The sequence below is a fragment of the Microtus oregoni genome, unplaced genomic scaffold, assembly GCF_018167655.1.
Source record: "Microtus oregoni isolate MIOR12 unplaced genomic scaffold, Mior012 000008F_ref0000371, whole genome shotgun sequence".
Lineage (NCBI taxonomy): Eukaryota > Metazoa > Chordata > Mammalia > Rodentia > Cricetidae > Microtus > Microtus oregoni.
In genome coordinates, this window is record NW_024543067.1 from 18,631,085 (window position 1) to 18,919,442 (window position 288,358).

At 41.4% G+C, this 288,358-nt stretch overlaps 1 protein-coding gene and 1 non-coding gene across 10 annotated transcripts; one reads left to right on the forward strand and one right to left on the reverse strand.

The window, feature by feature from the left end:
- The first annotated feature begins 28,020 nt into the window (after positions 1-28,020).
- Runx1t1 (RUNX1 partner transcriptional co-repressor 1) lies at positions 28,021-177,182 on the forward strand. 9 transcript variants are annotated; one of them, XM_041657148.1, is made up of 12 exons: positions 28,021-28,442; positions 58,342-58,511; positions 117,823-117,960; positions 120,001-120,242; positions 123,253-123,342; positions 129,048-129,229; positions 141,386-141,636; positions 146,220-146,305; positions 146,842-147,040; positions 157,424-157,492; positions 162,312-162,502; positions 171,868-176,813. In XM_041657148.1, the coding sequence occupies exons 2-12, from the start codon at positions 58,424-58,426 to the stop codon at positions 172,141-172,143; spliced, it is 1,812 nt and encodes a 603-aa protein (XP_041513082.1). In that variant the 5' UTR covers positions 28,021-28,442; positions 58,342-58,423; the 3' UTR covers positions 172,144-176,813. The 9 variants fall into 9 exon arrangements, with proteins under 9 accessions (XP_041513082.1, XP_041513086.1, XP_041513090.1 ...); XM_041657156.1 differs by lacking the exons at positions 28,021-28,442; positions 171,868-176,813 and adding exons at positions 36,026-36,123; positions 176,824-177,182; XM_041657147.1 differs by lacking the exon at positions 28,021-28,442 and adding an exon at positions 36,026-36,123.
- On the reverse strand, positions 137,856-137,928 carry Trnak-cuu. The gene has a single exon. It is a non-coding gene; the product is annotated as a tRNA-Lys (tRNA).
- Positions 177,183-288,358: the final 111,176 nt, after the last annotated feature.

The following is a 288,358-nucleotide window of genomic DNA, read 5'->3' on the forward strand; positions in this document are numbered from 1 at the left end:
TCAGTGTTTCAAGCATTATATGGTAAGACAGAATGTTGATGGATATGATCTGGGTACTGACAGACGGGATGATGCATTGACAGAATATTAATTCATTCATGTTCTCATCCTGTTTTCTACTGCATGGACACAAGCACTAGACTGAAAAGTAGTAAATAAAATTACACGCTGAATTGGGAAGAAAAGGATGAAAGAGTATGAGAGGGCTGGCGATAGGATTCCAGGGGGTCCCCACTAATAAGGTCTTGCAGAAGGACCTGAAGACATTTGAGAAGACTGAATGGGAGTGGGCCGGGCTCGCATAGAACATTTCAGGAAGAAAATCCATGGTGGCCTTTTGGTAAATATTTGCAAGTCTCTGTGAGATATGAAGACCTGATGTTTAGGTTTTGCTAGTTCCTCTGGTGTCACTGCTCTCACCTTGGCTCATGATCAATCACTATTGGTTTGACATCTACCTAGCACAGTTCCTGACACTTTACCCATCTGGGTTCACAAGCCGGTATGAGTCCACCCCAAACATACCGAGATAGTAGGCCAGCAGTCCAGAGAAGGCAGCACCATGCTATGCCTATCACACAAAGGCCTAGAAAACCCAGCAGGAGTGAGCCACCATAGAGCAGCAGGAGAGAACCACTACAGAGCTTATGGGATCCATTTAGAACACCAGCAAGACACCCCCCTTTTGCAGGGCTCTAGAGGCCTGCTAAGGACTTTGACAAGTCACGGGAGACGTTTGATCTGAGAAGGTGACCTTACTTGGACAAGATTATTGGAGCTGCTATATTGGAAACACTGTAGGCAAAAAAGGGTGGAAAGGAAGCACCTGAAGACTGCTAAGTTAAGAGAAGGGGAGGATGGTGGTGCCTAGCATCACCTGCTAGAATCCTAGCAACACAGTGAGTGAAAAGCAAGGAAAGTGGCGAGTTCTGCAGCTCCCAGGATAAGAAGAGAGAGAGTTCCAAAGGAGCAACTTACCACAAGGATGGACTGGACATTGATAAAAGCAAAAGAAGAGTACGAGAGGGAAGGAGGTTTAAGAAGTTCGATTTTATGCACAGCAAGTTTATGGTTCAACGTGGAGAAGTCAGCAGGTGATGTCAGAAGAGATCATGTCACCGTGGGCTTGGGGAGGAACCCATGGCCCAGAGGCTACACCAACCTCCCGTGTCACAGATGGGTACTCTATTCTTATTCTCCTAGCCTACAAAGTCCCCAAATTTCAGTAGAGACAATTCGAGAGTGGAAACCTGTTCTGTGCATCATACAGAAGTAGAAAGTTTAAAATTGATGCCCCCGCCACACATGCACCCCCTCCCCCAACCAAAGAAACTAGTTTTCTTGGGAAATCAGAAAGAAAATATCTGAGCTATTTAAAATCTTCTGCTCTCCAGACTGAACATGCAGGGGATAAAAATCAGATGAAACATCAGATTTTTAGCTGTCAGCAGCATATTTTCTCATTCTCTCTCTCTCTCTCTCTCTCTCTCTCTCTCTTTCTCTCTCCCAAGCGTACAGGTGGCAAAATATTTACATATTGGAGCTAAGAGCAAGGACACTTTATAATGAAATGATTGAAAAATGTTTTAAGGTAGAATAATTCTATCTTCGCTGTTAGACTTAAAAAATAAATACACAATAAGTGCACGGCTCCTTGCTTTCCCAGCCAGAATGGCTGGCAAGATGATTAGCTACGGCGAGGGAGGAGAGGATGCCAAGTGTCTGGTGTGCGTGTGCACATTGCTTTTGCTCGTAATTAATAGCCCCAGTGCTTGCTAAGGTTTTGGAAAGCGGCTCGAAGCCTACCCAGGTAATGCCTTCTGACAACATTTTAAAGATCAGTTATGTCATATGGCTGCCTTTTTAGAAAAAAAGAAGTCAAAATGCATAGCTGTGCCATATGGCATCTCTGAAGAAACAGCCGGATTGGACAGACAGTCACTGGAGAAGGTCCCACAGCACTTGGAAAAGAATGTGGTCCTGTTGCCAAAATGTGGCCTTTGTTAATCTCCTAACTATTATTGTGCAGAAACCAATTCATCTGTATTAATTATAAACAAATTTTAATTACTTCAGTAAAAGCCTATTATACTGATATCTGATGCCAAGGAAGCTGTTTTAACTCTTTCTAAGTCTCCAAAGCAAACGCAGGGTGTTAGAACATAGGTGTTTTCTGGGAGGCAGGAATTTCTCTAGCTGAGCGTAAAGCATACAGTTCTGACATTTAGCTTTCCACTTTTCCTAAGCGATCCCCATGATGCTTTTGCTTTCCTCAGAGGCTATCAAAAGGCAGCTAATGCGTACAACTTGCGAAAGGCAGACGATCCCTTAATGTCTGCGAGTGTTTGATGGCACTTCGTGTCCTTTTAACTCCGTCTTTAGAGTTACAACAGTAATGAAAAGCAGTCTGCATTGCAAACCAATGATGCTTGCTGACACAAACCAACCCAATAAGAATGTGACCAGACTTTGCTAGAACATTCATCTCCCAGCCCTTTCTGATAGCTCTCTGGACAACATACAAGCCATGGATCTCGTGCCTCAAAGCATAGCATCCTCAGAAAACATGGGAACCCAAATCACTAGCAGGTTTGGTGGTGGCAGCTTGGCCAAGAAGGCTGGCTGGTCTTCCTCACACAGAAAGTTTGTAGAGGACACATGGCGGCTCCAGTGTGCGCAGCCGTTAGGGTTGGAAACCTTCCAGCGGGGCCTCAGCTGAGCAGCCGCCGTGATGGAACTGTCTTTGCCTTCAGCCTCACTAATGTGGGCTCTCATTTCATTAGGCCAGCCAAAGTTTCTCTTCCTCCTGGAGACCATCCCTCTTGGTATTCATATCACTTTGAACCTCAAAAGTTAAACAGTTTTAAACAGACAGAACCACATCCTGCCTTTTCCTCCGTTAGGCTTTGAAGGGCCGTGTGTAAACCTCACAGCATTTTTTCCCCCTCATTTGAAACAAGAAAATAATTTGTTTCTGGAATCATAATGGGTAAATTCCAGAAAGTACTGTCCTTTGTGAATTCTCATTGGCGAACACAGAGAACGTGGCTTTTAACAATGTCACAAATAGAATAGTGGAGCTGGCCACGGACAGATGTTTGAGATGATGAACATTTAAGGGAAGCCAATTTTCTCATGGTTTGGGTTCTTCGTGAGGACAAATCGGTATCACTGAGGGTTTGTAGAACCTTTCTCCTAGTTGTATCCATGCTTTTCACATCTGTTGAAGTGCCCATTCCACCAGAAGTCAGGGAACGTTAGGTTTTGCATCTGATGGCCTTCTCCAGAAGGCTTTGAAACTAACTCCCCCGTCCTCAGATGGGAAACAAGGTATAAACTAACATAGCTTGTCTGAGGTCACAGAGCCTTATACTGGCAAAGCAGGGAAATGGCTCTGATACCCTCATGAGGTGCTATTCCCATGACACTGTGCTGTCCCCTTCCTGTAATACTGATGGGCACAGACCATACTTTCCTGGACCAAGGAACACCGTGTGAGGAGGGACCAGAAATTGCAGAACGTGTAGAGGAAGTGAATTTCCTACCTTGTTGCTGTCAGGATTCTCTCAGCACCTGTAGGGATGGATCCCTGCCTTTCACGTGGTAAATGGTGTTAGCACGTGAGACTCCCAAGTGATTGTGGAGGATCTTACAGAAAGTACATGCAGAACTTCAGAGAGCAGAAGGCAGGCCATGCGTCCTCAGGCATTGGGCTGTGCATCAACTTCTCATCAGGAAAAAAAGTGCTTTGATTCTTCCCGTATTTGAAGAGAAGGGTTACTTCCATCTAAAATACACATATTCTACATATTCTACCCTATGCTGTAATCACCATCATTATTAAAGTAGGCAGTTCTTGGAGACAAGGCAATTCAAAGCAAGCCAGACTCGGTCTGCAGGCCGTGTTCTTCCTGGGTCACACCACAATGCTAAACCCTGGCTAAAGCCAGGTCAATCCGTCCCCTGATGAGCCCTCTCAGCCTACATCGTCCACAACATTGCTCCTGCACATCTCCTTTGCTCATATCAAGATTAGACCCATTTCTAAAGATGATAAATGTAATTATAAAATTCTATTTATCTATAAAATTTTATTTTCACCTGTGTCTCAAGGGTGATTCAAAGGCATTATTTCTCTGGATCTTAGTTTGTTTGTTTGTTTATTTTTGAGACAGGGCGTTGCTCCTGCCTCAGGCTCCGAAGTGCTAGGAATACCGGTGTACATAATCACACCCAGTTTCTTCTAGTCTCTACAGCAGGTGGACGTGTGAGAACCGATGTGAGGGTCGAGGATTCAGTTCAGTCTGTAGAGAGCCTTACAGCATGCACAAAGAGGTTCTGTCCCCGGGACTGTATAAACAGAAGCTGACCAGTACACATCAGTAATCCTAGCTCCCATATTGTGAAGTAATTTCCTCCCAAGTTGAAACATTCTATGCTAGAAGGGGGCTCCTGAGACGGAAGAAGTAAACAGCCCTATAAAACAGAGAAAGCTGAAATTTACAGGAGTCACCAGGCCCCGCCCTACAGTTAGAGAAGCAGCTAGCCACTCCTGAAGGGGGGTGGGGGGGGTCAGCTCTTCCCAGACCAGTGGCCTGGGGAAGGGACACTGGCATGTCAAACTGTTGGCAAGTTGTTAGAGAGCTCCAGGTTTGCCACATTTGTTAATGACCACTTATTCTGGGAGCTCCCTGCATCTGAGTCCTTTCTGCTCCTGGGTGTAACCCTCACCCACAGCCCTGGACCTAACCCCTCACCCACACTCCTGTTCAGAACTCCTATACTGCATTCATTCACCAAGTTGAACTTCCATACAATCGTTATTTAGGCCTATTGTTTGTTGTTGTCTGGGTTGAATTGAGGCTTTTTTCTTGTCTCCAGAGGAATAGTGTCAAATAACACTCAGGAGGTAGAAGATCAGAAATTCAAGATCATTTTCTGCTCTCTTTAAGGAGTTCAAGGCAAACCTGGACTACAGCAGACACTCTCAACAACAGCAAAACATCCCAGTGAGGGGATTATGCTGAAATACAGATACTCTAGATACTAGAACAATGTAATTGCATTGATACCAACACATAGCTAATGAGCCTCAGTGCTTGAGATGACTAGCTTGCTCAATGTGTCAAGGGACCCATATTTAAACCTTAGGAGAGGCTGTGCCTAACATGGTATCTGAAGAAGGGGAAGAGATGAGGATAAGGTGACCTGGGTAGAGGGGCTTAGGGAAAAGGAAGTGTGCCAGTTAACTCTACATTGCTGTGGCCAAAAAAAAAAAAGAGAGAGAGAGAGAGAAGAAAGAAGGAAAAAGGAAGGAAAGTAGGAAGGGAGGGAGGGAGGGAGGGAGGAGGAAGGAAGGAAGGAAGGAAGGATAAACAGACAAAGAAGAAAAGTTTATTTTGGCCAGAGATACTTTCATCTGACATGATGGACAAGGTTCACGTGGTGACAGAGAGAAAACCAAAAGTTCAACCCTAGTGACCTACTTCTGCAAACAAGGCGCCTCTGCCTACAGACGCCGTGGCCTTCAAGATAGTGCACAGTGGACTGGAGACGCAGTAGTGAAGTACTTGCCTGGCTTATGTGAGACCCTACATCAATCCTAAGTGCCAGTAAATGAATAAGTAACACAATAGTGTCACAACCATGGGATGACTATTTAAAGTATGACCCTGTGCTGGACCGTTCAGATTCAAACCATAACACAGGTAAGGCAGGGTGAAACACCAAGGAAATTATGAACTACGTGAGTCTATACATTTCATTGTCTCGTCTGTGTGGTGTTTCTGTGTCTAAATACTGTATAAAGAAAATGGTAGATTTGGCTCATGATTCTAGTGGCTAGAAAGCTCACATGGCATTGAGAGAGCATCCGCCAGAGCCGCTGGTGTCTACATCACAGCCTGAAGATGAAGGAGAAAAGGGTACGGCTGGGTAGAGAAGGAGCCACACAGATGAGGTAGCTTTACCATCACTCACTGTCTCAGGACTTAACCTGGATGTGAGACCGACGGCAGTCCCATCCACAAAGCTTGTGTTCCTTCCAAGCTATACCCAAGATGATGATCCTGTAAAGACAAAAATCTTTATATGGCTCCCAGTTCAAAGAACATGACTGGGTGGCCCTATGGCCCAGCAAAGTAGGGACATGTGACAGAAAATCTTCTCACCTCATAATCAGGCAGCTAAGAGGAAGAATAAAAAAAAAATAGTGGCAGAGCCAAGCTCCCTTTAAAGGCATGCCTCCACCAACCTAGAAGCCCCCAGAGAGGCTCCAACACTTCCCAGTAGCCCCAGCAGGGAATCAAACCTTATGCGATAGACGTTGAGAATATACTTCAGACCCAAGCTACAGGAATGCCCAGTTCACAAAGATCCCCAGTTCTTGAGACCATCACATTGGCAGCCAAGCTTCAAAAACATGAATTTGGGGGGAAAACAGCAAATCATTGCACTTTCTAGCTTCTGAGTTAAGAGCCAATTCAAAATGCCCCTGGAAAGCTGGAAGAAGTCAGGGGAAGCCCCAGGGAGTAATAGGCAAGAAAATGAGGACTACACCCTGGTGTAACAGAATAACTGCTTGCCTTTGCCTTTGGAAGTAGCACAAAGGTGCTTACTCGCTGTCTTGGGGTGAGTTTCATGGTGTCATAGGCTGGCATCGGTGAGACTGGTTGGACCATGAATGTTGCTGCCTGTGGAGAGAAAACACTACCACTTGGTTGCCTGCAACTAGGAGTTGTCTCTATCTGGATTTTCCTCTAAGTGGTAGCTATCAAGCCCTGAGCCTGGCTCCTTCGGTTTTCTTTGGTTCCCAGGATGGAGCCATTAACTTGCTTCTGCATTCATTTCCACCATTGGCTGTGAGGTAGGAGCAGAGAAGGAACCCTTACCAGAGCTGAGCTGATGCAGCACCATGCTTTTAAACCTCTAAAACTGTGAGGTAAATAACTTCGTTTTTTATGAAAAAAAAATTGTGATATTGACTTAAGGACCATGTAACAGATTATTTAGTAAATGGAGAAAATGTCTCCCAAGGACAAGCATGAGCGACTTAGCAGTCATAGGCAACTGGGTGCCAGCCTTGTCATCACTGATATCTAGAGTTGGGTAACTCTCTGTGTTACATCTGTCCTGCGCACTGGGGGAGGTTTGAGCAGCATCCTTGGCCTCTGTGTGGTACCATGGATGCCAACACACTTATCCCTTTCCAAATCTAGCAAATTGAAATGTCTCCAGACGTTGCCAACTAACCCTTGGAGAGGCAGAATTTCCTGTACTCGTTAACCCTTGGCATGGATCTATAAGCCAGGAGAGGGGTCCACCTCTCAGTGTGAGGGGTGATCACCCCTCCACCTTAACTGCCACCGCTCCACCTCGCCTGCTCCGATCACACTCAGCAATGATGTCCTGTCCTCTTTGCTGTATGGTAATCATGGGCAGTGGCCATTGCTCCTCGGAGTTGCAACGAGGCCCTGGTGCGTACATTCTTTGTCATTTCTGAGGCGTGCTGTGTTTTAGAAACCACTACCTATGAGGTCTAAGGGTGGAGGAAGAGAGGAAATGGAAACCAGCACACTAAAGTGGGTTAATTCTGTTTTTAATACAAAATGGCCCATATTCTAAACAGAAAGTCAAGAATGTGGGCCCTGAAGGGGCAGCTGAAAGTACCTGGGAGGGGATATGAAGGAAGGCAGAGAGAGCCTACCCGACTGGAAGGAAAACCGAAGGCATGCGTGGAGGGAGATGAAGGACAGAACGTCGGCCAACAGCAGACACCTCAAATTTCATCCCTTAAAAAGACCCTGCACTGAGAACCATCCCTGCCACACCTGAAGGACAGTGTTCCCATTAACCAATTGACACCAAAGTGTGTCACAATCAACGCTCCTTTTGCCTTGACAATAAATTCAGCCTCATTTCCCATCGTCTACGATTTCTGTGCACCCCCCCTTCCCAGTCATCCTCCACACCCCTCTCCTTGGATCTGTCCCACATGGTGTCTTACAATTGGGCCTTGAAAAGTTGAGAGCTACAGCCAAAAGCAGCAAGAAAATGCCATGGAACTGGCAGTGTGCATTGTGGAGGAAGCCAGAGCATCTGCTTCAGCGCAGGGCGATGAAGCGGAGCCACCGGGAGAAGAAAGGCTATTAGGCCACCAGCCGCCAAGGGGGAAGAGCCACGGGAACCCAGATTAAAAGTCTGAAAAGCCTTGGAACTCAGAGGAAAGGATCAGCGGAAAGTGGCAGTAAAGCCAGGGCTGGCATATGGAACCACTTGAGGGGGCTGGTAGTCAACCCAATAAAATCCTACATAGAGCCTGGTGTGAGAAAGGCCAGAAATGGCTGAAGCAGGGATACGAAAGCCCCGCCTAAGAACTATAGCAACAGTGAAGCAGAGGGCATGAGTCAGAAGGACAGACAGAAAAAGTAGCTGTGGATGCCAGACTCTGTAAAAGGCAGAGTTATCACAGGCCAGCTCGGTTTCTGCTGTATTCCCTAGATCCTTCGATGGGTCATTTTTAGAGGACGGGGATTCCCTGTGTGCTCTGGGTCTTTCTCTCTGTACTTACCCTCCAAACCCATGCACACACACATACAAATAAAATGCTAACGTGACTCACGAATCTCATATACAGCATTGCCTTACTCTTTCCTTTTTTCCGCAGACCACAGCTCACTCTTTTCATAGGTTAATAGAAAGGAACTTGGTTCTCACAGTTAGTAAATGGAGTGATTACTGGTTCGCTTACTTTCTTCTTGGTGTTTGTTGAGATTCCATTATTGAGCTTGGAGACAGATTGGCTGATGGTCGCCAAAGCCTGGTGTTTTAGACTCATGCCATACTAGATTCTATTGCCAAGTCTCCGCTGTATGAATGGACAGAGTTGAGGAAATCATCCATTGCTGATGTGTAGGACAGAAGTGTTCAGTCTTCACTTGTATTACCATGCCTTGTCTATGTGACCCTAACTTTCCAATGCTACAAAATGCACTCAACAGTTGTTGGTGGACGTACACATGCCCAGGAGTCCCATGGTGCCTCTGTCACACCTAAGCATCTCAGAGAACTTCCTGATTCTATATGAAGGCAGAAAGTACTAGTAGAACCCAGTACTGTGGTTGCTTGACAATACCGCTCCTGCAGCAATAGAACAGACCATAGACCGCTGGGAGTGGGGGCATATGCAGGGTCCAGTAATGCCTGCCTGACAGCATGTGGGGAGCTTCTGTTTCAGACAATGTAATCTGTGCTTTGAGTAGAATGGAAAGGAGGCTAATTTTGTTCTTCTTTTTTCCCTTTGGCGGTGTGTATTTTTATTGATTCTTGCCAGTCAGAAGAGACATAATTGAAGCTTCTACTCCTCTTTCCAGGTGCACTAAATGCCTGTGGATAGGCATTTTAGAAGTGTTGATTCCTTTAATATTTAACCACCTGAATTGTCATGGTTGTTTTGTAAATGTCAGGGGGCTTCACGGGTTTTATTTCCTACCCGTTTATTAATAGAATCTGGATTGCTTTTGGCAAATGGTGTCTCATTGGGTTTAGTCTCCAACCAGATAGCCACCCTAGTCAAAGTTCTCTGCCTCTCCCATAGAGGAGAGATAGACACCAAACACAACTAGACCTCTGCATTCCCCCAAGGTTTGTCCCTTGCAATGAATAAAATGCAGGTAAGACATCATTGGTGCTTAACCACTGGGCAGTACTATCCAGCCGGAACTCTGAAATCTTTCCTGTACTCTCCTCCCTGTCTCAGCTGAGAGTGGTCTGTTTTTGAGAGTGTTTCTCCTGTTCTCTTTTTAACTACCCTCAAGTACATTTCTCAAAATGGAGCCAGAATTCAGACTTCATCTGTCTTGTTCCATCACACTCTACTGGTATATTGTATAGCAAACTGGTTACTAAAACTCTTTAGAAAATGAATCTTCATTGCCTTGAAAAATTTGGTTAACATCAAACTATTAAGCTAGTTTCAGAAAATGCAAATTTACATGTACCCTGTCAACTCTTAAAGCAATAACTCCTGATTCTAGCTTAATGCCCAAAAGTTGCTTCTTCCTTCTGATTTTGTCTTTTCATATCCCTGTTCTGACTTGTGAAGAAGACTGTGGCTCAGAGTATTGCTCAGCCTCAAGACAAATACTGAGAACCAACACCACTTTTTTCCAGTGAAGCTAAAGAAATTCTATCATTCCATAACCCCAGAGGACAAAAAAGTGCAAATTTAATTTCTCCGGCAATGCTTAAATGGAAACAATGGGGGTGGATATTAACTTTTAAAGGAGATTTTGAACTGTCTTATTAACTTTAACTGGTTTTGTGAGACTATGGATAAAGCATTTATTTCCTTCTTTTATGAAAACTGGTATATATGCTATTTTGTATTCTTTTTTTAAAGTTTACGTTATTGAAGTTACAAACACGAGTATTTTAAAAGCATAAGCTGAGAATTTCTCAAAAGCTGCATAAATCACAGAGTTCATATTACATAATTCAAATTACTTCAGAAATTTCCAGTCTCTAACAGCAAATCCTAAACAGCACATCCTAAACTAAATCCAAAGTCTCACCTGAACAGATAATTACATGAAAAAATTTTTAATTAGATGCTATTTCCACTCCCTGTATTTTTATTTGTTTGTTGATTTGTTTTGGTTTTGGTTTTTTGAGATAGAATTTCTCTGTATAACTTTGGCTGCCCAGAATTAGCTCTGCAGACCAGTCTGACCTTGAACTCAGAGGTCCATGTCTCTGCCCCTAGAGGGCTGGGGTTAAAGACTTGAGCCACCACTGCTCAGCTTCCACTCATGGTTTGATGATTTAGTCAAGAAAATTTCATGGGTTTTACCTCAGAAATATTCAACACTTGATACTAATTGCCTTCGGAATCAAATCCCACAAAATTTAACAATTTTATGGGGTATTTACTAGGTAGTTGTTTATATGGTCAGTGTTTTTAAGTGATATTTTCCCAAGCTCTCTCTTAGAATTCATCTATGTCACCATATACAACTAACTTAGGAATAATAATAGTGGTCTCATTACTAATATAATAATGCATATCTTATTCTTGAATAAATTATACTTGATTTTGATAGGAATTATGAAAAGAAGACAAAAGGAATAGAAGTCATCTTCACATTAGACATGAAAAACTGGGATTCAAAATCCAAGGGCTGGCTGGCAGGCAAGCGGGACCAGTGAGTAAAGGAGCCCGCCATCACATGTGATGCCCGTGTTTGAACCTGGTAACCACAGAGGAGAAGGAGCACAGGCTCCCACACATTGTCCTCGGGCTTCTATTCATACACCATTTCATACACACACACACACACACACACACACACACACACACACACACACAAATAGATATTAAGGAAGGAAGGAAGGAGAAAAAGAAAGAAACTAAATGAACTTAACTTTGTTCCAATAAAGGTTTATTTATAAAAACAGGTACAGACTACAGCTAACTGCTTCTGTATTGGACCATTCTACACCACAGCCTAGATATGACTACATACCTAACCCGACATGTGAAATGCTATATCGGGTGCTTTTATTCTAAGATACATTTACCCTTCCGTCCTGAAATGATCAGATACAGAAAGTGTCCAGAGCAGAAAAAGCATGGGAGCCAAGCTTGAAGTGGTATTTTTGGAGGATCATCCTGGGAACTGAACTGGAAGGAAAGGCTTCAGGTTAAACCAATGGTTCCTACGCTTTTCTGGAACAATGACTCCTAAGCTAACAGTCTTCAAAATTTCTCTCCAAAGAAGGCACAATTAAACCTATACTCTCTCAATTTTATACATAAATTCCAGGAATTCATGAACTTTAAGCACATTTAAAGGCACATAACGTGGCAAAGCACCCTGGTCTAAGACTCAAGAATTATACACTGAATAATTTTGTTTTTGTTGTTGCTTAGTTGTGATTACAACCTAGAAAAGACAAGAAATTAGAGTTGGGTGGTGGTGGTGCATGCCTTTAATCCCAGGACTTCGGAGGAAGAGGCAGGTGGATCTCAGTGAGTTCAAGGTCAGCCTGGTCTACAAAGACAGTTTCCAGGACAGTCAAGGTGACACACACACACACACACACACACACACCCCTATCTTGAAAATAAAAAAAAAAGGAAATTAGTTCAGATAATCTGATGATCTATTTTAAACACCACTCCCTCGGACACAAAGAATAGGTGCTACCAATGTACTAATGGTTCTCTTTTTCCAAATAACAAGGTTCCAGATATTGGTAAATATACCCAAAGCTACTCACATTAATAGTGATTTTTTTCTTCCTGTTTGTGACTGACTAAAAATAATTGTCCATGACTATATGCACACACCCCACATTGTACGCTTAGCAAGGATTTCCTTTGGCTGGCCTCAGAGTAAATTAATTACAGATAAGAATGACGAGGGCGCTAATCCTAGAGGTTCTGCAGCCGGTAACCACAGTGACTCCAGAGTCTGACAGAGTTAAAATCTCTGCTCTCTCATTTGATGTCTAGTCAAATTTGGAAGAGAAAATAATTTGGATGTCAGTTGCTTCGCCCAAGTGAGAATAGCAGTTATTACCTTGTGTTTAGAATCGTGACAGCCTGGAGCTCATGTGAAGTTCATGTCCTGTAATCTTCGTGACCTTCTAGAATTACTTGAGATAAAAGGTGAGGAAACTCGGACACAGAACATTATATTACTCCCTGCGATCATGCTAACAGTTGGTTGAACCAGTCATTGAACTATAGTAAAGCAGAAAAAAAATCTCTGCTCCTAACTACTATAATTCAGCAACTGTCTGACTATATATTTTGTTATAAAAATTAAATAATGTGTGCAAAGATGAACCCAGCATGGTGGCACATGCCTATAATTCCAGCCCACAGGAGGCTGAATCAAAAGGGTTGAGAGCTGGAAGGCAGCCTGGGCAGCATAGAAGAACCTGATTCAAATTTGCTTTAAATGCCTGAAAATACGGACTTTAAAGCATGGCACAAATTAATGTAAGCTATAGCAGTAAAGATGTCTCAGTCTGGGTCCATCAATGCTTCCTTGTGGATTGGGAATAGCTTCTAAGGCTTCTCCACATCTTGAAGAGTTATAGGCAGTTAAAGATTGCTGAGGGAAAGGAGTCATATTCTTCAGTACTGTAGCCACTGGGAAGTTGACCTTGTTGGAGTAAATTAAATAATCCCCACCAATGATTATCTTAAAACAGTTGGTCTCCAAAACTAAGAAAAATGAAAAGCCAACAACAACAAAAGTGGACATGGAGTTTGGCGGGTGATAATTGGGAAGAAAAAGAGGGTCAGTGGGAGAGGAAGGGGACAAGAGGATGATGGGAGGGGGTGATCAAAGTCCATGTGTGTGTGTGTGTGTGTGTGTAATTGTGAACCAATAAGTAAATATAATTTTTAAAAAGATGTCTCAGTCTCTGTGCCAACAGCTGTGTCTGGGGGCATTGCCTATTTCAGTTTGTTAAATTTCAGGTCAACTTTACAGTTGCCTGTAGTTGTCTTGAATGTATACCTGGTCTGCATTATTTGAAGACTAAAATATGCAATGACATTAGTACTGTAAGAGCACATTCCAACAAATCCATAGCAACAGTAGTAAGAAACATACATAACTACTTTGAGAAAGTCCATGTTGTTATAGAATTATTTCTACCAAAGAGGCATGGTGGTTGACCCACGTGAACCAGAGACTCCCTACTTCTCTGCACTGCTCAGCTTTTAAGGTGACCAGAGATCTTGGAACACAGCTCGGAGACTCTAAGAATGAAAATTAATGACCAGTCATGGTGGCACATGCCCTTAATCCCAGCATCATTCAGGGAGCAGAGGCAGGCCCATCTTTGTGAACTGGAGGTCAGTCTGATCTGCAGAGGGAGCTCTGGGATGGCAGTCAGGACTACACAGTGAGACCTGGTCTCAAAAAAGAAAGACACATATATACACATACACACATAGAAAGAAAGAAAGAAAGAAAGAAAGAAAGAAAGAAAGAAAGAAAGGGCGGGAGGAAGGAAGGAAGGAAAACAAAATAGAAGAGGAAAGGAAGGAGAAAAGAAATTTGTATATTTCTCCTTATTATTAGTTGAGAGGGGGAGGGAACTGTGAATTTTGTTTCTTTGATCTGTCATACTGTGACTCTTATTTCAAATATTAGCTTTTGTTAGTGTCTACTACATGATAAAAGATAAAAAGTAAAAATATGTTGATAGTCTCTAAATCTAAACAAAAATAAGAAAGTTAATCTGCTCCCAAATTCCATGAGGAAACCGTTTGGTGGCTCCCACTTGTAATTTCAGAACGCTGGAGCTGAAGGAAAGAGGACGACGTATTCAAAGCCAGCCCGAGTCATGTAGTGAGACCATGTCTCAATAAAACAAAGCAAAAAGAGCTTCACACAATTCAACCTCATTATCATTTAGTCCATTACAATGCATTATAAGTGCAGCTGGCTGGAGGGAAGTATTGACTGTGATTCGGCCACTCGCACATTAGTGTTGCTTTTGTGGCAATGGAAACAACAGAAAAGAGAAAGTGAGAATCAGTGAGACACAGACCAAGGGCAACAAAGAAACGTTATTCCTTGGCTAGTGGTTTCAGGCCATTTAGAACTAAAAGGGTGACATAATTCTCCTTCATTCCTTAGCTCTCAGTATCAGGCATTCACCTGTCACCTTTCTACACAAGGCCCTTAGCATTACTCGCCATACTGATTATCTGCCGTGCTGATGCATTTTGGGGTTACTCGCCACGCTGATGCGTCTTTGGGTTACGCTCCATGCTAATGCGTCTCTGGGTTATTCGGCACGCTGACTTACCCTCCATGCTGATGTGTCTTTTGGTTACCTGCCATGCAGACCTGCTCTCTGCAGCACCTCTCAGTTGCTTCTGTGTGTCTAGTCGAATGGTTATTTGTAAACATTTGATTGTCTTCAATACAAAGAATTAGCAAACTACGGCCGATATCACATATTTCTGTGTGACCTGAGAACTAAGACTTTGACTAAAACTAAAGAAATTGCTGAAAATAATTACAAGAACGATACTTTGTGGCCCATGAAATTATATGAAGTAGGTGTTTCAGAGGTCCACTCTTAAAAGTTTTGCTAAAATCTGTACGCATGGCACTTACTGTCTACTACACTGCTTCCTGTGATGGCAGTGTAGGCGAATGCCCAGAACAGACACTGTCGTGTTGTGGAATATTAGTTGAAGATGTGTTATGTGCGTTTATGCTGTGGCACATTTGCTTAATGATGAAAAGACGCCTTGCATTCTTTTATGTTGCATTTGTTTGTTCTGTTTAAGACTGGGCCTCTTATAAGTAGGCCAGGTTGGCCTTGAACTTGTTAAGTAGCAGAGAATGACCTTGAACTCCAGAGCCTCTGCTTCTGCCTCCCAAGTGCTGGGAGTACAACCCTGGGCTCCCACGTCTTGTTGAATCAAAATATTTAAACCAATGTGAAATTCAAAACTTAATTTCTTCAATTTTGTTTTTCTAGTTCTTCTAGGAAGCATCCAAGAGAAAAATGAAGTCTTGTCATATTGGTTTTATATTGTTCCTTGCTGGTGATCAGGTAAAGGTACATTCAAGCGTGGGAAGTGCTGAATCTATAAACTACCACCCTTAAAAATCTCACCTGTGAGAAATCTTAATTCTTTTCCTGAATCAAAGTTGAGCATTTTGCAGGATAATGGGTGGCAGAGAGAACTGTGGTTGAAATGTAAAATAAATTAATTAATTAAATTTAAACAAAAAATAAGTTGATTCTTTTGTTAGGTTAGTACTGGGTTTTGGTTTGTTTTGTGGCTCCTATTGAAATGCTGGAGACTGAACCCAGGGACTATGACATCCAGGTAAGCCCTCTGCCACTGCACCTTGTCGTCCCTCTCTCTGTAGCCTGCCTTCATCACTGAAAACGACAGACTCATGCTCGGCCCTTCTGCTCTCAGCACTGCTGGGCTCAGATGAGATATAGAGAGGAAGTATCTGAAAAAGTCTGAAGTGCTCTTCAGAAGGAAGAGGTCGCATTCTCAGCCTGTTGCAGAGCCGTGCTCTCTAAGTGGGCTAAGGCTCCGGACAGGCCGCAGACACAGGGAAGGTCTGTGAAGGGAAGGGGATATTTACAACAGTTGTGTCTCTTTACAGACACAGCAGTTAATACCTGACGTCTCCCGTGGGTCAGATCTAGAGAGTGTTGTTCAGGTCCCAGTGGTCCCTGGTGGAGAAGAGCCGTGCCTGCCATGCCAGAGCTACCAGGAAAAGGTGCTAAAAACAAAAAATGCTGCTACCCAGATCTTGCAGATTTTGATTTAATAAGTCTGAAAGGAAGCCAGCAAATCTATATTTTTAAAGTAAATCAATTGCCATCGTAACTTAAGTTACTGGCTCCAAAGGAAATTGAATTGTGGGTTGTTTTAGTTGCTCTGAAAAAGAAAAAAATAAGGATACTGCTGGAAAGAATATGTTTGAACGACAGCTCCTTCTACCGAAGCAAGAGCAGGCCAGCCCTGCATCCATCTTTCACTAACAAGCTTAATAATAGTCAGTGCATTCTCAGCCAATCAACAGATTATGTGTGAAATCTGCAATTAGAAAATTAATCTTTCTTTAAAAATATGTTCTATTTCTAAACGCTAATACATACAGTTTCAAGAGACCAAATGCTAGGTGACATCTCTGAACATAACGTTGCCTGAGTTTTCTTGGGAAGAGCACTTTATGCGGAAGGGAAGCCCAGGAAAATGAGCACACTCGTTACTTTAGGGGAAACAGCACTATCATGGTGGGGAAAGGGCACAAATGGGAAGAGGTTCTCTTTAGAGAAGGGGAGCCATTTAGGATTGACAGCGCTCAAGAGTCCTCGACACTCAGGGTGTTTGAAAGTGAGATCAGTTGCGGGAATCTAAGACTTTTGTAAACTAATGACCTGCCTTGGGGCCAAAAGATGAGCTCCAAACCCTTAAGTGTTTGTCCAGCTTAAAGGACAAAGGAAGTGATTACAGAAGTAGGAAAGACTTTCTCTGGAGGAAAAGGGTTTTGAAGGGTAGCTGCTCTCCCACGGAGCTGGAGCACAGCTAACTTTAGGTGGCGCACGCCTTTAATCCCAGCACTAGGGAGGCAGAAGCAGGCGGATCTCTGTGAGTTCGAGACCAGCCTGGTCTACAAGAGCTAGTTCCAGGACAGGCTCCGAAACCACAGAGAAACCCTGTCTCGAAAAACCAAAAAAAAAAATAACCTTAACTCTAGAGGAGAGGAAAGCTATCTCCCCTGTGAAGGGGTGGCTGTGGCTGCTACAGTAGAAACTATACGTAAATTTGTTGGTATGTTCTGCTGGCTTCTCTTGAAAAAATTCTGGGGAGAAAAGTCGACCTTTTGTTCCCCTCTTTTTGATAGTAAGAATAATTTTCCAAACTCCACTTAAGGGGCCTCTTCCTTTAAAAGGGGACACCTTGTGTACCCAGTGTCAAGAAGGCTACTGAAAGTCCGTAGTCTGAAAATTGGAGAGGCTGAGGCTGGAGGATCATGAATTCAAGGTCAGACTTTTTCTACAAACAATTACTTAGAGAAAAGAGGTGGCTCACATGCCTGTAATCTGCGCTGAGACAGAAGGACCAGGAGTTTGAGATTGGCCAGAATTATTAAGCAAGGACCTAGCCAGCAAGGGCTAGATGAGACCCTGACTCAAACAAAAAAGAAAACCCAAACAAACAAGCCAAAAGCAAGCAAAAATCCCCCAAACAAACAAACAAAAAAAATCAAACCAAAAAACAAATGGATAAAAAACCCAACGCCTCCAATTCAGCAGTCTTTGCCATAGTTTGTGACAGGATCTGTGTAGCCAGGCTGCCTTTAAACTCCTGACCATGCTGCTGAAGTCTCTGAAGTGTGGCAGAACTAAGATACCACAGGTAACTTTGCTACCAGCTTCTGCCCCTAATCTGTCAAACTGGCTCCCAGAATGGAGCCGACTGAGGTCGGACCTGACCACCAATGATCTGTGAAGGAAAACTCTATTACTGTATGGAAGTCAGGGATAAAGTCACAAACCAACTTCTCAGTCCTTGGAGATTGTGAACTTCCCAAAACGGAGGAAAGAGAGTATCTTTTCTAGGGATGGTGACATTTTTGAGGAATTCTGTCACATCATCTTTCCTGCTTCCTTGAAGAAGCTCTCAGGCAGCTAGCTGTCCACTGCAGTGCCTTGGCGGAAACCCGGTTTCACTCATAGGGAAATGAACAGTAACAGGTCGTCTTGGCCAACACTCTGGCAGTCATTTTCTATCCAACCAGTGTTTCTAACCTACCTGAAGAGGAACTTTCAACAGTTAGGCATCCCCAGAAAAGACTGGGGGTGGGGGTGAGATCCAGTGAAGTCACCTAGGCAGTACAGATGGCCGCAAACACCGTGAGCACCGTTTTCCTGTATCTTGACAACCCCCCTCCAAGTTCCGGCAGACTCTGTGGCCAGGTTTTAAGATTTGTGACCCCACAGCATGCAGTGAGGTTTCAGCTCGTGACTCTTGGTGGTTTGATTGCAAGGGAACGTGTCTTAGAATCAGACCTCAGTTGCTTGAGTTTGGAGAGAGGCCCCTTCAAGATTTTCTGCCTTTCAATTTACCCTGAGGTGTTAAAGATAAGAGAAAGATGGTTCTCACTGCTGTTTACCTCAGCAGCATCCAGAGACTTCCGTGATTCCTTCGGAAGGTGCAGGGGAAATGCTAGGGAGACTCTGAGACTGGCCCAGACCTGTGCTAACCCTTGTGCCCGAACCCAGACCACTAGGGTTCGAATTATGCTTCCGCTCATTTTACAAAGGGATGCTTTATGCTAGTTACCCCAAATCTGGGTTCAGCTCTCTGGGGGCACAACAGCTCCTCTCCCACTACTGGTTCTTGGAAAGAACCAGAAGATAGCACTTTGGAAGTACTGCTTAGCATAGAGTCTAGCACATAGCATGACGTTTGGTGAGAAGCGGCACTCCACACTTTGGCCGACAATGTCATCCGATGCTCCAAGACCTACTGAGATAGGGTCCGGGGGTCTAAAGTAATTTATTATAGAGAACTCCATATACATACAGTAGGCAAACCTGGTGAGATACTTGGGTTTATCATTATTCTTTGAGCCTTGAGCAAGTTAGTACATTGGCTCGTACTTTTATATAAAATGCCTAAAAGCTACACTCAACAATGGTCTGTCACTCGTGAAATCCATCTTTTAAAAAAAGAAATAAAGGAAGGAAGAAAAAGAAAAGGAAATAGGGAAAAAAAAGGCCGCTATTTTCAAAGATTTCTCTGGCAAAACGGTGTTTCCGAAACTAAAACTCTGAAACTACATTAACAGACAAAAGGGGCTCTAATTGGGTACCTATCAGGCACCACTATCTAAATGAATTTTCGACTCTATTAAAATAACAATGATTTAAACTTCAAAGCAAACCCTGCCCAGCTGTTTACCACACTGCCCTTAGTGTGCCTGTAAGATAGCTAGATCTTTTGTTAGGCGTCTGTTCCTGAGCTTAATTTGTCTTTGTTCTTTTTCAAAATCTTGATGCACAAAGAACAGGGGTGCCTCGAATCATCTTTCTAGCGCAGTCTTCTTTTCTACCTGCGTGAGGAAACGGCTAATTCTGAAGGGTGCGTGTCGGTGGAACTCATAGCGAAGGCGAGGATGTGAGGAGGTTGGGGGAAACTGGAATACCACAAAGCTCTGGGGGAATTATGGAATATTTATGAAAATATGTGGTGCATTTTTGAAATGCAGATGTCTCTGGAGCTGGAAATGCGATCAGAGGAATGGAAACTGTCTTTAATAAATCTTCTTAATTAAAATCTATTGTTCAGAAAAAAATATATATAAATCTCCCTCCAGTATTAGAAATGGTAGCAAGAGGTAGAAAAGCATAGATTCAACAGAATGCAGCAGCAATGGTGATTAAGGACCCGGGATGCAGCACTCTTTTTAAAATAAAATAAACAGCATTTTGGTAGACCAAACAGAAATTATTTACCATTATGGCATGCAGTAAGGTGGAAAAAAAATAGTGGTTTGTTACACAAACATATATAACCAATCACAGATGGAAAGAGAGTAAGTTAAAGAGAGTATGTTACAACCCTTGTCATATGACATCAACTCATGTTGTGTTCCAAAGACGGAGGTGCAAACGACAAGAAAGAACATGACCTAGCCTTCCTCTCAACAGTCCTGTCTCTCTGAGAACCCAGCAGAATGCTTAAAAATGAAAATACCCTGATTGCTCTTCGAGCAGATGAGGGAGGGGGAATTGATCGGGGGAGGGGGAGGGAAATGGGAAGCGGTTGTGGGGACGAGGCAGAAATCCTTAATAAATAAATAAATTTAATAAAAAAAAAAAAACAACAAAAAAAAAAAAAAATGAAAATACCTACAAAATTGCATTCATGAAAAAAATATAAATGTCCCACTTCTATTTATTCTTCGGTTGTCATTGGTTTTGAAGTCACTGTAGCTGTCAGGTGGGAAAGCCAGTGTCGTGGGTCACAATTGTGAGAACCTCTCCATAGGTGGAGGTAGACTGGTCTTGTAAGTAGGCTAGCCGAGGCCCGCAAAGGTTGAGCTCTCTCTTACCAGTACAGGGAACATCAACTCTGCCTGCCTATTCTCATTGCACCCCTTCAAGCACTGGAGTGTCTGGTGATCTTGTATAACCAAGTTATCATAAACTGCAGACCTCGAAATCATCAACATATATGGCCTTTCCTTGACGGCACATTGCAGAGGGCAAGTGTCTCTAATCACACAGTAGGCAAATAATGCCTTAGTCCAGGGGTAGTGGTCACCGTTTCCTTAAAGTTGAACCTCAACCACCTAACCATTCTGCCCCCATCCCTCATGGGGCTCAACTTCCGAAGAGTTCCCATTCCTTGTGTTTAACTCCCCAGTACTGTTTAGATAAACCCAGCTTTGTGAGTGTTGAACACCATGTCTGACAATGGGCCTCCGTTCTCAATTTCATCTGCTGGGACAGCGGGTGGGGAGGTTAAGAGACATCCTCACGTGTGAACATGCTTTTCTCTTGTCAGAGTTGCAGGGTCCAGTGCCGCAATCTGGAGATTTTATGAACACAAAGGTGTCGTGGGCCTTTGTGCAGACTGTGAAGACATCAAGGAGGGAAAACTGGGTCTTTGCCATGTCTCCCATGACTCATGAGCTTGGTTCCGGATACTTAGGCCATTGGCCCTCTCTAAATACATTCTGGAAATGCAGAACCTCAGGCCACAGACTAAGCCTTTGAACTCACAGTTTGAATTTGAGGCTAATCCCTAGGTTCTAAGTTTTCATTGAGAAGAATGTCCGAGACATTGCTCCTAAATAACACACTTGCTTTCTGTCTGAACCATTTGGAGGTGGCTCCACAGTTAAGAGCATTTGCTGCACTTTCGGAGGACGAGCTATGCTCCCGGGACCCTGGTGACTCACCATCTTGAGCCCAAACCCACATGCAGATATACACCACTTACACACAACTAAAAGTGATTTCCCAAAATTCTGCTTTCCTTGGTGTATATAAACCTTACAAAACAGTGTGCCATATAGCTGTTGTGTGAAAATATAATGTAGGAACATTTCCTCAAAAACAAAAATTTGAGCTAGTTGTGACAGCTCAGGCCTATGATTCTAACACATTCTGAAGAACTGAATATGGAAGGCATATTTCAATTGACCCTTTTCCTCCAGAAATTATGATGAGTCAAAAAATTATATTTCATGGAATTTGTTTCCACTCACAGAATGTAGGTCAAATTGAAGGGTTTGTAGGGTTTACTAAATGGACGGTATGACCGATCTGTGATTTTATTGGTGCTTAACTGAAGGGCACAATGACCCAGGACTGTGTAACAGACGCCAGGCGTGAACTGGGAGAGATAGTCAGGAAGGAAGGCCCAGCTGCCAGAGTGTGTGCTCTGCTGCAGTTGGCCAGTCTTCAGTTAGGTGTTAGTCCCATTGGAGAAGACGTTTGGAAAGGTGAGAACTGTGTAAAGCAACTTCGCCCTGAACACCATGAACGCCGGGACTGAATTTGCTACAGATCCATTGGCCAAAAGCACCTTCTTTTCTTAGTGCAATCTGGGAGCCTGCTGACCAGTGTTTTTTCCCAGGATGCACCACATGGGAGCAGTCTTAGGAGGAGACGCCACGTTCTGCACTGCCCATAGATTGTTCCAGAACATTAGTAGTAAGAAGCTGGCTGAAACATTGTTGCCCGTGCATCCGTTAAAGGATAAAACCTATACAGACCCAGTACTCTGCCTTGATGATAATGAAAGCATTAGTTTCCAAATACAACTGATTCTTAAGTACATATATAAATTCATCCAGTTATTGATGATATAGTAATTGTTTTATAAGATTCATTTTATTATTTTATTCATGTGTACACGGCAGTTGACGTGGTGGTCAGGAGGTGTTAAATCTCTCAGAGCCGAAGGTAAAGGCGTTTGTGAGCCCCCTGATGTGGGTGCTGGGAGCAGATCAGACCACCGTCCTCTGACGAAGCTGCAAGGGTTTAAACCGCTGGGCCATCTTTCCAGCCTCAGCACTATAATAATTAAATGAAAGGAGAGTCACTGTAGACAGATTAACCAGCTTGTCAATCTCTGCCGGACAGAGATGTTTGCACTACGTGTGTGTCCCTGTTGCCCTAGAAGAGGAGAGGGAAAGAGTCGCCTCCCCCGAGATCTAGCTGGGTTGAAGTGGAAGTGTATCATATATTTAAAACATTTCTAGCTTATTGCAGAGCATGGCTGAATTTTTAGGAGGAAAGTTTAAAATATCTTGTTAAACTATCTAAAAGAATTTTAGGCTTAGTTGATGCAATTATTATATGTGTGTGAGTATATAGATGTGTACATAGTATATACATATATGTATAAATATGATTATATTTATATATTTTATATTATATATGTATACAATATATGGTATGTATTATATGTGTATGTGTATATACTCAAATCCATCATGTGTCAGGAAACACTGACATAAAAACTACACATGACCTTTCTCTCCACATTTTCTGTATCGGCGTAAATAAATGCAATGCAGATATTAAAGAATATTTACCACTTTAATGATAAACTTACAGAATGGAAGTTCCCGCGTGGCACAGGAGGTAGGAAGGAAAGGGCGGAGCCGCCTCCCTAGCGCCCATTTATCTGTAGGCATTCTCCGGAGGCAAACCCCGCCCCCTAAAGGGGCTGTCTTAAGCCTACAATTTTCTTCATTTAAAAGCTCAGTAGTGTCAAAACCCTCAGCTTCCTATTGAGTCTAAAGGGAGTGACATGGGTAGTGTTTGCCACATGTAAAAGAATTCATCTGACCAGAAACATTTTAATGTTTCATTCATCATTCAAAAAATATTTAGTGAGCACCTACTATGTGCCAAGTACCGTGCAATAAACAAAACAAAGACCTTTGTGTTTGTGTAACTAAAGCACCATGATGCACAGCTAAGGATCGCATGGACAGTGTAACCATCAGTTTAAATACATGACAAAAGATGAGTAACTTCCTGGGGCAGAGTCAGTGAAGAATACAGAACTTCAGTGGGGAGGTTTTACAATTTTATTTTGGCTTAGACTATTTCCAAGATCAGTTTTCCAAAATGGGGGTGAGAAACCATCAGTTTGAGTGAGAGACATGTATAAGGCTCTTCATTGACTATCACTGTTTTATGTGACTCTGCTCCTAAAAGTTGTAGAGGCTGATTAGTACATTACACATGGCGCTCTCTCTCTCTCTCTCTCTCTCTCTCTCTCTCTATCTATCTATCTATATATATATATATATGCATATATATAATGCATATATATAATGCATATATGTGTATGTTGAGGATAGGTTGTGTGTGATTGCGTGTATGTGTACGTGTGTGTGCTTCATTTTGTTCAATAAATGTAGCATTGCAGGAGGTGATATAAAACATTTCCATGTCTAAATGGCAAAACTTTGTTTTGTTTTAGAGTCAGGGTCTTGCTATGCCATTCTGGCTGTCCTGGAGCTCAGTACGTAGAGCAGGCTATCCCTACCTGCTCTGCCAGGACCCGCCTCCCATGTGCTCAGGCAAAAAGCAGGCAGCTCCATGCCCAGCAGCAACTTGCTTTTAAAGAAGCACCAACATAAGTTAGTCTGTAAAGTTAGTCGAAGTTATGCTCTCTGTCCACTTTGCAAATTAAAAACGTTATTGGAATTTTGCAACTTTGCCATTTTAAATATGACCTAATTTTAAAGTGTTATAGAGAAACTCACATGCCTAAATTAACATATAGGGTCATAATAATCAAATTCATTGTCTGTAGACTTGCAGCTAAAGCAAGCTAAACAGTTATTTTATTTGAGGGGATGATGGGCAGCAACTTTTTTGCTTGTTTGTTTGCCTTCTACATTTTCAACTTAAAATATTGCTTGTGTTAGAAGTCTTCAAACTTCTAATGTATTGTTACTCAACAGTGTGCCCTGCACTAAGTTTATGTGGCTGAACTGTTTAGGGATAAAATAATCCATCTTTGATTTTGTTCTACTTTCCACCATATCTAAAATAAAGCATTGAACAAGTTATATAACACAATCACAGAGATTTGGAATAAAATTTGTCCATAGAGAGCCCCAAAAGCAAATTACATGAATTTCTCCAGCAGAATTAGGGGTAAGTGCTAGCAGTGGGTGAGTGTAGACTTATGAAAACTTAATTAGGGCCTGCCATTCTTCATGTTTATCATATTCTACTTTTCACAAATGCAAAAATAAATATTTTTTGTTAGAAGCAACTAATGTCGTAATTGTGAATTTTCCTCAGCCCAGGCAAACAAGAGGACTTTCTCGAGGAACAGACAAATCGCAGCTTGGACGTCAATTGAGCTCTAAGATCTGTAAGAAGGAATTTTTAAAGTGTTAATTAAATGCTTGTTAATATTCTGGATAGGAATTCCTTCTCGTGAGAGGTGAGTAGTGAGCCTCTAAAGAAGGTAATAAGCACTCCTCAGAAATCTGTATAGAAAGCCTTTTTTTTTTTCATTTAAGGGATGGTTTAAGGTGAAACAAAAGGCATTCTTGGGCTGCATTTCCGAAAGAATAAACATGCAAGTGGAAAGAACTCAGTAGCTTTACAACAATGAAAATTTAATGATGTAAGAAGCAAATCTTCAATGCGAGGAGAAATTTGTCAGCAGAGATTTTTTTTTTTCAGTTCAGCATATTATTGTATGGTTGGTTTGTTAATCTAGTGGCTTTGTTATGAAAGGCCTTGTCTCTCTGAGTTATTCCCTCTTCTTAAATTTTTATTGTTGTTCTATTCTTGCTTAGCAAACTAGTGTTGAATGTACAGAAGCCTGATTCCTCCTGCTTGTTCTGATAGGAGGTCTTCTTCTCTCTCTGTGTGTCTCCTTAGATTGGCCAGAAAGAATGTATCAATAAATGAAGGAATCTTTCATTGTGCTTTAGATACTACATGACAGTGCACCCTGGGCAAGGGCTAAAGTAACCGAATATATTGTAGACTTACTGTTTCAGGTGCCTCCCTCTCCCACCACCCTTCAGGCACCCAGCAGCTGCTCCCCTCCCACTCACCTAATATGCCTTATTTTCCTATGTTCAATACCATGCTCGAGATAGCTATAGTTACTCTTTGCTACAGACCGCAAAATTAGGAAGTAATTCAAGGATAGCTCTAAAGAATAATATCTTTATATTTAATAGAATCCAGGTCTTTCCAGGGGGTGGAATGTAGGTTTCAGGAATGCCCAGAGTCATTCTTCTCCCATCAACTCAGGTATGTATGTTCTTTAGCTTCTGCTAGTAAAATTGATTTTTTAAACCTTAGATTTAATGATATACTCCAATAGAAACCCAACTCAAGCCAAGGAATTTTTCTAAAGAGAAGAATAGACAACAACCTATTTTTCAAATATGACTGGCAAAAGTAAGGCCCTGCAAGGTCGGAGGAAACCTATAGAGCATCCTTTGTGTATGAGAAATCGGTCTGACTCCCCGCAAGTGGCTTTCCTTTGATTTGCATGTTCAGAGTTTCCAGGATAATTTCCAATTTACACAGGCACAGTGTAGAGAAGGAAGAAAAAAGGCCATGATTTGTATGTTTTACCCCTACCCCCCGAGACATTTTTATAAATTTATGTGAAATTAATGCGATTTATTTTAAGTTTAAAAATGCAACTTAAGAACTTATGTTATTCTACAAGAATCATCCCTGAGCCACACTCTACTCTCTTAATTTTAAATAACAATGAGTATAAAATTCTAGAATCCAAATAACTCATTTTCATCTTCGAGGACAGAAGAGAATGCAAGCATTAGGGCAACAGAGTCTCAACATGTTTCTGATTCCCTTAAGAATACATGGTAAGCATTGACATAATTTCCCACGTAAATGAATCAAACTAACACGTACACAAAATTTTACATTTTAAGGTTATTAATACTTCAAGATCTGAAAGTGTGGTAGGGGAAAAAACCCTAATGTAGAAATTATTATAGACTACATGCCTGGAGAAAATGGGAGACTTACATGAACTGCAAAATAGCATCAAATACTAAAACAATGTTGTAATTCATTAATTCATTATAATTCATTAGACAAATGTCCCAAGGAGAGGGCAGAATGAACAATGATTGTTTTCGGGAAATGAATTGCTAAAAATGAGTAGAGTCTGCAAAGACCTGCTCTGGAGGCCCAGCTGGGCTTAAAAGGGTGTATGTGTTGGGGAGGGGAGGAGGCTTTCAGCCACTGTTAAATGTTTGAAACACCACTTTAGAAAATAAAACCACGAATGTCTCATCAGTTCTTATGACATCAGGCTGACTCTGGCTTGCATGCTTTTTCCCCTCTTTTGCAAAGATGAGATCTTTAAAGCATGCACAGTGGACGTTTTACATTGATTTAGGCCAGTTGGAGAAAACACGGTTCAGTGTAGGGTTTCAAACCGTTCCACTAAATACAATAACATTTGCAGTCATGGCACCGTTCCATAATAATTTTAAAAGATTTCATTTTACTTATCATTGCAAGCCATTATCTGATCATATTTGACCTACATATTAATATTTTCATTACCATTCAAGCCCGTTTTTTTCTCTGTACAAATTGTCAGCACTCTTCACAGAGATATTATTTATTTATTCTGGAAATATCTGGAATTCTTTCACCCTACGTTTTCCTTAGGGACTCTATCCCACTCTCTAAAGTATTGATATTAATATCTGGGGGAGGGGAACACATCCAATAAAAAACGAGGGAGAAAAAGAGGTCCCTCTTAATGGTATACTACAGGAGAAGTAGAAAAACAAAGGGGGAAAAGAAATGATAATTGTTTTCTCTAAGGCTATTATCTAATGCGAAAGCAAATAGTCGGTCTGGAAATCAGCTAACAGAAGGGGATTAGAGAGATCTGAGAGTGGCTTGATTTCTAGCTGAGCTGTCTCTGCAGCCAGTGATGAGACACAGACTGGGCAGCTAGGAGCACTCCAGATGGCCAGGGAAAGTGGTCGTCTTGGGTTACTGCAGGGCACTGGGGCCACCAACACATCCCGAGCCAGGGAAAGCATCCTCAGGGAGCCAGTCCCACGTCCAGCCTGGACCAGAGAGGGCGAGGCCGGGAGTCAGGCCTCCGGCCCGCCAGCGCACCCCTGCGAGCCGGGTCTGCCCATTGTTAACATATACTTGACCTCCGTGACCCCCGCACGACACAGATGTCTCCCACCTCCACCCCTCCTAGTCCCCCCCCCCAGCCCCCCGCACCTGGTCGCGGCTGCGCCGCCGCCTCCCTCCCGAGCGGCCACGGCGCCCCCGGGTGCGGGTGCGCGCCGCAGCCGGCCTGGTGCGGGCGCTGTGGGCGCTGTGCGCTGCGCGCGGCGCTCCTGCTCCCCGGCGGACGCCCGGACGCCCTGCAGATAAATGCAGTCGCCTTCCTCGAGAGCGAGCGAGGGCGGGCGAAGAGGACGCAGACGCCGCCTGTGACAGCGGCAATCCCCTGCGCCCCACATCACATTTGTCTGCCACAGCAGCTACAACAGAGGAGCGAGCGAGCGAGCGAGCAGGAGAGCGGAGGGAGGGAGTGAGGCGGGAGGAGGGGAGCTGAGCTCGGCGCGCGCCGGGCTCCGCGTCGCAGGCTGCGTCTGGCTGGCGTCCGCCACCCCGGGCTCGTCGCCCCGCTGCTCGCTGTGCGACGCGGCCGCGGGTGCTCGGCAAAGAGCAGGCGGCCTCCAGGGGAGCGCGCGTGGGCGAGTGGCCGCGGACACTCTGGCCTCGCGAGTGGAGCCACGCCGCGCCCTGGTCCTCTGGCCCCGCGGGCCGCCCCCGACCGCTGGAAGTTTTATTTGCAGCTGGGAGCCCGCGGCGGATGGTGGGACTCTCCGGCCCTGTGCAGTGTAAGTGCCTCCGGCGGGCGGGCTGGGTAGGCGGGCGGACGAGCGGGCAAGCGGGTGGCGGGGACCGGCCTCGGGCTGGGACTGTTAATTACCATTGCAATGACCGTCAGCTTCGTTTGGATTAATTCGACCGAGAAGCTGGCTCTGGGCTGAACTTGACGCTCAGCTAGAGTAGGACTGCGTAGCAGGGCAAAGAAGAGCATCGCGGTTTCTGGAGTCTGCGATGACACTGAACTTCGCGGACAAACCAAGACAGAATTTTCCCTCTTTTTATTTCTTTTTCTTTCTGTCCTTTTTTTTAAACACTAGGAATTTTAAACATTCCTGCATTCTCTTTTTATTTTATTTAAATTTTTTTTTCATGAAAGGAGATTAGAAAGATGAGCATGTCTCCTTCGACTAAACAACTGGACTAGGTGTCCACGGTGTGTTTGGCAGGTGGCTCCACACCCGCACCGTGAGTTTTTAAAACTGGAAACGAAAGGCTGGTTCTCAAGCTGGGCACCTTAGTTCTAGGAGCAAGACGAAGAATCCTGACTTGGTACCGGACTGCCACTTGGGTAGGGATCCTCTTAGCTGCATCCTGGCTCTGTGTTCCCCCGCCTGACAACTTTCTCCTTATCCTTGGGTATCCGCGGGTGCTTTGATGGGAAACCCCCGAAAAGGACGCGCAGGCAGCTTCTCGGAGCCAAGCCTCTTGCTAAAGGCAAGTCCTGAGCTTCGCAGCCGGGGACACCTGGGCAGCATCGCCTTTGTGGTACTTCAGTGCACCGCTGGCCCAGTCACCCTGGCCCTCCGGGTGTTTCCTTCGCAATCCCGACCGGGTTACGCCTGACTGTTCAGAGCCCAGAGCAGAATGTAGTGCTCCGTAGCTCCCGCCGGGCGGAATCCGGACCCGAGCTTTAGCAGGAGAATTTATTACGTTTTGCAGAAATCCCTCAAGGAAAGTTCCTGGGGCTAGTGGATTCCTGGGACCCGCCGTTTACCATCAAGGCGAATCTAGAAGGTCCAGGTTGGTTGGCATGTTTACACCCGCTCCCTGGGTGAACCTTAGCCTGCCTGGGATGATTTAAGCAAATACTGTTAGGTCGGCATAAGGCATTTAAGCCCGGCTTTTGAAACTGTTTTTTCTTTCTTCTTTCTTTGTTTTTTTGCAAGGTCAGTTAAGCTTTGGAAAAGTTTTGAGTGTTTTGATTCCGGGCAGTAGGATGTGAACCAGGACTGTTACTAAAAATAGCCGCATTCCCTCCCCCTCTTCCCCCTAGGCTGTTAGAGCTCGTAGGATTTGGCCAGAGCCCTGGAGCGCTCGGCCTTCCTAGCCCCTTGCAAAGGGGAGAGCAGAAATCGTTTGAATTTGGCTTTCCTTCAGAACTGGGCACCACAAATCCCAGCGTGCCCCAGCGTGACTGGTGCTTCCTGGGAAAATGCACAGACTGAAGGTTGAAAGGAATTATCTAGTATTCTCTGGGAAGAGCCCCAAAGCCAAGGAGTGAAGACCAGGGGAGCTGGAGAGGCCACTCCAGACCAACTTCGTGTCCTTAATGTAACTCTGAGCCCTCTTGAATTTTTAACTTCGCTTCCCTTAATTAATCTGCCCAGGGCCTGTATATAAATGGCTGTCCACAGCTGCTGCAAATTGATTTATCTCCCGATAAAGGTCGGGTTGCTGACCAAAGCATTCTTTATACCTTCTGTGAGAACTAAAATGTGTTTTACAGGATTCCGCCCCCCGCCCCCCCCCCCCCAGTCTCCTCTTCCACATCTGTACCGTTTTTTAGTGCACTCAGTGTCTCTTATTATCATTCCCCTCCTTTCCATAGATCTGGGTCTATGCCCATGGAATCCACACTCCCCAGAATACAAATCGAGCGGCTTCTCCTTGATGAACGGTTTGTTAACGTTAGGGGCCTCCTTTTAGCTTATGGTAGCTCTCTGCCTTGACCACGCAAGTGTCCTGCTCCCCTGCTCACCAGTTCCTTAGAAAGGGCCAGCACACACTATCGTTTCTTAAGCCTCCAGAGCCTCGGTTTTGGTGTTTATGTCAGTTGTTTGGTGTTTATTCCCACTGCTACTTATTTCTCCCATATTAATTCTTAAAGTGCTGTCTAGTTTTAGCACTGTGGTGGCTGTCAACGAAGAGAGATGGGCTACGTGGTTTCATTTTCTTTTTCCTATTGTTTTTTAAAGAGCTGCAAGAGTCTCATATGCTGTTAACTAGAATCTCAGTTTGATCCACGTTGTTTATGTTTATTTAATTTTCCAGCCAGAATAGGTATTCAGAAAGCCACATTGTTCCCTTATTATACTGCATTTTGCATGTGATGTTTTATTAATTGATTCTTTAGAAGACAGAATCCCAACAAAATCACCAAGGAATCATTCTGGGTACATGGAAATTGACGGGGTTTTAGCTAAGCCCACGCTTAGAGAAGAACTTCATGAACTTCGTATTAAATACATTTGTTTAACCATTAATTATAAACTGTGTAGATGGCATCCCCTTTATTTTAAAAACTAGGAATTGTGTGGGAGAATTTCAGCCTGCGATTTTGCCGGTGTCTGGTTCTCATCTGATAAAAGCAGCAGTGAGAGCACCTGGATTTTTTTTTTTTCCCTCCATTATTTGGACAACTGCAAGCAGACCAGAAGCCTCTGAGATGATATTTTTCTTTGTTGACTAGGTCTGTTTCACCACCAGGACCTGCTAATAAAGACTCGGTTTTTAAAATGGTCTCTGAAAGTGCCTTCCTCATAAGAAGGATTCTGCCTTCAGCACAGTGGAAGCTGCACCATTAAGTGACAAGTTCCTGGAAATAGCAGGACAGCAACCTCTGAGCTCTGGACTACAGCTTTGCAACACTTACCCAATCCTTCTTAAGCATTGCCCTTGATGTTAGCGTCAGCAGTGAGATTTCTCATCGAGGTGTTAGCCTAAATATTTTTGGGTATAAACTCTAAAAATTGTAAAGACCCTCACAAATGTCAGGTGCCGTTATAATTTATTTTATTGTAAAATAGAGGCTTATCCCCCACACCCTTTTCTTCTTCTTTTTTTTTTTAAACATTGAAAGGGGATCACGAGAAAGCAATGCTTCCATTAAGAATGCTGGTCAGTGGTTGTCAGTTCAGGACATTCTTCACTGTCAAATCCTGTTTCTCACTTCTTTGATATGAACATCAGCTGACAGGCCCTGAATGCAAAGCCTTCTTCATTGAGGTTTTATGCAGGCAACATAGCCCTCCATAGCAAAGCAGTCTGAAAAATTGGCACCTGCACAATTTGCATGTGAAAAAACCCAAGTCAGTTGCATTTTGCTGGAGTCTATTACTGTAAGTTATGTAAGTGCAAAAGGCTATTTATTTGTTGATGTTTGGCCGTCTAAAGGTTATTTATTATATGGATACCTTATTCATCATATGGTGATCTTTGGTCGTTATTGATAGCAAAAGCAGGACAAACTGAGTTTTTGATTTGTAAAGTTATTTATTATGAGGTGGGGTCATTTAAGCCATGAGCTTACAAAAGTCATTTAGATTCAGTTAACATTTTTAAATGTGCTTTGGAAGAAGGCTTTGAGAACAATCTGCTAAAAGTTGAGTGCATGCATGCAGTTAGGCTAACAGGAGTACCGGTTGACAGCAGTACAGCATTTTAATAGTTATGGACTTTCAGAACCAATTCAAAGTCCCCAAGACCATAGACAAACATTTCAAACTTCTAAACTATGTGTGTGGGGAGGTGCTGTTTCCACTCATTTTGCTTGTTAAATTGTAGTTGTTACCTATATGACCTCTTCAGAATTGTATTTGACCCCCTTTGTATAAACCAACAGACACATGTTAAACCAACTACAGAAACCTTTGTGAAGCCGGGACTATTGTCCATCAAAGGGGAGATTTTATCCAGAGTAAGCTACTATTACTACCTACAGAGACACCTTCTGAGTTCACCTTTCTACAGCCATTAATATAAGAGTTCCTAAATAATGTTTAAAGAACAGTGAACATTTTATTAAAGCAAACATTAGTTCAGTTTAATGGAGGTAATTGTAAGCGATAAGACAGAGCGGGTTATCTCTGCGCTGTCTAAACAGAAGGAAGCACCCTGCACCATTTCCAGTAGCCATCTGTAGAAGAGAAGGGTTTGCACCTGTCTGTCCCCACTAATTATAGATTAAGGCCAAAAAGAAATGAAATTCAAGGAGGTTTTCAGCTAATGAAATCCATACTGATTTTTACTGTAAATGTGTTTTATGTAAAGAGGAGGATGGCTGAGTTATGAGGAAATAAATCGCTCGGTAGCTGCCAGGCACTTGGTTCTGGAGCACAATTCTGCTGCATTAACCTTTGATATTTAAAAAAAAAAAATAAAGACAGCAACTCGGACATGGGTGGTAGCCTTTGTTTGGCATCCATAGTTACAAGTTAGTGAGCAGCAGTGGGCTCAGCAGCCTGGAAATGTGCAGGACAGGAGCTCAGACGCCAGCCATGGTTCCATATTCTGAATTGCAGATGAAGGGAGGTCTTGGGTTAACTTATGCATGGAAAGAATTTTTTTTAAAAAAAATTAGAAAGCTTTTTTCCCCCTTTTCTGCATTTTCAGCTTCACATCCATGAGAAATTAAAGCGAAATGACTGAGGAATGCATCCTTCAGTGGAAGGTCACACGAATGCCTCCCACATCTGTTTATAGCAATTATGAACATAATTAACATAAGAATTACAAATGAAATAATGACAAGCTGAGCAATGAGATATTATGCCATAATGGTCATATGTTGGAATTCTCACATTATAGCACACTAGACTTCACATACTCAAAGAAAGAAAGAAAATGCTAGATTTTTATCTGAATTAATGTTTCAAAACTTATCTGCCTGGGGCAGATGGACTCCTTGCTTTTACAAGAAGGTAACCTATTATTAAGAAAAGGACTATTGAAATTAAAATTTTGATCCAGCTTGGTTGCCAAGTTGTCTGTAATTATAGGTACCACTTTCTGGTGGTTACTCAGCCCACGATAATAATTCTTGATTACTCTATTGCTTTGGTTTTTAATTTTGATTTTCTTGAGACAAGATCTCATTCTGTAGCCCAGGCTGACCTAGTATTTATTCTAGAGCTCAGGCTGGCCTGGAACTCACAGTGATGCTCCTGCATCAATGTGCTGAGTGTTGAGATTACAGGGGAGGGGGGAGGTCACCACACTGAGCTTGTGTGTGTATCTTCTCTCTCTCTCTCTCTCTCTCTCTCTCTCTCTCTCTCTCTCTTTCCCTCTCTCTGTTTAATTGAAAGCTTTGGAAGCACAGTGGAGCCTGAAGTCAGCACACAGAAGAGTAACACTGTACTTTCACAAAACAAGAACATCAATGCATTAGCTACTCTGGTGTTTTCCTTGTGCCTAGTCTCTGGAATACCGTTTAGAGAAATCCATGTCTGTTCTGAGGTTAAAGGTTATAGTATCAGTGCTTTTTTCATTTGTATGTATGTATTAATTGCACAGGATAAAAGGTTTCATTATGACATTTCTGTATGTATGTACCAAGTGCATCTTGGTTAGCACATTGTAACAGAGAATGTAACCGGGAAATCAGTGAACATCTGTATGTTGTATCCCCCACTCCCCACCCCTTCCCTGAGTTGCCTCGGATTTTAAGGTGTTTATACACTGCTTGTGCCCAGACTGATCTAACTACAGGGGCTGCCATTGGCTTCTGGAAATGCAGCTTTCTATCACCGGGAGAGAAGAGGTGAAAGGACACCTTTTACAAGAGCTAAAGGGATATTCTGGAGATCTATTATTCACTTGGAAACATGCAGGGATGACAGATTTCCACCCGTGCAGAGCTCACTGCCAAGTGGTTTACTTCCTGCCCCACCACCCTTCCCTAACTCCTGAACCTGGTCCCTTTCTGAAGATTTATGGAGAAATAGTACCTGGTTCTTGTGCAGTGATACTGAGAGGCTTTCCGCATTATTGGATTACTGGGGGATTGTAGCAGCACCCCTTTTATCTGGCATTCATTCTATGACGAGATTTTCACACATCCCCTCCCCCCACTATGCTGCTCAGCTTTCTTTACTTGGTGTTACCTATCGAATTTCCCTTGATTCTTTCCTTGGGCTGGGGGCATGAGCGTGTGTATGTGTGGAGGGCGTCCATTTCACAGAAGACCAGTTTTGTTGTTCTAGGCTAGGTGATCTGCACGGCACTTGATGAAACAAAGCCCCTGCTAAAGTCTGTCTCTGCCTCTTCTGTCTCAAGCTCTTAGCCCCGTGATGTCGCCTTCTACTGACTCCCCTGGTACTGGCTATTTGATGGCCCCAAGTTGCCCAGCAGTTGTGGCTGCAGTGGGGGCCATGCCAGTGTGTGGTTTATTGATCTCACTCTCCATAGGGCAGGAAAGGCTTAACCAAGCTTCAGTGCCTAGAAACACACCACAGCCCAGCACTCCCCCTCCCCCAATGAGAAGACCTCCTTTGCTGTGTTGTCCGCCTTCCATTAAGGATCTGATCAGGCGTTCAGATTGTCTGATGGGTGCATTTAAAAGTGAAAAGGGGCTCCCTAGGGACTACTCAGGTGTATCCCCCTCCTGACCCTGCTGGGGCCTAGGAGGATGAACTCTGGTCGGCTGACAGAGTACCAGCCCCTGCTTGTTCTGATTGATTCTCAGGCTCTGGGTGGGTAAAGAGCTGTAAGGCCGCTCAAGCCAAGATTGATTGCCTCAATTTCAAATTCCCACCTCCCAGACTCTCAGAGGTACACAGAAGGAAGCTCCTACCCCAACAGGACTTCTGGAGGTGGAGCAGGTGTCTGAGTCACCTGTAGCCACCAATCACAAGTGATCCTCCTTATCACAAGGATGCTGGCTGCCCTGAATTTTCATCCTGGACACATTCAAAGCTTTAAAGGGGAGGTGCGTGTGTATGGGTGGGGGGATGGTGGTGGTGGGGAGACTCTTTTTGTATCTCCCTGTATCTCTGTGTGTGTGGGTGGGTGGGGGCTGGGTTTTAGTATCTGAGGAAGCTGCCACAAGACCTCCTCCTGGCCGACTGTAAAACTGTTGTCTGGGCACAGTAGATTTGTTTCGCAAATTAAGTGTCTTTGGATAGAAGTGAGGTGGTGAAGGTGTCCCTGTCAAAACTACCCAGAGAGCTCTTGATCCCGTTGACCTTGACAGACCTCTAATGTTAGTGGAGCCACAGGGCTGGCAAATCCAAATATTTGGGAGGTGGGGCTAATTCGGGGGCGCAGGTTACCCGGCAGCCCTGATTGCCACCACCTCCCAGCCTCTCTGGGTAGCTGTCCTCACGCTCCGACCCCATCCCAGGCCGGTCCCCGCCCCTGAATCCCTTCCCTGTCTCCCCTCCAGCCAGCATCTCTTCCCTCCCTCTCTCCCCCCCCCCCCTTCTCTCTCCCACTTTTCCTCCCGCTCCCCTCCGTCTCGCACGCACCCTCTGTTTATTTTCCTGCCTCCATCTGGGCCCTGCTGATATTGTAATCACCCTGATGCACGTTGGCTCCTCTCCTCTCCCTCCCGCGCGCACACACTCACTCACACACAATGTGCCATCCCGACCAGCCCTTTACTTCTGATAAGCTCCGATGTGTGTTTAATGAATACAAAGCGGCGGTGTGGGGGCCGCGCGGCCGGCCGCCTCGCGCGCTCGCCGCCGGAAGGTAATCTCCGCGGCCGGGCTGGGGGCGGCGGGGCGGGGCGCGGCGTGGGGGCGGCCCCCCAACGATCTGGAGCAGATAAGAGCCAGGGAAGTGAAGATGTAACCTGTTATCGGGCTCTCCTCTTAGCTGCCAGAGGGAATTTACATTTAAAGATTACAGAGAGAGAGGGAGAGGATCTGCCTTTTGTTGTGCGGTGGTGAGGAGGAGGCAGCGGCCCTGGCCTCCACGCTATCTCCCATCACCTCAGCTATCAAGACGGGGGACTCACGGAGGTGAGATTACGGAGGGCCTTATCTTTAATTGGGTTTAGTGTTGCCAGCCTGAATAGGTTTAAAGAGCCTCGATAAAGGGGGAACAATAGATTATTTGTTGATCGGACGATGGAACCCTCAGATGTAGAAGAGAGAGGAAGAACTCTTACCAACTTGATTAGCTCTATTTTATTTTGATTTTGAGGTGACAGGGTCTCTCTTGGTAAAAGGAGGAAGGACCAGGGAACTTAGGTGCGATTTGAACGACTTGCAATGTTTTATTCCCTATATGCTTGCTTTTCCAGACTTCTGCACCTGCCTCATTTTGAAGGTGCCTTCTCACCTTTTCTCCTTAGGGTTGATGTAGTGAGGGAAGGGCAGGGGCTTTGGGTGGTTCATCTGTGTTTGGTTTCGAGTGGCTTGTTTTGAGCAGGTGATGAATTGATGCTTTGGTCCTGGAAGGGGTGTGAAAAGCCTTTGGAGACCACTTTTAATATGGAAGGAGGAGGATGGTAGATTGTGGTGCAGCTCTGGCTCAAAGGTTGAGCATCACTCTAGGTGTAACCGAGAGATTATATTTTGTATATGAACCATGACATCTTTTGCTTGAAATCAGTGTGAGGGAAAAAAAAGAAGCTAATTGTCACTTGACTCATGAATTACATTTTTTTTAAAAAATCATATAAACTTTAGAAGGTTTTTAAAAATGAATAAAAGTAGGCAAAATGATTGCTTTTGCCTCCTACACACAGATGAGATAGGTGTTTTCGTAAGTACCTAGATATGAGCTAGTAACTAAAAGCCTAATTAAAATTTGTTTAAAGCCAGAGAGGCATGCTTCCTTGTTGACAGTGGCAGATCGATGGGGAAGACAATAAGTCCCATTATTTTACTTCCATTGACTGAACATATTGACATTTCAGGTTTGCTGTTGCCTCAGTGAGCAGGGCAAAACATGGAAATGCACAGACCAACTGGTCAGAGTGGCACACAGATTACTGCAGGTCCTCTCTGCCTTCAGGTTACCTTATCAGCCAGCCAGAAGGGGGAAGGCTAACCTGCCCTCCCTCAGAAGGAGCAGAGCATTTTTGGTTAAGGAACTGTCAGATAACATGTCTTGGGAATATCGGTCATTTCCCAAGAATTGAATATGATGTAGAAAAGTATGTTTATTTAAACATCTGGGGAAGCAAGCTAGTCAGCAATCTTGAGTATTTTACAAGAGTCCCATTTACCCTCTCTGGAAATAATTATAGTAGTGACCGGCTTGTGATTGGGTGATAGCCATTGTGTTCCAGTCCAGGGTTCACAGCTAAGTCTGCATCCTAGAAAAGCACTGTTTACAGTTTCTCCAGACACAGGGCCTGACTCTGACTCTTCTTTTGGTGGGTGAAACAGGAAACGGCTGGGATGTGACTCCCTCAGGCTCAGGCGTGTGCATAGACAGTGATACGAATATATATATATATATATATATATATATATATATATATATATATATGGATTCCAAGCAGATGTTGACAAAATATAATTTGCTGCCTTCTTATGTCACCTGGCATTTACACACTTGGCATTTTACACACCATGCATATAATACACAATCAAATTAAGTATTAGGTAGACACTGAGTCCAAGAAATTTGAACCACATCAAAAGTAGATATGGGATGAAGCCACAGAGTCTGAGCATAGCTTTTAAAAAGCCAGGTGACCACGACTTATACACAGCACACAGTGACTGCTGCCCTCACGCAGGTAACCATGCCCTTTGCAGTGTTTTAGAACAGAAGTGTCTTTTAGGCTATTTCCATGAAAATGTTAGGTTTCCATTTGATCAGCAGGTGCTGTGGAGATGAAAGCCATGTGTGAATTTCCAGAAGGCTAAAAGTGTCAGTTCAGAAAGGGAAGTGATAAGAGAAAATGCGATCAGTTTCCCTGTTTTCCATTTGTGCAGAATTTGAAGAGCCGTTTTGTTGAACGGCTGCATCTGCTCCGATATGAATATTGAGCTACTTCCACTAAAAATAACAACCTATAATTTGGAAGTCACTGCAGCCTTTTGTTAATGCGAGTGGGTTATTTAAAAACAAAACAAAAAAATAAAAATAAAAAAAAAAACAATTTTCTATTCTGACAGTCCCCTGCCTAGCTGCACTTCCATTTGCTCTGCCTTCCCTCGGCAGATAAATGGTGTTAGCAATTAACGACTCATCGCGTTTGGCTAGGAAAAGAGGTTTCCATAGGTGAAAGTCCTGCTACTATAAAGAGGCATTGCACAAAACAAAATTTATCTTTAAACAAGCTTGTAAACTATGTTTATTAAAAATGAGGTACTCTCCCTGACGTTCTCCAACACTGCAGTATTTAACTGACTGGCGACTCCCGTGAGGCAGTTAACGTGATTTTGCTGCATACTGAGCAGTCTGTAATGTTTTCACCTTTAATACACCTTCAAATGTAAGTTTAAACTAATCAGGGGATATTTTACCTAACAGGGCTTTCAAATACTTTTTTTCATGCTTAAATAAATGATTAAATTATGCTTGAGTGCCTGCATACAAAGGCTTTGGCCGCTATAGTCCTGCTAATCAAATAAGTTTTATGGCCCACATTAGAGGAAAAATTGGATGCATTTTACTGGTGACATTTCTAGGAAAGACGTGTTCTTTAACTCATCTGGTATTAATTAAAAAAAAAACTTCCAGAATGTATTTAAAATAATCATAATGAAAAATTCTTCATCCATATAATAAGAATGTGAGTGGTGACATTACATAGAACACAGGCCCAGAAATGTACGGTAGTAAGCAGATATGCACATAGGTCGGCTATTGATTCAATCATTGATTGCACTTGGTTTGACTTGTGGCTAAAGTCATTTGTCCAGGGTGAGCCCTGATCACTGCCCAGGCTCAATTAGCTGTGGAGCTTGTGGCTTCACACTTGAGTTGGTAGACACATTCTTCACAGGTAAACTCAGAACAGCTCAGGAAAGGAGAAAGGGGAGAACAGATACTGAAGATGACACATGAACGTGTGGATTTATAAATGTAGTGTTTCTCTTGCAACATCAGTTTGCAATGAGAAGTGGTTGGAGAAGACAACTGGATGTGTTATTGGATGAACGATTATGCGTATGCAATCAGACAAACAATACCGCTCTTAAGGAGTGTTTTTTCCAACCCAAAACGCAATGAACAGTCCGGTACTCTGGCATTCTGGCATGTCTTTAAGTAAGTTTGGTATCATCTGGGTGTATTCTTTGATGCATGTGTTTTGCCATTTTCAAGGAAAGAGCCACAGCCATGGTGGCTTACACCTATAATGTCAGGACTTGGGAGGGGGAAGGAGAAGGATTAAGAGTTCAAAGTCATCCTGAGCTACATAGTAAGTTTGAGGCTAGCCTGAGCTACAGGTAACTGTCTCACAAACCCTCTCACCAGAGAGAGAGAAAGAGGGGTGGGGGAGACAGACAGAGAGAGAGAGAGAGAGAGAGAGAGAGAGAGAGAGAAAGCTAAATCACATATCATTCAAAAAAACCTATTCACAAACGCAGCCCCATCACTAAGGATGATCAGTGCTGAAGCCGTCGTATTTTATGTGCCCCAGGAGAGACAAGTTTCCTGGGTCTTCAGAATTAGGGTATAATGTCCAATCTCTTATATCAGAACCCCTGGTAAAGTTCCACAGTGCATCCCTGTACCCCTGACATTGCACAGACTGGATGTGGAATACCTACATTGTAGTTTCAACTTATGACATCTTGTGTACTATAACTCATAGCTCATGAAGGAACAATAGTCATTAGTTTCTGTAGATGTTGTATTGACCACAGTCTCCAGACAAATCACTGTTAGTGTGAACGAAGAAGGCGTTTAGAATGGCCATGCTGTGCAAGAGGGATGTGAAGGACAGGAATGTACGTTCCCAGTGGGTCTCCTCTCTCCAAACACTGTCGGTGCCTTGGGGAAAGTGATGGACTGGTCTCATTCATCTTCTGATATCTGGGGTAAAGACAACTTCCGAGTGTGCTCTGGGGTTCCAGGGACTGCCACACAGTTGTCTTGGGGGAAAGGTAAATAATCAGCAGCCGATAGAGACTCACTTGCTGTAATCTTGGTCCTAACTTCAAGTACGTTTTCCTCATAGCCTTGAGGGGAATGATGAACTGACATGTCACTCTCGTCCTGTAAGGAACGCCAACCCATGGCTCAGACTAGCCACAGCTGCTATCCTGGCTTTACATTTGACCAAAGTTTCACTGACTTTAATTACCTAATTATTTATTTAGTGTTTTCTTAGGGTCTCACTATGTATCCCTGGCTGTACTGGAACTCACTCTGTAGACCAAGCTGGTCTTGAACTCACAGAGATCTGCCTGCCTCTGCCTCCCATGGGTTTAGATTAAAGGCATACTGTACTATGCTCAGCTTTAACAATTTTTAAAACTGAGGTTTCTTGTCTTCCCCAAACTGACCTACTTTGTGCCTGAGTTCTCATACATAGGACTTATTCTCTGAATCCCTGTGTCTTTACTTAATCCACCTTTGAGTCATGCTCTGCAGGGGCAGCTGGACTAGCATATCCCTGGATACTGCCTAATATGTATCAGTGTGTCTATCTCCATCTCCCTAAGTCTGATGTCAGTCATCCGCCCCTGCGGAGTTCATCCTGCACTTAGCCCATAAACTGATGATTCAGTCCCTTTTCTGATCCATCTAGCATCCTGGGACAGATTTTTACCCAGAGTCCCCAGGTTTTCCCACACAAGTGGACTGTTTTATATCTTGATCTCTTGTTCTGTCATCATAAGATGTTTTTTTTTTTCTTTTTATCTGACAGTTGAGAGGAAGGGGGAGTTGCTCTTTGTTGTTGTTTTCTGGGTAAGGCAGCCCTCTCTGGAGCTCAGGCTGATGTATATGTAGCCTAGGTTGGCCTGCAACTCAGTTCTTGCTGCCTTAGCTTCTTAAGACTTGGGATTGGCTTCAGGCTTATGCCATACCCAGCTAGGAGAAAAGGGTTTTATAGCATCTCTTACTCTAGAGAAGTTTAGATTGTAACTGGGTGCATGGGCTATGGCTCCACATTATAGAAAGAAGGCCTGGTATAGATATATACCGTCCAGAGAGGTAAAGTGTTATGTCCTTCTGGTTCACTCACTGGCTTCCTTGGTAGCTTAAGTTATCTCTCAGGTGAGTTTTCAGGTGAGTTCCTCAGAAGCAAGATGAGAGTGTCTCCTATGTGAATATCTAATAGATAACAGGAATAGACTTGGGGATTTTCTTATAAGCATAGTGTGTATTGTTGACAATGAGTTTGGGGCACGATGTTTATCTTCATGTTGCTAGGTTACAGTAGGGCTTCACTGGTTCTCCACCCCTCTGTATGAGGAGAAAAGGCACTGGGAAGAGCCATCCTGAACCTTAGGTGACTGTGTGAAGTGTAAGCCATTGCTCATGTCTTTCAGGGACAGTAATGGGCGAATGGATCTGTTTATGCTGGAAGAAGGGACTTCTGTTAAAGGGAAATAGGTTTTATGGTATTCCTTCAGAGTCGCTGGGCAAGACTGCGGCCTCGTGCCAGGCTGTGGGAGAGAGGGAGTGGAGATTGGGTGTCATTAGTGAACATTCACTGTCACCCATGGTCTCAAAGTCTGGAGTTACCTGGGAGTGTAGAACATGCCCTCTTTAAATAGCATTGTGGGCCAGAACTGATAACAACTCGTTTAAATGAGCAGTTCATTGACATGCGACCAAAATCAGGACTTAAAAGAAACCTGAGAACTTGACCAAATGCTTTGTATAAAGAATTTAAAAATTTAGTTGTTGCCATCAGCACCCTGACTTTGTATTTGTTTCTTGTTTGTAAAATCAATAGAGACTAATGTACAAACACTAGAAGTTTGTCTTCAGTTTCCCAGTTTCTGAAATCGCTTCATGAAGCAGGGCTGGATTTCTTTGACAAGCAGGAGTGATTGCATGTGTTTGGTTTGATCAAGATGAACACTTTATTGTCATCCAGGAAACTTTTGCTATTTGCTAAGGAGTTCTTTGGCTGGCGGGGCTTGAGAATAGTGCCAATTTTCAATCTTCATTAGAGATGGAAGCCATGGGAATCACTCTTAGTTCATAGGTCACAGAATATCTTTTTAAACTCATGTTCAAAGTTCAGTGTGAAGCTAAATGGAAATTCTTTGCCATAAAGGAAAATGTTTATAAGTAGAGACTCAGAGAGTTCTTCATTATAGCTTGCGTCCATTGGGTTGTATAGTATCTAAGATGTATTAGATAAAATATTCCCAAGAGATGTCAAGGAAGGTTGCAAAGAAGTTGAAGAGCTGGAGATACAAGGATGACAAGAAAGGAAGGAGAGATGCGTGGCCAGGTGGAGGCAGTCATGAGCTGTCTTTGGTAGGACTCTCTCGCTGGACCTGTTAGAGGAATTCACCTAGTAACACTGACGAGGATTGAATCCTAAAGCTGTAGACAAGTAGACAGATGGTGATCCCCAAGAGGACCTGCACCAGTAATGATGCCAGGGAGATGGCATCCTGCGGAGAATATTCAGATCACTTTCTGCCTGGTACTCCGTGCTAGCTGTGCTTTAGGTGTAGTCTGGGGAAGTTTGTTCGTTGGCCTGGTTGGTTAGTCCATGTGGACGTTCTCCATCCCTTTCCCTGGTCACAAGATAGAGGAAGGTGTGTTCGATTCTGAAAGGCTGCTAGTTTCTTTTCCAAGTCTACACATACAATATACACACTGTGATGAGCAAACACAACAGGAAAGGATGGCAGATAGCAGTGGGACTGGGGCATTTATTATTAGAATTATTAGAATTCTGTAGCTCCCAGGGTGTGTCAGGTACTGTCCTGTATACTTCCCCAGACCCCGTTGGCTCACCCTCTTCCCTTGGAGTTCTCATTTCTAGCTGGAATTATTTGGAAAGGAGATCCTCATCTGACCTCTCATGGCTAGCAGTATATAGGCAGTGACTTTGTATTCTTCGGTTTAAGCGTGGTGAGGGGGGGGGAGGGGGGCGGTCAGTGAAGGTGGAAAGGGAAAAGAAGTGGGATGAGTGTCCATTGATTGACAGTCCCAGTTAAGCCCTCAGTTGGCCACAGGGGAGTAGGCAGAAGATACTAGAGAGAATGGAAGTGAAGAGCAGCAAGAGAGGAGAGAGGCGGCCCCGTGAAGCTCGTGGTGGCTCTCTGAGGAGTCACATACTAGCTGCGTAACCCCGGTAGAGACACTTTCTAGCCTGACCAGTGAAAAATGAAGCATGTATTCCTGCAAAGAAATCTAAAGTCAACAGGTAATTCGTTCCGGGTGTGAGGCAGGCTGCTGGGAAGAGACCTAAGGCAGGTGGTGGGTGCGGGAACAGTTTTGGTAGTTACAACAGTATACCAGATTACTAAGTAAATGGTGCTATAAGTGGGGTTTATTTTTATTCTCTCTCTCTCTCTCTCTCTCTCTCTCTCTCTCTCTTTGTGTTTGTCTGTCTATTTGTCTGTCTCTCTGTGCACGTGTCTGTGTGAGTGTGTGCTGCAAGTGTCTGTGTACCCACAAAGGTTAAAAAGGGGTTTTGGATCCTTTGGGGCTGGAGTTACAAGTAGTTGTAAGCAAACCCCATGTGGGTATTAGGAGCCAAGTTCTGGTTCTCTGGAAGAGCACAAAGTGGTCTTAGCTGCCGAGCCATCTCCCTCCAGTCTCATTAGCAAGTTGACATCTAAGCTTCTCTAGAGGCAGGAAGGAGTTTTTAGGACCTGGTTGTTGATATTGGTCAGTAGGTCTGTACAAGGTTAGAGTACTGGGGAGAGGGGGAGGAAGTAGGAAACTCCCTAGCCAATGGATGCACAAAAGGCCTCTTGGTAAAGAGTGCACAGTAAGAACAAAAGGCCATTTGTGGCCTGCAGATAAAATACTTGCTGTGGGCAACTTCTTCTTTGGGAAGTAGCATGGAGGGTTCCTGCTTGGGTTTGGGGTCTTGCATTCCTTTCTTACCATAAGGCCAGAATAGTTAAAATTGTATAATAAATGAGGGTTTTTTTCTAGTTGAACTTCTTTTGTACAATAGGCACCACCATGAAGCAAATCTAAAGCCAATGTAAAAAAGATATCCCAAGGGAGGTCATGAACCTCATGGAAGCTGTTCCTCTGGAGCTGGCTCTGCTGTGATGGGTCTCATGCTGTAGAAGGTAGGAAGGGTGTGGAGGCCAAGACCAAGCAGTGTGCTTGTACCAGTTCATTTACTGTGGCTCTTTACTTTGTTTTCTAGGCTGGGGATTGAATCCAGGGTTTTGTGCATATTAGGCCAGCATTTTCCCAGTGGGTTCCATCTCCACCCCCTTATTTTAGCAGTTTAGATTCTAGGTACTCCAGAAGGGTGGCCGTGATTGGGTTACTAGGATGGGAAATGCAAGAGACATTTCCAAGAAAAAGTAATCAGAGCATGGATTTATTAGGGAGAATCCATAGAGGGGGAGGGTAACAAGCAGAATGACTGTCCAGTGCACGTAGCCTGCCAGAACTTGGGAATTACTTTGGGTTTGTTTAAAGAGAAGCCCCCTCTGCTCTGCGCCTCTCTGCTCTGCTGCAGACTCATAGAGTTCCAGCCTCAGACATGGTTATTTAGGTACTTCAGCCCACAGAATTCTCAAGGCTTCAGGCTACCTGTGGGGTCAGGGACAGCACTACCAAGTGGTAGGCGTGGTTACACGTGACTATTCTGACCTCTTTGGGACTTGTCTCTCTCCTCATGGATTTGGCTCCCTGAAATTCTTTCAGATGGTTGTGACCAACCTATCCATCTGTAGATACGCTCTGGATATGTGGGAGAGTAGGAAGTGCTCAGGTCTGCTGAGCTCTAGGCCTTAGTCCCCCAGTCTGCAAAGACCACCTCTGGTTTTTATGTTTATGTCTTGTAAACATTGAGATTTGGTTGCAAGGTAGTGTGTAAAACTTCTTTTAGCTCGCATGGTGGCGAGGCAGTAGAAAGGTCAGGGTGAAGTTGACCGGCCGTTGATGGGAACAGGGACTATCCTTGGAAATGGACACTCATCAGATTCCAGGCTCTGTGGTTTTGGGAGCAAGGGAAGAATAGTTTTCCCATGAGGTCTTTGGACCATCTCTAATGTGCTCTGGATTGTAAGTAGAGCAAATATATTTCTGTGCAATAACGCTTTTCAGGTCTTCTTTAAGCAAGAACAAATATGTGCTAAAATATTGTTGCTAGAATAAAAATTAATGTTTTTATAGTTTTACAATCATCAGATTGTAATAGTAATATAGTATCACGTGTGAAACCATGGTTTTTATTTTAAAATGAAGGCCTCGGAAAGGTAGAGTAGGTTTTTTTTTGTTTTGATATGCTGAAAGACAGTAATAAACATTACACATTTATTATGAAATCACTCTGCGTAATTTCCCCATTTAAGAGACTTTTGTGTCAGAAGACACAGCATCATCATTAAAGCGGTGTATGAGCCTGACATGGTGGCTCACTCTTGTGAGCCTAGCACACGTAGCCTGTCTCAAAGATGTCAGTCACAAACCCTTTCTGTGAATGGAAATTTCAGAATAAAACTCTTAAGATCATATTGTTTCATAAAGCTTGAGACATGCAGGTGGCTGCCGTGAATTATCCCCATAAGGTGCGTTGTATTTGGACAGTAATTTTTATCCAGCCTTTTCTTCCCAATCGGCATGGCTGCCAGGGCCTGAAAAGCTTTCATGTAACTTGTCAGTAAAGTGTAACTTAGCAAACATGTCAGTTAGAACACAGGAGTTTTAGGGTATTTTCTGAGAATTGTATTAATATTATTATTATTATTATTTGGTCTGGGTCATCAGTCTGTACTTATGTATATCACATACTTTCCCTTGTTGTTTCTTTCCTTAATAATTGTATTTTATCCACTACACTAATTTGAGAAATACATATTTTTATCATGCTGTATTTCAGATTTTTAATTGGTTGTATTTTTAATAAAAAGTGTACATGCTAAAGCCACACTGGGGGTCTTGTAAGAGGGATACCATTTTCCTAACTGGACCTATGAGTACCACAATTATTTCAAAAATTTGGAATTTTTCTAATCATGTTTAAGATCATCCTGAGTGTGAAGGGACCTATAACACACTATACTTCATACATACGCATTGTGTGAGATAATAAAACCCTTTTTTTCCCTTACAAAATATTACATCATGCCAAGACTTTGCTTTGCTTTTTGTAAAGTCACTTAATATTAAAAAACCCTATTTATCTTTACTTTTGGGCTTTAATCAGATCCATCAGAATTGGCTTTTGATGAATTTTTATTTAATTATTAATTATGCCTGATAAAAATTAATTTTCACAGTTAAAATACCCAAAATTTCACCATGAAGAAATCCCTTTTTTGGTCTTCTCTCTCTCTCTCTCTCTCTCTCTCTCTCTCTCTCTCTCTCTCTCTCTCTCTCTCCTGGAACTCACTCTGTAGACCAGATTGACCTCGAACTCAAAAATAATTTTGTTTTAAAAGGCCAAATTATGTTATTGGTAAAGAATCATTTTTGAGATACATTGTTAAATGAAAAGGGAAAGGAACAGAAGAATGAATGTGCTTGCTACATACGCTCAAAAATTGCATGTAATTCTACTTGTGGCAGGTGTGCAAGAAGCTGACAGCATTGTTGCTTTAAGAAAGGGAGGTCCAGGCATTCTTGGTCTGAGAAGCAGGTGCTTAGGTGCCAAGCTTTTAGTATATGGTTTGTGACAGAATAAGGGGCTGCAGTGTGAGCCTGAGGCTCCCTGGCCCAGGAAGTTGCCCACTGCCCCGTCCCTGCCAGAGTAGTTGAGTGCTCCAGAGAGGAGGCCTGGCTCACAAGGGTTCTGTTACTTTCTTTCCCTTAAGAAGCAGTTGTTATCCAGACCATAATAGTATAGCCTCAAAGGACATGGGAAGGTTGACAAGAATGAGCTGCACACCCTGAACATGTCATGTGGTTGCTGTTCTGGGCTTTTCAACTATGGAGTTGTCAATCCCCCTTTTCTATCAGCTGCCAATGTGTCTTCTCTTTGTGGTCATACCTTCATTTGGGAAATACTGAATGGCTCAGCTTGGCTTTGGGAATAGGGGCATGTGCCTGGCTGAAGCTCGGCCTTTCTCTTTCTGCCTTTTCTAAGGCCCTGGTGACTCTGTGTATTTGTACCTGGCCCTCTTGGGTGCTTTCTGAGGGAAGGGATTAGGTCCACTTTACCATCTCCTCAGCCTTTGCTGAAGCTTTCTCATCTATGACTTCTCTCCTGGCAGATTTAGCTGGTTTCCAGGCTCCTTCAGCATAGGAGTATGGATGGAACAGCTGGGGTCCTTTTGATACTTTGTTATATAGTGAAAAATTTCACACATTGAGCTTAAGTTATTTACTTAAAGTTCTCTGGAAACATTTAATGGCTAAAACTGAAGAGCAAACTTTTGTTTCAACAGTATGTCTTTTGTTTGCTTGCTCCATCTCTTTTCACCTTGGTTCCCCCCCTCCTTTTTTTTTTTTTTATTATGTTCTCTCTTTAAATGCTCAATTTATTGCAACTGTATTTTGGCTTGTATATTGTAACAGTGGCTAAAAGTACAACACCCCCCGGGATGCTTAATTCTGTCAGCCTGACTGGATTAAGAGATGCCTAGTGCTTTAATGAGGCAGACTTTTGGGCATATCTGTGAGGGCTTTCTTTTCCAGAGAGGGCTAATTAAGGAAGGAAGACCTGCAGGAATAAACAGTAACATACCATGGGCCCAGGTCCTAAACTGATATAATGCCAAAGGAGAAAGCCAGCGGAGTGACAGTTCTCTTCTCTCTGCTGTCAGATCCACCCAGATGGGAGCAACCTCACTGGGCCATCTTCCCATGACCCTTTATGGTATGATGATGGACAGACATGTTCTGATTTCTTGCTTTAAGACATCATCACTGTCTCAGGGCTTATTACCACTTTCCTGGAGGCCTTTAATTCTCACCAGTTAGAAACAGCCTGGTAAATAGGGGAAGGCATACAGACTGCTGGTGAGAATTATACCAACAAGACTTTTCAGTACTTTTGGAAAAGCTACTGTTTAGGGTTTAAATATACCCCACATTTGCAAGTTTCTGGGACAGAAAGCAAAAGGGAATGAGGGTGGAGAGAGATTTAGGATTTTGTTAGAAAAGATAATGAGGGGTACCTGTGTCGAGGCCATGCTTGCAGCCAGGAGGCTGTAGAATCTTGACAGAGGTACCATCAGTGCCAGGTGCAGAAGTTTCCAGACTATCCTTTTTCTTTTATGTGAAAGTTGCCAACCTGGAAAAGGTACCTTTATTTGAAAAAACCAGTCTTTGAGAATAATTGTTTCTCTCTTTTTTTATGCTCTAGAGACATTCTTTCACAGATGAAATTATAGGAGAGAAAAGAAATCACAATGCATTCATTAACAGTATTGTTTTCTTTGTTATTTCGAAGTATTTACCTGCATCCTAATAGCTGCTGCAGTTTAATTGGTTAACTGATGGTAATGGTGCTGATTCTATTGTTAGTACAGTAGTAACTTTCAGAAAGAAGAAATGTGATTTTAGCAGATCAGTTTAAAGAAAGACCTTTGCTTCAGTTTTAATGGTCAGAACTATCATGCTGAATTCTGAGCTTACAGGTGGAGTATGGTTCTTATACATAACGTCTGGCAGGAAGAACGTGGTCAAGCCTGATAAAGGTAGAGCATTATGGTGATTGGAAGATCACAGAAAGATCACATGACCAATAAAGGTTTGTGAAAATCCCAAGAGCTGAATTGGGCTGCTGTGATATTACTTTAGCTTAGCTCTTTCTGGATTACCGCTGTGCGCTAAGTGTAAAGGCTTGTATGGGGGATAGGATAATGTGCAAATCAATAAGAGGGAGACAGTTCATAAAAAGACAGTAAGATGTGTCCATACCGTGATCAATGCAATGAAGACAGCAACCAATGTTAGAATGATGGAAATGGTGGGGTGAGACGAATTCCCATGGCTGGGAAACCATTCCTGAGGTGATGTTAGGATCTGGTCATGCGTCTGTGTTTACAAAGTCTTGAGGGCAGGGAATGACGCTGCAAGGATGAGATGAGACATCTTGTCAGTGCTGACCCTCTCCACTTTTCTTTTGCCTGGAAAAGCAACTGACCATACTCATAAAGTAACTAACATTCTGGAGATGAGTGTGCTGTACCAATGTAAGGTATGAAGGCATAAAGATCTGATGAGATCTTTTTCTTAACAAACTCAACTGAGAGACTTATGCCTAAAGCTTGCTGCACTAAGTGTATGCCTTTCACATCCGGCTACTCTTTTGTTATGGTGACAAACAGCCAGGAGAAGCAACTTAAAGCGGGTAAATGAAGACAGAGGCTTCTGTTCTGCCCAGTCCCCCAGCCGTTCATTCACAAAGAAACACACAGAGGTCTACATTAATTATAAACTGGTTGGTCTGTTATTTCAGGCTTCTTATTAATTAATTCTTACATCTTATATTAACCCATAATTCTTGTCTGTGTTAGCCATGTGGCTTGCTACCTTTTTATAAGCAAGGCATTCTCATCTTGTTTCTACTGTGTCTGGGTGACTACTGTAGACTGAACCTTTCTTCTTCCCAGAATTCTCCAGTTCTGGTCACCCCCTTGCCTGGCTACAGGTCAATCAGCATTTAATTAAATCAATACAAGTGACAAATCTTTACAGAGTACAAGACCATTGTCCCACAGTTCTTCCTCCTTTTTTTTTTCTTTTCAAAACAAGAACTCTGAATCTAATCTTCTTTGTTTAGCTTGTTTCCTGACCATTAATCCATGACAACTTGTAACCAACACTCTAAACAGAGACAAACATCCATAATCCATTTTTGGGAATGTGGGCATAGTTTTCCAGGTGACTTCCTGTTGCTTAGGGGTGCTGATGATCTTATGGGGACCTAAAGAAAATTTAGGATTATGGTCAAGTCCTGACTAGAATATTCTGTGAGGTTTGATTATCTCCGCCAGAAGTCTTGAGGTTGTTCTGGATGTAGAACACAGAGGAAACTCCAACAGAAGTCCTCTGAAATGTTGGATCATCTGGGCCATATGCTCCTATCAGAGGTTTTTTTCAGGGAGTCCTCTTTGATCAAAGAAATGATTTTTCTTAATTCAGAATGAATCCACAACCTCTCATTTCCTGTGGAAACAAAAGCAAAACCTCTTCTCCCAAGCAATGTATCTTTTGACTTAAAATTGAAGTCAAGGCATTTCCAAAATATATATGTTGGATTAATCCAGCAGCAGTTATAATCAAATGTCTTTTAGCAACTGGTGTTCCTTCCTCAGCCACCAAACAATTCAAAGAGAGCACAATAACATATAGTATCCAGATTCTTTGTATAGTTTCCATCTTTATGTGACTTTATTTTAAACTCTGTTTCTTTAATTTTTATTTTTTATTTTTGTTTTTTTTTTTTTTGAGACAGGGTTTCTGAAGTAATAAGGGCAGCGGGGCTGCATCCCCAGCACCCCGGCTGCCTGCTTGGCGGCTAGCTTATGCCCCCAAATAATTACACAGACACTGTATTCTTTTAAGCACTGCTTGGCCCTTTAGCTCTAGCACTTACAGGCTAATTCTCACATCCCGATCAACCCATCTCTAATAATCTGTGAGAACCGGTCTTACCGGGAAGATTCTAGCCTAGTCCATCCTGGGTCGGAGCTTCATGCCCGGAGCGGGGCATGGCGTCTCTCTCAGGCGTCTGCTCCCTAGAGGAGAGCTGTCAAGTCTCTGAGCTCACTTCCTCTTCCTCCCAGCATTTTGTTCTGTTTACTCCTCCCACCTATCCTCTAACCAATAAAATGGGCCAGGGCAGTGCCTTTATTAGCCAATGACCTTCCTCCATCAGGTTTCTCTGTGTATCTTTGGCTGTCCTAGAACTCACTCTGTAGACCAGGCTATCTTTGACCCCACAGAGATCTGCCTGCCTGTGCCTCCCAAGTGCTGGGATTAAAGGTGTGTGCCACCACACCCAACTACTCTTTTTTTTCTTAAGGAGTTTATGCTTTTTCTCTTCTTTTTCAAGCCTACATATATTTTAAAACACACTATAAACCACTTAGAGGTTTTTTTTTTAAATCTGAATCTGTCTTTACTGTATATCTCTCTTTTTCTGACCACATGAGTCTTTAATTTGCTAAACAGTATGGCTAGGATTAAAGCCATGAATTTTTCAGATGGATCCACCCCATTCCTTAGCTTTCTGAGAGTCTAGCTTCATGGTAGAGGTACTAGTGTGAGCCATATTTATTGCCACAACTGTATGGAGTTTCAAGGTCCCTGCTACTACCAAGAAGCATGTTGTTGGCTATTCATCAACATCATTTAAATGTTTAGTGGCAGGGCCTCTTAAAAGAGCTGCAACGTTTTTGCAGCTAAAACTAAGTCAGGAATCCTCTCTTAAATGTGATATGCTTGCCTCTAGCAAATAGCCCACCCAAGAAAATGCTGCTACCAAGAAACTGTGCTTACTCTGTGTGTATGTGTGTGTCTTGAATTACTTCCCAAGCTCTCTCAGGTTTTATATGGATGCATTTGTCCACATTGGCGCCATTTGTTGACAGAGTTTTTGTCCCAAAGAAACACACAGAGGTCTACATTAATTATAAACTGGTTGGTCTAGTAGTTCAGGCTTCTTATTAGACACTTCTTACATCTTCCATTAACCGATAATTCTTGTCTGTGTTAGCCACGTGGCTTGGTACCTTTTATCAGGGAGGCATTCTCATCCTGCTTCCTCTTGAATCTGGGTGATGACTGCAGACTGAGCCTTTTCTTTTCCCAAAATTCTCTTATTCTGGTCACCCCACCTAAACTTCCTGCCTGGCTACTGCCCAATCAGCATTTTATTAAACCAATACAAGTGACAAATCTTTACAGTGTACAAGAGCGTTGTCCCACAGTAGGTAAGGTATATTTTGTCTCACTGTTTTAGAGGTTTTAGGGTGGAAGAGGCCAGCTACTCTTGCAGGCCCATTATAAAGCAAAATAATCACAGGGATGAGAGCATGTTGGGGAGGTAGGAGGATGTTTATATCATTGCCATGAAACAGAGAAAGTAAGGGAATGTTCTAGACATCTCTCAATCTATTAAGACTCAGCATCACAGACTGTATGGCCCTGAGTTCCAATTGTCACTAACTGAGTTCTGTTCTGGGTTGGAGTCAGTGATGGCCTTAGCGGTCTGAGTAATTCTTATCTTGGACCCTGACTGTACAGCACTCACGGGAATATGCACATACACATGGAATCTAGTAGGAAGAAGGTAGCCAAGTTTAATAGAGATGACAGTCCTAGGGCAATCTCACAAACACAGAAAGGTCACTTGATCAATAGCTGTCCAGGAAAAGATTCATGAATGTCTTAAGCGATGAATTGGGTCACTAGGGAGCTTCATTAGATGGCTTCATTGGTTTATTTTTTATTCTGGATTTTTTTTATGTTCCAAGTGCAATATAAAATATTGAGGATTGGGTGACAAGAAACACAGGTAGGAATCCTCTCAGAACTTTGGAATGGGGAGCGAGGCATAATCAAGAAGCCAGTGGAACGTGTCCTGTAGTGTCAGATACAAGGACAATTAGGAAACCATATTACGATGATGGGAGAGGTGGGGGCGGCAGATCTCCAATGGCTTCAGACCTCTTTTGGAGGAGATGAGTACTGGAGTGAGATCTGCCCCCATCAGTGAGCAGAGCCTTGAGGGAAGGAGACAAAACTGGAAGGAAGGAATGGAGTGTCTGTCTAGAGGCAGGCAGACAAGAGGGATGTGCTGAAGCCATGGCTGGAGAGCAGGCTGAAAACTGTCATTGTGGGTCTTGGTTGATTAGGTAAGGATGAGGGCTGAGGGCTGTGTGTCTGTGGGTGGATCAGGAGGTGGGTAGTTACTAGTAAGAGGGAGACTATGCATGAGCACTTGTCACGGAGGCTTAAGGCAGCTTGTGGAACTAGAATACTGAAATGCAGTTCCCATGACCTGTGACGTGGGACACCGTGAAACGCAGTGTCCAGTTGCATCCTGCTATAGGTTGAGTAAAGTCTGTGGTCTAGGTTGAGTCACTGAGTTCTGCCATCTTCTTCAGATTGAGGGGCATGGCAAGAGTACCTCCCAAGGAGAACACCAAGCATTGCTAGATGTGGGGATCCAGTAAGGTCAGGTCTTCTTTCAGTAGGTTGCTTTCATAAATCAAAAGTCAATTGTATTTTCTTTTTCATATAAATGTATGCCCTTTATTCTAGAAGATGTTTTCAGTCAAGAGAAGTTAGCGTTCTGCCAATCAAGGTTGATAGACAAAAGAAGTGTATGTAAATGTTCTTTAATTAATCATATATTATTTTCTCAAAGAACAACTTCCTCAGATGTGACTGGAAGACGCCCGAGCACGTGGTTAGGCAGTGACTGAGCAGTACTGTACCGGGCAGCTGCACTTCATCTCTTCGGAGGCTGATTTGGATGTGTGTAGTCTTTACATCCTATTAAATTTTTGAAAGATAAACTGATACAAGAGTGATTTGCCAAGGCCAGCAGCTCTTCCTTTTAAAACCTTGGCTCAGTGTACACACTGAAGGGATGGGGGACTAAGATAAAAGCATTATAAATATGAGGTTAACTGAATTCAAATAGAAGGTTCTCTCAAGTTATTGCATTCCTTAGAAAATAAATACATTGAGCATATGGTTAAGATTGATCAAAAACGTATTCTGTATGCCAGTGATTACATTCCCATCTGTGATTAAGGTTTTCTGTCTGCATCTGGTTTTCACATTATATTTCTGTAACAAGAATCCTTTATATAGCGGAGTTCACTTTCTGTATTTTCTATTAGCTGCAGCTTGAACTACTGCACACATCGCAGATTTAAACATGTGCTTTTCATTACTTCATACCATTGAGAAAAAGTAATATTTGTTTGGGAATGTATGTTTTCCACAATTTCCATGGTAATACAGCACGTTGAGCCTTTTTAATAACACTCTTGTAGAGCTACAAATTGTTCGAGGCATTCTACCCTTACTGGAGCTCAGCTTTCAAACTTTCCTTAGTAGATGTGTGTGCTCCTTGCCCCCACCGCATGAAGAGGTTTTGTGTATTTGAGGGCTGAGGATTGAACAAGGAAATTATTAAAGATAAAGGGAAATTTTGAAGTTTTCCTGTCATGGATGTGTGATAGAAACTTAACGCGGAACAGGTACACAAATGTTTGAACATATTAGTAATAATGTTAATTGCTGTTGTTCCCTTTATTGCCATTTCATCTGGGAAGAGTTTTTAATATGTTAGGTGTATGAGATACAATATAAACTTCAAATCCAGAGATTAGCTAGCTTGTTCTCTTCTCTCTCCTTTCTCTCTCTCCCTCCTTTTCTCCTTTCTTTCCTCCCTCCCTTTTCCCTTCCTCCCCTCCCTCCCCTCTTCCTTCCTCTTCTCCCCTGACTTTCTTCTTCTCCTCTACCTCCCTCCTTTGGAAATGCTATTGATGGCGGTACAGCATTTCACATCTAAGCCATCTAAGGCAAGGGCTGCTGCTGAGTCACTTTAGGTTTGCATTCTGTGGCGTTTGAGTGTGTGTATGTGGACTCTGCTAACTTTCAAAATCCTAAATGTGTATGTGTGAAATGTTTGGCAACATTGTCTTTCTGCTAACTCATCTTCTGAGCCCTCCTTACAATAGATGCTGTAACTGGGGTTCAGAAATGTAACACTGTGTTCTGTTCTACGTGGCTGTTTCCCATCATCTAGTTTGTCTCGCAGACGTTTCTTCACATGATAATTTTATGTGCCTCAGAACTGAAATTTTTTTTTTTTTTTTTTTGGTTAGAAACTGGCCTAAGTCTATGTGTACAGGAGGGGCAGACTAACCCCAGGGTTTATTTTCTTAGCTTCATTTCTTCAGAGAAGACAGTCAACTGTGGCCCATACTGACCCACAAGGACTCATTAGTGGATATCTTTTGTTGACAGTGCCTCTCTGAGGTCTTTGTTGACGATTGTTGAAGAAAAAAACGATTTCGTAGATCACGACTAAAATCTAAAAGAAAAAGTCTGTCTGCTTTCTTCTTTGCCCCATTTTTTTTTTTGAGCTTCTGTTTTGACTTTTATTTATTTAACTATTTTTTGCCTTGGCATTGGGAAATGACAAAGTTGGTTTCATGAGGAAATATATTGCATTCTCCAGATGTAGTCCTATTTAGTGTTTATAATTGTATTTATTTCTCTCTTTCTGTATTCTCCCCGCCCACAGTATTTGACTATTTATATAATTGGAATATGTTATAAATATCTATGTATCTTGGTTACTTTCTATTTGAAGTATTTCTTTTGTTACTTGTTAATAAAAATATTAGTTTTCTTAGTAAATTAGACGTTTTCAGTTTCTAACTGATTGCCTTTGCTGTTTTTTGAGACAATTCCCAACAAGGAATATGAACCACATTTTTCCTATTTTGTGAATATTTTATTTGTTTTGACTATAAAGAGCCAGAAACAAGCACTGACTCACAGCAGAGCCACATGGTGGCAGATAGAAGACACAGATACTGAGATGGAGTACGGCTTTGAACTATGTCAGAGTAGGGCTACTTTAGCTGTTTCAGCTCATGACCCCTTCTGCCTGATAATTTTTTATGTGAGTCTATATATGTAAGTATATAAAATAGATACACAATAAATTAAGCACTGATAATAAATTATAAAGAATGTAATTTATTGTTTTGTTTTGTTTTCTTTTTCAATACATGGTTTCTCTGTGTACTTTGGAGCCTGTCCTGTCACTCACCCAATAGACCAGGCTGGCCTCGATCTCACAGAGATCCACCTGCCTCAGCCTCCTAAGTGTTGGGATTAAAGGCACGCGCCACCATCACCTGGCAAGATTCTTATTTTAAAATAACACTTTGATACGTACTTCTTCCTTCTGCTAAAATTGAAAACAGATTTGGTTACTAATGCAACCTGCTTACATAAAAAGTGAAATCTTGGCTGAGCATTTAACACTGCAAGGTTTTGTGCATCTTCTGCATTTTTCAGAGGTGGTCGATGTTTTGATTTTATGATTATCAATACTGAGAATGCTGCTTTGCAGAAATTCATAGTACAAAATGGCAAAACAATGTTTGGGGCCATTTCAGAGATTGTTGAAAAGTTTGCCCTTATCTCAAGCTAAAATTCAGTTAATGATTTTTTTTAAATGAAACTCAAGTCAGCAACTCAAACACCAATTTTTTAAAACCCAATATGCTCACCCTATCCAAGAATACACTAATTTGATACATGCTGAAGAGTCACATTGAAAACTTTGCAGTCTTTGTTTTCTGTAATTAAACCCTTCTGACATACCTACATGATCAGAGAACTCCATGTGTCCAGTAACAACACTGCAATCCTCATATGCCACAGCCTCGGACCTGAGCTGAGGTGTTTCAGGCCGCAGTCACTGGTGTTGAGAGACACATACCCAGCACACAGGGCACATGTGTGCTGAGCTAATGCTGCAGTGAAGCCATGTGTACAGCATGGGCAGACAGTGTCAGAAACGAGTCAATCCACGCAGATTTGAGCTTTTAGTTAAATGTTGACTCGAGTTCTTTCAGAAGTCATATAAGGCTGAAGCCCACAGTTTAAGGAGCTGTTAATATGAGTGTATTTACCAACTTAAATCCCTAAGAAGTAATTAGTATAAAATATAGCATCATTTATAATAATCATTTTTGAGATTGCTTTTCTGAAGTTATATTCTTTTGTCATTTATTGAATTTCTACTTTCCGTACATATGCTTTCTTGAGCTTTTATAGTTCATAGGAATTAAGTGGAAAAATCACTGTGTCTTGTGGGGATTCACACTACTGGTTCTAGCAGTGGTAGGTGGGTGGTAGGCACAAAATGGAGTGTTTGAATAAATGAAGAAAGATTGATTCCAAAGTTGCCAATCAAGCTGGAAAAATAAGAAAATTTGGATCTCATAGAAGAAAGTAGTAGAGACTTACTAGCTGAGCAGAATGGTCCATCAACAATTTTCTTAACTAAGGTTTCCTTCCTTCCTTCCTTCCTTCCTTCCTTCCTTCCTGCCTTCCTTTCTTTCTTCCTTCCTTCCCTTCCTTCCTTCCTTTTTTCTCTCCCTCCTGCTCCCTCTTTCCCTCCCCATTCCTCCCCCCCCTCTCTTTCTCTCTTCTTTTTTTTTTCTTTTCTGGAAACATGGAAGCAAAATTTTTGTTCTTTCTTTCTTTCTTTCTTTCTTTCTTTCTTTCTTGCTTGCTTGCTTGCTTGCTTGCTTGCTTAGGCTGGCCTGGAATTCATTATACAAATTCTTGGCAATTCTCCTGCCTCAGTTTCTTGTGTGCTCAGATTATAAGTTTTACATACCATATTTTGCTTTAATATTTTTTAAAAGTAGCCAATTACATAAAGATTATTCTTCATGATCATCAATTGTTTTCAACAACTGTCGCCAATAATGACAGTGCTGGAGCTTCAGAGGGAGGAGAGAGTATGTATGGGTACTTTGTTTTGAAAGAGCCTAACTTAAAAAAAAAAAATAAAACTTGGAATGACCAAAGAGTGTTCTAAAGGAACTATACCTCACCAGTTATTTCTTTACTTTTGACATGGGCAGAGGGTAACATGCCTTCTTAAGGGATCGGTGGATGCATACTTTAAAACCAACAAGAGCTCTGGCATTCAGAGGGTGTCTACTTTTGAGTCAGATGATTGACAGGTTCAGGGTCTTCTAGGACACCATTTCCAGGAACTAAGGAAATGGGAAATGTTTGGAATTCTGCCACAAAATAGAAGAGCCTGTATCTGTGTCTTAAACAAGCACAAAGCTGGCCTGGTTTATCATGTAAAGAGATGGGTGGGATGCTTTAGCCTGGTTGTGATGTGTACATTTTTTTCCCCTTTGTTGTTGTCAATAGAAAGGATTGATCTGTGGGCTGGTGAGCTTATCTGTGTCCCAGTCAGAACAGCAGAGGAAATTAGCAGAGCGCTTGGTGGAGAATGATATCTGTGAAAAGAAACACTTGGAGAGCGCTGAGTGTAGTGATAGGTGACTGCCGGAAAAAGGGGAGCTTTGAAGGTTGCCAAGGTAAGGAACAGATACATATTTTGATTTTTTTTATTATTTCCTTTATGTGCCAGAAAAATCACTCTATCGTTTTCTTGCAATAAGTTATAATTGTGCAGCTTTTTCTCTTTCTTATTCTAGCACCTGTTGATAGAGTTGTGTTAACATTTTAACCACTTATGTGTGGAGTCTCTGGGTGCGGGTTTGGGTTGGGATCAATATGCCCAAGGGAATTCTGCTTAATAGTTTTGATCTAAAGATATCAAATGATCAATTGCCATTTTTTTCTGTTTCTTGCTATGTTTCATAGCACATCTGTTAGACTGAGCAATACTTGGAATAGAACAGTGAAACTATGCCATGATTTTTGTGTTTAATGCAATGAGAAAATGGTGTTTTCTCAGCTTGTTGACTGAAAAAGCAAGCAAGTAGTTTTCAGTTTATGATTTCTTCTGATGGATTTTGATTTAAAAAAAAAAAAACCTTTGAGGTAACCATCACTTCCTGAGCAGAATTCTTATCTATAGAGAAATTTTTTAAAAAGTGATGTCTGACTTTAGGAAAACACCAAGTATAAATGATGTATATATTGCCACTTGGCTAGAGGCTTCGCAATATCTGCCCTGAGCCATGGGCGGGGTGTTGACCCTGTAGCAAGCTCTGCTCCAGGTAATGGACTTGATCAGAGGCTCCACTCATAAGAAAAAGCTGTGCTAAGATTGAGCTGAAAGTCAATACAAATGCTGTGTGATACTGGCGCTGTCACCCTGCAACTGCCTAATTTCCTGCAAAGAGGAATAGCAAAATACTCAGTTTCTTTGCCCATTGCTTTTTGAACATTCCTGCTGGCCCCTGTCCCACACAGTCCCTGCTCCATGCAGTTCCTAATTCCTCAGAACACTTGCTGGCTTGTTATTTGTTGTTGTTGTTGTGGTGGTGGTGGTGGTGGTGGTGGTGGTGGTGGTTGTGGTTTGTTTGCTGTTGGTTTGAGACAATCTAGCCAAGAGGGACTTTGAACATTTGATCCCTGAATTGCCACTTCCCGAGTGGCAGGATTACAGGTGTGTGCTACACAGGGATCTCACTGACTGGCTTGCCATTCTCAGGAAAGTGTTGATAAATGAGTGTCTCTTTAGGAGCATGGAAAATAAAATAATCCCGTATGGAACTGTATATCCTTCCTGGGGAAGTTCTGCAATTTGGCATCTATTTGTATTTTTTTTCCCTTTGGTCCCTCCTTCATTTCTTTGTCTTTCTGTGTGACTAGTGAGAGACATCAATTCAGAGGAGAAGGCAAAGAGCACAATTGTGTCACCCAGATGAGATTTCTCTCGCTTCTATCTTCTTTCCTAATTGTGGACTCCTGATATTAGACATAAGTTTTGACAATTCTAACCGTGGTTGAGTGGTTGATTAGGCCTCTCCAGTCCTGCTCAGAGAAAAAGAAAGGTGCGGATGGTTACTGGAACTCACAGGAAACAAAGTAATGAGGACAGAAAGGTGCGGATCGTTACTGTAACTCAGAGTAACACCCACCCCTGATTTAGAATTGTTTTTTTTTTTTGTGTGTGTGTGTGTAGCATCTGAACAAGGCAGCTATTTAAGAACAGAAGAGAACTCAGCATTTTGCCTTGTTATCTCTATGGGGGTTCAGATTATATGGCAAAAATATCTAAAGTGGTACTTAAATATTGAAAAAGATTCTGGATTTTAAAACTCGAGTACATCCCGTAGAGATATAAAATCATCATCTGCCCACCCATCCCACGGTCATCGTGGTCTCCTCTGGTCACATGGAATACCTCTGTGGCATGGCAGATCTGAACTGCTGCAACGTGGGAAAGCCATGCTCCTTAATTCACTTTAGTGTGTCTATGTGTTGTAACGTGGGTTCCATGCAGAATCTCCCCCAACCCCAGCATTCTTTCACTCTGTGTGTGAGCCTTGAAAGTCATGGACGTTAACAGGCATGCTATGATCATGCTTTAAAACTTTCAGGTTTCCTTTGTTCCCCTTGTCGTGTTCAGAGGTATTCCTGGTTCTCTCTTCCTTCTGGTGATAGTAATAGCTGGATAGAAATACGAGCCTCAGAATCGAGTTCGCCCAAGAAGCCAAGAACAACAAAATACCCCGCACAACCTTTGCATTTGCAAGCACCTGGAATCCATTGCGTTCCTGGAGTTGTAATCTGGAAGCAGACAAAGCAAAGAATTACCAGCTGAAAAGCTGGCGCTCTGAGTGCGAACAGCCTGAGGAGGCGCCAGAGTCTGGTTTGTGTGGGGACTCTGAGGCAGAAAGCAGAGCCCAGGGGCACACAGCCAGTGGGAGCTGGAGAAGCTGAGATGCTGCTGTGTTTCACTCTGGTGGCTTTTCTGTTTTGTTTTATGGTTGTTTTTGGTGCTCAGAGTGAACCTCAGGGCCATAGGCATGACAGCCTCACACTGGAACACTGAGCCGCGCCCCTAGGCAGGGAGCATGCCCAGCATGCAGCTTGCCAGCCTGCAGGCGCCTGTGCTTGCTTCCCTAGAGTGCCTGTGGAGCTCTTCTCTCTTAGTAGGTGCTCTTGTGATGGGTACCTGTGTTCGGAGCCCGTGGGACTGGTATCTTGCCTGAAAAACTTGCCCTTATAAGCTCTTAAGGACACTTCTGACATGGGTCTATTACAGTATTTGGTGTATTAAAAATAAAAATCTCTTGGCTGTCAGGACGCTGAAAGGAAGGAGTGACAAGAAATACATGCAGGGTGCTGTGTGTTTCTGCATGTTCCTGCGTATGGAATGGGATATTTAGATGCTACCAGTTTTCATAGATTGCATAGATTCCAGGGCCATGTTTGCATTAGCAGAGAGCGTGCCTATCAGCAGTGCCTCACACACCTTTGAGTATTAGTAGCAGAATAGGAAAGTTCATTCTTAAGTAAAATTGCTTTTTTAAGCAGTGCCTGTATTTATTTGATTTGGGGTTCCTTTTTTGTTGTGGTGGTTATATTTGAAGGTATGATAGCATTAATGAGCTCTGCCCCACATGGCGCTCTGAGCTTATTGTAGCGTTGCACACTGATCCCAGGTCAGTGTGATGCGTGAAATCAATTTATTTGAATCTCTTTGCCTCTATAGGAATTTGGCAGTGTGCCAGTTGTTTTCATTTAATGTTCTTTGTGTCGAACACAGACAAGCAGGCCTGCTTTTGTGCTCTTCCCTCTTTTGGTCTCTGTCTCTTACAGCCAATATTTTGCTCTGTGGATTTTGAAATGAAGGAAGGGAGACTATATTGTGTGTAGGAAGCCTAATCATTGCTTGGTGTGTGTGCACACAAACTTCAAGTGGGACTTTCTTATCTTCTAGGAGATTTTTTTTTCCCACCTTCCTGACCCTCAGTGGTGATAGTGGATATAAAAAAAACACTAAAGAATTTTGTTTAAGTAAAATTCTTAGTGATTCTTGGTGTGAATTCCTGGTATTAATGACAATTATCAAAGCTTGAAACAATTGTATGAGTTACTATTAGAAGAAATGCTTCATCTGTGAACTAAGGCTATCAGAAACCGTTTTTACTAGCATTGGTTGAATTTGAAGAGTTGTCTTGCAATTCAGCGCACATTAACACAATGGAGTAATGCTTTTTCTTTTACTGACTTTGGTGAAGACACTGCTGTGCGACCTGAGTTTGCTGTATCTGAATCTCTACTAAAGCCCTGTGATTCGGGTAATTTCTCTTTCACCTGTGCTGAGTGATGTTTGGGTTGCCAGGAGAGGTCCTCACCTGTAAGTTCACATTCGTGCATGGATGGGATCTTTTTGTAGGCAGCAGGAATTGTTTTGGAAGATTTTGGAAGGGGTGGAGAGAGGAAATGCTGGAGAGTGAAAGGGGGGCCCTCTACCCATGCTCCAGGCAGTGCTTGGGGAAGTTGATCTGCGGAGCCAAGGCTGCAGGGTCAGCTCTTACCCAGCAGCCCCGCTTCCTTGTTTAATTACCTGAAGAGCAAAACAGCCAGCCTGGCAGTGTGGGAAAGCCCAGCATCTCCTGCAGCCTCCTGGCGCTCTGACATCCTGCAAGGCCTGCCCTGTCTGTCACAGCCTCAGTCTGGTTCAGGCATTGTGTGTAAGAGGGTTTGGCTGTGAATCTGAGATTCCTGCCAGGGCTGAGTCCCCTGCTCATTGCTTCTGATCTATATTGACAGATAGGCTTGGCTTCCCTCTTTCTGCAAAGGATTTAAACATGTGGCTCCTTCCTTTCCTACTTCTGGCCTTGCTGTGGCTCAATCCCTCTCACTCACTCCAACACATGTTAGCCAGCAGAAGACGGAGACCTCAGTTTTCAAACCTGTGTGATGGCATCCCTGTGGTTGCTACTGTGTGGTCAGACTCACTAATCCATAATTTCTTGTGAAACTAACAGTTCCAAGATGATTAATCATATGTGAATATTGAATATCCCGTTTGAAACGAAAGGTAATAGAATTTTTGACATTTGGGTCTTTCTCTGTTTCCTTGGAATTTGAATATTAGTGTTGACATTCACAGTGAAAAGGGGCACACACCCTTGGAGGAAGCTGGAGGTGGTGAGAAATAATATTGGTTAGCAGTATGTCTAACCTTGGGGAATCACACAGTGAAAACAGACTAAGAAGTGCTTGGAGATGGAACCCTTTGAAAGGTCTCTGGGATATAACAAGACCTTACCTTTCCCAAGAGGAAGTCTGGCAGCGTCCTTATCTATAGTGTGGGGCTGCTGAAGTGTCCTCCCTTTGGGTGGGGAGCAAGGGTGGTTGTACTTTTTCCTTCAGAATCAGAGGAAAGTGTGGCTACATGTGTTGCAGTAATTTGGATTTTTCCAAATACTTCATGAGGACTCTGCCGTGCAGTATGAAGGACATTTAGCCTTTAAAGGCACACGTTATCCTACATAAATACAAATAAGAGTTGCGGGTGTGTAAAAAGAACAGTTTGTTCTTCTGAAGATGGCACAAACGTAGCTCAGCTCCGAGCAATAGGTTCTGTGCACCCCTTTTGTGCACCCAGTTGGACTTTGTAGGAAAGTATTTGGTGGGAATTATTTTTGAAACTTTTTATTTCTATTACCTTTGTGGATATAATGTCTGTGTTTGAGTATTTGTGTACTGTGCCAGGGGAAAGTGTATAATCATTTAAATGGCTGGATTAGCCTGGTGTCCCTGGCGACAGACCTGGCCAGGTGGTCTGTTACCCAACAGGCATTAAGTCACTCTGCCTGGAGTTCTCTATGGGTAGGCTCGTTCCTGTTTATTTATGTAGTGGGCTGCTGCGTCTCCTTCAGTGTATTTCTCCTTTCAACACCAGCATGCACACGGGGAAAAACCATAAAAATATATTTGTAGCCACTGCCAGCATTCCTAACTCATTGTTTACAGACAGACAGACTCTCCTGTGCATCCCCATCCAGCAGCTCTAGTGCTCATGGTTGGTTGGTTGTCTTGCAGTCCCATTTTTCTGGGATGCAGGGGATGCTAGCCCTGGGTGCAGTGTAGCAGGAGAGGACTTGGGAGACAAATGGTTGGAGCTCTGGCTTTCAGGTGAGTTTGCCCTGTCTACTTTGAGGAAAGCCGACAGAAAAGGTGATGTGGAAGAGAGGAGACTGGGCAGCCAAGAGCAGGTGAACAACTGTGTTAGGAACTTGTCCTTGTACCAGTTACAAACAGGAATGCAAAAGGGACATGTTCACATAAAAAGTGTTTTTGTTTTTGTTTTCTGAGACATATAATGAAGGGTAATTCTATTAAGTGGAAGTAAGTGTTGAAGTTGCTAAGTGAATTGAGCTGAGATTGGAAGATTTGAAGCACTCTACTTACTATCTATATTTAAGACTATCCAGCAACGAATTCTATTCTGCCTGGTCGTGCGTGGGGGGAGAGCTATGAGTGATGGACGTCTCTGGGGTCATTATAAAATATAAATTTTAAAATTCACCTGGTACTCTAGCAGACTTGCTATGCTGGGAATTATTCGGGCAAATAAAACTCATTTTGGAGTAAAATTTGGTAATAGAACTCTTTATAGCTAAAAGGTTTTTGTTGTTGTTGTTGTTGTTTTAGTAAGTTTGAATCTATGTAGAAAGTAACAAATTAGTGTATGTGCCTAGACTTTAAGAATTTGCAATGTGGAGAAATACAGGTGGGCGTTTGCTAGAGACAAAAAGCACTGAGGGAAAAATATGACCAGAGGGTGGAAAAAAAAAAAAAAATCTGCCATCCTTGTATTGCTGTGTCTTTGCTCCCCCTGGTGGATTTTGTTGGAAGTGTTTACGTCTGTGTTAATGAAAAGAATTAGCTGCTAGGCAGTTCCTCTAACCACAACAAGAAGAATATTTTTGTTGATGTTTAAAATATTCCTGTGTTTATGATTTTTTGTTCTATTTTTTAATTTCATTGAAAGCAATATGTATTATATAGAATCTATTTGGTTCAAAGTATAATATATGCCCATTTTAGAGGGTTTGGAGAATGACCATCCCGTGAAATCGCACTGCCAGAACCATGTCACATGTGATCATTTCTAAATATTTATTATGTTTGCGGTTTTGGGGGGTGTGGCCTTATACTCAGAAACCATAGTTGGCCTGGAACTTGCTGTGCAGATCAGGCAGGCTTCGAACTAGCGGCACCTCTCTGCGCCTCTGCTGTCGTGTTGGTCCTTACGACCAGGATGTTACCGGAAGAAAACCTGTTTTGTTTTTAGTTATTATAAAATATGTGGAATATCTTCTATTCGGCACAAGAATGATGATGGGCACCATGCTGGTTATAATTATTTTTGGATTAATGCATTGCAGGCTCGAAAGGGTGGTGTGTCAGTGTTTAGCAAGAGCGTCCTGTCCACGATACAAGGGTAATGGAGATCAAAGGTGCCTTATGAATTCATGGGGTTGTTTGTGGTTGGTAAAGTCAGTTGTTTGCTGGCCCTGTGCCGATCGCTTTCTCTGGAAATCTTAAGGATTCAGTTCGGCTTTCATCATCTTATTGTTTTCCTTAGGTCATTATTATTTTTTTTAATCCTTTAGATTCTGACAGCATTGCAACAGAAGGTGAAGTTTGGAAAACAGTGTCTCCATATGCAAGGGATTTGGAGACCTTTTCATTGTCTTTGAAATTGTCATTCATAGCCCTCATTAGCATTTATTGTTGCAAGCCTACAAGCAGAGAATGTGAACTTGGTATGTCATGAATAGCCCCACAGAGCTCTGGAGCACTCTGATTCTGCCTGCAGTGTGGTGTGGGCTGGGCTTTGAGGGAAAGCTGTCCAGATGGCTGCCTGCGCACGGCAGAGCTGCGGGTTTTTGTCTCCGGTGCTGAGAGGAGGGAAAGTTCATTGGAGCATACGCCATCACCCTTGCATTTTAACAAAACTAACTAGCCATTAGTCAAGATGGGAAGGTGGTGACATTGAGACAAAGGTTTTCCATATAGTGTTAGAGGCCTTGTCACGGGGACAGGGCAGAGGAGTTAGGTACCTTCTATTTTATCCCCGTGGGTTTGAGGTTAGAAAATGGGATGGAAATGGTAACTTATCTGCAGATTTGTGTGCAAATAGATATCTCAAAGATCTAGCTTTCTAATCAGAGAGTGATGGTTTTATTTGAAGGGAGAGTTCTGTAGAGCCAGTATTCTTCATTATAGGTTAAACCCAGAGTGTTTTTATTTAAACTCTAAAAAAAAAAAAAAAATTAAACCACTTTTTCTGTGGAAAAATCTACTATTAAGAACATTAGTAGGCTTAAGTTTCATTTGCATACAATAATGTTCAACCAAAGTTCATGTTAAAGCAGTTTCTAGATTTTAGTGTTTCTTAGATAGTACAAGTCAAAGGCTGTCTACTACCAAAAGTATATAATATATTATGATACTATAAAGACACTGTCACTATTATAAATAAATAATAATTACAAATAACAGGTTCTATTTACTGCTAGCAAGTAATATTTTTAAGACTTTATTTTACACAAATGCACATAAATCTACATATTTATGAATATTAATAACAAACATTTGCTTCCGTACGTGAAGTGTGTATGTGTATTTGAGGGTTTCTTTCTTTCTCTCTTTTTCTTTTTGGAGATAGGGTCTTTCTATGTTGCTCTGACTAGCCTAGAACTTGCTATGTAGACCAGACTGGTCTTAAAGCTTTCAGAGACTTGACTGTCTCCTGAGTGTTGTTATTAAGGGTAGGCATCACCATGTCTGGCTAGATAGCGTTTGTTGACCAGAGCCCCTAAATCAAATACATTGCTTAAAAAACTGTAAAAATGCCAGGTGTAGAGGTAGCAGTGGTGGTCGGTGCACGCCTTTAATCCCAGCACTCAGCAGATAGAGGTACATGGATCTCTGTGAGTTCGAGGCCAGCCTGGTCTGCAGAGTGAGATCCAGGTCAGCCAGGGCTACCCAGTGAAAACCTGTCTTGAAAAAACAAGCACACATAAACAAACAAAAACCTGTCAAAATGTTTGCATGTGCTGCTTTGTTTTACAAACATGGTTAAGAGTGGAAAAATGTCACAGAGACTGGATTATTAGGAAGACATTACTCTTGCATTAGTATTAGAGAGTGGAAGATGAAGGTGAAGTGTAGGGGTTGTGATGTCACCATCTACCGCCCTGCCTCCCACTGGCCTGGAATCATAGGATGTCACAAAGACCACATAACATGTTCTCCACAGGATGGAGGGGACCTTGTCCATCTCGTTGCACATGGTCCAAGCCTTTCTGCCTCCGTAATTTCTGTGTAATCACCTACTGCGACAAGCTCTCTCTCTCCAGCCTGTCTCCTTTCATTTCCTTGCATCCTACTTTGGCCCTCTAGGACAGCCCTCAAGATCCTTTGACCCCAATATGTTTATACACCACCGTTCAGATTCTTAAGGTGGCAGTCACAACACTGCTCCATTGTCAATTAAGCAAAGTTCTCCTGGTCTCTTTCTGGGTGCCAGCTGACAGTTGAGGAAGTGCAAGTGCTTGCCAATCATTCCCCAAAGAAAATACTAGAAATCGTCTGACTGTGTCTATCTCTTTACAGCAGGCATTTATAGAAAAGATGACAGCTCCCCTCTCACCACGATGGAACACTCCGTGAATTTTATGACTTATTTTCTTTCCCACTCATTTCTTCGGGCTTGGTTGTATCTTACGTTATAGCCTAAAACATACGCCATTTGTTTCCTTGCAGACAAAGTATAATTGGATTTATCTTTGTCAGGAGACAATCTATTATGGCCTTTATTTAATACATTTTCAAATGTCTTTCAGGGGCAGAAACAAATTAACGTACGTTTTTACTGGGTGTTGTATCTATTTAATCGACTGTCAGAGTGACGAGAAGTTAGTTAGGAAATCATCCGAAGAGGTCCATCTCCTTCCACCCAACGGCTCCCACATTAGGTAGGTTTGCCCTGTCAGTGGGACGCCTTTAGAAGACACTAATAGCTTCCAGCTGGGTGGAAAATCAAAACCTTTGGGGTCTGACAAAACCAGAAGATTTGAATTTGAAAGCAGAGCTAATGCCTCCATTTTATTTTTTACCACTCGCCCATAAAACATTATTTTCCAATATGTCAGCCTCATTTGGTGGCCAGTGGTCTGAGATAGAAAGTGGAACAAGCAAGCGGAGAAATCTGGACATTTGTGAGCCCGCCCTTTCAAGCTGGTGCGCCACTTTGTGGAAGGGTCTCCCCGAGAGCAGGGGGGTCTCCGTGGCCATTCATCAATGCTCGTTGGCTGATCACTGAGTGCCTTCGCATTCAGTTTATCAAGTCTTGCACACAAAAAGTCAGAATAAACCTTATTCGGCTTGCTGAAAGCCAACCAGAAGTGAAATGCTCCATTTGAACCCATTTTGCCCTTGTTTTTTCACGTTGTTAATGCAGCCCTCCTTAAATGAGTGTGCCTTTATTGGGCCGGTTAGAATATCTGAAACTATTAATTCTCTTGTATTGAATAGCTGGTGGCAGGCCAGAGCAGATGGGGTAGGAAAGTATTTGGTTGGGTGTATTGCTTTCAATTAGGATCAATGAGGTTCCAGATCCTTTGAATTAACTCACTTAATACCCACTGTGTGCAGGCACAGTGTAACACAACTGTCTGCAAGAGGCAGGGAGGGGAGCTGAGAAGGCCCTGGAAAAGCTTCTGCGCAGTTCTCTCTTCAGCAGGGTGGAGGTCTCTCTGCTGCAGATCATGCCCCTGCATGGCTGTTGTCTGGGGCTGAGTCAGATCTGAACAAAGGGAAGACTGGGCTGTTCTGCTGTGGAAGTGGCGTGGCGTGGCGTGGCGTGGCGTGGCTCGGATGAGTGATACGAAGTTGCCGTCACAAAACCAGTCACGTATTTTTTTTTTTCCTCTTCTTTAGTGAGTCCAGTATGTCATTACTGGCTACATTTGCTGATTTTGAAAGTGACAGTTTAGATAACTCTCATTTTAAAACTGCCTTTAATAATAGGCTTTCTATGAAATCAAAAGTTATGTATTAATGGCCATGACTTTTCTGAGAAAGTGCTTGATGGATCATTAATGTATTCTTTGTTGTTTGGAATATATTTTGATTTTCCGAACTACACATGGACGGTGATACAGGACAGTGTTTTTCACTGGAGAAAACTTTTCCAGCACACGCTCGCCTTCTTTGTCGCGGCTCATCTTTCACCTATATAAATACATTTGTCACGCTATCGATTGTCTATTTTTATTATACGGTTTGGAGGTTAGAGATCTTGGCTCCTCGTACTCTTTTTATTAAAGGGTAAGTTATTTCTGTCCGAGTCACTGTATCTATACATATCCAGGTTTCCCAGCTCGGAGAGATGCCAAATGGTGCTGCAGCTTTGCCTGTCTCTGGGCTAAAGATGGGGATGGGTTCCTTGAGAAACACGCTGAACCAGCCTCCGCTGCACGTTCAGCCAGGCCCTTTCTGCAATCAGACTTCTAGGTGAGAATCTCCAGGGATCCAGGTTTTGTTGACGTGGATCAATTTAAAGTGGCAATTACTGTAGTCAGATAACAGCTTAAAAAGCTTTTTTACACATAGAAAAGATACATAATCGCACAGCCTATGGAACTTCAATTTTCCGAGCTGTGCTTTAGAGGCGTGGAGTGTACCGATATTAAGACCCAGTTTTAAAACCACATATCATCCAGTTTTCTCGAAGTGTATTGCATTTTGTCATCTGGTTTCTATTTTAGAAGTGATTTGCCGTGCATGTTGGTGGAAGGCTGGGGGTCCCACTGTGAACATGTTTTCTTTCTAACATAGGTATAGCATTATAAAAAAGTGTGGTGTAGCACTGAGTGGCTTTTAAAAAATACTCTTTTAAAAGAAAATGAAAATATTCCGATTTAGGATTCTGGATTCCATAAAGGCCCTGATAATTGATGATCACACTCATGCATACTATAACGCTTTCTGTCACCAGAGTGTTTGTGCTCGGTCCTTCACCGAACTGAAATCCATTACACAGAACCTCATTACAAGTGACATCTAACTAAGATGAACAAAAAGATTGGCCTCATAAATAGAATGTAGTATACTATTAGTGACAGAGTGGAGTAATCATTATGAATTGTAGTCTTTTTACAAGTAGGCTCTGACAGTGATGGATTTTTGGGGGGTTCACTGGCTGAAGCAGCCCTTCTCGGGTACAGTGTTCAGGGGCTGTAGAAGTTCTTATCGATCCGTGCTGTTTATCAAAGATGATCTATTTTTTGTTTGTGCAGAGTGTGGCGTGGGTTTGTGTTCTGAAACACTCTTGGGCAGGGGGATGGGAGGACAATAGGTAGAGGGAGGAATCACTGCCTGTTTTCAGAGGGGGTCTTTTAGAATTGCTTGAAGGCAGCCAGGAGAGGGAGTAAAAACCAAATTGACAAAAGCTTATAGAAACTGTCAAATAAGCGAAGGGCATGTTGCTCACTGCCAGAGCAGCAAGGGTTAAAGGGGCTGATCCTGTCTTCATGGTCACTGAGCTGGCTGGTTGGTCAGTCCTGAGTAGAATTGTTTAGTAGAAAATTCTGTGTCTAGAGGGTTGGATGTGCTTTGGAAAGGTAGAGCCTGAGGGATCGACCACCATGCAGCCCTGTGGTTAAAACAAACAAACAACACAGACCCAGGGAAGAGTGTTAAATCGTACAGAAGAGTTGGGAAGAGAACGATATTGTCCTGCGTTTTGTGAGTGTTTAGAAACAGGCGTGCAAAGCAGGCAAGCAGGCTTATGTTTCTCCTACAAGGCAAGGATGTTTTACAAAGGACTAAAGAGAGACCGCTGAGAAGAAAATAGCCAGCTTTAGATAAAGCATTGTAACAAAGGCTCCTCGTTTTATATATCATGGTGTCCATTAAAGCTTAATAGGCAGAGAGCCCATTGAACCAGGCTGGGTATGTGTTATTCACGGTCAGGACAAACATCTAAGTGTGTGAAAAAAAAAAAAAAGCAAAAAAAAAATTCAGAAATCAGGAGGGAGGGCTTGATTGTTCAGCTTTTGAAAAGGTTTTATTTTATAGTAAAGATTTTGTTTTTGTCTCCTGTGGATCTCTATGCAAAGCAGAAAGGGTAAACTGGAAATGTTTGGAGCCTATCAACATGGGATCCCAGGGGATTCAAAGTTCCCTAGTACACTAAAAATGGTTGGATTCCGCTTCTAAAAGAGGGGTCTGTTGTACACATGCCACCAGGAAGCTGATGAGATAATACTCCCGGTACTCTGTGCCGGACGGTGAGCTGGCACAACACACAGTCTTACAAGATGTCGTGAGGTTGTCCGGGATTTCCAGATCAATAAGAGAGCTTTGTGGGTCTGTGCCCTTGTTTGTTTTGAGCCTTACTTCCCAGTAATGTCTGTTAAAATTAGAAGTGGAAGGAAGCCTTGCAGTGAGAGCCTTGGGGGCCAGGTCAACATTGCCTTCTTTTGGCAAGATAAGGGTTAACTTTGAGCGTGGGTGGGGGTGGTGAATGAATTATTCAGCATTTAGCTTATCTTTCTGCATTTCACTTTCTGCTTTTTGGTGCTCTGGACCCGGAGGCGGGAGGTAGAGTGGAGAAGGGGAGGCAGGAGTTGTGATACTTTGCACACACGTCCCTGTCATTGTTCTGCCTGAAGAGACAGGGCTGGGTTCAAGGCCACATGTGCTCCTGTCATCTTCCACATTTCTGCTCCAAGTGCAATCCGGAGTGTCAGCTCTCCATCTGTCTCTGGCTGGCAGGCGCACGCGCCCAGCTCCCTGCCTGGGGCCATGCCGCCCCAGCCCCTCTGATGGCCCTCCTCTCCACCGCCCCGCACATTCCAGAACAGGAGGCATGAGCCTGCATCGCACCCCCTCTTAACACAGAGTCGCTTTCAGTGTGTTACACGCTGGATTCCAGGATGCCTGGTGAGTGAGCCCTCTTTTCTTGCAAGGGAAGGAAGCTTTACTCTCTAGCATGCATGGAAAACACCTACTGCCCTGCCACTGCTGCATGGGCTGAAGGCAGGGAGAGACTGTGGGGTGCTGGAGGTGTGACTGGGAAGCAACATAAAGAAAGCTATTAAAATCTGGTAGGAGTACAGGGCACAGAGCGGTATGCCTTTGCAGCAGAGGGAGAGGACTGCCGAGGATGCTTTTGCCTGAGCGGTTTACATAGGGGGTCAGCGTCACTAAGAAGGGCTGTCTCTGTTCTGGGTTTTAGGACTGTCATCTGCACTTTCTATGTTGGATGTTTGTTTGTGGAGAGAGTTTGATTATGGAAGGTTTCTAGGAGAAGGTCTGTGAAGAGCTGTTTATGTTAAAGAAGATGAAGGAAGCTTTGGCACTAGAAGGGATTTCTTACCCTAAATCATAGTCTTTAGATGTTATCATGTAAATAATTGAAATCTGGTCGTTTGGAAGTATGCTGGATTAGTGACATTCTTGTATCCCTGGAAATTTAGTGTATGGCAATTTCCCCGGAAAATATTATCTTTGGAGACTGGATTGTTTCTGTGGTTGCTGCCAAGGAAGGCTCTGCCTGTGAAGCCCGCTGAGGAGAAGGGGCTGTCTCTGCCGCGCTGCTCTGGAGAACTCTCAACTGTCCTGTGCAGAGTGCAGAGTGGATGAAGGCAGGGCACGCAGGGCTTCCAGCTGGCTGATGTGCAGATTATTTGGGTAGGGCAGGCAGAAGCGCCTGTGCTTGGTCAGAGTCTGCGCACCTCCCAGATGGTGTTTTGAAACATTATCTGCCAGTTTTCTGCAGCCACAGTTGTGTGTGGGCATCGCCAGTTGTTGGAGGAATGTTTCCCCTTTAGGATCCATCTCGGAGTCCATTCTTATCACCACTGATCTGTGTGTGGGAAGGATGGGTCCGTCCAGGATTGCACTTTGCTTGTTGTTTGAGGGACTAGGGATGCACAGAGGCTGAACTATTAGGAAGCTCATTTTACCAAAAGGATAATAGCCGAGGTCTTAGAAAGGTCATTTTAACCCTTTAAGTTTTCATCTGATTTGTATGTGCCATGCAACTGAAGAGGAAATATACCCCTGGTGTATCATATGGAATTGGTGTGAAAGGACTTGTGTTTTATTTATTTTTTATTCTGCCAGATCATCGGACCACAGTTTCATGTAAATTTTAGAATTCAAATGTTCTTTGTTTTAATGCTCTTAATAGATGAGTGTTACATGATATAGCAGCATCCTCTGGAGTCGGTGGTATTTTGGTAAAATGGAACCAAAGCCACTTGTGTGTGATACTAAGGGATGGGGACTGGTTAGGGCCTCTTCTCCCTGCTCTTCACTTGTTTATTAAAGTAATCTTCAAAGCATTGAACTGTTCTTAAGGCTTTGCCCTCGCAAGTTGGCTTTAGCGTTTAGTTGTTAATATCTGACTGGTTCTGTATTGGTGTTCTGAAGTATGGGTGCTCTCTCTCCCCCTTCCTTCCTTCCCTCCCTTCCTCCCCCTTCCCTCCCTCCTTCCCTTCTTCCCTCTTTCCCTTCCTCCGTGTTAGAGAGCCTTGCTCTTGGATGCAGAGTCTATCAAAAGCTGTGACTGTGAGCACATTCCAGGATGACCACACTCGAGCAGATCTGATACTCTTTTTGACACCCATCTGTATTATTGTTTTTTTAAGTCTAGGATCAGATTGACTACCTCTTAATATGTTTTTAGCATATTTCAGTCCATTCATGTACATTTATATTTACAAACATTTTTTTAGCCACTTTGGGGGTAGCTTTGCATTTTTAATAGAACATTCTGTGTAGAATTTTATTGCCTACACATTTAAATATCAGCTTTCTAATTTATTTGTTAGTAATTCAAGTGTCAGAAGTGGTTCCTCATCTCAGACTTGCTGTGATAGTCGTCAGATCTAAGATGTCTCTTCTAAAGCTGAGAGTCACTAGAAACAGATGGGTGGACTCTGAGCTTATTCAGGCACACAGCATCCTGGGAGTGGGCAGGTGAAGAAGAAGTTTTAATTTTGGCTTTTGTGGAACTGTTTTGAGAAAAGAACACCCCCTCCTCCTGTTAGCGGTTGATAACTCACTGTTACAGAGTGAGCTATGAAAAGTCAAAGGAGCTCGTGCAGGCTTAGAGAAGTGAGCTCTGCTTAAGCTGCTGAACTCAGGAAGAAGTATGACCTCACTGCCCATCACTGCTTTTGCTTTTTTTTTTTTTTGACAAGCTGACCCTTGTACATAAGAGAAGGAAATGGAAGGAGAGACCTTGGTGCTATATTGTGTCAAGCGAAAGTAGTCCCAAGTTTTTTGAAATATTTATGTTTTTATCAGTCTTTGAGTACTATTATCAAACAACATGCGTTGACCTCCAGAGTGCATGGAGGACTGCTTCCTTAAAAGGACAGTCAGTGAGCACAGTCCCCGGAGCCCAGAAATAGTGCTGTTCTTTGAGAAGATGGCTAGCATTAGGTCAGACCACCCTTTCTCAATGGTCCTGCTCTCCAGATGTGCCGGGAATTTTTTTTTTTTAAGTTCAAGTTTCCAAAAGGGGGGAAAAAGGGTTTGTTTTGAAAATCTGGTTTTACTTAAGACATCTCCATCCTGGAGTGCATTTCCTAAATTGCCCACATATTTTTCCTAGCAGAGAACTTAACTGGCTGTAATTTTTAACACATGGCCACATCATGTGATATTTTCAAAACACTTACACACAGCTCAGAGAAGGTCCCTGCAGGAACGATCCATCCTCTCACAGCCAGCCCATTTTTTAACAGCGTATCTGCATTTTCCATTTAGGAGAGCTATATATTATTAGCTTACATTTTTGGGTAGTAAAACAGTGCATTGCTGATTGTAAAACACGGACTTTATTATCTGCTGAAAATTGATTTGGCATTTATAGCCACTGTGTACTAGGCTTGTTTTTCTGTTTTTGACATCAAGGCTTGCAACCGATGATTTGTGTGTGTGTGTGTGTGTGTGTGTGTGTGTGTGTGTGTTAAAAAAAAAAACTCAACACAAAACCAGAAGTGCAATTGCCATGGACAGACCCCTGTTAGTGTCCCTTGTAACTGGACATTTGGGCGATGCAGCTGGTTACATATGTACAATTTAATAGATGTATGTAAATTCTGTTGTGCACGAATAAGAACATTACACTCATTTATCAATGCTGATTCAACTTGCAAGTCAGTTTGCCATCTTGTTAGGCTGACTCTTGCGTTCCAAATAAGCCTCATGACCGCGATTGAAGGAAAACTATATGAGCCATAATGACCCAATTGTAAATGTAGATTATTCAGATATTACCTCTTTGTAGCATAAATTCCAAAGTTTCAACTTTTATTCAAACCCTCTCACCTTATACCTTTCTCTTTTAAATTCTTTTCTGTTAGCATTTCTCAGTATCTGGCCTTTCAGTTCTATATATTTTACATAACTTGAAAGTGTTTATAGTTTATGTCTCTGTATACAGTCTACTGAAAAATATTTTTCATCTTTTTTCCTTGGCGGGGGGGAGGAGGGAGGTTATTTATAATTTCTGTAGGTTTCATAGATACAGAATTGAAGTAGAGGCAACTTAAGGCTATCCTCTGTTGCTTAGAGACTTTCAGGGCAGCCTGGCTACATAGGAGCCTCTTTCAAAAAACAAAACAAAAGCAAACAACCCACAAAAAGCCCCAGTCGTTGGTTCATTTTCATTTCCTAAATAGCATTTGCTTAGTGGGCATTATGTTGTCTAGAAATGCCCGCAACTCATCATCTCTGTGCTGATAACTGACGATTACAGAGATGGCGTGGTAATTCTGATACCAAACAGCTTTCTGCTTCGTCGTTAGAGCCAGAAGTTGATCTTGCAAACATTTGGTTTAGAGAGGCTGAAGCTGAGGCTCACACAGGCAAAGGGGCCTGTCCAGTCATTCATTCCTAGATTTCCCCTAGTCCCCCGTCTTCCGTGCTGCTTCTAAATGCTCTTTTACTGGAATTGTGCAAACACGTCACAGCCAGGCTCTCTGTTCTGTCCTCCCTGCCCCCAGCCCTAAATCATGCTTCCTTGTTTCTTCTCTCCTACTTGAGGACTGTCGAGCTCTGTGGGAGAAACTCCCATGACCTCAAACACTCAGCCTGGGCAACACTGCACCTGTAACTTTATAACAGTTTGGAAAGAAGGAGTTAGATATGGCTCATTGGGAGCATGTTTTTGAGCAAGATCTCATTATTTAGCCCAGGCTGGCCCCAAACTCCCAGAGACCCACCTCTCTCTGCCTCCCAAGTGCTGGGTTGAAAAGCATGTGCCACCAAACCTGGCGAAAATATGACATGACAACCAGAAAAGGGGGGGCGTTTGCACGTAGCTCAGAATATGTCAGGTACCAAACTAAAATAACTGTGGTTCGCTCCTGCCTTTTGTTCAGGGTGTTTATAGCCTGGGGCTCACGTTGAAATGAGTGGATCCTGGGTGTGGGGTCCTGTAAAAGAACCAGAGGTGAAAATGCTCGTAGATGCTTTAGCAGTCAGAAACTTCTAGGGTAAAGGATGGCCATAGGCCAGTTAAATCCTCATTAGTAAGCTTGCTTGTCTCCTTTCTGGCCCAGTTAGGAAACTTAGCGGCTTTTGGATGTGTTGCTTTAGCGCTAAGAATGGGGCATTCTTTGTTGTTTGGTTGAATTGAAACCCTTGGGTGCAGGAAGAATGTAGCATTTCAGAAAGCAGTTTCTGCGTGCGGTTGCAGTTCCCTGGTATTTAACCGTAGCTCGAGGAGTAAGCCATTAACTTAAATGACTCATAACTTGAGAACAATAGGATGTCACACCTGACCAAGTCACAGTTTGATCTGGCTGGCTTTCTCAAACAGCTGTTTGCATTAATTAATATTAATGTAAATGTGCTTTCTGAGAATGTCTAGCTTAATTATGTTTTTCAACCTATAGAGTTGCAATCAAAGGACCTAAGAAACCTTAATCTCAGAGGGAGCTTGCAAGCTACTGTTTGGAAACAGGAGCGAGGAGCAGCCTGTGGTGGAAAGCGATGGAAAGCCCTGTGTGTCAGGGCGGGCTCTGTTCCTTCTCTGCACACCTCTGCAAATGCTCTTCTCACCAAGGTTGAAATCTGAAGTTGTTTGCCCAGGGACAAGTAGATGAAGTTAGATGGGAGTTTCTGGGCTACCTGCTAAATCTGGATCCCCTGTTTTCTCTTAGAGAGGAATGGATGGGCAGCAACGTGATAGGGGTGGGTTTGTTCGTAATGGGGGCTAGAGGAACATTAGAAGGGGGATGTTTGAGTTAGAAGAATCGAGGCAAAGAAGGTATAATTTTCTTTCTTTCTTTCTACCTTATTTATTTATTTATTTGTTTGTTTGTTTGTTTATTTTTGAGACAGTGTCTTATGTAGCCCAAGGTGGCCTGGAACTTTCTGTATGGCTGAGGCCTGCTCTTCTGTCCCCAATCCTATACCTCAAGAGTTAGGATCATGAGTGTGGTCATCATGATGGGCTTAGGGAAATGGTATCTCTCTTTGCTAAAATTAAAGTCAGAAAAGCATCATTATCTTTAATTACAAAGAATGATCTTGGCTAACGCAGGTTAAGCTCCCGATGTTCTCAGTATGTTCCCAGTTTTCTTTTTCTTAAACAAGAGATTGTTTTATTTTAATTTTATGCATGTATTTTGCCTGTGACTATATCTGTCCCTGTGAGCATGGAGTGACCAGAAGAGGGCATCAGACCTTCTGGAACCGCAGTTACAGATGGTTCTGAGCTACACAGGGTGCTGGGAACTGAACCTTGGTCCTTTACAGGAGTAGAATGTGCGCTTAAACTGTCTCTGCCCTCATGGGTTCCTCTTGAAGGTACAGTGCGAGTAACTATCCTCCAGTAGATTTCCTTAGCTGTGTGTGGTAGTGAATGTCTGTAGTACCAGAACGGCGGAGACTGAGGCAGGAGGACCATGAGTTTGAGGTCATGTTAGACAACATGGTGAGACACGATCTCCAAAATAAACCAGCAAAAACAAAACAAAACAACAACAACAACAAAAACCAAAGGGACAACAGCAACATAACCCACAAGAGAAATTGCCTGCCAAAAGTGTCCTGGTTAGGTAAGGCACCACCTCTTGGTGGTGGTCTCCTTTGGAAGCTGAGATAAGGAAGTCCAACTGTCTGTTGTTGGCTCACCTAGGGAGGTGACTTCCCGTGTTTGCAATGAGAAATAAATTGGAAAGCAAATGACATATTCAACACATGCACAGGCAAAATTGTTAAACGTGTGGTTAATAAACGCAAGGTTGCTCAGTGGCGATACCCCTGGGAGCTGCAGCTCTGCTCTCAGAGGTCCTGGGCTTGTAGGCAGCAGAGGGCAGGGGCACTGTCAGGAGCAGGTGCTCCTGCCATTTCTGCCACCAGAAAAGCAAGACCAGCCAAAACACAAATCAAAAGGCAGTTGTTAGTTTTATTTCTAATCGCGGGCAGTTTCTTGAGAAGGTTTGAACTGTTCCCCACAGGTAGGTGATAAGAGACAGGTGCGTGCAATCCCGCTTTCATTTGAGGGATTGCTTGCTGTGTCTCATCACACAGAATACTTGGGACTCGAACAAAAAAATGAATTTGAAGGGACTCCTAAGAATGTGATGTGGGTCAGTAGTTTGGCTTTCAGCCATTAATTAGCCAGTAATTAGGCAAAATAATCTCCAGAAAGAAGGGATATGAGGAGGTGTCTGCCATGTGTTTAGGTTTTAATGAGAATCTGAAAGAATTAAAGGAAATGACCAGCATCTTAGCTGTCTGGAGGGGGATGATGGATGCTGTTAGTTGAAACTTTGAGGCAACTGCTGAACTTCGGAGCAAGGCTTTGCCTTCCCATTGACGTTCAACTTGGTGACCTCTCCTTTCTCTGCCTTCCTCAGGGCTCAGTTCCTATGGTGACTCTCGCTTGGCCTATGGGGAGGAATCAGAAAGATTGAATTTGAGTTTCTTAAGATAATCATTGATGTAGTTTCCCACCCAGAAGGCTTAATATATGTCTCGACGAGGCTAAGACTAGAGCCAAAGCCCGGACCCTGCCATCTTCTGGTCCTGCGAGATGCATGGTTATCATTGCCTCCAAAGTATTACTCCAGTTACAGGAGAACTTTGGGTCCTCTTAGTGTGTAATTCATCTCCCCCTTCTAGCCTTAGTTGTGGACGCACAGTCTAAGTAACAAAATATGGTTAAGGAATCAAAAATAAAGATTTATGTCCTTAGACATCACTCACGAAATAAAGTTAATATTTAATGTTTAGGCTTCCAAGCACATTCCTAACAGTGGGGTCTATAAAATATCAAGAGTGACAGACCTCAGAGGTGAAACCCAATTTTTCTCTTGGCAGGGTTTGCCAAACACAAAGGCTAAAACAGTTGTGAAAAATAGGTGTGAGCCGGGCGGTGGTGGTGCACGCCTTTAATCCCAGCACTCGGGAGGCAGAGGCAGGCGGATCTCTGTGAGTTCGAGACCAGCCTGGTCTACAAGAGCTAGTTCCAGGACAGGCTCCAAAACCACAGAGAAACCCTGTCTCGAAAAACCAAAAAAAAAAAAAAAAATAGGTGTGATCAGTCTCAAACCTTTCTCTGTTCAAGGGTTTATTATTAGAGACTCTGGCCATAAAATAAAAGAGAAAGTATGTGGCTCACAGCAACTGTTGTAGATTGTTGTGCTTGGTGAGTTTTGTCCCTATACATGGGGTTTTCTGTCTCTGTCACCTGCCCACCTTCTCTATCTTGTGCCGACCCTTTACCTTTTTCAGTCATGTGCTTTCTTGGAAATCAGATAATCAAAGACATACTGGCGAGAGAGATAGTAAAAAACATTGTTAGTGAGAGTCTTCAATGCCCATGGGGCTTTCAAATTTAAATAAATGGCTGTTTTTTCCTTGTTTTCCTAGTGTAGGTCCCTCAGAGGGCTGCAGTCCTGGTATAGATCCCTAAGTGGACTGTTCTCCCTCACTGGCTCCTCTCTAAGTACGATGTCATGAAAGGCTAGGTGTGTAATATCATGAGTGTGATGTCATGAAGGTCTAGGTGTGTGATTCCATGAAGGTCTAGGTGTGTGATGCCATGAAGGTCTAGGTATGTGATGTCATGAAGGTCTAGGTGTGTGATGTCATGAAGGTCTAGGTATGTGATGTCATGAAGGTCTAGGTGTGTGATGTCATGAAGGTCTAGGTATGTGATGTCATAAAGGTCTAGGTGTGTGATGTCATGAAGGTCTAGGTATGTGATGTCATGAAGGTCTAGGTGTGTGATGCCATGAAGGTCTAGGTGTGTGATGTCATGAAGGTCTAGGTGCGTGATGCCATAAAGGGCTGGAAGCTGTGCACATTTCCCTTTCAGTCTGTGCTATTCCAAGTCTCATTCTCTTCCTTTGCTGTTTAAAGTGGACATAATAAACATCACCAGTTCATCTTGATAAAGGTGCCATTTCCCTTAACGTCTTGATTTCCTGGTTTTGATAGTTTCATTCCAGGCTCCCTGTGTTGTAGTATATAGAAAGTAGCTAACAAATGTTTGCTTAACAAATGAGTGAGTGGATGTTGCCTAGACCTCACAAATATTTCAAAGGAAAGAAATAATTTGCAAAGCCTAGTAACTAATGAGGTGAAATTAGGAGTAAATTCTGTAAAATATATTTAATAGTTTGAACCAAGAATCTCTTTCAATGACGGAAAAAAAATACATATGTATTTTGACCATCTGGCTTTACTGGCCACTAGTAGCATGTTAGTTATAGTGTGTATGTAATGCATCTAATTATTCGTTATATTTGCTGTATTGTAATTTAACATGTAACAATTAATTGGCATGTGAGAGTGAGAGGGGTAGGGTTGATCAGTGAGGCACCAAGATGCATTTAGATAGAAACTGTGGTGTGTGTGTGTGTGTGTGTGTGAGAGAGAGAGAGACAGACAGACAGACAGACAGACAGACAGACAGAGATTGTACAATAATATGACTAGAATCAACAGTAGTTTATTTTAAAGAACTTCAACAAAGGATTTGAAACATGTTTATCATGAAATGGCAAATATTTGAAGAGATACATATGTTTTACCTGGTATAAACATTGTACAATATAATTTTTATGCTTCTTTGCTCTGGTTAAAAATTAATGTTTGGACCAGCAAAAGATGGTTTGGTGAGTAAAGATGCTTGCTACCAGACCTGACAACTTGAATTTTTGTTTTGTTTTTGTTTTTTTCAAGACAGGGTTTTTCTGTGTAGCCCTGGATGTTCAGGAACGTGCTCTGTAGACCAGGCTGGCCTTGAACTCATGGACAACTTGAATTTGATCCTTGGGATCCAAGTTGTAGAAGGAAAGAGCTGTCTTCCACAAGTTGTTCTCTGACACTCATGTCTGCCCAGAGTGTTCACACCCTCTGTGACACAATAAGCAATACACTAAAAATAAATCTATTAAGTCAGCCTGATATTAGAAACAAAGCCGAGGACTTTGATAGGAGCATTATAACTATCTAATTTTAAGGCATGTGTAACTATACATTTTAATTTTACTGTGTATGTGTGTGTGTGTGTGTGTGTGTGTGTGTGTGTGTGTGTGTGTTGGTGTCTATGTCATGTTGTTTGTGTGGAGATTAGCGAATGGCTTCTACTATTTACGTCCTATGGATCAAACTCAGGTCTCCAGACTTGGTGGCAAGGGCCCTTGAGTGCTGAGTCGTCGAAGCGGCTCCTGTTTGGCCATTTCTCTTTCATTCCTGTCTCTAGTGGGAGGATGGGTATACGTTCTCAGTCTTCCAACAGGCACACTGAGTAAGATTTTTGCAAAAGGCAAATATTAACAAAATATTTTAATCTTTTCAGTTACACAGGATATTCAGCCAACAGTTTCTCAAATCAATGATCACAGATGAGTTGCAGTTTGATAAGCTGGTAAAATTTATCTTGAGTCTCGAGAGACTGCTGAGATAATTCATTCAGTAAACGATATGTATATTTTCTGGAAAAGCATGGTGCCTTATTTTAGTGCTCTCAATAAAAGGTTTTACCCCTTTGTATCTGTTCCAGCAAGTGCTGAGTAAGAGCTTGAGGTTTCAGAGCCTGCTGGAGTATGATACACCTTAAAAGATAATTTGACCATTTGGCAGGGCTTCTATGTTTCTCTCAATTTGTGCTTCTTAAAAAATTCTTGGTGGAATGAGGCTGGAGAGATATCTCCATGGTTGAGAACACATATGGCTTTTGCACTGGACCCGAGTTGGGGTCCCAGCACCCATATCAGGCAGCTTTACAAGTGCTTGTCACTCAGGCTCCAGTAGGACCTAGTACCCTCTTTGACCTCAGAGGCTCCTTCCACTCACTGCTGATATACCATAGGGATTAATGGCATTTGCAGGGTTAGCCAAGCACCAAGGATAGCTAAGTTGTCAGTGAGCTTCAAGACCAGCAGCAGTGCTTGTCTGGGAACGGGGTAGAAGCACAGATTCTCCAGTCAACTGAATCTGCAGCTCTGAAGGTTTGCTTCCCAGCCCTGAAAACCAGCAGACTCTGGCAAAGATCCAACATTCTGTGTTTGACGCGGATCGGGGGGATTCTCAGGCAGAGTCACACGGGAGAACCAGCGTGACAAATTGTGACTTGTGTCTCCTCGTGTATCTTGAACGATAGCCCCCATTTCACCATAAGTCAGTTTAACTCCTAACTTCGTGAAAACCAAGGAAGTTTATTTATTTTAAATGACATATTAGAAAATGAGGACTCGAACAACTACAAACAATAGCTATCTAGAACCTCCACCTCTGGTAAAACACTCAGGTCAGGGGCCAGGGGAACTTGTCATCTGGTTCCTGGGTGCTCGTGTGTTCCAGTGAATTCTCAGCAAGCCTGGCTTCACTGTACGTAGGCTCCATTTCCTGTGCTCCGTCTCATGAGGCCCCCCTACAGATGTTTCCTAATTTTGTGAAGTTAGCCAGCCTGCTTTGTAGACTATGGAAGTTGACCTGTGTCCCAATAAAAATTAAGTAGTTTTGAGAGTGTAGAGACAGTGAATACAGGGAGCTTGCCTTGTCCTTCTCTGTTCAGCCAAAGACGTATTCTCAGTCGTGCCTGCCTGGGAAGATTGATTTCCTGTGTCTCCCGGATCCTCTGTTTTCTCTTTTGTACCGGGTAGGCCTTCAGTAAGCGCAGTCTGACACGCTTTGTGGCCTTTGCCTCCCATGATAAAATAGATTGAAATGATTCCTGGCACCATCTGCTGAAGAAGAGCAGCCCTGGAGGACTGTGTGCTGAGAGGAAGTGACTGAATGCTGAGAATTGTGGAAGTCTTAGGAGGCAGGCAGAGGATTTTTTTTTTTTTAAATAGCATGAACATTAATACATCTTCTTGAGGTTTGATGGGACATGTACTGCCTACTGCCCCATCTGGTGCTTAGGATAGCATGGCATATTAGCATGCCTCAAGTTCATAATGTATTCAGGGGAAGAAACATCTCTTGCATACCAATTGAGGCATCCTCTCTTTCAAAACTGCTTTTGAATTTCAATGATGTTTATATCTTCCAAGCTGTGTCTGAACAGAGCATTTCCGCTCTGAGGAATAACACCAGAGAGAGAGAAAGAGACAGAGAGAGAAAGACACACACACACACACACACACACACAGAGAGAGAGAGAGAGAGAGAGAGAGAGAGAGAGAGAACGAGAACCATCTCCTATCTTTCCATTAATTTATCTGCCTCTCTCTTTTTTTTCTTGATGAAGGCATAGTAGATTTTAATATTATATTGGTCGATGAATTCTTTTCTTCTCTTCTGGAAACCGCAAGGTATTTGATCACATACAGATAGCATTTAATCCACTTTGCCCTCGGAAGCATTTATGTGGAGGACAGCTAAAGGAGACAACTGCTCTTCATAGATGAGCCTGTTTTGGAGGATGAGTCCTCTCATCTTGTGCGACACTCCACAGCACCCCGTGTTCAGTCATCCATTTAACAACCGTGTCTTCCAGAGCTCATGCTCTCAAAGCAACACTATTGGAGACACTGACATTAGAAGTCAGTGAGATCTGTGAGTCGCTCCTTCTCCTCGGATCTGGAGTTGGAGCAGACACGCCTTAAACTAAAAAGAAAACGCACAAGGTGATTTCAGAGAGGGATAAGACAGCTAATAAAACAGGCTGGAGAGTAGCTGAGGGCAGCATGGAAGCCACTCAGATTGGATTGTCAAGGGAAGGTACCTTTAAGGAAGTGACATTTTTACTGAGGTCTGAGTGCGTGGAAGATTTAGTGGCCTAGAGATATCAAATGTAATATCCTGGTAATGCAAGCATGATTGACATTTAGTAAGGGCAGGGTAGCTTGACCCAAGTTCAGGGCCAGCCAGCTTAGTGTTCCGAGCTGAGTTGTTTGTTCGTCTTTTCCTTCTCTGTGTGTCTTGGAGGCATTGCAGGTCTAAGCTAGTAAGTGACAGTATCAACACTGACTTTTCAGAAGATCAGTTGAACCGCTTTGGTGTTTCCACCTAGTAGGCAATACTAATGATGCAGGAATGAGATGAGCTTTGAATCCACCAGGGATCCCACTTACTGGCATTAGTATGGGTTATTATTTATTGTAATTTTTTTTTTCTTTCTCAAGACAGGGTTTCTCTGTGTAGCTCTGGGTGTCCTGGAGCTCACTCTACAGACCATGCTGGCCTTGAACTCACTGAGATCGGCTTGCCTCTGCCTGTTGAGTACTGGGATTAAAGGCATGTACCTCCATATCCAAGCTTTTTATTTTAATTACTTCGTTTAGTTAAGTAAATTTTTTGAGGCAAGGTCTTATATCTAGGGCGGCCTTGAACTCACTAAGTAATGTATATTCTTATTCTTTTTGACTCATGATTCTCCTGTCTCTACTTTCAAGTGCTAGATTACAGGTATGTGCTACCATGTTCTGCCTAGCATGTATTACAGAGTCACACAGTCATCATTTGGATTTCAGCCTGGCCATTTGCTTGGTATTTGACTTTGAACAATTATTTTACCTCCTTTATCTTATAACTTCTCACGTTTTTAAAAGGGGACTTCATGCCTAAAACTATGGCATTATTGCAAAAATCAAATGGGAAAGATTACTAAAAGATCAAGTCCATTACCTAGTACCTAGTAGGTGTCTGATCTGCCAGCGATACATTAATACTAATAATCGTGGTTTGAGGAAATATGTAAATAGTTCATAGCATATTGCTGGCAAAATCCATGGTTGGTGATATAAACTAGGTGCGGTGTCTTACCCACAACCTATATTGTGAGTTTGTATATTTAGTATTTTTGACATTCTGTCATTTAGTCCAGTACATGACATATAGAACATAGACACATACACACATACCTCCAGAAGATAGTTTTAGTATGAAAAAGCTTTGGATTGGGATGAAATCATGATTGCATGAAGGGTGTTATAAAGATTTTGAATTAACATAGTAACTGATTATTAATTATTTGCATGATTATCAGATACAAACATTTGAAAGACCATTCTCTAGTACACACAAATAGAGCAAATAAAGAATCCCTTAGCTTTTGCATGAATAATGTGTCTAATTGCAAGAAATCGTTCCCATCATTTTTATATTCTGTGAAGTAATGCTTAGCTTGTTGAAGTTTCTGTAGCATTATGGGATTGGAGGTAGAGGAGTTGATGTCTAAATAGAGTTAATGTTATTATTGCCTTTGCCCTAAGTACTGAACGTGTGGGCTGACCGAATTGTTCTATGTTCATTTTTGGTGAGAGTTTACCCTCACCTATGTTGGTATTAGTTTTTGTGTTTTTCTCCCCAAATATTCAGAGCAACAAGTCAGACTTGAAGAATGTGGAGGGGGAGGCAGTGTGGGTGAGTCATGGCGGGTTAGTCAGCACTTCAGAAATTCTGGAAATGTTTCCCGATGTCCAGTAGCTCTTTACAGGGCTGGTAACATCTGCCTTTGGGATGAGAGAAGTCACATTGATTGCTGTGTGTTCTTGCTGGAATGTACTAAAAAGGAGGGAGCATATACAGGGGGAGAGAAGACTGAGAAGAGAATCAGAGTTGAGAAGAGAGCATCTGGCCGTGGAGCCCAGAGATTCTCCACCTTCCCCAGTTCAGTGCCAGTTGATTGTGGGCATCTTTTCTGTAGAATCCAGGGGAGACAGTACCCTGTGGGAGCGGGCCTCCATCAGTCTTTTTAGTCTGTCTGTCCGGTGCTATCTGTTTCTCCCCCTTCTCCTTTCTCAGATACCTTCTTGCAGAGACACAGTAGTAGCTGTTTCCTTGAGGAAACAGACAGATCAGCATGGTCAAGAGAGTCAGGTACATTCACCAGTCTGAGTTAAGCCTTCCGCCCCCAGGACTGAGGCCTCCAGTAGAAGCTGTGTAGTGTTGTGTGGTTACTGCACCTGCCTCAGGTGAGAGTTCATTTTAGTTTGTTTGGCTTAGGTGATATACTGCTACAAACCTCACAGGCAGACTTCTCTTATCTGGTAATCATACCTTGTTAAATATCCAGCTTATAATTATCTTTGGTTTTAGTTACTACTTGGCAACTGTGACCTACATGTTGGCCAGTTTCTCTCACCTGTTTTTCAGTTTGTAGTAGGGAAAACAGCTTTCTGTCACCTGCTCAATGCTTGATTTCCTAAGATGGTTGCAAGACATGCTAGACACAGTTGTCTGCACAAATTACACACATCACATTCAAAAGTCCAGGCTAAAATTCGAACATATAGCTCTTTCTGTCTTAATCTTTTTATTTTCCTTCTGTATCCTTTTCTCTTAGGTTCTCATTATGTGGTTTGGGCTGGCTTAGAATGGGTTACCTTCCCCATTTCAGCCTCCTAAATTGTTAGGTCTGCAGGCACGAACCTCCATGAGGCAGGGGAGGCTTTGCTTATCTGTCTTTGCCCAACCCCCCCCCCCTCCTTTCACAATACACTTTACAGCCTCGGTAGGGAAATCTGCAGCGAGCTTCCATCATTGCACAGGTCTAGTGTGAGCTCTGGCTCCTTGGTGATGATGTCAGCCTTTCCCCTTTGTAAGACAGAAAAGCAGTAAGGGACTATATAGCATTTATTGATTTCTCTTGGATGTTGAGAGAAGCAGAAGTCCTTGGAGGGCTGGATATACAAACAAACAGACAAATGGTCTGTATGGAATGCTCATTTAAGCAGTCTAGATTCATTATAGATGTTTACATTTGATGTTAATTGTTTATTGAAAATAGATCCTTTGAGCTGTTTCGCTTGGCGAACAAGACACTTAGCAACATTGCTATAGTGGCACCGTCTGAGCACAACAGATACTGTTTCTTTGGATCTTTCTTCATCTGTGCAATAAAGCTTTCTTGCGTTCCCACTTTTCTCAGAGTGCTGGAGATTGCACTCAGGGTTTCCTATATGCTAACCATGTGTTCTATGCCTGAGATGTAAGCCCAGCCTAGAGTCTTCACTTGAGAGAATTGTGTGCCATCTGCACTTCGAGCATTGTGCTGCTGCCCAGGGTCTGCTCCTGGACTTGTGATTCTGCTGTCCATCCGTGTAATGTCGGCAGGTGGGCCACAGATGTTGTCGGAGCTAGTGAGTCGATTAAGGAAATGGGAGCAACTCTGTGACATCCGCTGTCCTAAGATGACCCAGGAGGCAGTTGGGAGCAAATGATTTGAGTTCAAGGAATCAATCATTTGTTAGGACATAGGGCAATGAATATTGTTTGGTTGGTTTTATTTGGACATTAAATATGGTGATGCATGTTTCAGAAAAATGCTTATAGCTGGGTCAACTCTAATTCAAGCTTTCATTTGTACTTATTGAGTTCTTAATGCCTGATGCATCATAGCGACTGTCGTGAATGAAGGTAGGTAGAGCTCTGAATGTGTGTGTCTGCGCGTGCACGTGCGAGTGCGTGTGAGTGTGTGACGTGGCAGTGCGTGTGAGTGTGTGCCGTGCCAGTGCGTGTGAGTGTGTGACGTGGCAGTGAGTGTGTGACGTGGCGGTGCGTGTGAGTGTGTGACGTGGCAGTGAGTGTGTGACGTGGCAGTGCGTGTGAGTGTGTGACGTGGCGGTGCATGTGAGTGTGTGACGTGGCAGTGAGTGTGTGACGTGGCAGTGCGTGTGAGTGTGTGACGTGGCAGTGAGTGTGTGATGTGGCGGTGCGTGTGAGTGTGAGTGTGTGCCGTGCCAGTGCGTGTGAGTGTGAGTGTGTGCCGTGGCAGTCAGACTTGCACTGCACCATAAGCCCTTCTTCCTGCCAAGGCAGGTGGGAATCCTTGCTCTCATAGATTTACATCTTAACCAATAGAAACAGACAGTAAGTCAGAGGCACAGACCAGCAGAGGATTTGTGCTGTGTTTGTAGTTGTGAAAAGTAGCCAAGCAAGGAGGAGAGTCTAGCACAAGAGGTCAGGTTGCAGAGTTCCTTTGGGTGGTTGAGATGGGCCTGAGAATGGCTGTTTAAGGGAAACTTGGGGTTAGGTGATCGAGGGGGCCACACAGCCACAGAGGACGAGCTCACCAGCTAGGAATGTAACGCAGGTATGGGGGTTTGAGGAACAGAAAGAATAGTGCGAAGGTGGACAAGGCAACAGGAAGATGCTCTAAGAGGTCTTTAAGGCACCGGAAGGATTTTCCTACCTAATAGGAGAACCTCATTCAGAATGCTCTGCCCATCCCTTAATTGTGTATTCCCTGAGCAATGTCATAACATCAGGTGTTAGGATGATATCATCTCAGGGTCAAGACCTCCTCATGATGTGTGCTTCTTCCTTTAATTATTGTTCCATGAATACATCTTGCTGACGTTTATTTTAGTTATTGTCACTTGGCCTGATTTGTTTTCTTGTACAGTGTGTGGTCTGATGGATCCTTTAAGCATTGCTTAGTGTGAGATAAGGCTACGTGGTAAGTCTCTTAGGGGCCCGGACCACTAACTCTCTTTTTTATATAATATTTTGTATGTCCCAAATAATACAGAAATTAAGAAACAGGCTTTGAAAACAGTAAATTAATAACTAAACAGCAATAATCTCAAAAGTCATGTAAATTATGGTTTAAGGAGTATTGCTTTCAGCTCCTGGCTAACTGCCATGTAGAATCTGTGAGGAACCGATGAAGCTCTTCCTAAAACAGGAAGTCTGCAGACTGAGGACTGCCACAGTAGCTTCCCATCCACTGCAAAAGGGCTCATATTAATATATTACTCTTGCACGCACTACTGACAGAAGTCACGTATGAGATACAAGTATGTTTCTCTACCCTTGCAAGGCAGTGGAAATCTGAAATGATATATGATTGGACATATGGGCTTGTATGGATGAAATATTTATGTTTCTGGGAGAACACAGACCCTGATGTTGGTTTCCTGTTTAACTCAGACACACTTAGTTTAGTTATCTGTGTAATTTCCCTGCTCCATTTGCATTGTTTGGACGCCACGAGCCTTATCTCACAGTAATTGAGTTGTAACTGGGCATTAGGATTCTCTCCAAGTGTCAGCAACTCTCAGAGATTGTACACTAGGATTCAAATTTTGTTTTACTTTATCTCATTTTATTTTTATTTTATTTCTATATTTTGGCATTTTGACATGGGCTTTATGTGACTTAGACTGAGCTATAGCTTGCCATCCTCTGGTTTGATTGGGGATTGAATTTAATATGGAAACCACTGAGTAGTGAGCCTAGGAAAAGGCTTTGCCCAGCAGTCTAGGCATGGAAAAACAGGAAGGTATAGCCCATTGTTAAGTTACTTAGAGCCTCCTGGAGTCTATAAAGCTGAAACAGGGATTGTTTCTGCAGACTGAAAATGTCAAGAAGGAAACTTCAAGCTCAGATCTGTGGAGGACATTTTTTAAAGCATGAAGGAATTCAAAACTGGGTTGCAGACTTGTTAAGTAACTATTACTCAAATGTTGACAGAAGTTTCTGTCCCATCCCATCCTGTAGCCATTCAATCCCAAAGAAATCACACAGATGTCTACATTAATTATAAACCAGTTGGCCTATTAGCTCTTATAACTTACATTAACCCATAATTCTTGTCTATGTTAGCCACATGGCTTGGTACCTTTTATCAGCGAGGCATTCTCATCTTGCTTCCTCTGTGTCTGGGTGACAACTGTAGACTGACCCTTTCCTCTTCCCAGAATTCTCCTGTTCTGGTTGTCCCATTTCTACTTTTTGCCAATCAGCACTTTATTAAACCAATACAGCAGACAAACCTTTACAGACTACAAGATCATTGTCCCACAGCACTCGGATATAAGTTTTGAACAAAAAAGTCCAGATGGTGCACATGTATTGAGCTTGAGGGTAGGACTGTTGATTTCAGTAGAAATAGGAAAAGTCAGCAGGAAGAATTGGTTTTTCTAGAATGATCTCATCCATAAGTTAAATTTGAGTCTCTCTCTCTCTCTCTCTCTCTCTCTCTTTCTCTCTCTCTCTATCTCTCTATCTCTCTCTCTCTCCTATAGAAGCCATGCTGTAGACAGTAACTTGGGTGTGAAGTTGAGACACAAGATGTAATGTAAAGTAGAAGATTTAAATTATAAATAACTAGATAATTTTGAGAAATGGAAACAATATTATTAATTGTAACATTAAGTTTGGATCAATGCTTGGAACTTTATTGTAATTATTTTGGGATTGATTTTTATATTCTTTCCATTCTCCTTTAAGCTTTTAGTTCTTATATTTTCAACATAACATTAATTTTTTCCTAGTTCTCAAAATTTTATTTATGATTTTTGTAATTATGATTACCTTCTCCTTCCTCTCTGGATGCCCTATCTAGGACCACATTTCACTGTTTCCTTTGTTGTGATATATATCACATCCTCATGGTGGAATCAGTTGGCTCCTGAGTATCCTTGCTTGCACCAACATGGATTTGCAGGGGGTAGAGAATGTAGCAATAAATCAATGGCCTTGTCTGGTGTGGTGTTGCATGGCTGTAATCCCTAGGATTCTTGTGAATTTGAAACCTTGCTGGGCTATATCACAAATTCCCAGCCAGTCCCCCTGCCCCCTGAAAACACAACCCTACACTCCCCCAAATCCTGGACTTTGCATTCAAACAACCAGGTGTCATTACCAAATCTGCCCTCTGCTTACTTCTCTCTGCATCTGTTCCCTTGGCCTGGTTCTTTGAGTATTTCATGGGACTCAGGAATGGTTGCTGGAGTAGTGGGGGTGACTCCGGATGTACGAGGCAACAGAGAGCTGGGGTTTTTGGTTTTACTTTGTTCACCAATCCCCATACCGCTTATTTTGCCAACTCTAGAGAGTCTGAGAGAGATGCAGATGACTGCATCCTCTTGGTCCTTTGAGCCACATTCCCAATAGTTTCTACAACCTAGTGTGGCACTGGACACTTCCCCTCCACCTTCCTGTGAACTCTTGCAGCAGTCCTGTTTGTCTTCACACTCATAAAATGTGGAGACAGAGAGGGGCCATCAAGGCTTTTCATACAGAAGGAAACTGACTTGGCCTCTGCCCTGCTGTTTCCTGTCTTGCCCATATCTCTACCAAGTTCTTACAAGAGAATAAGCCAGGAGAGTGTAATAAAATTCTAAAAGGAGCATATGCAATTTTATTTATTTATTTATTTATTTATTTATTTTTTACCAAGAACTGTTGAGAGCAGGTGAAGGTGTGTTATTTACTACAAGGCTTTGTTAGAGTTTTGTTCTTTCACCTACCCATACACCCACCCACCCTCCCCTCCATCCACCCACCCACCATCATGTAGTTTATTCTTGATCACTCTTATATAAGAGTCAACAATTATATAAGTTAAATAAGTGCTATCCAAGAAAGATTTAAACTAAAGAATAAAAATATTAAAACGATAAAAAGTAAGTCATTTAAAAACTTTGAGATAAGTTCAAATTGAGGCTCTCATGTTTATGCTGAATTAAACATGTCTGTTTTAATAAGAACCTTTTAAAACCCCTAAGGAAACATGACTAAAAATTTCCTATGTAACATCTTTAATGTAGTAATGTATGTGTGTTACTCTAAAATTATAAAATTATTATATTTTTTTATTTAAAAATTTATGTTAAAAGTTACGAGGTGAGAAGTTTCTCGCAGTGTTTCTTTGGGAGGTGGGGTTGTGACAGGGTCTCATATAGCCTAGGGTGGCCCCTAAACTCACTGGGTAACAGAAGTCTACCGCCTCCAGCACCCAAGTGGAGCTATCCCAGGAGTACATAACCATTCTTGACACAATCCTATTTTAAAGAGATTCCACAAAGTTACTTTGGGGACACTTGAGGATACCTCAGCTAATCTTAGAAAATGGATGTCAGTTTCCTTAAAATAATTTTAAGATTGAATAAAATTAACTTTTTGGAGAATTTTTTTTTTGAAGGGTGGGTTGCTCTATAATCAGGCTTGGAGAGAGGTCTGAGAATGTCTGTGGATTAAAACTCTTTCCTAGAACACCCTGTTTTCCATCCTTACCCACCCATTCTGTACAAAGAATTGTGTGTCCTTGGGAGAGAAGCAGGAAGTGGGCATGACTGAGCTATGGAGAGTCAGTTACCTGGCTACAAAGAATAAAGATATAAAGAAGAAGGAGTAGAATACTCATATAATTTGATTGAAAATACGGTGGATTGCTAAGTCTTGTCTTTGTGGCACAATGCCTGAATCTGAGCATCTCAAAGTGCTCAAATAAGAAACTGGACAGTCTTTGTTTATTTGAGCAGTGGGTGCCTACATTTTCCTCTGTATGTGTGAGTGGGTAGAGAATGTCCAGATCCTGAGGTTGTAGTCTTAGCTGCTAGTTACTGGATCTGAGTATATTCCTAGCAGATAGTTAATTGCTTCACATTTGTGCTTTGTATTTATAACAGACACTATCTACACAGCAGACTTGTAATACGTGATGCTAAACTTGGTAACAGGTGCATACAGAGCAAAGTATAAAGGAAGGAAGGGTCCACCAGAATGTGGGGGTGGGGTAATTAGGAGAAACTTCATTGAAAAGGCGACATTTCCTTTATTTCTTACAGGAGCCTACTCTTATTGTAGCTCTAGGACATTTGAAAGCCTGGGAATGGTCAGGCACCTAGTAGCATGATGGAACATTCCCCCCGTAGGCAATCAATAGAAGAACACCTCACCTTTAGCTTATCCCGCAGGGAAGCTCTTTAAACAGGAAAGAAAACAACTCAAAGCCACTAAGGAAGTCCCTGAAACTGATCAGATTCTCTAGGCTCCTCCCTACCAGAGTAAAGAATAAAAGGTTAAGCCGGGCCGTGGTGGCGCATGCCTTTAATCCCAGCACTCGGGAGGCAGAGGCAGGCGGATCTCTGTGAGTTCGAGGCCAGCCTGGTCTACAAGAGCTAGTTCCAGGACAGGCTCCAAAACCACAGAGAAACCCTGTCTCGAAAAACCAAAAAAAAAAAAAAAAAGAATAAAAGGTTAGAGTCCCTGTCACTCAGACAAGTCAAGATGACACAGAGACTAGACCATTTGTCTGGAAGAAGCAGAAAGCAGCTGAGCTCCTGGAAGAGGTTCAAACTGACCGAGGCACCTGGGAAAGATAATCTTCAGCTTGTTGAGCTGCCTGCGAGCTGTGCAGTGTGCTCTTGGTCCCCAGCTTTGTGATGCTGGAGTGTGCCTTGGTGATACAGCTGTTTTTGAGTTTTTCTTGCTCTTTTATGTAACTGCCCACCCATATTCCTGTTAGGAACCCCAACAAAAGTCATTGGTTCATCAGATTGGACTTTGGTAGCACCCGTACTTTGTCTGTTGTGAGTTCTCTGTTTAGGGGGATTAGCCTGAGCATTGCATCTCTCCAGGAAAAGTTTGGTCACACAGCAAGCCCAGGGTTCAAACCTTCTGTGTAGCTGAGGATGGCCATTACCTGTGTATCCTCTTGCCTATACATCCCAAGTTCTAGAATTAAAAATGCTGGTTGCTACCATACTCAGCCAATACTGCGGACTGACTGACATGCTAGGAAATGCTCTACCACTCAAGTCCCACCCACTTTTCAAACTTTTTATTTGTTTTTAGAGAAGCTTTCTATATAGTCCTGGCTGTTCTTGAACTTACTATGTAGAACTTATGAGTCTCCTGCCTCTGCCTTCTTGGGGTTAGTGGCATATACTACCAGCTGGCCGTGTTGCTGGGTTTGGTCTCAGGATGATGTGGAACCCATGAGAAGAAAGTGGATTAGGAAGTTGAGGCTTTTAACTGTCAATAAATAACCACAGGGCTCAAAGGTTCTGTTGGATGTATATCCAGGGCATAAGAAGCAGTGGTACCTAGGGTGACTTTAGGCTGGAATTTAGGTAACTGGCAGCCATTACTCAAACTGGTGATAAATATTTAAGAGGTGATGAAGTGTTAAACGTCCAAGTCTGTTCAGTGCCTGATTGTTGAGGTAATCAATAAGGAGTTAGGTCACAGGCTTGGGGAATAGAGGCACATGTCTACTGGTAATCTTGATTTCAAGTCACTAGTGATTGTTCAAACCTGGGAGTGATTCATCAGGGGGGAAATATATTATAAAGAGAGGGCAGCCTTTGAGGAGAGGAGCGGAGAGTGTCAGAAGCAGTGAAGAAGGGAGAGGAACTGTTTAGGGAAGTTTGGAGTTAGGTGTCTCTAAAATGAAGGGAGAGAGTCAGTTATATGTGGTAACAACAGTTAATGGAAAAGAGAGCCATGGATGTGGAAGACACCAAGGAAGGGTAGATGGGAGGGTTGGAAGGAGAAAAGATATAGTTATATCATAATTTTAAAAAATAAAGGAAGTAATAAAAAGAGCACACAAAATGGTTATCCAAATCCAAAAGGTCAGCCTTGAAAAAAAGTATATATGTAAGTAACATTATACAGACTGAACAGGGTGTCCTTATGTCTGTAGGAATATACGCATGTTCATATATACATATGTATATGTATGTATTTATGTGTGTGTCTTTATTTCTTATTGGAATTTGCCTGTGGTAGGCATTCTGTCCTAGAGAGAGGAGAAGGGAGTGTGTGTGTGTGTGTGTGTGTGTGTGTGTGTATTTCTGAGCATCACCCAGGCCTTTTTTCATGCTAGCCAAGAAAGTCCTTTCTGAGTAACTTCACCAGCTCTTCCTAAGAATCCATTTTCACTAGTTTTCCTATACTGGCTTCAAACTTGCTTCCTTCTTGTCTTGAGCCTCCCGAGAGGCTGGGAAGACAGGCGTGCCCACCTGGAATAGTCTTTGCCAGGAGCAGGTTCTGAAAAGTATTGCTCTGGTCTCTGAAGACAGAAGCTCCCGGCATTTCTTTCTCTTGCTGTTGCTCAAAGTCCGTTGATATTCACAGTCAGAGTGGCCTTCTGTGGCAGTGCCCGTCATGTCCAAAGCAAGGTCTTTATTTCTTTTTTTCCTCTTTTGGCTTTTCGGGACAGGGTTTCTCTGTGTAACAATTCTGGCTGCCTTGAAACTCACTCTGTAGACCAGGCTGGGCTTGAACTCACACAGATCTGCCTGCATCTGCCTCCCAAGTCCTGGGATTAAAGATGTACACCACCACCACCCAGACAAGTTCTTTGTTTCTTAAGGAAATATGGTGGTGTCATCATGGGGTGATTCGGGAGACGCCGAAATTGGAGATTCTATTAGTAAATGTTGACGGTAACATGGGCGTCTGAGACTGTCACTTGAAGTTTCTATTGGTAGCATGTTCACGATAGCATGGGAGCCTGGGATTGAGGTCAGCCTCTTTTGCATTTAGATGTGTATTGCTTTTGTGATTAATTTATCTGACAGAGAGAATGACACAGGTGGTTTCCTTGATAATGTCCTCATGGAATCCCACTGTGCAGTATTCTTCGCTGATGAGCAGAATGCTCTTTGTGATTGTCCATCAGTGTTTGCTTTGATTCCCCCATTATAATTCTTCGTAAGTCCAGAGACATCTCTAGTGCTCTATGAAATATAAATGATTCCCGGTGAGAGGAAAGGAATTTTGACTGTCATTTTAATTGAATAACATATTTGCCCACATTTAAAGTACAAATGCAGATATGGCTACATTAAGGACTTATTAATATGAAATTTATTTATGTATTCACTTGAGACATGTCTCTAGAACTTGAGGTAGCGTGTGGATTGTAAAAATGTGTCATTCAAACTAGCTAGGCAGAATTTCATGGCTTTAGGTTGCCTAGTAGTCTGGCTGTCAAAAAGTACATTTCTCTTTAAGTTGTCTAGGAATTAGAGAGGTGAAAATACACTTACAAACTCTTGAGTATATGTCTTTTCTTTTCCAAAAACGTTTAATTGCATTACTTTATTTTTATGTGTGTGTGCGTGTAATTTATTTTTTTATGTGTGTCTGTGTGCTCATAGCTGCATGTGTGCGTGTGCAGGCATGTCCTGGTGTGTGTGGGAGTGGGTCAGAGGACAGCCTGTAGGAGTAGCTGTTCTCCTTACACGCTATGGGTCTCAAGGATTAAACTCAGGTAGTCATGCTTGGAAGCAAGCTCCTTACGAACTACAGCTATCTTCCCAGCCCCCAAAAGCAGGTATGTCTTTGGTAAACAGAATGTGAGCATCTGTCTTCAGGGAGTGTTCAGAGAGCAATTAATTAATTAGGGCACCTTCTCTGAATTGCCTTATTAATTAAAGTAAGGTCATGAACCTCTATGGAAAATTATATTATGCTACTAACTGGGCCAGAGATGCTATTAAGGGTTGATGGATATGGCACTTGAATATGGCCAGACAATCCAGCACTGGCTGGCTTTCACCGGACGTGTGTTTGATCTCCAGATACAGGTATGTGTTTTTGTGAACCTGATACCACCCCAGGATCTATGGATTTTGGTCTCTTACATGGATGCCTTGCTAAATCAAAGGGCAATCTCCATATACATACCAGCTTTCAGTTCTTCCTTAGGATGTGTTAGCTAATCCAGTCCACAGGTTGCCCCCACTTGTCTTTGAAAAGTGCTGTAGATGGATCAGCTTTTGGGGAAGCTGCTTCATGGAGAACAGTCTGCTTTCCTTTCTTTGGTTGTTTCTGAAGAGCTTGCTGCATTGCCAGAGTGGCCTCAAGATCCCCCGCCTCACCCAATGCTTCACCCACTGCCTTAAGAGTTCTATTTGGTTGTGTGTCCCTTGAATGGCGCTTGAAAACTCTAGCCATCCGTTTGGTGATCTGGTTCCCGTGATGCTCTAGCAATCCGAGGGTTCCTCCCATAGATCTCCAGTTGTTTCTATCTCTGTCTTCTATGGTGCATAGATGTTATTATGACTAAACCAGCATTCATTCTTTCACTCAGTAAATGCCAATGGTAGGCACTGTTGAGTCATCGAGGTATTAGGGCAAATAAGGCACTTTCTGCTCTTGAAGGCTGAGTCTCTTCATGTTTTTCAAGGTAACAATCCCAGGTACCCAGAGCTGCCCTTGAATTCAGTACTTAGTAAAGGATGACCTTGAAGTCTTGATCCTCCTGTTTCTGCCTCCCAAATTTTGGGATTATAGGCCTGTACTGCAATACTTGGTTAAGGCACTTTACAAATAATATATTTTTGTGTGGTTATGTATTGAGGCCCCAGAGTAGTGGTCAGAGGACAACTTGTGGGTATTAGTTCTCTCCTTCTACCATGTGGGTTCCCTCTCAGGTGGCCAGACTTGGCGCTGAGCCATCTCCCTGGCCTCAAGGTGCTTTTGTTTCCTCCTAGTATTTTCAAAAGTACTTGGAACGCCTGTTACAATCCGATTTCTTGGAACCCTTCCATTCTCTTTAAGTTGTCTTAAATCCCACCTCCACTCTTTATTTTATTTTATTATTATTATTATTACCCCGTCTGAAGCTAACAACCTTGGCAGAGACTCTCTTGTTATTTCTCAGATAACAGGATGGCCGTGCACCCCTGCGGTCCTAGCCCTCTGGAGTTAGAGGCTGAAAGACTGGGAGTTGAAGGACAGCCTTGGCTAAGTCTAAGGTTTGCGGCTACAGAGGCCACTTAAGATCTTGTCTCAAAAAACCAAAACCACACAAAATACTTTGCAGGTAGTTTTATTGGTAGGTAATCTGGATGTGTTAGGTTTTACTTTGATTGATCCTAAGGTGCATGAACATTCATTTTGTACACTCCTCCCCAAGGAAAAGCCTGCTGCCAGAAAGCAGAATGCTGGGAACTGACCACACAGTTCTCTGTCACTCACGGAGATCCAGGGATGTTTCTGGCACATACCACAGGGATTTAGGATTGAGTATAGAGTAGACTAGAAACAAAGGGAAAAGACCCCCAAAGTTGACAGGTGTTTTGCGGTGTGACTTGGACAGCGTGTTGGAAAGGTCCACTTATAGAGCACACGGGCACCTTATAATGTTCTCACGTCATCCTTAACACACATCCATCCAGGCTTATTCACTGATAGACCCATCCTATAAATAACGGTTATCAGGAGACAGATCCAGGACCTTGTGAGCCATGTCTCTTTGCAATGCCTTTCTCCATTTGATGTGTGTCTAAGATCTTCCCTCATGTCCATTCAAGCCTTTGTATTTGGGTATCTATTTGGGAGACACTTCGAACCATCAGAGGCCCCTGATCCCTCCTCAGTGCTTCCTTAGAGCACTGTGACTCATTCATTCATTCATTTTTCCATCCTGCCACAGTTTTCCTCCTTCCCCTCTTCTTCCCAGTCTCCCCGCCCCCCATACCCCTATATCTACCCCCCAGCCCTTGAACACTGTAACCATAAACCAGAACAGTCATGAAGTGGGATGGCCAGCTGGCTGTCAGTCACTCATCATAAACACCGCCGATTACCTGGTGTTAATGGTTTACAGTAATTGCTGAAGACTGTCACTGGCGCATTCGATGATAGGTGTGTCTGTTTAAAGATAATTTATACCGACTGCCTGGTGGTTGTCCTGCAGGAAACTTACCATTTATGGAAGTGTGGTAAAGTGTCAGTTTGTGCTAGATGACTAATAATCGTATTATCATTACAAACCTGTTATTTTATTACATGCAAAAGATGATCGTTTTTAAATAAATTAAGCATCTGTTGTCACTGCCCCCATGAGGTTATGGGTTTTTCTCCAACGGATTGTATGTCATTTATGTTTCTTATTGTAGGGGTTTAGCTTTTTTTTAAAAAAATTTATTATTTTTGGCACTCCTGCCCCATCTTGTCATGTGCTGAGATAATAATTATAAGTACATACCATTGTACATGTTTTGCTTATTTGTATATTTTATATTTTTTATGTGGATTTTGTATTTCCTCTAGAACAGGAGTATCAATCCATTACTGTCACACAGCAAACATTATTTTTTCTTGATTTGCTGTCTACATTTATTTTGTGGTGCCTTTCTTAGTGACATTTTTGGTTCAGTCTTTAAAAAAACACTTTGGTTAGATCTTTTTATTCTAAGGCTTCATAAATGTCTATAAATATGTATGTATATTTACATATACACATTATTTTTAAAATTTATATTCATGTGTTTGTGCGCATCTCTGTGTTATCTTGGCATGGAACATGTGTGGAGTTTGTAGGACAAGTTGTAGGAGTTGCTCCTCTCGTTCTTCTGCGAGGGCCCTGAGGATCAAATGTAGGGATGTCCTCAGTGTTGGTCCAGGCACCTGTACCGGGAGTCATTTTTCTGGCTCACATATGGTTTTCTTCAGGGGTCTCACTCTGTAGCCAGGCCGACCTCATACTCACCATCTAGCCCTGATGGTCTGGTACTCATGGTTAACCCCCTGTCTCTGATTCCTGGGTGCGAGGATGATACACAGATCTGGCTGCTATATTTTTTCATTTGTATTACAGTTTTTACTCCTCCTTCCCAGCTGGTTTTCTGAGACAGAGTTTCGTGTAGTAACACAGGCTGGCCTTGAGTTTACTATGTAGCTAAGGATGAACCTGAGTTTTGATTCTGCTGCCAATACCTCCTGACTAGTAAGACGATAGGCATGTGCCCTGGAAAGAACTCTTAAAATGGTAATTATGTGCATATGTAAGTTTCTTCATGTGAGAATATGCATGTGTGAGTGAGGTATCCACCATCAGAGGCCAGAAGAGAGGTCAGATTCCTGGGAACTGGAGACCCCAGTGGCTGTGAACTGCCCACGGTGGCTTCTGGGAACTGGAGTTCTAGTGATTGAGAACTGCCTGCCTCTGGGAACTGAAGTCAAGCCATCCCCAAGAGTGGCAAGCACTCTTAGGCTCTGAGCCATAATTCAATAGTCTTTTGTTGTTGTTTTAAGTATTTCGGTTTTTTTTGAGATGACGTTGATGCCCTTGAACTTGTCCTAGCCTTCCAAGTGCTAGGGTGGCAGGCATGATCCAGTATACCTGGTAAAAAGTCTTCTTTATTACATACTGGATTTTAGGTAATATGTGCTGATTTCTCATCTTTTTTTCTGTTTAGTTAAAACTATTTTATTTGTTTTTGGCTAGCAGTAGATTACTAAAATTGTAATTTTATCATGAATTTTAATAAAAATTAAGCTGAGTTTATTATAATTCATCTTCAAAGTTTTCCTTAATATTTTAATTTATATTTCAATTTAACTCTTTTTTTTTTTCTTTTGAGATAGGGTGTTACTTGGGCCCAGACTAGCCAGAACTCAAAGTTAGCTGAGCCTGGCCTTGAATTCCCCCTGATTATCCTCTCTCTAAGCTAACTTTTGTGCTGGGATTCCAGGTGTGTGCCACTATGCCCAACTCAAATTAACTTTTAAAACATCTGCAACTTCCAGAAAAAAATTTGATTGGTGTTTTGTTGGGAAGTATGTTAACTATAAATATTATAGCGTGTACAGGCTAGGGATAGAAGGTTAACAGGAGAGTGTTATTTATTTAATTTTAGAAGGTTTAATGTAAGAAACTATTTTCAGGATGACCGTTATGTTTAGGTGCTGGGGGTTCTCAACAGCGGAATCGGGATCCCCCCAGGAGCTGCTGGAAACCTGTTTAATTGTACAAGGATTAAAAGTAGTTGATTTTTTGTCACAGTCACACTTTGGAACTCTTCTTGTTCCAGATGTGAAGAAGGATTTGATGAATGGAGGTGGGAAAACAGCACAGTGCCTGAATGGATTTTAAAGGCCGCATCTGTATGGACCAAGGAAGGGTCATTATGGTAGCAGAAGTGGAACTGATGGGCTATTGGGATGAGTTGGACGGAGGGGGATGAGAGAGTCAAGAAGGCATTGGATGATTGTGGCCTGAAGCTTAGTCGGCTGGTTGGAAAATAGTACAAAACCCAAAGATGAGGCAGCAGATTCCCAGTGGAGCAGTGGGCTTTGGGTCTAAATTAGCCTGTCAGTGCTATCCAGATAGATGTGTTAAAGCAAACAATGAGATTACTGGGTCCAGCCCTTGGGAGAGTTCATCTCAGGCAGAACTTATTGTAGGAGGTGTGAACACCCGTGTCAGGAGAAAAGTTAGTTGAGAAGGCAAAAAGAGGCAGATATCCCAGTTCATCAAGCTCCCACTGGAGGAAAGGCATACGAAGTGGGCAACAGATCAAAGGAAGCCAAGACATTAAGATAAACACTGAAGACAGCTGCTGAGTTAACAAGACAATGATGTAAAATTATTTCACAGACAGCTGTCCTAATCTATGGGATAAACATAAATATGTAGATGATGGTGTAACAATGTGACCATTTAGCAAGACAGTGTGAGCCCCGTTGAGGCCTTTGGCCAGGTTAGCAGCCCCAGGATTTTATTCTCCCTCGTTGAGCAAGGCTCAGGTCCAATAAACATAAGCAGTTGGTTCCCTTTCCTGACCAGTGGTGTATGTGGTTGGCAGGTTGATGGCATGGCCAGTGGGGTCTACTGCTGGATAAGGCCATCATGGCTCTCCTCTCCCAGCAGCCCTCTGTGAAAGCACCCTGCAGGGAAGTGTCCTGGTCAATTGGAGATTCTTTTCTCTGTCCTCAACCAACATGTGCATTGTCTTCAGGACTTAGTGTCTTCCCATGGAGTTAATGGTGGGCAGCCAGGAGAAGTGACAATCGATTGGCAATCAACAAAAACTAAGAAAGAAGACGTTGGTGGTCACTGGTGTCATAGATCAAGTGGACCTAACAGACATCTACAGAATATTCCACCCAAACAACAAAGAGTACACATTCTTCTCAACAGCCCATGGAACTTCCTCTACAGCTGGTGACTTGTTTGGACGCATATGAAGTCTCAACAGATAAAGGAAAATTGAAAACAAACACATCCAGTATACTCTTATTACAGTGGAATAAAGCTTTAAAGCAAAGGAAATAGCAGTAATAAAATGTATATAAATTCATGGGACAACTAAACAGCACACCATGAGTGATTGTTGTCGGGTTTTCTGTCCTGCCAGGTTCCCACAATCGTTTAGTCCCAAAGAAATCACACAGAGGTCTGCATTAATCATAAACTGATTGGCCTAGTAGCTCAAACTTCTTATTAACTCTTATAACTTATATTAACCCATTATTCTTATCTGTGTTAGCCACGTGGCTCAGTACCTTATTAAGCAGGGAAGTCACATCTTGTCTCTTCTGTGGTTGGGTCAGGATTGTGGAGAAATGGGCTTCCTTCTTCCCAGCATTCTCCTGTTCTCATTGACCTGCCTCTACTTCCTGTCTTTTTGTCCTGCCTATACTTCCTGTCTGGCTACTGACCAGTCAGCATTTATTTAAAATATAATTGACAGAATACATTTGTCCCACACCAAGTGATTAGGACTCATTGCAGAAATCAAGAAGGAAATAAAATCCTACAATTAAAATGAAAACACAGCTTACCAAGTTCTCTAAGGTTTTTCTTTTGGTTGTTGGTTTACTGTGGTGCCGGTGACACATATTAGCATGTATTCTGCCACTGAAGCTATGCCCAGCTTGTAATATTTTGAGATCATAATATCTTTATGTAATTCAGGCTGATCTTAAGCTTGAGAGGCTCCAACATGTGCCTCCATAACTCAGGAAGCACGAGTGTATACCGTCAGGCTTACCTCAATCTATCATTTTATTGGGATGATCTGGAGGGAATGATATTGGCTGAAACCAATGAAGTATAAGTAAAACAAATTAAAGAGGTTTTCAACAGCTGCTCTTTTGTTGTTTCTCTTATTAAAGACACTGAAAAGGAATCGCAAATTCCACAACTTTGGTCTCTGTTTGTGTTGGTATTACTAGAGATTTGTTTTTAAGTGTACATTTGAGTTCCTGCACGTATGTTTGTACACTGCACGTGAGCTCCTTGGCTCTAAAGGACAGAAGATGGTGTCAGAATCACTCCATCTGGAGTTACAGTATTTGAGAACTGTCTGATAGGAAGCCGACAACTAACTCTGGGCTCTTTGAAAGAGCAGCAAGTGTTCTTAACCATTGAGCCATATCTCCAGCCCCCAAACAGGACTTTTAAATAGGAAAATCCTTGTTCATTTTTATGGCCCAGATAAATTTTGGGATTGGATTGATGTGTGGTTCATAATATGATACGTGCCTTGACTTGCAGCACTGTTGGAGGAGAGGCACTAGGAAAACCACTAATTCTATAGTTATTGCATAATTCTGATAAGCCCATGAAGACAATGGCGATGGTAAAAGAGCATTTATAACAGTGATGAAGGAGCCATGAAGGACACCTTTGTGTGCTAGGTTTGGCCAAGAGAAAGGCCTAGAAGTCAGAGTAGTTTGCAAGTCATTAAATTACACTTGAGGTGTGAGGTGAGATAAGGAGGAGAGAGCAGAGAAATCTAGCTTCCCTGCAGGTCATTTAGAGGCTTTGGGTTGTGTTCTCAGAGTGAACAGAGTGAAAGGAAACTATGGTTGACACTTAAGCAGAGAAGTAGTCAGATCCCTTAGTTAGAATGTAAAGCGTGTGTGTGTGTGTGTGTGTGTGTGTGTGTGTGTGTGTGAGAGAGAGAGAGAGAGAGAGAGAGAGAGAGAGAGAGAGAGAGAGAGAGAAAGAGAGACTTATCCTGGCAAAGGTGGGGTTGAGACTTCCAGGGTAAATCACACTCATACTCCTCTCTCTCTCTCTCTCTCTCTCTCTCTCTCTCTCTCTCTCTCTCTCTCTGTGTGTGTGTGTGTGTATGTGTGTGTGTGTGTGAGAGAGAGAGAGAGAGAGACTTATCCTGGCAAAGGTGGGGTTGAGACTTCCAGGGTAAATCACACTCATACTCCTCTCTCTCTCTCTCTCTCTCTCTCTCTCTCTCTCTCTCTCTCTGTGTGTGTGTGTGTATGTGTGTGTGTGTGTGTGTGTGTATTTGTGCTCTCGCGTGCACATAGGTCAGAAGATATTTGGTAGAGTTGGTTTTCTCTCCACCTTTACATGAATTCTAGGATCAACCTCAGATAATCAGGCTCCTGCAGGAAATGCCTTTACCTCGTAAGGTATTTTGCCAGTCTTGGTTTGAATGTATCTATTTATTTCATTTTTAAATTATTCCCATACTGAGAATCAGACCTTGTTGAGATAAACACCCAGGCAAATGCTTTAGAACTGAGTGTCTCCCTGAGCTGCCCAGGTTGGCTTTGAGTTCCTTCCTGGGCCCCAGGGATCCTCCAGTTGGATTCTCATCACTAACAGGAACTACAGCTATGCACCTATGATTTGGCCTCACTATTTTTAAGTGTCACCAAAGAGCAACAACAGTTAAAATGAGTGTGGGAAGAGCTGTGAGGCAGGTCAGTCATTCCAGCTACAAAGGATGCCTAGGCAAGAGAGCCTAAGTGTCCACACAAAAAGTTCCCCTTTCAAAGGGACAGCATAGTTTATTTTGTTACCAAGTATGAGTTACTGTGGCCCGGGGAACATGAGCCAGTTTGTCCCAAACAGCATGCTCCAATGTGGTAAGAGTTTCATGAGGATTTTATAGTTATGGAAAAAAAGAAAGTCTTAAGTCATGCTTCAGATACCATGGTGGGAACGGCAGGAAGTTGAGTTACAGTAAAGACGAAAAATCTTTGCTATGAGTTTCAGATGCCAGCTGATCACATTATTACCTTGGCTTGTTGAAAGCCAGCAGTCTTACGTTCATGCGTTCAAGGTTTCAGGTGACACATCACAAGGATATTAGGTCAGAAGCGGGTGGGAGCTGAGATAATTTGACTCCAAATTTGTGATATGCCAACTCTCAGATGACTCAGCCTTGTGGAATCAATAACATAGGTAATCCTCTTTTCCCTGGTAGCTTTGGTTCACACAAGGTCAAGGCTAGCCTTATCACTGTGAAATACAGCGAACATATCTGTACATAAAGAGTATAAAGATCGGATCCCTACATAATGATGTTTTCCATGGTCTGGGATGATCTAATAGCTCTTTGTCCAAGTAGTTACTTTCTGTTAATTGGAGCATTCGGAATTTCTCATTAATCCTTTTAGTTTAGTTTAGTCTTTTGTGTTCGAGACAAAATCTTTTTGTGGTCTGCCTGGCCATGGATTTACGATGAATCAGCCTCTTCCTTTGTTTCCCAAGTGCTGAAATCACAGGCATGTGCCATCCGCCTAAGTATTTTATGCCGCCACTCAGTCAAACAGTTGCTAACGGCCTAGACGAGGAGTCCGGACTTCCCGTTCTGAACGAGGAGGCCCTGCTCTGATACCGTAAACAGTGGTGAAATATGAAGCAGGTGGAGATGAAACCGAATCAATAGAAGTGGGCTAGTTGGGCCTCCATCCTCGAGATGCCCACTTTCAGGGCTTCCAGGAACTGTTTCCAAGAAATGATTACAAGAAGATCCAAGAGTTGTTGGGATGAAGGGGGCAGTTGTCGATGAAAGGTGGTGCTTCCCCAAGATGTGTACTGCCTGGAATCTACCAGAATTGCCAAGACCAGTGGCTTTTCTCTTCATGAACTCCCTGAGATAATATTCTAGCTAAAAGCACCATTTGGCTCTTACGGTTCCTCTTTTCTTGATCTGGAGACCATCTCTGTCTCAAAGTGAGCGAGTTTGGGTAGACTCTGAACCAGCTTGTCTTTCTTCCTTTGAGGAGTGTGTTCTCAACTCCTCTCCTCTCCATTTATTCATCCTTTGTCCTGATCTGAGTAACCAGGGATTAGTCACACTTCCACAGATGTTTGGGCACAGCCCAGCTTCGCTTTCTTTATTTGTCCATTCAACAGCCCGTATCAGTGCTTCTGTTCCATACACTTCCATAAATGTCAAGGAAGTTGGAATTGTAAACATATATATGTGCTCATGAAGTTGGCATTCAGAAATGGGATTAAAAGTCTCCAATATAGCTGGATCATTGCTATACAATGTTCAATTGGTAGAGCATCTGTCTAGCATTCAGGAGGCCTGGGTTCAAGCTCCAGAAATGAATGCACCTGTGAGCCCAGTACTCGGGGAGTGAAGGCAGCACAATGGAAGTCCAAGGTCATCTTTGGCTGCATACTGAGGTCTAGGCTATCATGGGTAATGTGAAACCCTGTCTCAAAGAAGGAAGAGAAATTCTTTTTTTTTAATTAATTAATTTATTTATTAAAGATTTCTGTCTCTTCCCCGCCACCGCCTCCCATTTCCCTCCCCCTCTCCCAATTAAGTCCCCCCGACTCAGCCCAAAAAGCAATCAGGGTTCCCTGTCCTGTGGGAAGTCCAAGGAACCCCCACCTCCATCCAGGTCTAGTAAGTTGAGCATCCAAACTGTCTAGGCTCCCACAAAGCCAGTGCGTGCTGTTGTTCCAAATGAACATGACCCAGTCGTCTTATTTTTTGAACTTGGTTTTAATAAGTAGCTCTAGTAGTGTATGACTTACCTGGCTTTCTTCTTCAGCAGCTTTCATGTTCACTGAAGGCACAGACGAACCCTGGTGTTCACTAATGCCTTGCACTCAAGACGTTTATTCTCATTCTTGCTTCTCAGAGATTGTGATTCACTGGGTGTTATTCTAGCTCTCCTGTTTCAGATGGATACTCATGTCCATGGTAGTATTCAGATCAACCAGCATGCATGTGAATAGGGTGACCTGAAAGCCATGGGCGATGTCTGATGTCTATTGGACAAGGCACCAATCTATGAATACAGCATGATATCATTAGGAGATTTTTTTTTCAGTAGTCTTGGGTCCTACACTTGGTCTCTGGGTTATTGAGCCTCCAAGTTCTAGAAGATTAGGCCCAGGCTAAAGGCCCCCTTAATCCCACTTCCCACGTTGGCTAATTTGTCTCTTCCAGAGCCGTTTTCTTTGGGTGTCTTTCCCTTTGTGAGGATGGACAAGCAAGCCTTGGGGAAAATTGTCATGCAGTGTGTACAGCCACAGCTGTGAACATGGAACATGGCTGCTGAGGTCAGGAGAAAATTTTAAGTTTGATTTCATCTTAATTAAAACTTGAATTGTCACCAGAGCCATTGACTGTAGCTACTGCAGTGGAACATATAGTTCCTTGTATGTCAATAGCTCTAGATGTAACATCAACGAATGTGGTCTGCATTCCTGTGTTTTTAAGTCATCAATGAAGTAGCATTTGACCTGTGAGAACATTAACTTTGAGGCCTGGAGTTAGCTCAGTTAAAATCTGAGTGAACCTTCAAAATCTCCATCTCCAGTCTCCACCCCTCTTTCCTTTTTGGTTTCTTTCTGTCTTCAAACATTTTTTTTTAAGATTTATGTTTATGAGCGTTCTTTCTGCATGTACACCTTTATCCCGGAAGAGGGCATCAGATCCCACTGTAGATGATTGTGCACCACCTTATGGGTGCTGGGAATTGATACCAGTGCTCTGGAAGAGCAGCCAGTACTCTTAACCACTTAGGCATCTCTGCAGCCCCTCTTGGTTTTTCTCCAATGGGAAGATCTGTAGTTCCCTCTCATTGTAAACTTGAAGTGAGATAATGCCTGCCATCATACTCTTTGGACCTGCCCTTACAGAGTTTTGCTTGTGTATTATTGATCTTCTTGTCGCTGTGGCAAAATACATGACAAATTCCACTGAGAGAAGTGTTTATTTTGTTCCAGATTTTGAGGGTACAGTCCATTTTGGCAGGGACTGTACAGTAGCAGGAGTTTGAGACATCTCGTGACATTGCCTTCTGTCAGAAAACCATGAGATGACTGTGTGTGCTCAACTTACTTTCTCCTTTTCATTCAGCCAAGGACTCCAGTCCACGGAATAGCATTACCCATATTTAGCGCGAGTTTTCCCAGGATAACCCAATCGAGAAAATCCCACAGCCATGCCCTGAGATTTGTCACCTATGTGACTGTGCATTCTAAATGGACAGTTTTAATCAGAGCTTGTTCTTAGTTGTAAGAATAAAGTGTGCTCATTTGGAACAGAGAAACGGTGTACTTTTGGGCTCATGAATGCTCCCCCCTCAATGTTTAGCGTGCCTGTGTGTGACAATACTACCAGTAAAACAGGAGCTTTGGAGCTTGTGTGGGTCATATGTGAACAGGCTGAATTATTAAAATATTTCTTGGCTGCAGCTCCCCTTTAATGGCTAGAAGACACTGCCTGGCAGTAGGCATCCTGGTCCTCGGGCTCTTACTCTTAACCCCTTTGCAGCAACGTTCCCTGGTAATATGGATAACAAGGGAGGAGTTTGAAACATTACTTTATAAGATTATTTGAACACACACATATGTATTTAAATACATAAAATTAAACACATGTATTATATAAATAAATAAATATAGCTAAATATATATTTATATGAGTTATGCCATATGGGGTGATAATGCACCCCTGTTCCCCAGGAGCCAGAGACTACCCAAAACTGCAGGGTCAGACATAGGAAACTTCTCTACAGGCTGTTGGTTGAAGAAGTCAGGAGATTCCCCAAACAAAAATAGGTGCTTCCACTGCCCATGGTTGCCTACCAGAGTGAAGGTAAGACTCTGTTGCTGAAAACACCCCTACTTCTGACCACACTAGAACAGTGAAACTAGAGCTGCCCTGGACGTCTTCCGCCCGAGGGCTAGCTCTCATAGAGTCACAAGTTACTGTGCAGGCTGCCAAGGGAGACAAGCAATGAGCGGTTCTACATGGCCATAAAACCTAGAGCCAACACGTTGACCATCCCAGCAAGGCATCTTTATTTGGGCAATAGTAGTGTTCGCTGTCTAATTAGACACTCAGGAGGAGAGAATCCATGCCTGGTACTGTGAACCTAGCCAGCTGCCTGTTGCTGGAGAGGTCATAGACCCTGGAGCAGAGCCTACTGCTGTCATTTTCCTAAACCAATATAGTCTCTAACTGCATTCCAAAGCCTCATCCTTCTACCCTCTGGTAAGTGGAGCTCTCACCTTTCACCAGGTAGAGACCACCAATCACCAAGGCTCACTACTGGTCAAGTGACCGCGGGGTTCTCAGCCACAACTGATACATGGGGCTTTATTTTATTTTATTTTTTTTAAAAGATGATCTCTGGTTTTGAGCTCTCATGTGGTTGAGGAGGGATTTGAACTTCTGACTCTTTCTACTCTGGAGTGCTGAGCTTCTAGCCATTCCTCCCCACATCCAGTATATCCAGTGACTGAGTCCATCCCCAGCCCTCTCTACTACTTCTCTTTCCTCCTCTTGTTCCTTCTCCCTCCTCCTCCTCTCCCCATATCTCCTCCCCATCCTCTTTTTTGTTATTTTTTTCATTTGTTTCTTTAGAGATAAGATTTCATGAATTTTTGCTCTTTCCTCCCCCACCTTCCCTAAACCAGGCCTGATTTATACAGAACTGGACCAAATCCAGGACTTTATGTATGCTAGGCAAGCAGTGTGCCATTTGTGATCCCAGTACCTGAGAGCCCCAGGCAGAAGAATCAACAGGAGCTGGAGAGCAGCCGGAGCTATCTAATGGGGATGGGGACACACACACACACACACACACACATACACACGTACACTTTCATACCTTAGCTGTCAAAGAAAGTGGATATTTTGAGGGAGAATTGTGCAGTGGATTAATTGCTTTATAACCAGGCCACTGCTGAAAATTTTGTGATAAGGACTGAGAAGGTATCTGAAGAGATGCAGTTGATAATCATTTTAAGGGTGTGTGGGTGCACAGTGGATATTCTGGAGGGCCTAGAAGTGTCTGCGAATGGAGGAAGGCTGTGCATCCTCACTAGTTTCAAAGTCTTTGTGGTTCCATGTCAGATGTGCGTCCTCTGGATGGAGTCACGTGCGGGTGACGGAAACCACAGAATAGTAGCACTCACAGAGGACGCTGGCTCGATGCAGCCCGACAGGATCAGGGCTCTGGTGAAGAGTGGTAGAATCTGAAGAGGTGGTGTTCTGGGTAGCACCACCACCAACCCCTCTCAATGGTCAGGACTGTTTCCTCCTTCCTTGTTTAGGAGGAAGGGTGTTTCCTTCTACTCCCGTCCTTGATCTACTGCCTTGTTCAGAACTAGAGCTCAACAACCATCTTGAAAGGAAGATTTGATAGAGAATTAGTGGGAAACAAGGGGCAGCTGCTCCATGTAACTGCGAGGGAAGGATTGGCACTTGAGTAAACTCAGAGGACCCGAGCATAGGACAAGGAGTTTGGAGCTGGGGCTCTGGTGTGTTTGTGACTGGGCAAATCAAAGGAATATTTGGTTTGTCGTGGAAACTGTGGAACTCTCCTTCAGGAAATTGCTTGTTAGTTGTTAGTTATTTTCCGAGAGTCTAAGTGACTCAGGCCAGCCTTGAACAGCTGACAGGCTTCCTCTTCCTTGTAAAGGCTGGAATTACAGGGGTATTTCAGCATGCCCAGCAAAGTATTATGTTTTTATTTTAATATGTTGGGTGTGTATGTGTGTGTTTGTGTGTGCGTAGGAGGAAGACAATGACAGACTCTCTTATTATAGCCCAGTCTAGTCTTGGATTTATCATCCTCCTGCCTCAGGCTTCTGAATGCCGGAACTACAGACAAGTATCATTTTGTCCAGTTCTATGAGGTCATACAGTCAGAGAAAAGATGAGATCCATTCATGTTTCAGAAATATTTATGGCACCTGTTTTCTTTGTTTGTTCATGTTGCTATAGCAAGTGATACCTTAGAGCAGTAATTTATAAAAATGGGAATAGGTTCCTCCCAGGGCTGGAGTGTGGAGGTGATGGCCCTGTCTGCATTTAGTGTGGCGCTCATTGCTGGGCTTGTCTGTCCTCACATGGTGGACCAAGAAGACTGCAGTTCTTACTTCAACCTCCCCTGATGCTATCTTAGCGCTTTCTTAATATTTGCCACACAGGATGTGAAGGCGTAAGTCACAAACAATGCCACACCAGTTTGGAATTATGATTAATAGGGTGGTATTTATTTAAAGGGGAAAAAACTTACAGATAACCATCCCAGACAACAGCCCTCTATGCAACCAGGAAGAAGTCTAGTCTCCGGAAATGGAGCAGGAAGCAAAGAGAGCGAGAAGGGAAGTAGTCGCTTTTTTAAAGGGAGAGAGACCACGCCCCAATGGGCTGGTATCTCAGCGGCTATTGGCTGGAGGAGCAGAAGGACCTCCTGCAACAAGGATGGAAAAATGCTTTTGTGGGTACTGGGCACACGTCTGCCTAACTGTGCTCCACCCACCACCCATTTTTATTATGTTTTGTTTTTGTTTTTGTTTTTTCGAGACAGGGTTTCTCTGTGTAACAGTCACGGCTATCCTGGAACTTATTTTGTAGACCAGGCTGGCCTCAGCAAACTCACTGAGATTTGCCTGCCTCTGCCTCCCGAGTGCCGGGATTAAAAGCCTGCATCACCACCACCAGGCCCCTGTTTTTAATATTTTGAGAGATGGTCTCCTTACACTGTCTAGGCTGACCATAATTTGTAATCCTTTTGCCTTAGCCTCCCTACGGACTGGGATGACAGCCAGCATATCTGTCTCTTTAGCACTTTTATAATGAAGGCAGAGTTTTCATCACCAAAACACTTCCTAAAGTCCCCACCTTTCAAGGTGACATCACTAGCAACACATGAAATTTGGACTGCACGGAGATACATGTCTATCCCTTTGATATTCTTCAAAGCTGAGGCAGGAGCTCGAGTTTGAAGCCAGGCTGAGATAATATAGCAAAACCTTGTCTCAAAAACAAAATAAAACCCCAAATGAGTTTTGGGTGACATTTAGACATGGTGCATGTATGACGAAAGGCGAAATGGACTCACACTTATGCTATAGTGTGGAAAACTGGTGACCAAGTCGAACTTAATTTCAGATCTTCATAATCTTACAATACTGTGGATGTCCCCCAACTTGGGTTCTCTTTGAACATTTAATTATTTGATCTCTTTACTGGGCTGGTGATGTGTGGGCTGCTAAACCACGGCAGCAACTGGTAGCTGTCATCCACGCGATAGGGACATTGCCCAGGGCACGTTGCTACCCAGCTGTGTATTGCGTAGGCAGGCGATGGGCTCTATATCTCCTCACCATTCCCTCCCTCTGCTCTCTTGTCTTTGGTTTGTGTTAAAGATAGAATCTCACTGTGTAGCTCTTCTAGCAGGAAGCTCACAGTGTTCTTCCTGCCTCGATCTCGGGGCTGCTGGGCTTACAGCTGTGCGACTCTATGCTTGGCCTTAAATGTGTTTCTGAGCAGGCACAGCGGCACACACTTCTTCTCCCAGCCCGCGTCCTCTAGGCAGAGATGGGAGGATGGAGAGTAAAGATCACCTTCAGTTGCTTAGTGGATTGGGGGTAGGCCTGAAGTACAAGAGACGCTGTGTTTAAAAAACAAACAAAAGCTGCATTTCTCCGAAACTGCATTTGATTGATTTATTTGTGTGTGTGTGTGTATGTGTGTACACGTGTGTATGTGTGTGTGCAAATACCATGGTACTTGGGGAGGTCAGAGGACAATTTACAGAAATCAATCTCTCATTCTATCATATGGCTCAGAGACCCAGCTCAAGCCGCCTGGCTTGGTGGGAAGCACTTTTACCCATTTATGGGCATCGTCAATGCCTCTCTTACTTAAGATATTGTCAATGAGCTATTGAAGCATAATCTCAAAAAAAAAAGTCCCAGATCATCTGTTCACTATTGTTACTCCATCCCTGTGTGCTATTGATGGCGGGCATGACACTAACTGAATCTTTGAACTGTCTCTAATACAGGAAGTTATGTGTGTCAATACAGGAAGTTATGTGTGTCAATACAGGAAGTTATGTGTGTCAATACAGGAAGTTATGTGTGTTTATTTTATCTTGCTAAGACAGGGTCTTCCTGTAGCTCTTGCTGCCTGGACCTCGCTCTGTAGACCAGGCTGGCCTAACTCACAGAGCTCTACCTGCCTCTGCTTCTCAAGTTTTAGAATTAAAGGCATGTGCCACCACACCCATCCTACACCTGCTTATTAAATGCATGACTAAGGGATAATTCAAAAGAGAAAGTTGTCCATGGAGTGTCTGCTGTTTCCATGAGTTGGTGTGTGTGTGGTAATACATACACATTTTCTTATAGAGACAGATGGATGAGTCATGACAGAGAAGCAAAGGCTGTGTCATGTGGTGGTGCATGAGCAGTTAAGGAAAAGTGTAATATGAGATCTCACGGGCAGTGAGAATGGGCAAATAAGGGCAGGGCATTCTAGGTGAGGGAAGCGACAAAGAAAGACCTCAAACAAACAAAAATCTTCCACAAAATCCAGGAGTAGCAATAGCCATCTCCTGTATTGACAGATACTCAGACTTGATGGATTTGCAAGATCTATATAGAAAAGTGCAGGATGGTATTGGTGTTCTTCATGTGTAGGGATATGCTAGGGTTTTAAACACATAATCTCATTTATTTCCATCTCACTTTTCTAAGAGCAACATGGAATAGCATTTCCATTTTTATTATGCAGAATTAAGGCTCTGGAGGGGCACTTACCATTAATGGTCAAAAGAATCACCTTCACGTTGATCCTCTCCAGTATGGCTTATAACCAAGGCTAGTGTAGAATTCCTGTCTTCCATACTTTTAAACCACACTTCCAACTGTAAATGAGACAAGCGCCAAGTCAGATTATGTTCTACCTTTACTATTAGAAAGAAAGAAAGAAAGAAAGAAAGAAAGAAAGGAAAGAAAGAAAAGAAAGAAACCAGAAAGAGAAAACATTGCCTCTAGAGGGCCCTGGCAGTGCATGACATTTGAAATGGTATCAGTAATACCTTTTTATGTACTGTAAGTTTTTCCGTGCTCCACCATCTTTGGTACATATGTGCTGGGGGTTTGCCAAGTGGGAAGACTGTCGTGTCTAGAAGTTGTGGGAGTCCTTACCAGAGAGGCCAAATCTACTCTTGTTTATTTTACCCATCTTCCTTCCATGCCTGAACAGTTTTCTTTTTCAATCTTTTATTTCCCACATTCCGCTCTCTCTCCTTCTCTCCTCCCCTCCCTGTGTCATTTTGTGTCACTCTTTCAGTAGGAATCACAAATTGTCCTCCAGCAACTGTAAACCAGGAAGGATTTACCAGGAAAATATAATCCTCATTTGCTTAAAACAATGGCACGCGATGCAGTGTCGCCTCGTGTTGGTTTAACCGTATCCTGTAATTTGAAGTGGGGTAAGATGCTTCTCTGGTTAAGTCACTGCTCTGGTGCTGGTTGCTATAAGGGTTTCAAGAATATAGATTTCAAAAACACTGAAAGAGTAATTCCAAACAAATGCAGCTGCGCTCTGCATATTTGAAACATATTGTCTGAATTTATCTTAAATCTCCGTGTTCCAGAATGTTTCTGTGTGCATGGGTTCGGCCTGGCCGGTGGTTTCTTCATCCATCTCTACTCTGGGTGGATTGTGTAGAGCAGAACAGAATGGCTTCCATATGGTCCCACTTTGTTGTCGTTTGTAGGGCCTCTGGGTTGGAACCATTTGATCAGAGAAGTCCACCGTCACAGGAATTTGGCTAATGTCAAAACCCGAAATATATTCATGTGCACATATATCTGGTCAGAATGAATCTATTCCTGTTTGAACTAGTGGCATTCTTTCGTGCATTAATTGGTAGTTCTTGTTCCTAAAGTATTGATGAAATTGAGTGTGTGGTTCAAGGCTGATGTTGACAACCGTTCCCAGTTAAAGCCATGAGGTGATCTGTCATCTTTCCAGAAATGGACAGAGATCGCGATACAAAGATTGCCTTGTGCATAAATCTAAATCTTAAGTTTGAAGAGGAAGCTCGCTGTGTGCTTTATACTGTATCTCCTTTTTCCTTGGTAGAAGTACTTTAAAGTACAGAGGAGTAGTTGAGCCATATCAGTTTAGGTATTGCTATCTGAGGTGGGCTGAGGAGGTCGTCAGTTAGGGGTAAGCAAATCTTCCCAGGGCATCTCTCCCTTTGGGGCCTTCCTTCTTGTTTCTGTTCTTTCCCAGTTTCTTCCCTTTACTTCTATTGCTTTCCTCCCACTTCCTCCAATTTCCCCTTCCCCCTCTGCTCTTCCTCTCTCTGTCTGTGAAACCACGTGCATGCTCCAAGTCTGTGTATCTGGCCTGACTTCCCTCCTGGTTCCCTGTGAGTGTTAGCCGAATGAAAGCCAGATGGACCAGCAGTTCCCACTGTTATCTCCCAGCAGACTCTGGCAAGCCTCTTCCTCTCCCTCCTTTCTTGGCATGACAGGACTATTTGCCTTTATTTAGGGAGAATGTGTTTGCTGCTGTACCTCTTCCCTCCGCTGCAGCACAAGCAGAGAGCTATTCATTCTGTTCTTGCCAAGGTTGGTTGAGGAGAGTGGAGTGTGGTGGGTTTATTAGGGAGCAGTTTGAAGCCTGCCTAACTTATTTATTTTTCTAAAATAAGTGATTACGGTGCTGGCTGTTAAGGACTCTGGGGTAGCAGTATGAAGACTTTTTTTTTTTCACAGTAAGGTAAAGTCAAGCAAGTTGTGCTTGTGTCCCTCCTGACATTTCCCTGGGGACACTTCTCTTGCCCTAGAGTGACTCAGGGTTAAGCCAGTGGTAGAGAGTGAGGAACAGCGCCAGACACTGCTGGCTCTGTTATGAGGCAAAATGCACTTATTACATTGATGTTGATTTTATTACATCATCCCTAATATCGTATCAACATCAGTTCAACTTTTAAAATGCTCTATTATATTGCTTCCCCACAGCCTATGATTTTTTTTTTTGACAGGGTCTTAGTAATTCTCAGGAGTTTAGGCCTCTGTATAGGACAGGACAACCTCCAGTTTCAATCACTTCTCCTGCCTCTGCCTCTCAAGTCCTGGGATTCCTGGCACGTGCCTCTCAACTTGGGTAGGAAATTGCTTTTGTTTGTTTGAGCTGTAATCTTAGGTGTTTCAAGGTGCCCTTGAACTCCTGATCCCCTTGCCTTCACCTCCCACCTGCAGGAATTACTAATCTGTGCCTTGAAATCTGCCTTAACATGTTGCTTTGAAGATAGATGAACTAGGTTTGGCTTTTTTTGTTTGTTTATTTGTTTGTTTGTTTTAGACAGGGTTTCTCTGTACAATAGCCCTAGCTATCCGGGAACTAGACAGGCTGACTTGGAATTCAGAGATCTGCCTGCCTCTGCCTCCGGAGTGCTTAGGCTTGGGATTTTAAAAGTAGTGATCTGCGGGTTTACATTTTCATTTAATAATTGACTTTAAAATACTCATTTATTTTAATTTTACATGTATGTGTGTGTGTATGTCCCTGATGTATGGATGTGTACCATGTGTGCACAATCCCTAGGAATACAGATAAGGGCACTGGATCCTTTGGAACTGGAGTTACAGATGATTGTGAGCCACCATGTAGGTGCTGGGAACTGGATCCAATAAGTCCCCTTAACCACTGAGCCATCTCACCAGCTCTCTTAGTATTTGACTTTTAAGTAAATTGAGAGTTACTTGTTATAATTGTCATAATAGTTTAAAAACCCTTCTCTGAATAGTGTGTAATTTTACACTTTGAAAAGAATACAAGGGTAGAATTTTGTGTCTAAAGTTGTAGAAATTCTTCAAAAACGTTTTTTGAAGTATCTGTCATGCGTTTGTATAAAATTGGATCCAAAGAAAAAACAAGAAACCATTTCATTTTTAGCGAGAACTCTATTGCCTTGAAAATTATATTAGAAATAGGTGGAAATGTCAAGGGAAAAATACACTTAGAAGCCCCACGTCCACACTGCCATCCATTCCTGGGGGCCTGAAGCAGGAGGATGATGCAGGTTTGAGGCCAGGCTGGCCTACATGCAGAGTTCCCAGGCCAGCCTAGACTGTAGAGTGAAACCCTGTATCAAACAGCGAGTATACATGGGCAAGAGGGGGAGTAGACTTGCGTGAGAACAACGTGGGCTTCTAAGTGGCCACCATTGGGTATTCGGGTTTGTCCAGGGCCCCTCTTTTGATGTTTATCAGCTTTTCTTGGGGGCTTCCTATACTAAGGTTATTAAGTGGAGTGTTGGTCTCAAGCATGTAGCAGGACATAAATTCACACATTCTATATAAAGAACAGCTCAACTTCATTGTGGACAGAGCGTTTCTCTGTTTTTAATGTAGGGCAGATAAAACTGAAGATCCAGGAAACATAACTTGTTTCATTTAATCGACCAGAAAACCAAGCGAGGCAGGGTAGGAGGTGTTGCAGGAATGCACTGTGGAGGGGCCTGTTCCTGCCGGGACCTGACTGCTTCACTGACACTCGGTAGTTGTTGCTCCTGAGCTGTCAGGAGGGGTTCATTACGTCCGTCTCCCTCATCTGTTTTCTGCTCCTCGCTAATGTTGGCTTCGGCTCTGAGTGAAGTTGTGCTGGTACATATAACACCAGGAAGGTAGCATCTGCCGAGCCAGAAATAACAATAGGGTAATTATATAGCCTGGTTACAAATGAGGTCCCGCCATCTGTGCTACACCTTCTCAAGTGGGACTTGGATGGGGAAAAATTCTGCCTTAAAGTTCCATAGATAAGTGTGTTTTACTGATAGACGATGCTGAATTCCTTGTGTTTGTGTGCCTCTGCAAAAGATAGACCCCGCTTGCGAGTGGGGTGGTTAAAGGATGAAATAACGTGTTTCTGGTGGCATTCCCAGATCGGACTGAGAAGCACTCCACAATGCCAGACTCACCTGTGGATGTGAAGACACAATCTCGGCTGACCCCTCCAGCGATGCCGCCGCCCCCAACGACTCAAGGAGCACCAAGAACCAGCTCATTTACCCCGACCACGTGTAAGTACTCAGCTTGCGAACTGAAGTTTTCAGTTTTGAAGGTTCAATTGAAAGTTTTCTGCACGTAGAAAACAATCAAGGAAAAATAAAATCCCGTATCAATGCTTTATGCAGAATCGAGTGCAAAAACCTTGAAAGTGTGCCAGTAGGTAATGGTTATTGAACCCAAACAAAAGGGTCATGTTTTAGGTGTAATTGGAACAACTGTGCATATTTGCCTGCCTTTATATTATTTCTTTAACATTATAATCTGTGACGATTTGAGCAAATGAATAATATTACATTTGATCTCTTGCTCTGGTTAGGCCTATGATTTTTAATTCATGTTAATGTAGAGCTAGCTCTTTATTTTGGTTGTTCAGTTTCACTTAGAACACAAAAAATATGCTATAATTATTTCTAGTTACTTCTACCTTGCTTTCTTTTATGTCAAATAGCTAGAAATAATGTTAAAATAAAAAGAACTCACATTCTGAACCTTAAAAAGGCCATTGCTTGGTGCAACAGTTACCTATAGAAACTTCCTGAATTCAACAGCATGATTTTTGTCACGAACCTGCCGGGCTTTTATCCAAACCTATTCCATTTGCATTCAGCTCAGGTCCTGTTCTCTGAGTTGAGTCATTGGGGTGTCCTTCCTCCTGCAGCATTCCAGAAAGGGACTGTAAATTCTGACCACCAACTAACTTCCCCATTCTATCGGAGGTACTCGGTAGGATGGATTTAATCAGTCCCACGGTTCTGGTTAAAAGTGACATCAAAGCTTTGTGAGGCTAAGCAGTGTTTATCTGTTCTCCATGATACTATTAATGGACCATGTGCCATGAAATCATATGAATGAAAAATATCTAATAGGCAAAAATAAATCCATGAGTCTCTAATGATACATGTCCCAAGCCTTCCTGCAGGACCCCGCTGCCCTTCAAAAGAGCCTTCCAAATGTGTACAGGGCGGAAGGTTGTGACCTGTCATCCAATGGTTTGTTATCCAAAGTCATGGTGACCGTGTCTGTCTCCTCTGACAAGGCCCAGTGAGCTAGCGTTGATAGGTAACTTTGTTCCTCGTTGAGATTAAAGAACATTTAATTCTCTGTTCTGCTTTTGCTTTTGAGAAAGGGTCTCCTGTGTAGCCCATGCTGCCCTCAGACTTGCTATATTATAGTCAAAGATGACATTGAACTTTTTACCCTCTTGCCTAATCTCCCAACTGCTGGGATATCAGGAATATGCCACAGCACACGCACACCTCCACTTCCATGCTCATTCTTACATACCGTCATCTTGATGTTCAAATATGTTCAAGTAAGGCCATCATCTTGATATTCAAATAAGTTGTTCAGGAAGGAATTTAGTAAATTAACTACTAATCCATGCGTTGGGTTAGTTTGAGTTGTCCCCTTTCCCATCCTTAAAATAGCTCCTTAGTAAATCCCAACCCATTCTGTCTTCCTATGTAAAACTTAACATTTCCCCCTAAATAAATGGTTAAGAAATAAGAGGGAAAGAAAATAGCCGTCTAATTGGGTGGTATAAGGTTAAAACTTGAAAGTCCTCTTCCTATAAACACAGCTGTCAGTTGTGTGTACAAAACATGATTAAGAATGCTCCGTGATAAATTTAGTCCCCACCAAATGTACACTTTCTCTCGGGGACCAGTTTGGGGAGAAACCGTCCTGTTCTATTGATGTAAGCCTGTGACAAAAGCCTGACTTCCAAAGCTGTTTGTGCTATGTTTGAAGCGTTTCAGGTGGCTGGCATATGTGCACAAGGGAGGCAGGGGTGGCTCCGTGTGGCAGCAGGCTCCATTTATTATCAGCTTCTGTGCAGCAGGCTGCCCCTCACTGTGAGCAGGAGATCTGAGCTGACAGAGTTCCCCAGGCCGGGGATGCCCTGATGGCCAAGCATTTTGCCAAGTGTCCCAATATTTTTGAAAACACACAACCACTAGATTTCAGGACAAGGACCCTGAGTGGCAGTTCCCTCATTCCTTCTCCTTGTACACTGATTTACTTTTCTCCTTTTGGTTTTATGCCCTTGACAGTAACGAATGGCACGAGCCATTCACCTACGGCCTTGAATGGCGCCCCCTCGCCGCCCAATGGCTTTAGCAACGGGCCTTCCTCTTCCTCTTCCTCTTCTCTGGCTAATCAACAGCTGCCCCCAGCCTGTGGTGCTAGGCAACTCAGCAAGCTGAAACGATTTCTCACTACCCTGCAGCAGTTTGGCAATGACATTTCACCTGAGATTGGAGAAAGAGTTCGCACCCTTGTACTTGGACTGGTGGTAAGCGCACAGAAAGAAGTCTGTTTTCTGGGACAAGAGGCCATGTGTGCCTTGGGAGTGGGGTGGGTAAGGCAGGAAAAGTAGATGCCCCAGCCCCACAGCAGTTTCTATGTCTTCAGGTATTGAGCAAGTCTATTTGATTCTACAGTAAAGGGTTTTTCAGTTCTGCATTTTGAATGGACTCTACCGTAGTCAATATTACTATTGGACTGATAACTATATAGGGATACAGGCAGTTGCTGACTTGCTCATAAGTACATGGGTGTGTATGCATATGTGTGCATAGATGTGTTTATATGCTATGTATTACATGGATATGTATATAGACATATATATGTGTGTGTTTATACAATATGTACATGTGTTTGTAGAATCTTCTCATAAGCATAGTCTCCTGGCATGGTTAAGGGCTATTTACAGTAACAGAGTGGTTTGTTATGTTAATGAGTCACTTAATCCAATTGAATGCTTATTTTAATGTCCTTGCTTTAAGAACTTTACTACTGGCTTAGATGAACAAGAATTTATGACAAGTAATACATTCTTCTTTCCTGTAGTTTCATTCTTAAGGCTAAGTGCATTAAAGATTTCATTGCGAAACAGACATAAAATTTACCATTTTTTTTACTGTACCATTCACTGGCATTACAAATACAGACATATTGTACAGTTGGTACCCCTAATGCATCTCCAGACCCAGAGCTGTTGTGTGTGCAGACAGAGAAAGAGAGAAAGGGGGTGAGTGAGTGAGAGAGCAGGCATGTGTGTGTGTGGGTTCATTCATACACACATGCCTCTGTATGTGTGTGTATATGTGTGTGTATATGTGATGTGTGTGGGGGGGGTTCATTCATACACACATACCTCTGTGTGTGTGTTTGTGTGTGTGTGTTGGGGGGCACTAGGCATGGAAACCATGGTCCCACACATGCTCAGCAAGTGTCCTTTTCCTGACCTACACCCTCAGCCGTCTGGAGTCGTTCCATTTTCTCAGCTGAAACCTGTAGTCATTAAAGAGTAGTCCATTTCTCTCCTACCTGGTACTGTCTAGTAACGACTAATTGAGTCTGTTCTGTAGCATATGAGGGCTGCAGAGTCTGCTCCTCCTTTCTCAACTTCCTGAGTTCTAGGATTACAGAGCTTGTGGGCCCTTTTAGTTTTATTTTTTAAATAATCTTAAACTAATTCTTTTTATCTATTATGTATGTATGTATGTATGTACGTATGCTTTTCAAGACAGGGTTTCTCTGTGTAACAGCCCTAGCTGTCTTGGAACTAGTTCTGTAGACGAGACTGACCTCGAACTCACAGAGATCCGCCTGCCTCTGTCTTCTTAGTGCTGGGATTAAAGGTGTGCACCACCACCACCAGGCTTAAACTAACTCTTTACTGTAGGTAGAATTATTTAAATTATTAGTTTGAAAATAAATTATTTTTCCTGGCATATTCCACTGTATTCTGTATATTATCAAAGTGGAAATGAGAGTATATGTCCTCTTTTAACTCCTTACCTTCAAGTCATTTTATCTTAATTGTGGTTTTTGATACAAACAATTCCTTAGTCCTTAGGAAGGCTGTGGCCCCAGTACTGAGCCAGGGGGTCCCCTGATTAAGTAGCCCTTCCCTCCAGGCCTGAAGTGGAACTGACAAGCGTCCCCTAGATGACTTATTGTAATTATGTGGAGTGACCATGGGCAAAACACGACCAAACACAGGCCTTGGATCACCACTGCCTGCATTTAATAGCTTCCGCATTTAAAAAAGGAAGAATGTCCTGTTTCCCAGTCTGCCAGCTCCTCTGTCCCCAGGACAGAAAGTGACTTTTGTAGAAGAAGACATGCATCCCTGAACTTGATGTCCTAGGTCAGTTTCTTACATCCTCCTCTACATTTATTGTTTCCTCGCTTCCCCTCCTTTCCCTTTCCCCTCTCCCTTCTTCCTTCCCCTTCTTCATTTTTTTGATATAGGGTCTCTCTATAGCACTGGTTGTTCACAGGCTGGCCTTGAACTCACAGAGATCTACCTGCCTCTTCCTGCCACATGCTGGGATCAGTAATGCGAGCAACATGCCCAGCTCTTTATTTTTATTTTTTAATTTGTGTGATATATAGGCCTTCCAGCATGTCAGTAAGCCAAGGAGCTGCAAAGTAAATCCACAGCAATAACAAGGGACTTTTTTCTTTTTTCTTTTCTTCCTTTCCTTTTATTTTCTTCCCTTCCCCCCCCCCCCTTTTTTTTTTTTTTGGAACAGGATCTCACTGTATAATCCTGGCTATATCCTATAGCTTCACATGTAGGTCAGGCTGGCCTTGAACTCACAGAATCTGCCTGTCTCTGCTTCTCAAGGGTTGGGATTAAGGACACACGACCCCACACTTGGCCTAGAAGTGACTATTTGTTCAGTGACTAGAGAAGAGACTTCTAGATTTTGAGGAAAGGTTTCAGGATATTGTCCAGGTTGCCCAAGGGTTTGAAATGTAGCTGGGTCTGAGCTTGAACTCTTACTCTTCATGCCTCAGTGTTCTATGTGGGGCATTGTAGGAGTGCAGTGTGAGCTACCTTGTCCTCAGTGTTCTGTGTGGGGGATTGTAGGAGTGCAGTGTGAGCCACCTTGTCCTCAGTGTTCTGTGTGGGGGATTGTAGGCGTGCAGTGTGAGCCACCTTGTCCTCAGTGTTCTGTGTGGGGGATTGTAGGCGTGCAGTGTGAGCCACCTTGTCCTCAGTGTTCTGTGTGGGGGATTGTAGGAGTGCAGTGTGAGCCACCTTGTCCTGCTCAGACCCTGGGACATTTGATTCGCCACCTTGTCATAACTGCAGATTTTAGAGCTGGAAGCACAGTAAGCCATGGGACATGATCTTCGCTTTATGACGTCAGTAGATTGCACATTGGAAACTCTGCATCTTTTGTCTGTTATTATACTGCCTTGTACCAATATCAGTAACTGAATGGTTTCAGTGTTTTTGGTATTTACTGAGGAAAGTGTGAGTTTAATTCATATTTTCTCCCCAGAACTCTACGTTGACAATTGAAGAATTTCATTCCAAACTGCAAGAAGCCACTAACTTCCCACTGAGACCTTTTGTCATCCCATTTTTGAAGGTACTGTACAGCTCATTGATCTGGAAAGCATTCCAGACCGCATTGTTCTTAGGCTGTAACTGTATTTCTATTTAGGAGGAGGTCAAAGTATTTCAGGGGCTCTCTGACTTCATTTACTGGATAAAAACTAATGGAGTAGGTATGTACTCTTGGTCCTGTTTGAAGGAATTCCAAATGTATAAAGAAGGCCATCTAAATAAGATCAGATGTAAAGCTTGGCAAATTGTTTAGACATCTTGATGAATATATATGTATTTTTAAATCTGAGATGATTTCTATTTTTTGTTTGCTTATTCTTTTAAGAGATAGATGTGCTGAGGGTTTTACGCTTTAGGATTTTTTCTTCTCTTTGCTATTGTTGTTGCTACTTGTAACTTTGTCTTTAATACAACCTAATGGGTTGAAAAGGTCTCACCCCTCCTTTGTTTTTGATGGTGAAGGAACTGGGAATGAGTGGCATGGCCCAGGCCTGGTTGGCTGGGTAGTGGATTGAGGTGTGGGCTAAGAAATAGTTTTTAGTTTTCACTTTTGAGCATCCTAAGTCCCCTGCTCCTGTTAGCGTTTTAATAAAGGAAGAAAGAAAAAGAAAGGCAGGCAAAAAGAATTCATAAGAGAAAGAAGGGGCATTTTCATTCAATGTACCCAGTAACTAGTTCACAAATAAGTACTGAGAGATCCGGAAGCTTTGGTAGAAAAGTAAATGATTTGGTAAGAGCATTGCTGGGGCACAGGGCTTCTCAGTCATCTTACCCTGGCCATGGGGTTAGTGTACTAATTGCTGGGGTGACCCATTTGTCCTCTCCTCCTTTGAAGGCCTCTTTCAACAGCAGCATTTAGGGGACTGTGATAGACATCTTGACCAAAGAGCGGTTTCCCTGTCCACGGCAGCCTCATAGATCTTGGTGCATGGGACACACAAAGTCCCGTCCATGGCCGACCAGTTCACTGTATGAAATTTTATCTTCTTAAAATCAGACACATGAGTTCTTGAATAAATATCCTAACGCCTGGGAACATTTGCTTAAACTGCACTCCATGGTATCTTCCCAGCTGTTATTCTTCCTGGGGCAAGAGAAAATATTCTGTGCAGACAGTATTAACAAACCCGTAAATTTGATTTTTTTTAAATCGAAACCCAAATTTTAATGATATTTTTTATTCTTTCACAGTTTAATAATAATAAATTTAATAATAAATTAGTCTATTGCTTCAAATAGTTTATAGCATTATTATATATCCTTTTTCTTTTTTAATTGTTTTGAGCACGTTGGTTTTCTAGGGTCTTTGGCCTTCTGAGAAAGAGTTGTTTTCTCTTTAACTGTCGCCATACACGTGCTGTTTCCTGTGTGAATATCACTGGGTTCCTTGCTGTCTCTGTCTCTCTCTTTCCTTTTAAGAAAGGAAAAAATGGTGGGCGGGGGAGGGAGAGGAAGGGAAAAATACCCAAATCCTTTTCAGGGTCAAGGTGGCAGCCAAAAATTTTTAAAAAGCTTGCAAGGACACTTCCAGGCTCGTCTATCACTGCCACACGCCATATGGTTACCATATCATTCAGTTGGGATCATTGGAATCAAAGATATAACTTTTTTTTTTCTAATTTTAGTGCTTTTTCTCAAAGGAGACATTAATGACAAAAACCATATGGTTGTGGGAACTCGGGCCTTAATAAGTGTATTCAAACACCGCTGTAACAATATGCATTAAAGTCTTGTTTTCATTAAGCTAATGTAACCCGCAGACCCTCCGTTCCATTTCGCATTTATGGAGAAGCATTTACTGGAAGGATATTAGACACCATTCTAATTACCTAATCTGGCACCAGAATTAGAGCAAACAAAATTGCTTTGTATTACCATATTTTTTAAATTGAAAGAAGATGTTTATGGAATCGCTAAATTAAACTGAGTACCACGTGAAAGCCTCCTGTCTTGTGCCATCCATACATTTAAATTTGAAGCTGGAGGCATATGTGTTTCCTCTCAGTCACTGAGCTGTGTGGCACAGACGGGATTAAACATGAGGCTAGGAACCCATCAAAATACAGAGAGCATGGAATTGAAAGAAAACTTCTTCTGTTAAGGCAATCACAAATATAGTATCTTTTCTAATAGCATTTGAACATTTTAAACATGGATTATAGTTTATTATTTACCATATTGCTTTAAAGCATTCCCTCATATTTGATTATTTCTGAGGTTTAAAAGTTATTAATAATGTGTATTCCAATAAATACCTATTTTGTAACATTTCTCTAGAACTACTCTTGTATGTATCTTAAAGTCAACTCTTGTACTGAATATATTAGGGGCTTTTTCTGGATGGGAGCCAGGGAGTGCTTTGCCAAAAGACATCTGTACACAAGATGTCCAGCCTGAGTGAATTGTCCTGATTATCATTCGGGAATTTGTCTCTCTTAGCCGGCAGCGTTGGGTTGGCCTGCTTGGTTCAACATTGCCAACATTCCTGACAGTCGAGTGTGACTACTTTCAGAGGTCCCTGTATGTTCCCATTGAGCCTTTACCTGTGGTCCCAGTTTGACTTTAATACAACAAGCATCCTGTGTGTGTACTGGGGAGGAGGAGGAGGAGGAGGAGGAATGTGCTGTCCAGTGACTATATTTTAATAAGATGAATGTGGAAGTCAGTATTAGAGCTGTAGTAATAGGAGTGGTGGGGCAGCTGCTCACATGGCTAGCTTATGCCCCGAAATAATTACACGGAAATTGTATCCTTTTAAACACTGCCTGGCACATTAGTTTTAACCTCTTATTGGCTAGCTCTTACATATTGATCTAACCCATTTCTAATAATCTGTGTAGCCCACAAGGTGGCTTACCAGGGAAGATATTAACCTGCGGCTGTCCGAGAGGGGAATCATGGCAACTCACGGACTCAGCTTCTTTCTCCCAGCATTCTGTTCTGTTTACTCTGCCTATCTAAATTCTACCCTATCAGAGGGCCAAGCAGTTTCTTTATTAATTAATCAATGAAAGCAACAGGTAGACAGATGACCCACCTCCATCATTTCCCCCTTTTCTGTTTAAACAAAAAAGAAGGCTTTCATTTTAACATAGTACAATTACATATAGCAAAACAGTTATAAAGCAAGAATTACAGTTACAATATTTATATCTATTTTATCTTTTATCATAACCAAGGAAAACTATAACTATAACTATAACTAACCATTCTTCAATTCCATCAAAGACTCCAGAAGGATATAATATTACCTACGCAAACAAGAAGTCCAAAACTCTAGAAATGACAGAGACATCTCGCTGCCTGGACAGTCACCCAAAGTTCCTCTGTACCGTTGGGGCATCCATCTTTGGCCTACAGGCCCATAGTTTCCAACAAACATTTCCATGAAGCAGGAAGTTCCTCTGTGTCCTGCAGAATGTCTTGCAGACTCTCTCATGAATCAGGAACCCCAAAAGACCATCTCACCTTTAGGCAAGTTCAGCAGTCCTCTCTCTGTGGGTTCTCTGTGTCCAGTTTATGCAATAGTCCAGGCAAGAACAGTTTTGTGGCCAAATGGCTATCAAACTTTATAAGGATCCTCTCCGATGCCCATCTTCTTCTTGAAGTAGATTGGTGCTTCCAGGAGCAGACATGTCTCATTGTCCTGAAAAGCCCTAAGTTATTAAAACATTAAATGCCATATTCTGTAGTCTTTGAAAGATATGAAGAATGCCTATCTAACTGAAATATATCTCTATATATCTAGAAAATCTAACTAACATGACTACAGGCTTGACTATTATCAATGATTATCCATTAACAACCTATGTTTCCTAATTATACATTACATTTTTAAATGAACTACACAATCATAATACCTTAATCAAAAGCAGAAATACATATACATGTAACAAAATTGACCTTAAGATCCATACCAATACAAATTATTCATATCTATATCACATCCCCCTCTAAATGTAAAAGAACACTTATAAACCATATTTGGGAATATGGGCGCAGTTACAGCAAGCATCCTGTGTGTGTACTGGGGAGGAGGAGGAATGTGCTGTCCAGTGACTATATTTTAATAAGATGAATGTGGAAGACAGTATTAGAGCAATCGAAGAAGAATCATTATCTTTTCCATTCACTTTTATCCTTTAACTATTGTACTCTCTTAATGGAATCATAGTGTGTGTGTGTGTGTGTGTGTGTGCGCTTGTGTTTGTGTATTCAAATCTCTCATTCTTTATTTCTACCCTGCCATTATTTTACTGATTTTTTTTAAGTCTTTGGGATCCCTACAGGGAAGTTTGTAGTATCCTCTTTTGGATAATCTAATTTTTAGGCATATACTTCAGAATGATTTCTTATAACTTTAAAAGTCTTCATGCGGAAATGTTCATTTTGCGACAGAGGCTCACGCTGTTATCCTGGCAGTCCTGAAATTCACTGTGTAGCCAAAAGTGGCCTTGAACTCAAAGGTATTTCCTTCCGGCCTCGGTCTCCTGAGAGCTGGGATGGAAAGGTATATGTCCTCGACCTTGACTTTGAAGATGTCTGTTGTTCTGTTACTTCATGACGTGGTCAACTGTAGCTCTACCTTCAGGAAGGAGGCAAACAGGAGCTTTATGAATATTTTGAACTACATTCCTGCACATGATGGTCTTTACTCATTACGAAGGGTGTGTTGTGAGCACTGAGCTCATGTAGGCATCTATCCTGTCATTGCAGTGTGTAGACTGTAGCATTCGTCTTCATCTGTAAAACCATGGGTACAGAAATAGGCGTTAGTATTATAACAAGCTTGTTCCTTGATCCATGTTCTCAGCAGATGGATTTGAAGTGCCTGTAGACAGCTCCAGTGCCTGCTGCAACCCTCTAAGGTGTTTTTTCAAAGGCTCTGGGGCCCCAAGATGGAGGCAGCTAGAATGTCCTATACATAGAAATGGTTTTCTACCTGTCGTGTTAATCTATGTACATGGCCTAGCTCCTGCAAATCAAATCCTTGAGTCATGATGACATCTAGATTATTGATTTATTTTTGAATGTAAAGTGTTATTGGGAACAGGTGAGTGCAGTTCATTTTCTATTGCTATCCTCCATAAATAAAAGGAGAAAGAAAACAAATAAGAGTAGCAACAACCTGCATTCATAATACTGAAACAGCTCATAGTAAATAAAATACTGTCTTTGGTTTCATTTGATTCTCATCATGTGTAAAGTTGCCCTCCTGTTTTATTACATCGGAGAGTGTCAGAATTATCTCTCAGCCTATCATAGGAAGTTAGAAGTTAACAGAGGAGATTTCCTAAGAGTGGCCTTACTGTTTGACCAGCAAGCCCCTAAATACAATCAGTTGTGCTGAGGGAACTTCTCTAAGCTCAATTGTACTATGAGTACTTTATATAGCCTTTTTTATCTGGGAAAAATCAATATTTTCTCATGGATGAAACGTGAATCTTACCTCTTATAGAACTTCCACAGTTTCAGGGCTTTTAGAGGTCACAGGTGCTCCTAAAAGTGTTCTCAGTAAAGAAAAGGAGCCTGGCAGGGGCAAACACCTCACTCCTGGTCATGGGTGGAGCTGAGAACCTCGTAATACTGAACCTGAGGCAAGCATGGGTGACATGGAGGTGCCTACATAGCTTATGCTTTTCCACAGCTTAGGCAGCAGGTTCAGTAGACAGACTAACCAGGAGCAGCCTTTGACCATCCCATCTTCTGCCTGTCACGTTCTTGTAGGCCAACCTGCCCCTGCTCCAGCGTGAACTCCTCCACTGCGCAAGGCTAGCCAAACAGAACCCTGCCCAGTACCTCGCTCAGCATGAACAGCTGCTTCTGGATGCCAGCACCACCTCCCCAGTTGACTCCTCAGAGCTGCTTCTCGATGTGAATGAAAACGGGAAGAGGCGAACTCCAGACAGGTGAGAAGGAGGGGACCCCTGGGCTAACCGTGGCCTTTCCTCCTGTTCCAAGTTGAAAGACATGTTTTAGGTCACTTGGAAATTGCTAGCCTCCATCTCTCACAGGACCAGTCTGGGTAGTTTTTGTGCAGATTAACCCGCAGGTTTCAATATTCCAACTAAAATGTAAAGATGAATGGTTGACGAAAGTACCAAGTAGCGCCAAGGGTGCTTAGACACACCTCATCCTGGAAACTCTCGCTTACTGCATGACTTAACCCAACCATACATGCTTACTCTCCCGTGTTTGTGAAAGTTGATGTCCTTACATCATGAGGGATGTGAAAGCTGGCCTACACGCATTAGTCAGTGAACAGAGAACAGCAGCTATGTGATCGAAGAATTGCTGTATGAGCTAAGAGAAAATTTATGGGACGCAAGATGAGCTGAGTCAAAAGAGCAGCCGTGTGACAGAGCTAGCACAACACTTCTGGAAAGAAGTCATTTACCAGTCAGTGTTTATCCCACCAGGTACCCTGTTCTCAAGTCTGGAGAAAGGGGAGCCTTCTTACGGCTAAACCCACAGGTTAATTGTTGGCTATGGCACACATTGGAAACTTCCACAGGCTTTAGTAAACTGTCTTTGTGAATACTTCAGTCATAGGTATTCATAACATGAATAGGAAGTCTTAGCAGCATTTTGCTCAGTGTGAACTATGAAGATGCTTAAAATGAAGCTATTCTAGAACTTACTCCTTTTGTACTTCCTTACCCCCTTTCTTAATCAGTTTTCTTCTTCTGCACTTCAAACTGCTTTGAGAGGTCAGACCCCTGCTACAAATTGGGTTCTGCATTCCCAGGAACTTAGGAGCCTTGAAGTTACCCTGCGACCTCTCCCTCTGACTGGAGGAGTTGCCCTTGAACACACTACTGGCTTTGCAAATCTGCATGATTACAAGCAAGCTACGTTGCCTGCAGTGATTACCTACCCAGTTAAGCAGTTCTTTTGCTACAATCCATTCTCTGGAAATAAGATGTCTCCCTCCTTTTCCCCCTCCCTCCCTCCGCTTCCTTCTCTTCCGCTTTGTTTTGCAGAAGGGTCTCAACGTGTAATTCAGGCTAGACTTGAATTTGCAATAATCGTGTTTCAGCCTCCCAAATCCTTAGATGATTGGCATGGCTATCAAGCCTAACTCGATATAGTACTTAAAATTTATATATTTTATGTGTCTATATTATGTGTGCTTATATTTATATTTTGTATGCCTTTCTTCATACTCCCCACCAGCTATCTTCTACCTTCTCTTCCTCCTCTCAGATTTAGATATTTTCTCTTCTTTTCTATTTGTGGCCAAATGAATGTGATTATGGTCACTTCTGTTAGTATTAGTAGGGACTATTTAATTGAAGAGGGAGACTCACCAATGACTCTACTTCTAAGGGACATGACCCTTCTAGGTTCATTAAGTGCCTGTAGCTTCTTAGGGAGGAGTAGGGCCTTTTGAGTCCCTTCCCCACCTACCATATTCTATTGATAGGTCTAGTCTTATGGAAATAGCCTCTGCTACTGTGAGTTTATGGCTGCAGCAGCCATATCATGTCCAGAAGTCAGCAGCTCATACCACTTTCCCCATCTTGCTGTCCTTGCATTCTTTCTCTCCCTTCTTCTGTGATCCTCTCTGAGCCTTTGAAAGGGTGAGATTGATGTCCCATTTAGGGCTGAGTAATTGTTTAAGCCTTCAGAGTTTTAGGTTTTCAAAGGAGCTGTGTAGTCTAAGTATGGGCTTGTGTCAGGCGTGAAGTGGCTCAAGGGTGCATGGTTTGTGTGTGCACTTCTTGCCAATCCAAACACATTAATATTGCAGGCAATGAATACTGCGTGTAGGTATTAAGATATTCCACCTTTCTGTGAAGGCAAGTACTAAATTGTGCGAAAGAGAATGTATGGCTAGGATGGTAACACAGGGGAAGGTTTAGATATCTATGATAAATATAAAGGTAGCATTCTTTTCCTGATGGTTCCCTGAAGGCGTAAGTCACAAACAATGCCACACCAATTCGGGGTTATGATTATTAGGGTAGTATTTATTTAAAGGGGAAAAAACTTACAGATCACTGTCCCAGGCAACAGCCCTCTACGCAACCAGGAAAGGAGTCTAGTCGCCGGCTGAGCAGGAAGTGAAGAGAGAGAGGAGAGGGAAGTGGCCGCTTTTTTAAAGGGAGAGAAACCACGCCCCAATGGGCTGGTACCTCAGCGGTGATAGGCTGGAGGAGTAGGAGGACCTCCCGCAACAGTTCCCTGTGTGCACGCGTATGTATTCAGTCAGGGAGACTACCTCTAGGAGTCTCACATCTTATCCTGTCTTGATTATGTAGGGACAGTGGCTGTAGTCAGATTTCCTGTGAAGGTTCTTTGAATAGAACATTTCTTTCTCGAGCTGATGTGTCTTCTGTGCTGGAGGGATGGCAAATAAGAGGGAGGGTAATGAGAAAATGTTGTGTAAATACATTTGTGTCCTGTGGGAGTGTTATCAGAGTCAAGAAAATATGGGTCTCTGCAGTATGATTTTGCATATATTTCCTGCATCTTGTTTGCTTATGCATTCCTTCTTCTCCGCTTATTTATTCATATATCCTGCTCTACTGTATGAGATTTTATAGAGCACATAGCTGTCTGACAGCAGAGTTTCATTGTTTCCATGAGTGTTTGGTTGGTGCATATGGTCTGACATGGATGAGCAGCCACGGTGAGATTTCGGAGTCTATTAAAGGGGCTCATTAAAAAGATCAATCTGTTTCTGTAATAACACTGGGAGCCATCAGTCACTGGGAGAGGGAAAAACTGACACCTGAGGAGAAAACACATTTTGGTAATTTGTTCATGGCATGTCTTGAACAAAAGAGCATTCTATATTTTGTTTACAACTTTCATGGGTTTAAATTCTGTGATGATTGCCAAGCTAATGTGTTTCAGGGATGGACTTTGGCAAGATTGTCTTTATTTTCACCCCTAAATTTATTTCCACTGGCTATGTTTCTTTTTTTTTTTAAACTATCATTGTTATTTTTTATTATTTGAGACAGTGCCATGTACCAGGCCAGCCACAAACTCTCGGTGTAACCAAGGAAGATGTGGAGCTCCCATCTTCCTGCCTCTACAGGTGCTAGAATTGTAGGCAAACACCACTGAGTGTGGCCAATATGCCTGTCATTTACAGACAAGTTCACTCTCTAGGGAAATTTATTAAACAATTCCTTTGCTTGTTTCTACATAGAACAGTGAAATGCTTTACAGTCTTATAAAATTAGCTGGGGGAGAGTCCTTGAACTGGATTTCTAGATCCGTGGAAGAATGCTCTAGGGCCTAAAACAAACAGACAAATAAAAACACCCCAAAACTAATTTTCATTTTAAAGTCATGCTTTTTCTCAAATTATTAGGGAAGAAGCATTTTAATTTGTAGGGAACGTTTATTCTCGTTTCTTCTTTTCTTGAGACCTTCTTCTTTTGTCATTTTGTAATGGGTCATGCAGAAAGAGATGAGGTGCTTTAATTAATGGACCAGTTACATATAATAGCCAAACAGAGGGAAGTTAGTCCCTTGTAAGCCAGCTCTGTTGGCTCATCAGGCCTGAATACCAACATGGGGAGTGAGGAGGGGAAGAACAAGGAGTACTTCATTTCATGGACCCTGCGCAGTGAGTTAAAGTTAAGGCCTTGGAAAGATGCTGGAGCTACACTTGCTGTCATTATTGCCTTTCTCTTCCCAGAGCCTTGGTGGAGTGCGTGCCTGTTCTGCCTTGAGCATTGGCTACCTCCTGTTACTCTGCTCTTCCTCAGAGAGCTGTTCTCACTTACGAAAGCCAAGGAAATGATCTTTGCTTTTGAGTGGGGACCATTGCTCGTCTGCTTTCCCTTCACCCACTTGAACGATTGCTCTTGGGTACCAGCTCTCTTAGTTCTTATCGTCATTTTGATATGACTGCATTCCTCACGTGAACACTCTCAGATTTTTAGTTTTGAGGTTGTAGAAGTTCACCCTCAACATTTCAAAAAGCGACTTGTTTGAATCTTGAACCTACATAATTTGCCACCTGTGAGGGATCTCACGGATGGACCAAGTCAACTGCTTTGAGGAAATCAAGGCTTACAGAATTTGTCCAAAGTCAGAAAACTTCCTGATGAAGAACAAGTTGTATTTGTTTGGCTGAAATCTTGCACTTGTACACAATACATTTGAAGGTTCAGAAGTTAAACAAGGGAAGCTCAGTTAAGAATTGGATTTCTTCCCCTCATTCATTAACTTATTTCTTTTCCGTAATTGCAGAAGCAGGTAAATGCCATAGTATAATGTTCTAGGGGTTTTAAAGTCTTTTTTAATGATAGAAAAATATACAGTGATCCCAGTTTCCTGGCCTAATAAGGAGTTAGTAAATGCTGGAGGCTCTAGTCTTCTTCTGATCTCTAGGTCAGAAGGCTGTTATTTTGAAAGTGTGTTAGTTGAACATATAAGGTTTGGTACCACCTTACTTGCCAGCTGAACCGTGCATGTTCATTCCTCCTGAATAAAATGAATGAGGGTTCAGTCTTCCTGATTTTCTAAAAGGAAAATGTAGGTGTACATTAGGGAAAAACTACATGATGAATCAACTCTAAATAAGAGTATGATCAACTGCATTTAACATCCCATGAAAAAGTAGTAATTTTTATCATACAGTCATATTTTTCATGTATTATTTATGCATTCCTCTGTTTCAATAAGTATGCAACAATCTCTGTATTAATTATTTTCTTAGTCATATCAGTTATGAAGTCTTCTTGTGAAATATCATTGACTGAGGAAGACGATATAATAGCAGAGGCCTTTCCACCACTATGGATTCCACCTTCAATTTAAATAGCCTTCCTTCTTGCCACTCCTGTAGGTTCCAGCTGTCCCAAATTCTCCTGATGCCTAGCTTAACATCCTCATTGACAGTGTCTGTTCTCATTCCTGCATCCTGGATGTCTGACTCAGTATTTGTTATGTGAATAAAGGGTTCCTAGTTACAATTCTGTAGTTATGGCTACTACTTACCGTGGTCTTTAAGATGTGCCAGGCCCCATACCAAATAATCCAGCCACTAACCTACAGTGTTATACATGGATTCAGAGAGGTTGGCTGCAATGTTTGAGGTCACATGGCTTACAAGAGGCTGCTAACCCTAGGTTCTCCAACGTCAACACCTGTGTTCTCAGAGATGCCATTCTCTAGTTCCACAACTGGAGAACTCGGTGCCTTGAGAAACTTGTTGAAAGTCAGATATAAATTCTTCATTCTTTCCTCTAGTCCTCTCAGCAAGGCTAAGATCAACCAGTCTTCATTTTGCACATGGAAGCCCTGAATTTCTTAGAAAGTTAAGTCTCCTGTGTGCATATGGCCAGCAACTAGCAGGGCTAAAGGCTGGAGCCAAGTCTCTGTAATTCAAAACTCCTGCTCTTTGGAGTGTACATTCTTCGAAACCTTTCTCTCTGACATCTCATAACGGTTATCCTGTTCCTCTGGATTTTTTCGTTCATAGAGCCAGCATGAGAAGGTAGAATCCCAGAGCTCTAGTAGTATAATTTTTAATTTAATAAATGATTTAATAAAAAATTTACTCCTCCCAGGAAGGGTAATACGTAACTATAATTTCAGCATTCAGCAATCTAAGACAGGAGGCTCTCAACATTGAGGTCTCCTGGACTTCTTAGTAAGACTGTTCCACATGCAACTAGGTGTATAGCTTAGTGAAAGATGATCGAGTACTTTGCCAATGTGAACAGTTTCCTAGTTCAGTCTCCATCAACTACAGACAGGCAGATACACATACACACACATGCACACAGAATTTCAGTTCAGTGACAAGTCGTGATCTCATGGAATAACCTTCCATTAAGATCAAGTTTGCAGCAGATAGGAACAAATATAAAGGTCTACAGCCACACATTACACAGGAAAGAGAGAGAGAGAGACTATAAACAGTCTTACATGGGATGTCTTCATCCAATCCCTCTCCTCAGAGCTGAGAGAACGCTGCAGAGGTCATGGGGGAACTGGGAGAACAAGGCTCTCTGAACCTACTGAGAAAAGCTCATATGAACTCACAGAGACGAACACAGCAAACACAGGGCGTACAAGGGTCTTGTGCATGGGTCTTTACCAGATCCCCTGAATACGCATCATAGCTTTCAGTTTAGTGTTTTTATGGGACTCCTGAGTGTGTGAACAAGCGGGTCTCCTTGTGCTTTCTGTTGGGCTCTTTTCCTTCTGGTGGTTTGTCTTGTCCAACTTCAATGTGATTGCTTTTGTCTTATCTTACTATGTTTTATCTTGTTAGGCTTTGTTGTAACTTAGAAGGCTGTTCTTTTCTAATGAGAGATGGAAATGTGGGAAGGAAGGAGAAGGAACTGGAAGGCCAAGAAGGAGGGGAAACTGTAATCAGGATATGTAACAGAAGAAAAAAAAATCTACTTTCAATAAAGGCGGAAAAAGATGAAGTTCTGTCTTTGCATTTCCATTGAAATTTGGAGAGGTCCATTATATTTCATTAGTATATAGAATTCCCCTTTTCCCTAACAATCTTTAATTGTTTATTTTTTAATATATGTATCTTTGAAATACATGAGTAAACATAGCTATGTCCCAGGCAGGAACCAAATGCAGAGATTGGCTCAGTGACCAGGAGGAACTGGAGGGCTCTGTCTAGAATATACAGATGACAAGGTAGAACATGAAGGCAGCAAGAGGAAACACAGGATGTTTCCGCAGTGGCAGGGATGAGAAGATGCAAAGGGGACAGTCGGTGACACTCGTGACTGTTGAACAGATGGTCGGTGTCAGGAGGCGTGCGAGGAAACAATTCCTTCCTCCCGCTTGGGGAAGGAAGGCCCAGGTGGCTCGCTGAACCTGGATGTTAGCATCTTTGAAGGTCCGGGCATTTTTGTGTGTGTGGAACAGCAGACATCCACCTGCTTTGCGTATCTTCCTAAAGACAGTTATGTGCGTTGCCAGAACGTGTCTCCCTTGGGCAGCTGTGGCAGTAGGAAGATTAAAGGTGCTTTTCTCCATCTGGCCCGCTAGTGTCGGGTCTGTGGCATTCTGATATCTATTTCTCTGTCCCGTATCATCTAAATGTCCCCATTCCTGCAGATCGATAGCAAGAGCTCAGAAACCACAGAATGTCGTGAAGAATTATCTGTGATTTTCTTTTTAAAGGGGCAGGAAGATTTAACTTTTTTTTTTGTTTCAGATACACATCAAGAAAAAAAAATGTATGATGTGGAATTCTTATCTAAAGCCATCTATTTGGAAGTGTTTACGAAGGGGTTTCTTGTCCAGTTATGCTTTGAGAATGGTTTTCCCCATTTGAGTCAAGGTGCAGTCATGCTATGGAAATCTTGACAAACAACACATGTTGGAAGAGGATAGATAGGTTTGATATCAAGTTATTAATGCCTTTAATCTTTTCTTTAATAGACTCTTTTTCCTCCAAAAATTTGAGGTATAGACATAGGAAGTTAAAGAAAAAAATAATGCAAGTCTTTGTGCCTGACAGGATTTCAGATCAGAGTTTCCTTCTAGCCTGTCTTCTCCGACTGACAGTCCAGGGTTGAGCATAGCTCACCCACTCCCATCATCCCTGTTACCTCCTCTTCGTGATGGTTTATGTCCCTTGTTTGCCATCTCCCTGGATGTTGCAGCCTGTCGTATGCTGCAGAGGGATTACCAGTGCACACTGGCCATCATGGCTTGATAAATGTTTCATGTAGGCATTTAAGAAAGATTTATTTAATTATTTTTTAGTTACACATATATGTATGGATCTGTTCTCATGCCATGTGCCCAAGACATCAGATCTGGAGTTACATGTGGTTGTGAGCTGCTTAACATAGATGCTAGGAATCAAATTCGAATCTGCTGCAAGTAGAGTATGCGCTCTTACTAACTGAGCCGTCTCTCCAGCCCCTCATGCAGACTTTATTTATAGGTTTTGTGTGTGTGTGTGTGACTGAGGAATTAAAAACAAAATAATAACCACAGTGTGGTAAAGGACATATTTAGCCTTTTTGGTTATTTCCCTGTTATTTTTCCTGATGGTCTCATTTTACTGAGCAGGAGTCTGAGGATAGAGAAGTTGAGGAATGATGGAGGAAGGTCATTGGCTAATAAAGGAACTGCCCTGGCCCATTTTATTGGTTAGGACATAGGTGGGAGGAGTAAACAGAACAAAATGCTGGGAGGAAGAGGAAGTGAGGTCAGACTCCACAGCTCTGCTCTCTTGAGCAGATGCCTCAGCAGAGACTCCACAGCTCTCTCGGGAGCAGATGCCAGAGAGAGATGCCTCAGAGAGAGACGCCATGCTCCTGGCTCCTGGGCAGACGCACGCTATGAAGCTCCGACCCAGGATGGACTAGGCTAGAATCTTCCCGGTAAGACCGGTTCTCACAGATTATTAGAGATGGGTTGATCGGGATAACAGGATTAGCCAGTAAGGGCTATGGCTAAAGGGCCAAGCAGTGATTAAAAGAATACAGTGTCTGTGTAATTATTTTGGGGCATAAGCTAGCCGAGCAGGCGGCCGGGGTGCTGGGAATGCAGCCCTGCCGCCCCTATTACTACAGTTGGTGCCCAACGTGGGGCTCGAACCCACGACCCTGAGATTAAGAGTCTCATGCTCTACCGACTGAGCTAGCCGGGCAGGCGGCCGGGGTGCTGGGAACGCAGCCCTGCCGCCCCTATTACTACAGAGGAACTCAAAGCCATGGTGTTGAGTCAGCAGGGCTTCGGTCAGACCTTGTATGTAGAACGGACTATGTGTTGAACCATGAACAGCCATTCAGATAACAGCTTCTGGTTGGGGAACATAGCATTCAGAGGTAGATTCTCGAAGTTAAAACTGTCTTGCATGTAGCCCTGGGACGTGTTGTGGGGACTTCTTTGTAGATACATTATTTCAAGAGAAAGGCTGTTTGGGGGCAATGAAAAGGTATTTAATTTTGCCTAATACACTTTGAAAAGGGCAACAAATAAAAATGCAAATATGGAATTTACCTAAGCAAATGAGGTATAGATAGCTATCGGCATTTCTAAGACAGAGGGACAAATGGCGATTAAGTTGTTTTAGTTACTACTCTGGACACAGGTCTTGTGAGTAGGGTGGGCTTTATAACTCGACAGGGATGGCCCGAGGAAGCTTCCTCACTCTGTGAACTAGAACGACCCTCAGTGAGATGTGTTTATCACTTCAGCAGGTCTCAGCTTGAGAGGGGACTCAGTCTAGAGCCCAGGAGCCTTAAAGAGAGAGGACGAACTCAAGACCTCATGATTTAGGGCTTGGAAATGGGCTTTGTCTCATGGAATTGGGTCGTTGGAGTAAAAGCCCTGATCAGAGGCTCCTGGAGGAGTGGAGAGGGATAGCAAATCTATCAATCTATCCATGTGAGAACTGGCAGGATTCTCCCAGTGTTCCGTGTTGCTGTTGATGTCATTGAAATAAGGAGAGGCAGAAGCTATGCTGTACTTGTGCAACAGAGATTTGTCAGAGACGTTTTGATGTGCACATGTTATCATGCTGTGGGGCTGCTAAATGGTACTTAGAATAGATTTCTACACACACACACACACACACACACACACACACACACACGCACTACCAATAGTGCATTCTGTAACACAGTGGAGAACTTGACACAAGATGCTGGGTTACACACTTGAGCCACCACACCTGGCTGCTTTTGTCTGCATAGCCATGCCATTGGCCCTTCGAATATTACAACAGAGGTATTAGACTTTTGGGTCTCCAAGCCTAGAGGGACCTCAGCTGTCATCTAGTCCAGTGGTTTTCAAACTTGATTTTTAGCAGCAGATTTGTCTCTTCTTTAAAAATGAGATCTTAGGCAGAACCTCATTTTATCAGACAGGTAAGAAGAATCAGTGGGTTTTGCTGGCCCTTTAAATCCCAATTGGCAGGGCAACCATTTCTTCATTGCCTACAGAATCCCGTGTGCACGTCCGGGGTCCAAGTTTGAAAACCACTGATCTAGTCCAACCCTTTCATTTTACAGATGAGCAAACTGAGGTCCAAAGAGGTTAAGTGACTTGTCCAAGGTCACACAGCTAGTCGTGGAAGAGCCAGGACTAGCTCTCAAGTCTCTTGACTTCCAGTCCCGTGCTCTTTCCACTACACCACAGTACAGTAAGGTAGGTGCCGGGTCAGCGTTGCGTTCATGGCTCGCAGTGGTCTTCCCTGCTTTCCGACTGATGTATGCTGGTAATATGTGCTGAATGCCAAAGTGTATTGTTCAAAAAAATGTATAGGATGTGAAAGTGCACATTAGAATCATGGAGACAGACACAATCAATCAATATCTAAAATGTTTCTTTCCACTTTAAAAAATTCTTTAAGTAATGTCTGAGCTATATGGGATACTTCAGTCTGATTCCAGGGATCAATATGTATGGAGTCAGTATATTAAGTGAAGCTATATGCTCGATGGGGGCAGCATTGAGATTTGGCCGCCATTCCCATGGTGGCCCTGCACTGCTGTCATTCCCAATATGGGTCAAGTCTCCCGTCTCCTTTAACTTGCAGTGGGCACGTACTCATTTCTCTTTAAACTCAGCAGACCTTCCCTCTATTTCTTGGGTGCTTGCACTTTTGGCCTCTAACCCCTTTTCCCTTCCCTGGCTGATGTGTGAAAATTGTCCATCCTTCAGGAAGAGATGAGAAGGGCCTTGTAGAGTTCAGTTGCCTCTGGTTATCTACACCCATTGATCCAGTTTTCCATCCAAGGCCCCTTTGCTATAATCAGACTAGGACCATCACCAATGGCGGGAAAGAAGGGAAACTGTCCCATGGGTTCCATAGCTGTGTGACTTCTTAAAACGGAAAGCATACATGGAACTCGGCAGCCTGTGTGAATCGGTAAGATTCTTATAGGCTGACTTTCCTGGGGAATAGGTGCTACCAATGCTCTGCTTCCAGACAAAATGACACGCAATCTTATCCTTTCTTACTGTTTATCAGGTTAGTCTCTAAGAAGTGGAGATTTATTCAGCAATAACATATTTTGTTAGTCATCCTTGTGTCTGTAACCCCAGGAAGAGTGATCCAGTATCTGATTTCATTTAGGAAATGCATTTCTTTTGACTGTCACGTTCACAATGAGGTGTTCCTCTCCTATTTCCAGACCCTGAATCCCCAGGCAGGACACACAAACTCTCTAGGGTTGAACTTTTTAAAATCAAGTAGGCACGAGAGCTGAGTGATAGAGAATTTGCATGTTTGTCCCTTGGGTTCACCCCCCAACACCACTCCCCACTTCTAAAATGAGAAGAAAAAAGTGACCAAGGTGTTCCTTTTAGCCTCCGCAATCTGTATGACTGTTGGCTGAAGACAATGTTGGGCTTCTAGACTTGACTGTATGTATGAGTTCATTTGGATCATTTCATGCAAGAAGAATATGGAAACATTTTGTATCTTTGAGATCAAATTCTGTAACCTTTAGTCCCTGGTGGCCCTTGAACCCCTGAAATGTGGCTACTGGAAATTGACTTTCAAACTTCACTTAAGTTGAATTGACTTACATTTTATACTACCGTTTACAACAACTCAGCTCTCAGGTGCTCTTGGGGACAAAAGCCAGAGCCTGGTGGAATAGGTTCATCTTGATAGTGATGATACTTTGCTCTGGTGGTTTCTCTGGTTTTTTTTTTTTTTTTTTGAGACAGGATTTCAATATGTAGCCCAGGCTGGCCTTGAATTTTCAGTCCTCCGTAGCCTTTCTGGGGCTGGATTATAGGTGGGAACCAGCTTGGCAGCAGTTACTAGGGTAGCTTGCTAGAAACTAAGCACTACTCATGCCATCCGTAGAAGGGGACTGGGTTTCCTCTTATTCATGGCTTAACCACGTGAACTATATCTGCGAAGGTGTTTGCTAGTCTGATAACAAGCGTGGCATTTTCTGCTCTTAGCCTGGTGATCCTCTCAGGCGAGCAGGGGTTTGAATGAACCCCTGTAGAGTTTCTGGGAAGCTTTGCTTTGGGTCTTGCTGGCCAGTGAAGAAGTGTGCTATTGGATATCAAAAACTCGAGTTGGAGTGTCTGAACGATGCTGACTCCTTTATGAAACAAAACTCTTTTTCTTCCCTCCTCAGAACCAAAGAAAATGGCTTTGACAGAGAGCCTTTGCACTCAGAACATCCAAGCAAGCGAGCATGCACTATTAGCCCAGGCCAGCGGTACAGTCCAAATAATGGCTTATCCTACCAGCCAAATGGCCTGCCTCACCCTACCCCACCTCCACCTCAGCACTACCGTTTGGATGATATGGCCATTGCCCACCACTACAGGGACTCCTATCGACACCCCAGCCACAGGGACCTCAGGGACAGAACTAGACCTATGGGTAAGCTGGAGGATCTCTTTTCTTCTTTGGGGATTGGATATTTGCAGATTTATGCCATTATTTCTTAACCGAGTTTGAACATGTAACCTGATAGAGTTGAACACCTCTCTATATGTTGTCTCCTTCGTGAAAAACTCTATGAATATGCCGTGCCTTTTCTTTACTCACTTGGGTTTTAATTAATTAATTAGTTATCTGAGACAGTGATTTGTTGCATGAACCAGGCTGGCCTCAAACTTGCAATCCCTCTGCCTCCTGAGTGTTGGGATTCTAGGCATGCAACACTGTCGTGGGATTCACCCCATGCTCTAAGAGAACAGGTTAATTTTTGGTTTTGGAGTATGGCACCAAATATAATATAAGCCACCAATTCTAGTTTTGATTCTCAAGATGGGTTTTCCTTGAATTCTTCCTTAGTATACGAGGTTCCGTTTATGATCCAGCCACAGATTTTTTTTTTGTAAATTATTGTCTTTCACTGAAATTGTCTGTCAAGTTGATTTTTACATTTTCTTTCTTCATACTACTCCACATTTCCTAAGTATCCTTTGTCATGTTGTCTGTGGCCTAACTGGACAGGTATTCCTTGAGGAATACTTTGGTAGATTATTTAAGAATGCAAGCCATAACAGTTAGTGTCAATTTTACATCAAATATCAGAAAGTGGAAGGAGTGGCTTCGGGTAAATATAGATTCTGTTTGCCTGGGTCCATGTCTTCTTTTCACAAATTACTGGAAGTGAGGGTTTCAGGAGACATTACCTTGTGAAGAACAAGTGTCAGCCCTGGGAACGTCGGCGGCAGGATGAGTGATGCAAGCTGTTACTGTACCTGTGGTTGGGGGTGGGGACATCGAGCGGCTAGTGAGCATGCTGTTCTTGGGGGGCACTTCTAGCTCCTAGTTTTTGCTGAGCCCCTCTGGGAGCAGCAATACTGCCCTTTTTGGATCTCACACATGAGGAAGCATCCTTGACTACAAAACCAGTTGTTGGCCAGAATACCTAATGTGGGAATTTGAAATTTAGTGGGCAACGTACAAAGGATGATGCCCAGGTAGAAAAACAGAAAACTGAGCAGAGGATGCAGAAACCTGGGACACTGCCCATCCCCTGGCCACTGCTTGAATAATCGTGACAGTGGCTTTTGTTTTCTTCACTGGCAGAGCCCTGATATGCAGGAGTCGATATGAATTCCCGGCTGGGTGACTAGGAAGCAATAGTTTCATATGTCGGGTCTTGTCGTCTTTCTGTGTGTACCATCTGCATGGAAAGAGAGCAGCAAGGCAGAGTGAGAGGCAAGATGATCGAGGCCTGGGCTGTGAGATGGTTTCTTAGGACGTCTGGTCCCCACAACAGCATGTCAGACAAATGGCATAGCATGCAAGTTGTCCTTTCTTAGTAGCCAACTGATGTTCAAACAGCCATAAGTTTTTGTTTATAGATAGCAGTGTAGTCTACTGGCCACTGTGAAACTGGCTTAAGAGATGTCCAGTTGTGGGCATAGAAATGGCTCTTCCTTTGGTGAAGTATTAGTTACCGTGTCCCATGGAGTCATCAGCATAGAACTTATTATGCTTGTGTGCACAGATTGTGTTTTCATGCAGTGCTGTGAGGTGTCTGCTTGTCTGCATCCACTGGTTTTATGCAGTTTTGTCTAGATCATGTGTCTCATCTTTTAGTTATACTAGCTTATAAAACTAATAGTGCTAATCTTTATACATATGTGCAACTACTTAACCATCCTGAAAGTCTGGCAGGGATCATTATGTTAATCTAAAATAAAATCTGTGTGACAAACACATTTGTTACATCAAGATGCCATATTGAAGGTAGAAAGATCTTCATGAAGGTGTGGCGTATAAACGCCTCTCCCATGTGGGGACTTTGACTCATTAGAAAAGTTCAATGAAATCACTTGGTAAGCAGCGTTAGTTTATCAGCAAGCTTAAAATTTGGGCCCATTTATCCAGAATTTTCTGAAGTTCAGAACCAATTACGTCTCAACACTAGTGCCAAGCATCTCATGAATGGAAAGTGTCCTCCTTCTGCTGGTTCCCCCCTTTACGGCCTTCTGTGTATCAGAAAGAACAAAACCATGTGAGGCTGAGGGCTTTAGTGTGTGAAACTGAGATACTGACAAACACAAACTTTCATTTTCTTCACTTTTTTTCTTTTTTTTAATTCAGTCAGACCAAAAAATGACCTTCAAACCTTAAACACATTGAGCCAGTCCTGTGTCGTTACCAAATACTGAGAATCAAACACGTTTCTACAGTTACTATTATTCATTTTTAAAGAGATGAAGTCCAGCACTGTTCCACAAATTCTGGGCTGCCACTAACCACAAACATCCTATGCCTCCTTAATTGTCCTGAGCGTGAAGAGTGTGCATCGCTGTTGACTTAGTGAACTAAAACCTTGACATATTTATGACTTCTATAACTCTTGATTTTACAGGCAAATAAATATCTAGGTGCCACTGTCGTGAGTGTCCCTGTCACATTTATATTCTTATCACTCCCTAGTTGTTTTCTGGGATGACTAATTTTAACAGTGTTTTCCCCCTAAAAATACAGGCAACAAATAAGTCAACAAAAGTTACATATTTGCAAACATTTCAACTTGAAGTAATCACAACAAACAGAGCAATAACTAAACACTACTTTCTCTCAGAGCCTTTTCTGGTATGCAAGTCAGCAGAACGTATGTGCAATTCGCCTTTTTACCAATAGGTGGCATTGACAATTTTAAGTTTTAAATTCTATTTCTGAATATTTTCTAATTAGACAGAAATAATAGAAAACATTTTATACTTGGCATTTTTTTTTTAATCCCAAGAAAGAACTGCCATGAATTTTTTTAATCCAATCAGCCATAGACACACATATATTCATGAATGAAAACAGCCTTGTGATTCATTCTAGTTTTTCCTTCTAACTCAGCTCAGAGAAAGCCTTCTAAGCACTCCTGTTTCACAGGGAGCAGAGCACAGTGCCTTCTCTGTCTAGTGTCCTTTGGTGCATACAGACGACCCTCCAGTAAGGGACCTTCGCATCTAGAAGCCTCAGACTTGCCGGCCCTGGTTCTCTGCTTAGAGTGCTGGTGTGTCGACTGGGAGCCAACTGTAGAGACTCAGCCATTGAAAGTAGAAAATGATGTCATGGACTAATTCCCTTTCTTTGACAGAATGTAAAGGGCTTTATCCATGGTGAATCTGTAAGATGACCTTTGACCTGACCCTCCTGCCCTGTCAGTGAGACACATAGTCTTTGTGTTCCTGTGAGCTTCTTAGCTAACATCTCATCATTAATGTCGGTGGTGAGCCAGGAGTAATGGTTCACGTCTGTTATGGCAGCACTTGGTGGGCTGAGTCTGGTGGATTGGCCATGAGCTCTAGGCCAGTGTGGGCTAGAGTGAGACCGTGTATTAGGGAAAACAAAAATCGGTGCTCACTTGGTAAACGTGTCCACGTTGCCTTGTGTTCGTGTGCACCCACGGATGTAGACTCTAGAGGTCAACACTAGGTCTCTTTCTCGATCCTCGCCTAATTTATTTCTGGGCAGAGGGTCTTTCACTGAAGCTAAAGCTCACTGATTGGTCTAGAATAGCTGGCCAGTGAATTCTAGCAATCCTACTGTCTCCACCTCCCCAGGAACTGGGATTATAGACATGTCCTGGCTTTTCATATGGGACCGAAGATCTAAATTCAAGACCTCTTGCTTATATGGCAGATATTTCATTGACTGAGCCCTCTTCCCAGCCCACATTACCTTTTCATAGTAACAGTGATGCAAAAGGCCAAATACACATGATCTTTGTGTTAGGATTTTCAGTTTCTTGCCTTGAAAATTTATAGGTTATTTTATAACTGGCATGTTGATTTTTTTTTCCCCATAAAGACTAGTGTGGTGCCATGAATAGTGGCTTACGCCTAAATTCACAAGACTTTGTATACTGAAGTAGAAATATGGAGCGCTTAAGGCCTGCCTAGGCTTCAAAGTAAGTTCTAGGCCAGTCTGCTCTTCATGGTGAGACCTGTCTCCAATAATAAACAAAACAAAGTCACTGAAAAGAAAGGTCTGGTTTCTTTTTACTTTTTGTATTTTGGTAAGTTGGTCATTTGTAGCTTTCCTGTTCTCCCAGCTTTTCTTTATGACCCAGTTAGATACACATAGTAAGATTGTATTCACCTGTATCTGTGCTGCAACACAAAGTTCTTACCATGCCTCTCTTGAGAAAGTATAGCCCACTTTAAATAAGCTTACACTGTCCTGATTCTTAATGCACTGTAACCACATTCGATACTGTATTGATGGTTGATTGATTGCTGGGCATTGAACCCAGGGCCTCACAAGGCTAAATATAGATTCTAACTCCGACCTGCCTTGTTACTACAAATACAAGAGTCCTCCTGTTCTGTGGAGTTTAGGCTTGCTGTGTGGATGACCACTTCTCAGCTGGAGATCTCCTATCAAAGTCCTCACGCGTCCACATGTTGTGGTTGTTGCTGTGTGCTGACTGCAGATACTATTGACTGTGTTCTGGAGGCTTTGGGGGGATTAAGCCTTCTTCTCCACATTTGTAGGGTTACATGGCACACGTCAAGAAGAAATGATTGACCACAGACTAACAGATAGAGAATGGGCAGAAGAATGGAAACATCTTGATCATGTAAGACCCCAGTCATCTTTTGGACTAAACTGTTTTACAAGCGAGGGAGGGGAGCTTTGAAGGTATTGCATGTTTTGTTATTGGGAAAAATGAGTGTGAATATTTGAAGTTGGACATAGGTCTGGTTTCCAAACTGATGTGAAAGCTGCTTAAGAGAAATATTAGCTCTTGGAAGAGCACAGATCAGCAGGCCACTGTTTTCTTGTGAAGGGGTGACTTAGGTTGTTATAGCCTAGTGTGCTCTCTATTTGGAAAGATAGATTTACTGTTAGGCGAGTATCTGTCATGATCCCATCCATACCTCTTCTTTTCCCCCTCCTCATTTCTGTTGAATTTGATCAGTTATTGAGTCAGAATTTCAAATCTTTCCATCAAAAGTCTTTCCACCAAAATCTCACATTAAAGTCTCCAGGAAGAATATAGTCTGTTTCCTTGGCCTGAAACAGTGTGTTTCATTCCTCATTCTTCTTTCTTTCTTTTTTTTTTAAATTTGTGGTGATGTGTATAACTTTCTTTCCCTCCTGTCCCTTACGTAGCTGTTAAACTGCATAATGGACATGGTAGAAAAGACGAGACGATCCCTCACCGTCCTGCGACGGTGTCAGGAGGCAGACCGGGAGGAGCTGAATTACTGGATCCGGCGCTACAGCGATGCTGAGGACTTGAAGAAGGGCAGCAGCAGCAGCAGCCACTCCAGGCAGCAGAGCCCCGTCAACCCAGACCCTGTTGCGTTAGGTACTTTTATTTTGTTTCTCGATTGAGTACTTGATCGCCCATTTCATATCCTGTTCATAACAACTCTGTTTAGTAACACGCGTTTCTGAAAGTAAGGTGTGCTGAGGGAATTTAAGGACGGTAAACATTTGCCGTGTCCTCGAGAGCAGGGAGAGAAGGCAGACTGGTATGCTAGGAAACGGTGGTCAAATGCAACCCCTTTTCCAGGTTATGGCAGAGTTTTGGGGTTAAACCACACTGTGTCCTCCCTCATTAGATAGCTGTGGGAAAGGATTTTGCCTCAAACCTGTCAACATAAAAGCTCAACTGTGTGTCTGAGAGGCCAACATTTCTAACAAGGTTTCTTTGGTACTCTTGAAAAGACTATACTTTTGGAATAGTATGTGTGAGTGCACGTGCCTCTGTGTGTGTGTGTGTGTGTGTGTGTGTGTGTGCATGCGTGTGTGTGTATTCGGTGCTTGTGGAGGTCAGAAGAGGATGTCCATTCCTTTGGAACTGGAGATATTGGTGGTTGTAAGTTGTCTGATACAGATGCTAAACTCAGACCCTCTGGAACAGCAGTGCATGCTCTTAACTCCTGAGCTAGCTCTTCAGCGCCTTTTCTAAGTTTTCACCAAGACCTAGTCTTGAAGGCAGTCTTGTTCTGTTGCTATGTCTCCCCAAACAAACAGAAGTCGCTTTTCCCAAAGCCCCTTTGGATGGGAGACAAGAATGCTATACAGTGTGCTTATGCCGCACGAAAACTAACAATTAAAAATGTAGAACTTCTGTTACTTATCTTCATTTGGATTGTTTACTTTTGAATATATTATTTATAGTTATATAATGGAACTGTGTTATGACTACATGAAACTATATTTAGTGTTGATATTTGTAGATTGTCAGGGTAAAAAAAAATAGAATATAATCCCAAAGACACTGAAAGATAAATTCAATATGAAAGCATTTCAAGTGGCCTGAAAACTTTGCGCTGAGTGAATAATGGGTTTTATCGTTTACATCGCTAGCCATTGTATGTGTGCACTATTTGACTAAATGGAGTGGAGAGATGGACTTGTATGGACCTTCATTCTGTCATCTTATGTGTTTACTTCATACCCACCTGCTGACTCAGTTTTGAATGCAGTCTTTGCTGAGTACAAAAATGAAATAAATAGCCCACCTAAAGAATAAACTTCTGACTTGGAATCATTAGCACAATGACTAATGAATCAGAATAAAAACTTTGAGGCATGTTTATCTGCATACTGATTTCACACCATCTCTTTTAAAAATAAAATTATTCCTAGCAAATACAGTTTCCTTTGCACGTAGGTTTATGGATTTCTGCAGATTCATGCAGGCTGAGCATTCATTACCATACTAAATATTAAATAAAGAGGGATTCCTGGCCTTATAATTTACCCAACAGGAATGATTCTGGGGAGTTTGCAGGCAAGGCAGTTGTATTTGTCAGGTTGCATTAGGCACATAATGAAAACAGAATTAAGTCTAATTTGAACTGGTATTGGTCTAAACAAAGCTATGTGGAGCTGAGTACAATAAGCATCTTGTTTTTATTTTCTTATTGTGAGTAAAAAATTGGTTAATGTGGCAGATTTGCTGAGAAACAAAAGGGGATATTTGTAGCCATTGAACGTAGGAAAGGACGGAGAGCCCTATAGTAAACAAGCGTCCAGGAACAGAATCATGCATTGTGGTTAGCTCAATGAAGTGCATTCATTAAGTCAACCCTTAAACTTTATGTGCTTATCACGTTCGTGGCACCAGGAGAAGGATTCTTCCTTCTGGTCTTGAGGAAGAGATAGGCAAAGATGCAACTGAGGGCTCAGCCTGGTGTCTGCTGTGCACTGCTAAAGAAGTCTCAGAAACTCACTGGGCTTCATGCCTAAGCAAGAGGCTACTTAGCCATGGACATCCTCTGCTTTCTAGGTAGTCACCACCACTGTGCCAACTCTGACCAATGTTAGTGACTGGTTACATCTTCCAGAAAGACCGCCTCACGTCTCTGATACAAAACCAAAATGATCAACTTGGCTTACAAAAAAACGGTTGCATAGGTGTACATAAATTACTGCCTTTAGCGATGCTTGGTGAACTCATATCTTTGGTCACGCTAAGTTGTTGCTTTGGTGTTATAAGTTTTTATAGGCTATACTCTCCAAAGACTACATAAAAATTTGTGTTTGTTTAGACTATTCGGACCTTAGACTGCCTTCTACTAAGCCATTGCCCAAATTGTTAAGAGCTCTGTGGTTTCCAGGTTCTAGCAGTTAGTGGTTATTTACCATGGGTGTCTTTGCTGCTTGGCTTGTGAAGTTTTTGAATTCCATTTTCTAGAGCCAGTTTGTGGCTCTGAGTGAGAGGATAGGTAGTTTCAATCAGGTATTATTTACATAAACTGCTTTCTGTCTTTCAGGGTTTAGAACTGAAGGTATGAATGAGTGTAGTAAAAAGATAATCAGTTATTGGCAAATTGATTCATTTTCTTCTCCTGGAAAGTGTTCAACTGGGTTCCTGTGGGCTGAGAAAGCTACAGTAGATCTGCATTTTATATACATGGAGATATCATTATGCCATAACTCGTTCATTTTCTAAGGTTTGAAATGGTCTCATATGAGACCTTCAGAGCATAGTATAGATGATGTATTTGGCTCAGATCCAGCCCTCCTCCTCCCACCCCTAACTTGGAAATTGTGGAGATGTTTAGCCATGCACTCATTTTTAGCATTTTTAAATGGTGTTTAGGGACTGTGTGGAGGAGAGTGTCATCCTTGAACTCCCAATCCTCCTGCCTCTTTCTCTAAAATTCTGGGATTATAGGCATATGCACCACTCTTCCTTTGAAGGACTTTGGAGAAACGTAATTTTTCATTAATAAAAAGATGCTTATTTTTGTATCTTTGCTGAAATGAAATGAGTGCTGGGATTAAAGACGTGCGCCACCACTGCCTGGCTCTGAGCATTTATTATTAGTATTAAATCTCTCTGTGATTATTTGGGGAGCAGCTGGTAGGAGAGAATAGTCCACCTACACACTCTTTTTATTATTCTGCATTTGCTGTCCAGAAAAACAACTAGATATTCAACTGTTAACAGCATTAGACAAGTACTCTTCAGACTCTTGTCTTTGTGTTAAAGTTTGACCCTTACATTTTTATGTTTTATTATCTAGTGTACTTGACTGACCAGGAGGGCGGTAGGATGATAACCGGCAGACTCAGTCCCTGACACAGAGTTCCTCTGGCATTTATGGATAGGAACTTGCTGGCTGCCCCTTGGTGTGCTCCGGAGTATTTGGGTCCATAACCATGTACCTTCTCCTTGCGGGGTGTTGCTTCTAGTACTGTTCTGGAGCCTACCATTTTATTTTATTTTTTAAAATCACCTCCTTTGAACTTGCATGGAAGTATTCTAGTATCTTTCTGCAGTTGATTGTCTATCTCTTATTTTCAAGAATGTTGTAAAAATGGCTAGAAAAGAGGGTTTTTTTTTCTTTCTTTTTAAAAAAGTTATCTAATGATGGGTTTAAGGCTAAAGTCAGGAACTACTGTCAGGAACTCTGAAGTCTGGTGGCATAAATTCCTTGTGGGTTTTTAGAGGAATATTGAGATGGTAGAGCAGAGATTTAGCTAGTGCCTCTGTGTGGGTTTTAGTAGGTACTTAGCTCATTCCAGAAAGAAGTTTTTGACTGATTTACATAGAAGGGAAAATGAAGCTGGTCTTTCATCAGGGGGTCAGCTGTTCAAGGTTATGGACATGATGGAGAAGTTCATGCTTCAGTGTCTTAATTGGCAAGTGGTATGATGATAGTGGCAACACTGGATTACTAAGATTCTCTGGAGCATCTGACCTGGATCACCCATACTTAGAGTGCCAGCTCTGAGTGGGTCTGGATTGGATTTCTTGGTTCCCTCTACACTTTGGTGTGTGTCAAGTCACAAATCTCATGTGTTTGAGTTTCCTCATCTGCAATGTGGAGATGGCAAGAACATACATGTTGTAGGCAGATCTACGGATACTGGATTAGAAGGCATAAAAAGAGAAAAGGGGGTGTTTGACACATAATAGATGTGGTGTAAGTATTAATATTATGGTAATCTTCAAAAGGATTTGAAAGAATAGTAGTAAATGAAGTTGGTAGATATGGGGGGGGTGGACATCCAAAATTGTAGCATGATAATAGATTCTTATAAACTTTCACATGCTGCAGAATATTTCTAAGTGTGTTTTTTATTGGCAGAAAAATTTAAAGAGGAATTTTTCCATGATTATAATATTGCATTTAATTCATAACCCATAACTATAGGAAAATAGTTTTCCCTCAACCAAAGAAACATTGTTAAACTGCTCTAATGCCAGAATATAAAAACCATAAACAGGTTGTTCAGAACAGAGCTATGTGTGAAATTTGGATCTTTTTCACACTTGTATTGATTTTTTTTTTTTTTTTTGTAATCACATCGTGAAGTTCATCTCATGGGCCACACACCTGAGTCCATAAGGCAAATGCCTGTCATGTTTTAAAGTCTGGTTTATTTCATGATATTATATTTTAAACACTACAAATTAAATATGCCTGTGTTTTCAAAATAAGATGATTCTTTCTAGAATATGGGGTGTGCTCATTGACAAAGATGGATATTCAAAAACAGTGGCTAATTTTGAGGCTGTGTGAGGGCTTTCAAAAGAAAGCTTTGAAATTTCTGAATTTATTACCCTTATAAGTGGTGGCATTTGTGAGGATGGAATCTCTTAACCCTTCCTTTCTTTTGATGGTCACTGCAATAGATACGAACATGATCACAGCCTCATTCTGCCCACGACAGGATGAAGGCCATGCCTAGCGCTGCTGAGCTTTGAGCATTGCTGTCCTGGGTCAGATGAGGTCACACTGGCTTCCCAAAGGCTCTCTGCTCATCCCTTCATTATACTTGCTGTACCTAGTACCCAATGGTCTCCCTTCTGTTGTAGTAAGTGTAGTGCATCTTCCATCTCCTCTGTACATCATTGACCGCTGCTTCTCATTTTCTTTCACGGTTCTTCTAGCATCTCCCTTCACTCTGGTGTGACTCTTTCTCTTTAGTAGGTGTCTGTTATCTTCTGGAGGTTGCCACCTCCTCTTCCCGTGACCCCCAAGCAATTTGTACTTCAAACCAAGCGAACGTAATTTAGAAGAACTTCTCTACTCGCCTGTCAGTAATCACATTGTGTACGTGTTTTCCATTTGAAGTTCAGTCTTGCTAGATGCTCCTGTCTGTATTTACTGTTGCACTTTAGAAGAACTCTCCATTTTTATAGCAACTGCCATTTCAAAGGTAGTTTGTGAAAACAGTAGTACAGATAAGCTTCTCGAGAAGGAGCTTGAGAGTCTTAGAATTGTCTTCTCTAGATTAGCGAGTATTTTAAAATAATTAAGTCCTGTAGAACTGTCTCCATTTCTCCTATGTACCAATTTCAGGATTTCTTTTTCTTTCTTTATGTTATTCTAAAAATTTTATGTCTCTTAAGCTCCTTTTTCATACATAGCTCCTACAGTTAATCAGATGTTTCTACTTAGCCAGAAGATATATAATCTTGAAATTACAACTACTTAATCAAAAGATAATGTATTTGCATTATGTGGTTTTGGTAGCCTGCTATTTTTTTTAATTTTTAATTTTTTATTTTTTAAATTCATTTATTTATTAAGGATTTCTGCCTCTTCCCCGCCACCGCCTCCCATTTCCCTCCCCCTCCCCTGATCAAGTCCCCCTCTCTCATCTGCTCGAAGAGCAATCAGGGTTCCCTGACCTGTGGGAAGCCCAAGGACCGCCCACCTCTATCCAGGTCTAGTAAGGTGAGCATCCAAACTGCCTAGGCTCCCCCAAAGCCAGTATGTGCAGTAGGATCAAAAACCCACTGCGATTGTTCTTGAGTTCTCAGTATTCCTCATTGTCTGCTATGTTCAGCTAGTCTGGATTTATCCCATGCTTTTTCAGACCCAGGCTATCCTGAGTGAGGTAAGCCAGACCCAAAAAGAAGAACATGGGATGTACTCACACATATTTGGTTTCTAGCCATAAATAAAGGACATTGAGCTTATAATTCATGTTCCTAAAGAAGCTAAATAAGAAGGTGAATCCAAAGACAAACACATAGGCATCCTCCTGAATATTAACCTTCATCAGGCGATGAAAGGAGACAGAGACAGAGACCCACATTGGAGCACCGGACAGAAATCTCAAGGTCCAAATCAGGAGCAGAAGGAGAGGGAGCATGAGCAAGGAACTTAGGTAGCCTGCTATTTTTAAAGATATTTTTAGCTTTAATATTTAGCATTAAAGCAAATAGATTCGGAAGGGTACCTTCTTCACTGTTTTGTTCCTCCCATTGTTAGACCCGATGTCAGCAAAAGTACCATGACTCAGAACTGGAGAGGATGCTGCAAAATGCATGCAGTCTTGGGCGCATGTGTTTGTGCATGCCCGCGTGAGCGTGTGTGTGTGTGTGTGTGTGTGTGTGTGTGTGTGTGTGTGTTTAGGTTTGGCTATATTGCAAACAGTTCTTTTAGAAATTAGCATTAAGAAAACAGTTTTCACATTTGGTATCAGTATTTCTTGGGTAGGAGTTGGTTCTCTTTTGATATCTTAGAGTGTCATTTATGGAGATATAGCCAAAATATGACATCCCAACTTTCCAGTGTGGCATAACAAGATACCCCGGTAGAGAACACCAAAGGTGAAAGGTTGACTGATCCCGAAGCATTGAAGTTGAGGGCATAAATATTTACAAGGTTTAAGTAACCTTCATAAAAATTTTATCTATAGAGTTTAAGTATCTACTTCCAAGGAGAAAGACAGTGAACTGGTAACTCTGGGAATAATTTCAATCGACATATAAAATAATATTCTTACAGTTAAGAATTTTGGGGCTGTGTTTTTATACTATAAACTTCTCCAGAGCTTTTGCTTTCCTTAAATAGCAAATAGCTATGGTTAAATACTGAGAGAAAAAGTTCTCTACAGTCTTTCTTCTTCCTTGTTACTTAAAATGGATATAAGCGCTCTCACTGGTTGCTATAGAGATTTGCATGGGTATGGATCTTGGTTTATTGATACAAATTTAAAGTCAATTTTGTTGTATGTGTATTTCTGCTCTTGAGTAAGGTATGTGTGTGCAGCTCATTTAAAAATGTAATATATAATTAAGAAATATAACTTAATAGTCATCTATAATAGTCAAGCTTATAGTCATGTTAGTTAGGTTTTCTAGATGTATAGAGATATATTTCAGTTAGATAGATATTCTTCAAACCTTTCAAAGACTACAGGATATGGCATTAAAATGTTTTAAGAGCTTAGAACTTTTCATGACAGTGAGACACATGTGCTCCTGGCAGCACCAATCTACTTCAAGAGAAAGATGGACATCAAAAAGGCTCCTTATGGAGTTGGTTAGCCATTTGGACAAGAAACTGCTTTTTCCTGGACTGCTTGATGGTATGTTGGGTGAACTGGACATGCAGGACCCACAGAGAAATGACTGCTGAACTTGCCTAAAGGTGAGATGATCCTTTGGAGTTCCAGCTACCTGAAAGAGTCTGCTAGACATTCTGCAGAACACAGAAGAAATGTGGCTGACAAACTGCCAATAAAGGTGGAACTGCCTTTGAAATTTCCTGCTTCATGAAAAAGTCTGCTGGATACTATGGGCCTGTAGGCTGAAGATGGATGCCCCAATGGTACAGAAGAATTTTGGGTGACTGTCCAGCTACCAAGATGTCTCTGTCAATTCTAGAGTTTCAGAAGTTCCTTACAATGTACCTGCTGTTTACTTAGGTAATATTATATCCTTCTGGAGTCTTTGATGGAGTTGAAGACTAGATAGAAAGTAGATATAAGTATTGTAACTGTAATTCTTACTTGATACCTGTTTTCTTATATGTAATTCTACTATGTTAAAGATAAAGCCTTCCTTTTCATTTAAACAGAACAGGGGATGTGATGTGGTAGTCCCCTCTGTATTCTGTAAATACCATTAGTGAATAGAGAAACTGCCTTGGCCTGTTGATAGGGCAGAACTTAGTTAGGCAGGGGAAACTAAGCTGAATGCTGGGAGAAGGAAGGGCAGAGCTAGGAGAAGCCATGTAGCCCCGCTAGAGACAGGTGCCGGAAATTTGCTGGTAGGCCATGACCTCGTGGTAATGCACAGATTAATGGAGATGGGTTAAATTAAGATGTAAGAGTTAGCCAACAAGAAGCTAGAGTTAATGTGCCAAGCAATGATTTAAATAATATGGTTTCTGTGTGATTATTTTGGGTCTGAGCTGCTGAGCAGCCGGGGACAAGCAAGTGGCCTCTGAACAACAATTGGTGATGAAAATGAAGATTACCAGTGCCAGTCATTGTCAATTTTTCCTCAGAGTTTAGCAATGTTGGCTCAGTTTACAAATGGGCTTCTCAAACATGGAGAAGTAGCTTGATATCCCAGAGTGAGTAGCAGCCAAAACTCAGATTATTTTCCAACAGAATCTAGTCCTATTTCCCCTTTCTTTGTGCTGCCTAGAATTGGTAATTATCATCTTTTATGTCTGTACTTTGGATAACCGCATCACTTTTTCTGTTCTTTATGATAATGCTTGGCACTTTATCAAAAGATAGTTGTTAACCCACTGAACTTTCTTTAACCTGCGACATGAGGGGAAAAAAAAACAAAACCAAGAACCCACCCCTTGAAACTTGTAAGAATTAGTTTTTATTGTTGGCTGTAGGCTTTACAGAGCTCTTATTAGTCAACTAAATATACTTCAGTGAAAGTGATTTGCCTGTGAAAAGTCTTTATCACTTGTTACACATAAACTTATCACTGTAAGGCATGCTGTGTGTGGACTCGACCACATTCCATCTCCTGTGAAAATAGTTATGGTGTTATAGAAGACAAGCTTGAACGACTTAGTTAGCAGTATCATATATCCCTTAAGTCATACACCATATAGCTGTTTTTACCTTTCTTGAAGAACAAAAATAATTCATTAAAAAGGGTATTTTGTTGTTGTTACTTATACTTTACAAAGAAGCACACCAATGAAAATTCATGGGTATGATACTTATTAGATAATTTTATGTTAATATTGATAATATGTATTGTATAACAACTTATGAAGTAGTTTTAAGATTATAATGCAACCTTTTAAAAAGAAATATTTTATTTTTGAAAAAATATTTAAAAGAAATATTGCAAAGTTAGAAGAGAGGCTTTCCATATATCCTTCACCAAATTACCATACTTTTTTTTAAAGTTAACTAGGGAAAATTGGTGTTCAGGCTCACTGATGATCTATGTGCCCTGCAAAGATTTGCATATATTTAAAACATTCATGTCTAATGACTTAGCTCAAGGAGCTGTCATTTGTCTTCTTTTTAGTATCATGCATTGATTATTATAGCTTATAATAGCTCAATTGATTAGTCTCTTCTTCAGTCCTTCTGAAATCTGATAGTGTAGTTCTTGTCTCAGATTTCCTCACTCAAGAGGAATAAACAGATCTCGAATACATAGGCTTGCATTGAAAATCCAATATGGAAGACTTGTCTTGCATATTTATATTTTAGCCAGGGAAGATAATAACAAACATTATTTTCAAGGTGCATAAAATTATTAAATGCTTGTAGCTTTTGTATGACTGTGTTATTTGAAAGGTAGCATTCCTGTGATAACTTTATTTTCTCGGAATATCTGAAAGGATAATAAACACAGTCTATAAAATAGAACTTCATTTCTAATTCTGGACAAAACATGAACCAAATTCTGTTTGATCCCCCGAATGTCAACAAGTCCATTTTAATATTCCCTGATTTCCATATTTGCCAACTCCGCAGGACACAATATATACAGAAGTTATAGTGAACAATGAGATGTTGAAATAATTAAGTGTGAGCCCTGGTTACCTCTAGAGTAGGACTTACTATTTGTCTATTGTGATAGAATCAGAGCTCTGTATAAATTATATCAACATATGATTGATTTTTGCACTACAAATTTGACTTTGGAAAGGAAAGGCACCAACTATAATCTCCTTTTACAGCACAAAGTGTACCTATAGAAACCATCGCCATGAGAAAGTCCTGGGAAGTCCGTTCCCAGACATCATACCATTTGAAGTAAAGTTGCTTTGGATTTGAGTGTATGAGGTATTTGGGCCAGTGACCTTCTGCTTTCCCTGGGCTCTGATGGCTAGCCTTGCTATTTTTGTGCATTTTCTTGAAGTGAAACATTCAACCTTTTAAAATTGCATTTTTGTAACGAAGCCAAGAGGAGGAGTTCTTGCTTGGCTCTGCATCAGGACATGGCATTACTGACGGCGTCTCCCCTTCTCTCCACCCTCTCCCGTCATTTCCATAGATGCACATCGGGAATTCCTTCACAGGCCTGCGTCTGGATATGTGCCAGAGGAGATCTGGAAGAAAGCTGGTAAGAATTGTTTAGAAACACGAGTTTGGTGTTCTGGCAGCTGTGTGCAGTTGTTAGTGCTGTGATGTGGTGAATGACAAGAAAGGACTTCGCTGCGAACAGCAACAATAGCAAAAGCAAAGCAAAACAAAGCGAAAACCACAAAACAAAACAAACTGGAAAAAACCCTCATTAATATTCTTAAACCAGGCCTGATTAAAACATGAAATAGTTTTTATTTTCACAGCATCTGTTAGTGCCATTATAATTGAAAGGCTGGCAATATTTCCTTTATAAACCTCTCCCCCCTTTTGAAGCATCTGTAATGACTTCAGTGTGAAATTTTGGCATAGGAGGTCTTAGTTTGCATGCCGTTCTTCTTTGATGGGGAAAGAAATCGAGTGTTTTAGGAATTAAATTACATACATCTGCATTTTTTTCTCTGCATTCTTAAATGGACCAAATCTAGTGAACTTGGTAAGGAACTTCAGAGGAATTATTATTTTTGCTTACAGTCTTTCTCTGTTGTTTAATATTAAATCATCAGAGCTACGTTACTTTTTCAGTTGAGCAACCGAGTGGCTGGGCCTCTCCTTTCTGCATCTGCCTCTCGTTCTCTCCCATTAGCGTCGGTTGCTGTATATTCTGTGTTAAATTTGAAGCTTCCGGGGACGCCCTGACTTGGTATTGGGCTTAAAGTTCAGAGCTGGCAGACTCTCTGTAGAGCACCAGCTAAACCTGAAACCTGTTTAAAAAAAAAAAAAAAGAATCCAGAAGATAAAAGAGAAGTCTGGCTCATGAGCTGAGGAAGTTACAGGTCACAGGTGATGGCTGTGGCTTTGAGCTGCTTAAATTTCAGCGGGTAAGACAGCTTCTCTTGGTGGTACAAAACTGAGAAGGACCATGGCCAGTTCCAGCCACCCACCACAGGGGCGCAGAACTGGTGTGCTGAGTCTCAGAGAGTCTCTGTTGTTCTTATTCCTGTTTTTCTGCAGAAGGTTTCTGTTTAGGTTTTGACTGAATTCAGTTATTTGGAATCCTTTATCACCTGCTGAATATGTGATCACATGCACGTTAGCCACGTATTTTATCTAAGAGTGATAGCAACCTTCCCAAATCTGATAGAATTTTTAAGTTTCAAAGCTGAGGTGAAGAGCTAGGAGGCTCTCCCCAGGTCCTGTCTACAAAGCAGGTGAATTGCAAGTGCAGCTTTCCTTCTTCCTAGCTTGGACCCAGTTGTGCTAACGGTCTCAGTATTCTCCCAAATTGTTACTAACTGAAGTGACTGAAGTGCCATCCGACCCCAAGAAGTCGCTGCGTCTTGCCATTCTTTTTCTTTTCACGTTTCAAGCCCCCTTTCAGCGTCCAAGGCCTGGTATTCCAATTAGAGGTACAGAGAATTGTCATTATGGACAGGAAAGGATGAAAAATGTCTTTCTCTGTTCCCCGTAGTTACCTGTATTTAGGTTAAATTCTTGATAGTTCCTACAGAAAATTGACTGTGAGGGCTTGTGTAATCCAGATTTCTTCTGCGCTGCCTGCTCATTTTCATTGTGTCGCTGACAAGCAGGAGCAGATTTTCCCTCAATCCACCTCCCTTTCTAGAAAGCCAGCACGAATAGCAAGGTGTAGAGGAAGGCTGAGCCAGCAGTTGCAGGCCGATCCAGTAGTGCGTTTGCATTTTGCAGTTCATCAAAGTTGTGCTCTTTGTTCTCCTTCGGTTTTCTTACTTGATCTGTGGGAGTCTACTGATTCCATCATGGCTGTTTCTTCAGTCGCTTCTGTGTCTCCCCACCCAGTCTGCATGTAGTTTAGGTTCACGGGGCTGAGAAGTGGAGAAAAAGGTGTTTCCGTTGTTCCCGTGCAATGCAGAAGAGGGAGCGAACTTTGCAGGGAGAGTGGAGATTATTTCTCCATGTATCGTTCATCTCTACTCTGTCTGCATTCTAAGACATTGTTCCGTTGTGGTGCAGGTGCCCTTCCTCTTCTCATTTTGGTGCCACCCACCATGCCAGAACAGTGTGGACTACCTTTCTAGAGATGGGTGTTAAAACTTAAGGTGTGGATGGCAGATTTATTTAAACAGTTCCAGGAAGTGCTTGTAATATTTTCCTGGACAGACTTCTTCAAAAGCAGGTGTAGAGTTCCCAGTGCAGGTCAAGGGTTCAGAGTTGCCAGTGTGTGTCAAACTGTCCAGTATCCGAGAACACCAAAGGTAAAACGGGCCATCTACGCTCAGCTTCTTAGACTGTGGAAAGACTCTAAAATGTACCTCTGTCAGCAAAGGAACAAAAGCCAGACCCAGGCATAATAGTTCACACCTGTAATCCCAGTGATGGGAAAACTGTCACGGAGATGCAAGACGGAGCCACCCTATGCTACAGGATGAGACCCTGTCTCACAAGACCAAACCAAACAAAGAAACACACAACAACAGCAAAAGCCCTAAACCAATAAACAAACCTGCCTTCCTGTTTTTTAAGAGCAACTTGTAAGTGTGCCTTTGCCACAGAAGTGCTAAGTATTATTTTCATGGCCAAAGCTGACTTAAGCAGAGTTAGATAGCGCTCAAGCTACTGTGTGGTACTAGCAATGCATTGTCTCAACAGGACACTGTAGTTACAAAAGCAAATACTTTCAAATCTTTTCCAGTTTTGATGTCATTTTAGTTTGAAATGATTTTAAATTTTCATAAAATATTTCCAAAAAAAATGTAATCACAATTTCTTTCTGCTTTTATCCACTCCTCATTTTATGACATTTGTGTATATTGTCTTCATTCTCCCTCTCCCACTTTGCCTTTCCCTCTGGATACACACACACACATACACAGACGGGGGAGACCCTATGTAAATTCTGTATATTGCTCCAATGATAGCTTAACGACATTTAATTCATATTTATTTTTAAAAAATTTACAAATCCTAACAAACATTGAAGGCCACATCCACTTTCTCTAAAAGTCATATTTTTCAATGCAAGATAACAAAAGAACTCAAAAGTTACACTGGATCCTTATAAAACTGGAGGGGAAAAAAATCAAACATAAAAGTAGTTCCAAAATTGTGAGTGAATGTTTTTCTTCAGTATATTTCTTTTCAAAGGATCAAAGAATGCTTGCAGTTGGTAATAAATATTCAAGCACCTTGCAAATGTCCTACCAATTCTCTTTGCTGATCTGTACATGCCTGTGGGATTAGAATAGGAATGCATAATTTAAATATAAATTGCCTTATTTGCATATACAATTAGTCAAGCTACAGCTTTGATCCTAAGCAAAAATTATTGTCCTGTATTACAACTTAGATAGAATTTTAATTCACCTTGAATATTCAAACTAAATTAGACCCTGGCTGTATAGTTCGAAGGGCAGCACTTCCCCGGAGCCCTGAGTCAGTTATGATAGGCTAATCAAGGCAGCTTTTGCCTCTTGGTAAAGAAGGGGCCATGAGCTGTGTACAATGCTCTGATTTTATCCAGATTTCCAGGACTTACCTTGCAGGAGCTAACAGAGGATTAGCATGGCTTAGTTAATATTTTCTATCTGGATCTTTCTTTTCGAGTAGAGTGTATGAAACTTAGCCAGACAAGTAATTTAAGGAAATTCCTTTAGGAAGGATGGCACTGAGTGGCTGAGGCTGAAGAAGGCCTGTTAGTTAATGGCAGGAGGGGCCTTCTGATGGCCTGTAGGTCACGCACTGTAGAACCAACTGCAAGGCTTGAAGAACCCTGAGAGGACTTGCAGCTCCTACACTCCCAATCTACAGTAAAACATTTTTATTGGGAATGTATATTTTTAATTAAACAACATTTAATTAAGGTGCTTTTTAAGTGGGTGAAACAATTAAGTGCAAACACTTGAATGAAACATGTCATAATTAGTTTTAATAGAGTGTTAATTGGTAATAGGTTTGCCAAGTTAATAATTACTGCTTATTAAATTTTCAATTAATCATTGTCATTTTACGTTGAATAAAGATGAAAATTAGATAAACTAATTCAGGAGGAGGGTATTTTTACCTTGTTAATTTGAACAGTTAATATTTTAAAAGTGGGAAGTACTTGTTTTAGGTGTCAATCTTCTGCCTTACAGTGGTTGACTCTTTGCATCTTGAGTGCAGCCAAACAGATAATTGGACACCTTGTAGGTTTGCTGTCAGGCCCGGCTGTGTGGCTTGTGGTGTGACTCGGTTTTGTTTGTCCAATGCAACAGTTGGTTGTCCCAAACTACTGGGTATATTTGAAGTAGACAGAGAGCAGCCTAAGACTTAGAAATGACAAGGTTCTTTGTAAAATTCTGGATCATTTACTCTGTAGAAGCACATATCTGTATTATTCAAGCAAGGACAAGAAAAGGAAAACTGTGCCACCCTACCCTTTAGCCCAGGCTGGATCCTACTCTGTAGTCTAGGCTGGACTCTATCCTGTAGCCTAGGCTGGTCTTGAAGTCCTGAATATTGTCATTACAGGCATTCACCATGATGTCAGTCTAGAAAACTGGATCCTTGTGTATCTGGCTGATCTTTACAAGTTCCGTGTGGACATTCTTGCCCCTCTACAGGCTCTAGAATCACCTCTGGAAGCACTATGGTGTGAGAAAGTTAAGGAAAGGTGTATGCATTAAAAATATTGCCAAGAAGGCCATGCCAAAGAAGAATTCTCACTTTTGATTTCCTAAATGAGTTTAAGTGTTTGGATTGATCTTTAGACGACAGAACTGTCCCGGCTTGTGGACGAGAGCTAGGTCTGTTCTGTGAAATTCTGTTAAGAAGGGATGGCTGTCTCTAGTGCTGAGCTAACCCAGGGATGTTCTGTCCTTTGGTCTGGCCTTACATCACAGAGGAGGCAGTGAACGAGGTGAAGCGACAGGCAATGACGGAGCTGCAGAAGGCTGTGTCTGAGGCAGAGAGAAAAGCCCACGACATGATTACCACAGAGCGGGCCAAGATGGAACGTACGGTGGCTGAGGCCAAGCGGCAGGCAGCGGAGGACGCTCTGGCGGTCATCAACCAGCAGGAAGACTCCAGCGAGGTAAGGCCTTTCTGGGGCGCCCCTACCAAGGATTGGACAGATCACGGGGAAAATCTAGGCATTGATGGGCTGACCTAAGGCAGATGTTATCTTATTTACTCATTAACCAGTTGGAAGAAAAGTTCTCAGACCAAGGTGTTGTGATGTATTTGGTAAACAAAACACTGAGGAAGTTTTCTTTTGATCTGTGTGTTTGATGCGTGTGTAACTGTGGATGTGGATGTGTGTGTGCACACGTGCACACAGCACACACCATGGCAAATAAACTCCAGTCAGAAAATAACCTTAGCTGCTAGTCTCTTCCTGCTTCCTTGTTTTACGCAGGGTCTCTTTATTTGCATCTGCACAGATTTCAGTTTATGGACTTGTAAGGGGGAGTCTCCCACTCCATGCCCAATCTGCACAGTGAGGTGCTGTGATTATAAGCGTGTGCACTGTCCTGGACAGGGTTTACATGGGTTCTGGGGGTTCAAGCTCGGGTCCTTACTTGTGGGGAAAGTACTTTACTAACTGAGCTGTCTCCCCAGCTCCTCATGTGAAATACATATCTTCCCCAAAGTTGTACTTAAAATTACTTTAATAATGAATCCTAAAGCCCAATGCTAAAGTAATGTGTGCATGGTTTAAATATTTCTAAAAGATCTGAAGTATGATCTTTGTTTTCATGTGATCTATCATTAACCATTGTGCAGTCCTACCATGACATCGCTTTCTGTGTCATATTATTGAGTGTTATTCCAGTACAGTTATTTCTACACATCCACAGCCACACACATGCACTCACTCAGGGCCTAATGACCCAAGGAACTGGTAAGTAAACAGCTAAAATGTGGCAGAATGTTTTAAAACATATAGCCATAGAATCTCAACAGCATAGAATTGTTCCACGTTAATTAATATAGCACACAATCTTCAACTCCGAAATAACTCCAGATAAAAGGCTGCCATTAGCTCGCCTCACAAAACTGAGCTAGCGGAGGCACGGGCTGATAAGTCAATGCCCCACGACAATACGTGTCTATACTTTGGGAGGGAGGGTAAGGATTTAATTTGTAGCAGGATTTTCTACAGATGAAAGAACCTGCGGGAATCACTCAGTGCCCAGAGTTTTTATTTAATATATAGCAGATGAATAACAGGGGGACAAAAGGAATTGATTTCCAACATTTGGAAGTTTCTCAGGAAGAGAGGGGCAGAGGGAAGTTTATCTTCCTTTATAGGCTGGCTTTTCCATTGTTGTATTAAACTAGACAGAAATTCAGCTTTCCTGGCATCACGCCATTAAGAATAATAAGGACTTTGTTTTGTTTCTGTGGGTTTTTTTTTTTGAAAGTTTATGAATGTCTACTGAAGAGGGTTTGTGCAAGTTGGTGATGTCATGAGGAACACTTATCATCCTGTATGCATTTTTGTTTTCACGCAAGCATTTTAGGTCTGATGTGCCTTTTTAGAGTGTTTGTCGAGGGTTGCCTAGGAAGGAAATGAGTTCATATGCTTTCAGCCAGGCAGTTGCATGTGAGATTCCTTCAGTTTCTCTACATGTTGTGTCTTTCCTATATAACCATGTGGAAAAAAACATGATGGTGACAGTGGTCTTGGCATTATAAACCCAGTGTATTAAATGGACCTAGAAGTTCAGGTCTAGTCCTTCCCAGGATTCCTCCCAACAACCTAGAGGGCTCTGGTTTCCTCAGGCTAGGACATGCCCAGTCTGGTTCTCATGTTGATTGGCCCATTAAATAGGGAATCTGCCGGAAATGTGAGGTCCAGCCTATCTCACAACAGATTCCTTACAACTCATAATTCTCACCTATTTCTGATGCTTTCAATTTTCTTGAACATTAACCATTTGACTGCAAATAAGGTGCAAGTAACATTGAGTTTTAGACAATTTATGATGTTTTAAAAATAAAAATAAGAAGTCTGGTTATGGTAGAAGCTGGTTGAAAAAATATATATTATCATTAAGTTTAACACTTGTTGATTTTTTTAAAATCTTACAAATTAATAGGCCTCCTTTGACTCTGAAAGGAAGTAGCACACACGCATGAACACATGCACACCTTAACGCTCCCCACTTATTTATTTATTCTTTTGTTGTTTATTTGCTTTTGTTTTTGTTTTTTGAGACAGATTTTCTCTGTGTAACAACTCTGGCTGTCCTGGAACTAGCTCTTTTAGACCAGGCTGGCCTCGAACTCACAGAGATCCACGTGCCTCTGCCTCTGAAGTGCTGGGATTAAAGGTGTGCACCACCACCACTTGTCTTATTTATTTATTTTTATATTAAATTATTGAGCTTTTTTATGTATTAGGGATAGTGCTGGCCCTGAGAGTCCCACAATCTTCTTCTCATGTTGACTGCAATTCACCAAGAAAGCTAAGTAATTAAATTATGGTGAACCTCAAAGATGAAAGCTTCTGTTGTGGAAGGATAATCAGGTAGACTGACCGTTGTGGCTGCTGCTTTTTCCTTAGGCCATCGTAATGTCCCTGCAGGGAAGAAACAGCAAGGTGGGGGGGGTAGATTATAGAAGATGACATGGCTGGTGAGTTCTTAGAGGGGACACTCAGGCTGAGATGAGGCAAGAGATTCCTGGAAACTAAAAGGAGGGGCTGTCTCTGTTTGGGGTCAAGATGAGGAAGATGGTTGTAGTGGTGGTGGGGGTTGGGGCTGAGGGATAACCTTAGATAGGCTGGCTGAAACTCAGGAGATGAATTTTCACACGGGGTCCTCTTCATACATCAGAAGACCAGATATGAACCACATTTAAAACCTTGCTGAAGGACTGGGCAAGTAGCTCTTATGTATGGGGCACGGAGCCCTGAGTTTGATCTTTAGCAACTCATCAAACCCAAACTGATGATGCTTGCATTAATCTCAGCACTCTAGAATTAGAGGCAGGAAGTTCAAGGTCATCCTTCACCAAGTAGTAAGCTTGGAGCCAGCATGAGCTACAAGATGCTATGTTTGAAAAACAATAATAACAATGAGAAACAAGACAAAACAAAAATTTGTACTAGATTTGATCTATCCATGGTGTTCGGGGAAACAATAGAACAGGTAGCCTATGCTTGGGTATTCTGTGCTGTGCACATAAACAATACTAGTTAACACATTTTAAAAGCTCTAGCGAATTAGTAAGTCTAGCTGGATAGACAAGTCTTTACAGTGGAAATAAATAAGAAGAATAGAAGCTTATGAGGTTCACTTTGTCCAGTGTTAAAATTAGGATTCTCCACTGTTGAACAGGGTGTTAGTTGAGTACATGGATGCATAGTATGAAGCTGCCATGCTCAGGTACTTTAGAGCGTCCCACACTACTCTCAAATGTGCTTGTTAGGATAATAAATTACATTGCAACCAGACGTTAACACCATGCTCACCTGGCTGCATAATCAACTGTTCTTGTAACTAGAAGAACCTAAGAGTAGAACCCAGAAGTCTTTTTTTTAAACAAATGACAAAATAAGATATAAATCAAATAAAACAAAATCATGAGATCCGTGCTGGACAAGGCAACCCAGGAAGTCCACAGTCGGGGAGTATTGCCTGGGGAGGCAGTGGGAGCTCTGGCAGCAGGTTGGAGTCATTGGTTTGTGGCTGACTGTGGACACTAGATTGGGAAAAACAGGACAGTTATTTATGCCAGTCCCTGCTTTCAAACACCCCAAGGGAATAAAGCAAAGTTACAGTAGAAGAAACAGAAGCATCTTGGAAACCAAAATCAGCAGCGATTTCAGCAAGCGAGAGTCTGAGGAGGTAACCCTGCCAGACACTAAGGAGGCTCTCTCCCTGGAGCTCTCAATGCCTGTGGGCGAAGGCAATTAACGTGGAGGATGTGCAAGCTTTCAGATTCTAGTAGTGCAGAGGCACTGCATCCAGAGCAGGAACTAAACCCCCATCTTCATTGCAGCCAGTGCTAAGAGGTAGGGTGAACCCCTGCTGTGCACACAGACCCTCAGGCTCCGTGCTCATCACTGCCATGACTATGAACCACACTGCAGTTCCTGTATTTGCTCCAAGAGCTAAAGCCATTTGCCTGTGGCTTTAGTACTACTGGACAGTGGTACTGAAAATGAAACACAGGCTGCCCTGACTCTGAAGCCTGTGCCATTTGGGTTACCTACCATGATATCTTGTCTTCGCTGGCTCATGATCCAACCTGCTCCCACTGTAGGGAACAATACTCTCCTCTAACCAGTGGTGCCACAGTGGGACCTAAGAAAAGGTCTTACATGGGCAGAGGGGGGCATTTTGCAAAGAGTGTTTGACTGACAGTCCAAATGCCAGCTGGGGATTAGGGAGGTCTTACACCTTGGCTATGTAGTTTCTTCTCTTTGTAACTTGGAAGAAATCTTTTAATGCAAAAGTGAAAAAACTTTTAAGGCCTTAGGATCCTGGACTGCAAAATACCCCTGAGCATGGCTTTTAAAGGTCAAATGCAGTGTGGGGTCTAACATGTGATCTCCTTGTGGGTTCAGGTCAGCAGGTTGCTTGGTAAAGTTTTGTTTTTATAGAATCAGAAGAGGAGCCTTTGCTTTTGTGGATTGTAGTTAGAACGATTTTATTTCAGTGTCTTGAGCTCCAGTTACAGATAAGACCTAGTGAAAAAGACAGTCATTGGGCAGGAAGCCTTTGTCTCTCAGAAAAAGAGTTCTCAACAGTGAAGACTAGAAGTGTCTTTTGCTGCTAGGACAGTCAGATTATTCTCTGTATATCTAAATAACAAGAGAAAGGAACTAGCTCTCCTGCCCCAAGGGACAAAGGGACTTTCTGATAGAAAAAAAGTATAGGATCTTTGCTATAAAATTCTGGCATCCAGAATCTTCCATCTATCCTTGGTATATATCTGTATATAACAGTGTGTTTAATGTATTCTGCAAAGAGGAACTTTATATCCGGCCTTGATTCTTCACCTGTATCCCAGGGCAACTTGGCATGGTCAAAAGCAATTATTTTAGCTTATGGTTTCAGAGGGATAAGAGTCTATCATGGCGGGAGGCAAGGCTCGTGACCAGGAAGCTGAGATCTCACAGCCTCAATGGCAGGCATGAAGCAGAGGAAGTCAACTGGGAGTAGAGTAAGCTCCTCCCACTCCCCCACCAGTGCCATACCTCCTCAGCAAGACCACACCTCCTAAACCTTCCCACACAGCACCACCAATGGGGGCTGAAGGTTCAGATGCCCCAGGATATGGGAAATATCTCTCAGCCAAGCTACCACACATGCTTCCTCCATTTCCAGATGAGAGGTTCATGGTCAGAACTGCTGGTCAGGCATCAGCTGCCTAGGCATAGACGCAGACAGGAAATTGAGTACTGTTATCCAAGAGAAATGATAGACATGGCGTTTTAAGGTTTCTGATGGGGTTGGGAAGTGTCCACATGGGAGTTTTTCTTCTCTCTCTCTCTCTCTCTCTCTCTCTCTCTTTCTCTCTCTTTTCTCCTTTCTTTCTTCTTTTTTTTTACTCACGCATGTATTAAATTTTCCTATATACTCATTGGAATGCAGTGTGAAGGGCAATAAAATATGCAAGTTTTTAAAAATTTTAATCCTGAAAGATCATTCAGCTGCTCTTTTTTGCTCCTCTGAATGGGAAGAAAGGACTTTAGAGCTGGAGAGAAACTGCTCAGGGCCCTCAGTTCTTGGACCAGAACCAGGAAGGACTACGGCAAGAGGCCTCGGCTCTCAGCAGCTCCACTATCCAAAACATCTGTTTCTGCATTTGGCTCAATTCCATGGCTTTTTTTTATATTTGTAAAATTGTTCCCATCTTTGCAAACACTTTAAAAAATAAAGAAGTCCCCATTCTGTCTCCTTGTTCCCTCCCCGGCACATGCATTTGTAATTACCTGGTTTAGTCTGTGTGTTTAATCAGTTTAAATTGAGAATGTTGCGTACATCTGATTTCAATCTGAGGGAGCCGTTGAGCACTGGGCAGTTACCACCCTGGAACCTGCCAAAATGTGCCTCTGCCAAAACACGATAGGACTCACACCGGGGTATTTCCTAAAGACGCCACTTGACTCAGATTAGATGTTTAATTTCCTTAAAATGTTGTTTTGGATTTGGGTCTCTGTTCCCTAATTGGGATTTTCTGATGTAATTTAGGAATATCGCTTATTTGATGAGTGGGTTCCAGGACCCAGCTGGCAATCTCCTGAAAGCTAAACCCCACAGAAGTAAACTTCACTCCAAGCACAGAGCGTGGCCCCTCGAGCTTCGCAAGCTGGGCCGGGCCCACATTTATTGACAATTTCATGGAAAAATCATCCACGCACTGCAGCGAAGTTCAGCTTGGGAGAGGAAGGCTTCTTCTTGTGGCCATGGTCAGAGTTTGTGCCTGTTTTGAGATTTTCTTTTCTTTATGTGTTCTTTGGAGAATGGCTCTTTGAGATCCCATTAAAGTAGTCCACGAGTAGCCTCAGCCTCCTATGTGATGGAGTTAAGAGGAGTGACCTATCACACCTGGCTCCTGGAGACATTTCATCTTCATTTAATTGAACTAGAAAAAGAAGTTAAATTGTAGGTACTGACTGATCCTTGCAGATTTGCTTTACTAGCGATAGTCCCCTATCAAGTAAGTTAGTAGACTGAGATTATAGATTGTGATTTGTGATTTTTTTTTCCCCCTAGTACTGGAATTTCTGAAGGGGTAAGGATTTAAGACACAGAGCAGAACTTTTTCCAACGTGTGTATGTGTGTGTGTTTGTGTGAGTGTGTGTGTGTGTTGTAGATCAGAGAACAGCACTCAGGAGTGGGGTCTCATCTTCCACCACATTGAAGCAGAGTCCCTCTCATTTCTGGGGCTGTGGTGCATCCTCCTGGGTAGCCAGCACTTGAGCGTCTGGCCAGACCACAACATCTATCTGTTCACGTGTTCCTGGATGGAACTCACGTCATCAGACTTACACAGAGCACACTTTTATCCACTGAGCCATCTCCTTAGTCTATTCTGTAGGCTTGGAACCAGAGTTCTTGAAATTCCTAGCCTCTGACCCTTGAGAGTCTCCAGGATCCCCTTGTTAGCAGTTAATGTAATTCCTGAAAATCCCTATATATTCTGCACAGTGGAATAAAGCTTTGCTTGTCAGGGAAATAGTCTGACATTTCAGCTTTTTTTTACATTCCAGTGTTTTTCATAGGCTCATGAGTCATCTCTAGACATACCCCCAACATAATGAGCCCCATAAATACAGAGAACACACGGAGGAACCATGCAGTATCTCAGTAATTACTTTAAAATGTGATTTAATTGCGATGTAATCACAACTGTCAACTGGTTGTATTATTAGATTATTGCTAAAAATTTGTTTTGCAGCAGGGTATTGGTGGCCCATGCCTTTATTAACCCAGCACTCAAGAGGCAGAGACAGGCAGATCTCTGTGAGTTCAAGGGCAGCCTAGTGTACAAGAGCTAGTTCCAGGACAGGTTACAGAGAAACCCTATATCAGAACAAAAAAAAAAGTTTTGCCAGAAACTAATCAAAACCATTGACAAAAGCTGAGGATGTAGCTGAGTGCGAGAATACTTGGTTAGTGTGTGGAAGACCCTGGTTTCATTCCGGGCACTGCAAAACAGAACCAGGGCATAGGGAACTCAGTGGTGTAATACTATGGCCACCTAACAGAGCACTTCACAGTGGAATCAGTCTTCCCCAGGAGCTAGAAACATGTTTTACTCATGAGATGAACATTTCGGTATGGCTTTCTCAGGTGCTGTCCCTCCTGCTGGAAGCATCTCTGAGAGAATTGTCACAGTTGGTCCCCACCCCTTTGACCTTGCTTCCATTAGCTTGACCCCACACGGGTGGCCTTCAGTCTCTCGGACGTCTGTGCTCTGTCTGATTCATGAGGTGTTTGTCTTAGCATGTAAATTTCAGAGGTCACCTCATTTCTGTGTTTTAAAGCTGGCAGCTGGTTTTTCCTCCTCCCGATGCACAGTTCCCTCTAACTTCCCTGAGTCACAGGGGACCTCTGCCAGCTGGGAAATGCTGTATCCAAGTAGAATTGTTATTCACCCAGCCTTAGGATTTCTTACTTTTCAAGACTAAATTAGGCATCAACTCATGTGTTCATTTCACAAGTTTTTGTTTTTTGTTTTGTTTCTCTTTTTTTCTTTTTTCTTTTTTCTTTTTTTGAGCATCTCATCCCTGTCAGGCTAAGAAGCATTTATCATAGGTTGGTTTCAGAGATGGTTCCCTTCCAATTACTGAGGTAAAGAGTGGTATTCTAAGATTAACCTTGTGTTTGGTTGTTAGGGTTACTGAATGGATTCTGTGGAAAGAGCTAACTCTCCAGAGAGCCCACTTCTGCTCTGCCATATCCCGTCCAGGCTGGGATGGAACAGGGAACAGAATCCTTCATCTCATGTTCAATAAGTCCAGTATTGTGGTCCTCTAGTTGCTTTGTGGTTCCTGTTAGTATCCAGGAGGAGAAAGCCTTTCCCCAGAGTACTGGATTTGTACCTAGCCATTCCAGAATTGGTGCGAGAAGAACAAAAGTTGGGAAGTGGAGGTTAGAATTAGTATAGCATGGATAATTTACTACATATGGAAATAGCCAAATCCAGGAAGAAGGCGTTTTTCTGGTAAACAATGGGTCCTCAGCCATTTTTGTCAATGCCATAGCCATTGCTGACAGAAAATTGAGACAACTGAGTCTGAATTGAAAAAATTCAGTACCTCTGTAGGGGATATTGGAAATGTTCCCCTAGCCTGGAAGTGCAGGTTAACATGCGACCACCTGGGTGACCAGGCAGCACACGTGAAGAAGAGCTAGGAGAGTTTGACGTGTAGTCTATGTGCTAGCCGTGAAGACTGAGTCAGGAGCGTGACGGGGTCTCTCCTGATAGAATGGAGAGCTAGCAGTAACGTGAACAAAACGATGAGTGGCCATCAGGTAAAGCCCTGGTAGGAACCAGCTAGCCCATCCAGAGCAGCTGCAGGGGCTGGGACATCAGCCAAAGGAATCAGATATCCCATCCAGAACAGCCCACAGCGGCCAGCGGTAGGGCTTTTTGACCCAGTGCCTTCCCGTGAATGTGGCTTGCCTGGAGCTGTGGCCCCTTGTTGAGGAACAGAGCACTGGCCAACACTGCTGCCCACTCCTCCTCCTCTCAGCTTCAAGCTTCAGGATGCCAGAGTACAGGCCAGGAGAAGGAAGCAGGCTGGAGAGGAAAGAGAGGGTTGCGCTGTGGTGCAATTGGAAGTTCAGCCCAGAGGAGGTTACACCAGCGCTGAAGCCTTCAGAATTGTCCATTTTGTGTCTGTAGTTCTTGAAGCTGTAGGAACAGCTCCCAGGTTTACTAGATTTTCCCACCCATGAAACGTTCACCTGGTGTCTCTCCTCCTTCTTTAGAGTTGCTGGAACTGTGGCCGGAAAGCAAGCGAGACCTGCAGTGGCTGTAACACCGCCCGGTACTGTGGCTCCTTTTGCCAGCATAAAGACTGGGAGAAGCACCACCACATCTGTGGACAGACCCTGCAGGCCCCACAGCAGGGAGACACACCTGCAGTCAGCTCCTCAGTCACACCCAGCAGTGGGGCTGGGAGCCCAATGGACACACCACCAGCAGCCACGCCCAGGTCGACCACCCCGGGAACACCCTCCACCATAGAGACGACGCCTCGCTAGACCTAAGCTCGGACTGTCAGAGGAAAGACACCGCAACCAACACGAAAGCAATTCCTCATCCTCAGATGCTCAAAGCCGTTTTTCTGTTTGTTTGTTTATAGATGAACTATCTATCTTATTTCAGTACTTTCAACAAGAGAGAACCTAACTGTATCTTTTGAGGTGGTAGTAAAACACAGAGGGCCAGTAACGGGTCGTAATGACTTACTGTGGATAACAAAGATATCTTTTTAGAGAACTGAAAAAAGGAAAAAATATAACGTGAAATGCTAGATTTGACCTCCTCCCTGTTATTTCCAAGTAGCTGGGATTTTAAACTAGATGACCTCATTAACCAATGCTTTACCAAGCAGCAAACCAAGAGATTGTTCATTGCTGTTGAAAGCAAAAATGCTAATATTAAAAGTCACAGTGTTCTTTATATATAATAATGGAAAGAAAAAAAAAAGAGGCGATCCCTCAAGGGCACGAGCGTTGGATACAGCACTAGACATTTTAACAAGAAGATGAATGGCGTCTGTGGGTTGCTAACTGAACTTTGAAGACCCGCTACAAAACGCGCAGATGTGCAGCAGATTGGAAGGAGACACAGATGTTCGTTTTTTTTTTTTCCTGTTTCTGAAGCGAAATAATAATATCCAGGTCAACAGAATGAAAAATGAAAGATGATTTCCAGTGGGATGTATGACCACAGCAGCAAGAAAAAAAAATGTCATAATACAAAGGCTCCTTTACACACACACGCACACACACACACACACACACACACACACTCTTAAGAGACAGCCTGCAGTTAATTAGCATTCTGGCAGCTTCCAGCTCAGCCAGCTGCCCTAAATAACCCTTCAACATTTCTTCACTTTTGCAAGGTTCCACAGAGTAAGACATTGGGTCTATTCCAGCTCATTCATTTTATATTGAAAACTAGTTTTTTTTAAAAAAAAAAGATGGTGGCTCCAGCTCCAGCCCCCTTTCCAAAATTTTTCAACCCCACCCTGTTTGGTTTTTAATTAAAATCTAATAGTTCTCTTGGTGTTAAACACTTCTGTCCTGTGAGGTTCCCAATGGTGTTCTTCTTGTAAATGTGTTGGCCAAATGTGAGGATGCGTTGTAGTTTATCCATATGCCCACATTTAGTCTCCTTATTCCTAGTTGGTGAGAAACCTGTATCTTTCTATGCTGCTTTTATATCTGTATGTATTAGTGATATTTCTCTAGTAGTTAAAAAAAAAAAGAAAAGGAAAAAAAAAAACCTTTTTTGGTTGTCCTCAAGAAAAGAAAAGAAAAGAAGAAGCTATCTTTTGGAGCTGCTAACTCACTCTCTTATAGGGTTTTTTTCCGGAAACCAGCATGCTTCATGGAATGCTAGCATATGGGTGTTGTGTAAGAGGGGTGTACATAAATGTATTCTGCACTGTCACGATGACTCCCTGGGCATGCTCTTTTTTTTTTTCAAACAAAATTTTTAAATATGCTAGAGCCATTTTACCAGTTTTAGCTGTAGCATAGAGTAGTAGTGGAATTTTTCTTTCCTTTTTTTCTTTATTTTTTATGAAAAAAATTATTAGGGACTTTTTTAAAAAAATAAAATAACAAGATATCCTACTTTTTAAAAAAAAAGGACAGTGCATGCATATTGCTGTAAGGTTGTTTAAGTATTTCTAATTTTACAAAAAAAAAATGAAATCATCAGAGCTCCAAATGCTGAGGTGTAGACGGACAGCTTTAACCCTGCTGGGTGCCAGGTTATACAGTATCGGGAAGTCAGCCAAAGACTGATCTGATGGACCAAAACCAGGACTTCTGAAAAGCACCAGAAATACTTTCCAAATGATCAGCAGGTTAGCCATGTTCAGTGTGAATCCATTAACCCTTCGTTGTCCAGGGTCCAGACCAGAACTACGTGTTAGTTTTGAAACCCAATAGCCCAGGATGTGGTTGTGTGCTTTAAGAGTCGGCAGAGCTGCAGGCTGTGTAGACAACCAAAGTTGACAAGGCTGGGAAGACACCACTCCACATACACACACACCAAGCATTTCTTTACAAATCGAGTACAATCCATTCGCTTGTGGGAGGGGGGTTGATGTAGCCCTTGGATACAGTTTTCAGTGGCTTTTAAGTTATCTGCATAAGAGGTGATCCTCATGGGTTTGCTTTATGTCTCGCCAATTTAAGATTTTCTTATAACATTTCCCCTGTACTTTCATATACCAGTCGGTTTTAATTCTGTTCAGGTGGTGTTGTGTTCTTTTTTGTTTTGAATGGCCTTTTAGTTCAGGAAGTTCTGATGAGCAAATCAATGCATCTATCTCTCTGCATGTTGGAAGTCCATCTGCCAGCACACCTGCCAAAGTGAAGTGAGAAGCACACAGGAGGCTCTGAACGGGTTCTGTCTTACCATGGTGCTCCCAGAATCCTTGGACCTCACTCTGCTTTCTAGTCTGCTTGTGACACTGGACAGTCCTTTCTTAGAGCTATTCTATGTTCTAGGCTACGAAGGGTTAAAGAATCCCACAAATGAGGTATGTCATACCCACACGTCTTGAGCTTGAGAAGCTGTGATGTATGTGGGACAGCACTGTTATTCTTAACACTAGTGTGTAAAATAAGGATTAGTACAGTACGTCTCATTCCTTTTTAATTCAGGGCACCCTGAGTGAAAACAAAACAAAAAAAAAATCCCTAACTCTGAGCTCTATCTCTAATTCCTCTTCCTCCTTCCCCTCCTCCTCTTCCTCTCCTCCTGTTTTGCTACATTCTCCTCAGTGGCAAAAACTTTCACTCTACCTCTGACAGCATGAATATTGCACCGGTAGCTAACAGAAACTGGTCTAGTCAAACCAAATGGGCACAAGAGAACCAGGATACCAAAAGCTAAGCTCATACAGCTGCAAACCATATCACTTCTTGGTAACAATGCAGACCTCATAAACCTAAAAAAAAAAAGAGAAAGAAAAGAAGACTTTTGTTCCTTTCCTTTCTTGCTTGTCACTTATATTCAGGCTATGTGAGAGTATTAATTTGTAGGTATTACACATTACAAAAAGTTACCTTCATTGGATAGAATTGAATGGTGGTCGCTGATAGGAATAGGGCGTCCTCTATCTCTGATCTCTCTTTTTTCTCTTTCTCTTTTTCTCTGTCATGAGACTGTGTGTGACAGGGCCACCTGTCTTTTTAATTTGTTTCTTAATTTCTTTTTTTTTTAATGTGTAGGTGCATGTCTTGGGGATTTAAAAATTTCAAGGCTGGTTTACTTATGCAAAGCATGCCTATGTCTGGAATACTTAGGGAAAGAAAGCGACTCCATGTTGTCCGAATTCCTCAAGGGACAGAAAAAAAAATTGGAGACTGTTGAAATGCAGATTTGAAGTAATTTTATTTTAATTATTTTGGGTTCTGCGACATTATTGTGAAAAATTAAAGTTGTTGTGCAATACTTAATTCAGACATGTACCACAAGTTAACGGTAGACTAACACTGGGGGCGGGGCTAGGCATCATGCTTTTGTCGGCACACTCTTGAGCTTTGACGTCTACTATGTCTCAACTGTGGTTTCTTGTTTATCTTTTTTATTTTTTCCTTAGTTGGACTGTAATGTATGGTCTGTCAACCTGTGAATCTTTAAAGTATGATTCAGGTATTGTTGTATTCTTTACTGTGTAATAAAAATGCTTAAAAAAAAGTCTGTATTCTGTCTCCCTTATCTTCACAGTGTGCCAAAGCTAAAGCTCAGGGACCCTAGCCCGGGAAGTCAATCCTTCATGGAGCATGCCTAGAGTCTTTTCAGCTACAGCGTATGTTTCTAACATGAGTGGTTCATCCATGCATGATGAGAGAATGTTTGTGAGGTCAAAGCAGTCACGTCTAGAAGGATATTCAGGTCCTCCATTGGAAAGGATAGCTTAGTCTGGGTCGTCTTCTTCAGAAAGGTCCATTTCCCATCTTCTGAGTCTCTGGCTCTCAGCAGGTTGCAGCTATGCACAGATTCAGGGCGCATCCACTGAGGCAGACCTATTCATCTGTTGCCAGCATGTTCACACTTGTTTCTGTGCATTTGTCATGCATGGTACGGAGTGTCTAACTTGTTTCTGAAACCCATGTTATCCTTTTAACTATATATATATTAATATACATATTAATATATATATTCATTCTCATGCATTGGTTATAAAGTAGCTTAGAATGTAGAGAACCAATCAGTCTTCTACACTAGGAACCCAATGGATTTTCATGTAGTTTTCACAACACATTTTTTTTTTTAAGGACTGTATATACTATATTCTAGCAGGATTTCCCATTTACTTGGAAGATTCCCACTATGGGCTAAAAACTAGTTTAAAGGAATTAAGTGAACTGTATGTGTAAGGACTGAGTCTGGATAGCTGTCACATAGATGCTTGTGAGTGGGAGGGTGGCTGAGGACCTTCTGTTCATTTCCTTTGTATGCCAACTAGGTCCCCATCTCTGTCCTGAGACCTGGCTTCTCCAGCTGATCTTGAGAAACAGCTCATTTGACAGGGCAGTGGGAGAACATGTAAAACATGGATGACTTTCATACCCCTATAACATGAACAGGCTGACTATTTTGTAGTTAAATTTTTTTTCTTAGTATACCAAACCAGCCTGGCTCAATTGCCTTTCCTTGTTTGTACAAATATTTTCTTTTTCTCTTCCCAGTGGAGCAGAGCAGAAACCAGAAGGTATGGAGACTAGAGAGTGCTGAGAATCCTTGAAAAGCCCCTTTATAAACAGCCCGTGACAACAGGCGCTGCGACGTGTGTGCAACAGGCAATGCTGCACAAGTGGGAAATAGCTGAGCTTAGAGGAAGGATGGGAACAAAGTCCATCAGCTTCTGGGGGTGAGCACCACTTTCTAAATGATGTTATTGATATGTTCGATAATATTAAAACTCTGTTTGCCATGAAAAGAACACTAAGCTATTTCCCCAGAATGGGAGGGGGAAGAAATGATCAAAGAGGTGCTTTTCTGTATGGCTGTTTATATCTTTATCCCAAGGTGAATAAATAAAGTTGTACTTGCCTAAGCTTGTCCCTGGTCAGTCTATTCTCAACCACACTAGAGAAACTGGATCAGGCAAAAGCAGGAAATATCTTTTCCATAAAACCTCTCCATCTACACAGACAGGAAGATAGATCCAAAGTTGCTTCTCCTTTGCTTCTGGAATTTTCTGATTTACATAAGCTTTTGTTTAAAACACTTGCAAATCCACAGATGGGAAATCTATGGAGGGCTCTTAAGGTCACTATGCTTTACCTACAAGCATGACAGTTGAGTAGGGGGAGCTTCCAGTGGCTATGAGACGGGATGCCCCCTCTTTGTTCCCGACGCTAACTGTGTAGGGCTGGAGTTCTACCCTGCACTGGCAAGAAAGAATGAGTTGTCACGCTCTAAGTCACTAACAAACTCGATTTCTGTGCCTCGGTGAAAAGTAGGAAGATGAGAGCCACGTTTCCCCATAGGGATGTGGGACAGCAGGAGAAACCACCGAGCTGCATAAATCAACAGCAGTTGGAGCCCTTTTCAGTACCTCATACAAGGTCAGGCACCCAATTATCACTCAATAAATATTCATTGTAAATACCTCCGCTGCTGGCATAAGGTGGGGCCATTTTCGCAGAAATAAGCCAGTTGGATATAGGAACAGGAAGCATGAGGGCAGTGATTTAATCACCCCAGAAAGCGACTACAAGAGGAAGGTTAAGCTCTGACTATGGCAAGTAGAGGTATGACCATTGTTGACATACAGAGTCTATAAACACCAACGTGGGAGTGTCTACCACGTGGTTGCACGTATTAGTGACAAACAGATACTGATTGTCACAGCTCTGCGTTCATTGATTCATGTAAGGTTTCACTAGTTAGGCATTAGAATTACTTTGAGATTCAGGTGCATGTAGTCCAGACTAAGAACAGTAGCCTAGGTCAGCCGTCTCCATTTTGATCTGCCATCTAGGGCTGTTTAGCTTTGAAATCTCGATGTTCTGTTTTATCTTTACACTGCCTTATTCACCCTGAGTCCCTGTACTCTCTTTAAATCTCCCATCTCCCCTCTCATATCCACTCTACAAAACACAAATCTCTTGATATTTTCCCTTACTTCAGTATTTTCCCCATCGGGCCATGCCTGTCTTCTTACTAAATTTTGTAGATGGAGGTTTCTCTCCCGCCTAGTCCCACAGCCTTTCAGTCCCAAAGAAACACACAGAGGCTTATATTAATTATAAACTGTTTTGCCTATTAGTTCAGGATTATTACTAACTATCTCTGATAACTTAAATTAGCCCATAATTCTTATCTATGTATAGCCATGTGGCAGTTACCTTACTCAGTGAGGCATTCTTACCTTGCTTCCTCTGAGTCTGTCTGGTGACTGCAGCTCTGCCTTCCTCTTCCCAGAATTATCCTCATCTGGTTGCCCTGCCTGTACTTCCTGCCTGGCTACTGGCCAGTCAGTGTTTTATTAAACATTCAATACAAATGACAAATCTTTACAATTTACAAGAGCTTTATCACACAGCATTTCTTGGATGTTCTTGTATGAACCATCTTGAATGTGAGAGAAAGGTGTACCACCCCCGTGATTATGTGTTGAAGGTTGAGATGGCAGCATATATACAACAATTGGGAGCCACCTTTTTTGTGGTGACTCTTGCCTCAATCCTAGCCATGGTGAGTTCATATATTCCAGAGTAGGAGCACGAGGATTAGAAAAGTTAGGTAGGAGGAACAGAGATGAGAAAGAAACACAGAGACATAGGATAGTAATGGGAGGACCACTCAGTCTCTCCTGCATACTGAATTCTGAGTTTGCACACACTTTTTACACACTTTTATACAAAAGGGGGAAGAAGGCTAAAGACTGCTTTAATGTGATACAATGAACAACCAGAACAGTTACTTGCTGCAGCACTTGAAACACCAAGCAACTATATCTGGAATTAAGCATTCTGTTGTGTAGGCAGTGAACCCACGCTAGACCAAGTATCCTGAAGGCAGTTGCTCCCAAGGTCAAACCTCCTATTTCAAAAGAAGGAGCAGAAGTGTGCTTGAATTCTCTGACCTTTAGTCAGGGTGGAGCAGATCTACCTCTATGGGCCATATTAATGTCCAAAACACCAAGTAACCAGACCCTAGGTTGGGGTGGGTAGCCACAGTGGTCAACAACTTTGAGCGAGTAAAATCAACTCAAACTCGCTGACCTTCAGACAAGGTGGAATAGGCTCGCACTTTTGGTCCTCCCCACAAACTGTGTTACTATCATGATGGTACAAGGAACAGTTGAGCATATATTTCCCTCCATACAGAGTTGTTTTCAAATTTTATGGGGAGACGATGCTATCTCTTTGTACTCCGTGCTTTTCAACATAGTCTGAAGCTTTCCTACCATTCAAACGATTCCTTGAGAGATCACCACAGTTGCCTCTTGACTTTCTGGACATGGGAAGAAAAAAGGCCTATTTTTATTTTCTTTCTTTGAAAGCTAACAACAACAAAAACACTGTGTGTATATTTCTGAGCTTTTCTAGCATGTATGAAGCCCTGGATTTAATCCTAAGCATCAGGAAAAAATCCAAACAGTAACAAAACCCTAACTAAACAGGTACATTATATAATATCCTCCTATAGGTTATGTGTGTGTGTGTATGTATATATATATATATATATATATATATATATATATATATCTTTATTTAAAAAGTAGAAGAAAGTATTTTTAATGTTTTTACCGTAAATAATAAATGTTTGAGATAAATGGGCTTAACCTGATTTGAAAATTGTGTGATGCATGCATGTGTCAAAATATTTCATATTAATTATACTATTAATATGCACAATTTTGTATTTATGTTTTCAATTCAAAAGATATACTTAACTAAAAATCAATAAAGTCAAACAAAACAAGCAATCTTTCAACAGCAAGGATCATTTCAGTATTAGGGAACAGTTTATTATTGCTGAATACCTTCTCTGAGGAGCTCCTTGAAGATTGTCTGGCTGTTGAGAGAGGTAAATCAGACTCTTCTCATAGATGTTTATGGATTAGAATAGCCTCTGTGTCTCCAAGGTTTCTGTTCTGATGTTAGAGAATAAGAAACAAGTGTTACATAGCAGTTTACTTCAAAATGAAAACTTTTCATGTTGGGGGGACTTCAAGACACGGGGTTTTATTAAGGAGGAAAAAGAGGATGTTCTAAGCAGTAGTTCCCAGCCTGTAGGTCGTGACCCCTTCAGATATCCTGCCTACTGGAGATGTACATGATCATTCGTAGCAGCACAATCACAGTTGGGAAGTGGCAGTGAAATACTTGGGAGTCATCATCAAAGGAGGAACTGTGTGAAGTGTCATAGCATTAGGAAGTTGGAGAACCACCGTTCTAAAGGAAAGTAAAATATTCCATCCTGGGAAGCACCTTAAGCTCAGGAAGGAAACAACTGGAAGGCTTCAGGAAGCTCCTGTAACTGAGCAGATTCCATAGGTCCCTCCCTCCCCAGGTTATATAAGCAGAAGGACTGCAGAGACACTTAGAAAGCAGAGCCGCCTAGTAGCAGCAACGCTAGCTCAGCTGCCCGAAAGAAACATTGAAGAAGCAGAGAAAATGTGAACTTCCTAGACTAAACAGTGACAAGCCAGGTGGCCTAGAAGAATCAGAGACTAGCATAAGGGAGGCAATTGGACAACTGGGACACTCCACCTTACTGCGCTACCTGTAAACTCTATATCATGTTCAGGGTTTCATCTTTCGTGACCTGTCATCCATGCAGAGGTGAACTTTGGTGATTCATCTTAGTCACATCTCGTCCTGTAAGTCATCCCTCATTCATATAAACTCATTGGTTCACTAAGTTGACCCTGGTGATATCCTCTGGTCCGTTGTTGGTTCCCTATCTGGGATGAATAGACATTTGTTATGTCTGACTGGGAACCGTAATTAGGTAATCCAGTAACTGTTGATAAATGAAAAAGGAAATAGAGCATGATAAGGAACTAAGTAACCAAAGGCTTGAGAGTGGCAATGATTTAACCTGGGGGGCCCACTGCAGACCATTCCAAGGAAGTGACGTCTAGAAAGAAACCTGGAGGGTATAGAGCAAGACAGTGGACCCTCTGAGGAAAGGAATCTGCTTTCTATATAGAGGAAACTAGCATCAGGCCTTTAGAGAGTAAAACAGCCTGAAAGGCTTGAGGACCTATTGATAGTGTATTTCAGAAAAATGACCATTTGTATGGGGCCCAGCGAGGCAGGCTATTGGTTCTGCTCATAGGACATCAAGACATTTTTGTATGGGGCGGAGTGAGGCAGGCTGTAGAGATAAGCAGCTTCGTTTATGAACCACCGACGGTGACATCATACCCTTGTTTATACTTATGGGTATTTGGAACCTAAAATGATCTGACTGAGGATGTGGGACATGTAAGTACGGAGCAGAGGGCAGTCAAGCTTTGCACGGCCGTTTGATGAGTCTCTGGCTCATCGACTGCAGCCCGTATGTGCTTCAGGGAAGGCTGGTAGGAGGAACAACAAGAGAATGAGGAAAACAAGATACACAGAAAGGGGCTGAGAAAAGAGACCTTCCTGTCGGAGGCACTCGGAAGAGAACACAGATGACTGAGCGTCCCGGCATGCCAGGGGAACACAGCCCTGGATCCTGCTGGAGCAGAACACAGATGACAGAGCGTCACGGCATGCCAGGGGAACACAGCCCTGGATTCTGCTGGAGCAGAGGTAAGATGGAGATCCTCTCTGGATGAAGAAGAATTTGACAGTGATCACCTTTCTCACGAGGACCATGATGGCTTGATGCACCTCCTGGTGCAAAAGCAAATGAATAAATTGCTGCTTCTCTGCTTAGGCTGAAAACGGGGTCAGGATTGTGTTCAAAAAGGAGAAAGCCTTTTGTATTTCTAACTAAACTTTCTGCAAGCTCCTTCTCATGCTATCTCTGCTGCTTATGGCATGTCTTTAAAGGGGTGATGAAGGATAGAGTTAGAAAGAGCCCACAACAGTCTGTCAGTGTTCCACTTAGGACAATTGATGCTCTGCCAACAAGTTCACAGACAGTAAAGTTAAGGCAAGCACAAACCACCCTTTCAGATGGTGAGTAATACAATCTTTTCTCTCTCTCTCTCTCTCTCTCTCTCTCTCTCTCTCTCTCTCTCTCTCTGATAGCACAGACTGGAAAAAAGGAAAGAATGTTTTGTAGTTTTAGTACTTAATTAATGCGTTCTTTTTAAAGGAGGTGTAAATTAATAATCACCATTGAGCTTTATGGGATTGAGTTCAATATAGCATACACACTGATAAATGTCCATATATACAAGCACTAATATATGCTTAGAATGTACATTCCTTACCATATGTGCATTAATATCAATTGTTGTCCACCTGCTATCATGAAATGATTTTATACTATCATCTAAATTAATTTCAGTAACTCCATCATTTGTGGTTGTGACTCAGAATCGCTAAGTTGAACAGCAATGGGCTCCACAAGCTTTGAGGCTGAGATTCCAAAGCTAGGGAAAAACAGCTCTCCAGTGCTGCATGGCTAGCCAGTATGCAAGTAGCTCAGCAGTTTTGAAGCCACACTCACTGGCACTCTGAATTAGAAGTCATTAGCAGGCACCCCGTGGGAGAAAATTGAGAAACACTCAGTGACTAACATATGGATAATGTTATAATTTATATCACCATCAGGATCTCCAAATCTAGCGCTGGAGTAATCATGTACTTATGTGTAGCTGACATCCCATGACGTATCTGAACCCGTTCACTGGCATTTCTTCCCAGGAGCATCTACCAGACACTTCCTTCCCGGCTTTATCACAATTATTATAGCTAGAACCTCACATAGAGCTAAATACTATCAGTCCTTCTCATCTTGTTTCGGAAGGCGCTCTGAAGTCTGCTCTAGATCACCCCAAACTTCATTCATATAATAAGCCAGTTTCCCCAAGATAACATCCCAAAGGGATAGTTTAAAAACCAAACAGCAACAACAAAAACATTTCTACAACCGGCAGCTTAGTTGTCACATGAATGATTCAGGTTGTGAGAACAAAACCCCTTAGATGGGTAATTGAGATGGAACAGAAAACTGTTGCCCATGGTTCTTGCAACTGGGAAGTCCAAGCCTGTGAGCCAAGGTGTTCAAACTTGGACAAGATATTTAACCTGTCTGTGGCATGAGTCTCTTTTGAAATATTAGAATACACAATGTGTTGAAAGTAGACTCAAGGTTAAAGTTTCATGTGGCTGTGTTGTGTTTAACTGCATTATAAACTGTGCTATTTATCTTCCCATCATGCCTAATATAGAGCCTTGAGATTCAAGGGGCAAATGTTCAATCATCTTCATTAACACTTAATCAGCAAGTTTGGGTGCACCCTTACAACTAGTGAAAACCCTTCACCACTGCCACCTGGATGCCTGAAGATGCCTCAAGCTCTAGGTACTCTAAAACCCAAAGAAGATTTTAATTGGCACGTTAATTAAGTGAGCCAAAGGGGACTTCTGATTGCTCGACTTTAATACTTTGATAGCTGGACTTTGGTAGTCAGCCTCAGGAAGCAGAAGTGGCCAAATAAGGAATAGACTTGATGGCTAGTTTTAGGAATATAATCTAATGGATTTTAGAAAGGCAGAGGAAAGGGGAGAGAAGGACAAAGCCTGCCAGAGCCACGTTCACCATGCTTGAGTTGAGAAGAGTCCTTTCAATATATATCTATTGAGATATCACATTCTCCATAAATCAGAAAAAAAATCATTTTTTTTTTGGTTGTGGATACCTGTAATTGCAATACTTGAGAAGATCTGTGTCTCTATGTCTCTATATCTCTCTGTCTCTCCCCCTTCTCTCTCTCTCTCTCTCTCTCTCTCTCTCTCTCTCTGTGTGTGTGTGTGTGTGTGTGTGTGTGTGTGTGTGTGTGTATCACTCTCATAATGTCAGCAAGATAGAAAACTTGATATTATACTGGGAACTGATTTTGAAGCTTTGTTTCTATGATGTACTATTTATTCTTCAGCTGAAGGCTTTCCAAAGGCATGAAATGAGTGAGATTTACAGAGATTATAAAACCTGATATGTTTTCTCCTGATGCAAAAGGTCAGATTAGACCAGATTAAAACCAAATGCAAGATTATTGGGTGTTACTCCTTGGCAGGTTTACTGGTCCCAGAAAACTGGGCCAGAGAAATCATGCACCTGGGCTAAGGCAGGGGGCTTTTATAGACTTTAGGCAATGAGTAATGATGTGCCTACAAAGAGCAGGGATTGTGCCCCATGGTCAAAAGCTAAACCCCTGGCAGGCACTCAAGTTGGCTGGTCACATCAGAAAAGCAAGTTACATCAGCTTTCAGAAATGTGGAACTGGGCTTTTGGTGCCATTCCTCTGTTCTGAGTCTACTGTGTTGGACGGGATGGGGGAAGTAGTTTTGATAGGGTTTCCCAGTTTGTGAGGGCGCAAGAACAGAGGTTCCAAACTAAAAAGACTGAGAGGAAGTAGCAGCTTTAACATGGTAGCTTTCTTTGAGTGACATTGAGATCTATCTGTGTTCCCCAGCACTTAAGAGGAAGGAAGTTTTAGGTGAATATCTCGTTAGCAAGTTCGTTATCCTATTCTGGGCATCAAGGGAGGAAGCTAGTCTTTAAGAATCATAGCTTGGGGTGCACATCTGGCAGCTGTGGAAAGTGCACAGTCCATCTACACATCTGTTCCTCCAGCTGCCATTTTCACTGTGTGTTTGTCTCTGTATGGTTAGTGAACTCAACACATCATGCTTGATAAGGAGCTGGAGACTTTGGCTTGCTCTCTTAGTGTGTTCTTTCTCAGTAAAAGGCATAGTGCTAACAGGCTGCCCTTGACTCAGCCAAGGTCAGCTCTGTGAACCAGGACAAGGAATCCTTTCACACAGGTTGTCTTAGTTACTCTCTTGGTGGTGATGAAATAACCTGACAAAAAAAACAATTTAAGAGAGGAAGGGCTGCTTTGGGCTTATATTTCCAGAGAGAAGCGATTGAACACAGCAGGGAACACATGGAGACAAGCAGGGGAGCAAGGGAACTCAGGAAGTAGAGAGCAAACAGTCAGTGGAGTATGGCCTTGAAGGCTTAAAGGCTACCCCCACTGGGCTACTTCCTGTTGTGTGCCTCCACCTCCCAAGGATTCCACAACCTTCCCAAGCATACAAGCAGCTGAAATGAACTTTTACATGAGCCTAGGGGAGGACATTTCACCCTCAAACTACATCTCAAGATCTCATGTGGCCTAGCATGACATATTTAATATGTAGGTGAGGATGATCAAGAATATCTATTTATTTAATTGACTTTGTCTACTGGTTTGTTTATTATTTGTGGCAGGATCTTACTATGTAGCCCTGGCTGTCCTGAAACTCACTATGTAGATCAGGCTGGCCTTGTACTCACAGAGACTTGCTTGCTTCTGCCTCCAGAGTGTTGGGATTAAATGCATGTGCCACCATGCCTGGCTGATCTTGAACTGTTAATCATCTTGTCTTCCTCCTTTGGAGTGCTAAGATTACCCAGACTTGCCACAATCCCTGTTTCTGTTGCTGGACATGTGATAACGATGCCCCCATATGCTTGTAGGGATGAAAGAATGTGCAGATCACATATAATAAAACAACTGGTGGATGATAAGAAGCTAATAATTATTGTTGTCGTAATTTTATTTTTTTATCTGAGAATTACATACATGCGTATTGTGTTTATATTTCTGTTCATTCCTCTTCTTCATTCAAGTCTTCCCATATCTTCCCCTACTTCTCAAATTCAATGTCTTTCCTGTACACACACACACACACACACACACACACACACACACACACACCATGCCGAGTCTATTTAGTGTTGTTCATAAGTGTATGTGTTTTGGATTGATTGCTTGGCATTGGATGGTGTATCATTTCTGGAGAGCCCTAATTCTCCCTCATCAACTGTTAATTACCTATAGGTCATCATCTAGGTTTAGGGCTTTGTGAGAGTTTCCATTTTTGTTGGCATATCAACTGATGAGATCATTGCATTGGTCTTGGTGAGGTGATCAGATCCTTGAGATTTCATGGGTGCAACTTCCTGTCATATATTGAACACACTATCTCAGAAGATATATTGTCCTCTACTCTTGCAGTCTGCCCCCTTCTGCAGTGATTGCTGAGCCTTGGGTATAGGAGTGGTATATAAGTTAGGCCTGTCTCCCTATGGTCAGTTGTTCTTTACATTTTGATGATTAGTTTTGGTTTTTCTGTGTTGTTCTCAGCCTGAGGGGAAAAGAAGCTCTTTTGCTGAGGGTAAGGGCAACACTAATCTGTGGGTATAAAGAATAATAGTTAGAATGCCCTTAGAAAACAAGCTGCTAAGAAAAGTGGAGCGGTGTGTTCTCCTCTAGACTCCATGCTTTCCAGCCACTGGGAGTTGCCTAGGTTTTCAATGCCAGGCACAAATTTCTTTCTATTAAGTGGGCCTTGCGTCCAGTTAAACAGCTGTCGGTTATCCACAAGACTGTAGCACCTGTATTGCATGCATGGGCATATCTATCTCATCATGCTGAACATTGTCATGGTTCATAAGCATTACAACTCGGTAGGACTTTGAATTATTTCTCTCTATAGGTAGTTTGTGTACCACCTTAACATACCATGAGAAGATAGTCCTCAGGGAGGAGGCTTCTAGGTCAGTTCCAGCTCATTTTCTCCATGCCCACTGTATAAAGTGTGTGGTGCCTTCAGCAATAGGTCTTAACCTTCAAGGTCTATCAGGCAGCCAAGAACAGTGGCCATAGATTGTTATCATTTGGGAGTTTCTTTGGCTCCTCTTCCCAACAACTCAAACAGAAGTTTCCCATGCATGATACTGGCTATCTATGTTTAGGCAGTCGACAGCTCTTGAGGGAAGCATTATCACTCCAAGTAGGATAGCTTCATTTGGATTTGCACACACACACACACACACACACACACACACTATATTTCCTCTCTCATTCACCCTTTATATTGACCTCCTCTCCTGCTTTTTAGTTTGCGGGTTTCTGTAATGACTCTAGGATAGCTAGAGATAGCTAGATGGACACCTAGACAGACAGATAGACTGATTAAGAGCTAGGATCCACAAATAAGAGAACATGCAGCATTTATATTTCTGAGTCTGAGTTGCCTCTGTCAGTATAATACTTTCTAGTTTCATCTGAGTCCACAGTGGTGGCCCCCCCAGTCTGCTTTCCCACAAGCAGGGAAGAGTTCCTTCTTCCTCACATCCTCACCAACATGTGTCATTTTGTTTTCTTGATGCTTTCTATCAGCCTGGAGTAAGACAGCCTCTCAGAGCAGCTTTCTCGTGTGCTTCCCTGGTGGCTAGCCATGTTGCATCCGCTATCAGATATTTTATTAATCCCTTGTACGTCCTCTCTAGAGGACTATCTACTCAGTTCTTTAGTCAGTTTGTTGATTGGAGGATTTGACTTTCAGAATTTAATTTTTGTAATTTTTTATGTGTTCTTGCTATTAGCTACACACTGGTGGATAGTTGACAAAGATTTTTTTTTTTTTTTTGTCATTTGAAAGGCTGCGTCTATGCTCTGTTGATGCATCTTTGCTGTGCAGAGCTGTTTGATTTCCTGGAACCCCATTTATAGTGTGTTTCCCACACTGTTGGAGTCTGTTTTAAGAAAGTTCTTATGCCTTGTCTCTAGAAGTTTCAAGGTTTCGAGTGTTACATTAAGATCTCTGATTCATTTTAACTTTATTTTTGTTCAGGGCAAAAGATGTGGCTCTAATTTCATTCTTCTGTGTATGGATATGCAGTTTTCCTAGCACTGTTTTTTGAAGGTGTTGGGATTTTTTTTTCAATGTATGTTGTCAGAACCTTTGCCAAGAGGTAGGTGGCTATAGCTGTGTGCTTACTTTTGGGTCCTTTGTCCTTTTCTTTGGTCTACTGCCGTGCACCGTGCCCCCGTGTCTGCGCTCTGTGCACTGGCACCCAGTTCGTGAGCTTTGGGCAAAGGGGCTGGAGGTTAAAACACACAAACACAAACAGACAGAGAGACAGCGACACGGGTCATCCTTGAATTCCCCAAGAATGCCATTTTTATTGTGTTCAGGGGCACACATATTATATAGAGATAGCCACACCCCAGCCAAACCCACCAGAAACCACTCTCCTGCCATCAGGAACTCCTGAAGATCTCCTGCTCAGAGCAGCTGTAGGCACTCAGATCAGGGGATGACAAGAAATTCAGGATCTGGGGTCTCTCTGCTCCCAACAGTCTACATATGCACTTTTGTGCCAGGTATCATTCTTTTTAACTTGGCTCTGTAGTATAATTGTAGATAATGGACTGTGGTATTTGACTATTTATGAATAGAATGTTTTCCTAACTTCGTTTTTGATATGTTTATCATTGAAATATAGGAAAGCTGAATTTTGTATGTTGATTCTGTATCAAGCTACTCTGCTGAAAATGTTTAATGTTTTCTGGGTAGAAACTTCAGTCCTTTGAGTATAGGATCACGTCATCTGTACTGGAGATAGTTTGACTTTGGTTACTATATCTCTTTTATTATCTCTTATTGCACTAAGAGTCTGAGTACTATGTTAAGAACAGAGAAAACGGGCACCCCTGTTTATTATAGATTTCAGCAGGAATACTTCCATGTTCCTCACTACTGCAGTATTAGGTACTGGTTCATTGTGGATAGGTCTTATATTTATTGTAATGCTAGTTTATTATGAAGGGTATTGGCAGAAATTACCATTGTTACTTCATCTAAAAAAGATAAGTAATGGCAGAGAACATAGTCAGGAGGCACAGAAGAATTATTTTTTTGTCTGCTTCTCTTGTAATTCATGAAAATGGAGCAGTCACGCCTTACAAAATGCATTGCAGTTTACATTTTCTGAGCTTAAAAAACCATTCTTTTCCCTATAAGGTGTCTACTGTTCAAGTTTGCAGTTCCTCCTTTATCACAGATATAAGTGAAAACCCTGTATTGCTTTTCTTAGTAATTGTTTCAATTTAAAAGTCAACACAAGCTAAAAAAATCTATTGTATGCTGGCTCTTCACTTTATATTATTGCTATTGTGATTAGTTTGGTTGAAATAAGCAGGCTAATGTGAACCTGTGAAGCACATGGAGAGAACTTCGCCTACTTGGTTATTTGCTGATCTGGACCAACTCTGCCTTTCCCCCTGTCTACAGAGATACACACACACTCATACACATACCCACGTTCGCACACACTCACACACACACACTCATACATACACACACACACACTCACACATACATACACACTCACACACTCACACATACACACAACACACTCATACACTCACACATACACACACTCACATACAAACATACATTCACACACATCCACTCACACACACTCACACATACACACTCTCTCTCACACACACACACTCACACACACACATACACACAACACACTCATACACTCACACACACACTCACATACAAACATACATTCACACACATCCACTCACACACACACATACACACTCTCTCACACACACACTCTCAAACACACGCTTACAGTGTTTCACATTCTCATTTAAGTTTTCAGAAAATACATTTGTTTTCATTACATTTGCTTATTTGTGTGTAGGGAAGGGTGTATCACGTGCACCTGTAGAGGTCAGGGGGCAGCTTGCGGGAGCTGGTTCTCTTCTCACGGCACGTGGGTCCGGGGTACTCAACTCAGATGTCAGTCTGGTACAGGTCTTGGTGAAAGTTCCTTGATTTGCTGAGTTATCTCAGCAGACCCCAAAATAAAGTGCTTGAGGTTCGTTTAACTAATTAAGATAAAGACAAATTATCAAAGGATGTGTGTGTTTGCTTTAACCTGGCCCTGCCTTTTTGTGACAAAAACCCACCAAACATAAACCACGAAACAAGGAATGGCACCATGACTGAACATCGGGCTGCCTCTTCTCAGCTGAGCCACACAGCAAATCCAGGATACAGTTATTGTGCTCATCTTCCTTTTTTTTTTAATTTAAACTTTGCCTGTTCTATTTTGTTATTTAGTGTTTATAGCTATCAGCACACAGAGGGAAGTACCAAAGCTCAAGGGGCTTTGTTAATTGCCAAGGGTCACAGAGCTAATGCAAGGGAAGGCAGGGCTGTAATCCAGGCCATCTGACAAGAAAACCCATGTTTGTAACTGCTTTTATATTGCTGCAAACATTAAGGGTTATTCTTGCTCTAAAAAAAGATGCAGTGTTTCTAAATCATTTCAATGCTATTCTTTATTTGGGTTTTAAAATGTTTAGTGGAAAAAAACATGCTATAATTTGGGGGAAACAGCTGTACACTTCATTTCTCTTTTGTGGTGTGGATAACTGAGAGGTCTGTGGAAATCAAGCTCTTTATTCTTTCCTCTGAAGAACTGAGTAAGTGTCTCTTTGCAAAGCAATGAAGTAAGAAATGTATTATTCCACAACTGGATGAAACGCATGCCATTAAAAGGAATAGGACCCATAATCTATCTCATTCTCTCTCTATGGTAAAACGTTCTCGTGCCTTAATTAAGGAAGAGAGAACATGGGAGTCCAATACAAGTCAACGTTTGTCCGCTTGTGAAGAAGCCTAATGGATTTTCACACCTGATTTCCACCTGCAGATCTAGGCAGTCAGAACGGAAAGGGCAGAGAGCGCTCTCACAGAGTTCAAGGAGGCGACATTCCAAATACCACACACCGGGCCGAGGTTTCGAGGAACCAATCGATCTTTCATCATTTCCACCAGGAGCATTAATCAATATGATCAATGTGACTACTTAAGAAATGATGTTTGGACACGAGCATTGGAAAGAGAAAGGGTATTGACGATTCTAACTCCTGGGTTTAGGAGAAGCAGTGGCCCATACAATGTGATACACAGGCACCATACAATCGTTATGCAGTATGTCAAGGACAATTTGTGTGGGTCTGACAATTAAAACGGATGGGAAATTGATTCTATGAGCAACATTTCTTTAAATGGCACAGCCAGGTATTCAGTGGTTGCTGGAAATCCAGGATATAAAAGCATTTTTCTCTCCACCTCTTTAAATAGTTATTGGTAGAGTCTACTTAACCTAAATAAATAAAATCCATTTATTCATTTTATCTTTCAGCTGAAAGGTGACCGTGGTGAAACATTAATATCTAAGCTCTGTACTGAGGCTGGAGCTGTATTGGTACCTCATGATACCTCTTATTCATGGAATTTACAAAATAGGCTAGATTCAAGGAGAGGATTGAAACCAAGTTTGTAACTATCCAAGTCTTATCCTTATGACTACTGTATATAAGGACCCCTGTCCTGGCCTTTCTGCACCCACTAGAAGTCAAACTATTTTTCCCTTTCTTTTGACCTCACCCATCTCCTGTGACTTCTCTAACACACCTTAACCTTTCTTCTTCGGAGACTAACTCGGTTATTCATAGTTTCTGAGGCTGATGTGAAGATTTTGGGGGTGTTCATTGTTTAACCTGTGTTTGTGAAGGTGCTGTTTAGAGGCCTACAGAGACCTCGTGCTGGGAGAACACACAGACCTGCATTACAATAAGAATATGAGGTATCACCCACACCATGTTGTCTTGAAGATCTAGCATTCCTGATAGCTTTTCCTTTTCTGCCAATATCTTTAATGTTTTCTAAGTGAACGAACATGTTAAAAGAAGATCATTCCTATTTTCCCAGTCTTGGCTTCTGTATGACTTTGAGTTGCCATTTTTATGAGAGTATGCCATGTCATGGTGGTGCTCAGGCATCTTTTGAACAGATGGCATATGCGGGAAGAGCTCCCACACGGTAAGACCCCGCTACTTAATGTGGAAGTCAGAACCCGTTTTCCCAGTCAACAGATAAAGCACAGTCCATACTAAAGAGAAGTACTTCTCCGAGATTGTCTTATTTAGGAGAAAAGAACACTGAGAATCAGGACTTAATGCCATACAGAATCTAGGTTCAGAGAAAGCAGTGTGGGGAAGAAGTCTGAGCCATCCCCATGACTGTAACGGCAGACGACTTCTGGAAAGTGATGATTACACATGCGTGTTATCCATAGTGTGACCCACTCTGTTAGTGAAACTCGTGGAACAAACTGGAGGATGCTTCTGTCTGTGAGCATGTATTCATGCTGAATTTAATACTGTCAGCAAACTGCTTTTCTGCTTCAACTAGCTTCAGTAGGTTATCTTGTTTGCCAACAAGATCTTTAATGATTATAGATTTAAATCTCAGACTTACAGTTTTCAGCAGACTTAGAAATTAGAATTCTCAAGGGCAAGGATTCCTCATATCCAGTAGTCAAGTTTGATGTGATGAACATGGGTTCTATCGCTTGCTGTAAAGATCCAGGATAAGCGTGAGACTGAGAGGAAATGTAGCCAAGTTTAACAATTTAGGTTTTGCAATGAAACACAGCTGGACCTGAATTGTAGCTGCATTACTTACTCATGAGCATTGACTCAGCTATTTAGTCATCTGGGGTTCCAGCTCATGATCTGTAAGTAAGGATGTTTCCCTTGGTGTGTGAGAAGTGCCTAGAAATCATAGGCTGTTTTTATCGTACCACAAGTAGGCGTTTGCTTTCATAGTTGGGACTGTTTATAATTATATTTATTGACTGGTTCATTATCTAGGAATCTTAATGGAGACACAATATGATTAAGATAATCATTTGTTCATTATATTACATTAACGAGTATAGTTGAAGTATAGTAGCTGATGCAAGAAACAGCCCTAATATTTCAAAGACTTTACACCTTTGTGTTTTATTTCATACTTAGACAACAGTTCAATTGTCACATTTTACCTATGTCCGTCTAAGGGCCCTAGGTCCTCTTGCTGGGTTTGTGAGATACTTCAGCAGTGAAGAGCATTTGTCCTCAAGACAGATGAAAAAAATGAAATTTATGCCCTGGTAAGGCTGAAGCACACATAGGCAGCCTGCATATGGTGGTTCTGCTGAGTTTGTCTACATTGGGTTTCACGGACTAAGTTCAAGACTGATGACTAAAAGAGAGAAAACAACCTACCTCCTCAAAGTTTCCCTCTGACTTCCACATACAAGTAATAGCACACACTCCCTCAGATTGAAATAAATGTAACAGTGCGGTTTTTGTTTTCTTTTCAAATAAAAAATATAGCTCTGCCTTTCTTATCTTCATTTCTTAACTTCTTAATGTTATGGAGCTTTTGCCACTTAGCCAGGGGAGAGAGGAAGACATGGATGGATGGTTGTATGTAGGGCTGTTTCTATTCCTTAATTGGCATGGGTCACGCAGCTCACGCTCTACAGAACATAAGTTAGCCACATGTAATTATATGAAAGGGCAAGGAAGGCTTGAATGTGTTGTCTAACCTCGTTTCCAGGAAGAAACAGGATATATTTTGTTCATTGCCACCTTATTTCATTCTCTTGGTCTTGAAAAGTGAAGCAGGGTTCTGAAGATGGGCCAGAGCCGAGGCTACAGCTTTATAATCTGTATGGAATACCTAGTTCTTCAGACTTCTGGCTGCCTGTCTCTGGAGCTTTCTGACATTGCAGTTGAGTGTGGCAGTATCAACTGAGTTAGTCAACGGTACTTGCTTGAAGTAATATCTGGACGTTTTGAAGCAGTGTGTGATTTGCTCAGCTATTCCTTTCTCTACCCTCGTGTATCATCATTTGTGCTCTGCAAAGTCTTAAGTATGCACAGGCGCTGTGTGTATGGCGGTTCCCCAGTTGTTCCTATCCTGGGCAGTCCTAGATGCTTGTGTTATTGTCATACCCAAGGTTCCACAGTTTTCCTTTATACAGTCTATCCAGTGTTTTTTGGGACTTTCCTTTCGCCTTATCCCGTGCACTCCTCCAAACAGTGCTATCTTCGGGTATTTGCCGTCATTCATTTTCATAACATGGCCAAAGTATCTCAAGCGTCATTGCCGTATCCTGTAGTTTACTTCCTTCTCTAGATGGAGATGTTTCTTAATGTCATCATTGCACAGCCTATCTCTCAGTGTGAAACCTAGAGTCCTCCTGAGACACGCCATCTCAAGCACATTCAGCGGCTCTTCTGAGGAGCGTTTCATTGTCCAGGTTTCGGGGTTGTAAAGAAGGCAACTAAAAAAAATTTATTTACCATGGCCTGCAGCTCATTTGGACTTTCAACAAGTAGTGCTGTATCATTGACAAAACACAACTTATTGATTGACACACCACTTCTCTGTATGCCTATCTCCTCATCCTCCAGGGCTGTTGCTGTTATTAATTCCAGTGATACGTTACAGAGTGAGAGGACACATCCCTGCAACACTCCATGATTGTCTTAAACTGATCACTTAGTTCTCCACAGACTTTGACTGAGGCAAAGGTATCTTTATAGGCATTATCTGGTATTCTTGTGCTTTTCTCTGGGTACCCATAGAACCTCATTGTTTCCCAAAGTCCTTTCCTCCAAATGCTATTGAATGCCTTCCTGCAGTTGATGTAACAGACATATAAGTCTTTTCTAAATTCTTCGTATTTTTCTGCCAGTTGCCCCAAAGTGAAGATCTGAGCTATTGCACTCCTGTTAGCTCCAAATTTGTGCTGAGCCTCTGCTAGAATTTCCTCTGTTCTGCTCTTGACCCTTTGCGGGATAATGGAGGAGATCTTGTTGCTATGACACAACAAACTAAGGCTCCTGTAGTTTGAGAAGTCCAGCTTGTCCTCCTTCTCATGTATGGGAATTATGACTGAGTGCTTCTATTCCATGGGAATCACTTCATGTTCCTGTATCTCTCTGAAGAGTCTGAGAAGCGCTTCGGCCCCTGAGCCTGTTGGAGCTGCCTCCAGTTCCTCTACCGTGATGCTATCCACTCCTTGGGGTCTTCCTGTGTTTCGCTCTCTTGATAGCTTCCTCTATCTCACTCCTGTCAATATTCAATATTTTCTCATCATCTCTGGTGTTCTAGTGGCTGCTGAAGTGTTTCTCCCTGTAGTCTACAGTGGCAGCATTAGGGTCATGGTACAGGGTGTCAAAATATTGTCTCCATCTTTGCTTTACCCCCCTGGTTCTGTTAATAAATGACCTTGCTCATCTTTAATCACCCAAATCTGAAGAGCTTATCTGGCAGAAAGAATAGACTATAGTGTCATGGAAGCATTTGGATTTAAAGGAACAATAGAGGGGGAATGACTGCTTGACTTCTGCTATGCACACAATTTGTACATATCCAACACAAAATTCAAGCAGGCCAAACCACCAGGATGTTGGATGTGAGAATCCCCTTACAAATGCACATATAGTCAAATTGACTACATTCTGGTCAGCAGGAAACTCTTAGCTAGCATCCAAAACAGCCAATCATTTCCTAGTGCTGACTAGGGTCAGATCACCAACTTGTTATGGCCAACATTCATCTGAAACTTAGGAGAGACACGCCAGGCAAGACGAACCAGAAGATCAGTTGTAAACACCTGTTGAACCCAGCTACATGAAAGGAGTATAAGAAAACTGTAAAAAAAAGATGAGGGAAATCATTAAACAACCCCTTACAAACACAGAAAGCGAATGGGAGAAAAGCAAAGGAGCTTTCCAGGAGGCTTCAAAGGAGACACTTGGTTATGCAAAAGGGCAACACCAGTAGAAGGGCTTAGTGCAGAGACGGTCAACCTGGCAGAAAAAAGAAGGAAGCTAAAGAGCAAACTGAGAGGCAATCTTCAGATAGCCAAACATCACAACTATCTGTGCAGGGAGGTGAAAAGAAGAGAGAAGAAGGATGGAGAGCAAGCTGTATAGATGAGGTCTACGCAAAGAGGTTAAAGAGGCCGACTCCATGATAAACACATCTTGTCTACGAAGCTATAGGATAGATACTATTTCTATAGTGGTACAAAAGGGAGAAAGAGAAGAAAAGAAAGAAAAGAGAAAGAAAGAGAGGAAGGAAGGAATAAAGAAAAGCTCACCTCAGCCTCTGAATAGATAAGGTAGCTACTTTCCTCTGAATGACATAGTATAAGGGACAAAGGAATCTTATAATTCAGTGGAAATGCTTGATATCAAGGCATTGCTAAATATATGCTGACTGCTACGGGTTTACAAGCAATAGTTGTAAAAGGGATTCAATGGAGATACTCCATTTTTAAAAGTCAACTCAGATAAATTAAGTTTTTGGTTTTTGTTCTTTGTTTTATTTTTTGTTGTTCTTGTTATTTTGAGACAAGTCTTCTCTGTGTAGCCCAGGCTGTCCTGGAACTCACTTTGTAGACCAGGCTAGACTTGAACTCAGATTCACCTGTCTTTGCCTCCTAAGTGCTGGGTTTAAAGGCATGTGTCACTACTATCCAGCAAGTTAATCATTTTCAATGATGTATTCTTTTTCTTAGGTATGGGATATAATATAGCTCAATGTACATACTTAATGTGTAATGATCTAATAGGGATGATTAGCATTTATATCTCTTTAATATAATTATCAATATATGTTAAAACTCACAATTTTATTCTCCAATAATTTGTAATGAACTACCTTCCTGGATTTTGAACCAACTCTTTTTGTTCCAAATTTTACTCTCTTCAGATATTCCAATTTTAATGATATCTTTTGTTTCCCTGAAGAACTTCTACAAGATTTCATGATACTAATATTCCTTGTAGATTTCCAAGGAAAGGGTATAGTTTCCTTATTGTTCTTCAAATTTTGTTCATGTATTTATTTATTTGTTTGTTTATTTTAGTGTGTGTGCATGTGCATGTGTGTTTGTGTTTGTGTTGTGCTGAAAATTGAAATCAGGCCCTTGCACATGCTCAGTATAAACTCTATCTGCAATCGGTACCCCATTGTCTAAAGGTACGGTAACAGCTGGCTACTTCAAGTGTCACAGTGGCATGGTATTTAAATACCTTATGAAAACCCCAAGTAGCATATTATTTCTACTATTTCCCAATGATGATAAAAGAATTTTGGAAGATATATAAATATTTCTTGCTGGCTAAGTTGCATTAATTATGTGCCTTTCTGTTACATGAATGTGTAACAAAAATATATTTAGATCAAGTTCTATATATTTTTCTATTCACTAAAATATTTCTCCTTTGATTTCACTTACAAAACAAATGTTCCAACCTACCTACTTCCTTATTACTTAATAATCACCTAGTGTTTGACAAAGGTGTTAAAAACATATATTGAAACCAGGTGGTGGTGGTGCATGCTTTTAATCCCAGTACTCAGGAGGCAGAGGCAGGTGGAACTCGGTGACTTTGAGGCAAGCCTGGTCTACAAATCAAGTTCCTTATTTGTTATGCAGAGAAACCTTGTCTCAAAAAAAAAAAAAAAAACCAAAAGACATGCATTGAAAAAACGATAGCCTTTTTAACAAATGCTTCTGAGAAAACTGCAGAGGCAGAAAAGCAGTTTCTGCTCTCTCCATCTGCAAAGATAAACTGTGAGCCCAGAGACTTTGAAACAACTAGAGGAAAACAAACAGGAAAATCTTCAAATCTAGGCCTAGGCAAACCTTCCTGGATAAGACTCCAGTAGCCCAGGAACAATTAGTAAAGATTAATACATGGGATGCTCCCCAGCAGTAACTTTCACCAAGTTGAATAGATAGACTTCAGTTTTGTTAATGTTGCTGTGATGAAATCAGCTGAGAAGAATAGCTTAAAGAAGAAGGACTTCTATTTGGGTCTGGGTTACCTCACTCAGAATAGTGTTTTCTATTTCCATCCATTTGCATGCAAAATTCGAGAAGTCATTGTTTTTTACCGCAGCGTATTACTCTAATGTGTAGATATTCCACACTTTCTTCATCCATTCTTCCATTGAGGGGCATCTAGGTTGTTTCCAGGTTCTGGCTATTACAAATAATACTGCTATGAACATGGTTGAATAAATGCTCTTGTCATATGATAGGGCATCTCTTGGGTATATTCCCAGGAGTGGTATTGCTGGGTTCAGGGGTAGGTTGATCCCGAATTTCCTGAGAAACCGAAACACAGATTTCCAAAGTGGTTGCACAAGATTGCATTCCTACCAGCACTGGATGTGGGTACCCCTTCCTCCACAGCCTCTCCAGCAAAGGCTATCATTGGAGTTTTTTATTTTAGCCATTCTATATGGGATGTACTCACTCATAATTGGTTTCTAGCCATAAATAAGGGTCACGGAGTCTACAATTGGTGATCCTAAAGAAGCTAAGTAAGAAGGTGAACCAAAGGAAAAATATATAGTTATCCTCTTGGCTATGGGAAGTAGACAAAATTGCCGGGGAGAAAATTGGGATGTTGCGGTTGGGGTGGGATGGGGGTAAGGGGAGATGGGGAGAGAAAAGGGAGAAGGGGATGATGGGGGGGACTTGGGGAAAAAGGAAGATTGGGATAAAGGAAGGTAGGATAGGGGAGCACGGAAGCACAATTCTTAGTTAAGGGAGCCACCTAAGGGTTGGCAAGAGACTTGAACCTAGAGTGGCTCCCAGGAGCCCAAGCCGAGGTCCCCAGTTAGTTCCTTGGGCAGCTGAGGATAGGGAACCTGAAATGACCCTATCCTAGATCAATACTGATGAATATCTTGCATATCATCATAGAACCTTCATCTGGTGATGGATGGAGATAGAGACAGAGACCCACACTAGAGCACTGGACTGAGTTCCCAAGGTCCCAATGAGGAGCAGAAGGAGGGAGAATATGAGCAAAGAAGTCGGGACCACGAGGGGTGCACCCACCCATTGAGACAGTGGAGCTGATCTAATGGGAGCTCACCAAGGCCAGCTGGACTGTGACTGAAAAAGCATGGGTTAAAACTGGACTCTCTGAACATGGCGAACAATGAGGGCTGATGAGAAGCCAAGGACAATGGCTCGGGGTTTTGATCCTACGCAATGTGCTGGCTTTGTGGGAGCCTAGCCTGTTTGGATGTTCACCTTCCTAGATATGGACAGAGGGGGGAGGACCTAGGACTTACCACAGGGCAGGGAACCCTGGCTGCTGTTTGGACTGGAGAGGGAGGGGGAGAGGAGTGGGAGGTGGGGGAGAAGGTTGGGAGGAGGGGGAGGGAAATGGGAGGCTGGGAGGAGGTGGAAACATGTTTTTTTTTTCTTCTTCCTTTTCTCAAAAAAAAAATTAAAAAAAAAGAAGAAGAAGGACTTCTAGAGCTCACAGTTCCCAGTTACAGTCTCTCCTGGTGGGAAAGTCTGGCTACATTAAGTCTCTAGACAAGAAGAACAGTGGATGAGTACTTATGTTTAGCTCATTCTCTACACACTTATTCACAGCTCAGAATCCCTACTCAAGGAATAGTGTTGAACACTGTAGGTGAGTCTTCCCACATCACTCACTACAATCCTGCACAGACACACTCACAATCCAACCTATTCTACAATCTCTCAATGTAGCTGATTCTAGATTCTGTCTGTACAATGAAAGCTAACCATAACAGCCTACAGTATGGAAGAGAAATGTTTGCTAGTTATCTGACAGGTGATATCTGGGATTCATAAAGAACTAAAAACATTACATACTGAGTAATAAATACTCCCAATTTAAATTGTAAAATGAAATAAAAATTCTCAAAATGAGAAATGCAGGTGGTCCTCCTACCTGATCACTGGCCCTGTTGCTGGGCCCTGCCCCCAACCCCAGCAGACTTTAGCTGCTCAGGAGTAGGCCACACAGTCAGAAGAACAGAGTCTGTCCCCAAAGTCCCATTCTCCCTTCCTAGCCCTCTTACCTTATCACCCAAGTCACTGTCAGTCCCTGGAGTCCACCTACCCTGGAGGACTTCCCCTACTCAGATCCAGGCTACACCAGTCAGAAGAACAGGTTCAGGGCACATCAGTTAGAAAGATAGATGTAGGCCATAGGAATCAGAATTAGAAATACCCCCTGCTGCATCAAGGGGCAAGTAAACTACCAGAAGGCCAGTCCCCAACTTGCACAGAGACTCCCTACTATGTCAGAGGTAACACTGGCCACCAGAAATTCAGGCCATAAAGACTAGAAGATCAAAGAGTAAATAGAAATCAAGGAATAAAATGCCCATCCAACAGTGATAAACTCAAGTATCATTATAAATTTAGGTCTAAACTTATAGTAATCCCAAACCCAGGTGTCTAAACATCACTGTAAGAATATAATCAACAATTGCCAAGGAAGTATGGTACCACCAGAGCCCAGCTATTGTATGACAGCAAAATTTAAATATTATATTTTAATGCATCAGAAACGCAAAGAAAGAACCTTCAAAATACTTTACAAAGATTATAAATGCCCTAAAGAGGAAATGAAAAGTCTCTTAAAAAATTGAGAAAAAGACAACCAAAAATTTAAACAAAATTAATAAATCCCTCAAAGAATGTCAAGGAAACCAAGAGAAATATAAACAGGTAAAGTAAACTATTCAGGACCTGAAAATCATAATAGAAGCAATAAAGAATATACAAAGTGAGGGGAATTGTGGAAATGGAAAATCTGGATAAGCAAACAGGAACTAGAGAAGTGAGCACCACCAATAGAATATAAGAGATGGAAAACAGAGTCTTAGATATTAAAAACACAATAGAAGAAATAGATTTTTATAAGTCAAAGAAAATGTTAAATCTAAAAAAAAACTGCTAACACTAAACATACAGGAAATCTGAGATACTATGAAAACAACAAGCCTAAGAATAATAGGAATAGGTTCCATGGTACAAGGACACAAAAAGAATAATAGGAATAGAAGAAGGAGAAGAAACCCAAGCCAAAACCCCAGAAAATATATTTAAAAGTATAGAAAATAATTCGTATTACCTAAAGAAGGACACATATCTTTATAAGGATACAAGAAGCTTACAGAACACTAAAGAGATTGGACCAGAAAAGAAAGTCCCTTTGCCACAAAATAATCAAACACTAAATACACAGAACAAAGAAAAAAAGATCAAAATCTTCAAGGGAAAAAGGCCAAGAAGCACATAAAGGCAGACCTATTAGAATTAAACCCAACCTTTCAATGGTGACTCTAAAAGCCAGAAGTGCCTGTACAGATATGATGCAAACTCTAAGAAACCACAGATGCCACCCAAGGAGGTTAACTACACACATGAATAAAGGCAATAAATAATCTCACAACAGCAAAGCCAAAAGAAGGGATGATGGAGGAAGGTTATAGTTTTCCTTAGTTATGATAAAGATTATTGTAACTTTTACTTGATAACTGTTTTGTTATATGTAATTTTGCTATGTTAAAGCCTTTTTTTTTTGTTTAATCCGAAAAAGGGGAAATGATGGAGGAAGGTCATTGGCTAATAAAGGCACTGCCCTGGCCCATTTTATTGGTTAGAGGATAGGTGGGAGGAGAAAACAGGACAGAACACTGGGAGAAAGAGGAAGTGAGCTCAGAGACGCGACAGCTCTCCTCTAGGGAGCAGACGCCTGAGAGAGACGCCATGCCCCGCTCACGGGATGAAGCTCCGACCCAGGATGGACAATAGGCTAGAATCTTCCTGGTAAGCGCACCTTGGGGTGCCATACACAGATGATTAGAAATGGGCTAAATTAATATGTGAGAATTAGCCTAGAAGAGAATGGGCCAAGCAGTGATTAAAAGAATACAGTGTCCGTGTAATTATTTCGGGGCATAACCTAGCCGGGCAGGCGGCTGGGGTGTTGGGGACGCAGCCCCGCTGCCGCCCTTATTACTACAAAGGGACACACACAGACTCATACACACTACTACTACTACAACTACAACTACAACTACAACTACAACTACTACTAAACCAAGGTTCTGTATAATGACTTGTGTCTTTCTCCTCTGGCAGCTCCCTGGTATCTCTTTATTCTTCCTTCTTTCTCCCAGCATTCAGTTTAGTTTTCCCATATAGGTCTACTCTACCCTATCACAAGCCAAGACAGCTTCTTTATTCATTAGCCAGTAAAAACAACACATATACAGAAGGACTTCCCACATCATCTCCCCTTTTCTCTCTAAATAAAAAGGAAGGTTTTAACTTTAACATAGTAAAGTTACATATTAACAAGACAGGTATCAAGCAAGAATTACAGTTACAACATTTATAAATTCTTTCTTTTTTACCATAATGAAGGAAAACTATCATTATAACTATCTATTCTTCAAATCAATCAAAGACTTCAGAAGGATATGATATTACCTAAATTAACAGGAAGTACATTGTAAGCAACTTCCAAAACTCTAGAATTGACAGAGACATCACATTGCCTAGCCACTCACCCGAAGTTCTTCTCAAATGTTGCAAGCGCCCATCTTCAGCCTATAGGCCCATAGTATCCAGCAGACTTATCCATGAAGCAGGAAATTTCAAAGACAATTCTACCTCTATTGGCAGCTTGTCAGTCACTTTCTTCTGTGTCCTGCAGAATGTCTGGCAGACTCTTTCATGAAGCAGGAACCCTGAAGGACCATCTCACCTCTAGGTAAGTTCAGCAGTCAGTTTTCTGTGGGTCCTGCAAGTCTAGATCATACAGCATAACATCAAGCAGTTCAGGCAAGAACAGTTTCTTGCACAAATGGCTAACCAATTCCATAAGGAGTCTCTTTGATGCCCATCTTCCTCTTGAAGTATATTTGAGCTACCAGTAGTATATTTGTCTCAGTGTCATGAAGTATCAAGCTCTTAAAACATTTTAAATGCTATATTCTGAAGGTCTCTGAAAGATTCAAAGAATAATCATCTAACTGAAATATATCTCTATATACCTAGAAAATCTAACATGGCTACATACTTGACTATTATAGATGATTATCTATTTACTTATATTTCTTAACCATACATTGCATTTTTAAATGAGCTGCACAAATGCAATACCTTAATCAAGAGCAGAAATATACATATAATAAAATGACCTTAAGTTTGTATCAATAGACCAAGATCCATACCAATGCCTGTTGAAATACAGAGCGGAGGGCTGTATCCTGCCACCCGGCTAGCTTTACCCAAAATAATTACACGGAAACTGTATTCTTTTAAACACTGCCTGACCCATTAGTTTCAGTTTCTTATTGGCTAGCTTTTACATATTGATCTAACCCATTTCTATTAATCTGTATAGCCCACGAGCTGGCTTTCCAGGAATGATCTTAACCTGCGTCTATCTGGAGTGGGAGAACCATGGCGACTCCCTGACTCAGCTTCTTTCTCCCAGCATTCCGTTCTGTTTACTCTGCCTACCTAAGGGTTGGCCTATCAAATGGGTCTAGGCAGTTTCTTTATTAATAAGAAATCACTCCCACATCAAATGCCAAGTATTAATGTCTATATCATATCTCCCTTTAAATGTAAATAAACATCTATAAACAATATTTGGGGAATTTGATAGATTCATTGGCCATTGACCCACCCAGGTTTACCAGCCTCTGCCCTGTGTTTTCTTCCACCTCCCACCCTAACTCTTAGAGTAACAGACGTGTGCCAACACATCAGACTTTTACATGGAGGCTGGCATGTGAACTCAGGTCCTCATACTTTTGTGACAAGTAATTTTCCAAGCTCTCCTTTCTCCTTTCTTTTTTTGTAATTTTTTTTAAAAAAAATCTTATTGCCCAGTTACTTTGGATAGGCAGAAGTTTTCTGGTTATGATGATCTTCAGTTAAATATAGTTCAGAAGATAAAACCAAAGAAGTTGTTAACCCTTTATGTCCAACTGACCATAGACTCAAGAGTTTTCTAGTCTACCAGAAACTGAGGGAAGAGAATGAAGGGAAACTATATACAGCAGCCTAAAGATAAAATCCTACTTTTTCATCACCAGTAATAAAAAGATTTGGGAAGAACCTCTTAAGTGAGATATTGATGGCAGAAACAAGAGCTGTGCAATGGAGACGGGTTCAAATATAAGCTTTGTGAGAGAGCCTGCACTTGTTGTCTAGATATAACGTAAGTGACAGAAAACATGATGTGGTTGGCAAGTATGGTTTAAGGAAAACAATTATTATATAAGACAACCTGCAGTGAGTGTTTTCCAGTTTTATTGTTGGGTTATATTTCTTTTAAATTAAAAATACTCAGAAACTCCTTCACCAGGGAAATGACCAAAGTGATTCTCTTTCTAAAATTGTCTTATTTTGCGCCACTTTGAGTTGTAAGCTAACGTGGCTTAATATACTTTAAGACATCAACTGGTTGGGAAGATAAATTTAGTTTCTGTGGCTGGAAAATGAATGTGTTGCTCTTCTATTATGGTGTAGATATGAACTAGTTTTCATAAAGCAAAGTAAAAGTTGAACTTGGTAGTTTGAAAAAGTAAGGTCCTTTTTTACATATATGCTATATAAAAAAAGACAACACACTTGAATACAGATCATGACAGTTAAATATAAAATGTAAGAAAAATGCTGGCATTCTGAAAGTGTCAACATAATCAGGAAAAATTATTTTTGATGACATGGAGCGGGAAAGCGTTAGCAGAATGAGGGAATTTTCAACAGCAAATACATAGCCCCGTCCTTCCCTCGTCTGCCAAGCCCACCCACACTTGTCATCAGTGAATGCAATTAAACTTTGTTGTTTTTTTTTTTTACAATACTGAAGAGACTTTTGGCAGTCAATGGGGGCTAATTTTTCTTCACTTCTACACAAACCCTTTTAGCCACTGTGAAGCTCTGAGCTGAAAGATGTTCAGAGAATTGACTTTGTCCCTCAAGTATGATTTTGTGAATAAATTGAGATAAAACCTGGGGAAATTGAAACAGATGACACATTATTCTTTACATATTAACAGAACCCCAGCCAAAAGGTTAAAATACTTAAGGGTAAAATAGTCCCTTCTGGTGCTGTTGGGTGCATTTTTTTGACAAATGAATTTTAATTATTTTTTAGACAAAGGAAAAAGGATAAAATAACAAAAACTCTTTTTGATCTCCTTAGGCAACAAGCTAGCATGAAAATTTAATGACTATAATATAAAAAATATAACCAGAGAGAATCACATGGCTGGGATTTATAGCCATTTCCCATATGTATTTATTATGTTTTCTTTCCCTGAGCCCCAGATAAACGGTGAAAATTTTTAGTTCTAAAATGTCAAATATAATCAGGGTTTGAATTTTGTTTTAGTCTGTGATCATTTCAATGAAGTAAAACATATGGTGGATGCAATTCCTCTCCACTGTGCTCATTCACAGCATAATGCCACACACAGCCATGGACACACTGAAACCCCTACTTTCTTCTCATGGGATTGTACTGAATGAGAAAGAGAACTCATAAGAACAGGGAAACTGGTAATCAACCAAACTGTTTTCTGCAGTAGCCAAGTAATTCATGTAGGAGAGAATATTGATGGTAGAAATCTAGGTATGCATATTAGCTTATGAACTCGTGTGTTTTTGTAACTCAATGGCTTTACATTTGGGTGGTGTAGGAGCTCCTTCTGTTTATGTGTTGTTTTCATTGGTTAATGAATAAAGAAACTGCCTTGGCCTAGTTGATAGGGCAGAACTTAGGTAGGTGGGGAAGAGAGAACTGAACGCTGGGAGGAAGAAAGGTGGAGAAGGAGGGAGATGCCATGGAGCCGCCAGAGACAGACATGCTCAATATTTCCCAGTAAGCTACTGCCATGTGGCAATATACAAACTAATAAAAATGGGTTAAATCAAGATTTGAGAGTTGGCCAATAAGAGGCTAGAGATAATGGGCCAAGCAGTGATTTAATAAATACAATTTCTGTGTGGTTATTTCATGGCTAAGCTAGCCAGGTGCCCGGGAAGAACAAGTGGGCCCTCACCTTGCAATATTTGTATGCTCTAAAACTGTTGTTATTTTTATAAAGTAGAAAATATTTGTGATTCTAACTTGAGTTCTGATTTGCTATTTCAACTAACCATTCTTTTATTCTTTTCTTCTATTCTTTACTTTCAAGATGCCCAAATGTAGTAAGAAACCACTTGTTCGTTTCCCAGCCACTCAGACTTCCTAAATAATCACACAGAAACCATAATACTGTTTGTAATACTGTTTGGCCAATAGCTTAAACATATTTCTGTCTGACTCATATCTTAAATTAACTCATCTCCCTTAATCTGTGTATCACCACAAGTCTTGGCTTACCTAATAAAGTTCTGGCGTCTGTCTCCAGCGGGGCTACATGGCTTCTCCTGACCGTGACTTCTTTCTCTCTGCATTCAGTATAGTTTTCCCTGCCTAGTTCTACTCTGCCCTATCAATAGGCCAAGGCAGTTTCTTTATTCATTAACCAATAAAAGAAACACATAATAATTTTCTACATCACCCAAATGACAAATATTTTTATTTTCTTGCCTAAATACCAATTTAAAAACCGAATTAATAGAAAAAAAATCTGTAGTATTGGTAGCTTTTATTATGTTGTGCTCTTAGGACAACTGCAAACAAATCATTTGCATCCAGTTTCCAACCATTATGACAGCATGTAATTAGCAGAACACCAGCTCTAATTGAAATACTTTACATAGCATCTTCTGTTTGGCACATTGACACTGAATGCACTTTAGTAGGGCAGGCATTCGTGATTCAGTCAGAAAGTATATCCTCTGCAGACGTCTCTGAACCTACTGTGTGGAGCTCCGATGGTGGAGGTGGTTTCTCAGCACTTAGTCATATTTCATTACTCAAACTGACTGGTTCTTTTCTGCTCAGTTAAGTGAGGCAAGCAGAGAGTTGACACAAGTCAGGTTCACACATCTACCTGCTGCACATAGAGATGAAATTGGAACAAGGACTTCAACTTCCTCAGTACTATGGCATAGGCTTCATGATTGTCCCATATGGATGGAAATATGGTCGGAAGCTCTGTCAGGGACTTCTCAGCAGCACCACTCTGTACTTTTGTTTTTTCCTTTCCCATCATTTATTTAGTATCAATATTAAGTTGTAATATGGTGGTTTAACAGAAGTTTCTTTCTTTTCAGCATGGTTGATTTGATAAAACATGACATGGTATGGGAATCAAGACAAAAGTCCTCACCAAGTAAGGTCACCACCACTGATTCTTGCTGATGTTAGTGATATGATTTCTTTGATTGTTTTTAAATACAAAGAAAAATGATGCATGATTGGAAGCAAAAGCTAGTTAATGGTCTTTAGGAGGAAGAACACTGAAAAGATTCACAGGTCAAGAGGAAGTAAAAACTGAAAATCTTCAGGGAGTAATAATTATTATTATTATTATTTTTTTTGGTTTTTCGAGACAGGGTTTCTCTGTGGCTTTGGAGCCTGTACTGGAACTAGCTCTTGTAAGCACGCCTTTAATCCCAGCACTTGGGAGGCAGAGGCAGGCGGATCTCTGTGAATTTGAGGGAGTAATAATTATTAAAAAAACAGAAATGACTGCCTTACGTAGTTTGCCAGATAAGAATTTCCCTGTATGATGTTGGATCTAATTGGCTTGAATTTCTAAGAAAGAACTATTGGAAAAGCAAAAGGGCTACAGATTTCTTCCTCACTGCATATTTGTTAATATAAACATATTGTTTTTAACATAACCTAAATAATTTTTCCAATTTATTGAAAATAGATTCTTTTCTCTTACATTAAATCCTGATTACAGATACCCCTCCTTCTACTCTTCCCTATTCCTTCACACCTCCTCTCCTGTCCAGATCCACTTTATCTCTCATCAGAAAATAAGAGGGTTCTAAGAGACAAAAACAAAATATAACAAAAATAAAACAAAAACAATCACATTGAAGTTGTACAAAGAAAACCAACAAAAAGAAAAGAGCCCAACAGAAAGCACAAGAATGAGAGACCCCGTCATTTACACACTCAGGAGTCCCATAAAAATGATATGCTGAAAACTATAATGTACATGCAGAGGATCTTGTGAAAACTTATGCATAAGACCCATTCTGTGCTTGCTCTGTCAATCTCTGTGAGTTTATATGAGTTTTCCTCAGTTGAGCTAGAGGGTTTTGTTCTCCTGGTGTCCTCTGATGTGGGATTCCCCTCTATATGTTTTGAATACCATTAGTTAATAAAAAAACTGTCTTAGGCCTGTGGTATGGTAGAGTAGAGCTAGGAGGGAAAAACTAAACTGAATTCTGGGAGAAGTAAGGTGGATTTTAGAGAAGCCATGTGCTTCTGCCAGAGACAGACATGTTGGACCATTGCTGGTAGGCCATGAACCTTGTGATAAAATATAAAACAATGGAAGTGAGTTAAACTAAAATTTAAGAGTTAGCCAATAAGAAGCTAGAGCTAATGAGCTAAGCAGTGATTTAATTAATACAGTTTCTATGTCATTATTTCTAGAGTCTGGTCGGCTGGGAAATAAACAAGCGGCCTCCTTACAACAGTTCTCCATCCCATCTGGCTCTGGCACTCTTTCTGCCTCCCCTTCTACTTGGTTTCCTGAGCTCTGAGGGGAAGGATTTGATAGAGACATCCCATTTAAGAATGAGTGCTCCAAGGTCACTCTCAGCATAATCTCTGGCTGTGGTTATCTATATTTGCTCCTATCTGCTGTAGACAGAAGAAACTAAGTAATTTCATCACAAATAAAAGCACATGAGATTAGAGTAACTCACCTAAATTTTTACAAAGCTAAGGGGATCTGTTTTCTCTTTATTCGTACCAATGTATCACATTTAGTGGAATACTAAGTCAGCCTTGCATTGCTATAGTGAAATGCCTTAGGATTCAGAGATAATAATCAAAGGTTTCTTTAGCTCACGAATCTAAATGTTATAGACCCAAATCTAGCTCCTTCATCACTTTGGGTCTCTAGAAAGATGGACACATCATGGCAGGAACATGTGTTAGAAGGACCCAGTTAGATCAAAATCTAAGAAGCAGCATAGAAGAGGGTTGGGAGAAAGCAAACTAGCTGGAAAGTGGAGAATGAACTGTGAAGGGGAGAAATAGAGAAAAGACTGGGGATTCAGAGGTCCTTTAAGAGATTCTACATTTTGGAAAAAAAATTCATTCATATCACATTACGCTTTCCCTTCCCCCAACTCCTCTCAGTTACCCCTCACATCCCTACCCACCCAACACCATGCCCATTGTTTCTGACTCTTTAGAAAGCAAACAAACAGAAAATCAAACAAAGATCATAAAAACACAGTCATAAAATATAATATACAAGCAAAAGACCAATAAAGAAAAAAATCCCCAAACAAACATTATGGGATGAGAAACATAAAAAAATGCCTTTGAGTTTATTTTGTGTTGACCATCTACTGGTGGGAACGGGGTCTGCCTTTGACTGTAGTTTAATAACTCCAGTGAGAGTCCACAGGAGAAAACTATTTTCTCTTTTACAACTGAATAGGTCTCAACACTTTAAGGACTTCTTAATACCCACCTCTCATAAACCCTTAAAGGACCTTCTCTCAGTATTGCCACTCTAGAATCCAAAGATTTAACATAAGATCCTGTATCAGAATTACGCACTATTTAAACTGTATCAGGAAGTCCAGCCACAGTAAGAAAATACAACTGTGTATTTGATTAATTTTTCTTCTTTTTTTTTAATTTATTTATTTATTAAGGATTTCTGCCTCGTCCCCACAACCGCTTCCCATTTCCCTCCCCCTCCCCCGATCAAGTCCCCCCCCCCCTCATCTGCTCGAAGAGCAATCAGGGTTCCCTGACCTGTGGGAAGCCCAAGGACTGCCCACCTCTATCCAGGTCTCATAAGGTGAGCATTCAAACTGCCTAGGCTCCCACATAGCCAGTACGTGCAGTAGGATCAAAAACCCACTGCAATTGTTCTTGAATTCTCAGTATTCCTCATTGTCCGCTATGTTCAGCTAGTCCGGATTTATCCCATGCTTTTTCAGACCTAGGCCAGCTGGCCTTGGTGAGATCCCAATAGAACATCCCCATTGTCTTAGTGTGTGGGTGCACCCCTCGTGGTCCTGAGTTCCTTGCTCGTGCTCCATCTCCTTCTGCTCCTGATTTGGACCTTGAGATTTCTGTCCAGTGCTCCCGTGTGGGTCTCTGTCTCTGTCTCCTTTCATCGCCTGAAAAAGGTTAATATTCCTGAGGATGCCTATGTGTTTGTCTTTGGATTCACCTTATTTAGCTTCTCTAGGAACATGAATTATAGGCTCAATGTCCTTTATTTATGGCTAGAAACCAAATATGAGTGAGTACATCCCATGTTCCTCTTTTTGGGTCTGGCTTACCTCACTCAGGATAGTGTTTTCTATTTCCATCCATTTGTATGCAAAATTCAAGAAGTCCTTGTTTTTTACTGCTGAGTAATACTCTAATATGTATATATTCCATACTTTCTTCATCCATTCTTCCGTTGAAGGGCATCTAGGTTGTTTCCAGGTTCTGGCTATTACAAACAATGCTGCCATGAACATAGTTGAGCATATACTTGTGTTGTATGATAGGGCCTCTCTTGGGTATATTCCCAAGAGTGGTATTGCTGGATCCAGGGGTAGGTTGATCCCGAATTTACTGAGAAACCGAAACACTGCTTTCCAGAGTGGTTGCACAAGTTTGCATTCCCACCAGCAATGGGTGAGTGTACCCCTTTCTCCACAACCTCTCCAGCAAAGGCTATCATTGGTGTTTTTTATTTTAGCCATTCTGACAGGTGTAAGGTGGTATCTTAAAGTTGTCTTGATTTGCATTTCCCTGATCGCTAAGGAAGTTGAGCATGACCTTAAGTGTCTTTTGGCCATTTGAAGTTCTTCTGTTGAGAATTCTCTGTTCAGATCAGTGCCCCATTTTATAATTGGGTTGATTAGCCTTTTACAGTCTAGTTTCTTGAGTTCTTTATATATTTTGGAGATCAAACCTTTGTCAGTTGCAGGGTTGGTGAAGATCTTCTCCCAGTCAGTGGGTTGTCTTTTTGTCTTAGTGACAGTGTCCTTTGCTTTGCAGAAGCTTCTCAGCCTCAGGAAGTCCCATTTATTCAATGATGCCCTTAGTGTCTGTGCTGCTGGGGTTTTACATAGGAAGTGGTCTCCTGTGCCCATGTGCTGTAGAGTACTTCCCACTTTCTCTTCTATCAGGTTCAGTGTGTTCGGACTGATATTGTGGTCTTTAATCCATTTGGATTTGAGTTTTGTGCATGGTGATAGATATGGATCTATTTTCATTCTTCTACAGATTGACATCCAGTTTTGCCAGCACCATTTGTTGAAGATGCTCTCTTTTTTCCATTGTATACTTTTAGCTCCTTTATCGAAGATCAGGTGTTCATAGGTTTGTGGGTTAATGTCAGGGTCTTCTATTCGATTCCATTGGTCGACTTCTCTGTTTTTATGCCAATACCAAGCTGTTTTCAATACTGTAGCTCTGTAATAGAGTTTGAAGTCAGGGATGGTAATGCCTTCAGACAAACCTTTATTGTATAAGATTGTTTTGGCTATCCTGGGTTTTTTGTTTTTCCATATAAAGTTGATTATTGTCTTCTCCAGATCTGTGAAGAATTTTGATGGGATTTTGATGGGGATTGCATTGAATCTATAGATTGCTTTTGGTAGAATTGACATTTTCACTATGTTGGTCCTCCCAATCCAAGAGCAAGGGAGGTCTTTCCATTTTCTGGTGTCTTCTTCAATTTCTTTCTTCAAAGACTTATAGTTCTTGTCAAGTAGATCTTTCACTTCCTTGGTCAGGGTTACCCCAAGGTATTTTATGCTATTTGTGGCTATCGTGAAAGGTGATGCTTCTCTGATTTCCCTCTCTGCTTCCTTATCCTTGGTGTATAGGAACGCAACTGATTTTTTGGAGTTGATCTTGTATCCTGCCACGTTGCTAAAGCTGTTTATCAGCTGTAAGAGTTCTTTGGAAGAATTTTTTGGGGTCGCTTATGTACACTATCATATCATCTGCAAATAACGAAAGCTTAACTTCTTCCTTTCCAATACGAATCCCCTTGATCTCCTTATGTTGTCTTATTGCTATTGCTAGAATTTCAAGCACTATATTGAAGAGGTATGGCGAGAGTGGACATCCTTGTCATGTTCCTGATTTTAGTGGGATGGCTTTGAGTTTTTCTCCGTTTAATTTAATGTTAGCTGTTAGCTTGCTGTACATAGCTTTTATTATATTTAGGTAGGACCCTTGTATCCCTATTCTCTCCAAGACCTTTATCATAAAGGGGTGTTGAATTTTGTCGAATGCTTTTTCCGCATCTAGTGAAATGATCATATGGTTTTTTTCTTTCAGTTTATTTATATGGTGGATTACATTGATAGATTTGCGTATGTTGAACCAGCCCTGCATCTCTGGGATGAAGCCTACTTGATCATAATGGATAATTTTTCTTATGTGTTCTTGGATTCGGTTTGCCAGTATTTTATTGAAGATTTTTGCGTCGATGTTCATGAGTGAGATCGGTCTGTAATTCTCTTTCTTGGTTGGGTCTTTTTGTGGTTTTGGTATCAGGGTAACTGTAGCTTCATAAAAGGAATTTGGCAATGACTCTTCTGATTCTATATTGTGAAATACCTTAAGGAGTATAGGTATTAATTCTTCTTGGAAGTTCTGGTAGAATTCTGCATTGAAACCATCTGGTCCTGGGCTTTTTTTCGAAGGGAGATTTTTGATAACCATTTCTAATTCTTCGCGAGAAACCGGTCTATTTAGATCATTCACCTGGTCTTGGTTTAGCTTTGGTATATGATACTTATTTAAAAAAATGTCCATTTCTTTTGTATTTTCCAGTTTTGTGGCATACAGGCTTTTGTAGTAAGATCTAATGATTCTCTGAATTTCCTCTGTGTCTGTGGTTATGTCCCCCTTTTCATTTCTGATCTTATTTATTTGCGTGTTCTCTCTCTGTCGTTTAATTAGTTTGGATAGGGGTTTGTCGATCTTGTTGATTTTCTCCAAGAACCAGCTTTTTGTTTCATTGATTCTTTGGACTGTTTTCTGTGTTTCTATTTTGTTGATTTCAGCCCTCAGTTTTATTATTTCCAGTCTTCTACTTCTCCTGGGCGCGTCTGCTTCTTTTTTTTCTAGAGCTTTCAGGTGTGTTTTTAAGTCCCCAATGTATGCATTCTCCGTTTTCTTTAAGTGGGCACTTAGTGCTATGAACTTTCCTCTTAGCACTGCTTTCATTGTGTCCCATAGGTTTGAGTATGTTGTCCCTTTATTTTCATTAAATTCAAGGAAGACTTTAATTTCTTTCTTGATTTCTTCCTTGACCCAGGTGTGGTTCAGTAGTTGACTGTTCAGTTTCCATGAGTTTGTCGGTTTTTTGAGGGCAGCGTGGTTGTTGCCTTCTAATTTTAATCCGTGATGATCTGATAAGACACAGGTGGACACTGATATTTTTTTGTATCTGTGGAGGTTTCCTTTGTTTCCGAGTATGTGGTCAATTTTTGAGAAGGTTCCATGAGCAGCAGAGAAGAAGGTATATTCTTTCCTATTTGGGTGGAATGTTCTATAGATGTCTGTTAAGTCCATTTGCTTCATTACCTCCAATAATTCTCTTAATTCTCTATTAGGTTTCTGTCTGATTGACCTGTCCCTTGGAGAGAGAGGTGTGTTGAAGTCTCCTACTACTAGTGTGTGTGGTTTGATGTCTGCCTTGAGTTCTAGTAATATTTCTTTTACATAAGTAGGTGCTTTTATATTGGGGGCGTATATATTCAGGATTGAGACGTCCTCCTGATGAATTGTTCCTGTTATGAGTATAAAGTGACCGTCTCGGTCTCTTCTGATTGATTTTAGTTTGAAGTCAGTTTTGTTAGAAATTAGTATGGCCACACCTGCTTTTTTCTTAGGACCATTTGCTTGAAACACCTTTTCCCAACCCTTTACTCTGAGTAGGTGCCTGTCTTTGTGGTTGAGATGTGTTTCTTGCAAACAGCAGAATGTTGGATCCTGTTTTCGTATCCAATCTTTTAGCCTGTGCCTTTTTATAGGTGAATTGAGCCCATTAATATTAAGTGATATTAATGACCAGTGGTTGTTTACTCCGGTTATTCTTATTGCTTTTGGTAGTAGAGATTGTGTGTCTCCTTTCTTTGAGATGTGCTCGTGAAGGGTCATTAGATGCCTGGGTTATTGTAGGCAGTGTTGGCAGTGTTGGATTCCTTGGGTTGCGATTTTCCTTCTATTACTTTCTGTAGGGCTGGATTTGTGGCTACGTATTGTTTAAATTTGTTCTTATCCTGGAATGTCTTGTTTTCTCCGTTGATAGTGAACGATAGCTTGGCTGGGTATAGTAGTTTGGGTTTGCATCCATGGTCTCTTAGCTTCTGCAGAACCTCTATCCAGGACCTTCTGGCTTTCATAGTTTCCATCGAGAAGTCAGGTGTAAGTCTGATCGGTTTACCTTTATAAGTTACTTGTCCTTTTTCTTTTGCAGCTCTTAATATTCTTTCTTTAACCTGTATATTTTGTGTTTTGATTATTATATGGCGAGGAGATGTTTTTCTTTGATCCAGTCTGTTTGGTGTTCTGTATGCTTCTTGAATATTTAAATGAATATCTTTCTTTAAGTTGGGAAAGTTTTCTTCCATAATTTTGTTGAAAATATTTTCTGGGCCTTTGAGCTGTGACTCTTCTCCTTCTTCTATTCCTATTATTCTTAGGTTTGGTTTTTTTATTGTGTCCCATAGTTCCTGAATGTTTTGTGTTGAGAATTTGTTGGCTTTGCTGTTTTCTTTGATCTGTTCGTTTATTTTCTCTATGGTGTCCTCAGCATCTGAGAGTCTTTCTTCTAGCTCTTGTATTCTATTGATTATGCTTGTTTCTGTAGACTCTGCTCGTTGGCCTAGGTTTTCCATATCCAGCTGGTCCTCAGTTTGTATTTTCTTCTTTGCCTTCATTTCAGTTTTCAATTCTTGAACTGTTTCCATTACCTGTTTGATGGTTTTTTCTTGGTTTCCCAGGGTATCATGTACGTATTTACTCATTTCTTCAAACTTTTTGTTATACTTCTCATCCATTTCTATAAGGGCATTTTTTACATGTTGTTTAAGGGACTCTATTATCTTCATAAAGTCGATTTTTTCCACTTCTTCTGTGTTAGGTTGTTCAAATACTTCTGTTGTAAGATCATTGGGTTCTGATGTTTTCATGTTGTTTTTCGGATTATTGGGTGAGTTCTTGCCTTGGCGCCTGCCCATCTCCTCCTATTGATCCTATCCAATGGATCCTTTAGAAACCGGATCAGGTTTCCCTGCTGGCCAAGGGCTCCGCTTACAAAATGCCCTCACTCTCTTTCGTGGTTCCTGCTGCAGGCCAAGAACCCTCTCACCCCTCCGAAGGATCTTCAGGACAGGACCAGGCTCCCCTTGTGCCAGTGACCTGGCCAACCAAAGGCCTACCTCTTTGCTTCAATAGTAGTAGGGCGATCTGCTCTCCTTATTGCACGCCTGTCCCAGCCGCTTGGGTCTGGCCGCACTCTGCCACGTCTGGCGCCGCCGCCGCTGCGCCTCTGTGCCTCTGGCGCCGACGCCGCTGCGCCTCTCTTGATTAATTTTTCTTCTATTGAAAGTTCTGGGCAACATTTTAGCCCTAAATTTTCATATATATATATGACAAGGGGTGCTTAATAACTTTATTTTCGGGATGTAAATTTTTGACTATGTTAATTTGTCATTGAGTTCCTCTGTTACATTGCTAAATAGTGGCCTTTTGATCATGTTCTTTTCAAGGAGGCAATTGAGAGATTCATCATATTGTGATGAATGAATGTAGGCAATTGGGAGACACTACCTTATGTAAATATTCTGATTATGAATTGATAAATTAAAATTTTCATATGGTGGTTATTATTGTTTAACCCAAATAGTCACTTACTAAGTTGTGATGCTTGTCTGTCCTTTGGTGCTACGATGTAAGCATGAATTCAGAGTCCTAACTTATGGGGTGGTTTGAAGGAGAATGACTCCCTTAGGCTCATATATTTGAAAGCTTAGTAGCCACTTAGTGGAACTCTTTGGGAAGGATTATGAGGACAAGGAGGCACCTCCTTGTTGGAGAAGATATGTCACTGGGCATGACTCAGTCTCTCTTTCTCTGTCTGCTGCCTGTGGATCAAGATATAGAACTCTCAGTTACTGCTCTAGCACCATGCCTGTCTAGTTCTTGCCATGATGATTATGGACTAACCCTCAAAACTGTAAACATGCCCACAATTAAATGTTTTTTTTTTCTAATAAGAATTGCCTTGGTCATGGTGTCTTAACATTAATAGGACAGCATCTAGGATATCATATAAATTAGATACACAAAATGAGTTAGATAATCATGTACCATGCCAGACTCACTAGGGAACAAGGATTGGTTTTAGCCTGACTTGCTTTTGCTACTTTATGATACAGTATTTCCCCAATCAACAGGCATACAGGAAACTGTTCTGAAAATTGAATTATAAAGAATGAGAAACTAAATTATTCTTAGCCATCACCATGCAATAACTAACACTGACATTCCAATATAGTCTCTTTCAGTATGTTTAATTTATGTTTATAAATTTAAACCTGTAATATTGGTACAGTTTATTTTCCATTAACATTTAGCACATGCACTATGGTGTGTGTGTGTGTGTATATATATATATATATATATATATATATATATATATAGTTTACTATGACCTTAATTCATATCTATCCACAAATATATATTTTCAAGTAGTTCATATATTCAAGGACATTTTCAAATCCTAATGCATATTACCTACTTTCCAGAAAAATTATGAACTTTACACTCTCTAGTAGCTCCAAAAATGCTTCTCTTACTGTATTTTCATCAATGATGAATAAATTCTTAACAGCTTAATGTGTAGAAAATGGTATCTTAGTACTGGTTAAATTCTTTCAATAACTATACTGTTCAATTATTTTAATTCTTCTAAGATTTGTTTGTTCCCTTTCTTTACCTACTTGTCAGGAATATATGGATAATTCTTTTTTTTATCTTTTGAAGATTTTGAGTTCTAATGATTTTTTTCTTCTCAAATTTCACTACTATGTAAAGTAAGTTAAATAGACTTTTTAAAACCTTATGCATTGAAGGAACTGGAGAGGTGACTCAGTGATTAAGAGCACTGGCTGCTTTTCCGGATGACCTGGGTTTAATCCGAAGTACTCACTAGGTAACTTACCAATTCGTAACTCAGTTCCAGTGGTTTCCACTAACATCATGCATCCAAGCGGTGCACAGACATACATGCAGGCAAAACACTCATATACATAAGAGTAAGTAAAATTTAAAAATGACATCTATTGATCTTGCCTGTTTTCATTTTCTCCAATGCTTGATTTCTTTTTCTTTCTCTCTCTCTCTCTCCCTTCCTTCCTTCCTTCCTTCCTTCTTTACTTTCTTCCTGCTTTTCTCTCTTTCTTTCTTTCTTTCTTTCTTTCTTTCTTTCTTTCTTTCTTCATTTGTTGACTGAGGTTTCTGTCCCGCCCAATCCTACAGCCGTTCCGTACCAAAGAAATACACAGAGGTCTACATTAATCATAAACTGATTGGCCTATTAGCTCAGGTTTCTTATAACACTTATAGCTTAAATTAGTCCATAATTCTTGTCTGTATTAGCCACATGATACCTTTTTTCAGTGAGGCATTGTCATCTTGCCTCCTCTGCATCTGGGTGATGGCTGCAGACTGATGTTTCCTTGTCCCAGAATTCTCCTGTTCCCATTGCCCTGCCTCTACTTTTTGCATGGTCACCCTGCCTATACTTCCTGCCTGGCTACTGGCTAATAAGCACTTTATTAAACAAGTACAAGAAACAAACCTCTTCAGGGCAAAACCATTGCCCAGCAGCACTCCCCTTCTTTTCAAAACAAGAACTCTGAATGGAATCTTTTTTATTTAGCTTTCTTCCTGATCATTATCAATACAAATTGTAACCAACACTCTAAACAAAGAAAAACAGCCATAATTCATTTTCTTGGGAATGCAGGTATAGTTTTCTAGGCTACTTTCTGCTGATTGGGAGTGCTGATAATCTTATGTGGTACAATGTTTTTCACATCTCTGCAGACCCTCAGCCCTCAAACCTACAATTCTACTGTTTCTATAAATTCAACATTTCACGACTGAACACTTAACTGAGATTGTACAGTCTCTATAGCCTTGCGTCTGGTTAATATAACAGTATAATCTCCCTTCATAAGTCTATGTTGTCACAAATGACATGGGTTCCTCTTATACTAAGACTGAAAATAGTTGCTCACAACCAAAAAGACAAGGCGAACAATATCCCATTGTGAACACATGCCACACTTTCTTTAGCCATTTATTTGTTGAGGAATATTTGGTTGCTTTCCATTTCTTCACTACTGTGAATAATAGCAATATTGATTCTAATTTCGAGGGAAAGAAAAGGACTCTTGAAAGTGATTTGTATGTGATAAAAAAATGCTGCACTGCCAGGATCTATTTGCGATTCATCTGTAATGAATCTCTTCATTACCCAAATTTGCCTCACTTCATGCTAAAAATTCAGATTTACTCCCTAGAAATTTGTAATCATTATGTCTGGACTGTGGGATGAAGCTTCTTGTGCCAGACAAGGCGGGGGAATCATTATCTGGTTGCCATTACGTTGTAGTACAGTCAATTAACTATATAGCCTTGTAAATATCTAAAAATAGCAGATGAATGATGCTGTTCTTGCATATTAATTTAATATTAGACAAATTTACATTTTAAATAAATCTGTATTGCACATATCCAATTAAAAATCAATTATTTTTATAAGTTAGGTCACCATTACCTACTCCTGACCCTCAAATCCATAATTACAAAATGAATATACATATAAATTATTTATTTGTTTGAGATTGTGTGAAAATATAGAATGAGGCTGACTGGTGAATGAGAATTGGGATGGCTTTACAAAAGGATATTCCTGATTATCCATATATGTATGTGCATAGATGAAAGCTTTATGACAATATGAGTGATATTTTAAGTTCAAGTAGGATGGTTTTGCATGTATTCAAAGGTGGCATGAAAGTATTAACAATATAGATTTAATTTTACCCATGGTAAAAATTAACTAATTACCTCAATCCATTATATGTGATTGTAAAGGAGGAGACCATGCTGACAATCGTGATTCTCAAGACTGCAGAAGTCTACACTATAGTAGCTACTTGCAGTTTAACATTTAAGTCAGACATACTCATGGAGTTATTTGACTTTGCAGTTCCCAGTGTGCATGCAATGACTCTTAGCCCTGTGGCTATAGAGCTGTCTCTTAACTCCAGAGAAAAATTTAGTAGCTACTTTTAATTCTTCATGTTTAATTCTGTTTGCAGTCTGGTGAGTGTGTCAATATAAGTTGAACAGGACTAGATATGCTTTAGAGAAATTACCTGACACTCCCATGTTGCGCTAATTAATAAGGACATATTGATAAGCAAAAGTGTTGATTTAGATTTTTGGAAATAAACATATTAATATGAATCTTAATAAACAGAACTGGAGCAATGGAATAACCTTGGAGATGATATATAGCTCAACGGTGAAGAAGTCTGAAATGTCAGGCCATGATATTACTTTACTATGATTGAGACTGTATGTCTGAATATTTTAGAATTATTAAAAAGGGTATGGGGCTCATCTGGTTTATTCAAAGTTAAATAAAAGACTTTTATAAGGTTGGGACCAAATAAATAAAACATCACTAGTCCAGCCAATGTGAATCATAATTTATGAATTCTTTTAAACGCAAAAAAAAAGCTCATGACAGAAGAGAGCAATGGGATGCATGCTTCTCTTTCTTTCTTACAGAGTTTAGAAGAAAATAATTTATTTTCAAATAATGCCAATCGTAAGTGGCATAAGAAGTTACAGTATAATTATAATATAAATACCCTCCTTTTCAAGGATGATGTGTTTATTTAATTGTTTTGAGATCATAATGTAATCACATCATTTTTCCCCTCCCTTTCTTTCCTCCAAACAGTCTTGTGAGGTCCCCCCTGCTCTCTTACAAATTCAAGGCTTATTTTATTCTTTAATTGTGTGTGTGTGTGTGTGTGTGTGTGCGTGTGTGTGTGTGTGTGTGCCTGTGCATATTTCTAAATACAAAAATATAGCTTGCTCAGTCCATATAATGCTACTTATATGTATATCTTTTCAGAGTTGGTATTAAATAGCCAATCAGTGTCCTCTTCCAAGGGAAAGACTATTTCTCTATTTTTTACCATTCTTTAGTAGAGATGGTGTCTCCTGACCTTTATCCCGCCCACACTAGTATTTCTGTTGCCATTATCTTTGTTCAGGTCTTGTTTAGATAGCCATGGTTGTGACTACATGGATGTTGCTCTCTGACGTTTCTAGGAGACATAATCTCACTTCTGTTTTCTGGCTCTTACAGTCTTTCTGCTTCTTCCACAATGGTCCCTAAGCCTTAGGTCCAAGAGTTGTATTTTAAGTACATCTGCTGGAACTTGGCTCTATAACTCTCCATTTTGATTGGTTATGGTTTTCTGTGATAGTCTCTGTTTGTTGAAGAGATGTTTTCTTGATGAGAGATGAGCACTTATCTGTGGGAGTAAGGAAAATATTTATAATGTAGGTTGCTGTAGCTCCTTAAGCCAATAGCCTTTAAGATACCAGTCCACTTGGGTGTTGTCTCTTATCTATAAATGCAGCTGTAAAGCATGCACTCACTCTCTTGGTTCTGGCCATTGCATTCGGTCCCTGTTCTTCATGGATGCCGAGGACTGTGATATGAGTCTACCCCTAAATAAATGACCCTTTATTATATGCAATTCTGAACTAGTGTGGGATTATTTTGTAATTTCCATGATCAGGATTATTTTGGTTTAGTAAAGTGATTGTTTTAGGTGATCCTTTAAGATCCATCGTTTACCTACCCTGGTTAGTTGTCTAGGCTTCTAGTACTAGGGATGGTTTTCCTGTTGTTGATTGTGTCTTAAGTCCAAGGGGAGGGTTGGTTACAGTCTAGGACTGTGTGCTACTACTGCACCCTTAAAGTTATTAGGCCATATTTGTAGATGTTGTGGTTCACTGGGGTCATTGCTGGGTTAGATGGCTGATTGTTTCCCTCCTTTGAAAGCTTGCTTGACACCTTCTTGATCACAAATGCTAGTCCTCAGAGAAGGGGCTGTTAGGACAATTCCAGCTCAGGGGACTCTGGGCCTTTTGTCTGAAGTTTCTAGTATAGGCAATAGCCTATATGTTTTGGGAGTCTCTGGGACAACCCTGACTAACAGATTAGAAGAGGACCTTGAATGTCTGGTGTTGGGATCTTGTTAGGTGGGCTATGGCACTTGGACTGAGATGGGATTATTGATACCCCAAATGGGGATAACTCTTTTTAACTATATATGCCATGTATACACTGACTTACATGTATTATAAATAATTTTAGGTACATAGTTGATTTCTTATGACCTTTTCAGACATTCTTACTGTTATTTTACCCTATTCTGGCCTTCTGTATTTCTCTTCTTACCCTGTCCTGAGTCTCTCCCATGTTTTTCAAATTTCCATTCAGATTCTGTGTCCCTGTTGTCTCTTTCTTTAAGCCAGAGTTCTTGGTAGAGCCATAAATTCAGTTAAGTGGGGCCCAATTAACATTTGATGTGAAATGTTTACGTTCCATGCTGTCTTAAGTATCTAAGGTGGTCTGTCTTGAATTCCCTTGGGCTGATAAAGTTGTTTCTCTAGTTTGTTACCATTTTCAACCTGGGAGATTTTTAAAATTGATCATCAAAGCATTATGAAGTCTGTGGCTTTGCTCATTCTTTCTCTCATTCATGGTGTAGTTAGAAGCCATTTTTTTTTCTGGGTTTTCCAAAATAGCAACCTCACCCACTCTGTCATTCTTATTTCCCATTATCTTAAAGTTTTCTATAGAACTGCATCATTATTTATAACACTTTTGTATATTCGTCATTTTATTTTTAATATTTAGATAGGTAGCTGTTGGGTATATAATATGATATAAAAACACAGGATGGGATGATTTAATCAATCAGAATAAAACCATCACTTTGAATTCTTTTCATTTTTCTCTGTTTCTAACTAATCATTTCTACCCTCTAACCAACATCTTCTAATTTATCTCTCTGATAATCAGTCATTTAGTGTCTGCTTCTGTGAATTGGAATGTTTTAATTTCCACACACATACTTGTCCTTCTGTGCATGGCTTATTTCATTCATCATAGTGTTCTTTGACTACTCCTACCTTGTGGTAATTGATATACTGTTATTCTACAAGCATCTTGGTATTTATTCACATATACATATAAGTGTCTCACATTTTCTATATTAATTTTTCCAATGGTGGAGGTTTAACTTGATTCTGTTTTAACTATGGAGACTAATGCTACACTGAGCATAAGGGTTACAAATATTTCTCCCACACACTGGTTTCAAATCCTTGGGATAAATACTCAGAAGTGAGACTACCAGACTACTTGATGACTCTAGTCTGTAAGGGAATCCTCATGCAGTTTTCCATAATGACTGCACTATCTTACACAGCCTCATATAAGGGTTCTGCGTCTTTAAATCCTCACCAGGATTGTTTTCTTTTCATCCTTCCCCACTTTCCCTGTTTGGGTTCATTGTGCACAGACTGTGTCCTGTAAGAGCACGTTTACACATTTGTAGAATACCCACAGAGCTTACTTCCCCCTTCTTTTCACCTTCCTGGTCTCCTCTTTCTCACACCACCACCTCCTGCATCTTTTGTTTCCCTCGACAGTTTCCCTTCTACTTTGTTGTCAAATATGCATAAATGATTCTATGAATCTATATAAAATCCAGGCACAACACATGGGAGAGGATGAATGATGCTTGCCATGCGGAGACTGACTTTGTTTGCTTAGTGTGATTATCTCCAGTTGCATCCACTTTTCTCTAAATGACATCATTTTGTTCTTTATGACTGAAAGGACTTCCATGCTCATACACACGTGACATTTTAAGAACCCATTTCTTTCCTGTTGGATACTTATCTGAGTCCCATAGTCATTCAAATATCTCTATAGTATGTTGACTTGAATCCTACAGCTGAGTCCTGTGGTGTCTGGGTTCAGTGTTTTGAGAAACCTCCATACTGGTTTCCAGAGTGACTGAACACGCTTACTTTCCTGCCAGCAGTGTGTACATGGTACCTTTCCTCTCATCCTCTGCGCCTCTGTTGATACTGTTTCCTTCACTACCCCTGTTCCGAGTGAGGAAAACGGAACTCCATAGCAATTTCATCTGCATTTCTTTGACGGCTACTATGTTTGGACATTTATTTTATGTATTTGTTGGCCATTTGTTTTTCAGTTTTTTAAGAAGTGTGGATTCATTTTTAGCTCCTTCGTTAACTGTATTGTTTGAATAAATAATGAATGTCAATAAATATGCGAGTAGAAACAAGCCTTTTTATAGGAACAAAGGGAACTAATATAAGGGGAAGAAAAGCAGGGTATAAGGGCAATATGCTTAATACACTATACTTGTAGGAAAATGTTCTTGTACAACAAAGTACAAGGAAAATTTATGAAAATGAAATAAAATAAAATATCATGTAAGAGGTAATCACATGTACAAAAGACTAGCACTGGCTGAAATTTATTCAGCATATAGAGATGCAAGGCAAGAATTTGCATACAGTGAGTTAGGATGGGAGATGCGCTTCTCTTTCTTGATTGAGATTTCAAACTGAAAGAACAGAAGGCTACCAGGTACTGAATGTTCATGGGTACCTGGCAGACCAGTGCACCTCACCTGGATGCTATAACTCGGGAGAGAAAATGAATAGGAACGAAAAAGCTTCCTGGAGGCTGAAAAAGGCTAGCTGACCGGTTCTTTCCTTTCCCAGTTTAGTCAATGGCAAGCTGTCGGAGATTCCTTAATTAAGCCCTTCTTCTGCCACATTGAGGGAACAGAGGCAGTAGCAATTACTGCTGCAAGAGAAATACAAGTGCGACCCCTTTTCTTTCTTTGCTTTTTCTTAGGCTGCACATTGAGGGTAGGCTTCTTTTCTGCCTATTTTCTGTTCTGCAGTCCTAGGGAATGAGAAATAATGCATGAGGTGGGCATGGATCTGTATGCTAATATTCACACTTATTGAACACAAGTGCCTAAGCAGAGTTACTATCTCTACTGCGCATAATTAGATAGAAAATCTAACAAGACCCCAAGTGTATAGTAATGTAAAAATCTGTTTTTTTTTTTGAAAACCTCATCATGTGTACAAACACTTTTGTAACACATGTGGATTAGTAGCCAGAATGCATAGTTTAAAAATACTAAATCAAACTACAACTTCAGTCAGCATGCTAAAGAAACACAAAAAATCAGAATAAGATCAACATTTCTCTGTAGTGGTGGAAATTAAAGAGAGATCCTTGAATGTGTGAGCATATATTTGCTTTTTGTACTTATCTCGCTGAGCAAATTGTTATTAAGTTTTCTGGGAACCAGACTCCTTAGTAAAAATTTTGCATTTTAGCAAGGAAAATTAACTACTTACCTAGTGCTGGAGATGCTTGAAGGTTTGTTTTGCAGCCTGTTAACATGGCTTTTCTAAGAATGCATAGGTTATTGTAATTAACCAGTGGACTAATTTCACTTGGGCTTTTGCCTGTGCTGTCGGAGTTTAATGTTTAGAGGCAGTATATTTAATGGCATAGTGTCAACTTCTTCCACACCCTTGATAACATCAATCAAGAAGACCCAGTTACACTGACAGAAACAATTCCAAATGTGTGGCATTCAGGTCAAAAGAGAATTAAAAGGTCTTAAAACCAAGCTTTTCCTTTGTGTGGCTTAGCCTAAATATTGTTGGAGTCTCTCACAGCTTGGCCAATAGATAGGAACTGAGACACTACACATGTATTTTCTGCTGTGATTGTGCATAGCCGGATGGTATTTGGTTTTCATTACTTGTTCAATCCTGTCACTCATGGGCCTGACACCCATGATGTCTGTCGGGCACATGGTTTTTAGCTTCTATAGCTCCACTCAGAGCTCTGTTTCTTAGGAGGTGAAGGCTGCTATTCATGCAAAGGGAAGGACTTTATTGATTCACATAACTGGGAAATTAAAAAGGACTAAATTCAAGTGTGGATGAATTTAGAAGCTTACATATTTGATAACGTAGCTCGTCTGGGTCTTCTGCCCAGCTTGGCCATATTTGCTTCCATGTTTTTACTTCATTTTTAGGGTCCATGTGGTCACAAGATGGCAGCAGCTGCTCCATCCTACACCTCAAGTTTAAGCCAAAAGGATGGGGGTGTTGTTCTTTCTGTTTAAATAGTTTTTTTCTGGTTGCTCAAGTAAAAGTCCTAAGATTAACTCTGGTTTATTCTGATTGACTTGGACAGATCTGTCTATTCCTGGATCAATTTCTGCAGCCAGGGGAATTCAGGGTCCTGAGTGGCAAAACTAGGCCTTTTGTGTCATCCTCGGAACTAGTAATTAAGACCTAATTCAAAGCTGCTGGATTTAGAGTTATGAAGAGTCACAGTTACTCTAAGAAAGAGGAATTAGATGCAAGGTTTTATAACTACCCCCAATGCTCTTATTATTTTTATTATATTCAAGTTAATTAAACACTTAGAAAATGAAAGTAGGAATTCTAAGTGGGGAAAGAGAGGAAGAGCTGTGTCCTGCCACTGTGCCCTTTACTGACACTGTGAGCTTGGGCAGATTACAACTGGTTTGATCTTACTTTCCCCAGGTGCAAAATGAAGATATTTTCCTTCTGCCTTCCTCTTAGATGACTATGAAGAACCAAAAAAAAATTGTGATAAAAATCACAATATAATGTTCAATGAGTAACTTACATAGAAACCGTGCTGTGCAGACCCTTAAAACGCTTCTCTGCAGCAGATACTAGTACAATAATTCAGTTTTAATTGGGAGAGGGGTTGAGAGGGGCTGAGAAGTTACAAAGCATTAAGTGAGGTGAGACACACTGATGTTTGTCTCACTGCGAAGTTCCTAGTGATAGTTACCATAACCCAAGTGTAAAATTGTTACTGGACTTCATTAATTTTGAGACACATTTTGCTGTGTTTTAACATCTTTAGAACTAGCATAAATTGCATAACCAGTGGTTAGGATCCAGCAATGTCGTGGCAATCACTTCCTGCTGATATGAATTTGATCACTATTGTTTATATTGATGTTATTTTTGTTGAACCTACTGTACGTTGAGATCACATGCCAAGCAAAATGTTGTAAAAATATCTTCCTGCTATCCAGTGTTAAAAATAAAGTTACTTAACAGAAAGATAAAGAAAAAACAATGAAGTAATATGAGAAAATGACGCCAATATCCATCCCTATGAAAACAGATATGACTTCATATATTCTTATTGTTTGAAAAGCAATATATTCTTCTAGGGCAATGACAACATGCTCTATAGTATCTCAAAATGGAAATGTCCTGAAAATAAATTTATGTTATGTTTGTTACTAAAAACGTAATAAAGGGTTGACAGTCATATGCCAAGATTTATGAATGTCATAATAAATTTATATTGCTATTTTTGTCTTAGATGTGAGTATGCTGATAAATATTTATGCCCAAACAACTCTCAAGAGCTTTCTAATTAAAAAAAAAAAGGTTGAGCAATAAGAAGGCATGTGCTATAGTTCAACTGGCATCAATGCTTTTTATTGTAAAGCATATAAAACTTTTGCATTCTTGTGGGTTACAGTTTTAGATCTACAGTACAATTGCTCATAGTGCAATTGAGATGGAGAAAAGACAGCTTTGTATTTTAAGCATTTTCTTTTCTTACAGATCCATTCTGAGTGAACCATTTTCAGGAACTTTAATGTAAAAATTGAATTATCAGTGCAATTTCAGGGAAAATCTAAAAATCTTAAGTGCTTTACTTCATGTTTTAAAATAAAAATAAGACGCCTGGAGCATAGTGTCCCAGCATTAAGGAGACAGTCAGGTAGATCTCTGTGAGTTACAGACTTGCCAGATCTATTAGTGAGACCTTGTTTTAAAAAAACAAAAAGAAGGAAAAAACCCATGCTTTACTTAAAAAATAACATGGAAATAAGGACAGATTTCTTGTCTTTTCCCACTAAACCTGGCTCTGTCTAGGTAAACAGCTTTGAGGTGAAGTTCAATTAGCTCTTGTATTTTTTTTTCTTTTCCTTTTCTTTATTCTCCCTTCAGGCAGTGCATCATGACTGCTGCCTCCCTTCCCCCCACTCCTCCAGGATCCCACCCACCTCTCCTTTCTCCAGATCTATTCCTCTACATCCCTTCAGAAAAGAACAGGCGTCCCAGGAATATCCACCTAACACAGCATAACGATGTAATAGAACCAGGCACAAACCCTCATGTCAAGACTCGACAAGGCAACTCAGGAAGAGGAACACTTTCTCAAAAGTAGACGGGAGTCAGAATCAGCCTCCACTCCGTGGTGAAAATTTGCTTGTGCATGCCTGATGACCAGAGTGCGGAGCCAGCCACTAGTTACCCATAGAGGACAGGAGGTGGTGGCATACACCTTTAAACCCAGCCCTAGGGAGGCAGAAAGTCTATGAGTTCAAGGCTACCCTGGGCTATGGGGATCAATCCAGTCTAAAGGAGAATCAGAGCCAGGTGGTAGTGGCTCACACCTTTAATCCCAGTACTTGGGAGGTTGAGAAAGGAAGGGATGCGGCTGGGCAGAGAGAGGAATATAAAACAGGAGGAAACAGGAGCTCAAGGCCTTCAATCTGAGGATTTCTAGAGATAACCCATTAGGTCTGAGGATTTGGTAGAGGAAAGAGCTAGTGGCTGGCTGCTCTGCTTCTCTGATCTTTCAACATTTACCGCTATATCTGACTCAGGGTTTTTATTATTAAAACCAATTAAAATTCAGGCTACACTGCTCCCACTGTCAGGAGTCCCAAAGGAACCCCAAGTTAACAACCACAGCATGTAAGCCGAGAGCCACAGAACCAAGAAGACTTCGTGATTGCTTTTTTAATTTCTGTTAGACCCTATCAGCTTTGCTTAGTTGGTTCTGTGGGTCATGCTCTCCAGGATCTCTGACTCCTACAATCCTTTCTCCTCCTCTTCTGCCAGTTTCCCGAACTATGAATAATGTCTGGCTGTGGGTCTCGGCATCTGCTCCCTCAGCTGCTGGAGAAAGCCTCTCTGATGAGAATTGGGTCAGACCAATCTACGAGTAAAACAGAATATCATTAGAAATTATTTCACTGATTTATTTATTTATTCATTTATTTATTTATGCCAGTTGTGTTTGGGTCTATCCTAGGTTTTTGGGCCATCCAACTTCTTCCAGTTCCTGGCATGAGAGGGAGTTGGCACCTGACGCTTCCTGGGGGGTCAATAAGCTCTTTATTTGAGGCCAAAGAGAGCTATTTATCAGCTCTAGTCGCTTTAGGCAGGTAATCTATTATTTGTTTATTGTTACTGTTTAGTAAGGTATACTGTCATCTATAGATAGAATGTTCATTGGGGAGAGAAGAGAACAATGGAAATATAGTGGCTGTGTCCTTCCCTCCGCTACTCTCCCTCCCTCTTACCATTAATGACTTACAGTCTTCCAAATAATGGAACCTGATCTAACTGACTATTTTTTCTCACAAAGCATGCATAACAGAAAATATCCATTCCCAAATGTCATCCGTGATGAAGCATTTCTCTTTAAAATGGACTTGGTCAGTGTTGGCAGTCACTAAATTGTTCATACAGTTGACATCACAGTTAGTATAGTACCCCACTGCCACTGGACCAGCCTGCAGTCGGTGAAGTGTGGGAGTTCAGAGGAGCTCCTTATTCCAGGCTGTGAAGTCACTAAACGAGATAAAGTCAGATTTGGTGGCTGACTACATTAAACACTCATTAGCAGAGGTTGCCTGTTTTTATTTAGAAGTGAACCTATTTACCACTGTTTATTGATGACCGACTAGACCTCAGAAAGTTCGGCAATAGAATCTCTTTACTGCTAAAGCATGTTAGAAAATAATATATTTTTCCCTAGGAAAATGGTATAATTGGAAATATTAGGAAATTCCATGTGATTTCTATTTTTATATCTCTAGGATCACACGGACAGCCATCCTAATCTTTATGAGTCACTAAAGAAATGATATACAAATAGCTAATGTATTCTAGAAAGCATTACTCCTTTTACTATAAGTACTGATTTTTGTTTGTTGCTTTATAATATCTAGGATCCTTTCATAAGCAATGTCTTGCTAACAGCTAACCACGAAAGGGAGGCTGTTGTCACTTGTTTCTTGTTCTGGTCTCCATATAACTTACATCACTCCCTGTTACAAAGGACAATCTGTTTTCTGCTCTGTGGAAGCTCCTAAGGATTATGGACTTCGCCTGCCAGAACATTTTGCTAGATAGTCCTGATGGTTAATCCCCCGATTATTAGAAATGCTTTGATACCACGTATGAAAGCAGAGGTGGAAGCTGTCTGTGGCGCCTTCAAGAAACGGATTAAACTGGAAACTACAGGAGAGGGAGGAAACACAGAAACCAGAAAGAGTGGTTAATAGCTCACCCCATGTGAAAGAGTTTGTTGGCTTTTTTCTTATTGTGTGAGACAGCGTCTCTTCCTTTCTATATGGCTGAGGCTGTCCAGAACTCACCATGTAGCCCAGGCTAGTTTTCGTTCAAGCTCTGCTTCGTCACTCTCCAGATAGCTGTGACTAAAGCATATACCGCCACACTTAGAAACTTAAGAAACTAGCAGTTTCTTAAATGAAATCTTTACAACATCAGGGTACCTAGGTCGGCCTAAAAGGCATGATTCTGCATCAGTCTGCCTCCCCAAGTCTGAGATTATTATTATGCACTGCAATATCCATGAATAAATTATTCCATTATGCAGACACAGGCTCAGCGACATTCATGATTTGAGTGTTGGGATCTTTGATTTGAAATTCCGTTTATATTCTTCAAAGGAAAAAAACTTACATATGCAGTCTTACAAGAGATAAGCATTTTATTTTGGATAAAAATTTCCTGATTTGTTTTACCGTTGTACATGTTTTTAAAAGCCAGGCTGATGAGACATGTCATTTAAATTACAATTCTCGGGGTGGACTCGCACATTCCTACTGATGGAGGGCATATTCTCATCAGGGTCTCTGGCAGACTTCAATAAGCTGAGGACCCCCTGCATGAGCCAGCAGGAGGAGAAGATAGGTGGAGAGGCAGTCAGCTGAAGCTCACTCTGGCACATGTTTATTTTCAATAATTAGGCATGGTGTTAATAGAAACATCCATTTGAAGCAAAGCTTGCTTATTTGCACCAACACTGGGAATATGTGGTACTGTAGTTTTTCTGTGAACTAAAACCTCTAACCAAGCAATGAAGGATCGATGCAATGTACATACATGAATGTATTTTCAAAGCAGAAATTTTGGGCTATTATGCTAATGCTGCTATAAAAATGCGTATGCAAGTTCTTTCGTGGACATGTATATTTTCTCTTGAGTGTGTATGTAGGAGTGTAATTGCCTGTTTTATAGGCTGAATAAACTGTCCTGTGGATTGTCTTTTCTTATTCTTGTAATTTCCTTTGAGGTATAAAAGTTGTTAGCTTTGAAGATGCCCTTCAGTATCTATCTATCTATCTATCTATCTATCTATCTATCTATCTATCATCTATCTGTCTGTCTTTTTTCCTTCCTTCTCTCCTTCCTTCCTTTGCTGTTTTTGTGCCACATCTAAGAAACTATTGCTTAGTTCAAAGTCACAAAAACACCTATGTTTTCTAAGATTTTTGTATTCTTTTTGCTTCTTATATTTAAGTCTTTGTTTCACTTTAAATTATTTTTTGTAGATAAAATAAAGGAAGACCAATTTCTTTATTATGTGCATAAAGGAGGACCCACAAGCATTAGTATTTGTAAGACGTTTTGTGCACATATTTATTTTCTCTTGACTATATACATAGGGATAGAATCATTGGGTCATATGGTAACATTGTGTTTAAATTTCAAAGAAAATGCTAAACTGTTTTCCAAGGTGTCTGAATGATGGAGGAAGGTCATTCATTAATTAAATAAAGAAACTGTTTGCCCTGATAGGTTAGAACATAGGTGGGTGGAGTAAACAAAACAGAATGTTGGGAGGAAGAGGAAGTGAGCTCAGAGACGCCATGCTCCCCTGTCCCAGGTAGACGTGATAGCTCTGCTCTCTGAGGCACTCGCGATGAAGCTCCAACCCAGGATGGACGTAGGCTAGAATCTTCCCAGTAAGCGCACCTTGGGGTGCTACACACCATATTAGAAATGGGCTAGTCCAGGTGCGAGAGTTAGCCGAGAAGAGGCTAGATATAATGGGCCAAGCAGTTTTTAAAAGAATACAGTCTGTGTGTTGTTATTTCGGGGCATAAGCTTGCAGGCAGCCGGGGTGCTGGGGACGCAGCTCTGCCACTCCTATTACTACATCTGAACCCTTCTATATTCTGTCCAGTAATGTGAAAATTAAAAGGTCAACTCTATATTCTCAACTATGTTTATTCCCCTTCCTCTGTGTGTGTGTGTGTGTGTGTGTGTGTGTGTGTGTGGTGTGTGTGTGTTGATGGTAGCCATCATAGTAGCTGTGAACTGGTGCCTTACTGGAGTTTGTATTTCCCTGCTGATTAATGACATTGAGCAGCTTTTCATATATTTCATGGGACATTTGTGTGTCTACTTTAGAGGCTATCCATTTGAATCTTTTATCTATCTTTAATTAGGTTGTTCCTTGATACTGAGTATGAATGCTTCTATGTAGATAGACAATCGTTTTCTTTAATTAATATAACATGTATTAGTTCTTTGAGAATTTCAAACAATGTGTTTTGATCATATCCATTCCCCATCCTTCCCTCTACTCTTCACAGAACAAAACCCACCTTCCTACCTTCCTGTACTTCATGTCTTTTCTTCCTTTAGAAGAAACGACCTCACAGCAAAATTTAGATTTATATGTAGCAGTGTTTTACCTGCATGTACATGTGTGTACCAGGTATGTGTCTTGTGCTCACATAAGTCAGAAGACACTGGATCCTCTGGATGTGGGGTTATTGATGACTGGGAACTACTATCTGGGTTCTGAGAACAATCTCTTAACTACTGACGCATGTCTCCAACTCTTACTAAGTTTTCTTTTTACAATAGCCTTTTACTACTAAAATTTTACAAGTTTGAATGCATGCTTCTAATATTTTTATTATGATTAAGGATAGTCTGAGTTATGGCAAAGAGCCTGAAAAAGAAAGTAAAGCATAATTATGTGTCTTTTAGGTAAATTTACCCTGAGAGTGACTTTGAAAGGAATACAATTTATTATTTTCTTGCATACTGTTGAGGTTTAGTTACAGTAGAGATTAGAATTTAAGAAAACCAAAGAATAGTCCATAAGATTCTTTGGGGAACTCTTTATTGAAGTGACATCAAAACCATCACTTGTCAGTGCTGTGTAGGCATTATTAGATATTTATGCGCCCTAGTCTGTATTAACTGAATCACAACCTCTGGGATGAGGGTCGGTTATCCTTTTCAACAAGCCCTGCAGCTGGTTCAGATGTATGCTCAACAGTCACTGATGGGAAGTACCATTGGATAGCTTGTATATCAAAGCCATTTCAAGAACTTTAGGGAGAAGGTTACTTATTTTCTTTCTCTACCTTTCTCTAATATTGCTGTTAAAGTCTGAATCAATCAAGCGATTGATTCATTTATTACATTCGTGCTCTTGGGATCTAATCACCTCTGGAAATACCATCACAGCCATGCCCAAAATTGTTTTATTTAAATTAGGTGTTGCCAAACTTTCAGTAAAGCTCTAACTATTTGGGGCTTTTCATTTATGTATAGGATTCCAGACTCTTTGAACGGACATTTGAGGGTGGCTTTGGAGAGATGGCTCCACAGAAAGTCACTGCTCTTGTAGAAGACCAGGGCTTAGGTGTGTCCAGAGTTCGATCTCTAGCCTTAAAGACAATTATTTTGAGAGAATCTTGCTGTGTATTCCAGGCTGGCATAGAGCTCATTATGCAACCTAGGTTAGTCCAGAACTCCCATCCCTCCTTCCTCTCTCTGTGGAAAGCTGGGAGTGCAGCCTCCAGTCCATGGGTCAAGTGATACCCAGCTTTATCTTCGAGAATGGTCCTTTCTGATGAGCTTGGCTCTCTACAGGAACTGCTACAGGGTGATACTGATAATTAGTCCTGAACAGAACTTAGGAACTGAGTTAAAAGGAAACTCTCCTCATTTGATTTTAATGTGCTAGCAAACCCATTCCTAGAGCTGCGACGCTCTCAGAACCTCGGGTGGAAGCTTGTTATAATCTTAGCGTCAGGCAGGATTCAGGTGTAGGGTTTTAATCGACAGCAGGCTCAGGATTTACCTCCTAGGACAGCCTAAGGATGTGGTCCAGTGCTCTTGGCGCAGTGCCTGTGTGGACCCGCAGAGGTCTTGCAGGCTAATTTCTGCTGCCGGGGAAACAGGCTTTCTGTGCACTGACTTTCAATGACCTTCCAGCCGTGATTCCCTCCTGGCCTTCACCTGCAGATGTCTCCCTGCCTGTTCTCACGGGCTGGCTTGGCAGAATTGCTCACACCATCTGTGCCCGGCTGTCTGGGTGAAGAAGGCTTAAAAAGAGAATGGACTTTCTGCCGCAGTCAAAGGCCAGCCTTTCGGTCCTGGTTCAGAGAGCTTTTATTTTCTAGCTAGCTTTGCCTCTGTAGCAACTTCCCATAAGGACCTCAGGAAGGTTCCTAGTACCAGAAACATCCTCTGTTCTTGGCTAATGCGCACCCTCACCACCAAAAGAAGACAAAGGCCAAATACAAAGAAGCGTATTTGCACCCAGTGGGACATGTAACTCTTACTTAAGGAATGTAATTCTTTTATCTCTTACCCTCATTTCCCTAGCCACTTTATTGATTAATAAGAGTGACTTTAGGACCAAAGACTTAAAAATGCTAACAAATTGAAACCATCTTCAATGTGGAGAAGCTTTCTCATCTGAAGCATCCCTCCGGATGCTATCTGCAAGAGCTGTAAACAGCATATGCTGAGAGAACAGAACCGGAGTGCTCCGGCTTCAAGGCCAGTCTGGTTGTCTTTCCCTCTCTTTAAAAAAAGACAAATCCCCCTGAGATTGACCTAATTGAGTCAAAAGACAAAAGACCAAGAACATGATAAGAGAAACAGGAGTCCAATGCTAATGGCTCGTGGGTTCATGCGCATATGAAATTCCTTATTCTATCATCCCAAAGGGTTTCCTTCACAGTATGATCTCACTGTTTGGTTAAAGAGCCTGTGTCTCGCATTTCTGCCTTTGAAAGTCATGCCATAAGTTAATTTGTACAAACTTCTCTTACTTTGGGCAAATGATAGTTACTACTAGATGAGCAGTGTGTTTTGTTGTTGAGAAAAGATTTGTAGACATCCAATTACAGAAGAACACTGATTCCTTTGCTCTGAGAATAAGGCAACATTTACGGTGTAGGAACCTCAGTGAGGGTGAAGCTAAGGTCGTTACAAAGCTGATTTCTCCTGAAGCCTGGTTTCACAGCAGTCTCTGCACCTCCCTTCCTTCCCTAACTACATCCCCATTTATTGGTGCAGCAGCATAGAGAAAGGCAGACTTTTACAGAAGCCAAATTTGATTTTCCAGAGGTCCTTGGGTGATGAGTGGAAAGGCTAACATTTGTGGGAAATGCCCCTTGTGTTGATACAACTGAATCTCTGCGTTCAATTGGCTTAACATGCGAGAATTTAAAGAACCATGCCTTTGACCACACGTATTCTTTTAAAGAAATAAATATTGCTGACAGCGAGCATATGCTTTCCTAGACTGATAAGACATGGTACCACATTGTCTCTTCTCAGGTTGTGCCTCACACTCCATTCGCTTACAGACAACTGCGCTGCTAGTTGTAACATTCAGCAAGACATCATTGAGTAAAATCACCTATGTCGAGTGCTGAGCCCCAGATGACTGCCCCCCAGCATGGAGACCACACCTGTAGTTCTCATGAATAAAGATGAAAGTCCACAAGTCCACGTAAGATCTCTTGAGAGCTCAAAGTCACATGAAGCTCTTTGTAGCATTCCCTAGGAAATGCAAGTGCTAAAACCATTTGGTTTCACAGCTACGAGGGTAATGCATACCGCATCGTGGAGATACTGTCAGGCGGGTAGGTCATGATGCAAGCAAGCCTAAGATACACTCTCCTCACCCCCACCACTAGACCAAGTTACAAGCACCTCCTTTCCCTTTCCAGCCAGACTGTGAGTGAGGTTTGACACACAGCTGCATGGGCCAGTTCTGAACAGATACCAGGATAAATCAGGCCCTATCGATTTAATAAGGCACATTCTTGCTGGTGGCCAATGACTTTAGATAAGATGGAAGGCTGAAAGGACGAGGGAAGGAGGAAGGGTGATGGGCACAAGTCAGGCAAACAGTTAAACATAGGACGTTCTTTCATCGGTCCTTGATGGTTTCCAAAGACATTTTTAGAAACTCTAGCTTCTAAATATATTTAGACAATATTATTGATGTGTTCTTTTACTATCATGCCACGTAATAACATTTTTGAGCACTAACTGCGTATCAGACATGCGTCTGCTTTAAAGTCACCCAGTAGAACCCACAAGCAGTGCTGCTGTTGTTTATGATGTGCACATTTCTAAAGAGGAGATCAAGGCTAAGAGAAGGTCATTTCATGGTGGTGCCAGGCAAGGTGGTGCAGGTTTGTAACCTGAGGTGTTGTGAAGGCAGCAGGATCAGTAGTTCAAGGTCATCTTTGACTACACAGTGAGTTTGAGGCCAGCTTGGGCTGTGTTAGACCCTGCCTCAAACAGACAACAAAAGAAGCCTAGCACAACCCAACGCCATCAGGTAATTTGGCAGACAAGAAGCAGAAGAGCTAACTTGGTATCTTAGCTATGCTCAGGTCAGGCATTATTAGTCATTATCATACAAGGCTATTTTTATGTAAGAATTCAGGTTTCATTACCGTACGTCACCACCTCAAATATTTTATACTGTGATTTTCATGTTGCAGGAGGGGGCCACTTGTTTGTCCCAGCCACCCAGCCACAAAATAATCACACATAAACTATATTAATTAAATCACTGCTTGGTCCATTAGCTCTAGCTTTTCATTAGCTAACTCTTACATCTTAATTTAACCCATTTCTATTAATCTGTATATCACCACGAGGTCATGGCCTACCAGCAAAGTTTCAGGATGTCTATCTCTGGTGGTGGATCCATGGTGTCTTCCTGACTCCGCCCTTCTTTCTCCCAGCATTTAGTCCAGTTTTCCCCACCTACCTAAGTTCTGCCCTATTCACAGGCCAAGGCAGTTTCTTTATTCATTAATGGTAATCCCAGCACACAGAGGGGACTCCCACATCAATTTTTCCTATCTTATAAATGATGTTGTTGGGTCTATGAGAAGTTAAAGGCTTGCTTAAGTAGACATGATTCTTATGCTTCTGGAACTGGCATTTAAATCCACACAGCTTAGGCTTCCTGCAATGAGAACAGTGTGTCCACTATTCCAGGCCAACAGAGATCACATCTTTGCCTTTCCTCCCCTGCCTGCAGCATTACCATCTCCATCTCTCCATGTGTGAGCTCATGTGGCCACACACACTGACAACATGAGATTGATTTTCATCATTCTTAGACTGCAGGTCAAGTTAGGTAACCGTTAAAAACCACATACTCATCCTATCTATGTACTGAAAAAAAAAAACTTGTAAACAGATATTCTATGTATGCTTGATATCATGAAAGGACAGATAAATGTGAACAAATGCACTTCTAAATGGAAGAGTACACTTCAAAATATTGTTAAATACTTAGATTTTCAGTATGACAAGGTCCATTTAGAAAGTAACCAATCTTTTCAGTTCAATATGTATTTGATCTGAAGAAGCAAAGGCAGAATATATTTTCCCCAGAGTATATAACAACCACATAGCTCGCAATAAAATATCATAAATTTACTTAGGCTTTTCAGATATTGAATGACATATATCAAATATGAAATATGTTCAGGTATCTTGAGCTTGCACATGTTTATTGTAGATGGACCCTGTGGAATTCTCTTCTCATTAAGCAATGGCTGTAAATGCTTTGAGAAGCACTGAGAAAAGAAACATTCCTTCAATATTTCCAAATGATAAAAGATAGGTTTTTTTTTTTCGATGAGTGCTATGGCTAAAATAACTATTTAAAGAATACATAAAAAGAAAGCACAGAATAAAGTACAACTGACTAAAACCAGACCTCGAGTCTCTTTGGCTGAGAGAATCCAGACACAGCACAGATGGATCCAGAAAGTGGCCAGCCCCATTAGACTTCCAGAATTAGTTGCATCATTTTTGATAGGGGTGGGAGGGAAAAATCTTTTTGGCTGCTGTCCACCTTAGAAATCTTTATCAGGAAATAAGAGGCATTTCCTTTTCTGATTAGTCTTGCAAATGGATTTAGTTCTTATAATTTTGGAGTCCCTCTGCTTTTTCTTGCTGGCTCCCAGTACAACTCTCAAGTTCTCCATGTCTATGGAAATTCAAGTGTAAGCCCCTGGGTGTGGGTGTGAGCATTTCAGGCATTGAAAGACACTTTTTCCATTAGTCAGACTTGGAAGTCCTTGTATATGTCTTTACCTGCCCCTGTATTCCATCAAACAAAATGTGGGTTAGAAAACCTTGACGTTAGTAAAAGGGTTAGGGTGCGAGACAGGAAACTCACACTTCTATAGTTTTTTGACATTCAATCAACTAGGAGAATTCTAGATGTTTCCCGTGGTCAAAGGAGCAAAACAGGAATCATTGCCCTGAAAACTAGAGGTCTCTGGCCCAACAGGCATCATGGAGTAGTGGCGATACTGAGCAGAGGGTCGTAAATTATGGGATTTTACTCCCCTACAAAGCTGCATAACGATCCTGGATCTCAGATCTTACATAAAACAGTGGAAGAGTCCTTAAACATCTCTTTCAGCTGCAAAGGTTTTAGTTCTAAATGTGTTCATGCTGTTCTCTGTCAGTCGTTCCCTTATACTTGAATGTCACCTTGGGAAAAATGAGGTCATAGCTTAATGATAGTTCAGCAGGTAAGGGCACTTAGCATTCAAGATGACACCTGAAGCTCTATCTCAAATCCATGGTGGAAAGATTGCACTGGGACACTCTCACACAATATGTATGACACACTTAAATATGCACTAAGCATAAGTAAAAAAAAAGGATATAGCAATTCACGACTGGCCGTACTAATTAGAGATCTATCTTCTAGGTAAGCTCAATTATTAAGATAAAGATTACTGCCACATTATTGATAGCAACATTAACGAGGTCTAAAGTACTGTCTTCAGGCAGCCAAAAAAATTATTCAGAAAAACAATTTCTAGGTTAATTTTTCATGCCCATGAATAATGGCAGCCCTAAATTCTAATTCTGTGGAGCACAATCATAACAATACATTCACACATTTTCATTTGGAAGGTTTTCAAATAAAGATACCAGTTGCCTATGGTAGCTGTAAGACAGCGTTAGTAAGATACACACAGGCTACAGTAAGCCAAGCTAGACAGGGACTAGTGAGAAAACCAAAACTCCAGACAAGAGAATGATGAAAGTTTTACAGTGAATCGGTACTTCTCACATCAAAGATTATTTATCTTTACAAACTTGATTTAGAGTCCACTTTTTTAAAAAAACACATTTTAACTAAGAGACTTTAAAAAAAAAAACTTTATTTTTCCTTAGGTGCTTAGAAGATGTTCTGAACTATTCTGTGCACAGGAATAGTGTTGGTCATCAAGTTGATTAGACCAACCTTGTGAACACTTGACTTCTCACCTCAGAGCAGTAAAGTAGAGCTGAAGCTTCTGTGCTGCATCCAGCACCAGGGAGCCATGATTCTTTCTTTTGAAGAACTACCTTGCAAACCTCAACGTGGGAGCCAAGTTTGCTCCCTAGTTTTTATACTTTCAATGGGATACACAGAAAGTATCCATTAACTACAGTGAGCCATACACGATCAGTTTCTGTCTCACAAAGTCAAGGTTCTGTAGGTGTACGTGTTCCCAGGCTCCTGCAGCATCTCAGAGCCTCCCAAGAGATGGCAGAATGTGCAACAATCGCGAGTGTGGAGTGGCCCATCTGCTCCCAATGTCGAACACTGGCCAATACTGACAAGTGGTTAAAAAATGACATAACATTTGGAAAATGCTTCTGAAAAAACAACAGGTTCATAACTTGTTGAGATTACAGGATTTTCTTCTTTGAGAAAAAGTGACTATCTATAATTTACATTCCTCTGAGTATGGGTAGAGGTTGTAATCTATAGAGTTAACAATAAACATTCACAGTTAAGGATCAGGACCCACTCAAAATAATCAGCCTAATAAAACTATGCCATCAGAAATGCAGTGATTATATAAAATAGATACTTCTTTCCTAAGAAAGAAACTTTTTAAGATGCTAAAAAAGAGTAAAATTTCTATGGACTCTGTTCACCAAATTTATATCAACCTCAATTTTTTACCTTGAAAATTTGAAGAATCTGCCTTCAATATATGTCTAATTACTCAACTCAGACCTTCTGATCAGGACTATATTACACTTGAGCTTGATAAAAACTGTGAGGAGCCAACAGTACAGTTTAAATGGGATAAGCTTTTTGGGATTATTTAAATATTCCATGTTATTCCCCTAGCTCAGTCAGGATTTACTTTAACTTCTTATTGATTTCCAAAGACAAAGGCACAGGAGAATAAGTCTCACAATTTGATGAAGCTCATATTGCATTTGACAATTTCAAGTTTCTCAACAACAATATAAGGAAACAACACTATTTGAGGGTTGTATTTATTTTCTTCTGATCCATCAATAATGTATTTTAAAATTCTCTGTCTTAGAAGCTTTTTTAAAATGAAGTTTAAAAGACTGTTTCATTTCTTTAAAGGATATTTAAAACCTTACCAGTTTAGTATTAAGAATAAAAAGTATGATATATTTCTCTCAAGAATGAGTAAGGGAATCACCATTGTCTTTGAAGTGGTGCCAAATAGCCACTCAAAATATTTTGATGAGCAAAGAGGATTGCCATAACAATATGCCACTCCCCAAGAAATGACACAATATTACCACCAAATTTGCTTTATGTGTTATGACTCAGGAACTGTACATACACTATCACCTTTAATTCGTGTGGCAAGTTCTTGCATACATGTTGTCCGAGGTGGCTTGTTTGTTCCTGGCTGCCCAGAACCTAAATAATCACACAGAAACTGTATTAATTAAATCATTGCTTGGCCTATCACTATAGCATATTCCTAGCAAGCTCTTACATATTAAATTAACCCATTTCTATTATTTTATATTTTACCACGATGCTCATGGCCTACTGGCAAGGTTCCAACTGGCAGCTTCCGTCTTTCCCCTACATCTTTCCGGTTACATGGGACCTCTTGGCTCCGCCTTCTTTCTCCCAGCATTCAGTTTAGATCTCCCCGCCTACTTTCATTTGCCCTGCCATTGGCTCAATCCATTTCTTCATTCGTTAGTGGTAAACACATCATATAGAGTGGAATCCCACATCACAGACCCTTACTTTACAGGTGAGGAAACAGAAGAAAAGAAAACAAGAAAATCAAAACTCTTGATGAAAGAGGCAGAAAGTGAGAAGCCTGCCCCCTCGTACACAGCCAGAGGAGGTCCCAGAGAAACTGTGTTAGGTTTGGGCTTCTGCCATGCTATGCTAACTTCCTGGAGGCACTATATAGGCAGTGTCTAGGGAGAAAGGTCTGGGATGGTATGCTGGCCTAGGGTACAAAACTAGGGAGGAAGTCCGGAGGACCCACTCTTGAGAATGCGCTCACATTTTGTCTTAGTATCAGCGAGAGCAATCAGGAATACAACCCATCCTGCTGGCCCCGCCTGTGTGGCTTCACCACTACTTGCCCCTGCTCCTTGTCTCACCAGGCACCACTAATAAGATGGTGTGATAGGAACCCTGGAGGGGTGCTGTGGTGGCAGCTCCACTTTTCTCCCCGTGACCATAGTACTGTGGAGAAGATGAGTGCTTCGGGGTCCCTCACCACCTCTGGTGCGGCATGTACCCAGAGAACTTAACAAGTTACACAGTCCGGGATCAAAGACCAATTTTTAAAATCTGTAAAGAAAGCACCAAATCAGACGTGTAGGTGTGGCGGACCTCTCGACCGGCGAGGAAGAACGACCACCACATCAGGATTCTACTCAGAACACGCTTTACTGGAGTGCCCTTGATTGATGGGGAGCAGGGAATGAGAGGGCGGGAAAACGAGGGACAGGGAGCGGAGGGGCAGGGAGCGAAGGGGAGAGGCAGCAGGAAGCAAAGGGATGAAGGGCTCTTAGGCAACTGCTTAAATAGGGAAATGGCACACGGGTCGCCCTGTGATTGGCTGCCACCAACAGCTGACACCAGACCGCATCGGGATAGGCTCAAGTATCCTCATCCACTGCGCATGCGGGAAGCGGGGGGATGTGCAGCTCTCAAAGGCATAGCCAAATATGGAGTTGTTTATAACCAACAAGACAGGATGTTGGCGCCATCTTGTAATGGCGATCCTGTCCAGCTCACTACAATTCCTGGGTTTCGGCACCAGCTGTGGTGGACCTCTTGACCGGCGACGAAGAACGACTGCCATATCAGGATTCTACTCAGAACACGCTTTTACTGGAGTGCCCTTGATTGATGGGGAGCATGAAAGAAGAGGGGCAGGGGAACAAGGGACAAGAAGGGAAGGGCAGGGAGAGCATGAAGCAAAGGGGCTGGGAGCGAAGGGGTAGGGAGCTAAGGGGAGAGACAACATGAAGCAAAGGGGAGGAGGGCTCTTAGGCAGCTGCTTAAATAGGGAAATGGCACACGGGTCACCCTGTGATTGGCTGCCACCAACAGCTGACATCAGACCGCATCGGGATAGGCTCAAGGATCCTCATCTATTGCGCATGCGGGAAGCGGGGGACCGCAGCTCTCAAAGGCATAGCTAAATATGGAGTTGTTTATTTCCAACAAGACAGGATGCCAGCACCATCTTGTAATGGCGATCCTGTCCGGCTCACTACATGTAGGCAACCTTGCAATTCTAACAAAGACTTTCTCAGCAGAAAACATGTAGGGCAGGAATGAATACAATGATGGGGTCTAAGTTCTAAGAGGAAGAAAGAAAACCTTGCTCACTGGGATTAGTGTAGTCAGTAAGCTTCAGCCTCAGAAGTAAAGACCTGGCAAGATAAAACTGAGGGATGCAAGATCACCAGACCAGACACAAAATGAAGAGAACTTCCATCCTGAAGGCAAGTGAGAGCACAAATGAGAAGACCGAATGAACAAACACTCAATAAAAAGGAATCAAACGTCATTACTACAGCAAACCATCAGACAGCTAAGAGAAGAAAACCAGAGCGAAGAATTTACAGAACGACTACTGTAAAATCATTAAAGTCCAGGTGTAAGTTAGTGCTTTTCAATAAGGAGCTTGAAGACGTATGAAAAAAATTTTCTAATGAAATGACTGGTTGAATGGATTTTGTGAAAGAATAAGACTTAGAAATATACCTCTTACAAGAAACAGACCTCACCAGTAAAAACGTAGGCCAAAAGGGCAGAAAACGATTTCCCGAGCAAATGAAACTCTAAAACTAGCACGAGTATCTACACTTACATCTCATGAAGAGAAGATAAAACTGTATGAAGAGGCAAGGCAGGTTACTACATAACGACCTGGGAGTAAATTCAAGAAGACATAATCGTAGCAAATTTTTGCATGTCTAATGTCAGAGATCCTTGTTAAACAGAGCAAGCAGCAAGAGACTAAAGGGAAAGATCACCTCAAATACAAGATTACTTGGGAGAGGAGCTTCAGTATCCTACACTCATACAAAGACCCAGCACCCTCATACAAAAGCAACACAGACACATCTGAGTGAAGCTATGCCATAGCGCAAACGGGATTAGCAGACATTTGCAGAACATTCTAACCAACAGCTGCAGACAGCTGCAGAATACATACTCTTTTCCTTGACATATGGAGCTTTCCCTAGAATATACTGTATATTAGATCACAAATCAAGTCTTAACAAATTCAGAACCATTAAAATATATTACATTAGCTTTTCCCAGGGAGTCATGAACAACTGTCTGCTGCCCACAGATAGGATACCCACAGAAGACCAGGGAGTTTATTGGACTGACTTCCAGGACCGGGGGTGAGGGTTTGCTTACAGCCCTGTGGGTGAAACCAAAGCAAACATAGCCAAAATGTCTCACCTCGCCATGGGTGATGGCTTCCTTTTAGTTGCATAGATGGAGTTCTCCCCTTCAGTTAAACAGCTGTATATACTCCATTATTTCCAGAGAGCCGTAAAGACCATGAGACCACCCACAGGCAACTGGTGCAGAATTATACAGTTGGGAGGGAGGTATGGAAAGATGTGTCTGGAATCTCAGGTGAATATTTAAAAGCACCCTTCAACCCTTCCTTCCATGAAGGAATCAGCATCGATGGATCCCTTCTTGAAGATTGCTGTGGGTTGTCACAGCTGCTCTGACTAAGATGATAATGATGTTACACTCAAAGGACTGACTTCCACAATGAAGTCATATCTTAGATATATTTTCTGTGGACTTTGAAGTGAATCTAGAAGTAAGAATTTTCAAAATAATGTAAAAACACGAAAACTCAAAGACATGTTTTTTTGGATGAAGAGTGGATCATTGAGGAAGTAAAACATACATCAAAATTTTTCTTAAATAAAAATGAAAATGCATCATACAAACCTGGATGACACAACAAAATAAGTAGGAAGGGGGCCATTGGTAGCAACGAATGCCTGTGTTAAAATGCAGACAAATCTTAAACAAATGTCCTAACAACTGCTTTCTCAGACTTAGAAAAGCAAGTGGCAACAAGCAAAAACACAAATTAAAAGTAAGGGTGAAGATAATGTGAACAGAGTTTTTAAAATAAAAAGAATTATCAAAGAACCATTGCCCAGGCTGTCTTATATAATTATTTGTCTGAAAGAATAGGCTACCGGGGTGCCCATGGATCTTGTTTATTTAATTTTTTTCCCATTGGAAGAAGAAGAAAAGACCCAAGAGCTGGGGAGGTATCTCAGTTGCTCCCTTACTCTAGGATGCTCTTTTCCTCCCCACAATGCAGGAAAGAAGAGAGGACTTGGATGGGGAGAAGCAAGCGACTTTAAATAGGAGCTAACAGTGCTGGGGACAGCATCAAAGGGACTGCTGCACCCACTATCCCAGCTCATTTCCCTAAACTCAAGCCCCAATGTGCTCCCCTTGCTGTTCCGCTTGACCCTTGCCTTCTTGCCAGAGTTAGCCTTGCCCTTGTTATCATGTCTCCCAAGCTGAATTTGTGTCCTGGTTAAGCCAAGGATATGAGGTTTGGTATTTGACAATGATAAGGGTGGCTGGTGGCCGGTGGCCAGTTTCAGAGTCACCCTTAATACTTACTAATTACCTGAGACACCTAGTTCCTTTGCTGGTGAGGACGCATAGCCTCTGCTTTAGGTGCATACTGAAGCCCAGTTGTGGCTCTCTGGACATTTCATTGCTGACTCTCTTCCAGTTCAGGGTTGTACTCAAAAGTTCTTAATAAGCTTTTTCATTGGGTGCTGCTTTTATTGCTTGTGTTAGGGTCAAATCGTCAGCCAGAGGTGACAAGTGTTGATGATTTCAGAGATGGGATTGTAGAGGGGGAAAAAAGATCAAATAGATTAAGACATCATAGTCATGATAGTGAATATATGAAATAGCCACCTCCTTTGTAATTTAATTGAATTTTAGTTTCAAAGATGGCATGGAACTCAAGGGCTCTTGCAGACTATGCAAGCATTCTACTAATGAGCCAATTCCACAGCTACCCATCTTTGTTAAATGTATGCTTAGGCAGTGCTTCTATTTCTATGCAAATGCTTCAGAACCATTAATATTGCCGACAAGATAGTGGTCCTCCACCAATGTTCATAGAAATGTACATAGCGTTTCAGTCTTGTATGAAATCCTTCAGTTCAACCAAGAACTCTCTGAAATTGAAATCGTTACAAATGTTGTGGTCCCAGAGCTACTCAAGGGACAGGGACAGCATAATCTGGATTCCTAAAGCCACATCCGAAAGGATTGTCCTATCATTCGCTGCACAGTCATCTGACCATGTCCCGCCCTTAGGATGCTGCATGCATTTTTCTTTCCAAATCGTGTGCAAAATCTGGATGTAGGTTTTGTGCTTGTTATTATGTTTGCATTTGTACATTTGATGAAACAGCTATCACATGTATGCATATATAACTATTTCTTTTTTGGAGATAGGATTTCTCTGTAGCTTTGGAGTCTATCCTGGAACTAGCTCTAGTAGACCAGGCTGGACTTGAACTCACAGAGATCCGCGTGCCACCACCGCTTGGCTATATAACTGTTTTTACAAACAATGGTTTCTGTGATTGACATTTGCATTGGGGAAAAGGCCTTTGAGATATCATGTTTTGGTGTACAAAGATTATTTGTATGGGATGGACTGTGAGCAACAGGGTTTAAGGACAAAAAGTATAAATTGTGTGTGAGTTCTTTTGTCAGGAATGGACGCTACTTTTTATGCTAACATATAGACATTTTTATAGCCTGAATATCTTAATGCAGTTGATAAAGTTTTTAAACGAAACAACAGGACCACCCAATAACTAGTAATGGAGTTAAATCAGTAATAAAACTTCTGCCAACAAAGAATACTAGATGGTATCATTATTGAATTTTACCAAACTTTTAAATAATTAACCCCAGTTTTCCAAATTGTTATGTAACACTGAAAGGGAAAGAACAGTCTCAAACTTTTTGTTTGCTTGTTTTTGCTTTTCAAGACAGGGTTTTATTTTGTAGCCTTGGCAGCCCTTGAACCCGCTCTGTAAAACAGGCTGGCCATGAACTCACAGAGATCTACCTGCCTCTGTCTCCTGTATGCTGGAATTAAATGTGTGTGCCACCATGCCTGGTCTTAAACTCATTCTTTGATGACAGAATAACCTTGCTGCCAAAATCTGACAAGGACACATACACACACACACATGCATGTGTGCATGTGTGTACAGACACACACACACACATACATACACACACACATACACACACACACACACACACACACACACAGATTCATAGATAGTCCCAGATGAACATGTGCACAAAACTCCTCAACAAATACTAGCAAGTCAAGTTCAACTAAAATTCATAGAGGTCAAACGCAGTAAAAGCATTTGGTAAAATTCAATATCATTGCATAATAAAATTCCTTGATAGATTAGGTATTGAAGGGTCAAGACATAACCCTTGGCTGTAATAAAAAGATGGTGAGGAACCCACAGTCAGCATCCTCATGATGTTCTGTTGTCTTAGCATCTCATAATTGGTTAAAATTTACAAGCAATTTCTTTAATCAATGTGGACTCAGCTGTAGACACTGAGCAAATATATTTGAGTTAAATCATATGCATTTTCTCTCTCTTGCATTGTGGACAACATTGGTTTTGTAAGTTCTACCCCCTTCCTTCCAAACTGCTACTATAACCACTTTACAGGTCCCAAGTACAAAGTAGATGGAAACTGGTTTCATATTTCCTGTGGTGCCACGTGAGCTCTGAGTGCACAATTAATCTTCATTGTCCCAAGTAGCAATTCCATTGAACTGCCTCTCAAAGGGAATGGCAATTATTAGATGATTTTTCAATGAATTGATCGTCATCCAAAGATGACGTTTCAGAGAAAAATCACTTTCTCTTAAGATGGTTGGGCTGTCTCAACTGTTTGGCAAAGCTCTTGCATACTGAGCCCCCCCCCCCCCCCGACAACTCAGGAGATAAACATGTCTTGTGTGTGATTTGTCTTAATGGATAGAAGAGGCTGACTTAAGAGGTCAAAAACTACCTGAGGAAAATCTTTAAACTGGGTGTCAAGACATACTTCAGGAGAAGAGAACCTATGCAGATAAAATTCTCTAATCCAGCTGGGCAGGGAACTGCTTACTGTACTTTCCATACGGTAAATGAAATAGCAAATTACTGTATTGATTAACATAGTCCATAGATTTTCCTCTGCTCAGTTCTTCTGGAGGATGTTTTCACTAAATGCTTCTGATGAAATAGCTGGAAATTACAGAAACTGCACTTGTCAATTGGTCACAGATGCCAAGTTTCCAGATGTCCCCACAGAACCGGAGGACAACTCCATGTTTCCATGTTTCCTGTATCTTTCTTCGAACAGCACCTGGCTCTGTGTCAGCTGTGAGAGGCCGAGCTCACAGAGGTTTACCTGGAAATGTACACTTTCACCTACAACTCTAAAGACCTTTTTATTTATTGTGTGTATGCCGTGTGATTGAGTGTGTGCTCATGTATGTGTGTGCATGCCTGCATTCATGTGCATGTACTTTTGTGTATCCGTGTGTGTGTGTGTGCGTTCTCACATGTGCACGCACGTGCTCGTATATGATTGTGAATGTGCCTATGTACATGTGGAGACCAGAGAAGCACTGTCTTGCTGAAGTATTCCTTTGAGACAGGATTGCTTTCCATACCTTGAGCTGGGATATAGTGATCCTCATCTCTATACCCCAAACACTGGGGTTGCAGGTACTCATAGTCCCTGGCCTTTTACCTGGGTGCTGATGGTTCAGACGTGTGTTCTCATGTTTGTTCAGTAACCAGACCACTCTTACTGTTTCAGGCATCTCAGCCTCCTGTGCGAAGATCTTTACCATAAAGTGCCAATGTTCAAGCAAGGCTCTGCTTCCCAGGCCTCCAGTATTTGAGTTCTTTTCAAAGACCTCCAGTCATTGGAGAACCTCTTGTTTCTCCCTACTGGTTGGCTGCTTTATTCTCTACTGTCCTCGACAGTGTGATGTTCCTATATTTTCCTCTTCACATGGCTAGTGTTTGGGGCCTTTTTTCTTCCATTCACTTGCCTTACAAACTCTCAAGTGAACATCACTAAACTCATCTAATCGTCTCTCCTCCCCTTTCTCTTCTCCTCCTTCAACTTTCTTTTCTCCTTTGAGATAGGACTCATTAGGTATCTCTGTCTAGCATGGAACTCACTTTGTAGACAAAGCTGGTCTTGACTTAAAGCAATCCTGCTTCTTCTGCTTCCATACCTTTTAAAGAAACAGTTACAGTGCCAGTGGCTATAATGAACCTAATCACTCGGTCACAGGTATATCATCTTTTCTTGTTCTTGGTGAGAGTTCTGGCAGCTGTGACAGGAATCCTGATAGAAATAACTGGAGGTGGACATTTACTTTACCTCATGGTTTCAGTTCACCATGGTGGAGGAACTCTGACAAAGAAGAACAGCTGCTCTTGGCCATGGCATCCAAGAATCAGAAAGCGAGATGCCTCTAGAGAGAACCGCATTTAATCTCTAAGTGTGAGCCGAGAGCATATTAAGTGCTAATTTCATTGATATGTGTAGAGAATATAATGATGAATGATAGGGTCTTATCTTGGGAAAAGCCACATTTGTTGAGGGAGTCCTAGCAGGCGACACATGGGTTTTAAAGATAATAATTCCTCAAAGAGGTTTATTTTCTCTTCCTTCAGCAAAAGAATAACTATTTGTAAATCTGCAATGAAACAGTACCCAGTAGAATTCAAACCAGTTAGCATATTTTAATTAACTTTCTCACATACCAAGGTTGATTCTTGGTTATAAGATATATTGTCAGTCGATAAAAACTAAAATATCTAAAAAAAATACTCTTCCAGATATGTGGGACACTGGTATGATAATTTAAGTGCTCCGTGTTAAAGCTAATAAAAACAATACAGATCTGAAGAGATCAGCCATCTGTACTGCCAGTTGTGGTACAGAAGCGTGAAATCCCGGTGTGAGGAGAAAAGAGTGTTTCACGTGAGGCTTATCAAGGGGCTGGGTGTGAGGGTAAGGAGGTAATCCAGGGGTACAATGTATGTTGAACAAGCACATAGAGCTAGTTAGTATGATCATTGGCACCCAAGGAAAGGAAGAGAAAGCCAGACTTGGTGGCAAACAATTGTAATCCCAGTCTATGGACAAGAAGATCCCTGGGGCTCACTGGCCCACTGGGGCAGCATGACCTAACCAGTACACCCCATGTCCCAGTGAGAAATCCTGTTGCACCAGACAAGATAGATGGCTCCAGGGGATTGACACATAAGGTTGAACCCTGCTACACACACACACTTGAACACATATATGCACTTGCATACACACAACAATACACCTCCTCACACAGAAGGCTTGCTATCCCGTATTCAATCATGACCATCATTCTTCTCATAGAAAAGTTACTAGATTCTTGATGGAGTGTTATCCTATTTGCAATTGTAGAGGAATGAGCCTGAGGTAACATGCAAAACAAAGGAAGGATAATGGTATTTATGCCAACCAAGTATCAAAAGAGAAAAATATTTTTATGCCTTTTGAGGACTGCTCAAGATAGTCATTTTCTGGTGTTCTTAAAAACCATGTCTACTGCAACAGGTTGAAATCCAAACTGCTTCAAAATTCAACTTGTTGATTGCCCATTATTTTTAATGAAAAAACCTCACAACTTACTTATTGTTATTGGTCATAGTGAAAACACAGGCACACTCAAAGTCTTGTGGAAAATTACCTTAAGGCTGTGCATATAAGGTATATATATGCACATCTAAATATCAAAGTCAACCTTTAGTCTCATCCCCAAGGTATTTCATTAAGTATATGCAGCTGCTTCAAACTCTGAAAGACCATTTAGAATCTGAAACCTTTCTATTTTTAAGACTTCAGATGAGAACCACTCACTCTGAAGTGGGATTGTCAGTGCAGTTATGCCCCAGAAAGACCGCGGGTAAAATGAGGCGACAGCAATCTTCTGGGCTGTGTGCATTCTCACTGTGAGGAGGTAGATCTCCTTGATGCCCTATGCCTAGTTCTACTGTGCAGTCGTATCGACATATCTTCACATCGTTTCTGGGTACCTGACTTTACTTCAGCTCAAAACAAATCTCCCAGTGGCCCACTCTCTTCATATTGAAAGCAGACATGAAATTCATGCCTTTGTGTGCTTGTGGAGATCAAACTAACACTCCATTAAAAGCCCTTTTTACATTGACTGGCATGCAGGTCAGTACAGCCCCACTGCAAGGCTCACCTTCATAACCAAAGACTGAACCCAGCATCACTACTCGCTTTGGGTAGTTCCCAGAAACCTCCTCCACGATAAATGATTGTCTTCTGTGTGATTCTTTGGTTTTGGGCACAACATCAAAGTGTGTGTGTCTTTTTGTGTGCGTGCATGCGTGTGTATGTAATAACAAGCATGTCTATATGACATCATACCAATAAATGAGTTTGTTTGGAAATAATGCCACTGATGATTGTTTTTGATTGTTTTGTGTGTACATGTATACCAATTAACTGTCATTTAACTATGATCTGTGCTCTTCTGTAGGTCTTTGTATCTCCTACGTTATCCCACAAAGTACAAAAGAGCCTTCATTTATTTATTGCTCAGTAAACATTTTGGGATCACTGCTCAAAAAAGGAAAACCGTGGTTTATGCTTTCATCAAGCTCTGTTCTCTAACACTCTGTGTGTATGTGTCTGTCTCTGTCTCTCTGTTTGTCTGTCTCTCTCTCCCCATTGTGTGTTTTGTCCTATTCTGATTTGTTTGGGTACTATAGTTTTTTTTTTTAAGATGTCCATTTATTTTGTAATGAGAAAGAGAAAAAAGGTATGGATTTGGGTGGGTGGGGAGATGAGGAGGAGCTGGATGAGGGAAAACCATAATCAGAATGTATTCTATGAAAAATATATATTTTCAATTAGGAAAATTTTCTGCTTCCTAAAGTTTAATTTATTTTCCAGGTTGACTGTAACAAAAATTGTCAATATTATCCAGTCTTTCTGTCTTCAACTACTATAAAAATGATTTCTGATTAAAAAAGTGAGTCTGATGAATAGAGTAATTAATAACAGAGATGGTAGAATGATTACCTTAAATAAAAACCTTCTAGCCTGGCAGGGATTGTGCATACCTTTAATCGAAGCACTTGAGAGGAAGAGGCAGGTAGATCTCTATAAGTTAGAGGTCAGCATGGTCTATAGAAATGAGTTCCAGGACAGCCAAGTCTACACAAAGAAACCCTGGAGGCATTACCATCCCTGACTTCAAACTCTATTACAGAGCTACAGTAATGAAAACAGTGTGGTACTGGCATAAAAACAGAGAAGTCGACCAATGGAATTGTATAGAAGACCAGGATTTTAACCCACAAACCTATGAACACCTCATTTTCGATAAAGGCACTAAAAGTATACAATGGAAGAAAGAAAGCATCTTCAACAAATGGTGCTGGCACAACTGGATGTCAACCTGTAGAAGAATGAAAATAGACCCATATCGATCACCATGCACAAAACTCAAGTCCAAATGGATTAAAGACCTCAATATCAGCCCGAACACACTGAACCTGATAGAAGAGAAAGTGGGAAATACCCTACAACAGATGGGCACAGGAGATCGCTTCCTATGTATAACCCCAGAAGCACAGACATTAAGGGCAACATTGAATAAATGGGACCTACTTAAACTGAGAAGCTTCTGTAAAGCAAAGGACATTGTCACTAAGACACAAAGGCAACCTACTGACTGGGAGAAGATCTTCACCAACCCCGCAACAGACAAAGGTCTGATCTCCAAAATATATAGAGAACTCAAGAAACTAGACTTTAAAATGCTAATTAACCCAATTAAAAAATGGGGCACTAAACTGAACAGAGAATTCTCAACAGAAGAAGTTCAAATGGCCAAAAGACACTTAAGGTCGTCCTCAACTTCCTTAGCAATCAGGGAAATGCAAATCAAAACAACTTTGAGATATCATCTTACACCTGTCAGAATGGCTAAAGTCAAAAACACCAAGGATAACCTTTGCTGGAGAGGCTGTGGAGGAACGGGTACCCTCATCCATTGCTGGTGGGAATGCAATCTTGTGCAACCACTGTGGAAGTCAGTGTTTTGGTTCCTCAGGAAATTCGGGATCAACTTACCCCTGGACCCAGCAATACCACTCCTGGGAATATACCCAAGAGATGCTCTATCATATGACAAAAGCATTTGTTCAACTATGTTCATAGCAGCATTATTTGTAATAGCCAGAACCTGGAAACAACCTAGATGCCCTTCAATGGAAGAATGGATGAAGAAAGTATGGAATATATACACGCTAGAGTAATACGCTGCGGTAAAAAACAATGACTTCTCGAATTTTGCATGTAAATGGATGGAAATAGAAAACACTATCCTGAGTGAGGTGTCACAGACCCAAAAAGATGAACATGGGATGTACTCGCTCATAATTGGTTTCTAGCCATAAATAAGGACCACGGAGTCTACAATAGGTGAACCTAAAGAAGCTAAGTAAGAAGGTGAACCCAAGGAAAAACATATAGTTATCCTCTTGGCTAAGAACCTTCATCTGGTGATGGATAGAGATAGAAACAGAGACCCACACAGGAGCACTGGACTGAGCTCCCAAGGCCCCAATGAGGAGCAGAAGGAGGGAGAACATGAGCAAAGAAGTCGGGAACACGAGGCGTGCACCCACCCACTGAGACAGTGGATCTGATCTACTGGGAGCTCACCAAGGCCAGCTGGACTGTGACCGAAAAAGCATGGGATAAAACCGGACTCTCTGAACATGGCGAACAATGAGGGCTGATGAGACGCCAAGGACAATGGCACGGGGTTTTGATCCTACTTAATGTGCTGGCCTTGTGGGAGCCTAGCCAGTTTGGATGTTCACCTTCCTAGATATGGATGGAGGGGGGAGGACCTAGGACTTACCACAGGGCTGGGAACCCGGACTGCTCTGTGGACTGGAGAGGGAGGGGGAGAGGAGTGGGGGGGAGGGGGAGAAGGGTGGGTGAAGGGGGAGAGGGGTGGGAGGAGGGGAGGGAAATGGGAGGTTGGGAGGAGGTGGAAACTTGTTTTTATGTTTATGTTTTTTTTTCTTCTTTTCTCAATAAAAAAAAAGCAACAAAAAAAAAAGCAAAAACAAAACAATTCCGATATGCATGCCTTAAGGTAGTTGCTCTACATGCCCAAGAAGCACCCAGAGTTGACTGTTACCACCTCTCAGGATTGAGACTTGTCTGGTTCTGATGGCCACTGTTTCTTTGGAGTCTTACATGCTTCAATGAGATGGTAGCTGTGGTTGGTGCCATCAGAAGACTCAAATGGGTTGGAATATGAACTTTTATGTACATGTCAAAGCAAAAGAAATAAATGTGTTCAGAGCCTGACTCGCTAATTTTAGAAAAATGAAATTGCTTTGAGCATAGCAACACATGAATTCTGCAGTCTGGCCACATGCTCACTTGGGCCACTATAATATCTCCTAGCCTGTATTCCTTTTTTTCAATGTTTATACCCTAAAAGCCCATCTTCCATACAAACAGACTTATATTTTGAAGATGAATCATGACATGTCAACCCTGTACTTAAGAACGATCATGTTTTAGTATAATTGGAGAAGAAAAATATTTTAAAATCCTTGAAGGATTTATACGACTCGGGTGTAAACTATTTTCCCTTACTTTCTCTAGCTCCTCCTACCCCTGATGCCCAGCTCAGGAAACAGAAAGAAGTGGCCAGCCCTAGCCTTGTGCTCCTTCTAGTCTTTCTGTGATCCAGATGAAAATTTACTGGACCAGAAAGGAAAATGTGGTCAGTGGCCATTGTCAATCTCTGTCCTAGTAGTTTATGTGATGTAGTCATTGTCTATATAAACTACTTTATTCATATTGCAGGTGGGGCAAAACGCTGGCATGAAGTATTGAAATAGGTGGAAAAAACGTGTGACTAGTTGGAACCCAGAAGACTTACAGAGCAGCAGACTGCTTTGCTCTCAGAGTGCTGCTGCCAGCTTCCCCGCATCAAACTGATACTACTTCTACTCAGTCCTTTGAGGAGCTTGCTATTGTTATTCTTATTCATGCATATAATTTAATTATCTAACAAAACCATTTTGACCCTTGAAAAAAGTACTTTGGAATTGCAGTAACCTTTATGCATCTGTGGGCAACACAGCATGCTTTGATATAAACAGCCCTCTGCTTGGCAGCCCACAGAGAGTTGAAGCAAACATCTGTTTCCTGTCCACCAGACTAGGGGATCCAGGTAGTGTTCGTAATTTGCCAGGTATCCTAATTCCAAATTTACTGCAGCCATTTGTAACTCGTAACTGTTCTTAAGTATATTTTATTCACCAAGATAGGTCCACGTTAAGCAAGAGGAGGATTACTTTGATGTTCTTCTGATTTCAAAACTAATTGTCTAAATTTTGAACTTCCAGGACCAGAAATTCTGTTTGTAGTCAAATATGTAAAGCTGGGGGGAGGAGGAGAAAATATTGTGACCAGTGTCTACCTGTCTAGAGACACGACACTGAAAATGATCAATATCTCTTACCTCGCCTTCCTTTTCTAGCCTTTTCCTTCATGGTCTCTGTTAAGAGAATTTGCTTCGTTTTTTCTCTCTTTTGAGTTTTGATTTCCAGATGTGCTCAGCCATGGTTGAACAGAAAAAGGAAAGCCTGTTATTTCATTGTGAATTCAACTCACAAGGCTTCACTTTTCAGAAATGCAAACTTGCAGGGTGATTATCTTTGTCCAGTGACTTTTCACAGAGGGTTCCTCGCACCATTTAAATTTTTCTTATTATCCTTCAGTAATCAAGAACACTTCATACGAGAATACTGGGTACATTACGTATGCATATAGCTTTGTGTTGAGCCTTCTAATCAAGGAAAAAGTATAGAGACTGAAGATAAGTGATGCTGAAAAAATGGTACTCATCATGTTCATTTAGGGTTGAGCACTGCATACATTAATCTTAGGGGGCCAAAAGTTTAGTTACCAATATTCATGTGGTTGAAATGCTGTTAGAAGAGAGGATATCTAGTTATCATTAATCAACTCATCTTGAAGAACACAGCCACTGCATTCTTCACTTTAGCTGGCTCCTTGGGATCACTGTAAATGTGTCTGTCTTTTCCCTGACCACTATACCCTGAAGGAAGAGTCTTCTCCCAGTCTTCCATTCAGTGTATCAATCTTGTTGATTGGTAACCTCAGTACTTACTCTATGTCTAGACTATGGGCAATATCAGCCATATTTATTAAGCCAATTTATTTTCTTTCTTCCCTCTGCTTTCTGATGCAGAGAGTCTATGATGGCTTCTACCTTACCTATCAGTTGTGGCCTGAATCATCTCTTTAGTCTATAGGACGCTCTTCTCATTTCTGATTTGGGATTTCCCAACTTAGGATGTAGTTATCAAATATGAGGAAGTCAATCCCCAGGAGGCTGTTTGAGTAAAGGAAGGAGGGGGACAATGTACTGTCCTGGCATCCTTTGTGCAGGGAACCTGGAGTCACTTTGTGGTTTTCTTAGCTGTGTTCCCTAGCAATGGCTAACCCGATAACAAACTTTAGAATGTCTTCCCCTCTTTTCTTAGCCCAACTTTCCAAATATCCTATCATAAACCTTATGCGTGGGCTCTAATTACAGATGAAACTAGACTAAGTTAATTGTTCTCACTCAGCCATAATCGGAGATGCTTTCACTGCCAGTAGATGGAAACTATACAGACCCACAACTGGGTATGTGATGTTTCCCTGTGCCACGGTCAAATAAACACGCAGAGGATTGATATTAATTACAAGTGCTCTGTCAATAGCTCAGACTTGATACTAATGAAATCTTACATTTAAATTAATCCATATTTCTTTTTATGGTTTGTCTCATGGTGGTACCTTCTCTCAGGATGGCGTGGCCATCTTGTTTTCTCTGTGTCTGCCAGAGACTCTTTGACTCCACCCTTGTTCATCCCAGTATCCTCAGTTTGATTGTTCCACCTAGCTTTATCCTGCCATGCTATTGGTCAGTCAACTTGTTTATTAAAGCAATCATAGCAATACATATTTACACAGTGTACAGAAGAATTATTCCACAGCACCCCTGGACAATGGGCAGAGAGTGAAAGACCTTGGAACAATTATTCCTTAATAATATGTCTCCATCAAATCCCTTCCCTCAAGGCTCAGAAAATTATATGGAAGAAGATGAAGAAAGAGTTTAGGAGCCAAAATGGATATGTGACATTAAGGAAACAGTGTCTTCCAGACATAGGACTGATGCCCATATGACTTCACAGAGGTGGTGGCAACATTCACAGGGCCTGCCCAAGTTCTAGACAGAAGGAATTCCAGCACTGACAAGGGCCAGTGGATGTGTGTTTCCATTCCCAACCAAGACACTCTCTGCAACTGGAAACCACTAACAAAGAAAAAAATTTTCTCAATGGAATCCCATTGGGTCTACAAAGCTCACTGAAGTATACGTCCCAGGCCAGCAGTAGATGGCCAATACAAAGTTAGCTCAATGGCATATTTTTGCAGATTTTTTTTGTTTCATTGCTTTGTTTGTGAGTTTATCATCTTGCTGATCCTTTCTTCGTCTATTATAGTTCATGATTTTATTTTTTAATGGATTTTTGTGTTTGTTTCTTGCTTTTTATTTGCGTTTCTTTTATTCTGGCTAATTTTGAGTTTGCCTGTTTGTTTTCTAAAGAAAGAGAGAAAAAGAAGGTTTGGAGTTGGATAGTTGGGGAGGTGGGGAGTATCTTGGAGGAGGAGATGGGAGAGGAGAAATCATGGTCAGAATATATTGTATGAAAAAATATTTTTAATAAAATCATAACTGAGATGTTCCATAGTTGTAGGAAGAAGTCTATGTTCTCCTTAGTCCTCCAATCATCCTATGAGCCCGGTTGTTGCTCATTACACTCTCTTGTCCTCTCTCTTCTAGTGCATACTTCTCTCTCAGTAGTCTCCTTTATACTCTCATATCATACATCTTTATGAAATAATGCAACATATGTTCTTTTAAATCTAGAATCTTTGTGCAAGAAAAAGATAAAGTATTTGTCCTTCCAAACCTGGTTTATTCTGCCTAACATGATGATATAGATCCATCCATTTTTGTAGTATGTTATACTTTCACCTTTCCTTTTTGATAGTTTTCAAATCATTTTTCCTAAGAAATATAAACATGCTTTGGATAACATAGCAGCAGAGATATCAGGACAAAGAAACACAGAAAAGAAGGTCTGCTAAACCAACACATGCATGATCATAGAAGCTAACCTAGATTCTAAATCATTAAGCCAAGCCATATCTGTAGTTTTTTATTGTTTTAATAGAGCTACACATTTTTCTCCACTTCCCTCTCTTCCCGTGTATGTGAAAGACAGATGTGTATATACTGCATGTTCTTTGTTCTATCATATCTTATTTTTGAGACATTGTCTCTCACTGTACATAGAGTTTACTATTTTGGCTAAATTTCCTGAACAGAAAGTGATGGAGGAAGGTCAGTGGTTAAATAAAAAGGAATTGCTTGACCCTCATTGGTTAGAAGATAGGTGGGAGGAGTAAACAGAACAGAACGCTGGGAGGAAGAGGAAGTGAGCTCAGACTCCACAGCTCTCCTCTCGGGAGCAGACGCCTCAGAGAGACGCCATGCTCCCAGCTCCCAGGCAGACGCACATGATGAAGCTCCGACCCAGGATGGACATAGGCTAGAATCTTCCCGGTAAGCGCACCTAGGGGCGCTACACAGATGATTAGAAATGGGCTAAATTAATATGTGAGAATTAGCCTAGAAGAGGCTAGATAGAAATGGGCCAAGCAGTGATTAAATGAATACAGTTTGTGTGTTGTTATTTCGGGCATAAGCTAGCCAGGCAGCCGGGGTGCCGGGGACGCAGCCCCGCCACTCCTATTACAACAAGAAAGTCCTTAAGATCACTTGTGCTAGTTAGTATATTTGTTTGTTTGTCAACTTGGTATAGAGTCACTTGGCAAGAGAGAATCTCAATTGAGAAAACACCCCCATGTTTTGCAGGAACTTTGTGGAGGCATTTTCTTGATTAATGTTTGTCATGGAAGAACCCAGGCAACTACCAGGGCAGATGGTCCTGAAATTGTGTAGAAAATTATGTTGAGCAAACCATGGAGAGCAAGCCAGTAGGCAGCACTCTGCTAAGGCTAGTGCTTCAGTTCCTGCCTCCAGGTTCCTGCTTAAATTCCTTGTTGACAGAGGTTTCTGTCCCACCTGGTCCCAAAGTCATTCAGTCCCAAAGAAACACACAGAGGCTTACATTAATTATAAATTGGTTGGCCTATTAGCCCAGGCTTCTTATTAACTCTTATATCTTACATTAACCCATAATTCTTATCTGTGTTAACCATGTGGCTTGGTACCTTCTATCAGTGAGGCATTCTCATCTTGTATCTGCTGCACCTGGGTAACAACTGCAGACTGAAACTTTCCTCTTGCCAGAATTCTCTTATTCTGGCTGCCCTGCCTATATACTGCCTGCCTGGCTACTGGCTAATCAGCCTTTTATTAAACCAAATTAAAAAAAAGTGACAAATCTTTACAGAGTATAAGACCATTGTCCCACAGCAATTCCTGACCTGGCTTTTCTCAGTGATAGACTGTAATCAAAATATGTAAGCCAAATAAACCCTTTCCTTTCCAAGTTATTTCAGGTCAATGCTTTGTTCTCTTAATAAAAAGTGAAGACATCACTTGTCTCCACTCCTGGTTCAGGAACTACAGACATGGGTGCCGCCACACCCATAAGCATTGCACCCCAAGCCATCTCCCTATTCAAGCCGCTGATTCCTGGAAACTTGTTGAAAAGCTTTACCAAATCTAAGGAAGGCTCCATGTTTCTAGTAATCTTCCAGGAGACGCTGATTTGATGCTTTGGATCTCGCGGTCACACTTTTCCTGGTCTGACTTTGGCCAAGAAGCTACTAAAGTTCATCAAAACTCCCTGGGACTGTTATTTAAATTCAACTTCTGGAATCTTCCCACTCCTTTTTTAATGTCTACTCAGTAGTTCTGGTATAGGTCCCAAAGCTTTGCATTCACTACGCCTGACGAAGATTCAGATATAGATCGGAACTCACACTATATATATAAAAGTCCCTTCTATATATTTATTTCATCAGTTATCACTTCTTTGTCTGTGTTTTGACTTGTGTTTCCTAGGGGACTTCTTCTAGGACACATGTCCCCTATTTGTTTACAAACACTTATGTAGCACTTAGCGTGTGCTTGGCAACGTCCTGCCTGCTTCACATTTATCAAGTTTTCATTCATCGTCCAGATTTCATTCTTGCAGCTAGTGCATACAGAGGTCCAGTTACTCACCACAGTTCCAAGAGGATCCAGTGCAGTTGCAATTCAAATTCAGGCAGTATGGCTCTGAAATTCCTGCAACAGTTACCAACCTGTGCTCTATTTCACCACTTGTAACCTGGTGCTAACCTTTCTGCAAGAGAGAGCAGATAAGTGAGTTTATTTTCAGCAATTTTTTTGCAGGGCCCTTTTCATCTTTGTGTGTGTGTGTGTGTGTATGGTCTTGTGTATATGAGTGCATGCAAATGAGTGAGTGTTCGTGTGTGTGTGTGTGTGTGTGTGTGTGTGTGTGTGTGTGTGTGTATGATCAGGTAAAAGCCAAAGGTAGCATTGGATGTCTTTCTCGGTTGCTATCTACATGATAATCTTCATCATCATCATCATCATCATCATCATCATCATCATCATCATAATTATTATCATTTGAGAAAGGGTCTCTCATTGAACCCGGAGCTTATTAATTTGGCAGGACTTGCTGGGGAGCAAGCTACAGGAACCCTGTCTCTGCTTCCTCTCTGAGTGTTATAGCTGCGTGCTGCCATGTCCAGATCTTACATGGGTCCTGGGCGTCTAAATTCATATCCTTGTGTTTACACAGCAAGCAAATTAACAGCTTAACCTCTTTCCCAGCCCCCTTCTTTCTTTTGATACCTGGAATAATTCTCTCAGCTTCTTTTGTAATGACCAAACTTTTTAAGTACTGTTAATTTTCAGTATAATTACTCTGGAGCTAATATCAATACCTCTCATAAAAATTAATTATAAAAGGTGAAGAAAACATATTTTACTTATTGATATGCTTACTTAGTGTCCAATAAGTGATTTTAATTCATCTAGCTCCTAGAATGTGTTCATGTGATGAATCTTGCATGCTTAGAGCTGGAAAGAACACAAAACATTTAAGACAGGCTCATTGCCATTCAGACCCTGGTAACAAGATTTGAAAAAAAAAAGATATTTATAAAATATGTTTTTGTCCTACATGACCTGACTTAATCTTATGTAAGAAGTCAAATTGTGTTACAAAAGGTGAGAAAGGAAACACAGATGGGGATAAAGATGGGGATTAAGGTGAGTGGGCAGTGCAGAAATCTGGTAATACTTAAAACTAAGGACAGGTATCTGAAGAGGAAAAATCTGTGTGTTTACAGCTGAGGAGACTGTGTTTTTGGATCATGTATGTGAAAAAGTCTACGTGAAGACTACAGTGGATATCCTGCAGGCAATGAATGAGCCATGCCAATAGAAAACAAGAGTCGAGACCTGGGGCTGTAGTTCAGTTGATAGAGTGCTTGCTGGCACACATGAGGGTTTGGGTTTATTCTCCAACTGCGTAGAGCAGATATGATAACTTGCACCTGTAATCCCAGCGCTTGGAAGATGGGGGCAGTAGGATGAGATATTCAAGGTCATTTCTGTCAGGTACATAGTGAGTTCAAGGGTAACCTGGGTAACATGAGACCTTGTCAACCAATGCCCATCAAAATCCCAGTAAAATTCTTCAAAGACCTCAAAAGAACGGTACTCAACTTCATATGGAAAAACAAAAAACCCAGGATATCCAAAAAAATCCTGTGCAATAAAAGAACTTTTGGAGACATCACAATCCCTGACTTCAAACTCTATTAGAGAGCTACAGTACTGAAAACAGCCTGGTATTAGCATAAGAACAGACAGGAGGACCAATGGAACCGAATAGAAGATGGGATATCAATCCACACATCTTTGCACACCTGATCTTTGATAAAGAAGCAAAAAATATCAAATGGAAAAAAGAAAGCATATTTAACAAGTGGTGCTGGCATAACTGGATATCAACATGTTGAAGAATGAAAATAGTCCCATATCTATCATCATGCACAAAACTCAAGTCCAAATAGATCAAACACTTCAACATAAAGCCAGCCACATTGAACCTTATAGAAGAGAAAGTGGGAAGTACACATGAACGCATTGGCACAAGGAACCACTTCCTAAATAGAATCCCAGCAACACAGACACTGAGAGAGACAATTAATAAATGGGACCTCCTAAAACTGAAAAGTTTCTGTAAAGCAAAGGACAGGGTCAACAAGACAAAACCGTAGCCTGAAGAATGGGCAAAGATCTTCACTGACCCCACTTCAGACAGAGGTGTGGTCTCAAGAATCAAACGAACAAACATCCATCATCTGGCATACCAAGGAGTATCTAAGGAGCTCATTATGGAAAAAAGTGTCTATATTTGTAGAGCATTTGCATTGATTCAAATATTTTCACATGGTATGTAATTTATTAAGTTATATAAATCCCATCATTGAATATATGTTATGTTTTGTTAGATATAGTCATACTACTCCATTGTGGAAAGCAATAATGTTGCTATATAACAGATATTGTTGCTTAGGTAACAGGAAATAGGGAGTAGAACCCTAATTCAAATCTGGGTTTGAATCTCTGCTTTTTCTAAAACATCTGTTGAAAGAATATTAGGCAAACAAAGAAAGGAAATCTCTTAAGTATAGACCTAATCCTATTGATGGAAAACAAACAACATGACCTAAAAATATTTGAAATTATTTACAGAGTTTATGTGAGTAAAGATCTGAATGTTTTTTTTTCTTCCTTTGACTTTACTAATTTAAACAATTATTTGGACAAGTAATACTGAATATTTACTGATTTTAGACAAGAGTTCTTTGAACATGAAGTTTCAGGTATTTCCAAACCTTTACTTTGCATACACGAAGTGCCTATAAACCCCAAGTTATTCTCCATGTGGAGCCATTGTGTGGGTTTATTGTTTTATTCTTTACAGATTGAATGTTTTCTTTCCAATGAAATGAATGTGGCAGGTTCTCTCAAGAACTATTATTTATTCACAAGTTTAGTCTGTCAGTTATTTACATCATGCAAAGCTCCGATGGTGCCGTTTCCATCACCTTACAATGTTATCTAGAGGAGAAACAGATGTGCGCTGACAGTGTGACACCAGGAGCCCTGATGGGAAGTGCTGCTGCCTTGTGATGGCTCTTATCACTTACTGTCTTTTGTATTTTTGTTATGTTTTTAGCTAACCCTCCTCACTCAGGAAAGAGGGAGATGAGAGAAAGAGAGAGCATTTCCTCCTCATTATACTGGGAGCAGCTTCAGAGAGGACAAGTGTCCAGCCCCTCTTGCTGTCTCCAGTTCCCATATAAAACAGGGCACACACTGTGTGAGAAATTACTGACTATAGGCTACAGATTGAAAACTCAAATCCTCATTTCCATAGCCACAGAAGTAAGAAACAGAGGCCCAGATTAAACTCTGGTTTCGGATTTTGACATTATCCTTTCTACCTATTCTGTTAATTGGCTTTGGTTCATCTATTAAGTTATTCATTAATTGTGTTACCATAGGTTGCCTTTATTGGATCAAATTTTATGCTAGTCACTAGGAAGACAAAGATAAAAGCCATGACACTATGTGCCTGGAGTTTGAAAAGACAGTAAGAAAAATGGATAATAAAATGATTGAGCTGCAATGTGTTTTATGATAGAGTTAAATAATAATCACCAATACTTTATAAAACATTTAAAGACTCCTCTGACTTTAATCTCTGATTCAAAAGGACATCAGGTGGCAATCATTTAACTGTTGGACATCTAGTTTACCAATTTATACCATTTTAAGGGGGCCAGGTGAGGGAATTACATTCTTTCCAGAATTCGACATATCCAATAACGTCTTGAACCTGCCTTCTCTGATATAATTTAATACACCCCACTGTATGAGCATCCTTCCTCCTTGCAGGAATAAGTCATTTATCAGTTGATGCCAGGTAGATGGCATTGTTTCAGGTCTAGCCTAGAGCCCAACGATCTACTGTCAAAATGAAATAAAAAGTTGGCTGTAAAACAGAGCTCCTCAGGGCAAGGCCCGCCTGGAAAGAACACTTCCATGAGTTTGGAGTAATGCAGAGGAGAATGCCACCTGATCTGAATGAGACTACAAGAATATGACCAAGATCACACCACACTGTATTCCATAAATGGTTTTGAATATGAAGGTGATTCAAATGCATTAATAGTAACAAAACAAAAACTAATAGTAATAACAATAAATAATAAGTCATCAATAAAAAAAGCTCAAACTTCAAAGCGCTGAATGCACAGCAATAGCTTGATTAAAGTATTAATGTTTATTTTTCATTCTTATTCTATTAAAATAACCAAGAGTATATTCTTTATATTGAACAATTGTTTCTTTTAATTAGGTTGAACTCATGAAAATGAATTTACTTTGGATACCAAGGATAACCTAGAAGCATGACGTCTCTGGTAAGTATGTGAAGACTCTAAATATACAGTATGTATTAAAAAACATTAGCACTTTAAAGACATTTGTTGTCCAAGCTACTGGTAAGACTATTTTTACTCAAAATTCCAAAGACCCCCCACCAGAAAGATCATTATTTGTGTTTACAATCAAGAAATATTATCAAACCTTTAATGAGTATGTCAATGCAGGATAGCTGACTGCAGAGCCACTAAATTTCCTTGGTTAATTCTGATGTAATCCATGGAACAGCGCCTGCTGGCCTTCACATAGTCTAGACAGTAGGGTAGAAACCACAGAAATCACAGCCTGCCAAATGCTATAAATTAGAATCACATAGGGGAACATCAAAAGTCTTAATCCCCAGATCATAATTAACAAATCTGAAGGTGCGATGGGCATTGGTAGTTTTAAATTTTTCTAGGCAATTCTACCTTACAAACTGTAAAGTGCTGGGCCAATTTGAGAGTTCTTTTCCTTGTCTCATTTCCCCCCGTTCTATTTCTAAAAGCTCAGAACAGAAAACATGAAGACATCTAACTTCAGACACCTACCAGTCTCTTTGCTTCACACATGTGTGTGTTGAAAGCATGTTGGCATCGAGTTAACCGTTGGTTAAACAGGCAGTTTAAGTGGTTATAATTACTAATCAGAGGATAGGCCATCCACAGCTTTCCTAGGAACCAGTTCCATCAGAACCCAGGGCCTCAATGGCAAAGGAAATTTATTCCTGCATGTGAATCCTGGATTCAGACCACGTGACTCTGCCTCAGTAAATTAACTGAGTATTTATTTATGTTGGCCTCTGCCACCAGCAGCTAGTGTCAGAAAACTTAAGAAGTAGATTTGACTCTTTTCAACTATACGTAAAGGGTCAATTCAGTAGTCAGGTTAAAAGCTAACTAGAGAAGTAATTTAGATCTAGAATTACAATTTCTGGCTGTGAACTTAGGTTTAGAGGTTCATATCAACACGTCCTCATTTTAGAACAAACTCCCTCATAATGTGTGAAAACTCAGTGATAAATGAAATGGTTTAGGGATATTTACAGTTTAAGATTATTGCAATTGACTCTGCCACCAGGGTCTCAACCAGACATATTTACTTCAAGAAACCTTCTATTAGGAAGCATACTGTCATGAAAAAAAGTCATTTAAGAGCCTCCTAGCCCCACAAGAAAATCAGCTAAAAGGCATTATAGTTGAGATCTACACAGGATGGAAAAAAAATCTTGTGAGGAACAAAGAACTTTAGGTCCTTAAATTCCAAGGGTCCTGAAAGTGGGTACTAGGCATTGTTCTATACATAGGGACCAGGGGGAAAGTCCATAGGTACCAGAGGGGAAGTCCGCTCCTGTGCTTCGGAAGTGATGCGACCCCATCATCCTTCGCTTACCTGTATCAGTATGATACAGGTCACCACACCTCTTCAGTTCCAGCTTTATGTCTAGAGGCTGAGCAGTGGCTGTGGACAATGATTGGCTCATTTGGGGACTTGAGAAAAATGATCAAGGCATCTTAGTTGTTTTAGTCAGGCTCTTGGGAATAAGGCAAAGATTCCAGGATTTCTTTCATGCAGGTTTTTTGGATCTTCTGGTGATTGGTTACCATTGGATCAAATGTTTACTTCTAGCCCAAGAAGTTGCATGAAAGAAAAACGAATTACAAAATTGAAACATTGCTACTTGGCCCCCAGGGTCTTTGGCTGGGGGCTGCTTGCTTTTGAAGACAATGTGTATGGGGAAAGAATTATGGCTGGCATATTTAGTGCATATTCATGGTGTCATAATTAGAAATAGATTTGGCTTCTGAGGCTCCTCGTTTAATTAAATCAGAGAGTTTGGGACTCTATTTATAGACATTCCTGGAGTCACAAAGTAGAGATATTTCTTAGTGATTAATGACGACCCTTTTTGTCCCTGATCTTTACCCCTAAAAGAGCCTTCACACTTAAGCACACATAATACACCCCAAAAAGAGTCTTCACCCTTAAACACATGTAATACACCCCCAGTATTCACATCAATTCATTTACCACCACTGAATGATGCCGTTCCTGGAGTCCTCCATTCCACGGCTCGGTAGAACTGTGTATATCTGCAACGTAAATATGGAAGCTTTCATCTCAGGGCCAACTGGACAAGTTGTAGGTTTGAGAATCTTATCTACTCTGACAAATGGAGATGATGGTCATCCAACAACAGATTTTCCTCAAGTTTCTCTGACAAACATCCTTTTGGAACTGTTCTTCTCATACAAACTTAAAATGAAACAGGCAGAGGTGGAAATACAACCGTTCAGCTGTGGCAACACTAGGCAATGCACAGTACCTCGTGTCAATCCGTAACTCTTGATTGTGTGATTTAGAAAGATGGCCCCTGCTGTCTTCGCACATGGCCCTAGCTCGGGCTCTGACGTCACCCCCTCTTTCTGTCTCAGAATTGAGAAGGCAGAGAGATGAAGTCCTTTCCTTTCTAGTCCCATACCATTTATTATACATCATGTAGTTTTGGCCCCAAAGTAAGAACACAGAAGTGTGGAAATAGATAGTGATAGCTGAGGGAAATGGGGTAGGGTCTGGAGATTCCGAACCAGCTAAGCTCTGCCATTCCTCAAAAGAAAGACATCTTTTAGTGTTTATGATAAAACCAATGGTTTTTGGAAAATCCCCGCCAAGCCTCTCGAAATATGTTTCCAATGTTTTCAACTCAAACAAATTAAAAACATACTTTTTTCCCGGCATGTTCCTCCTCCGTTTTAAAGGATATGTGTATTTTTTTCAGGGAAATTATGGGCACGTGGTTCTAATTTTCACTTAACTCATCATGGTATTATTTTGTAAGAGCTATCCAGTGACTAAGAATCCTCATGTATCCTTTAAAAAATACATTAGTTCTTAAAAGAACTTATTTCTTAGAACTCGGAAGTCAGAGAAACCAGGGGGAGCTCAGGGAGGTATGGATTTCAGAGCATTTCTGTCAGGACTGGGTCAACTCTGTTCCATTTTCTTCAGATGAACCTAATTCCCTGAAGTCAAGTCCTTTTCTGGAAAGGCTGACCAAGAATGAATCCTCTCCCTCGTGTGTGATATGATTCCAGTTGGAGAAAGGTTTCCTTCGGTGTGCAATGTGGTAGAAGACCTTGGAAACTGTTTCAACCTTTCTCCTCCTGTCCAAAGATCATTGTAATTACGAGAGGAAGACCCTCACATCATTTCCCTGTATCTCTGAGAGGGGAACACTCAGGTTTTTTCAGGCAGTAATCTGACTTTACCCGTTGACCGGAGTAGCATACGGGCCTTTACTTACTCAGATTGCTATGGTTAAGCTACTCACATATCCTTGAACAAGTTCGTTTAAATTGTTTTATTTTGAAATTAAACTGTAGTTACATCATTTCACCTTTCCTCCCCACATCTTTTTCCAGGTATTCACCCTCATGGTCTCCTTCAAATTCATGACTGCTGGCCTCTTTTTTTTAAATCTTTGTTAAATACTGTGAGTGAAAGGGAGAAAATAGCCCTTACCAGAGATGAGTCCCTCAGTTGATAATCCAAGTGGGTTATTTAGGGACAAATTCATTTTATTACGATGTTCTAATATGCTCCTCTCACCAGAATATTTCTGAGAGAAAAGGTTTTACAATGTCACAAGAAAAGACAGAAATATATACATACTGTAGTATACACAGGACACATATTTATAAAATAACACATGTGTAATTTCATAATTTATTAAATATTTCAATAAAAGTTATTAATAACTAAAATAGTTCAGAAACTTTCCAAGATAGCAAGGGTGCAAAATTTGAATAAACAAAAACTCTAAAGTGAAGGAACGCAAAAAATATCAGTTGAAATATAATTTAAAAAGTCTAAAAAGATTCAATCACTGAAGTATGTTAGAGGTGAAAGATGCACAGTTAGCCAGATGGGCAATGAGAAAAGGATCCTAAAAGTAGCCAGGAGTCTGCCCACCAGGGGCAGGTCAGCCTGGTTGAGCGAGCAAGATGAACATAACAGCCATCAAAACGCGGCCCTCTTGGAGCATGGTCACACCTTGTTCATGCTATAAAAATAGCTCTGGAAAGCCAGGCGGTGGTGGCGCATGCCTTTACTCCCAGCACTCGGGAGGCAGAGGCAGGCGGATCTCTGTGAGTTCGAGGCCAGCCTGGTCTAGAAGAGCTAGTTCCAGGACAGGAACCAAAATCTATGGAGAAACCCTGTCTCGAAAAATAAAAAAAATAAAATAAAAAATAAATCATTAAAAAAAATAGCTCTGGAGAAGCCCAGTGATGGACATGGTTGGCTGTGGTGTGGGTTCAGATTTTATCACAAATAGAGATAATCACATTTGCCTTTTAGAAAAGGGTCTTCTTGATGGCCTGAAATCAGGCTGATTGGGACTTGAGGTACACAAAGAGATGGACAGAAGGGGTCACGAAGGAAGAAGTTTAAGGGGAAATTGGCATGACTGTGTAGTCATGACTGTGAACTTGATGGGAGAGAAAAGGAAGAGGAGAGGAAATGACTGTTTCGGGACTATGCCAAGGAGAGAGTACTGAGTCTGGTGGAGGATGATGAATTCTGTTGAAAGCAAGGATGCTGCAGGTGTCTGGAGGACAGCCATGGTCACAAATTGTAGGCAGGCCTGACTACATCCTGTAGGCCCCATACCACAATGTTAGAAAAAGAAGATTGGCAAGCAGGCTTTTTAATCACATCATTTCTTTGACAGAATGTTGATGGGGTGGTTTCTGCTTCCTCACCCACTGTGAACTTCCTGGGCCTTAGGTGACAGCCTCTGAGTACCTGGTCCACAAATCCCCCTGCTCTACCAATGACTGCAGGCATGACAGAAGACCGTCGAGTCCCACCACTCATGGCATTGATTTATGCAAGAGATTTCTACCATTTATGGCGGTGCACCACGCCCGTCCATGCTCTTTTTGCCACCATACAGTTTGTGAATTGGGCAAGGGGCTGGAGATTTAAACACACAAAGACTCAGAGACAGAGACACAGGTCATCCTTGATGTCAGAATGCCCCAAGAATGCCCCCTTTACTGTGTCCAGGGGCAGCTTATATAGGGATAGCCATGCCCCAGCCAAATGCACCAGAAACCACTCTCCTGCCATCAGGAACTCCTGAGGGTCTCATGCTCAGAGCAGCTGTAGGCACTCAGATCAGGGGAAAACAAGTTGTTTACAAGAAATTCAGGATCTGGGGATTCACTGCTCCCAACAATTTATTGTTTATCTTTTCTTCTTTTCTAGTGTTTACTTTGTTCTAGTGTCCCCCACCCTTTTTAAACCTTTCTTCTAACCCGTTTATCTGTTTGCTGTTTGTTACTGCTGGAGAACAGAGCAGGGCCCTACCACTGAGCCACAGCCTCTGAGATTCCGATATTTGGTAACAATTATTTGCAATACTCTCTGGAGAAAGACAATGTGTTACTTGGTATAGTATTGTCATGATTGTACTATATCAGGATCTCTGGGAACCAGCGTTGTTATAGCCATTGTTAAAGCTTATTTTTAGTGGTCAGGATAATTTCAACTCTCTCCTGTATTATTTACAAACATGGGCACCTGGAGTATTTCCTTACCCATTGAGCATATTCTCTTTGTCACTCACTGAGACATGAATTTGTCCTGCCTTGCAATACACATCACCTGTCATTTTATTGTTTAACATGCATTATTACTTTTTACCTCAGTGGGGGAGTCTCTCAAAGCACTATTTTTGTGTCTTTTCAAAAAAAAAAAAAACAAAAAAACAAAAACACCCAGAGTGTCAAATTTAGAAACAGGAAAAGTCAAGAGCTCAATATTTGTCAAATCACTAGATAAATATTCTTCTCTTCCATGGCTTGGGAAGTTGGAATGGTGCAGGTATTTTAGCTGAATAGATCTGTATTAAAATTTTCACTCTACTATTTAGTCGACATATTATTTAGTATCTTCGAGCTTCCCTTGTCCATGTATAAGATGGAGATAGTATACAATGACATTAACACCAAGAGGAATGCACACCACAGACCGAGGTGCCTGAGAACCTAGTATCCTATCACAGTAATGCTATCCTAAAAGTTCTTATATAAATACATATTATATTTATATAAACCAGTCACATATTCCTGAAAACCCATGAGTCAAATACTACTATTATCAGTTTCAGATAAGTAAATAGAGCTAAAGAGCAAATAAAAATGGACAGGTTTAAAATAAAGGTTTCATGTGTCCATATATGGAAAGCACAGACTTGATACACTGCACTTGTAAGGGGGCCTGTGGGAGAAACCAAATAAAACAACTGAGAGACAAAGAGTTTAGAAAATAAATTCTGCATATAAATTAAGATGGTAATTATTATTTATCCAGGAGATGTCAAAGCTCACCTGATGGAGGAAGGTAATTGGCTAATAAAGGCACTGCCCTGGCCCATTTTATTGGTTAGAGGATAGGTGGGAGGAGTAAACAGAACAAAATGCTGGGAGGAAGAGGAAGTGAGCTCAGAGACTACACAGCTCTCCTCTCGGGAGCAGACGCCTGAGAGAGACGCCATGCCCCGCTCCCGGGATGAAGCTCCGACCCAGTATGGACAACCCAGTATGGACATAGGCTAGAAGACGCCTGAGAGAGACGCCATGCCCCGCTCCCGGCATGAAGCTCCAACCCAGGATGGACTAGGCTAGACTCTTCCCAGTAAGACCGGTTCTCACAGATTGTTAGAGATGGGTTGATCGGGATGTGAGAATTAGCCTGTAAGTGCTGGAGCTAAAGGGCCAAGCAGTGCTTGAAAGAATACAGTGTCTGTGTAATTATTTCGGGGCATAAGCTAGCCGGGCAGGCGGCTGGGGTTCTGGGAATGCAGCCCCGCCGCCCTTATTACTACACTCACCTTCTTGAGCAGGAAGCTCCAGCTTTTTACCAGCCAAGGGAAGCAAGCAAAATCTATTTAGTAAGTTATGATTTGGACTCATAATGTTTAAGAAGCAATTTGGAAATTAAAATAACCCGTTTGTTGCTCTCCAGATGTGCTTGGTATGACATTTAAAATGGGTTGATGCTTTTAGTCCTCGTGGACTTACTCTGAGGGGAAAAAAATCAAACAGAAGTTGACATATTGATCAAGCAATGGCTAAGCATAGTCTTTCCCGCCAAGTTATGCTGAAGTTTAAAGGAAACAAATCCAAGAGATGGGAAGATGGGATCTGGATGACGCCATCTTTGCCAGTATTTTGCCATACTTTTGCCTTATGGGCAAATTGCTAACAACACTGTGCTTCGGCTCTCTTTAAGACACATCATCTGCTGGCTGTAAAGGAAGTTGTAAGTAAACTCATATTTTATCTGTCTTTACATGTGTCTTTCATTCCCTCTAACCACTGGTTTTGAAATCCCTTTGCCTAGAGCTTTCACGTTGATTGGGGGGAGCTTCCCACATACATTGACTTTCATGGATATGTTCTCCTTGTCTTGAACAGAGACTGGCCATTCGAGAATAGCCACATCACTCAGAAGTAGCCAGGCTTTTGCTACAGCACATCCCACCGTGTCTGAGTGGTTGGTTTTAGGATCTGAGCATCTTACTTCAGGATGTAACTTTATGCCTTTTCTCACTTTATCTGTTCAGGTGGTTAAAGGATAAGGAAGGCGTGAGGGGGCAAGAACAGGGAAGATGGTGGAAGAAAAGGACTGTGTAATTACCAAAGGCCCTGCCTCTACCTGTCAGAGTTAGCAAACCTTTCACCATTACCAAGAAACTATGAGAGACAAACAAACAAACAAACAAACACTAATGAGCCAGTACAAAAGACCCAAATTGTTGGAATATTTGGAGATACTTTTAAATATTCAAAAATGCAGCGGCCTCTGAGGATCAATATCTGGTTTGCAAGCTTCCTCTGTTTCTATTTTAAAATGCTTATTCCTCAAGGATAGGAGCTTTGACTTCCATCTCTTTATAGCACTGGTGCCCATTACATAGGTTTTCAGTAAATGCTTGCTTATTCAATAAATGAGTGAAGTTTCTTTTCCAACACGAAAGGGTATTGACAATTAGCACAGAAAAAGCAACCATCGTCTAGGAAGGAAACTCCCTGTACAAGGGCTCTATACAGAGAAATCTTATACCACCAAAGACATGCACAAAAAATAAGGTATTGATTTTCTTATATTTACATCAAGGGAAAATATGAATCTTGGCTATCTTAGAGAAGTAATACTGGAAGTAAAGGAATTGCTCAAAGTTGAAGCAAAAAGAAAAAGGGAAATGATGTAAATAGGATTTCTGGAGAAATCTTTTTTATATCATACATTTACTAAGTAGGCACAAATCATCCCATGATGCACATTGAGCTTTCTTCTTAAGAGATGCAGGATGTGCACACATTGTCCCTGTATGTGCCTGGATATGAGATTCTTGAAAATTCCCCCAAGCTTTTTTTTTTGTTTTATTGGTTTTTTGAGTCAGGGTTTCTCTGTAGTTTTAGAGCCTGTCCTGGAACTAGCTCTTGTAGACCAGGCTGGTCTCTAACTCACAGAGATCCACCTGCCTCTGTCTCTCGAATGCTAGTGTGACCATGGAAGCTTTCTTTTCTTTTGCTGCTCAGTCTCAAGCCAGGGTATGTAGCCTTTAGGGTCATCTGCTTTCCCTCCGGTTGGGAGGGATGCCCCTGAACTCTTCAGAGTAGAGATAAAGAATGCAACAAGCTTTTGAGATCAAATCTCAGATTAAGCTGCTCAAAGGCCAATCATCTTTTCTGCCTAAAATGGCTTCCAAGTATTATTCTGGAGAACTGGATATTTTGAAAAAGTCTGTGTTGCTTCTTTATAGCCTGCAAAGCATTGCCTTCTGCAGTCTTCACTTGGATGACGTATAGCCCAGAAAGGAGGTGGGGCTGGAGGATCAACACTCAATAGGATCTCATACTTTCTCCTTCCTTTGCCTGTACCCACCACTTTTCATTGCATTTAATTTCCATAAAATTGTTTTATTCCAATGTAACTTCTTTTGACTTCTTCGTTCATTAAGAACATCATTGTTTTATATTGGTTCATTCTATAGGGTACCTCAGCTGATGATCTCCTATTTATGGAAAGGCTGTATCTTAGAATAATGATGAACATTCTAATACCAATAACCAAGATAATAAACACTCACTTCAGTTGCTGACCTAAGCTGATATTGATTCTAACTTGCTTAAGCCTCATAACTACTTCAAGATGTGGGCATTATTATTCCCATTTTATAGATATCAAGAGCAGCAGGGTTAAATAAATCACCAGTGTCATAGTTAAGTGGTTGAAGAATGGCTGTGAATTCTAATCTTATAGCCATTACAATTCTAAGCCAATGTCATGCCAGTCAATCACAAATCCCTTTGATATAAGCGATGTGCTCTTCTCTGTTGATCGTTAGTATAGAGTCTTTACTCACGAATATATGTAGCTTTTTTTCTAGGTTTCTGAGAAAACCGTGGGAAGAGAACAGTAGTCTTTCTTGCCATCTTTAAGGCTTAGTGATTTCCTCTTATCTGTTGGCTTCAAGAAGTCAGGCAACAGTGTGGAGAGCACACTGTTCAGCTCAATGTACTGGAAGCCATTCCAAATTTAAATTATTAATGTACAAGTGTTTAAAATATGTCCATTAAGGCTGGTGAAGTTGTGCCTGATTAACAGGCTTTTCATAAATGCACTGACACAAACTTTTTTTAAAAAAAAATTAATTCAGCCTGCAAATGAACATCATCCATTTTGCTATCATATTTTATCAGTCTGTAAAGTGCATTCTCACTTCCGTTTTCAGCTCTGAATGCAGAACACTGTGAAAAATGACAGAATTTTAATGAGAAAGTGAACAACATGCCATCAACACCCCTTTGCCAGTAAAAATGGCACAACATCAAAGCTTTAAATCATGTTCCCTCCACACCTTTGGACATCTGTGATTCTGTCTGAGTCCCTAAAATCTGCTACATCCATCACCAGGTGCAGCCTTTAAACATGGAGGCACTGTCTACTTCACTGGTTGGCATGGCAACAGTTGTCAAATCATCCCTTGATAATTCTTTTTAATTGATTGTATAAATTATTCCGAGAGATGTGATTACAGAATGATGTACTGGGGTTCTTAAGTGAGCAGGTCGGCAACATTCCACAGTGCACCACACTCCTTGCCTGTGCCCAGGAAAAGGACCCCCTTAAAGGGCCAGAACACTCAGAGTAGAGCATAAATATTAAATGTGAAGGAATAGATTAAGCCAAAGGCACAGTAAGTTGCTTCTTCAAGTGCATGTTAACTTACTGAGAAGTAACAGGCTGGGCTGTGTACTGTAGAATCCCTTCTAAAGCATCACATAGAGACTCGTTTGTCCTACGGTGAAACTATCGATTATAGCAGACTTCAGCAGCTGATGGCATCAGTGGAGATGTTATAGGTTATCTGTTAGGTGTTAAATGTTTGCCACACACCGTGCCCCCATGTCCGCACTCTGTGCGCTGGCACTCAATTCGCGAGCTTAGGGCAAGAAGGCTGGAGGTTAAAATACACAAACACACACAGACATAGAGACAGTGACACAGGTCATCTTTGAATTCCCCAAGAATGCCCCTTTATTGTGTTCAGGGGCAGATTATATAGAGATAGCCACACCCCACCCAAATCCACCAGAAACCACTCTCCTGCGATCAGGAACTCCTGAAGGTCTCAGTCTCAGAGCAGCTGTAGGCACTCAGATCAGGGGATTACAAGAAATTCAGGATCTGTGGTCTCACTGCTCCCAACATACATTACTGACCCTTGGTGTTATCTTTCTGCATTAACAAGCCTTGGGCTTTTTCCTCTTGTGATTTTCACTGTACAATCAGCACAGAGGGTGTTGCCACAGTATAGGCTCTCCTGTTGTCTCCATCCTCTGCTGAATGGCCTCCCGTAATTTTTGGCATCTCTCTTCAGTTGTGAGCAGCATGGAAGTGATTAACTTGAAAACTATGCTTCAAGCAGCCTATTATTTTTGTTTCATTTCTGTTTGTTTCCTTCCACAAACATACCCCTTCTAGTATTCTACTTTCTCCCAACATGAAGAAGTTGGACATGCTCGAGTACATAAACATATCAGTTAGTGCCTTCTACCATGTAGTTCTCTGTTCTACAGACTCAGGATCACCTGGGACGTTATTAGAAGTGCATTTTCCTTAAGGACCCCAAGATGCTGTTTTAGAGAGCTCTTCGGGAAGTTCTGATGCAGCTCATGTTTGGAAATCACCAGATTTTTGACTGTAAGATATCCTTGCATTTTGTTAAATCACTTTTTGGTCCCCATTTTACATTTGTCTTTTTTGGTCATACTTCCAGCATTTACTTATACATCTGTATCATATACTGCATCCAGCTTTGGAGATAGCAGAAAACAGATGGTGTGGGACAAATGTCTATATTCTGTCAATTTATTATTTGAAATAAATGCTGATTGGCCAGTAGCCAGGCAGGAAGTATAGACAGGACAACCAGACAGGAAGTAGAGGCAGGTCAATGAGAATAGAATTCTGGGAAGAGGAAAGTCCATTCCTCTGCAGTCCTGACCAGCTACAGAAGAAGCAAGATGTAACCACCTTGCTGAAAAAGGTACTGAGCCATGTGGCTAACATAGGCAAGAATAATGGCCTAATATACATTATAAGAGTTAATATGAAGCCTGAGCTAATGGGCCAATCAGTCTTTAGTTAATGTAGACCTCTGTGTGATTTCTTTGGGACTTAATGACTGTAGGACCCAGGCAGGACAGAAACCCTGACAACAAACAGATAAACCTTAGACAACTTCCAGTGGCTGTGACAAGGAGCAAGAGGCTGATACATCATGAAGGAATTGTATCTGAGTGACAGTTGTTCAAGGTTGGGAAGTTCAGGATCTGGTGAGAAAACTGGGTGAGAACTTAAGATTTATTATTCTAGCATGGCAGGGAAAACAGAAGAGCAAGCATGTCCTGGAAGAAGGTCACATGGCAAAGGAGGGAGTGGAAGTACCAAACTTACCTTCTATCCACCTCTTTTTTTTAATTTATTTATTTATTAAAGATTTCTGCCTCCTCCCCGCCACCACCTCCCATTTCCCTCCCCCTCCCCTGATCCACCTCTTATAGCAACCAGTGTGATCACATCATATGGAGCACTCACTCTAGGAAAAGTGCTTACCATTCCTAATGACCTAATCACCCCTTGAAGTCTAGTACCTCTTCAGGCTGAGATCTGAGAACCTGAGGCCTTCATCCTGAGCCCTGTGTCCCTGAGGTCTTCACCCTGAGACCTGGGAACATGAAGTCTTCATGCTGAGACCTGGGAACCTGAGGTCTTCATGCTAAGTCCTGGGAACCTGAAGTCACTATGAATTCTGGTAGTATAAAACCTTTTACAAAGCAAAGGTAATTTTTAAATTTAGATTTGTGTCATAATACTTAATCAGGGAACAAATAAATACATATATCATTACAATTACTGATAAAAACAATTTGAAGCCAATAAGCTATGATAAAGCAATTTGGCAGATTTGCTTTATACGGGGAAACTGAAAACTAAAGAACAATTATACCCAAGTCTATTCAGAGATAGAGCTCAGTGAAAGGGTTCACTTACATGTTTGAAAATGCCTAGAAGAACGTTTTACACAGAAGTAATCATATACACAAGCCATGCTGAGGGATAACACTTTCAAGGAGATGGAAGAAGGCAGCCTGGGCTTTCTGCTTCCTGCCATTTTTGCAATGCAACTAACTGCTGCATTTTCTCACCACCAGGTGGCTGTTGTCATGCCTTCCCTGCCTGATTGGATGAACTGTGCCCTCAAACCATGTGCCTAAGCAAAGCCTTTCTCCCTTAAGTTGCTTCTTGTCAGGTATGTACTCACAATAATGAGAAACGTACTTGATAGGGAAAGTTGGCACTGAGAAATAGAGTCGTTTCTATGATCAAGTGTTTATACTTTTAGGCCTTTGGAACTGGGTTAAGGGGAGAATATGGAAGATATGGGGGGTATGAGCAAAAGAACCCTAGAACATTACAAACAAATCTTAGTAGGCTATCCTGGTGAGAATTCTAAAGACCCGGATGTTGATGTACTGCAGACAGTGATGACCAGGCTAACAAAGTTTCAGAGGGAATGAATTAGTCTATTGAGAACTGGGAAAGAGGCCATTTCTGTCACACTCTGGTAAAGACTTTGGCTACATGCTGCTGATGTCCCACAACTTCGAGGGAAATTGAATTTAGAAAAATTGGACTAATTTGTTTCAAAGGATCAAGAGTAGAGCCAAGGAGTACTCAAGTACGCAAGGAGTAGAGCCAACATGTGCTTCTGTTGCTACAGCTCCAAGCAGTCAAGAGTAGAGCCTACCCAAGGAGTAGAGCCACAATGGTGGACTGTAACCTCAAACTGTGAGCAGAGAGAAAGAGAGAGATCCCGATGAGCTGAAAGAGGAAGATATGAAGTTAGGATTTGAGGTGAGATGCACTGATACTGTGTTGGGGACAAAGCATAGGATGAATCAATGAAGTAAGTAGATACCCTTCATGGCTTCAGCTCAGTATTTGATGGGATCTTTGATGTCAATAGTTTGCTGTTGGGCACCTATCTGCTTAAAGGTGTTGTGGTCTCAGTTTGGTGCTCTGCCTGCCTCAGGAATTCTTGGCCTTGCCTTGTTAGAGCATTCTTCAATGATCCACTATCTGAGGTGACAAAATTCCATCATGACCTTTAAATCCAGAGTGATAATGAAGTCTAGGATACTGGAAGATTCCAGGGTCTTTGCTTCCCTTCATTTACTAGCAGCACTGTAGGCATGAGAACTATTTTCAGTAGTAAGTTCAGGATAAGAGAGTACGCAGGCATCCCTCCCGAGGAACACATGTAGGGGGTTGTCTGTACTTCCTTGTACCTTCTACGGTCTGTAAATTCATCTGTTAAATGGATAATATTTCTTGCAGATTCTTTTGGCAAGCTAATTTTTCTAAACTACATTCACCCTGACTATTATTGCCACATGTTACTTCTGTCTTTGAATTTTAGTGTCTTATAAACATCAAAATCCTCTGGAACTAGTTCCAAGGATCTTCCAGCCAAGTTACATAGCAAAAGACACTTTAAACAATCAAATGATTAAGTGTTCACTTGCAATCGAAGAGGTCCAGTATTTCAAATAATCAAATTAGATCATATCAAGCAAAAATGTTTATAGAAACTTTGTAAATGGCCGCATGGCAGAAACAGTGCAATTTTGAAAAGCATCTGCACTTCATATCTATTAAAATTAGTCAAAAGCAGTATTCTGATGAGTAGTAGAAGAGGCTTTTTGGTTTTGGTTTTAACAATAAGGCTGAAGGTATGTACAAAAACCGTGAGGGCAGTGGACGAGGTGAAATGGAGTCTGGGAACTTTCCTCGTTATGCTGTGTGAAGCTAAGGCAAAGTTAATGGCTTGCTCTCTCTCCAACACCTTGCTTTCCTAAAGAGAAGGGGCTCTGAACACACATACACCCACACACACACATGCATGCATGCACACACACGTACACACATACACACATGTACCCTCAAATGGCACAGAGTACAGTTTCATCCCTTTATTCAGGGGTCAGCAGAGGTCAGTAAGTAAAGTCTGACAAAAGACTGGAGTGAGCCACACGATATGACAAATGGCTGGGAGAAAGGAGACTTTTTTACACCTTGTCCCATTTCAGGGACTTGTTTTAAAGGCAACATTAAGATGGTGACTTTAACGTTTCTCAACTTGTTATGAACAAAATCTCTAGACCTGGCATCTCCTAAAGTTTTACCTGGGGATTATCACTCCTCTGTGAAAAACAACTATGGAAAGATTTATATATATATATATATATATATATATATATATATATAGAGAGAGAGAGAGAGAGAGAGAGAGAGAAATAGCATTTTCTCCACCTAAAATTGCATTTATTGACAAGCATATTCTAGGAGAAAAATACTCACTTTGTGTAGACATCTGGAATGGAATGCAGGAATTACCTTTTATATTCTACAAATAATGTGCTAAATTATCTCCATTCGTTCTCCATTTCCAGACTGCACTCAACTGGCACATTGTACACGACGCACAGGCAGTTAAAGAGAAATTGTGGAGAACGAGAGCCTGCAGTCCACATGCGTGCAGACACGGAGCAGGCTGTGCGGTTCACCAAGGCACAATGCATACTGGGGTTGCTTTTGTGTTGATGCCTCCACCTGAATCATTAAGAGTAACACTGTGAGCTCTTAGGGAGAGACGGACTTCTAAAAGAAGCGTGTGTAGGAATTTCTCCTAAAGAAAAAGGAAGACATTCATTTAATGATATTTTCTGAGTGATTGCTAGTTGTCAAACACGGGGACTGCAGAAAGTTGATTGTTCACTTGGGAATACAGATAACAAATAATTATAGCATGGTATAACAACACCTAATGTTTTTTTGGTGTGTCCTTCCATGGTAATTGTTTTTATCTAGTTCAATTCCACAGAATGTACTGTGTTTTAATAGAATTTTCTGTTTGTATTGCTGTATGTGTTACAATTGTTGTTGTCATTCCATATTATAGATGAAGAAGCTGAGGTCCAAGCATTCTAAATACCTCTGGGCTCACTCAGCTCTTAGTGGAAGACAGGGCTTCCTCAACTAGCACTGTGTGGCTCCTTTTGTTAAGCTTTCTGGCATACTACACCTGTGAGACAAAGGGACAAAGGGACGGGACTCAGACTTGAGGCCATGTCTTGGTGCACATAAAGCAACAGGGAATAGACGATGGTTTCCTCAGCAAATCAGTTTGTTAGTGACTCCTTCTTTTCTCTACCCCTTGGAATCAATCTCTCACCAGGAATCCCTAGAAGAAAACCCTGGGTGGAGGGGGGCAGAGTCATCTCACTGTTGAGCTTCCCACAAAAGGTGGCACAGACTTGTGGAGAAAGGCATTGCTTACAGCTCTACTTCCTGCTAAAACTCTAAGTTATTGTTTTACTTTTGGAGAGAGAAAGAGAGAAAATGAGAGAGAGAGAGAGAGAGAGAGAGAGAGAGAGAGAGAGAGAGAGAGAAGAGGATGATAAAGTTGGGTGGGTAAGGGTAAGGAGGTGAACTGGGGTAGTGTAAAATATGATGATAAAAATGTGAATTTTTTTAAATGCTCTGCTTATCACTTAGGAGCAATTCAACCTCAGGTGAGATTCTACAATTTCTTTTTTTCCCAGACGTTTATTATGGGTGTAGGATTAATTCGTTTAGGGAACTTATTTGTGCACAACATTTACACGAATCATGAATACACAAATATTCAATACATTTGAAAAGGTTATAACAACACCCACAGCTTACAGCTTATGAACGGTGTTGCACACCTATAACTCCCATAAATAGAAGAGAAACAGACAGGAGGATCACAAGTTTGATGCCAGCCTGGACTGCACAGAGAGATTCCATTTCCTTCCTGCTATTCCTCAAATAACCACAGATAGTGGTCTTTGGGGAAGGTGATGGAAGTTGCTCTGTTTTAGATTCTCCCATCCCAGCAAAACAGTTCTTCATGGAAAACAGAACATGGAGGCTGCCGTGGCTCAGGATGAGAGAAACTTGAACCCAATTCTTAGATTTCCTGGATGAGCCTGGGGCTCGGGTATCTGTCACTGAATCTTGAACAAGTAACTTAACAACTTTATTTTCTATTCCTTTTTCTGTGAAATGAAAAAAAACCTATTTCTATAGTTAAGTGAAAAAAAAGTTATGACATAGTTCAGCATAGAGTAGGGAACAAAATCGCAGTTGTTTTCTTTACTGTAACTTTTATTTTAATTTTGTTTTTAATTACTGTAAATTCAGTGAGGGGTTGGGGAAAAGGCAATTTGATTTTGAGCCTTATTTTTCTACAACCTACCAAAAATTGCTACAGTTGCTTAGCAGGTGTGTGTGTGTGTGTGTGTGTGTGTATGTGTGCGCGCGTGTGACATTAATATAGATAAGAGATAGAGACGCAAAGGAATGGCAGCCCATCAGATTGCTCTTTGTCCCTCAGATGTAGTAGTTAGGGAGCATGAGGCTGAAGTGAGACACATCTGAATGGGTTAGAGGCAGAGAACTGGCTCAGCTAACTGAGAAGACAAGGCATTGGGCTGGTAGTAGTTTTCTCAAGGAGCAAAGCAAAAAACTTGGTCTCAAGTGTGCATATTAATAGCACAGTTTCTATGGTCTTGGAGCCCTGAAAATATGTTTTATGACTCACAGAACCAGTTATGACTAGTCTTAGAAGTAGCACTTACGCTACTGGAGACAAGCCTCATTCTTTCTTAGAGTGTTGGCTGATGCATGCAGTCAGTGGCTTAGGCTGTCCCTCTCTCCTCGGATCTTTCCGTGATGCATGCTGAGTCCTATGCCTGGTTTATGCTATGGACCAGTGTCAGAGCTAAATACATTCTTGGGCTTTTGTTATTCTAAGTTTTGTTTCCCCTACAACCAGATGTTTCACGACTGTGATTCCAGGGACTCCACATGGCATGTGCAAAAAAAGAAAAAAAAAAAAAACTAAAAACCTGTAAGTTTAATATTTAAAAAATTCTAGGTGAATATATTTTTCCCATAAGTGAGTACCCAAAGACCAGATAAGGATAGGTAGATTCAATCGAATTAATTGTGGCCATAAGAACCAATGGTTTCATGTTTCAGTTCTTTCCATGTTCTAAAACTTCTTTCCCTGAGTAGTTGTACTTGGATCATGGCTCAAATAATTTGAAAACAGATAATAGTAAAACCATCTTCACTATTTCTTTGATGATTTCAGAGAAAAAAAAACTGTTGTTCTATCTTCATGTTGGACTCCTAGCTGTTTCCTGTACACACCAAAACATGCCAGAACTCCACAGATTTAGCAATGACGACTACCGTTATTTTCTTGAAAAATAACTCCCAAAGCTCGATGTGTGCTTTACTTCCCAACTTACTTTTCCATTAAATTTTGTGTTTCATAGTGCAGCCCTCCCTGACATACTCTGCCCCATCCTGTCACCTCTTCTCCATTGTTCTCCTGAAATTGTCTGTCCTTTAGACCTCTTTACAATAAGACTGTCATGAGAGTATGTTCCTACACTTTGCTCTCTGATAAATGTCTGTTCCTAAGTAAGTGGTTATCATACATTTTCTCAGTAGATATTTGTAGAATCCACATTCAACATATATATCCTGAACAGATTCTTGTGTTAAGTCAATCTATACAGTACTGATTACAGCATCCTTGTCCACCAGAAGGCCATGCTATTTATTTCTTTAAGCCATATGCCAGCAATAATTACATTTTAATCCATTAGAAAGTCTTGACTAGGTACACACATTGTAAAGAGTCTCATGGATTGTTAAATTAATGAGGCAAACCAGTGGTGGAATGCCACTTCTTTGTTTTCTATCTGACTTTGTTCACACAGCTACAGAGTTGTGCTAACACTGTAAGACAATTGATGGTTGCTAAATCCTTACAAAATCATTGTTTAGGTTTTAGCACCGTTGTGTATTGCTTTGCTAATGATTATGTACTAACTCGCCTGCCGCTCTAACCCTCTACCAGACATCCCCTCACCCCAGAACTTCCTTTTTGCTTCTATCCATGACAAAAAAAAATATCTTCTATATTGCCTGTGTTTGGTACCTTAGTGAGTCCACAAGATTACCTTGGGGATCAAGGATTTCACTAATCAGTATCTGGCAGTAGTTTAATGACCCCATCAAATGGAAGCTATTCTTCTAAACTGTTACAGTTGGTAGTAAACGGAACTCAATCTAAGCCTGTGTCTTTGACTCACCACTGGATGCCTATCGCTCACTAGGTCTCTTACTGTTCATCATTTTTCCTGTTTATATTCCTCTCAACTGCTTCCCATTTATGTGAAGGATTTTGTGAGCCAGTCAATTTTACTTCAGTCTTAAAGCAAGATATCATGGGTTCCAATTAAGTATTTTTCTAATGCTTGACTATAATGTCTACTACAAGAGTTCCTCGGTAGTCTAATTCTGTAATGAAACTGAGAGGGGACCAGTCCAGCTACCCTGGCCTTGTTAGTTACTAGAAATTGATGCTAGTGTGCTGTTCATTGCTTATTCTGTGTCCTCTGGATTTTGTAAAAACATTTTTTTTTACTATACTTCGACTGTTTTACTATACTACAACAAATAAACCTTTATCTTGCTTTTTTTGCCCCCAGAACACCAAAATAGACTTCCATTTTGCTTCTTCTTTGTTGTATCTGTGTCAGCACTGACTTGAAAGTGATGTTTAACACGGGATGATGAAACAGTTTTCTGACAAATATGTTTGCATACAAATTGTTAGTTATTTATAATATATGAAGCTGTCAGGATAATCTAATTCATAAAATCTCTTGTCACGTTCCTTGGGAGAGGATGCTCTGAGAAAAGGGAGCCCTGGTTTTAGATTTGGGAATTTATTGATCTCCTCATGAAGAAAACACAAGAAGTTGTTGAGCTTACTAGTTGTTTATTACTCCTGTAAGAAGCAACCACAAATTTGACGGTTGAAAGTCAAGCATTTTAGTGTTCACAGAAGGCAGACTTGAGTTATCTATCAGGAAACTTTACCTTGTAGAGTCTTTGTTTCTCGGGTTGCTCAAGCAGTCTTGGTGTTTGGCTTGTGGATGCGTCACTGTAGCTCCCCTTTCTTATCAGAGGTCAGTGTCTACGTGTCTTCTCCCTCTCTCCTTGCCTATCTGTCAAACACTCTCCCTTTTCCTGTAAATAAACTGACTTGCCACTAGGTTGAGAGGCGGTTCTCACTGAGCATAATTAACCTAAATGTGATTACACCTGTAAATTTTTTGTTGTCTAAATAGGGTCATATTCCCAAATAACAAAGGTTTGTTCTCTTACAATTTGGATTTTGGAACATAAGAGATGAAAAATCATGAAATTTATGCTGGCAATGATGAAGCATGTATGGGCAGTTCAACTATGACGTTTCTGTTGAACTTGCCCTTATTGGGTTTCATGGTCTAAGTTGATGAGGATGATTGACTACATCTCTTCCTCAAGAGGGCACCAGATCTCATTACAGATGGTTCTGAGCCACCATGTAGTTGCTCAGCACCTTTGGAAGAGCAGACAGTGCTCTCAATTGCTGAGCCAAGATATTGCTAAATACAGCCAAATCCTCTAGACTCTGAATCTTTAACCATATACATTGGCAATATACCAGGAGAATAAGGGTCTTGGTTCCTGGTTCTGGCCTGTTTTCCTATCCTGAGTAACCCTAGAACATTAACAGTAACAACCTGTTTTTTCTTTTTGTTTGTTTTATTTGCTTTGCTTTGTTTTCCCTACTTATCATCACACTGGCTCTAAAAGACACAGAGAAGCAAAGACTAAAAGGTAATATACCTTTCAAGTAGCAATGACAGGGGCAGAACACAGAAATATATGCTGCAAAGGGGAACTATATACTGAACCAAGAGCTTTGAACCCTTTTCTTTTCCTGTGAAAGTACTTAAGAAAACAAAAAGAAAAGAAGAGAAAAATACCCATTCTATGACACATTGTGACTGAGTTTCTAACAGAGTGATTAGATGGAAGAATTAGGAGTGTTTCAAATAAGCTTCAGAGGCGATAATTTAATTTTAATTATCGTGTACTTCAAAATAAGAGATTGCTTAGATTAGAGTTATGGGAAATTGACTATGTTAAAAAATTAGCTCTGATGAAAAGTATTTGATGATTGTATTTTGTAACATAAATGGTTTAGCTACTAGATTAGGAATCCATGGAAATTTTGCAGTTGACTTTTGTGAGCCAGTATGAGTTTGTTTCAGCATACCACTCAATCCTTTCTTCAGTTTCCTATATGATGGAACAGAAGATCTCGGTATCATATAGAAAATAGACATTAATTTGGTAACATTATAGTTTATAATATGGAAGGTTTACAAAAGAAAACATTCACTTTCACAAATTTCTATTTTTATGGAAAAATATAAAAATTCAAAGACCATGGCAGGGGCTGTAGAGATGGCTCAGTAGGTAGGAACAATTGTTTCAGAAGCTTGTATGCCTGAATTCAAGCCACAAGCTCCCTTGTAGAAATCAGGACATAGTGTGTGCTTGCCTGTAAACACAGCCCTGCATGGAGGTAGAAATGCTAGCAACACTGGGGCTTGCTGGCTGTGTGCCCAGCTCCAGATTCTGTGAGAGACCCTGCTCAGTGTCACAGGTGAAACTGAGTGGAGCAGTGACCTGACGTGCGTGCACACGGGCACATTCCTCCACACTGCCCCACCGTCACTCACAAGCACACAAGTTAGCAACCATAAAATCACACACTAGTTCAAAAGTTGCACTTGCTGATGTTGCTGAAGATGTGCTGACAGGGAGTACCCCTGTGCTTCCTGTGGCTCCTGTGTGAATGGGGAAAATCAATATAACTTCTGCCAGAAAGTTGAAAATGTTTGTGTCTTTTCATACTCTGATTATTTCATGCCTTTTCAAGGCAGATTAATCTCTCTGGTTAAAAAATACACCAAACATCAGTGTCAACTAACATTCATCCCATTGTAGATGGGGAAAATCTCCCTAGATAAAGAGCAACAGATAATTAATGACTTCTATGAAAGGGAAAATAAGTTCAGAGAATAGCACCCAAAAGGTTATCAAATCTCAAGAGGTCACTCTTGAACACATGCTCCTTCCTATAAGCAACACTAAATGAATTCAGCATATATATTAAAGAATAATAAATGCTAATAATAAACACTAAATAATTTCAGAATATATATGCTGAATATATATATATATATATATATATATATATATATATTAAAGGAAAGGTCACAAAGTTGAGAAAAAGTAGGGGAACATGCAAGAAACTGGGATGGGGATAATATGGGGTGAAAGTGATATAAGTATGGTACTCGTGTAGGAAATTCCAAAAAAAAATATTAAAATCTAATAAAATACAACAAATTCTTTAAGGTCTTTTCCATCCTCTCTTTCTCTTCCCCCTCTAAACCTCTTCTATAAGCTCCCAATACAGGACATTTCCTGACCTTTGAATTGGTTTTCTCTCCCATTTTTCTCCTTACTGTCCACTGCCTGATTTAATGTCAGCCTTCTCAGATGACTTCCCCAGCAGAGTGTTGTTTCAGCCCCTCTCAGGTCTCTCACTCTGTCATTTTTCCTTCACCACATCACTGCACAGCTTCTTATATTATTATTAATTTGCAGATTTCTCGTGACACATAAGATTGACATAGCAGAGAATCTAATTATCGTTCCCACTGTAGCATCACTTTCATATCTAGAAAAGTGTTTATCATGGTTTAGGCACTCGAAAGATATTTATTGTAACAATAAATACATGAAAAAATGAATGTGTAAATGAATCCTGAAATTCTCTGCTGATTTATAACTACTATCATAATTTCTCCTTTCTGAAGCCTGTTTATTACCAAGTGGATCTACGCAATTAATTTAATGAATCCATTAATGAAGAGTACTTAAACAGTTTGGAGTGCCTCCTCTTATACCGCATAAACTTACATATACGTCTTTTTATGCCTACTTATCTCTAGGTTAACGATCAAAAACTTCAACTTCTGGGCCAAGTGATATGTGCACAACTTACTAATGGGCCTTTCTACATTATTCTCAGAAGTTACACAGATTTTTGTTCTTTTATGAATTAAAAAAATCTTTTATTAAGAAATGTTTTTAAAGGAAAATCTGCTAAAAAAACTAGTCTTGTTAGATATTTTGAATTTGTTATGAAAATATGGGTATGTTGAAACTAAAGCTAGTCTCACACTTGATTAAAAAGAGTAAAGCTTTCATCTTTATTAAAAACAAGACAGAGAACCTAGGATCATAGGGGCTCACAGAGACTGAACCAGCCACCAGGATGAATTGTGAGCCCTCTGCAAATGTGTTCCAGTTGTGTAGCTTGGTCTTCTTGTGGGACTCCTAACAGTGGAAGCAGGAAATGTCTCTCCTATTTTGTCTGCTTAGCAACCCTTTCCTCACACCGAGTAGCTTCATCCAGGGGAGGTACCTAATCTTCCTGGAATGTGATATGCCATGTTTGGTTGATATCTATGGGAGGCCTGCCCTCCTCTGAAGGGAAATGGATGAAGAGTGGATGGGGAGAGGGGATGTAGGAGAGGGATTGGTAGAGAGGAGGAAGAGGAAACTGTGGTTGGGATGCAATATGTGAGAGAAGAATACATTAAAATACTTTTTTAAAAGAAGAAGACAACAACGATCATCGCAGATGAAAAAGTTGAGTGATGTAAGACTCTCGAGAAGGCTGATGAGGCATGAACTCAGTATCATTCCACACATGCATGTGCAATTGTGAACTCTACAAGGATGTGTTTGAAAGATCACATGATGGATACAAATTGTGTATTTTATATGAAGATGTTTTAAAGGTTGTAGAAGACTATTTTATTCTGACACAATCAGGATATTACATGTCTCTGGCATATAAAACTGAAAAACAAAAGCTCTTTTGAGTAATAGTATCTTATTCTGATATTCTCAAAAGTACAGTATGAGCCAGTAGTGAAGGCAAGGCTGTATTGAAGACTAGTGAAACTCATGCAGTCAAATGGCGGGGAACAAATGAGCCAAGGCCTCTCTCTGTAGTCGAGACTGGGGAACCACAAGCACAGCTTTCTCCTCATAGTCTGGCAGGACTAAGCACAGACAGCTGCCTGTCACTGGACAGCTGAGGCTCTCGTGGTAGAACTGGGGCTTCCCAGGCTTGATAATGTGGAGAGTTAGCTCTTCTCTTCCCTAAAGTTTACACTAGTCTCTTTGAACAGAAGATAGAATCTTTGACATCGGACAGATTGTGTGTAGGAAGAAATCTTCTCCGTGTCTGTTGCCAGATGAAATAGGATGGTTGTGTGACACACATATTTTTGTTAAAATCAAGCAATTATAAACACATGGTGTCTTTAAATATAAAGGACCCTGAGTATGTATATGGAAATGTACACTGGGTATAGAAGTCTCTAGAACAAATTTAGGCTCTTCAAGAGAACAGAATAATTTGCTAGAAATGTGCTCAACTAAAATGACTGTGTGGTGGTCACAAGGAAATGTAATTGATTCAGATAGAAGTAAAAATAAACAGTGATAGCAGTATATAAAATATATAAAATAACTGTGTGGTGGTCACAAGGACATGTAATTGACTCAGATAGAAGTAAAAATACACAGTGATAGCAGTATATAAATATCTAACTTTAAAGAAAAAAAATGGCCTTTATTGTTCCAAACTCCAAGCTCCTCTTGTTAGTCAATTTCCTGTTCATAAAAATGACTAATATGTGCTATGTTCATCTCAGAAGCCCACTCTTGTCTCTTCTGTCACCATAGAAGAGAGGAGTTGCAAGTAAATGAAACCCCAGATATTTGGAGCCAGTCCCAAGAAGGAAATGACTTATTTTTATTTTTCTAGAACATATTCATATTCTTGTTGTGTTCTTTAGAATGTCCTGTCTGTTTAAACATTTGTAATAATTGAATCTAGCATTGTTAATGCATAACGCCAGACATGGGTTACCTTCTTAGGAGTCATTGTTTGGGGAGGCCCAGAAGCATGTAAAATAA

Excerpts from the sequence above, each read along its gene's own strand:
- Runx1t1 (XM_041657148.1), top strand. The coding sequence starts at position 58,424 with ATGATATCTGTGAAAAGAAACACTTGGAGAGCGCTGAGTGTAGTGATA. Across the intron at positions 123,343-129,047 it reads TTGTCATCCCATTTTTGAAG|GCCAACCTGCCCCTGCTCCA; the intron begins GTACTGTACAGC and ends ACGTTCTTGTAG. Across the intron at positions 141,637-146,219 it reads GGACAGAACTAGACCTATGG|GGTTACATGGCACACGTCAA; the intron begins GTAAGCTGGAGG and ends CCACATTTGTAG.